The 278,644-nt window shown below is 42.7% G+C and overlaps 12 protein-coding genes across 24 annotated transcripts in view; 5 read left to right on the forward strand and 7 right to left on the reverse strand.

The window, feature by feature from the left end:
- LOC307257178 (uncharacterized protein) overlaps nucleotides 1-435 on the forward strand; it is a 5,685-nt gene extending 5,250 nt beyond the window's left edge. For both annotated transcript variants that reach the window (XM_080036326.1, XM_080036327.1), the window contains one exon: nucleotides 1-435. This exon is cut by the window's left edge and continues 16 nt beyond it. In XM_080036326.1, coding sequence (XP_079892452.1) covers nucleotides 1-206 — 206 coding nt within the window. In that variant the 3' untranslated portion in view covers nucleotides 207-435.
- A 7,333-nt stretch (nucleotides 436-7,768) lies between these two features.
- On the forward strand, nucleotides 7,769-17,532 carry LOC307257925 (DNA replication factor Cdt1-like). 2 transcript variants are annotated; one of them, XM_080037287.1, is made up of 10 exons: nucleotides 7,769-8,313; nucleotides 9,044-9,172; nucleotides 9,729-10,090; nucleotides 10,661-10,858; nucleotides 11,614-11,759; nucleotides 12,000-12,100; nucleotides 13,003-13,191; nucleotides 13,664-13,801; nucleotides 16,284-16,485; nucleotides 16,886-17,532. In XM_080037287.1, the coding sequence occupies exons 1-10, from the start codon at nucleotides 7,861-7,863 to the stop codon at nucleotides 17,047-17,049; spliced, it is 2,082 nt and encodes a 693-aa protein (XP_079893413.1). In that variant the 5' UTR covers nucleotides 7,769-7,860; the 3' UTR covers nucleotides 17,050-17,532. The 2 variants fall into 2 exon arrangements, with proteins under 2 accessions (XP_079893413.1, XP_079893414.1); XM_080037288.1 differs by lacking the exon at nucleotides 9,044-9,172.
- Nucleotides 17,533-19,060: 1,528 nt separating this feature from the next.
- On the reverse strand, nucleotides 19,061-26,528 carry aprt (adenine phosphoribosyltransferase). Its single transcript, XM_080036503.1, has 5 exons — nucleotides 26,394-26,528; nucleotides 25,490-25,593; nucleotides 22,822-22,955; nucleotides 21,579-21,657; nucleotides 19,061-20,042 (listed from the first exon to the last, which is right to left on the reverse strand). Exons 1-5 carry the CDS (start codon nucleotides 26,480-26,482, stop codon nucleotides 19,903-19,905), a joined length of 546 nt encoding a protein of 181 aa, XP_079892629.1. The 5' UTR covers nucleotides 26,483-26,528; the 3' UTR covers nucleotides 19,061-19,902.
- Nucleotides 26,529-28,669: 2,141 nt separating this feature from the next.
- tk2 (thymidine kinase 2) lies at nucleotides 28,670-47,133 on the forward strand. Of its 2 annotated transcripts, XM_080036988.1 has the most exons (10): nucleotides 28,670-28,870; nucleotides 29,743-29,780; nucleotides 33,610-33,684; nucleotides 33,892-33,945; nucleotides 37,619-37,708; nucleotides 38,412-38,485; nucleotides 40,234-40,322; nucleotides 44,453-44,532; nucleotides 46,260-46,340; nucleotides 46,455-47,133. In XM_080036988.1, exons 1-10 carry the CDS (start codon nucleotides 28,768-28,770, stop codon nucleotides 46,539-46,541), a joined length of 771 nt encoding a protein of 256 aa, XP_079893114.1. In that variant the 5' UTR covers nucleotides 28,670-28,767; the 3' UTR covers nucleotides 46,542-47,133. The 2 variants fall into 2 exon arrangements, with proteins under 2 accessions (XP_079893114.1, XP_079893115.1); XM_080036989.1 differs by lacking the exon at nucleotides 29,743-29,780 and having other exon boundaries at nucleotides 28,705-28,870.
- A 2,282-nt stretch (nucleotides 47,134-49,415) lies between these two features.
- Nucleotides 49,416-58,105, reverse strand: LOC307257350 (uncharacterized protein). Its single transcript, XM_080036551.1, has 6 exons — nucleotides 57,517-58,105; nucleotides 56,927-57,036; nucleotides 55,944-56,070; nucleotides 53,156-53,263; nucleotides 51,168-51,702; nucleotides 49,416-50,770 (listed from the first exon to the last, which is right to left on the reverse strand). Exons 1-6 carry the CDS (start codon nucleotides 57,856-57,858, stop codon nucleotides 50,388-50,390), a joined length of 1,605 nt encoding a protein of 534 aa, XP_079892677.1. The 5' UTR covers nucleotides 57,859-58,105; the 3' UTR covers nucleotides 49,416-50,387.
- Nucleotides 58,106-58,861: 756 nt separating this feature from the next.
- nvl (nuclear VCP like) lies at nucleotides 58,862-105,709 on the forward strand. Of its 5 annotated transcripts, none has more exons than XR_013845096.1 (25): nucleotides 58,862-58,942; nucleotides 59,709-59,786; nucleotides 60,184-60,254; nucleotides 61,872-61,924; nucleotides 62,050-62,134; nucleotides 63,075-63,132; nucleotides 66,070-66,282; nucleotides 67,952-68,057; nucleotides 68,287-68,363; nucleotides 68,740-68,874; nucleotides 69,388-69,489; nucleotides 69,625-69,742; nucleotides 70,306-70,450; nucleotides 70,582-71,068; nucleotides 76,599-76,820; nucleotides 77,083-77,187; nucleotides 79,786-79,848; nucleotides 80,331-80,450; nucleotides 92,523-92,622; nucleotides 93,286-93,392; nucleotides 95,463-95,539; nucleotides 95,671-95,762; nucleotides 96,538-96,629; nucleotides 97,251-97,342; nucleotides 105,583-105,709. XR_013845096.1 is itself a non-coding variant. In XM_080036688.1 (24 exons), exons 2-24 carry the CDS (start codon nucleotides 59,730-59,732, stop codon nucleotides 97,290-97,292), a joined length of 2,727 nt encoding a protein of 908 aa, XP_079892814.1. In that variant the 5' UTR covers nucleotides 58,862-58,942; nucleotides 59,709-59,729; the 3' UTR covers nucleotides 97,293-97,407. The 5 variants fall into 5 exon arrangements, 3 of the variants coding, with proteins under 3 accessions (XP_079892814.1, XP_079892816.1, XP_079892815.1); XR_013845097.1 differs by lacking the exon at nucleotides 105,583-105,709 and adding an exon at nucleotides 103,480-103,614; XM_080036688.1 differs by lacking the exon at nucleotides 105,583-105,709 and having other exon boundaries at nucleotides 97,251-97,407.
- On the reverse strand, nucleotides 98,049-111,958 carry degs1 (delta(4)-desaturase, sphingolipid 1). Its single transcript, XM_080036691.1, has 3 exons — nucleotides 111,746-111,958; nucleotides 100,295-101,037; nucleotides 98,049-99,138 (listed from the first exon to the last, which is right to left on the reverse strand). Exons 1-3 carry the CDS (start codon nucleotides 111,825-111,827, stop codon nucleotides 98,992-98,994), a joined length of 972 nt encoding a protein of 323 aa, XP_079892817.1. The 5' UTR covers nucleotides 111,828-111,958; the 3' UTR covers nucleotides 98,049-98,991.
- A 6,136-nt stretch (nucleotides 111,959-118,094) lies between these two features.
- On the reverse strand, nucleotides 118,095-131,121 carry fbxo28 (F-box protein 28). 2 transcript variants are annotated; one of them, XM_080036544.1, is made up of 6 exons: nucleotides 131,105-131,121; nucleotides 130,584-130,781; nucleotides 126,087-126,196; nucleotides 124,870-125,008; nucleotides 123,093-123,288; nucleotides 118,095-120,771 (listed from the first exon to the last, which is right to left on the reverse strand). In XM_080036544.1, exons 2-6 carry the CDS (start codon nucleotides 130,770-130,772, stop codon nucleotides 120,287-120,289), a joined length of 1,119 nt encoding a protein of 372 aa, XP_079892670.1. In that variant the 5' UTR covers nucleotides 130,773-130,781; nucleotides 131,105-131,121; the 3' UTR covers nucleotides 118,095-120,286. The 2 variants fall into 2 exon arrangements, with proteins under 2 accessions (XP_079892670.1, XP_079892669.1); XM_080036543.1 differs by having other exon boundaries at nucleotides 118,095-120,774.
- A 2,561-nt stretch (nucleotides 131,122-133,682) lies between these two features.
- On the reverse strand, nucleotides 133,683-145,392 carry polr1c (RNA polymerase I and III subunit C). 2 transcript variants are annotated; one of them, XM_080036933.1, is made up of 9 exons: nucleotides 145,304-145,392; nucleotides 142,631-142,702; nucleotides 140,779-140,886; nucleotides 140,138-140,276; nucleotides 137,844-137,981; nucleotides 135,864-136,016; nucleotides 135,269-135,418; nucleotides 134,499-134,615; nucleotides 133,683-134,102 (listed from the first exon to the last, which is right to left on the reverse strand). In XM_080036933.1, exons 1-9 carry the CDS (start codon nucleotides 145,373-145,375, stop codon nucleotides 133,987-133,989), a joined length of 1,065 nt encoding a protein of 354 aa, XP_079893059.1. In that variant the 5' UTR covers nucleotides 145,376-145,392; the 3' UTR covers nucleotides 133,683-133,986. The 2 variants fall into 2 exon arrangements, with proteins under 2 accessions (XP_079893059.1, XP_079893060.1); XM_080036934.1 differs by lacking the exon at nucleotides 140,779-140,886.
- Nucleotides 145,393-170,603: 25,211 nt separating this feature from the next.
- On the forward strand, nucleotides 170,604-171,677 carry LOC307257919 (putative nuclease HARBI1; the record flags this gene model as incomplete). Its single annotated transcript, XM_080037280.1, has 2 exons — nucleotides 170,604-170,716; nucleotides 170,804-171,677. 2 exons carry the CDS (start codon nucleotides 170,604-170,606, stop codon nucleotides 171,675-171,677), a joined length of 987 nt encoding a protein of 328 aa, XP_079893406.1.
- A 7,965-nt stretch (nucleotides 171,678-179,642) lies between these two features.
- On the reverse strand, nucleotides 179,643-228,636 carry ndst2a (N-deacetylase/N-sulfotransferase (heparan glucosaminyl) 2a). Its single transcript, XM_080037335.1, has 15 exons — nucleotides 228,517-228,636; nucleotides 201,759-201,807; nucleotides 198,018-199,609; nucleotides 194,510-194,597; nucleotides 193,807-193,961; nucleotides 193,235-193,420; nucleotides 189,546-189,674; nucleotides 188,465-188,647; nucleotides 188,090-188,186; nucleotides 187,862-187,985; nucleotides 187,197-187,371; nucleotides 186,918-187,088; nucleotides 186,560-186,669; nucleotides 186,350-186,452; nucleotides 179,643-181,882 (listed from the first exon to the last, which is right to left on the reverse strand). The coding sequence occupies exons 3-15, from the start codon at nucleotides 199,089-199,091 to the stop codon at nucleotides 181,757-181,759; spliced, it is 2,721 nt and encodes a 906-aa protein (XP_079893461.1). The 5' UTR covers nucleotides 199,092-199,609; nucleotides 201,759-201,807; nucleotides 228,517-228,636; the 3' UTR covers nucleotides 179,643-181,756.
- Nucleotides 228,637-233,880: 5,244 nt separating this feature from the next.
- zswim8 (zinc finger, SWIM-type containing 8) lies at nucleotides 233,881-276,882 on the reverse strand. Of its 4 annotated transcripts, XM_080036738.1 has the most exons (28): nucleotides 275,376-276,882; nucleotides 265,717-265,870; nucleotides 264,527-264,621; nucleotides 263,838-264,010; nucleotides 259,927-260,034; nucleotides 259,692-259,773; nucleotides 258,962-259,082; nucleotides 258,130-258,331; nucleotides 257,743-257,918; nucleotides 256,479-256,954; nucleotides 255,277-256,025; nucleotides 254,600-254,731; nucleotides 254,191-254,370; nucleotides 253,393-253,576; nucleotides 252,662-252,760; nucleotides 252,453-252,577; nucleotides 248,625-248,988; nucleotides 248,274-248,423; nucleotides 247,363-247,585; nucleotides 245,562-245,633; nucleotides 244,007-244,296; nucleotides 243,357-243,580; nucleotides 242,740-243,237; nucleotides 239,665-239,860; nucleotides 237,944-238,114; nucleotides 237,731-237,850; nucleotides 237,088-237,266; nucleotides 233,881-234,212 (listed from the first exon to the last, which is right to left on the reverse strand). In XM_080036738.1, exons 1-28 carry the CDS (start codon nucleotides 275,551-275,553, stop codon nucleotides 234,009-234,011), a joined length of 5,925 nt encoding a protein of 1,974 aa, XP_079892864.1. In that variant the 5' UTR covers nucleotides 275,554-276,882; the 3' UTR covers nucleotides 233,881-234,008. The 4 variants fall into 4 exon arrangements, with proteins under 4 accessions (XP_079892864.1, XP_079892866.1, XP_079892867.1 ...); XM_080036740.1 differs by lacking the exon at nucleotides 245,562-245,633 and having other exon boundaries at nucleotides 239,665-239,833; XM_080036741.1 differs by lacking the exon at nucleotides 245,562-245,633.
- Between the last annotated feature and the right edge of the window lie 1,762 nt (nucleotides 276,883-278,644).

Raw genomic sequence — 278,644 nt, forward strand, 5'->3', positions numbered from 1 at the left:
TGGTGCCTGCAGTGTGTGTCCCTGCAGAGCGGCTGACGCGCTGGCACCCTGCCTTCAACGTGGACACAGTGCCAGGCATACCCACGGCCCCTCTGCCCCAGTCCCCAAACACTGACAAAATCTTTGTATGTATCGAATCGTGGGTCAAAAATCGCGATACAAATGGAATGGTGAGTTTTTGTATCGTCACAACCCTACGTGTGTAGTGTGGCAAAAAGCAGCTAGGACAGGAAATAGTTAGTGTCCCACCTTTGTTATTGCTGCCAGCTGCCACCTCTCACTGGACATCCATGTGTCATGATGCTAAAGCTGGCTGGAGCCCATCAGTGGTTATAGTTAACACTTGTCGTTAAAGTAACTGTAACTGTTGAAAATGTCCCTGTATAAGCTGCTTTTTGCCACATGGCATGTACGGAATGGTTGTGGACATGAGACAGGCCTAACACTGTTTCAGAGCTAGCCATGCTGCCTGGGACTTGAGAATATCATGGCAGATGAATGCTGCTGTCATTGTTGTGCATATAACAAATAAACAATCTTGAATCGACAAAAAAACCTGCATGTCATTCCTTCTTTCTAGAAAGTGTTTTCCTGACAGATAATTTAATATTTATTTTTATTTATCCTTTATTTAACCAGGTTAGTCTCATTGAGATTAAAATCTCTTTTTCAAGAGAGACCTGGCCAAGATGGACAGCAGAACACAGTTACACATAAAACACAATACAAAATACAAGTTCGATATTAAGAGCAGTTGTAAAACATTAAAAAAATAAGATTCTTAACTAAAAACATTCACAATTTCCGATGGAGTCCAACTTCAAACTCTTAACAACAGCCTTAATTACGTTCAGAGTTACTAGGTCCTGAAGCTTAAGCTGCTTCTGCAGGTTATTCCATGACGATGGCGCAAAACACTGAAAAGCTGTTTTACCCAGCTCTGTACGAGCTTGAGGAACAGACATGAGCACGATGTCCTGAGACCTATAATAAATGTTTAAAGACACATCTAACACAAAATATATAAGAAGCATTTAACAAAACACTGTCAATGATTCATCTTACTGACATCTTCAAGGCCCTTCCACATTGAAATTAGCCTGGCTGCGCCCGCCTACCTACTTCCGGCCAAATTTCATTTTCCCTTCAGTAGTCAGTCTGGTGACGGAGCGTATTAGTGGGATTCTGCTCGAACAAATTTCTGTGTCCAATCAGCGAAGAGAGCGAGCGAGTGGCTGAGAACGATGACGTCGAAGTCGCGCTCCAGTTTCAGTTGCCAGAAGCCGGCTCATGACACACGTGACGACCAAACGTTATGCGATTGGTTGGCTAATCCAGAGTGGCACTGGGCAGATCCAATAGTTTTAAACTTTAACAGACACCCGCCTCCAAGTGAGTGAACGTTTGCCAATTACAGCACTGCCAGACCTTCTGTACAAATGAAATGAAGTATGATGGTCTGGTAGCACCAGGCTACATTGAAATGCTTACGGAGCAAATTCCAGTGTGACTGCACCTTTAAAGGTGGAGTCAGAGATTCTGGACAACGCTTGTTGACAAAATCACTTTTTGTCAAAATCAGTGAATATCTCCTCATGATCTGCTACCTGTCTGTACTGTGGGTGTGTGCACTTGGGGAAAATATCCTATGTTAATACACAGTCTAGGCTCTGTAAACTGTTAGGCCTATCTAAACAAATGGCATGTACACAAATGGGGGCCACTGTGGGGCGACTGTGCCTCAGGTGGTAGAGCGGATCCGCCCATGATCGAAGGGTTGGCGGTTCGATCCCCGCCCTGCCACTTGTGTCATGGTTGTTGTGTCCTTGGGCAAGACACTTTCGCCCGATTTGCCTGGCTTTGATTGCCAACAAAAGTGCTATATAAATACAATCCATTATAATTATAGCAACACGCCAGTTTACAAAGGCTCTGTAACACTGGATTATTTTGCAGCACACACAGACAGGTAGTGGATCATGAGGAGATATTCACTGATTTTGAGTTAAGTAATATTAACAAGCATTCTAGCAGAATTGTTAACTGCACCTCCATGTCTGCATTGTTAATGTCATTATAGGGTAACTAACAAATGAGGAAATTCAACTAGAAATGGAAAATGTGAAAAGAAAGGGGGCACAACTAAAGCATGGATGAAGTGATACTGGTATTGCTCTGACTGGGATTAGGACAGCAACTGGCTGCACCACGAGACGAGCATGAGGACGACCGCTGACAGCCCATCTCTTCTGACTCATCTGAATAACAGGGTTTAGTCAGACCTAGCTCTGTGCCCCAGACACACACCTTTAAGAAAACACACACCGTGACAAGGTCTGGCAGTGAGTGAGTGCCCTGCTTCACACAACGTATCCCGATCTGAACCTGTCTCACAACTGTTTAGGAACTCTCTTCGCATATCTCAGCATGAAAGATTACTTATGACCCCAGTCTCCCCTACTTTATTATTTATGCTAATAAGCTGTTATTCCAACCAAAGCAGTGATAAGGATATATTTCGTTTTGTCCACACGTGACACCGACCGCAGCCAGCCTTCCCATTTGACTTGTGGAAAACCCCAACTTAGTTTACAGGTCTGCAGCTCCCATAGTATGAAGCCACATCGATCGCACTGTCTCAGTCTGCACTCACACACACACACACACACACACACACACACACACACACACACACACACACACACACACACACACACACACACACACACACACACACACACACACACACACACACACACACACAAAGAAAGAAAACTGGAAAAGTGTCAGTGCGTTACGAGTTTCCCGGTTACTGGGTGGTCACAGACAGTGAAACTAAGTTGTGACACGTGTTTTATGGTTCCAGTCATCTGAAGTACATGTTAGGTCTTCTTACCTGTCAACAGCCCGGTGGGCAGCAGAAGGCAGTAGAACAGCCACACGACCACCTGAAGATCCATACTCGCTCCCCCTCCCTGCGCTAAAACTAGAGCCGAGATCAGGACACTAACCTAAAACACTCCATCGGGGCTTGATCCGATTGATCCAAACGCGAGAGGAATGAAAAACAAGCATCACTCCGATACTCTCTCATGATCTCCCATTGAAAGAGAGACACAACAACGAAACACAAACTTCAGTGGAAAAAGGTCTTTAAGTTCAAACTGAAGTTTCCATATAATCCACGGTGTCGTTGGAGCCCGGAGAGAAAGAGATCTTTAGTCTTTAGCATGTTCCTTTCGGAGGGGGCCCGCTCTGAAGTAACAGAGCTGTAGGTGGAAAATGTGATTCACAACAGGGCGTTCATAGAGGAGCCATTCTCCAGTCAGCCGCGCGGTCTCCTCCCTGCTGCCTGCCTGCACACTCCGCTCAACACATGCCTGCGAGCACACACACACACACACACACACACACACACACACGCACACACACACACACGCACACGCACACGCACACACACACACACGCACACACACAACTTTAAACTCTGGAGTTATGAGGCAATTCAGTGTAAAGTGTGCCAGGCAAAGACATGAATAGAGAAATATCTAGGCTACATGAGTTAGGCTTAGGTTACTAGCCTACTGGAACTGTGTTGAGAGTTTCAAAAAGTTTTGCCTGTTTATTTAGAGATTGCCATTTCTGGACACGAAATTAATGCGGCGCTAGAAAAAAGATCTTCCTTGCAGCTACAAATAGAGCTGCTCCAACTCGACACCGTGTGTGTGTGTGTGTGTGTGTGTGTGTGTGTGTGTGTGTGTGTGTGTGGTAGTGGCGCCCCCTACTGTAATATAAATACTGTATAAACATGGAGCCGGTGAAGGCAGTGGGTTGTGTGTGGGAGAAGTAGCCCAAGTCAAGCGGTTACTTTCCAGGCCCTTAAAATGAGCCAAGGGTTACTGTTGACAGGATTCAGACTCTTCCCTCTTGGACTCCTTTATTTTAACCCTTTCAGTCATGAATTATGACGAAAATCATGTCGATTTTTTTTTATTACCAAAATCATGCTAAAATTGAAATCCACTTACATTGATTTTTTATATTGTTTTTTTTAAGTTGTTTAACTCCGCTTATGTGAAGCCGATACACACCATGCAGCAAAGGTGTTAAATATCTGTTTACAACGTGTAGGCCTACACACTCTTTTATACCCCCTAAACCCCCCATATTCACTTTATCATCCGGATGACCCTTCAGATTATTATTGGGATGCCTTCAGGGACCCTGCTGCAGGTTGGGAATCATTGCCCTATATTCTAATCAATAGCTGCTTCAGTTAAAGCTGTGCTAGTGCAGTGTCAACATACTCCATTCATTATTACATTTGCAAAGGAGAGAAATGACTTATTGAGTTGAATGCCCTGTAAGCCTTTCAGTTGAATGAGCAGTGCTCTTACAGGCTGTATTCAAGATCTATTCCCTTAGCTTTCAAAGCAAGAAGAAACTGAATCGCAGAAGTGTGAGTTTATTGAGCATGTGCATTAATATGAATAGATGATTAACACACAGTCGGAACTCAAAAGTAAAAGGACTCATTAGAATGGGGAGTGATACAGTTGTGTTACTACTAGGCTACTAGATCAAACGGCTGAATGTTGGGAAATGAAACACACTTCCATTTGTCTTCTTGCATCATGTTTGGAAATTCAACTGTTGGTAATCTCTAAAATAACTCTGTCTTTATCCTGTAAGACACATGTGATAAGCATGACAGCATGTATCCAAAGGGCAAAACAGACACATGTGATAAGCATGATATAAATATAATATAAAAAGACAAAAGATGGCTGACGGCTTGTTGTCAATGAAGATCTGTGGCAGTGCTGTGTCTGTGTGATCAGGATATTTGAGGTCAGGTGAGGATTGTCCAAAATGATTAATCATGCATTTACATTTTTGGGGCATTCAGTTACTGTTACATCATCAACATTGACACCTTGATGACACCTTCTCAGCTCTAGCTATGGCTGCTGATGAATGAGTGAGGGCCCTGGTCATTCATCTGCTCAGCTTCAGATGAGCCCCAGATGGGAGGAGTTAACTCTCTCTTTAATGTCCCCACCTATACTGTCTATGGTCCCCACATTGTTCATATTGCAGCAGATGATTTAACAAGGGATTAGCACCGGCATTCATTATGCTTATAAATAAGTGTTATAAAAAATATAGGCCTATACAAGTGTAAAGTAAATTCAAAGAAATATCGCCTAATAGTGATTACAATTACATCCAAAGATGCTTCTCCTTCAATCACTTTTGGTGAATGTGGCCTTGGCCAGAAGGTGTTGATGTCGTCAGGCGGTCTCCATCGATCATTGGGTGTTTCGACCCTGAACCGCAACACCTTCCCGATGGTGGGTCGGCAGTGGTGGCCAAATCACTGCCCATCAACTCCTCCAGCCAAACTCCTCCCTCCTGCTCCACAACCAGCAAGAGGCTCTTTCTGCTGCCTCCCCCAACCATGCCCCCAACCTGCAAGCTGCCGTCTTTCTCTCCCTCCCCGTCACCCCAATTGCAGTGAGCATCCTCCACACTGACTGGGCAGGGAATAGATAGCCTATAGGTAGATAGCCTATGTTGGTGTCATATTGCTCATTAAAGTATAGGCTATTGAACATTACAGTGATCATAATTTCTCCTTCATAAATGATATTGGAGTTGAAGTAGGTAGTAGTAAATAAAAGTAATGCTATTAATAGGCTAATTCAGTGGTTCTCAACCGGTGGGGCGCGAGGGGGGTGAAATTTTTTTTTTTTTTTTTTTTTTTTTTTTTGTAATTTTCCTGATATGTAGCCTAGCTCAGAGATGATATGTATTTTTTTTCTTTCTTAACTTTTTTTGATAGGTAGTTGCCAAGTTCATCACACAAGCACTCCAATCCACTGATATGAGATCAGTTTGCAATTTTCAAGTACTGAATTAATGGTAGGACTGTGGCCACTAGAACTGGTCTCTGGTCAGCAAAGGTCTTGAAAACAGCATAAGTGTTCTTGTGACATGCGTGCCACCCATGCATGTGTAAGGGCACGTGTCCCAGCAGATTTTTGAAATCTGAAAAAAAAAATGTAAGTTTGTAGTTAGCAAGTGTAACATGTTCTTAGGGCAGAATTTCATAAATAAATGTTCATTTTTTTTAGCAAGATATTTGGTCAAAAGCTAGTTGTCATCCGTCCCTCTGTCCAGTTGTTAGGCATCTGGCTGCTAGGAAGTTATGTTGTCTTGCTAATTTTACTATTCATCTGAACTGAAATAAATATTGACTTTTTCCTTTATTATCTTCGCCAGAATGCACCAGAATGCTTAGATTACATGTTAAAAACACAAAAAAATCTTCTGGGGGGGATGCCCCCAGACCCCCCTTCAGGGGTTTAGTTTTCTGACAAACATTACAATGGATACTAACATGATTTGGGCATTTGGGATTATAAATCATCTTTGAATTGGTTGTACAGCATATCACATGCTATTCATTCAGGGGTGCGATGGCCACCCCACTCTAGCTCTGTGGCCCACCTTGGCCACCCCCAGTCAAAATTTCCTGGAATCGCCACTGAGACGACACACAACTCCGCGTTCAGGCTGCACAGCACATTAATCGCAGGTAGCATTTTGAGCTAAATCTGGCCACTTTCCAAATCCAAGACTCAATAGTTGAAACATTCTCTGAACTGGGTTGTCAGACAGCAGTGTTTCCCATTGATCATAGACTTTGTTTTGTGAAGCTTTTTCATAACAGGTATACCTATTGTAGAATTTATTCTGTGTATGTTCTATTTAGGCTACTATTTTCTTCTCTTCTGAGGAGATTAAAAAAAAAACATTTCCTCAGTGTCTCATTGATACAATCTCATAATTAGCTTTAAAAGTGCACCAGAATTTAACGTTAAAATATAAGAAATTTCCGGACCCCAACCCTAAACCCAATGTTCAACTCAAAGGTGCGCCACTGGCCTAGCCCTTGTGATAATAACAATAATAGATTATCTATCTATCTATCTATCTATCTATCTATCTATCTATCTATCTATCTATCTATCTATCTATCTGTGTAGGGTGGTGTGTGTGTGTGTGTGTGGGGGGGGGGGGGGGGGGGTGTCAGGGTCGGTGGGGGGGCCCAACTGCAATGACCCAGCTTTGGGGGGGCCCAGCTTGCAGAAGGTTGAGAACCCCTGGGCTAATTGAATAAGTAGCCTACATAAATAAAAGTAATGATACATCTAAATCAAAACATAAGAGATTGGCTTTAAAGGTTACATTTATTTAAGAAGTTCTTGTAACATATTCGATGTATGAGAAAATGTCTTATTTTTTTGTTGAATAGATTCAAATGAATGTCTTAATTCAATTCTAAAACACTTTTGCCTCTGTAACACTAGGCTACTAGGATAAAAAGAGAAGGATGAGACAGTGTCGTCATATAGCCAACACTGTCTAAATAAAAAAAAGTGAAACATCCAATCAGTCAAAGTTAAAATAACAGGGCCTAATGTGTAGCCTATAAGTAGGCCTAGGCTATTTCTGCAATATGTAGGTCTAAAAACATACAACATAATGTCAATCAAACAAACAACCCGTGTTTAAATCATACATAGTATAGGTTTAAATCATAGCTTTTACATGTAAAACGTGTGTGTATAACTTTAAGTGCTCCATTCATCAACATGTCCCCGCCCCCTCACTATCCCCGGGGGCGGGGCTTCAGTCAATTCGCGCGAAATTTCTTTTCTTCTTCCTGTGAAGTGTGAACATTTCCGGAGATCTGTTGTTGATGGCCGCTATATATCTTTAAGCGAGTTGGGTTTAAGTACATCAGTGCAGTTTTTCACTCTGCGGTTCGTCTGTCTACTTCCAGCAGCAAGCATGTCTCAGGCTCGAGTGACGGATTTCTTTTCTCAGAGAAAGAAAGGCATCGCTGGTCCGGTTAAAGGGACCAAGGAGCGGGGTACTACCTCTGTGGTCAGCCGGGGCACACGCTCGAGATCCATTAAAAACAACGACGCTCCTTTCCTTCGTCAGTCCTCCGTCCATGAGGAGTTTATCCGAGTTTTAGACGAGGCGGTGGGGCTAGACGATGGACCAGCGTCCCCTAGCAGCAAGACCGCGAAACCCCTTCTGTCCAGCCCGGGGACACCCAAGCGGACCGCGGCCGACTCGGGCTTCGACCTCGGAGCAGCGGTGTTCTCAGCCACCGCCGACCACAGCACGGCCAAGAAGAGACGGCAAGCGGAGGCTAAAGCTAATGTTCCCGAGAAAGCGAATATTAAGAGGAAGGCCAGGAAGAAACTGGACCTGCCTCAGGACACAGCAGCACAGGTAAGGAATGAATGAATGAATGCTCTTCTGTTTGAAGCCATCTAATAGACTGCTACATGTAGGACAGTAATGTCTGTTAGCTTCAGGTTGTGGCCGCTGTTATTAGGGTTAGGGTTAGTTGTAAAAGGGTCGTCTTTGTTTGACCCAAATAAACATGGCAATGAGTTAAACCTTTTTTTAATTCGTTTCACTTTATTTTGCAAATGTCACAAGTTGACATAATCGTTGTATTCATTTTATACTATAGGCTGTGTTATATGGCAGTGTAGATAAAGACAAACATTAAATAACAAGAGATAAAAGCTAGGGGTACTGCGTAAGGTTCAGGTCCTTTACTAAGTTACACATTATTTTTCTCAATACATTTCAGAAATGACAAAGTAATGGCAAAGCTCCTTATGATAATCATTAATATCAAGAATCTATTTTAATGTATGAAAAACCTTCCAAGAAAAAAGAAGTTGTGTAGTTTCAATGTGTTCATCACAAAACAAACAATAGTTATGATCTAAAACCAAACCATGACAATTCAGCAGAGGACGCACTGACTATCTTAAAGTCAACCTCCTTTCACTTTTGGTGCAAAAGGAAAACTTGGAAGAATTTTGATGAGAATGAAATATATTTATTTAACATGGCAACCCGAGAACCCTTTAACATACAGTATATTACACATGGACATATGTAAGCGCCACAGACTGATGTCTGGGTTGATGTGTTGTATGTCCAGGCATTAGCCAGCCCCCTGCCCGTTGAGCTGACCCCACAGCCCTGTGTGTCTGGACAGAGAGACCAGAGGCAGCTCACCAGCTCTCCACAGAGGGGCCTCGGTAAAAACAGCATAGGGCAGGACGGCAAGGTAAGACCGGCCAATCTAGACAACATGTGGTGGTGATACTCTGTGCCCACGCAGCATTGGAACTGCGTTAGCATTGATTAGGTCACTAAACATGCTGTGTTGATCATGTTGAAGCTAGCACTGGCATGAGTATGGCTAACCATGGTGTTGCAGTGAGTGTGGAGAGCTATATTCGGCCACTGTCCTTTTTATATTCAAACTAAAAGTCTGCTAGTGTTAAGCAAAGGGGAGGGAGGGGGACATGAAAGTGTATGTGAGATTGAATCAAAATAAATTACAGTGTGTGTGTGTGTGTGTGTGTGTGTGTGTGTGGGGGGGGGGGGGGGGGGGTCGTGTTGAGAGAACATGTCATCCAGTGCAGCAGTGTGGCCCAATTATGTGTTTTGAAATGTTGTTTGGACCATTGAGCTCTATGGCCCGTCTACTGTATATCTTTGCTGAACACAATGCTTCTTGGTTTCATTCACTAGTTTCAGGGCTCCTTACATGAGAAAGGCAGTACTGCTACTTTTTTTTTTTTAATGTCCTCAATTGATCCCCATTGTAATTCTTTCAGGCTCTGTGTAAAGAGGGCATCGCAACACTCAAGTCTCGCCTCCACAGGATCAAGAAACAAGCAGAGCAAATAACCAGCGCTGCATCCTCTGCTCCCACCTCTCCGGCTGGCTCAGCTCCTGACCTGTCTGCTGCCCCCCCTAAACCCCACACTGTCCCCAACCCTACCCCCCTCCCTGGTCCCCACACTGTCCCCCACCCTACCCGCCTCCCTGTCCCCCACACTGCTCCAGATGCTAAGGCGGCAAAGTCTCTAGCCTTCACTATAGCCAGAGCCAATGAGCTCGCAGCTAAAGCTCAGAGGAGGAAAGAGGAGAAGGAGGCAGACGACAGCAAGCCCAGAGAGACACAAACTCAGGACAGGTGAGCGAGCACACACACACACACACACACCAACAGTGTGGTTACAGAAGTAGTAATGTTAATGGCCATCTGCAGGAGAGGAACTACATTACCCACAAGCCTAGAGTGTAACAGTGACGTCTCTGGCTGGTGGAGCCCGCTAATGCCACGGAAATGTTTATCCCCAAAGCGATATTTCAGCCTTCCTAGGGCTTTGCCGACTATAAAAACGAGAAAGTCTGCTGTTAGTTTAGTTTATTGCTGTTTTTTTGTACTACATACAAACGGCAGAGAATAAAAATGTAGACAAATGGATTGTGGGATTAGTAGTTCTTTTTTTATTTAACCTTTATATTTCCAGATAAAACATTAAGAACATTTCTCCAGTTTTGCGGTCCCATTTTTTAGCGCCGAATATAATTTTTCATAGTCACGAATATTCGGGTAGGTGGTTTGCTTGGTTACATGTTTAAAAAAAAAATTAATATAAGGAAATGTCAATGGAAGTTTTGAATGGGGAAAAAATACTATTGAGCTCTATTGCCAGTGTGTCTACTATGCAGTATAAGTCAAAGAGCTGTTGTCCCTCAGCTCTGAGCAGCAGCCAGCCTACCAGCGCTACCACACCCTCTCCCAGGCCGCCCCCCCCGGCCTCTCCCTGCCCTACCACTACAAGCTGCTGGCCGAGATGTTCCGGAGCATGGACACGGTGGTGGCCATGCTCTACAACCGCTGTGAGACGGCCACCTTCACCAAGATCAAGAAGGGAGTCCAGGACATGACACACAAGTAGGTGGTTAGGATGGAGAGATGGTCTGCGTTCTAAATCACATACTCTTTCTTCTTACTACACTACATATAAAAGTACAGAAGAGTTTTAGGGCCACAGGAGAGAGAAAAAAATCAGATAAGGAAGAATTATGTATTTTCACCATACTACAATTGACATGCATGTATTGGGACATCTTAAATCTTTTTCTGCCGTACTTCTTCTTCGAGTCCGTTGCAATCTCAGATGTCGTTCTGCCAGTCTGGCGTACTAAATAGTATGGAAGTATGGGGATTGGAACGCAGGGTATGTGATTTGGAACGCAGGGATGGTCTGGATTAAAGGTGCACTATGCAGTTTCAGGTTAGGCGGCTTTGTTTACATTTGCAGAGCCAGAGAGTACAGTTAGAACATATCTTCTCTCTTCAGGTAACTCTTAGTATCAGGATCAGGCACCTCAAACCAAATGTAAGACTAGAACATTTGTATAAACCAAACTGTTGGGCCCTGCTGCTGTAAACACACAAACCCTAACTTATAAGGTAGCTTGTCTTTTCAACAATGTTCCAGGGATCCAATTGTCCTCCTAAGGAAAGTCTGTTTATTCAGTTATGAGAATATACCTTAGAACATGTTGACTTCTCTGACACACCCACAGTGACATAGTGAGGCTTTTTAAAATGAGCATGGTGTTTCTGTCAGGGTTGGGCCATGTGTCAGAGCATTCACAGGTGTGTTGTGCAGAAGCTAATGTGTCCCCTCTCTCCTTGTGCAGGCGCTTTGAGGAGAGCCATGTTGGCCAGGTGAAGACGGTGTTTCCTGAGGCCTACACATTCAGACAGGAGAAGAACATCCCCACCTTCAACAGCAGCATTAAGAAGGGCAGCTACCAGCTGACTATGGAGCCCCTCATCCCCTCAGGTACACACAGACTATGTGTTCATCTGGTGCATCACCTGGAACCAACAAGGTTTCTCTTTAATGTGTTGGAAGTCCTTTACAGGGCTGTGAACATTTACAAACATGTGTAAACGGTTACACAGTGGAAATGTTACTCTGTCACACCCATAGCCCCTCCATATAGGCGCTCTTGATAAGGTGTTCTACTATGATTGTTAACCTGTGTGTGTGTGTGTGTGTGTGTGTAAATTGTGTCCACAGACCAGAATGAAGCCCGTCCAGTCCTGTCTGCCACTCGTCTCCTGGACAGAAGACAGCTCTTCCAGCTGAACCTGGTCTCTATAGTCAAACTGCACCACCAGGTAAGCAGCTGCTCCAGTCACAGAGAGGACTGATCCCAGATCAGCATCGGCTCAGATAATAAAGGTTCAGTAAGCGGAATGGTTCTTTTAGCTAACTTCCTGTCACTGACTGCAGTTAGCAGTCTCCTCCCTCGTCACCACATTAATGCACTGCAGTCTTCAAGCAGCAAGTTATCTAGCATCATCTCAGATCCATAAGTGTGATAAAACCATCAAAACAGACATTGGGAAGGATTTCATACAGAGTGGGTGACTGAGAGACCTGTGTTATGAAAAGCACACACTATATAAGTGATCACTGTATGAATAAAGAGCGATTTAACACGTATATTAACATAAATATATTGCTTACTTTACCTTTAATGCAATCTAGTCAGACTGACAACCCTGCTACATGTACTGATCCAAATTCAATAATATATTTTTTTTTTTATTGTGACATAGAATTTTAAGACTAGCTACAGTTTGTGATAAAGAACACATTAAAAAGAATTCCGCAATTTCAAAAGTTCAGTTCTGTATTCAAAGCAGGTCAGATAGTAGTTGCTCTTTGCTGTGTTGCCTAAGACTTCCTTACCTAACTCATAACATCACCACCAACAAAGAAATGTATCGCTTTCTGCAGATATCCCGATCGGATCGGACTGAAAAATAGTGGATGGTGCATCTCTACCAGTATCCATTGTCCACTTTTATTTGAACTGTTTTAATTCGTTTGTTTCTTGTGCTCCTGCATTGAGTGTACTGTATATTGGTTTTGATTGTACAGTGTCCTTGAGAGCCATGAAAGGCGCCTTTTTTAAATATTTACTGTAAAGCAACCAGTGAGCTGAGTGTTCTGTTGTGGTGTGTGTGTGTTAACGTTCCTTTATGCTTGCCTGGTCCTCTCCTCCTGTGTGCAGGTCTTTCTGTCCTCTCTGGTGCCTGCAGTGTGTGTCCCTGCAGAGCGGCTGACGCGCTGGCACCCTGCCTTCAACGTGGACACAGTGCCAGGCATACCCACGGCCCCTCTGCCCCAGTCCCCAAACACTGACAAACTGTCCACAGCTCAGGAGGTGCTGGACAAGGCCCGCTCCCTCATCACACCCAAGGTACTGCAGCTGTTTGACACTCACTTATATAGACACACACACACACACGCGCGCGCATCAAAAATTAGAATATCCTCAAAGTCCATTTAAAAAACTGAAACTTTCATAAATTCTGTGAGTTGTGTCTTCATTTAGATGATGACGGCTTACAGCTGATGGAATAAAGAATCCAGTATCTCAGAATGTTAAAGGATTTCTAAAACAGAAATGTCAACCTTCTGAAAAGTATTTTTATTCTAGGTTCATTTCACTTCATGTGTTATGCATTAACACAGTTTGAAAGTTTTACAGAAATAAAATTCACTTTTCACTGATATATTTTCTTTTATAGCTGCACCTGTATTGATTTAGATGATCCATCAGTATTCTATGTAACGCAGTGCTTGATTTGAGATTAGTTTTATTCTTTAACGGGATACGTTCTTTAACGAGTATACTGCGCAGAGCTGTAAGTGTAATGTGTTGTGTTCAGATGGAGAAGGCTCTGGAGTGTCTGGCTCTGAAGACAGAAGACAAAGCTGTAGAGAGCAAAGAGCCAGCGCTGCCCCAGCCAGCAGCCGCCCCGCTCCCCACAGCCCTGAAGGGAGTGTCCCAGTCCCTGCTGGACAGGGTAGGTACACCATGGAGGTCAAATTGACAATTTACAAGTGATTGGAAATTATAACAAAATATAACTAAAAAAAAAAATCTGTGGTAACACTTTCTATTAATTGGATTGGATTTACTTTATTGATCCCCAATAGGGAAACTGGTTTGCCACCATGGTCTGAAAAACAGAACATACAACACAGGAATACAGTAACAACATAAAACAAGCATGGTCACGGGGGGAGTATGGTCCACTACCATGGTAAAAATAGAAGGTTAATAAAAGGGAATATATAACAATATTATGATGTGCAAAAATCAAATCAGTAGTCCTGACTAAAAAGCCTAGCTGCTCCAGAACAACAGACCTCCTATATCTGTCTGTAGAGCATCTTGGTAACAGGAGACGTTCGCTCCTGCCTCTTCTAACAAGCCACTGTGCTCTATGTCCAGGGTTTAAAGGATAGCTTTGTAAATGACCATCACATTAACAGAGTTGAACCAGAGCTCACTTTACCCCAGGGAGACAGCTAGTCTGGTTAACTAAAGCTACTTTAGAAGAAGTAGTTCAAACTAGCTTTAAAAGAAGTGGTCCAATTACCTATGTACAAGTAGTTTGAAATTCTAACAAAATATAATACAAATCAAATCTGTGGTAACACTTTCTATTAATGCAGTGCTTCTCAAATGGTGGGGCGTGCCCCCCTGGGGGGGGGTGCTGTGAGTTGTCAGTGGGGGCGCAGACTGCCTTGATTTCCAACTGACCAAGTGCTAGCACTTTTTTTTTAGTGCTATCAAGCGTGATGTGTGCTTGTGTATGGTCATATCTGCGCGAAAGGCCACGAGTTGCAGTAAATAAATGTCCACATGTGTCTCTGTAAGCTATTTAAAAAGAAATGAAGCAAGTAGACTAATAATAACATTAATTAATTATTGGTTATCGCATCACAGAAGGCCTATTGGCCTATAATAATAAAAAAAACACCTTAACTATGTTTACAGTTTTAAAATGTTTTGAATGAAATGCTAACCTCAGTGAATCATTTGCTCTTGTTTCTCTGTCCTGAGATTCACACAGACTGAGCAGTCTTGTTTAAATGTTACAAATTGAGCTAATAAACTGAACTTTGAATTTTTTTTGCTGCAGAAGTTATCTCAGCTAATTTGATAATAAGGTGATTGTATGCAGAATGCTCGTGCCAGAAACTCATACAGTGGTTTTGTACAGATAAATAAATAAATATTGGCAGGTTCTCAATAGTATTTCAATTTAGGGGGGGGCGCGAAAATTTCTGTCCCCTAGTGGGGGCATGACAGAAAATAATTGAGAACCACTGTATTAATGGTACATGAATCATCATGAATTCATGTCTGAATGAATGTATCCATGTAGGCACTTAGAAAGTGGTGACCTTGAATGAAATGGTTTTGAATAAGATGAACAGGTCACCACATTATTTGAGGGGCCACGAACATGATGAAGTCATAACATATTAATGCTTAGTTCATCATGATAAGTTAACACTTGGCATTCAACAAAACACACGTGTTTGTGTGACTAGTCAGACAAGATCATCATTAATAACTCAAATATCATGATGATTGAAATACCTTAGCTGATGCATTCATTAATGTATTTGTTCCTGCATTACTGAGATACCATTAATCCTAGTGTGTTACTGATAGTTCATCAAGTACTACATGGAGGAATTCATGCATTTTCATTCATTCATTCAGACATGAATTCATGAGGATTCGTGTACCATTAGGATTAAGGATACGACACAATGGATAAGTTTTATATAATAGTTTGTTAATAGTGAAAAATGTAAGACCAAATTGTATGAAATGCATTGAAATGTGCAATATGCAGTAAACTCAAGAAATGGAAAGTGTACAATATAAGAGCATAACAGTGTGCACACTGAGTATGCATAGATCCAATTGGAAAGTTTTCCTGAGAATTATTTTTAAACAATTTAGTAAAGCAATGGTAAAATAAAAACATTCCTTTCCTTTTATGGCTCATAAATGTTTGTATTTTAGTTTGGGTAGTTAACATGAATCACTAAGCAAACATCAATGTCATTTAACTACAAGCAAGACACTGCAAACTGAAGTTAAACTACTTCATGTAGTTCACAATGTTTCTGTGTGTATCTGCATTGTTTAATGTTTCTGTCCCTGCGTTCCAATCCCCATACTTCCCTACTATTTAGTATGCCAGAAAAAGATTTAGGATTTCCCAATACATGCACGACAATTGTAGTATGCTGAAAATACTTAAATGCCCCACTAACTCCAATAGCATTTTGCAGTATTCGTCTTTATTCTTGACATTTCTCGAGATAATGAAACTTCCTTATTTGATTTTTCTTTTTCTCCCGTGGCCCTAAAACTCTTCTGTTCTTTAGTATGTAGTGTAGGAAAAAGAAAAAGTATGTGATTTGGAACGCAGGGTGTGTGTATCTGCATGCTGTAATCAGCCTGTGTGTTTGTTTCAGATCCGAGCGAAGGAGGCCCAGAAGCTCCATGCGTCCATGACTCGTGACCCGGTCCAGGAGGGGCGCCTGCTGATGCTGTCCAGGCTGCCGGAGCTGGCCCGCATCCTGCGCAGTGTCTTCATCGCAGAGAAGAAGGCTGCTCTCATCATGGAGCTGGCCTGCAAGAGGATGGTGGGCAGCTACAGGTCCGCTCTCAGCACAGGTGGGTTCACACAGACTAGTACCCTCACCATCCATTCATGTGGGAAAAGCATCCCATTAAAGCTTTGTATAAGGGCAAAGTATGAATAATACTAAAGATTCAACTCATTGCTCTCTTTTTGGGTTTGATTATAAGTTCATAAACTTAACTTCCTTTGCATTCACTTAATTCCAATCAAGATAACCCAGTAAAAATTGCGCTAACATTTTTAATATGGACTTAAAACTGATGTGAAATGCAAAATAATTATTTTGAAGATGTGATTAAAAATGCGACTAATTACGATTAACTATGACAATTCTACGATTTAATTGGATTAAGAAAATTCTTATTCTGCCTTCTAACATCATTGAGAAAAGAACTGTAATGTGATTGGCTGCTGTTCCTTTCTATTGAACAGGTGAAATGGAGAAACATATCCGTCTGCTGGCCGAGGTGGCTCCCGGTTGGCTGACCGTCCACCCAATCAGAAAAGACTTGTACCTGAAGCTGAACAAGAACATGGAGCTCAACATTGTAGTGGACAAACTCAACAGCAGGCTGAAGGAGGAGGAGAGACTGTGAACGCTCACAGACTGAGGCTGTAATGGGACAGCTTCTTATATCAAGTGATGCCACTGCTTTGTTGGGCCGCGGACACATGAGGGTGACATTTCAGATATACACTGTTTGTGCTCTGGCCTGTGAGTGGGGAGAGAGTCAGTTGGATTTTGGGGACAGCTCCAGGACATCATTCCCTGCGTTCCAATCACCATATTTCCATACTATTTAGTATGCAAGGAAAGGATTTAGGATGTCCCAATACATGCACGTCAAATCCAGTATGTCAACAAACACAGGAAGTCCTAATACATCAATTACATTTTGTAGTATGCAAACCTGCATGCTTTAGTATGTAGTAGAGTATGAAGAAAAGGTATGCGATTTGGAACGCAGGGATTGTGTCCCTAAGCTTGGGCTCACATGGGCCTAGAGCCAGATTCCCGTTTTGGAAAACATGTTGTTTTTAACCACACTTCTGTTATTGTGAGGTGCTTTTTTCTTTTTCTTTTTCTCCACAAAGTGTGTAATGTGTGTGTGTGTGTGTGTACAGGTCGGCTTCCAGTCTTTTTCTACAACGTAGAACTGCTAAAATGTTTACACTTTCAAAGCTCATTGTTTGATCATTTTTAAGAAATACAAGCATTTGTCAGAGCTCCCTGCCTCCTGTTTTTATATGAATGCAATTCGTTAAAAAAAACTCACCATTCCAAAAGCGTTGGGACGCTGGGTAAAACGTTAATAAAAACAGATTGATCAGTTGCTAGTCCTTTGACATGCATTCAAATTGAAAACGCTACAATGACACTATTCTTAATGTTCTACCTTTTGGACATTTTATATTTCTATGTAAATATATTCAATTATTCTGAATTTGATGCCAGCAACACATTTTGAATAGCAGGGACAGGGGCAACGAGACTGGTCAAAGTTCAAAACAATGTACACAGTCTGTATTGTGTGCGCTGAATTAAAAAAAAACAGTAATACACAGCCTAGGCTCTGTAAACTGGCATGTTGCTAGCAAGAAAAAAAACATTTCATCTCTTAAAATACTTGTATTTTGTGGTAGTCATCCATTAGTGTATTCTGTAATGTAGAAAATCCATGGACTAGCTTTTGTAAGGACAACATCAGTCTGAGTAGATTTTCCTGCGTGGCTTTATTATCTCCACAAACTGTTATCCAAGAGTCAAAGCCACTGGAATCCTATGAAGAGCACACACACATCCAAGTACATACTCGGTGTGCAAATGTAAGACTTACTGTAAGTATATACTCTTTGAATTTTCAAAAGAGAAAAGAAATGTCATTAAATATTGCTAACTACAGTAAACGGTTTTATAACCGGATACAGCTAGTGAGCTGTAGCGTGACTTGGATATCATAGCATAGGTCCTCCAAACACATTTCTGACGAGCTAAAATAACACATCAGTCACACTTGTCTACCATAGTGAATAATGTACAGACGAGGGGATAAAAATATACTGCACAAAAAGGTAGGAGTGGTCATTCAGTCCGTAGCAGATCTAAAGATCCATCATTCTGTTGAGGCACACATGGCTGGAAGGGCCGATCCCACAATGCATTAGGTGAAAGGAACGCAAAAGTCTAGACATTTTTTATTAAAGGTGAAGTCAGTGATTACGGAGAATGCTTGTTGTGAATATCTCCTCACCAAACGCTACCTGTTCGTAGGGCGCTGAAAGAAATCCAGTGTTACACATCCTAGACTCTGTAGACGTATGTAAACAAAGGTGGCCCACCGCAGCTAGCAACATGCCAGTTTACAGAGCCTAGGCTGTGAATGAACACTGGATTTTTACACACACACACACACACACACACACACACACACACACACACACACACACACACACACACACACACACACACACACACACACACACACACACACACACACACACACACACACACACACACACACACACACACACACACACACACACACACACACACACACACACACACACACACACACACACACACACACACACACACACACACACACACACACACACACACACACACACACACACACACACACACACACACACACACACACACACACACACACACACACACACACACACACAGTGAAGAGAAATTCACTGGTTTTGACAAGCGTTCTCCAGAAACCCTGACTCCACCTTTTTAAGGACCATGGAAACCAAAGCTGCATGGTAAGGTTCTAGTTAGCAACCAGACGTTAAGGAAACATGTGACTGAATGCATTTTTTTTTAGAATAGTCTATGGCTGTGTTCAGAAAGTCATACTAACATCCTACTTATACTCATTTTGACGTCAATTTGAGTATGTGACGGTTGTGTATGCGAGTTTGGGTAGGCGAGAAATCCCCGGATGAGTACTAACTTCTGGGAAGATTTTGGGTATGGATCGATTGGATACTTTTCCTACACAACCGCCCCACAATGCATTGCGTCTTTTTAAATGACAAAGTTTTTTTTTTAATTCTTTATTTACAATCCTGCATAACACAGGCCTGTATGTAAAAATCTAGTTCTATATCTAACCTGTGGAGGGCGGTAATACGCTAAACAGCGTCTAAACGGCCGGAATCTTATAAGAAGAAGAAATTCTTCATTGCTTGCGTAAACTTCAGTGTGAATGTTTCGACGCACCTTGCATATCTTTGAGTAGACAGTATGTAGTATATAAATGTTGAGTATGTAGGAGGTAGGACGTTGGTATGGCTTTCTGAACACAGTGTATAACACTGACTGAGGTGCTGAAATGTGCGTGAGCAGAAAGTCCTGTTTGCTTGTGACCGTTGTTGTGCAGTAGTGTGTGTGGTGCAGTGTGCTGGTCCCACAGATAGAAGATGGCTGCTCCTCAGTACTGCACCAGGGAGAAGAGACTGTGTGGCTTGAGCTTGTCACTGCCGTTCAGCTCCAGCAGCTCTATGACCACCATGCAGCCCACGATCTGGGCCTGCTGCTGCTTCATCAACTCACATGCTGCATACAGGGTCCCTGTTGAAAAATTAACACACACACACACACACACACACACACACACACACACACACACACACACACACACACACACACACACACACACACACACACACACACACACACACACACACACACACACACACACACACACACACACACACACACACACACACACACACACACACACACACACACACACACACACAGAGATTATTCGGGTTAAATGATCACAGGGAGGAGACAGACACCATGCGGCTGCATGATCACAAGCTGTTTGTGCTGTGTGTCAGGTTAAAGCCAACTGCTATTTGATTACCTCACATGCTCAAGCCAGTCTTAAATCAAGGATCCATTCATAAAACCATAGACGTTAGGTCAAGGAAAGCTCTGTCTGGTAGATATGCTACCACAACGGACTTTGGTTTTATATCTGTGTTCAGCCAAACTCAGCAACAGTGCAGAGTGTAAGGGGGAGGGGGCACTGCCTCAATTCCACAGAGTTCGGTTTGGTAAGGAAACGTAACCCCAGATATGGCTTACGTTTCCACTGCCGAAAGTACCCTTACTTGGTAGGCTGGGTTTATGCTGGACTCATTTTGGTGCCATTCCCACCTTTGACAGTGGAAACGCAAATAAATGCATTCAGCCGAACTGAACCACACCGCTCAGTGGAAATGAGGCTTCATATGCTATAGATCATGGGGTCCCCAAACTACGGCCCGCGGGCCGCATTTGGCCCGCTTTTTATTGGCCCGCGGCCGATTTAAAAAATATAATGTAATATGGCCCTTTGAATTTTTTTATTTTTTTGCATTTCTTAGTTAACCCACTAGTGCAGGGGTGTCAAAACTGATTGATTGGCCCGTGGCACATTTTAAAAATATAATGTAATATGGCGCTTTTAATTTTTAAATAATTTAAATGCACTCATTATATTACAGAGAAATATGTCCCATAAAAGAAAATGAGCAACAAGCCCATCCCAGAGGACCCTGCATAATATTTTATTTTAAATTAATATTATTATGGAAAATGTATGCGTCCTTCTCCAATAGCTTCTAATTCATCTGACACAGTGTCTCCATTTTTTTTTCATACAAAATTCTTCAGATTTAGCCTCTTAATTTCCCTCTCAAAGTGCACCAGATTCATGCATTTCGCTTTAAAAACTTTAAAAAATCTCCCGGGGGGGCATACCCCCGGACCCCCCTAGGAGGGTCGGGACCTCGGCTGGATACTATTTTCACCCTGCTGGACATTGGACGCAAAGGCAGAAAACACTGGGTGTATCATTGGCATATAAACAAGAGGGGAAATGTGTCTGTTTAATGTGCAAGGAAAGTGTTGCCGTGAAGAAGGATTACAATTTACGAAGACACTAACATCAGAGCAGCTACATGTCCTAATAAATGTGTTATTTTTGCAAAGTGGCCCGGCCCTTCGTAGATTTTTCTGTATGTGGCCCTCAGTGAAAAAAGTTTGGAGACCCCTGCTATAGATGCTCAGGCCTCAGACTGACTGAAGTGAAGGTAACAGTCTTAGATGTCTGACCTCCAGTAGCCAGCAGGTCATCGATGAGCAGAACCTTCTGTCCTGGAGACACTGCATCGTCCTGGACCTCTGCCTCTGCCTGCACACAAGACAAACACTGTCCAGCTTCAGTAGAGTGACGAATGCTGCTCAGTCTGGCTCACCATGACAGGGGAACAATGCAGATTATTCAGTGTACATACTGTATGATTGTTGTGTGGCCTGTCAGTATGTCGCATCAAAGATGGAACAGTAAGCAAGCTGAATGTTCTGTGTTACTATGCTGTCCACTAGCCTGGAAATCAAGACACACCTAGAACGATAGAGGGTCCGGCCACGATCAATAGACCTTCCCAACTCAAGGGGCGGCTCCTACTCGTGCATTTCAAATGCCACTGCACGCAATTGGATAGCACTACAACCAATCAGAGCAATGAACAAGGTGATGTATTAAGCCCAGGTCGTTTAGCGAACAGCGGGTTAAGTGTTAAATTAAACTTTTGGCGTGGTCGGCGAAACAGAACATTCATCTTACTTGCTAATGAACGATTTGAGTGCCGTCAGCGCATGCCCAGCACTATCGTCATCCGGTTACGTCCGCCCCAGATGGATATACTCATGAAACGTTGTCAGTTGATTACTTACATAAAAAAAGAAAATGTATTCCAATTTTTCTGAAATATTTGAATAAATATGCAAACCTGGCAATATCTAACTAATAATGCCTACATCTGCACCTCCTTACAAAAGATCTAGATGTTTGATAAAGCGAGAGTTAAAAATCTTTAATTCATGTTTACAATATATGGGCGTCCACAGTCTTTACACAACAGATTTTGCATAAAGACTTTTTTCATTTTATAAATAAGAAAAAAATACTATGTACAGTTCCTAACAGTGTCTCACCCTACACACAATCCTTATCATGTGTGCGTGTGTTCTTTACCTTGTGTGTGTGTGTGTGTGTGTTTGTGTGTTCTTTACCTTGTGTGTGTGTGTTCTTTACCTTTTGTGTGTGTGTGTTCTTTACCTTGTGTGTGTGTGTGTGTGTTCTTTACCTTTTGTGTGTGTGTGTTCTTTACCTTGTGGGTGTGTGTGTTCTTTACCTTGTGTGTGTGTGTGTGTGTGTGTGTGTGTGTGTGTGTGTGTGTGTGTGTGTGTGTGTGTGTGTGTGTGTGTGTGTGTGTGTGTGTTCTTTACCTTGTGAGTGTGTGTGTGTGTGTGTTCTTTACCTTGTTTGTGTGTGCGTGTGTGTGTGCTTTACCTTGCCATACTCCAGATCATAGGCCACAGACACAGTGGCTCCAGGCAGCTTGCCTTTCTTTCTGACCAGGACAAAGCCAACACCAAGCCGCTGGGCCAGCAGAGGCCCGAACAGGAAACCACGGGCATCTAAACCTACACACACACAGACACACAGACAGACAGACAGACAGACAGACAGACAGACACACACACAGACAGACAGACAGACACACACACACACAGACACAGACACACACACACTTAGCTATTGTCCTCTGCAACCAATTTTAACAGAGCTTATCTCACTCATAAACTGGGATCACTGTTAATCTACAATCAGCTGTGCAAAGGTCACTCTGACAAAAAGTGTTCTGGATTTAATCACTTCGTATTCCTTTAAGGAGTAGACACTATTTTTCAGTACGATCCAATTCCGATATCTAGATTTTGGTTATCGGCCGATAGAGCCGGCCCAAGCCTTCATGGGGCCCTAAGCGGAACATGATCAGGGGGCCCCTGTCCAATCGTAGCGCTGCCCAAATGTATTGCCCGTTGTTAAATATTATCCCCACACCCAGTGTTTTCTGCTAGTGCATCGAATGTCCAAATATATGTAGGGCCCTATGATTTCCTCGATAACGAAAACACGGACGGAATCACGGAATCGGGAAATAAAAACGGAATCTACTGTTTAACACGGAATGTCACGGAATTCGCCATTATTTTGGTGAAATTAAATTTCCAAGGCAAAGGGAAACAACACGGTTGAAATTAAAGCAGAACTAGGGAGGAATTTTGGTTTGGCGACATCTAAAGACCAAACTACTGCCGTGAAAAGTAGAGCCTGGCTGCAGGATCGCTAATGTCGGCGCCAAACCCCTTTCACAAATCTGTCTATTCAATGTTTACTTATGAATGTATCCATGTACGTAACTCTGACATGTACATAACTTAATTTATTGTTAATAATATGGTCTGTTTATAAATTTGGCATATAATTAAAGCATCTAAAAGCCCGTAATCATGTTAAACGTTTACTGTTTTTAAGTTATTAATGTCACTCGCTCCCGCAGATACACAGCACAGGGAGGTCTTATATTCAGCCATTGCTAAAGGGAGTGTTGTATTATGGAACGGCCGCTGTGGTACGAAATTCCAGTCTCAACAATGTTTCCTACACGCAATTATAACTCTAGCGTCTACAGCCCGTTGTTTTCATGTAGTGTAACTTGTGTAATGTGTTACATTATTCAGCTGTTGCCGTGATGTCGGCTAACGCTGATGCTAATGATAACTAGCTCTCCGTTGCACAATAGACTGTAGGTTGGTGTTGCAGCCAGCTGTTAGGTGAAGCGCTGTCCCACAGGTAAAAGCCATGGACCTATAAAGCCTGTCCAATATTCACTCTAGTCCAGCTTCTTGAAAAGTTTATAAGGACTTTATTATTTATGTAAAAATTATATTTAATGTTTCACTTAAAGCACAAAATGAATGGCTTTATTTTCTGTTATAGCCTATACCCAACAAATTTGTTTTTTTCGTTCTTTTTAAGCACAAAAAACAGTGCAATGTTGTGATGTATTTTAAATTTAGCCTTATATCTGATTAAATTGTTAGAATATTATTTGTTCGCAATAATTAGACACTCGTTCTGATTACGAAATGAGTGTTAATTGTAAAAAAACGGAAGTCATGAGATTAAAACGGAAAAAACGGAATTTGTGAAAAAATAAAACGGAATTTGGAAAAAAATAAAACGGATTTCATAGGGCCCTATATATGACAGCTGAGATCCTGACCCTCCTAGGGGGGTCCGGCGGTATGCCCCCCCGGGAGATTTTATTTTTAAGTTTTTAAAGTGAAATGCATGAATCTGGTGCACTTTGAGAGAACAATTAAGAGGCTAAATCTGAGAAATTTTGTGTGAACAAATAATTTGGAGACACTGGGTCAAATGAATTAGAAGCTATTGAAGAAAGACACTTGAATTTTCCATAAAAATATTAATTTAAAATAAAATATTATGGAGGGTCCTCTGGGTTGGGCTTGGTGCTCTTTTTCTTTTACGGGACATATTTCTCTGTAATATAATGAATTAATTTAAATGCAGTGAGAGGAACGAAGCAGAAGAACTCTGTTGTCCAGCTTTCTTTTTTCCACAGACGAGGCTGAAATAGGCTATAGACTATACACAGTACATGGGCAACTGAGGGCAGCCCCATTTCCAATTGTTTTTAAATCAACTCAATACACACTGTGTATGGATGTGAACGTGACGTGATCAGTTAATTTCGGATTACCTCCCAGATAAACTGATTCAATTATTAGGCTATTAATTATCTAGCCCAAAACATTGTATTGCTTTTTTGTATGATGACCTACATTTGCATAATATGATGTTTTTTATTTTTTTAGGAGGCCCCCCTGGCGGTCGGGGGCCCCAAGCAACCGCTTAGTTCGCTTATGCCTCGGGCCGGCTCTGTCGGCCGATACCGATACTGTCCCATATCATAATTATCATAAATGTCTTTGTTGGTGGTGATTTTGGTTCCCTTCCCAACTTTTGAGCGTGGAAACGCAAAAGCCAAGACGCAGCAAACTGCTCAGTGGAAACAAGGCTTTAGAAGAGCAATCAGCTAAAGACTATTCCATTAACATGTGCTGCTGTCTGCCCTGTGTGTACTGACCTACGATCAGATCTACCTCCGGGTGGCTCTTCCTCACATGCTCTTCAAACAGGTCGATGACTGCTGTCAGAGCAGCTGGGTCCTTCAGGATGGGACAGATATCTCTGCAGGACGCGCGCGCGCACACACACACACACACACACACACACACAGGAAACTTGTTAACTAACAAGACACACACTCAGGCCTCATCATCAAGTGTGTGTCAATCATGTTTCTTGTTATATCATATACATTACTGTACGGACCAGGTACGGACCTTCAGCTTACTGTGGTATGCACGCTGCATACAACATGACTCATCACACTGATCACTCCGCCTCCACATCAGTAATCACATTAAACAGTAGAAAATGTCACACTGAAATACTTTATTTTTCACATGTGTTATCAATAGATCAACACAATCACATGTCTGAGGTAAAGCCAACAATCAGTCAAATATGACAGCTTCGGCATGTTGCTAAAAGCTCTGGACATTTGACAGTAAGTTGACATGTCAGCTGTTGGATTGTGAAAAGTGCAAACAAGACCTATGGCCTATGTATACAGCATTGTTGTTGCTCTGATAAGATGTCTGATGAAGTATATTGACTTGAGGTCAGCTTTTTGACTGTAACTGTGCTAACTGAAGCCTACAAACACTCCAGGCTTCATGTTGGGGTAGCGTAAAGAGAAAACACATGGATAGGATAATCTGACTTGATCAAATAGATTTTGGAGCGGATATTAGGGTGATAGTATGACTCCTCTATGTCTGCCTGACATCATACCTGACAGAGCCAGGTGTAGGCAGAGTGGAGAGCCGCAGCATGTGGTAACTTAAAGGCACGTGAAGCTTTGACACGCGGGTTAGACAACAATCAACACACCAGCAGGCGTTAGGAGACTATCTGTGGCCTACCTGAACAAGATGCCTTTCTTCGGAAAGTCTGGAAAAGCTCGGATGTGTCTTTGAACCAGCTGGAGTTTAGATTGTGGATCTGCAGCCATTGTGACTGACTGACTGACTGTAGCTGTGTCTTGATTCAGGGGTTGCGGTCTTGGAACCGGCCTCGTAGGCTGCATTTGAAGACCGATTGCGTCATAGCGGCGCGCAAAGGCTGTCCCATTTGCAAGGCTCCTTGCAAGGCTCCTCATATGCGGTCGTGAAATGCAGCCTTCGTTTCACGGTTTTGAAGCAGTTTTGAAGGCTGCATCAGATGTATCCTTCGCAGCCTAACATATCCCAAGATTCATTGCGTTTTTTTCAGAGATTGCATAAAATAAAATAAAAAATAACAAAACAGCAACGTGTTGCTCCATCTTCTTAACTTTTATCTTCCTTTCTTTTTTTCTTGTACTTTTTTTTCTTTTCGTCTGGTAGACAACTTATTTTTCTTTTTTCCTCCGCTGACAGGGCTGTCTCCGTTGGCAGCAATCAGGGTTGCTAGGCAGCACAGGAGCGGCGAGTCGTCACGCAAGGTAACGGCTTGTTACGTAAACCGGAAATGCTCGTAAACGGAGACCTGCGGAGACCGTCTCGTTTAACAAGGCTCGTTGGCCTTAAAACCGGCCTTAAAATCGGCCTTCATAGGCTATAGCCTTCATAGACCGCGAGACTGCGTCCTACCAAGTGCGTGGTCTCTGAATCAAGACACAGCCACAGGCTGTGTCTTGATTCCGGTTTACGTAACAAGCCGTTACCTTGCGTGACGACTCGCCGCTCCTGTGCTGCCTAGCAACCCTGATTGCTGCCAACGGAGACAGCCCTGTCAGCGGAGGAAAAAAGAAAAATAAGTTGTCTACCAGACGAAAAGAAAAAAAAGTACAAGAAAAAAAGAAAGGAAGATAAAAGTTAAGAAGATGGAGCAACACGTTGCTGTTTTGTTATTTTTTATTTTATTTTATGCAATCTCTGAAAAAAACGCAATGAATCTTGGGATATGTTGGGCCACGAAGGATACATCTGATGCAGCCTTCAAAACTGCTTCAAAACCGTGAAACGAAGGCTGCATTTCACGACCGCATATGAGGAGCCTTGCAAGGAGCCTTGCAAATGGGACAGCCTTTGCGCGCCGCTATGACGCAATCGGTCTTCAAATGCAGCCTACGAGGCCGGTTCCAAGACCGCAACCCCTGAATCAAGACACAGCCACAGACTTGGTAGGACGCAGTCTCGCGGTCTATGAAGGCTATAGCCTATGAAGGCCGATTTTAAGGCCGGTTTTAAGGCCAACGAGCCTTGTTAAACGAGACGGTCTCCGCAGGTCTCCGTTTACGAGTATTTCCGGTTTGCGTAACAAGCCGTTACCTTGCGTGACGACTCGCCGCTCCTGTGCTGCCTAGCAACCCTGATTGCTGCCAACGGAGACAGCTCTGTCAACGGAGGAAAAAAGAAAAAGAAGTTGCCTACCAGACGAAAAGAAAAAAAAGTACAAGAAAAAAAGAAAGGAAGATAAAAGTTAAGAAGATGGAGCAACACGTTGCTGTTTTGTTATTTTTTATTTTATTTTATGCCATCTCTGAAAAAAACGCAATGAATCTTGGGATATGTTGGGCCACGAAGGATACATCTGATGCAGCCTTCAAAACTGCTTCAAAACCGTGAAACGAAGGCTGCATTTCACGACCGCATATGAGGAGCCTTGCAAGGAGCCTTGCAAATGGGACAGCCTTTGCGCGCCGCTATGACGCAATCGGTCTTCAAATGCAGCCTACGAGGCCGGTTCCAAGACCGCAACCCCTGAATCAAGACACAGCCTGTGTGTGTGTGTGTGTGAGAGAGAGAGAGATAGAGCGGCTCTCTTCCTCTACACAGTGAACACGGCTTTACCAGACGTTACCGCCCCCCTCTGGACTGAACATGCTGCTGCCGTTGATAGGCAGACTGACTGAAAGACCCGTCTGTGTTTTACTCAGACATAATAAAGAATCTTTATTATGGTTTTTAATAATGTTAACTTTGGTCAAACATGCCATTGTAAACTCATTCCATGTAGGCTAGTATTCCAACTCTCACAGTAAGCTTAAAGGTAGGTTGTCTTTGTATAAGCCTATACATATGTAAAATATATACTTTTTACAGAATGTAGGCCTAACTGGTGTTACACTCTCCGGTACAGTAGGTGGCGGTATGCTCCTATGACGGTCAGCGATCTGCCATGAGCCGGAGAGGAGGAACAGAAGCAGAAGAAGAAACACGAGTAGTCTAACTTCTTCCTGTGTTATGCTTATGACGGTGTTTACTACCAGCGAGCTTATCAGCGGATCAGTGTGTGTGTTGAGACCGGGCTGAGATGTGGTCAGCAGGGCATCGTGCGGCCCTGTTGTCCCGCTGTGTGGCTGCATGTGTCGGCCTACCTGTCAGGATGCAGAGCGGAGCACGCAGCGCTGCTCCAGGTCAGTGGAGCCGTCTTTATACTGGGCTTACACTGCACTGATGATGATGATCAGCCGTGTCTGAAGTCAACCTAGCGTATTTACACATGAACCCACACATCTAGACTCTTTGAGACCAACTGCATCCAGTCAGCAATGCAGCCTCCTACTCGGTGTGAAGTCCATGCTATAGTTTACAGTGTGTGTGCTGGTTTCAGTTTCACACATCTCCACTATGTCAGCATGCAGCTCAATCCATACACATGCAGTCTGTCAGGATTGTCCCTGTTGATGTGTCTCTGTAATGCGGCTAATTGGACATGGGATGACAGTGACTAGTGGAGGAGTCTGTCCCTGCCTTCCAAATCACATACTTTTTCTTTTTACTACACTACATACTAAAATACAGAAGAGTTTTAGTCTTTTTACTACACTACATACTAAAGTACAGAAGAGTTTTAGTCTTTTTACTACACTACATACTAAAGTACAGAAGAGTTTTAGTCTTTTTACTACACTACATACTAAAGTACAGAAGAGTTTTAGTCTTTTTACTACACTACATACTAAAGTACAGAAGAGTTTTAGGGCCACAGAAGAGAAAACAAAATCAGATAAGGAAGATTTTTTTTCATTCTGTTGAGAAATGTCAAGAATAAAGACGAATACTCCAAAATGCTACTGGAGTTAGTGGGGCATTTATGTATTTTCAGCATACTGCAATTGGTATTGGAACATCCTAAATCTTTTTCTGGCATACTACTGTATATAGTAGGGAAGTATGGAGATTGTCTGTCCCTCTGACCTCACAGCCTGCTGACCTGTGAGAGGCCAGCGCAGGGGCTTGTGGGAGGTGAAGTCTTCTTGTCTCACTATGTTGTCTTCCTTCTAAGGGAAGCTGGTACGAACCGGAGAAGAGAAGAAAGCAGTGGTGAGTGTTCCTCCTCCCTCCACTCCTACTGCTGGCTTCACTCTCTCCTCTCTACTGCTGGCTTCACTCTCTCCTCTCTACTGCTGGCTTCACTCTCTCCTCTCTACTGCTGGCTTCACTCTCTCCTCTCTACTGCTGGCTTCACTCTCTCCTCTCTACTGCTGGCTTCACTCTCTCCACTCTACTGCTGGCTTCACTCTCTCCTCTCTACTGCTGGCTTCACTCTCTCCTACTGCTGGCTTCACTCTCTCCTCTCTACTGCTGGCTTCACTCTCTCCTACTGCTGGCTTCACTCTCTCCTCTCTACTGCTGGCTTCACTCTCTCCTCTGGCTTCACTCTCTCCTCTCTACTGCTGGCTTCACTCTCTCCTCTCTACTGCTGGCTTCACTCTCTCCTCTCTACTGCTGGCTTCACTCTCTCCTACTGCTGGCTTCACTCTCTCCTCTCTACTGCTGGCTTCACTCTCTCCTCTCTACTGCTGGCTTCACTCTCTCCTCTCCTACTGCTGGCTTCACTCTCTCCTACTGCTGGCTTCACTCTCTCCTCTCTACTGCTGGCTTCACTCTCTCCTCTCTACTGCTGGCTTCACTCTCTCCTACTGCTGGCTTCACTCTCTCCACTCTACTGCTGGCTTCACTCTCTCCTCTCTACTGCTGGCTTCACTCTCCACTCTACTGCTGGCTTCACTCTCTCCTCTCTACTGCTGGCTTCACTCTCTCCTACTGCTGGCTTCACTCTCTCCTCTCTACTGCTGGCTTCACTCTCTCCTCTCTACTGCTGGCTTCACTCTCTCCTCTCCTACTGCTGGCTTCACTCTCTCCTCTCTACTGCTGGCTTCACTCTCTCCTCTCTACTGCTGGCTTCACTCTCTCCTCTCTACTGCTGGCTTCACTCTCTCCTCACTACTGCTGGCTTCACTCTCTCCTACTGCTGGCTTCACTCTCTCCTCTCTACTGCTGGCTTCACTCTCTCCTCTCTACTGCTGGCTTCACTCTCTCCTCTCTACTGCTGGCTTCACTCTCTCCACTCCTACTGCTGGCTTCACTCTCTCCTCTCTACTGCTGGCTTCACTCTCTCCTCTCTACTGCTGGCTTCACTCTCTCCTCTCTACTGCTGGCTTCACTCTCTCCTCTCTACTGCTGGCTTCACTCTCTCCTCTCTACTGCTGGCTTCACTCTCTCCACTCCTACTGCTGGCTTCACTCTCTCCTCTCTACTGCTGGCTTCACTCTCTCCTCTCTACTGCTGGCTTCACTCTCTCCTCTCTACTGCTGGCTTCACTCTCTCCTCTCCTACTGCTGGCTTCACTCTCTCCTCTCTACTGCTGGCTTCACTCTCTCCTCTCTACTGCTGGCTTCACTCTCTCCTCTCTACTGCTGGCTTCACTCTCTCCTCTCTACTGCTGGCTTCACTCTCTCCTACTGCTGGCTTCACTCTCTCCTCTCTACTGCTGGCTTCACTCTCTCCACTCCTACTGCTGGCTTCACTCTCTCCTCTCTACTGCTGGCTTCACTCTCTCCTCTCTACTGCTGGCTTCACTCTCTCCTCTCTACTGCTGGCTTCACTCTCTCCTCTCTACTGCTGGCTTCACTCTCTCCTCTGGCTTCACTATCTCCTCTCTACTGCTGGCTTCACTCTCTCCTACTGCTGGCTTCACTCTCTCCTACTGCTGGCTTCACTCTCTCCTCTCTACTGCTGGCTTCACTCTCTCCTCTCTACTGCTGGCTTCACTCTCTCCTACTGCTGGCTTCACTCTCTCCTCTGGCTTCACTCTCTCCTCTCTACTGCTGGCTTCACTCTCTCCTCTCTACTGCTGGCTTCACTCTCTCCTCTGGCTTCACTCTCTCCTCTCTACTGCTGGCTTCACTCTCTCCTCTGGCTTCACTCTCTCCTCTCTACTGCTGGCTTCACTCTCTCCTCTCTACTGCTGGCTTCACTCTCTCCTCTCTACTGCTGGCTTCACTCTCTCCTACTGCTGGCTTCACTCTCTCCTCTCTACTGCTGGCTTCACTCTCTCCTCTCTACTGCTGGCTTCACTCTCTCCTCTCTACTGCTGGCTTCACTCTCTCCTCTCTACTGCTGGCTTCACTCTCTCCTCTGGCTTCACTCTCTCCTCTCTACTGCTGGCTTCACTCTCTCCTCTGGCTTCACTCTCTCCTCTCTACTGCTGGCTTCACTCTCTCCTCTCTACTGCTGGCTTCACTCTCTCCTCTCTACTGCTGGCTTCACTCTCTCCTACTGCTGGCTTCACTCTCTCCTCTCCTACTGCTGGCTTCACTCTCTCCTCTCTACTGCTGGCTTCACTCTCTCCTCTGGCTTCACTCTCTCCTCTCTACTGCTGGCTTCACTCTCTCCTCTCTACTGCTGGCTTCACTCTCTCCTCTCTACTGCTGGCTTCACTCTCTCCTACTGCTGGCTTCACTCTCTCCTCTGGCTTCACTCTCTCCTCTCTACTGCTGGCTTCACTCTCTCCTCTCTACTGCTGGCTTCACTCTCTCCTCTGGCTTCACTCTCTCCTCTCTACTGCTGGCTTCACTCTCTCCTCTGGCTTCACTCTCTCCTCTCTACTGCTGGCTTCACTCTCTCCTCTCTACTGCTGGCTTCACTCTCTCCTCTCTACTGCTGGCTTCACTCTCTCCTACTGCTGGCTTCACTCTCTCCTCTCTACTGCTGGCTTCACTCTCTCCTCTCTACTGCTGGCTTCACTCTCTCCTCTCTACTGCTGGCTTCACTCTCTCCTCTCTACTGCTGGCTTCACTCTCTCCTCTGGCTTCACTCTCTCCTCTCTACTGCTGGCTTCACTCTCTCCTCTGGCTTCACTCTCTCCTCTCTACTGCTGGCTTCACTCTCTCCTCTCTACTGCTGGCTTCACTCTCTCCTCTCTACTGCTGGCTTCACTCTCTCCTACTGCTGGCTTCACTCTCTCCTCTCCTACTGCTGGCTTCACTCTCTCCTCTCTACTGCTGGCTTCACTCTCTCCTCTGGCTTCACTCTCTCCTCTCTACTGCTGGCTTCACTCTCTCCTCTCTACTGCTGGCTTCACTCTCTCCTCTCTACTGCTGGCTTCACTCTCTCCTCTCTACTGCTGGCTTCACTCTCTCCTCTGGCTTCACTCTCTCCTCTCTACTGCTGGCTTCACTCTCTCCTCTGGCTTCACTCTCTCCTCTCTACTGCTGGCTTCACTCTCTCCTCTGGCTTCACTCTCTCCTCTCTACTGCTGGCTTCACTCTCTCCTCTGGCTTCACTCTCTCCTCTCTACTGCTGGCTTCACTCTCTCCTCTGGCTTCACTCTCTCCTCTCTACTGCTGGCTTCACTCTCTCCTCTCTACTGCTGGCTTCACTCTCTCCTCTCTAGTTTTTAGTTTTTCTAGCAAGAAATACGTTTTTTTTTCTTTTTTTTGAGAAATACTTTGATTTTGAACTATTCATAAAATAACCATAAATAGTTCATGTGTGTTTCCTTAATATGTTTTCAATCACAAAGATAAGATATGCTCTTTATTATAAACACATCTCCCAACGTTAACAGTTGAACATGTTTACAGTACAAACCTTGTCGGTGAACTTTGGGGGCCAAAAAACAAAACAGTGGTTTATTAATCATTATTGAGGTAAACTATTCAATTCATCTTGATATTGATTTGATATTTACATATATTTCATAATGACGTGCTGCGGTTCACCTCAGGAAGCACGGTACGGTACGGCCTATATTTGTGACGGTTTGGTCTTGATACACCCCTGCTCCACACACTAATATTCAAGCTCATATCATAGTACTGTCCTTTCCCTTCATCAACTAACACATGGCTTTCTCCACTGTTTTCAGATCTGCATTGAGGGGAACATTGCCAGTGGGAAGACCACCTGTCTGGAGTATTTTGCAAAAACCAGCAATATAGAGGTAAGACAAAGTACACTCTGTTAACACTAGTGTGTGTGTGTGTGTGTGTGTGTGTGTGTGTGTGTGTGTGTGTGTGTGTGTGTGTGTGTGTGTGTGTGTGTGTGTGTGTGTGTGTGTGTGTGTGTGTGTGTGTGTGTGTGTGTGTGTGTGTGTGGTGCAGCACAGGCAGAATGCAGCAGTAACAGCTGTCCTCCCTCTCTCCCCCAGGTCCTCACTGAACCCATCTCTAAGTGGAGGAATGTCCGTGGACACAACCCTCTGGTACTGATCTATCTATCTACCTACCTACCTACCTACCTACCTATCTATCTATCTATCTATCTATCTATCTATCTATCTATCTATCTATCTATCTATCTATCTATCTATCTATCTATCTATCTATCTATCTATCTATCTATCTATCTATCTATCTATCTATCTATCTATCTATCTATCTATCTATCTATCTATCTATCTATCTATCTATCTATCTATCTATCTATCTATCTATCTATCTATCTATCTATCTATCTATCTATCTATCTATCTATCTATCTATCTATCTATCTATCTATCTATCTATCTATCTATCTATCTATCTATCTATCTATCTATCTATCTATCTATCTATCTATCTATCTATCTATCTATCTATCTATCTATCTATCTATCTATCTATCTATCTATCTATCTATCTATCTATCTATCTATCTATCTATCTATCTATCTATCTATCTATCTATCTATCTATCTATCTATCTATCTATCTATCTATCTATCTATCTATCTATCTATCTATCTATCTATCTATCTATCTATCTATCTATCTATCTATCTATCTATCTATCTATCTATCTATCTATCTATCTATCTATCTATCTATCTATCTATCTATCTATCTATCTATCTATCTATCTATCTATCTATCTATCTATCTATCTATCTATCTATCTATCTATCTATCTATCTATCTATCTATCTATCTATCTATCTATCTATCTATCTATCTATCTATCTATCTATCTATCTATCTATCTATCTATCTATCTATCTATCTATCTATCTATCTATCTATCTATCTATCTATCTATCTATCTATCTATCTATCTATCTATCTATCTATCTATCTATCTATCTATCTATCTATCTATCTATCTATCTATCTATCTATCTATCTATCTATCTATCTATCTATCTATCTATCTATCTATCTATCTATCTATCTATCTATCTATCTATCTATCTATCTATCTATCTATCTATCTATCTATCTATCTATCTATCTATCTATCTATCTATCTATCTATCTATCTATCTATCTATCTATCTATCTATCTATCTATCTATCTATCTATCTATCTATCTATCTATCTATCTATCTATCTATCTATCTATCTATCTATCTATCTATCTATCTATCTATCTATCTATCTATCTATCTATCTATCTATCTATCTATCTATCTATCTATCTATCTATCTATCTATCTATCTATCTATCTATCTATCTATCTATCTATCTATCTATCTATCTATCTATCTATCTATCTATCTATCTATCTATCTATCTATCTATCTATCTATCTATCTATCTATCTATCTATCTATCTATCTATCTATCTATCTATCTATCTATCTATCTATCTATCTATCTATCTATCTATCTATCTATCTATCTATCTATCTATCTATCTATCTATCTATCTATCTATCTATCTATCTATCTATCTATCTATCTATCTATCTATCTATCTATCTATCTATCTATCTATCTATCTATCTATCTATCTATCTATCTATCTATCTATCTATCTATCTATCTATCTATCTATCTATCTATCTATCTATCTATCTATCTATCTATCTATCTATCTATCTATCTATCTATCTATCTATCTATCTATCTATCTATCTATCTATCTATCTATCTATCTATCTATCTATCTATCTATCTATCTATCTATCTATCTATCTATCTATCTATCTATCTATCTATCTATCTATCTATCTATCTATCTATCTATCTATCTATCTATCTATCTATCTATCTATCTATCTATCTATCTATCTATCTATCTATCTATCTATCTATCTATCTATCTATCTATCTATCTATCTATCTATCTATCTATCTATCTATCTATCTATCTATCTATCTATCTGACTGTGCTGTTCTCATTGCCGGTGTGAGTACCAGATATGCTCGGGTTGCACAGTGATGACTCACTTCCTGTAAATTATATTCAAACAAACTTCAAAAAAACAGTTTTCCCTTTTCCTGAAGCCAAAATGTATTTACTGTATTAAATAAAACAGAGAAAAAAGTTTCATGTTCGGGCTGTATTGAACGCTCTCGCGAGATCTCTTGTAACGCTGCGTGATCTTGGGGACAATAATTACGTATTCCACAATCCCTTGCTATTCCCAACGATAGCTTATCTATTTTTTCCGAAAACTACACGTACTGTCTTTCTACATGTATCTTTATTGTAATGTTTATATTGTGAATGATAATATTATAATAGATCGCAGTTTGCAATAGATTCGTAAGAAAGAAGTGGATCTCGCGTAGTACAGGAAGTGCGTCATCATTATGCAACCCGAGCATATCTGGTACTCACAGCGGTATCCTGTCTCAAGGTATTCTGTGGTTTGAAAAAGTCCAGGTTTTAAAACCCAGCCATTATTTTCCCTCATACTGTTCTAAGGTATTAGAATGATAACATAGTACATTATTGTATCATGTTATCATACAAGTCTATTAATGTTCAGAATATTCTATGTGTTGTTTAAAAAGAAAAAGATTGTGTTCAGCCAGAAGTTTAGTTCAAAAGAACACAAGTGAGAGCTGTCATTACAATACTGATGTATTGCTTGGTCATGAAACTGGTATTTCTGCTTTCAGACCTACTTCACCGGTGGAAATATGAAGGTGTATTGAACTCTGAGATCCCATGTAGTATAAATGTGCAAACATTTTAGAAATCAGTTCATCCTAGAAAGAGTGTTTTATGGTCTCACTGTCTAACCCTACATTTTCCCATGTGCGACATCACACATGGTAAAATGTAGGGTTAGGATTAACAGGAGAGCTGGGCCAAAGGAAGACTGAGGAAAGACTGAGGGAAGAAAAACCTCATTCATTATATTATAATAGCAATTTTATAATGATAGAACGCCGGTTCCCTATGGGTGAAGTGTTCCTTTAAGGTTATCATACAGTCAGAATACCTTATCGACCCATGTCTATAGCAAACACCCCGCTCCCTACGGACAGCCTTGAGGAATAAAAGAAAGATAATGATAAATATTATTATGAGATTGAATAAAGACATTTTTCAAAGGCTCTGTTACAGTTGGAACCACTCAATAATCAGACAGATTGCAGTGCAAAGTAGATATGGACAGTATATGTGCACGTTTATACACGGATCAAAACATATTCATCAAGGCTGCACGATATGTGCAGATGTGTGTTTTGTGAAAAAAGGCTGCTCGACATCAGGGGAACATGAAACATGCGATGACATTGTTGAATACTGTGATGAGGTCACCACTTGTGACACTCCAGCAACACTTAGATATACAGTGTAAATGTCTTTCTGCTTTCAGTTCACTGCCACTTCAACATTCCCAACAACGATACATTTAGCATCCATTGTTCTGCACTAATACACATACACACTCCTCTGTGCCCTATCACCACCAGTATGACTGTGTGTGAATGAATAGAACCTGGATCCCTGTTAAATTGAACAGTTTAATACGTTGCTGAAGACTCACTTTTGTTGCATTGGCCTTTAACACAAGTTGAGACTTTGACACTCCTAACTTTTTTTCTCATGTGTCTTATATGTTATTTTGTATTGTATCTTGTACAACACTTTGGTCAACTGATGTTGTTTTTATATGTGCTATAGAAATTATTTTGACTTTGACTTTGACTTTTGCAGGCTCTGATGTACCAGGACCCAGAGCGATGGGGCATCACCCTGCAGACCTTTGTACAACTCACCATGCTGGAGAGACATCTGTCAGCCATAGTGAGTCAACTGCTGGGCTCTAAAGATCATTTTTGGGCATGTTCAAGCTTTATTAGACAGTACAGAGTTGAAATGGGGAGACAGAGAGAGAGGGGGGGATGACCTGCAGTAAAGGTCCACGGGTCGGATTTGAACCCGCGACCACTGCAACGAAGGCCTGAACCAATATGGTACGCGCTCTATCCACTACACCACCAGAGCGCCCCACAACGGTTGGATTTTAACAGGAGTGAATATACTCTCAAAAGATTAAGAGTATCATTAGAAAGTTGGTTCAAAAAGTGAAACTATCATAAATTCTAGATTTGTTCCACAAAGTGAAATATGTCAGGCCTTTCTTTTGTCTTAATATAGATGATAACAGTTAGCAGCTCATGGAATAAAAAATTCAGTATCTCAAAATATTAGAATATTACATAAAACCAATTTTAAAAAAAAGGATTAATAATACAGAAACGTCAACCTTCTGAAAAGTATGAATATTTCAGATTCATTTCAGTTTTTGTGCAGAATGCATCTAGAATATATGAACGTTTCACCATTTGAATCGAATTATGGAAAAAATTAAGTTTTAATTTAAATTGATATTCTAATTTTTTAAGATGTATCACTTGTATATTGTTTCAGACTCATTTAGCCTATGATCTCCTCAGGAAATGAGCTGTATGTCCCTAACATGTCTGGTTGTCTGGTTGTCTTGCAGTCGGCTCCTGTCAGGATGATGGAGAGGTCCATCTTCAGTGCCAAGCACATCTTTGTGGAGAATCTTTTCAGAAGGTACTGCTGTCTGTAGCACACGCATCACGCCCCAAATGTTCATATCTTTAAGGCAAACTCAAGACCCACCTTTTAAAATGTATCTTTTCATCTAGTGTTTTTGATTTAAATTATAGCAGTCCCCTCCCTCGTCCCTACATCACCACATTAACACAGCGTTATTCAAGCATCAGCCATTGTAGGCGCATAAACATTCACCCCTCTGTCGCTTTCTGCGCGTGCACCGGCAGAGAGACGTGCCCATTTGTAGCGTTCTCTCTTCTGATTGGATATCAGGTTGTGGAATACCAGAAAAGTTTATTTGCCGATTACATGCAGAGCGAGTGACTGAGAGACCTGTGTTATGAAGCGCGCACACTATATAAGTGATCACTGTATGAATAAAGAGCGATTTAACACGTATATTAACATAAATATATCGCTTACTTTACCTTAAAGTGTTCATGTATTTTAGGTTTGTTTATCTAGCTTTTTAATTGGATTTGAACTTGATCTACTTAGCTATATTTATTTATATGTCTTAGTCTCTTTCTTTCCCTTTTATTGACACATCATTTTACTTGGACTGGTGTTTTATTTTATTTTATTTTATTTTATTTTATTTTATTTTATTTTATTTTATTTTATTTTATTTTATTTTATTTTATTTTATTTTATTTTATTTTATTTTATTTTATTTTATTTTATTTTATTTTATTTTATTTTATTTTATTTTATTTTATTTTATTTTATTTTATTTTATTTTATTTTATTTATCCTTCGGGTCTTCTTCTATAATGTATTTTTAGTCAGTAATACTACTCTGTGTGTTGGTTATGGTTGGAGGTCTGTAGAAAAGGGGGGGGGGCTGTTTTTTCTCTTTTTTCATGTAAAGCACTTTGTCTTAGCTTTTTGTGTATGAACAGTGCTCTATGAATACAGCTAGATTTGATTTGAAGAGATACATAACATTAACTTACAGTATACAATTACAGATAAACCCCCTCTGCTGCTTTGACAGTTCAAGCCTTTAGTGTGTGTTCACTAGCACTTGGAGCTGGGAGGTTCCAAGGCTTAGAACGCTCACACTAGGCCAGGGCTAGTCAATTACACATTTATTGGGGCCAGATTCTCTAACCAAGAACTTTAGCTGGGCCCTGACATTTTCAGCAGCCAGTAAGCAGCAGTGAGAACACATTCTAAACCAACACAAATGAATGTGTTGGGGGGGGGGGGTAAATGGCAATTCATTGTGTCCCTTTAAAATGTAGTCCCATCTGACACGGGCACATCTAAGAGTGCATATGAAAACAATAAATATATATAAGCAAGGAAAAAGCTATAGCTTAAAAATAATCGGAGGTAGTAGCATTTATATTCCACTTTTTAAAAAGAAGAAGAAAAGAATGTAAGATAACTTGGAAAGTCTGGTGATTGCATTGTGGCACAAAAAGATCACAATGTACGCAGACACCACATTGTAATCATTTTGTAGCGCAAGGCACACAAACACACGCACAAACACACACACGCACTCACACACACACATACACACGCTTGCACTGGGCTGTACAGAATAGATAAAAAAAATTTCACAAATAAACTTAATTATACTGATGCAACAGTGTGTTTACTACACTTATCCCGAAATTGACAATATATCATATATACACTGAGAAATATTACACATGTAGAAGATGGTGTTGATGTAGTTGATGGTTAATGCTATCACATTGCTATCGCATGCTGACATCCTGTTTGTTTTCCAGTGGGAAGATGCCAGAGGTGGACTATGCTGTCCTCAGCGAGTGGTTTGATTGGATCACAACTAACATCTTCCTTCCTGTCGATCTGATTGGTGAGAATATACAAATACATACAAAGATGACACAGGTCTGTATTTGAATGAGTGAGGATACAATGGACTGACAGTATAAGAACTTAGTGTATAGAGATATCCTTAATGAGGATGATTCATACTGATGTTGACTGATAGCCTGGTTCTGCCAGACCATCGTACTTCATTTCATTTGTACAGAAGGTCTGGAATCTCTCAATTGACAAACGTTAACTCACTTGAAGGCGGGTGTCTGTTGAAGTTTATAACTATTGGATCTGCCCAGTGCCACTCTGGATCTGCCAACCAATCGCATAATGTTTGGTTGTGACGTTATGTTATGCGCTGGCTTCTGAGCCACTCCCTGTGTTCGCTGATTGGACTGGCAAAAATCTGGCCGGAGAAAACTAAACTAAGGGTGTATTCACACATGCCGTGTTTAGTTCGGTTGAAACGAACTCAGATGCACTTCTGCCTTCGGTGCGCATCTTTCAGACATGTGTGAATACAGCAATCGCACTCGGGTGCGGACCAAACAAACGATCCGAGACCCAGCTGAAGAGGTGGTCTCGATGCGTTTCCATACGCACTCTGCTGCAGTTAGTTTGTGGTGTGAATTTGTCCGGACTCGATCCGACCCAATTGCAGGAAGCACTGTGCCTTTTATTTTTTAATAAACATACCTGCAAACTCGTCGCTTTTCGGCGAAAATCGCCGTTTAGAATCAAAATATATGACCCACGTGAATCGTATAGATCCGAAGAGTTTTTGTTTTTGGGAGGGGGGGGGGGGGGGGGTAGCGGCAGCTGCCAGAGAAGTCAGCCAGCGCTTCCCAGACTGGACTGTGTGGACGAGTTACCGTAGTGTGAGACAAGGGAATATCGTTATCTTGGCAATAAAACATCTTTGGTAGACGTCATGAGTATTGTCCAATCAGCGTTAAGATCGGGCACAAGCATCACTGCTGCCGCTGTGTGTTCGGACTTTAGAATTGGCTAAAAGTCTCAATCAAAGCCCTTTTGATAATACAAAAATAGAGGCTTTGATTAAACACTGTCAATGCTTCAGAGGTTAATGTAACAGCCTACTGAAACAGAAACTATACGGAGGGACGCAGCTCACTGTACAGTCCTTTTATTTAGTCGCGCTGTCAGTTTGCCGACATGGCTCTCTGTTAGACTCGAGACATAGAAAAAGATCGCTGAAGCCGTTCCCGTAGACAAAGTTAACGGGCAGGATATCCCCGACTGATTTCATCCATCAAACCACAGAGTTTTTTCTGAGCGGCGTCTCACTCGCTCACTGGGTCTCCCGGGTCCCGGTGATTTTCACCGTCACAGCGATCGACTCGCTGCTTTGCTGGGGCGGAGACTTTGTGTGAAGGTGATTTAACATCACGGTCGTAGACGAATGTTATAACTTTATGCTGCATAGTTTGCACTGCACTGTTGACCCACACAGGACTCTTAAGTGAAGCTGACAGTTTAATGAGCGCACATTGCAGAAATGAAGTGTCTGCAGTGCGCTCACAATCAGAGCCGACCGACAGCCCCCCCCCCCCCCCCACAATTTATTTTTATTTTTTATTTTGTGTGTTTGATATTAACATCATATTATTATATCATACAAAAAATTAATACAATGTTTTGATCTAGATAGCCAAGTTAATAGCCCAATAATTTAATCAGTTCATCTGGGAGGTAATCCAAGTTTAACTGATCACGTCACGTTCACGTCCAGTGTGTACTGAGTTTATTTAAAAACATTTGGAAATGGGGCTCAGATGCCCATGCACTGTATAACCTATTTCAGCCTCGTCTGTGGAAAAAAAGATAGCTGGACAACAGAGTTCTTCTGCTTCATTCCTCTCACTGCATTTAAATGTATTCATTATATTACAGAGAAATATGTCCCATAAAAGAAAAAGAGCACCAAGCCCAACCCAGAGGACCCTGCATAATATTTTATTTTAAATGAATGTTTTAATGGAAAATCCAAGAAGCTTCTAATTCATCCGACCCAGTGTCTCCAAATTATTTGTTCACACAAAATTCCTCAGATTTAGCCTCTTAATTTCCCTCTCAAAGTGCACCAGATTCATGCATTTCACTTTAAAAAGTTTAAAAAAAATCTCCCGGGGGGGCATACCCCCGGACCCCCCTAGGAGGGTCAGGATCTCAGCTGGCTATTATTTTCACCCAGCTGGACATTGGAGGCAATAGTGGAGAACTCTGGTTGTGTGAATGATATTTAACAATAGCCAATCGTTTGGACAGCGAAAAACACCCGACCCCCCTAGAAGGGACGGGTGTTTGTCACCTTTTTTACCTCCTATGAGTTTGCAGGTCTGAATAAATCACCGTCAGCTTCACATTATGGGAAAGTGTTGCCGTTGTTGGGAAGATTAGTTGTGGTTTGACCGGGAGCCCCGAGCAAATATAGCCTATTACATTTGATAGACAGGACGCGTAAACATGTTGATGTGTTCAGTGATCAGATGAAGGAGAGGGGACCGTCTCCCGCACAGTGCCAACAGGTTCACGCTGCGCTTTGTATGAAGTGCGTGTTTTTAGTTTGCTTCCCATGTTACGGTACCGTCAATACTATCCCCGTGTCAGTTTGGAGCTGAGCTGCGCCGAACTCACACCCAGCTGACACACGGCTATCAGCTGTGTGTCAGCATGAGCCCATTCCTCGCGATCCGCGCGTCCAGCAGCAAAAATACAGTACATGTTATGTTTCACATCGTAGGCTACAAGCCACATCATTGACACAGGCCTACATATTATAACCATATGAAACAACAATAATTTTATGTTTTTTTATTTTATTTATAGGCTAGATGTAGGCCTATTTATTTATGTATTTATTATTTTTAACCCCATATCGTATCAGTTATATATTTCGCAGTTTTCACTTCGTGCTTCCTGCTTCTCTCCACCCCAGAATGTCTGTCCAATGAATGAATGACCTCAGATCACGTGTGGTTTTACTTCGTAATGCTGGTTCACTTGCAAAAGGGGCAATATGAAAGTGGACCACACCAAAAGAAAAAAATCTAAACTCTATTTGGTCTGGACCAAAGCAAGTGAACTAGCGGACCTTCCCAGTGTGAATACACCCTAAGAATATACCGCAGGCCCAGACTGAGTACTGAAGGGAAATGAAAATTGAGCGGAAGTATGTAGGCGGGCGGTGCCAGGCTAGGTGACTGAGGCTCTGGCGGAACAAGACAAACCTGATCTTTGATTCTCAGGGCAGAGCCGCTCTGTAGATGAATCCCGGAAATTTGAAGAAGTTAATCGCGACTGGCGTTCCTAGTGTTTAGCGCTCTGCACAGCCACCCCAGACGGTCAGCAGGGAATACGTCTAAATGCATGTAAGTCATTATTTGACACTTTAGTATGGTTAAACATGACTATAAATCATTATAACAACGTTTATAGGTCATAAAAGTTGAAAAAGCATAATAGGTGCTCTTTAAGGTTGGTCTATTGTGCTGTAGTAGACGTGATTGGCCACATCTGCATGCCTACCCAGATTTCACATGAAGAAACAGTCGGCCATGGAATCACAACCAATTGCCTGTGTGTGTCATTTGAATGTGTGTAACCCATGTTAGGTTAATCAACGTCAAAGTCAGCTTTATTGTCAACACTTCACATGTACAAGACATGGAAGGGAAAGAAAACGTTTCCCACTATCCCGCGGAGAACAGATAAAAGTGCACAGGCACAAACAACAAATATACGAGACATTTTTCAACGCTACAAATAGACGAGATAGACAATGACATATAAAATATAGGAGTCAGTAACTAGTTTCTGTATTAATAAATAAGTAATTGTGGCAAAAAGGCAGTCAATAACGGCAGCAAAAAGTTCTGTAGAATGTATTCAGTATAGTGCAAAAAGAAAGTCATTCATAAATAGATAAATAGCAGCAATTTCAGTCCGTATGGCTTGTATTGGTGGTAGTAATAATATTAATACTAGAGTAATAATGCTAGTAATAGTGCAAAGACAGTTATTCCAGAGTGTAGAAAGGCAGAAAGGAGGGGGGAGATTCAGCTTTCTGATGTGGCTGAGGGGGGAGAGGGGAGAGAATGAAGCTTCCATGTTGCTGACTGTTTTTCTCTCCTCTGGCCACAGTGTACCTGCAGACGTGTCCTCACACCTGCCATGAGAGGCTGAAGCAGAGGTGCAGAGAGGAGGAGAAAGTCATTCCACTGGTGAGAGGAAACACACACTGTTACTGTCCATCAGCTTCTTCTCTGCACTTCAACGAGGGCAGTCGCATACTCTGTTCCCTCCCGAAACCCTTATCTTTCCTGCTCTGCTCTCTCCTGTCTTGTGCTGTCTCTGTCTAATCTCCGAGTGTCTCTCTGCATATTCCTCCGAAAAACCTAAATTATGGATCTGATCAGCTGGGGTCTTTCTGCAATTGACCAAATTTTCTCGACGAGAAAAGGGGGCAAAGGAGAAGCCTCCTGTCCGGATGGAACCTTTACTGTTGGATACACCTGGGACGGGTGGAGTGGCTGGAACCAGATGTGTCTAGCAATACTCTCCATTGAGGACGCCGAAGACATCTACATCATTGGGCTTCTGGTATCAGGTTTCCTGCTGTTTGGAGTTGGCGGATTCCTGATTTACCGCAACGGTAATAAGGCGTTGGCAGCACATCAGGCCATTGAGAAGCTGCCCGTCTTTGAGGGTTTGTGCCGGGCCGTTAATGCACAGACTCAAGTGATAAGCGAGGTGAATCGCAAGCTGGAAGTGATTCCTGGACTTATTCGGAAAGTGGATTTGATCATGGCTGCCATTAACCGGCCGTAGGCACTTGGAAAAGGCCACTGGATTTCGGATTATTAGACGGAAACCAGTGACTGTAAGACAGGCTTCATTCCAGCGCCTAGTCTCAACCAAAACAAATCACAATCTCTCGATTCGGCTCCCTACACCGTCCTTGGCGCGGTGCTATCTCTTCTCTCTCCGGGATGTTTACGTGGAGAGACGCTCTACCCCCCACCCTCCCATCACCTACTTCTCCTGTGAACTCTATCTGTGACCGGGCCCCGAGGTCGTCTCCACGGATGTCTCATAACACCTGGCGCCTGTAGACTCCCACTACGTCTGGACAGAGATAGCTTCATGGAACACACACACACACACACACACACACACGTAAACACATAGCACACAGTACCCCTGACTAATCAAGCCCTCTTGAATCCGACCCCCTCTCCCTCCCTCGTTGCGGACCGGAAGCTGCGGGCGGGGCGCCTGCCGGCTGCGTACGCCCCCTGGTGCCTGGGCTGTGACACCTACCTTCCCATAAAGCCCTAACCCGTTCCTTTAATGTGCAATGTCTACGAGTCTTATTGTTTGTGGTGTTTATCATGTTGCTTATTTGTGCTAAGGTGGTTTTTCACTGATCACGCACTGCGCTCCCATAAGGAACGTAGTTCGAGATTTGCATTTTTTTGACCTATCTTCCCCTGTTGTTCTCCTTTTCCTTCTAAGAAATAGGGGCGCGAAATATTGCTGACCCTACAGTTACACTCTCTCCTGTCCACCCATGTTATTGTCATTGTCTTGTATGTTTCTTGGTGGAGTGTGAACTGGAATGTAATTTCGTTGCTCGGTAACGGTGCAATGACAAATAAATTTGATTCTGATTCTGATCTGCTTTAAGGGAGGGCTTCTAGAGAACTGATTGATTAACTGCTTTGGAAATGGGCAACAATGTGTCATTTCTTATGTGACCTCAATCGTGTGTGTGTGTGTGTGTGTGTGTGTGTGTGTGTGTGTGTGTGTGTGTGTGTGTGTGTGTGTGTGTGTGTGTGTGTGTGTGTGTGTGTGTGTGTGTGTGTGTGTGTGTGTGTGTGTGTGTGTGTGTGTGTGTGTGTGTGTGTGTGTGTGTGTGTGTGTGTGTGTGTGTGTGTGTGTGCACTAGGAGTATCTGGAGTCCATCCACCAGCTGTATGAGGACTGGCTCATCAAGCAGACCTCCGCTTCTCTTCCTGCTCCGGTTCTGGTGAGTGACTCAAATCCTCAAGTCTATGCATTTGTAAGTAACACCTGTAATTCTTATTCTTATTATTTCGAAGAAATGTCTAATGTGTGTGTGTGTGTGCGTGCCCTCGCATAGGTCATTCCCGCCGACCAAGACCTCCAGGAGATGCTGCACCAGTATGAAGTAAACCGTGACAAGATCCTGACAGCTACCCACCGCTGACACACGGTCCATCTGCAACTCATCTGTTGCACTCTCTTAAAGGAGCTATGAGGTTACTTTGAGTGTTTGGTGATTGTAGCGCCCCTCTTTGGATAAAAGCAGTAGTGTTTTTATACCACAAGATCCCAAAGATCTTTGATATTTATTCAGGAAGCAAGTGAAAGAGAGACGTCAGGATGCATGGCTATGAGGTAATATATTTATATGTGAATATGTCAGATTAATAATTGTAATATGACCACGGTGAAGCAAAAAAAAAAAAACGTTCCGGTCTGCCTGCCGTAAATGGTCTTGTTAAGTTCCTGGGAGAAAGTGGGGCCCGTAAAATAAAGACTGTTTGATAAACATTTTAAAGTTCCTCGTAGAAGGTTTAAAGTTTACTAAACATTGTGATTTTATCCATTTGATAACTCATCCACAGTTTGTTCCAATATTCCACTGAGCATCATCAGTTGGCCAGACTTCTCTTAGAGCGTCTCAGGCTGCTATTCACACTGTGTATAATCCCTGCAGAGGGATTTCATTGATTGTGGGACCTTGTTGTTTGTTGAATTGTTTCTATTTTCCACATGTTCTTTCTTTGACATTGTGTTGCAACATTCATAATTAAATAATATAAACCTAACTTTGAGTTGATTGTTTTTTTAAAAACGGGAACTAAACAGTAGGAGGTGTTTAATTCTTGATTCCAGTATTTAAAGGGTCTGTATTCAGTTTAAAGCTGAAGGGCTCTGAAATGTGTTAGCACGTTAGCTAGGCTATGCACAGAGAGTGTGATGTCCATTTATTTAACATCCTACTCCTCCACTGCAGTAAAACGAGACTGTAGTGGAATAAGATATTACCGTGGCCGAGTGGGCCTTGATTCCACGACATATGATACCAGAAGGAGACGTCACCAGGCAAGGGAAACGCGGAGAGCAGAGGATCAGAGGGGTATACTACGAAGCGAGATTAAGGGCTGAGCGAGGTCTGTTGAGTCTAAAGCGGTCTAAAGCCAGAGTTTTCAGTATCACGAAAGGTGGCTCTCTTTCTACCTGGCTAGATCACCGTGGTAACAGAGGCTGCACGGCTAACCTGCTCAGACCAGTTTTTGTTTCAGAGTTTGAGCTTAAATTCGGCTCTTATAGAGCGCTGCCCTTCAAGGAAACTACACATTTAGAAATCCCGCGGACCTGACAATATTGTCTGAGCGCTACATTCTCACTGAGGAAGCTGTTACATCTAAATTTATTGATCAGTAGGCTAAGTTAATGAACGAAACGAAGCCGTGACATTAGGCTTACAGCAGAGTGAACTGTAACATCGCGCTGGGGCTTTTTGCCACATGCATACAGTTATTGAACATGTAAAATAGCCCACACCTATACTGTATGCAGCGCCACTCTATGCTCTCCTCTCAAATGATTTTACCTGGCGATATACACACACTGGCTCTTAATAAAGCGTTCTATAAAATCACAGTTTGCAACATTATTTCACTGTGGGCTTTCTTTTCATAAGTAGCGATTACAGTTGGGACGTGACAGGTGACAGCTGTCACAGTTCGGACATCGTTGCAGACTCGCAGGTTAAGCTTCTCACAGTAGCCTAGATTCATATTTGTCCAGACTACAGGTTTTTTAATGTAGGCCTATTGGTATTTGTAAGATTCAAATAAAAGGCTAATAGTCTAAATCAAAATTGTATTCATTATGATGTGGCCCAAAACTAGATGATTTTCCATAGGCTATTCATTTTGAGACAGTGTCAGACTTAAATTACATTCTTAAGTGTGGGACTATAGGCGTAGTGCTATAAATATAGCAAAGTAGCCTATATATATATTAGGCTAAATGGTATAGTGTTTAAATCCGAGTTCAACGTTTCATTGTTTTATAATGTCACGTTACGCACTGCGAGAACGATCGGCAAGATAAATAAATAATTTCCATGCTGGCAGCATTCCACTCTCCTTAGCCTATTTGCAGTAATAGTTTTTTTCGGCTCTCTGTTTTCTGCTGTAATAATTCAGACTGACAAACTCTTCCTCTTGAATGAAGTTGGCGACACACTTTTGTTTTACTCAGCTGCTCACAATCAGTCCGTTTGTGTAAAGTTAGCGGCACAAGGTCAGTCCAGTCTGTGCGGAAGCAGAGTCAAATGACGGCCAAACGCCCCCTCTCATGGGGACGCGCACAGAGCCTGAAGCTGAAACTCTCGTTCAACATAAGAGGTTGATAACTGCCTTCGTGATACCGGTTAGCTCTGAGCGAGGGTATGTGTTATGTTGAACCAGATCAAAAAAAGAGAGCCGGGCTCTGTTGAGTTTGCTTTGTAGTATACCCCTCTGGTCTCAACAGGTTTACTTTATTAAAGGTTGACATCAGACTCAAAGTTACAAGCGAGGAGACACAGCTCCTACTATCAATACAGATGTTACCTATACATTACAATCATAACCTCTTGTTCAGATCTTACTAGACCTAACCTATTCTCAACCGAACCACAGCCATGGCATCTTCCTGTGGCGAGGCAGCCAAACTGCCTAGTGAACGCGCGCCCTTCTAGTGAAAAGCATTGGCTTTTATACAGATGGTCCTGTGTCTGTCTGTGTGAGTGTGTATGTGTGTGTGTAACAGATCTAATGTCAGATCTAGGCTATTTGCAGTTTAAGATCTCGTAATAGTGTCCCTGTTTTCTGCTGCGTCTGCACACCTGTTGTTGTTGCAGTTTGTGTAAGGTCATTCTGACCTGTGTGGCTTTTCTGCTTGACTCAAAGCTCTGTATTAACTTCTTTTAAAATGATAACATAAATGTTGCAAATTCCTACAAGACAAAGCAAAGTGTTGATCAATTCACCTGAAGTCACAAACAAGACACATGAGAGCTGTGTCAACAATATAGAAACCTTTATTCTTACACAAGTCATCCGTGTATATACATTTTTTCCTTTTCATTATTTCCACGTTAGACAGATTTACCAAAGTTCACATTTCATTTGATTGCAACAAATGTGCCCAGCATTAAAATAGTAATGCATCGGAGTAGTTCAGAGATAAATACAAAAACGATTTTTTAACTGACATAGAAAAATCATATTATTTTGGTATTGGTAGCCTTGAACTCCTGACCTGTCACTGGCAAGTTTAAATTAGCTCAGCCTGTCGATAAGGACACAAGCCAATCGAATTGTTCTATCAGATACGGGCAATCCAGAGCCCTATTTATAGGGCTCTGGAGTGGACGTAACCGGTTGACGACAGTGCTGCGCCTTCAAAGTTGTGATAGTAAACAGAGATGGCTGCGGATAAGTTGTTTAAGTACGAAACGGCTTTGGTCTCGACCCTTAACGATTTGGAAGACGGCACTCAAATCTTTCATTAGCAAGAAAGAGGAATGTTCTGTTTTGCCGACCGACCACAGCAAAAGTTTAATTTACGAGTTAACCTCCTTGCTAAACGAACGGGGCTGAATACATCACCTTGTTCATTGCTCTGATTGGTTGTAGTGCTATCCAATTGCGTGCCGTGCTATTTGAAATGCATGCATTGGTCGTGGACAGACCCTACCTTGTTCAAGATGTAGGTCTGGATTTCCAGGCTAGAATATTTGGTCAACTTTAGCACAAACTTAGACTGGCACTTGGTGGATGAATTGATTAGATTTTGGAGCTCAAAAGGTCAAAGGTCACTGTGACCTTACACAGTGACCTTGTACCATATTTGTATCTTCTTGGGAGCTTTATCTTCCTTAAAGCACCACTGGACTATCACCCTTCAGCTATATGCTGAAGGGTGTATGCTTCACTGAGGCATAGAACCGCCATGTGCTAGTTCTAGCTGCTTCTAGGTTTGCTCTGCATTTTTATACATGTGAATGTGATTTCTTGTGAGGCTGGACTAGCACGTAGCTCTGTGCCAGCTGCTCCTCCTCTCCTGGGGCCCTCCCTGCCCTGTCACCATGCTCTCCTAGCTGCTGCTCTGTGCTGCCTGCCTCACACACAGTGGGCTGGCTCTGCTGCTTCTTCTGTGCAGGATCACTCTGAGAGGATGAGGGGCATGTGCTGTCAGCTGTCTGCAGCCCTGGCTCCCTGCTGTCCTGTGCCTCTGTGCCTGTCTTCCTCTCTGGACGGGCCTGCTGTACACGGGGCTGGCCCATCCTCTCTGCCAGGCCTCTCAGCTCCTGCTCCTCGTCCATGGAGCTCATAGAGGGAAGACCTGGGTGGATGGCTCTCTGGTTCTGAAGGACTGGCAAAGTTAAAGGTTGAGTCAGCCAATTTGGAAGATGCTTGTTGTCAAAAAATATCCAGTGTTAATACACAGCCTAGGCTTCATAAACAGGCATGTAAACAAGGGGTATGTAAAGAAAGGGGGCTCACCGTAGCTAGCAACATGCCAACATACAAATGCATTGGGAATGAAAATAGCAATGATAACCAACAGTCCAATATATGTAGCTGTTGGTGACTGACAAAGATCTATGATTAGTTTAATAGCACTTTGAACTTATTAGTCCAAACATGAGCTCATGACCAATCCTTCAGAACATCTGTCACTGTGCGTGTGTGTCCCTGCCTGCCTGCGTGCGTGTGTGTGTGCGTGTGTGCATTTGTGTGTGTGTGTGTGTGTGTGGCATGTGTGTTACCTGCATTGGGCTGAGTCTCTCCAGGCTTCAGGCTGTGCTCGGCCGTGGCTCCAGCTCTCAGTGTGATGTGCAGAGATGGGGCCTGAGGATGGCTGAGCTCTGCATCCACTCTGCTTCTACCAGCGCTGTTAGAGTCGCTGCTACTGGCGGCGTCTCCCGGAGCAGTGGAGCCCTCACTACAACAACAGCTCCCAACCTCACCAAGCACATCCTGGGGTCTGCTGCTATCATCTTCACCACAGACAGGCGGAGCATCAGACTCTGTGCCTTCAACAGAATCTCCTGTAGGGGGCTCAGAAGCAGCGCCTTTACTCTCATCACTGTATTGCTCAGTGCTGGCAGTAGGACCGGCTTGTTTGCTCCGGTCTGTTTGGCGAGGTTTGTCTGTGAGCAGAGGGCGGCCCCTGAAGGCCAGGTCAGGGTAGGTCCTCTGCATCTCCATAATGGACTGGTCTAAAGCCATGTGGTGGCGGCGGCGAGGCTTGGGCTGGGGCTGGGGGTTCACTGGAATCCTGCTGTTCAAATACAGAGGCACCTGGAGGAATCAAAGCATCAGTCAGACTTTATTTGTATATCCTAAAAAATAACTAAACGGACATGCTTGAATATTTATTTTCTATTCCATTATCACCAAATTAAAAAAAACGTGTTTCCACTCATCACTTCTAATATGATGTCATGATGTGAACGCTTGATTCACTTGGGATCTTGACATAACGCAAATAAAAATATAAAATGAGTAAATTTTGAAAAATAAACAATGGTCTAAACCAGGGGTGTCCAAACTTTTTTCACTGAGGGCCAAAAACTGAAAATATTCCAAGGGCCGTCAACTCACCAGAGGCGAAACATATCGAAATCAATCGAAATATAGCAAAATCAATAAAATGTTACTAACTTATGCTTGAAAAAAAATACACCCCAGCTTTCCATTAATGGGTTTTCATTAATTTTGTAACAAATGGTGGCAAATGATTTTCAAAACAGCAGTCTCAGATTGTTTCTTAGTCAGGATGGTGAGCCCCCTTCACAGCCCTGTATAAAGGGGAAAAGAGAAGGGTAGGCTATATTTCAAGCTTGTTATGCAATAATTGAATGGGCTTGTTGACACATCAATGTTTGTTAGAAATGGTTATTAACTATTATTGACTGAATTTATTAAAGGTGAAGTAAGCGATATATTTATGTTAATATACGTGTTAAATCACTCTATATTCATACACTGATCACTTATATAGTGTGCGCGCTTCATAACACAGGTCTCTCAGTCACTCGCTCTGCATGTAATCGGCAAATACACTTTTCTGGTATTCCACAACCTGATATCCAATCAGAAGAGAGAACGCTACAAACGGTCACGTTGCACACGGAGAGAGCGGCAGACTGGTGAATGTTTATTGGCCTACAATGGCGGAGCAGGTAAAAATCCTTCCCAACGTCTGTTTTGATGGTTTTAATCATGTTTTTATCACACTTATGGATCTGAGATGATGCTAGATAACTCACTGCTTGAAGACATTAATGTGGTGACGTAGGGACGAGCGAGGGGACTGCTAACTGCAGTCACTGACAGGAAGTTAGCTAAAAGAACCATTTCGCTTACTGAACCTTTAAGTAGTTGGGGCTTTTTTCATTAAAATCCCAAATTTTGATATTTGCCTTGGCGGAAATTCAAACCCCACTTGCCCAAGTCTCAGCCAATGGCATAATCCACCACTACACTATTTGGGCATGAGGAACAACTGAGTTTATTTCTCAAATAAATACGGTTAGATTAAATAAGAATGTGGCTACTTAAAAAGGGGTTTGGCCGTTAGCCGTAGTTTGGACACCCGTGGTCTAAACAGTGGCTATTGAAAACATAAACTGTAGATTGTTAAAATCCATGAAATACAGATAAATGTTGAATTAAAAAAAACTGTGTGTGTGTGTGTGTGTGTGTGTGTGTGTGTGTATGTTGCCCTCTGCCCTACCTCTTTTCTACCTACCTCTTCCGTCTTCCGGTCCTCTTCCTTTGGCTCTATTGTTGTCTTCTCTGGTGTGGGTTGGTCCAGCGGAGCAGGTCCCACTCTCCTGTGGACAACCTCCAGCCACTCCTACAGGGTTACATCACAAACTGTCACATGGAAGGCACTGGGACCTCGGAACACTTCTTATGGCTGCCATTCATTTGCATGTGCACAGTGGCTGGATCACAGGGAGACATTCACCATGTTCACATGCACACAAGTATTTTAGTAACTGTAGTTTTTTTGATTGCGGTTTGGTCTTTTGTCCACATGCAGAAATCACAACTGTCTGGAGTGTTCTGAATTTTGCACAATGCAATAGTTGCTTACATCTACTGAGCATGCTCCAACCTCCTAGCCTGGCACCGCCCGCCCACGTACTTCTTCTGCTCAATTTTAATTTCCCTTCAGTAGTCAGTCTGGGCCGGCGGTATATTCTTAGGTTTTCTCCGGACAGATTTTTGTCAGTTCAATCAGTGAACAGAGGGAGTGGCAGAAGCTGGCGCATGACATACGTCACGACCAAACGTTATGCGATTGGTTGGCAGATCCCGAGTGGCACTGGGCAGATCCAATAGTTTTAAACTTCAACAGACACCCGCCTTCAAGTGAGTTAACGTTTTTCAATTGAGCGATTCCAGACCTTCTGTACAAATGAAATGAAGTACGATGGTCTGGTAGCACCAGGCTACCAACCTCCCTCAAGAAGACACTAAATGTGCATGCTCACTATGATGATTTTTTATTTATTTTTTATGAATATGTTTATTACATTTTTGACAGCTCAGACATGACATGACAACAGGAAAAAATGTTGGTGGGAATTCAAATGAAAACAAATAAAAATGTAAGAAGAGTGGGCATATGATCCATCCATCCCTTTCCCTCTGGAAATAAAATAAAATAGATTACATTGGTCACAAAAAAAGGAAGATTTAGACGGATACCACAGTGGGATTGGTTTTACAATAAGCAAGTAAAACACAAGGACAGGCTGAACTTGGTAAAACAGCAGATGAGAGTGTGGGGGCCAATATACAGGTGAAACTCCAAAAATTAGAACATCGTGCAAAAGTTCATTTATTTCAGTAATTCAACTTTAAAGGTGAAAATAATATCTTATATAGACTCATTACATGCAATGTGAGATATGTGAAGCCTTTATTTGTTATAATTGTGATTATTATGGCTTACAGTTTATAAAAACCCCAAATTCAAAATCTCAGAAAATTAGAATATTACATAAAATCAATAAAAAAAGGATTTTAAATACAGAAATGTCGACCCTCTAGAAAGTATAATCATGCATATGTACTAAGTACTTGGTTTGGGCCCCTTTTGCACAAATTATTGCCTAAATGTGGTGCGTCATGGGTGCTATCAGTCTGTGGCACTGCTGAGGTGTTATGGAAGCCCAGGTTGCTTTAATAGTGGCCTTCAGCTCCTCTGTATTGTTGGGTCTGGTCAGGAGTTCAGGTCAGGAGAGTTGTCTGGCCATTCATGCACAGTAATACCATGGTCAGTCAACCAGTTACCAGTGGTTTATGGTACCGTGGGCAGGTGCCAAGTCTAGCTGGAAATGGAAATTGTCATCACCATAAAGCTTGTCAACATACAGAAGCATGAAGTGCTCTAAAATCTCCTGTAAGATGGCTGTGGTGACTTTGGACTTGATAACACAGTGGACCAACAGCAGCAGATGACATGATACCTCAAATCATCACTGATCCAAATGAAATGTTGCTTTTCATTTAGAAATCAAGGTTCCACAGTCTAGAGGAAGAGTGGAGGGGCACAGAATCCAAGGGGCTTGAAGACCAGTGTCTAGTTTCAACAGTCAGTGATGATTTGAGGCACCATGTCATCTGATGGTGTTGGTCCACTGTGTTATCAAGTCCAAAGTCACCACAGCTGTCTACAGGAGATTTTAGAGCACTTCATGCTCCTGTCAGTTGACAAGCTTTATGGAGATGCTGAATTACTTTTTCCAGCAAGACTTGACACCTGTCCACAGTGCCAAAACCACAAGTAACTGGTTGACTGACCATGGTATTACTGTGTTGATTGGCCAGACAACTCTCCTGACCTGAACCCAATAGAGAAACTATGGACTATTGTCAAGAGGAAGATGATACACACCAGACCCAACAATACAGACGAGCTGAAGGCCACTATCAAAGCAACCTGGGCTTCATAACACCTCAGCAGTGCCACAGGCTGATAGCATCCATGCCACGACGCATTTAGGCAATCATTTGTGCAAACGGGTCCCAAACCAAGTACTTAGTACATACGCATGATTATACTTTCTAGAGGGCCGACATTTCTGTATTTATAATCCTTTTTTTATTGATTTTATGTAATATTCTAATTTTCTGAGATTTTGAATTTGGGGTTTTTGGAGAAGCACAAAGCCGAGTGTGGAGAGAAACTGCTGTGCTCGCTCAGATGAGAGGAAGAGTTTCCTGAAAATCTACATGGTTTTTTGTGATGTGATTCGTGTCAGGTTGCTCTATAGCAGTTTTTAACAAGAAATTAAGACCAGAAAAGTAGTATAATAGGAGATCTTTAAGATTACTTTATGTCTGAAAAGACTGTGGTTTTGTTCTTTGATTATTCTTCTAACTTTCATCTCTTTTGAAGACACTTTGTTTAAGATTTGTAGCGAACACCTTTAAACAAAGCAACCATTTACTGTGGTAAAGTCTACTGCTCTCTGATTGGACATGGCAAACATGTGACATGGTTGGGTGATTTCAGGTCTCACCTGTGGTCCCAGCTGCTCCTTCTCCAGGAGCTCCAGTAGCTGGTAACATTCCACCCTGGCCAGCAGCAGCTCAAAGCCCACCTGCATGGCTCTGTCTGGGTCAGCATCCTCACTCAGTCTGTACTCACTGAAATACATCACATAGGAAAGAGGATCGCTGAGAGGAGACCGTCAAAGTGATGAGAAACACACACCAAATGCCACTTTTCGCAGATGAAAGACACTGGCTTGTATCTTTGTAGCTTTTCTCCATTTGTTTCCAGATTCACTCACCCCGAGCTGTTGGTGTATCAAAACTCAAAACAGTGCACAGTTAAAGGTGGAGTCACATTTTGGAGTAAACTTGTTGTCAAAATCACTTTTTGTAAAAGTCTGTTAATATCTCATCACGTTCCCCTACCTGTGTGTGCTCTGAAAAAAAATTCACTGTTAGTAGCCTTCAAAGTCTAGGCTCTTTAAAGGGTTAGGTTGCTAGCTAGGTGTCCCCCTTTGTTTACATACCCTTTGTTTATAAACCAGTTTACAGAGTCTAGGCTGTGTATTGACACTGGATTTTCTTTCAGAGCACAAACATATTCACTGATCTTGACAAGAAGCATTTATTCAACATCGCTGACTCCATCTTTAAAGGCCTACTTCACCGGTGGGAATATGAAGGTGTATTGAATTCTGAGATCCTATGTAGTATAAATGTGCAAAAAAAAAATTAAATTGGTTCATCATAGCCTGAGAAAAGGCAGAAATAGTGTTTTATCGTCTCACTGTCTAACCCTACATTTATACTACATAGGATCTCAGAATTCAATACACCTTCATATTCCCACTGGTGAAGTAGGCCTTTAAGTTTCCAAACTGTCATTGTAACACAATCAACGAGTGTATCTTCATGCACACACACATTTCAATATTAATATTTCACAAACAGATATAAGAGAGAAAACATTGGGGTAATGTTGGGTTGCTTCATTTCCTTGTTCCCCTACCTTAGTGGAGGCTCTGTATGTGGCAGGTACCCGATGGAGGCTAGGACGGACTGAATGGTAGAGCAGCTGAGAACGGGCAGGAGACAGTAGACAAATGGACCTGTGAACGTCTGCAAGAGAAACAGAGGGACACAAATACACATACATAATACATTAGCGAAACAGTCATTCAGGAAGGAACTATGGACGGTAAGCAGAAAGTGGAGCACTTTAAAGCTGAACAATAAACCTGTCCTAGTGCCATCTGGTGGAAGAAGTATGTTGTGATGTAAAGGGCAAGTGGTGGTGAGACAGTGACACAATCTCTTGGTGAACTTGATTTTTTTTTTTGTTTAGTAAAAAAAAAAGCACGTGGATTCAAAGCAAAGATAGCCTAGCCTATACTATGACAGGGTAACAGGCTGGGTCATCACTGGCACCATCACCTCATGGGGGTGACAGAAGTTATGCACTATAGCTTTAAGGTTTGTCCAATTATAGGTAGCCCACCTGGAAGATGGGACAAGAAAGAAAGAAAGAAAGAAAGAAAGAAAGAAAGAAAGAAAGAAAGAAAGAAAGAAAGAAAGAAAGAAAGAAAGAAAGAAAGAAACCTTCAGTGTCTGGATCTCCTTCTTCCAGGGCTGGAGGAACAGGTTGACGCACAGAGTTTCCAGCAGTTCTGCGGCTTTGATGAAGGCAGACAGTAGTTTGGTGTAGTCGGCGCTCGGGGCTCCGCAGCCTTCACGGACCGCCTGCTGGAAGGAGGAGAACACCGGGGAAGTGTCTCTGGCTCCGGGCTCACTCAGCACATACTGAGCCGCCCTCTCCAGCAGCGGGGCTTCGCGACACGGGCCAACCTCAGTACACAGCGTCAGGAAAAAGTTGACATAGTCCAAATACAGCTCGTGACGGTAAACCTCCGCCTGCTCTACTGCTCCGGTACCGTCCTTCATGGCTGTTACACCGACACACACACACAGACTGTCCCAACGACACACACACACAACCACAGCTTATTCTGTCACACTATAATGAGGAAGTGTATGGCTGTCAAACTAAGACGAGGAAGTGAAAGTGAGAGAAGCTCTGTTGGCACTCTGTCCATATTTGTTTTAAATCAGCACCTATTAGCCTAAGTCTATTCTAGACAGCCTAGCCTAACAAACACCTCACATGAATAAACATTATAACCTGGGCTATAAAATGAAAGCAATTGGCCTAGACTTGTAAAAGGTATGCTACTTTCAAAGTAGGCTACATCACAACGACACTAAAATTGCTCAATGAGTGAACGTGAATTCCCTTCCTTATTGCAGTGTCACTGTAGGCTTATTAGGCCTATCTTATTTCACAGTAGCCTATAGGCTAGTCTTCATAGGCTACTTTTTAGGAACAGAAGGCCAGGAGCCTACAAAATGTGAAAAAAACATGCTGGATAAGCCTATTTCCTCATTAGAACACGGATCAATGCGCCATGATGAACTAAAAATAAACTATTTTCAAACTATAGTAGCACAATAAATAAAATGCTTTATTTTGAAAGGCATCACCCTGAGCAACTTGAGAAAGCCGAATAATAAAATGCTGCTGAATTTGATATATTCTGAGTAATCCTATTAAATATCCTATTATTTCAGTAGGCTATCTGAGACAAACAAATAGGCTGGCAAAAATATAGGCCTAGGCTTACTTTTTTTTCAAAGGTAAGATAAATTAACATAAAGATCCACAATATGGTAAAGTTAGGTATATAAAGGTAATATAGTGTATTTGAAAACTTTTAATTAATAGAAATTATAGGCTAATAAAAAATATATTACAAATAAAAAAAGATCCTCACTCCACAACAGTCGGGGGCGGTAATGCTCCATTTCGTTGTTTGCTAACCGCCAGAATAACTCTAAAAGAAGAAGACGGCTTCAACCGGATGTTTTTTTCTTTGTTTCCGGGGTCAGTAGTCTCTCTAACCATCACGCTGCCACAATCCAAACACAGTTCACAGTTTAGTCAAACAGCAGAATCACAGTGTCTTCTGAGGTGAGTAACCGCGTGTCATGTTGGTGTGTGTGTGTATATAACACATAGCCTAGTTCGCGTGCTTAATAACTTTCCTCGTGCTTCACAGGAGCCAATTCTTCTCAGTGATAGTTGTGTAGACGAGCATGAACACATTGATAGGCTACCCCCCAGGTCCATGGCTACCACTCATATTTTAATGAAAGTATCATGGTTAAGATAGATGCTGCCACTATTAGGACAATGTGAATATGATTAACAATTTGCCATGATGTGATTTGTCACCAGCTTGTCACCAGCTTGTCACCAATGCCATCACAAGCTATCCATCCTTTCTATAAGGCTCTGCTCCTTTGTATTTGTGTGTGTGTGTGTGTGTGTGTGTGTGTGTGTGTGTGTGTGTGTGTGTGTGTGTGTGTGTGTGTGTGTGTGTGTGTGTGTGTGTGTGTGTGTGTGTGTGTGTGTGTGTCGATCACATGTCTGTCAAAGGAAGCTCGTAGGTTCAGAATGAGTATGCCACTGACGGTTCTGCCAGTAACTCTCTTGCTTTTTCCTCTATCATTGATTCTAAAACATGTCTCCTGATAACTTTTCTTCTGTGTGTCTATTATGTGTTGAGACTGAGCATTCCACTGTTGCTGTATTTGGTTGCATTGCCTAAAGTGGCCTCTATGTTCTCACAGGTGATTTATGCATTGTTGAGAAGCAGTGATTTTGGTCTGATTAGTGTTTTAGTAGAGCATGTAGAATTCATGCTGTCATTCCATTTCTCACTGTAATCTTTCAGCAGGCACAGAGACGCACAGGCATGAAGAACAGGAGTGGGGGCTGGCTGGACAGCCGGCTCAAACAGAGAGTGGAGCAGGTACAAATACTATCTTCCTCTGTTCACTGCTAGGCATTTAACTCATATGCCTAACTGGAAATGGAAGCTCACTTAATGTCATCATCGTTTAATCTCAACATCCAGTAAAAGATGATAAGCATTTTGTACTGTACTGTAGTGTACTGCGTTAAACATTCACACACACACACACACACACACACACACACACACACACACACACACACACACACCCTCCACAAAATACAAACAGTGGTGTTTACTGCACGTCTCTGCCACAGTAACAGAGTAAGCAGACACCATGAGGGAATCAAAAGCAGCAACTTGACATGAATGTTATTTTCCTTGTTAACACTTGACCAGAGACTGGGTGTGTGTGTCTTCACTCCTCCATCCTGTGTGTTTGTTGTGCTTTCAGTACATGGAGACCAGCAACACTGAATATGTGGACCTTTCAACCATGGCTCTGGAACTTCAAAGAGTGCACAGGCAGGTTCCTCCAAACACTGACTTTAACTCTGCTTAACTTGCTTGCTGACTCTGTTGGCAGGACATCCTCCAACAGTAGAGTTCACCTTTTTATGAAGGTGAAAGTTGTTGCTGGCTAGCTGTACTTGGCTGCATGTGTTTACCTGGACACTGTGGGTTGGTTTTATTAGGGATGCACAAAAAAAAAAGAAGTTTTTCCCAGTTTCTGCAAAAAAAAAGTTTTAACATTACTTTTATTTGGCCGTCTATTTGGCTAGCTTAGCTTTTTTCAAGCGTCCGACAGCGCTTGGAAAGCCTGGATCAGAGTGGATGATTTCTGGTGCGCGCTGTTTTAATGATCTTTAGTAGGGCTGTCAAGACATTAAAACAAAATAATCTAATTAATTACAGGCTCTGTGATTAATTCATCTAAATTAATTGCATACTTTTATGACACTTTTATGCCTGTTTATAAACAACTGTGTAGCCTACTACAGTTTGTTTCTCTCTCTCTCTCTCTCTCTCTCTCTCTCTCTCTCTCTCTCTCTCTCTCTCCGTCTCTCGTAACTTCTGTCTCCTCCCCTCAACCAGGTTTCTACATGAAATAAAATTAGGAACTAGCGCCGAATTTTCTCAAAAAAACAAGCAGACTAAATGACGACTGTCCGTCTCCAACAACAGACAGCGCTGCACTGCCACATATCTGCATAGCCTACGCCGACTCATTCACCATCGTCGTACTCATAGGCAAAAATATTGACACACACACACACGGGGCGGGTGTCCGTTTATGCGGGAGACGAGACAGCTAGCAAACAAAATTGTACACACGGAGGAAGATTGAGAGATACTTTTGAACCTACATTGTTGCACCCACTAAATCAATAATGCACACACTGCGGAGAATAAAGTAAGATGTCTTCCTACCTTCATGCTTATTTGTCCAAAGCATCCCATAACTCGTCCATAGAGCCCTCGGACCCTTTCCCCTGCTTCTCTCTTTACTTTTATCCCTTTCACCCGTGCGGGCTGTGTCTGCAGCTGAGCACCACATTTGCACCGGGTCAAAGGGCAATATAGACGTGCGATTAATCTGTGTTAATTTTTTTTATCGCGTTAATTTTTCTGTGATTAATTAATCGAAATTAACGCGTTCATTTGACAGCCCTAATCTTTATATAGTCGATTAAGTACAGTCGCAATGCAGTGAGTAGGCTACAGGGCTTCATAGTCCGCCTGACCAGAGCGTGTGTTGACAGCCCAGTCTTTCTAGTACTCGGCATGCTGTTTGCGGTGTATTTATATCAAGTGATAAATTAATCTTGTCTTTGCAGTAGTCCGCTAGATTTTTCAGTAGAACAGTGTCTGCTGCAAACTTTTTTGTGTGTCATTCTCTGATACTTTGAAATAACTTCCACACTGCCGACATGTTTGCTCGCGTCAAAAAACGTCATTGTACGGCAATAATTACTCCGCCTTTTCATTTATTTGAAAAAGTGCTTTTTTCTTTGTTGCTATATTCAGCCGATTCATTTTGGTTTCCAGAAATTCTGTGCATCCCTAGGTATTATATTGACATGTCTGTCAGGTTGTCAATCAAGTGTCATAAAGTCCTTTGGTTTGTATTGTATCCTTTAGAATGGATTATGGCAGAAGAAACAAGAACGCTTTCAGGATACAGGTAGAGAAAGGTAAGAGGCAGCAGCTGACTGGAGACCAGCCTCCATAACATCCAGTCCAGTTATCATGATCAAAGTTTGCTGTTCTGGAATCTGTTAGAGAGGTGAATGCTCTTTGCCTTATCTGCCTCTCCCAGTGTATGACGTCATCATGAAGGATTGTGGGCCCGATGATCTGGAGAGCAAACACCTGGCCAAGAGAGCCAAGCACACTGACACTGGGTAAATCACTCTCTCTTTTTTCTTTCTTTTTTTCAACCTTTATTTATACAGGTAAATCCCATTGAGACCAGAGACTCTTTTTCAAGGGAGATCTGTTACCATTTACACGTTACCATTCACACACACATTCATACACCGATAGCAGGCTAACTATCGACATTCACACAAGGCAAGGTGGGTGAAGTGTCTTGCCGAAGGACACAACAACCATGACACAAGTGGCAGGGCGGGGATCGAACTACCAACCCTTCGATCATTGGCTGACCCGCTCTACCACCTGAGCCACAGTCGCCCCAAATACTGCCTTGGACATGGGGCTCAATATGAGGCCTTTCGCGATAATGAATTTATCCACTTATCTTGCGATATTTATGAATGAACTTGATAGTTTTACTGACCTCGATATCAGCGTCTATATGTGTGTGTTTTTTTAACATAAGAAAAAGAGCAATATTTGAGTCACATTTCTACTTTCCTACCGTCTGCCAACCTGTCTAAGGTGAAGTATAGTGTTGCTTCAGTGTTCATATCCTATGCTCAAGGCTATTTGGTTAACAAAGCCTGAGAGTGTGTTTGACTTCAGCTGTGGTTGTATGTGCTTTATTTTATTTATGTTTGATTTATTTTAGGATATTTTAATATTTGTCGGATAATTCCAATGTTGAATATTCTTGAGACTTGAAAATTGGAAAAAAAAATCTTTGAAAGAATCTGTACATGCATTATTATGCTATACTATATTTTTATCAGTGGCATAAAATGGTCTTAAAAGGATGACACAAATATTATTGTTTATTGTTGTGATAGTTTCTGGGAAAATATATCGTCCCAACAAAAATGTGTTATGTTGACAGGCCTAGGGTTCCTACAGTCCTCTCTGCTGTATCCTACTCACTCTTTAAATGTCAAGCTAATGCTAAGCTAACCTGTGTGTCCACAGTGAAGGCAGCAGCAGCACTGAGGCCTCGGACAGCGAAGAGCCCGTTCAGGAGAATACTGTAAGATATGTGTGCGTCAAATCACAAATATGTCACAAATAATAGCAGAGGCCTGATGGTCATATAGTAAGGAAACCTCCTTCCACCAGTTGACTGTTGGCTAATTAAGTGTTATAATATTATTCAGAGCACTCCATTTTATAGAAGGGATTTCAATAATTGATCATGTTTGACATTTTTTAATCTGCATCTTGTTAAAAATATGAGTTATCTGTGTTTAAAATCTAACAGTGATCTAGCCAATCTAGCTGATAGAACAGAATGGCTCTCTGCATGTATTACAACTTTGGTGTCCAAACTATGGCCCAAACATTTTTAATTGGCCCGCAGCAAATTCTAAAAATAGAATGGAATACAGCCGTCAGTCCAACAAAAGGAAAAGGAGGCTGTTGGGGTATTCATACAATCACTTATCACTTTCTTTTGTTGTTGCTCACAGTGGAAATACGCTGTGATATTAATAATCCCAAATACTTCATATATTCAGTAAGATGATCATGTTTTCTAACAAACATTAGTTGATTAGCCCATTGACTTATTGCAGCTTGAAATATAGCCAATCCTTCCCTTTTCCCCCTTTATACAGGGCTGTGAAGGGGTCTATCGTTAATATTTATTGATATCGATACCTTTATCGATACGCCTTATCGATCCGGGTCTTTATCGATACCACTATCGATACTTTTCTATTATTATTATTATTATTATATTTTGAAGAAAATTTTATTTTTGGTTTTAAAAAATCAAGTGTATACTATCTATGAAACAAATATATAAATGTTCGCGCTTGTTGGTTAATGTATTGTCTACTGTCACTTTATCATGTTTTAGTGATTAGGAAAATATTTAGGAAATAAATAATTGTATTTTAAATTCAATTAAATTTTTAATAAATATTGGCATCAGTAGTTTAATTATATATTTTAAAATGATGAGAGCATTATACAACTGTATTACTCATGTTTCTCGCCAAAAACTCAATAATTCCTTTACGTTACATTTGAACGCATCATGATAACCTAATAGTCGTTTTACTGAGCCATCCTGAACACATCATCACGCAGCACGTCTGAAAACTTTGTTTACTTTTTAAGCTAACTAGCTTGTATGCTGCCGATTACAACACGGATTTCACAATTGGATTACTATTTTTAACTGACGGGACAATAAGCTACATAGTCTGTGTGTGTGCGTTTACCTTTGCACACCGGGCGCGTTTTATTCGTGCGATTAATCCGTTAATTAACGAACGTATACAGAGTCAATACAAGCTTCCACACCAGCGCCGTCATTTTGCATCGCGAATTTGCGTTTTTTTTTTTTCGAACTGAGTTCGATTTTTCTAGGACGTCGCTTCTAAAGTGGGACGCGACAAAATTCACATTTCAAAACATTCGCTTTTACGTTGCGTTTATTCGAGTCGCGCCCGGTGTGCAAAGGCTTCTGCTTTATCTTCGAACTTGGTAAAATAAAGCCAAACCATAGACCTTTTCGCCCGTTCAGCCATCCTCGCGAGCGAAGTTAACTGCCAGACTTCTCTTGTTTTACTTTTAATACCGGTTTGCATATCATTCATAAACATTGGCGGACATGCAGCAGTGATTGGTTTGATTTGATTTAAATGCCGTGACGCGACTCGAGGGACACACCTTACAGGACCTACGGGAGAGAAAAAACGACGAGACTCGATAGTGGTATCGATAAGCCCAAACGTTATTGATTTTCGGGTTTTGAAAAAAGTGGAACCGGGTCCTTGATAGAACCGGGTTTCGATCCCCATCCCTAGGTCGCACCATCCTGACTAAGAAACAATCTGAGACTACTGTTCTTAGAATCAACTGCCAACCCTTCTTGTAACAATATAAATGAAAACCCATTCATGGAAATATGCTTTCTGTAAGCATATTCAATGATCAAGCATCATTTATTAACGTTTCATTGATTTCGCTATATTTCGATTGATTTCGGATCTTTGAATATATTTCACCTCCAGTGAGTAGCCCGGCCCTTGGTATATCTTTCCGTATATCGCCCTCAGTGAAAAAAGTTTGGACACGCCTGCTTAAAGTAACAATGCGTAGCAATTCCACCTTAATAAAATAGTTTCAAAGTCAGTCTAATAGCTCAATATGTGTATACAGGGAGAATAGCGTCCGTCCCATTCCCACACAGCGCCTCGGTCGACTGCTTTATAGCACTTTGTAACTCTGGCAGCGGCCCGCAATTTAGTGCATGCTGCTTTACAGCACCAGCAACAACGCATATACAGTCTATGGTCCGATGCTAAGCTAGTTAGCATCTTTACCGGATGCCGAAAGTCATCTAGTTCAAGTTATGTCTGGCATACAAATCAATCAATCAATCAATCAATCAATCAATCAATCAATCAATCAATCAATCAATCGATCAATCAATCATACAGTTTCTGAGATTCCCCCATCCTCTTGTACATTTAGGTTTGCCTCTTTAAATAGGGTGGGCCCTACCACAACAACAAACAGCAACCTGTCCCCTGGCTCACTCAGTCATCATTGAGATAGTGGTGTTGTCTGAGCCCAGGTAGGGATGGCTCAGAAGAACACTCAGGCTTCTACACCAAAGGGAAAGCATGTGTCTGAAGGGTTAGGCTGCAGAGACTGTTGATCTCCTTCAGCTGCCCAAATGAGTTATCCAAAATATATAGTAACATTTTTAACGTATGCTATATCAAGGTATTAAAATCGTATTTTCTTTAATTTAAAATAATTAAAAAATATATTATAGAATACAAACTATGACCACACATGTATACACACACACAAGCAAGAAATTGCCTGCAACCCATCAACTGACTCTCTTTTGCCAAATATCGGACTATTAGTCAAAACAACCATTTTGACAGCGAGATCTTACCATTCCATTCTGCTGTTTTTTTTTGCCCCCCCCCCCCATCCACAGCCCACCAACCACATGAACAGCTCTCTGACCTCACTGTACCGTAAGGGAAGCCTGGAGCCGGGCGCCTGCTCCCCCAGCAGACCCCAGCCTGCTGCCAGTGCAGGCACACAGGTGTCAGTAGGAGGCTGGTTCATCGACAAAGGCAAGACCCCCGACAAGAGCCACGTCCTCATCGACCTGTGTGAAGAGGAGCCAGCCGCTGAAGCAACCAATGTATGTACTATAGGGATGGGGCTGATCCCATATCGGTTCAGATGTGGCTGCAATCTACTTATCGGATATCGATGTCTGTTTTAAAATGATTTTTAAAATGATTTTAACTATAGAAGAAAATACTAGTTTAATACCGTGATAAAGCATAGGTTAAAAAGGATTTGGCAATGAAGATATTGAGTTCTGATCTTCTTCCGTATTCAAACGCTTCAAAGCAGTTCAGTTAAACCTTGATGTGTTTTTGGAAATGTGTTGCTCTTTTGAATTAGAATTACTGTGTTGCTTAACATCACCACCAACAAAGAAATGTTTATTAATTATGATATCTAAAAGTATCCGTATCAACCAATATCCAAAACCTCAGATCTGATCGTACCTTTGAAATAGTGGATGGGTGGATCTCTAGTATGTGAGAAGGGCATGTCCATATGTATAGGCACAGGGCAGTTCACATCCTGACATTGGTATTAAGCAGGTGTTAGGGAAAGGAAGATCAGAGTATGGAATACTGCCTGTTAGATCCCCACACATAATAGATTGTTGTGAGCCATAGAGATTTGGGAGATTGGGAGAGAAACGTCCGCTATGTAACATTTAAGAAACAATGTACATGGACGAAATGGGTAACAATGTAACCTGACAAACGAGGCTTTCCCCGACTTTCTCTGGCGACTAAAACATTTTGTATATTTATTTGTATGAAAAGGAATCGGGTCGGATTTTTCAGCGTAAACTCCAAAGGATGTGAGTCATGTGATGTTCCTGTGCGTTCCCCTCGTATAAACCATAGATAGTATATACAAGGTAGAAACAGCAGAAGAAGAAGCTCAACCCACTCAACCACCGTTCTGAATCTTAAAGTTAGTCTGACTAAAATTAACTAACTTATAACTTATTATGGGGGCGGGACCTGATAAGCCTTTGGCTTCTTCCGTCACCCTTCGGACAACACAAAGTAAGATGTATGAAGATATGAAAGAGAAAATTGTGTATTGGTGGAATTGTCCGAAAGAATAATAAATAATAATAAAAAATAATAATAAACGGTGCAACAACAAAAACATTAAGGTTCACCTGTGACACCGCGATTGAGAAGGCATTTCTGAATGTTATATTCTACCTTTAAAGATAGAAATCAAATGAAAAGACTTGTTCTTTTAACAGCATAACACACACCTACTAAACAATGATCCTTGATCCAAGATATGCACTGAGCAGGACATTTCAAAGTCAACTCATTCACACTAGAGGTGGAGGGACCGATTGGTTTGTCACCCAGCAAAATGGTAAGTGGTAAGCATACGTCAGCGTTTTGCATGGAGGCAACCTCCAGCACATTATTCTGGTGTCAGGGTTAGAAAATGTGGGCTAAACCTTTTGTGGTTCCTGGGATATGGACCGGTGAATTGGCTATATAAGCTTTTTCCTGCTCCAAAACTATCATAATTATATAATATAATGTAATACCGATATCGCTGCAGTACGATAGAACGGCACAATAATACCAGCCACACTTATGCATTGATCGGCATACTCCTGGATGCATGATGTTATTGCTGTGGTCTTCTAGCACCCTCCTATGACCAGAATGTCTGTTTGGTGAGTGTTAGTCTGACTGTCCGACTCCAGGCATTTCACATGTATGTTCACTCTGTGTCTTTGTCCCCAGCACACAGACAGATCCCTGGTGGAGCCTGGAAGATCACACAAAAAGACAAAGAAAAGGGCAAAGATTTCCGCTGACACTATGGACTCCAACACCCTGAACAAGAGAGGTATGGCCTGCTTTAGTTTGACCAGTTCACCTTGAAAAAAATCTTTTAATTCAGATTGTCAAGCAGGGGCAGCGACTAATAACTATTTAGCTTATAATCTAATGTTCATTGATCTAGGTTGTTTGATTGATTAATTGCCACAACTAATGACAGATGTCTAAAACTAGCAACCATTGTCCACCATTGATGCATACAAAATAATATATTTTTTTCTACATGAATGACTCAGCAAAATCAAAGTCACCGGAGCTGCAGTATCCCTCTCTGAAATTTGAAGATGTTGGAGGAAATGAAGAGACCTTAACGGTTAGTTCCTTTTTAACTTTACTACTGTGTGTCGCCTAATCAAATGTTCTGCTTTGGCGGGGGGCTCGTGGTGTAGTGGTTAGAGCCCCCCCCCACCCCAGGCTCAGTCCTCTTCACAGCAGACCAGGGTTAGAATCCAAACGGGCTCATTCTCTGCATGTCATTCCACTCTCCACCCTGTTTCATCTCTGTCTCTCCACTCTACTCTGTCAATAAAGCATGGAAAATGCCCCCAAAAAATTGCTTAAAAAAAATTGTGAATGCGGATGGTTTTGCATTGCTGTGCTTCAAATGCTTTTCAATCCTAATGGGCCCTGCTGAGCGTATCTGATGTAGGAATATTGACTTAAATATGATTTGACATTTTTGTTTGCAGGAGGTGTGTAAGCTGCTGGTCCACATCCGTCACCCAGAGGTTTACCAGCAGCTGGGCATGGTTCCTCCTCGAGGCTTCCTCCTCCATGGACCTCCTGGCTGTGGAAAGACCCTGCTGGCCCAGGCTGTAGCAGGGGTCAGTACACACTCACTGACTCACTCACTCACTCACTCACTCACCCACCCACCCACCCATTCATTCATGCGTTCATTCATTCATTCATTCATTCACTCACTCACTCACTCACTCACTCACTCACTCACTCACTCACTCACTCACTCACTCACTCACTCACTCACTCACTCACTCACTCACTCACTCACTCACCCACCCATTCATTCATGCGTTCATTCATTCACTCACTCACTCACTCACTCACTCACTCACTCACTCACTCACTCACTCACTCACTCACCCACCCACCCACTCATTCATGCATTAATTCACTCACTCACTCACTCACTCACTCACTCACTCACTCACTCACTCACTCACTCACTCACTCACTCACTCACTCACTCACTCACTCACTCACTCACTCACTCACTCACACTCTCTCTTTATAAAATGCTATAATATAAAATGTTCGTATTTGCCTCATGTGTATATTCTAGAGTGACATGAGTAATGGTTGTGTGTGTGTGACAGGAGCTGCAGCTGCCCCTGCTGAAGGTGTCTGCTCCAGAGCTGGTGTCTGGAGTGTCTGGGGAGTCTGAACAGAAGCTGCGGGAGCTCTTTGAACTGGCTGTGGTAAGCAGTCCTCCTTTATGTCTTTACATGTCTTACAAAAGACTAGAGAGTGGAGGAGGTAGCAGGCACAGGTCACATGACCTGATGAGTAATACTATTGACCATGTCTGTCATTGGTTGTGTTGTCCCCTGCAGAGCAGTGCTCCCTGTATCCTGTTCATTGATGAGATCGATGCCATCACTCCTAAGAGGGAGGTGGCCTCCAAAGACATGGAGAGGAGGATTGTAGCCCAGCTGCTAACCTGCATGGATGGTAGGATACTCTACCTTATAGGGGACTGAGAAAATGTCATGCAGACTCAAGCTGGGATGCACTTCCCCTTATGCCTCGTTTCCACTCAGCAGCACAGTTTGGTACGGAATGGTTTGCTACAGAATGGTAAACCCTAGTTCTGGCTGGTGGAGCCACTGCCCACAGCACCCTTACTAGGTAGGAGGGGTTTATGCCGGACGGCGATAGCCATCGGCAGAGTCGTTCCTAGCAACAGGACACAGTGTAGTCTGTCAATACATGAAATAAAGAGGAAAAACGCCAGACAATAAACAAGATTCTTAACTCTTTCCAGAGCATCACCAGGAATGAAACCCACTTAAACAACGGCACTTTTGTTTAATTTCAAATCCATTGTGGTCGTGTACAGAGCTAAAATGATGAGAATTAGTCAATGTCCATATTTTTATGAACTTCACTGTATAATCAATGATGTACATAACCATAGCATAGGCATATTTATAATTCTAACAAAAATAGAAGTACTACTGTTGGAGATCATAATGATGTCATATATCCTGTTTGTGTTGCTTGGCTCCTGACAGACTTGAACAGTGTGACTGTGAGTGCCCAGGTTCTGGTGATAGGGGCCACCAACAGACCAGACTCCCTGGACCCGGCCCTCCGCAGAGCTGGACGCTTCGACAGAGAGATCTGCCTGGGGATCCCCGATGAGGCAGCCCGGCTCAGGTCAGCCATACATGATTATAGAGTGATGATAATCCACACTACTCTGATAAGATGTTTTAGTCTAAGAGAAAAACAACCAAAAGCAAAGCTCAGTGCAAACACTTAGTACAGAATTCTTTGTGCTCCGTCAGGATCTTGAAGACGTTGTGTAGAAAGCTGAAGCTGCCGGAGGACTTCAACTACCAGCAGCTGGCGCGGCTCACTCCGGGCTACGTGGGGGCAGACCTCATGGCGCTGTGCAGAGAAGCCGCCATGAGCGCTGTGAACAGGGTTCTACTGGAGTCAAGAGGACCCCGCCAGAACCAGAGCGCAGCTGAAGAACTGGCCACAAGCACAGTGCAGGCTGAGGCCATGCAGACAGGCACAGTGCAGGCTGAGGCCATGCAGACAGGCACAGTGCAGGCTGAGGCCATGCAGACAGGCACAGTGCAGGCTGAGGCCATGCAGACAGGCACAGTGCAGGCTGAGGCCATGCAGACAGGCACAGTGCAGGCTGGGGCCATGCAGACAGGCACAGTGCAGGCTGAGGCCATTCTGACGGACAGAGAGGTCTCAGAGCAGCAGACAACACACAGCAGCCCAGTGCCTCAGGAAAATTCTGGGCAGAATCACCTGCAGGTAGGTGTGTGTGTGTGTGTGTGTGTGTGTGTGTGTGTGTGTGCGCATACATACTAGGGTTGTGCAGTAATACCGTATCCCAGGGTGTTTGAAAATAGCTAAGGTATTCCTTTAATTACCATCATGAAATAATGTGCTGTGTAATGCGCGGTGCATGTTTATAATAAATGCCTTCAGAGTGTGTGTGTGTCCAGTAGCAGCACCAATGCCTGTGTTTGAAGATTCTATAAAAGTGATGACAATACTCCGGAAGGCACAGCTCTCCGTCTTACTGGTCAATCTTGGTTCCTACCCTCACCTCTGGGTCATGAAGGCTGGGTCATGAAAGAGCTAGATCAAGGTAACAAGCGGCTGAAATAGGCACTTGCCCTCGGGGAATCCCCGCCGCCATCTTAAGTGTCGTTCCAATTGTCTGGAAACTGAAGTGAACTTGGTGAGATAGACCCTCGGAGGGCTGAGTGATCAAGTGAACATCCATGGTCACTCCGAGGTGGATATCACCCACAGTGCATTGCAGTTCGTCTTCTTCTTCTTCTCCTTTTATTTTCCGGTAGACTGTATGCTTTTAGGGACATCGTGGCCACCCGCAGGACAAATATATATAGCCTATATAAATATATTCCAAAACGCCTCAATTAGGCTATCCTATTTCCATACGAACAATCCAGTGAATGTATTGCAGTTTACACATTGCTGCTATAACACCGATGGCTGCCAATTAGAGGACTATTTAAAACAAATGTTTTGGTTGAAACTAACATAAATAAGAAAATATGTCGAAGCAAACAATTTACATGTGTAAGTAACAATATCTTGATAATCTGAGTTACCATGTCAAAATTCAATGTTTGTTATGCTATGGAAATGGCTTTCTGCAATATAGGCTACCTTAGCAGAATGTTATAATTCTGTATTATTTGCATTCAGATTTACCTATGTAACTGACGGTCCATTGCGACTACAAGGGCAAGTGGGCAAGTGGGTTCCATTTAAATCCCCCGCTCCCCCCCGCCCAGTCTCCCTCCGCTCTCCAAGTTCCCTCCGTGCTATGTATGCTGTTACGTCATACCAAGGGCTGAGGGTAAATGAACGAGGGGAAGTGCAACTACTATTGGAATGCAGCTTAGATCTCCAATCTGGCCTGGGATCGCCTCGGGATCCCCCCCCCCCCCGGTCACAGCTGGTTTATGTGGCCTGTGAAAGGGAAGTTTGGGGCATCCTGCGACTTGAATCTGGGTAAGCGCCTGACGGTGGATGAGTGGATGGTATAACGGTATCAGAAATAAGATACTGCCCAAACATAACGTACGCACCATGTGTTTTCATAAGAGATGCCGGCCGTTTATCAGTTCACAAACAGACAGTTGAAATGGCTGTGCACTTTAAGGAGCCTGACAGGGTTGTTTATCTCCATCAGCAGCTGTCTCTGCGGACATCCGTCTGTTATTGTTGGGTTTGACCCAGGGCATAGAGATATCTTTGTTGTTTTACCGTTCTGCTGTCTGGGCTTCATCACACACAAAGCCAACCATTTTATTCCTTCAGTAGGTTCCTTAGCTATGGCCTGGATGTATTTCAACATTACATCATCCAGTCACTAAATGTTTGATGACATAAACAAGGCTTTTATTAAATACATTGAAAGGGATCTCATCAGTGTTCATTTATACATCTGTGTCTCGGGTTACAATTTGAATCTAAAAAATGACTTAAATATGTTCTAATGTTTGAATAAAGACAGTTGTAGTGCATGCACTAAGTTAAAGCATGTGTAGGGGTTACTACTTTAGAAGGCCTGTAAATGTCGTAAAATGCAGTAATAGGAGTAACTGTGTCCGGGTTCTCGGAAGTAAGTCGGACTGGTTTCCTGTGGGGTTGGCCTCCGCCAGGGCTGAGCTTTATCAGCAATCCTGTTTGTGATATTCATGGAAGGATATCAAGGCGTAGTCGTGGTGGGGAGGGGTTGCAGTTTGGTGGGCTGAGGATCTCATCTCTGCTGTTTTGCGGATGATGTGGTTCTGATGACCCTTAAAGGTGCACTATGTACCTTTGGGTGTGTCAGAGAAGTGAACATTTTCTATAGTTAATTCTCATGACTGAATAAACAAACTTTCCTCACAGGAAAATTGGATTCCTGGAACACTGTTTGAAGCTAGCGTAAAAGTGACTGTTTCACTGTTGTTCTTTACAGAAACAGGGCCCACAGTTTACAAACATATCTAGTCTTATGTTTGATTCCAGGTTCTGAAAAATGATTCTCTTTTGACTTGTGGTGATAGAATTATTCAATACTAAAATTTCAATATAGAGAAATATGTTGCAGGCTCTGCAAATGTCAACAAATCCCCCTTCCCTGAAACTGCATAGTGCACCTTTTAAAAGGGGAGGTCAGAAATGACAATGGACAATTTTCCACTCCCGAGTTGTATGGAACGCAGGATCAGTTCCAGTAGCACAGGTTGGAAATGACAAGAAAGCATTAACCTTCACCTTTATCAATTGCATTATGAATGTTCCTATGGTTAGCCACCGTTAGCAACACCAGTTGTTAACAACGCTCTAGGTTGTGTTTTGTGCGTAAATATTGTAGCAACATATCTTCAGATAAAAAATTAGCAGCACCATGTGCACAAGTGATTTAAAGTGACACAAAACATACGGAAGGGCTAAACTATTTTATTGTCAAAGTCTTGACTGCTGTTCTTGTGCTGAGCCGTATTGAATGTTGAATTTGGGGTTGCTAAGGGTTTCTCCGAGTTTTCAAGTAGGAATTCTGACTTCAGGGGGACTTCTATTCGAAGTTTCGGACTGGGAACTCGGAAACTCCGACTTCCCATTTCAAGTAGAACACACTCTGTGTTCCGAATCGCATATTTTCTATTCTACATACTCAGTGGCGGCCTTAACGATCTGGGGGCCCGTTTCAAGACCTATTGTGGGGCCCCCCACTTTTTTTTTTCTCCAAAAAATAAATAAATAATCGTCTTATTTTATTTTTTTAAATACATATTTCTTGTGCATGCTTCCCGCAAAAAGAAAACCGATTTTAGAATCCAGTTGGTTTGTAGACAGTTCATGAGATGATGGGCCACTGGGTGCAGACTCTTAAAGGGCCCCCCCACTCCTACCCATCCAGTCAGGTATACACTGACTTTTCCGCACATACTGTATACAATTAATGGTAAAAAACATATTAAGGAAGTCAGTGTTTCCCACAGGATTTAGGGATATCCTTGTTGGGGGCATAGACGGATTATGAGATAACGGGCCCCTTGGCACAGACTCTTAAAGGTCCCCCCACTCGCCCCTATCCAGTCAGGTACACCGACTTTTCCACACAGACAAACAATTAATGGCAAAAACATATTAAGGAAGTCAGTGTTTCCCACTTTAGAGGCTACATTATTTTTCAGATTTTTCTCAAACAGGCAGCACTGTTTACTCTGCAACTGTAAAAACAGTACAGTAGATTGGTCTGCAGACCCATGTTCTATGATGGAGGGGCCCATTTCAACAGATAAAGGGTGGATAGCTACTTTTTATGAACTATTTAGAATTCACACATAGAAAGCTTATTTCTGTATGTGTGAGGGGGCCTTCAAGAAGCAACTTAGACAGAGCTACTAATGCTGTTGTTTTTAACTTGCTTTTGTATTTCTCCCTTACTAGTTGAGGGGCCCATGATGATTTATATCTTGTTAAATTTGAATGAGTATTATATTATATATTATATTTAGGCCATTCCTTTTTGGACATCAGTGACTGAGCTCTTTGACTATGCAACATAAAAAGTTACTATCAGTATCTCTGGCCCCCCTGAGCCCTTGGGCCCCTGGGCCTGTGCCCGGTGTGCCCGTGCAGCAATCCACCCCTGGTTAGGGGATCCGGGGGCATCCCCCCCCCCGGAAGAAAATTTGTGCCTTTTGAATTAAAATGTATCAATCTGGTAGCCTGGAAATCCTGACCCTGATATCTTGAAAGATAGAGGGTCTGGCGACGATCAATAGTAATTTCCAACTCTAGGGGCGGCTCCTACTCGTGCATTTCAAATGCCACTGCACGCAGTTGGATAGCACTACAACCAATCAGAGCGATGCACAAGTGACGTAAGCCCCGTTCGTTTAGCGAACAGCTGTTAAACTGTTAAATTAAACATTTGCCGTTGTCAGTCGGTAAAACAGAACATTCCACTTACTTGCTAATGAAAGATTTGAGTGCCGTCTTCCAAATCGTTAAGGGTCGAGGCCAAAGCAGTCTCAAACTCACACAACATATCCGCAGCCATCTTTGATGTTTACTATCACGGCTTCGACGTCGCATGCACATCACTGTCGTCATCCGGTTACGTCCTCCCCAGAGCACCATATAAAGGGCTCTGGCGCGCCCATATTAGATAGAACCAATTGAAACGTTATACCAGATTTCTGGTAGTCTTGATAAGCTTCAACGGAGCGTCTCCAGACCAACACGCGCAGCAAATTTAATTTGCCAGCGCCTAGTGGCAGGTCTGGGAATGCCAGGCTATCAATCTGGTGCACTTTGAGGGGAAAATTTAGAGGCTATATCAAATCCTGGGATGCAGAAGGAACATTATTTTTCAGATTTTTCTTAATCAGGCAGCACTCTTTACTCTGCAACTGTAAAAACAGTAGATTGGTCTGCAGACCCATGTTCTATGATGGAGGGGCCCATTTCAACAGATACAGGGTGGATAGCTACTTTTTATGAACAGCATAGAATTTACACATAGAAATCGTATTCCTGTATGTGTGTGGGGGCCCTAAAGGCTCATTATGAAGCCCCTTAGACAGAGCTACTAATGCTGTTTTCTTATGCTTTTGTATTTCTCCCCTACTAGTTGAGGGGCCCATGATTATTTATTTCCTTATATTTAGGCTTATTCCTTTTTGGACCCTGTTATTGACATGAGTGACGGAGCTCTTTGACAATGCGACATGTAAAGTTACTATGATTATCTCTGGCTCAGGGCCCCCTGGGCCCAGTAGCATGCTCAAGAATTATTTATCGAAAAAGAAAAATTGTGGGGGGGTTGGGGGCCCCCCAGAGGGCGGGGCCCCATTCAGTTGAATGGGTTGAAACATAGCTAAGGCCGCTACTGTACATACTACATCTGACGATAAAAATAATCTAGTTAGGATGCAGTAGGCATTTTTCATCATAAAATTGCGCCTTGATCTTGCCTCTTGCTTTTATATCCCTCGCATCCCTGTTTGTTTTCATATCGAATCTCCGTTGATGTGACGTCAGGTGCGCACTGGATTATGGGTCAGAATCGCCCAAATAGGATGCAGTTTTCAACACTAAAAATCTCGGCCGGATGTAGTAGACATCCGGGTCTTTCTAACCATCCTAAATCTGGCCACAAGAATCGGGACATCCTAAACCTTTTTTTCTACCATAATAAATAATAGACAGTATGGGGATTGGAACGCAGGGACAGAATTGAATTAGGATGCCTTTTTATTTCCTGCGTCCTGTGTTATCCTGACGAGCTATGTGTTGTGTCCAGCAGGGGGAGCTGTTTCAGCTGCTGCTCCTGTTGAAGGACACTAGGACACTGACAGAGGAAGAGCTGTCCGGCCTCACCATCCTCATGTCAGACTTCCAAGCCTCTCTTTCCAGCGTGCAGCCCTCAGCGAAGAGGGAGGGCTTCACCACCGTGCCCGACGTCACCTGGGAGGACGTGGGAGCCCTGCAGGACATCAGAGAGGAGCTCACCATGGCCATACTGGTACACAGCAACACCATTTAACATCCACACAGCTCTGTCATTAGAACTCCTAATGCCTCTACACCGGCTATACCCAAAGGCCTAAAGATATTCTGTTTTCGGGATGTCCGTCAGTATACAATATCTCATGAACGCTTACATTTCTTCAAACATTGCACAAATGTCTACTCTGACTCAAAGATGACCTTATTGGTTTTTTGGACGTCAGGCAGTATTTGTGGTTGTCAGACGTTGTGTTGATGAGGTGTGTGTCTGTGTGCAGGCTCCAGTGCGTTCTCCAGAGCAGTTCAGAGCTCTGGGGCTCAGCGCTCCATCTGGTGTGCTGCTGGCTGGACCTCCAGGATGTGGGAAAACTCTGCTGGCCAAGGTTAGCTATCATTTCTTTGAAGTGCACTTAATTGTCAAATGTTGCACAATATCTAGTATTCTAATATTCTCCATATTTTCCCAAATTAGTTGTAATTATAATAGACCCAGAATGATTACTCTAGTCAGTTTTCCTATGGTTTATAAATTAAGCTATTCTTTTAGAGTAAACCAAATCAAATATACAGTATTTTATGCATACCAAGATTTCCGGCCTGGCCTGTGAAGAAAATATATTTTCTTTTTAGCCAAATAAAAATGTGTATATACTCTACCAGTGGCTAGACATGCTTGGCCAGTCCATAACCTCTACCCTCAGCTTCTTTAGCAAGGCAGTGGTCGTCTTGGAGGTGTGTTTGGGGTCGTTATCATGTTGCAGTACTGCCCTGCGGCCCAGTTTCCAAAGTGAGGGGATCATGCTCTGCTTCAGTATGTCACAGTACATGTTGGAATTCAGTGAACTGTAGCTCCCCAGTGCTGGCAGCACTCATGCAGCCCCAGACCATGACACTCCAACCACCATGCTTAACTGTAGCAAGACACACTTGTCTTTGTACTCCTCACCTGGTTGCCGCTCCACACTCTTAACACCATCTGAACCAAATAAATGTATCTTGGTCTCATCAGACCACAGAGATGGTTGCAGTAATCCATGTCCGTAGTCTGCTTGTCTTCAGCAAACTTTTTGTGGGCTTTCTTGTGCATCATCTTTAGAATAGGTTTCCTTCTGGGACAACAGCAATGCAGACCAGTATGATGCAGCAGTGTTTCCCCTACCATTATACAGGCCCGCCAGGCCAACGGGACCCCCAGGCCAACGGGACCCCCCGCCAGACCAACAGCTGCCCAAAAAAAAAAAAAAAAAAAAAAAATGTAAAAAAAAATATATATATTAATCTTTTTTTTTCTTTTTTTTTGTCTGCGCTACGCCGCGCGATGCACGTGTGCATTCGGAGCGCACATGTCAAACAGGGAAACTGACGAGAAAGAACCTTCCTTTATAGGTCCATGGCATAGGCTACACTGGAGATATTTAGGACTCAGTAACAGGGAGTTGAACAGGAAAAAGTGATGAGCAAAACTTAGAAAGTTAAAGTCGCTACGTCGCCATGGCAACCAATCTGTATCAACAGCTGAGACAGCGCAGCAAGTTATCTTGAAAACAGCAGGCTATTGTAGCCCTACAAGCTTTATTTTTTGGTATTTTCAATGCTACTTTATTTTAATGTTTTAAATTGAGAACTAGGCTACATGAAATATAATGGGTCGGAATACAAAATGTTGCTTATTTTGCAAACATTTTGATTGATAGGCTAATCATGATGTGTAGCCTAGGTTAATTCATTTATTTTAAATGAATATTTGATAAATTAAAGAAAATGTTTCATGATCCAGATTATTCCAGAAATTAATACTAGACAGGACATACCTGTCTATATTAGGTCTTAGTGTTTATTGTATTTTATTTTCATATCTATGTGTTTTTCTTCAATAGTTTATATGGCTTGTGTCTCCAAATTATTCCATAAAATTGTTTTAGGCAGAACATATGACAGCTGTTTACAGAGCAAAAAAAATAAAATCAGATTTAGCTTCTCAAAGTGCACCAGTTTGATGCATTTAACTTTAAAAAGGTAAAGGTTTTCTTCCGCAGGGGCATGCCCCAAGACCCACTAGAAGGTCCATTCTCCCCCTGCAGTCTCAAAAAATCCTGAGGGAAACACAAAATGTACAAACGTACCGAATGTGAAGGCATAACCCTATGCCCTGGTTTGTAGCGGGCTGTCAAAAGAGGCTCCTCCATAATACAGTTAGTTTTGGTCAATTTCTACTAGAAATTTGGTACGCACGCTGCGCGCATACTCTTTATCAGCTTTTACCACCGGGCCTAAAAACAATTCTAGGGGAAACACTGTGCAGTGTCTGGTGTATGGTCTGAAAACTGACAGGTTGACCCCCCACCCCTTCAAGCCCTTCAGCAATGCTGGCAGCACTCATAGGCCTATTTTCCAAAGCCAACCTCTGGATATGAGGCTGAGCATGTGCACTCAACCTTCGTAAACTGGGCCGCAGGGCAGTATTGCAACATGATAACGACCCCAAACACACCTCCAAGACGACCACTGGCTTGCTAAAGAAGCTGAGGGTAAAGGTGATGGACTGGCCAAGCATGTCTCCAGACCTAAACCCTATTGAGCATCTGTGGGGCATCCTCAAACAGATCTTGAATCAGGACATGGTTAGCCTAGTTTAGCATACAGACTGGTAGATGGGGCTGCGTCCAAAGTGGAGGAATAATGGTTCTAACACCTCTAAATCTGCCTGATGAACTTGATGGGGCATGTTTGTTTCATTTTTTTAATTTTTTTTATTTAACCAGGAAAAAAACCTATTGAGATTAAAAATCTCTTTTTCAAAGGTGACCTGGCCAAGACAGGTAGCAGCACAATGAACCACAGTTACAGACAAACAGTTACAGACAAACACACAGGGACAAAATTAAAATAGCACTAAAAAATAAAGCAAATCAATTCACACTGCAACAATCCTAAATAAATTCATGTGTTCTAAAACAGAAATGTCCTATGTCTCCTGACAGGCAGTGGCCAACGAGTCAGGCCTCAACTTCATCTCTGTCAAGGGGCCGGAGCTGCTCAACATGGTGAGTGACTGGGCTGTTATCATCACCCCCCCCCACACTCAATGTTCTGATTCTGAAGTAGAGTCAGAGAAAGGGCTGATTGCTCTAACAGCTGAATGTGTGATTGTTTACATATGCACAAACTGCGTATATATATATGTTTAATCATATTTAACATTAGTCTATTACATGTACAGTATCCTATTTCGTTACAGCTATTATTTTTATTTCCATGTACAGTATTGTATATCGTCTACATTTATTTTATTTTGCATTCTAAATTTACTTTATATTTATACGGTGCACCTTATCTCTACACTTTCTATCTGCACTGTGTCCTTGCACTACTTGTGTGTTTATTAGTGTCTCAAATGGCACTCAACACTTGTGTTTTTCTTCTACTATATTGCGTTGTTGAGAGGAGCCTGGGACATTGACAATGACTGCTGCTGTAGTTGTTTTTCATATGACAAATAAAGCATGTTGGATTCCTGTGTGTGCAGTATGTGGGCGAGAGTGAGCGTGCGGTCAGACAGGTCTTCCAAAGAGGTCGCAACTCCGCCCCTTGTGTCATCTTCTTCGACGAGATCGACGCTCTGTGTCCCCGGCGCTCCGGTCATGAGGTGAGAGGTCATGTCCTGTCAGCAGACACACACTACTGCATCGTCATGTCCTGTCAGCAGACACACACTACTGCTTCATACAGACAGCAGCAGGCAGGGTACAGTAGCAAAGGACTACTGCTTGATACAGACAGCAGCAGGCAGGACTACTGCTTGATACAGACAGCAGCAGGCAGGACTACTGCTTCATACAGACAGCAGCAGGCAGGGTACAGTAGCAAAGGACTACTGCTTCATACAGACAGCAGCAGGCAGGGTACAGTAGCAAAGCACTACTGCAGGGTAAATGCACCTCCACTTTCTGTCACCATCAGCTGTTTAATCTTAAATAATGTCACTCTTCTTAAAACCTTTCACGTTCATATGTATGGGCTCTATGTAAAGCACTGGATAAACTTAAACTTTAACAATTCTCAGGATTTGCTAAAATCGTATAAAAAAAGTTTTCATTGGTCATTTTCATTCATTTTGGGGGTAAAAATAAGAAAGTCTAATCATAAACAAGGATAAATCAATTATCCAAATAATAGTAGTACCAAGTAGTTCATCTGATAAGTCCTAAATCAAAAAATGTGAGATTGTGATCAAATATTTTACTAAATGAAAATCAAAAGTAGAAGTAAATGGGGCACCCCGGTGGCTCACTTGGTAGGTTGTGTACCATTAAAGTCCATGTAGCAGTCCTTACTCAGGTCCTTTATTCCTTCAGCTTCTTTTGTTTTTGATCTTACTTCCACTCATCCCCCCTTCTGTCCCTGTCCTCAATGTTTCCTTTGATTTAATGATTGGATTATGCTTGTCTGTTCTATTGATGGATGGCTGGCTCCAAATAAAGATCCCAGCCCTAACAGTCCATCCACCCACTGGACATAGTTCATTCAAACAACCAAATGAATTATACTTCAGTCTGATGCCATACCAGAAACTACATTTCAAGATTGACATCAACATAACTTAGCAATACTGTTAACTTCACCTCTACAGAGCTAAACTTTTGCCAGATGGCTTCAATGTTAACCTTCGGTATTGTAATGAATATGGCACATTACTTGATTTGTATTTGAAGGGGGAAACAAAGAAACCCACATGAATAAATAAAGCAAAAGACAAAGCAATGAAACCAGATCTACTCTCTCAGGCCGCATTCCCATTCTAAGGCCTGCTAGCTTTCCCTACTACCCAGCAGGTGGAGACATACATTTACTCTTATACGTAGCCTCTATCAGCAAAGCAGTGACACGGCCAAAGCTTTGTCAGCGTTTCCCTAATGTCAGTTATCCACTCCATACAGACATTAATCAGTTTGTCTGTGATTGATCATATTTTATTAAACTAGGTCCCAATCTTACTTCACAAAGTGAAAATAACTTGTCTAGTCATTCTTCAGTGTAGTGTATCACTGTCAGTGGCATGGGATGGGCTCGAGGAGGATTGTGTTTCATTGTTTAAAAGTAATGAATATCTTTGCTGGACTCCGTACTACAGCCTGGTCTGCCGTAGCAGTTCTCTCACCTCATTGGAGGCAGCACTTGTGCAATCATGCATCTCCTCTGGCCACTCGCTAATATAGTGTCAGGTTAATAGTCTGGATGGAAGAATAGGTCCACGCGCATAGGGTGGCTTTTTTTTTTTTTGCAACTTGTTTTTTTTCTAATCCTTGAAGTGTCTATTTTAAGATTCTGCCAGGTAACAGGCTGAACTAAGGGGTTTTGTGGTTTATTTTTAACAGTTTATTACACATTTACCAAATTCGAAAATGAAAACAGCAAAATTAAAGAAAGCATAACTTTTGAAGAAAAAAACATACAGAGGCAAATGAACACAATTTTCCATATAATTCTGACTCAGGGAATTCAGTAAAATAGTTAGTTTTAACATTCAAGTAAATTTTCCCTGTTTTTCTGGACAAAATCAGCGAAAAACGGCAAAAAAAAATGTATTACATCTATATTTTATTTTTTTATTATTAAATAAACCAATAAATGTAGTAAAAATGTAACTGTTTAGCAGTACCTAACTATTAAACTAACTAGCTAACCTAGAATTTTCATAAGAACTACATATTCCTACTCCCTACAGTCCAGGGAATAGGTATATGTAGTTCAAATTTAGAGTCTTGGGCCTGCCATATAGTCCAGCAGATAGGTGCAATATATGAAGGAATTGTGCTTTTGATGATACAAATATGAGCTTTGGCACACTGTTAGAGCATGCCTTAAGGAAGATGTTTGGCTATAGGGCCATCACCAATTTTTCCTATGGCACCAGTGGCGGCCATTTAAAATGGCCGCCAACGGTTGTTATTTTACATGTAGCTTAGGTTCTAGACCACCTAGGATCTTGGTTCTGGTGGCTAATCCTACATTTTTAAGGATGAGGAAGACAGTGGCACTATTTAAAACATGCTGGAAACTACTGAAGTACATGTACATGGCATTCAGGGAACAAAGTTATGGTAAAACCATCGAATATTAGCAGAATTTTACATATGTTCCAGTATCAGGCAAGGTAAGTCGCGAGCAGAAACCTTTACTCACATAAAGTTTTAGGTAATACCCCAAATACATTTGCATAAAAATAAAAAATTGACCTAATCCTACTTTTACAAGAATGAGGAATGCAGAGTTTCTATGGACAATATGCTAATAACTACATACGAACATATATCTGGCATACAAGGAATTCAATAACTATACAGTAATTGACAGATTTATAATTATTTTTGAAAAAACAGCCCACGTCAGTGGCAGAGGGCATTGCCCTGTCCACTGCACCCCTTTGTGAATCCACAGCAGAGGAGTCCTGTATCCATCCTGGTAGTGCGGCCCAGTGAGGTTCCCATCCACCTGTGGCCTTCTTGGACTTGCCTGATGCAGTTACCTATACTCTCCCATGTGACTTTACTGACATCTGACAAATATTTCTGGTGGGTTCAGTGTATGGTGGAGTGGTGGTGCTAGAACTAGTACATTGTCCTCAAGTAGCACAGTGCATTGAGGGACCATGGCCAAACTATTCAAGGTGGTGGATCCTAATGAGCAAGAAAGATCAGAATGCCTGGCCAATAACCTGGAACAAATGTGTTCCGTTTCAGGAAGACATAAATGATATGCTGAAATGTCCATCTAATTTTGCATGTGGCACAAATCCCTACTTAACAAACTTTGTAGACCTCTTTGCCCAAGAGGCCAAGTACCAAACTCAGTGTCTTATCTATCTGTACAATAGAGTGAGATCCAAGAAAGCACACCAATATAACAGACAATGTTAACCATGGCATTACATTCACTGCACTTGTCTCCTATATTGAGGTGTACATGGAGAATCCCCTGTAGCACCAATGTGCAGGGTAACCAATTAGTGTTGTTGCCTCGACCAGCCCCTCACCCTCTCACGTACAACAGTTTGGAAAGCCAGAGGGAGATTTGCAGGTCCATACGAGGACCTGCAAACCATCCCTTGTGGACATCCTTTTTGACCTGGTGCTGTGTGCATTTCTTATGATCGGGTGCTAGACATCTCCACAGAACTTGTAAATGTGGAGCTTGCCAGCAATTCAAGGTGACGATCACTTAATTGTGATGCTTGCTGGATTTCACATTGAGATGTCAACACTAAAGGTAATTGGCGACCTCTTGGAGGGTAGCTGGGGGACAGAAGCACATGTACAAGTTGGAGTTGCTACTGCTGGGACAATAGATCCTTTCTGAAAGCCTCCAAAGTGACACGTAACTGACATGCTCATCAGGTCAGAGCCAGCATCCTATATCTGGAGGAGGGAAACAATCATACATCCCCTGAAGACAGGTGCACTGAAAGAGATGTGATGGACCAGTGATGGTCCATCACCCTGCAGCTGGAAATAGTTGATGAACTATGTTTGATCAATAAGAGAGGCCAACTTCCTACTCAATATTGATGCCCTGACCAAGATTGTGCCTTTGTTCATTGCTTTGGGACACAACCACTCTGCCAGATGGATAACAGTCTATTTGCTTGATATGATTACACTGAAAGATACTCATCCAGGTGTCAATGGGCAGTTTCTGAAAAGAAACTTTGCCGCGAAGAAGATGACATGCAGCTTCTCAGCCAATGCCATTGACTAGGCCCACAAGCAGAGTATTGCCTCTGTGAAAGGTGCCGGTAGTATTGTAGGCCTGATGGAGAGAGTTTTAGGCCTACACTAAGACGAGAAAGGAGACAGCTGGCACCATGAGCAGACCACACATGCACTGATGCCGTTTGCACACAATGTTAAAGCACTAACTGGTGCCATAACAGACACGGTCAACCAGCCTATCTAACCTCCCTCTATTCGGCCAACCTCCAGTCTGAGAGGAGTCCAGGTCCCAACTAGCCTGGAAATCCAGACCTGCCACTGGCAAATTAAATTTGCTGCACCTGTTGGTCTGGACACTCTCCATTGAAGCTCATTAAATATGTCAAGAAATCCTGAGCTACCAATCAAATCATTCTTTCTGATATGGGCGGGCCATAGCCATATGTATGGTGCTCTGGGGCGGACGTAACCTGATAACGACAGTGCTGTGCATGCGCCACCGAAGCCGTGATAGTAAACATCAGAGATGTCTGTGGATATGTTGTTAAAGTTTGAGACGGCTTTGGCCTAAACCCTTTACAATTTGGAAGACAGCACTCAAATCTTTCATTAGCAAGTAAGAGGAATTTTCTATTTTGCCGACCGACCGCGGCAAAAGTTTAATTTAACAGTTAATCCCGTTGTTCCCTAAACGAACAGGGTTTAATAAGTCACCTTGTTCATTGCACTGATTGGTTGTTTTGATTTGATTAAATTTTTTTTTTGATTGTAGTGCAGTGTACTGTTGTAGTGCTATCCAATTGCGTACAGTGACATTTGAAATGCACGAGTAGGAGCCGCACCTTGGGTTGGGAAGGTCTATAAGTGACGGAAGTCTGGATCAGTTCTATGAGCATGAAAACCAGGCATATCCACCACGGATATCTTCTCGAAAAACATATCCAACCCCACAGTACAGGTCATCATCCATGGAGGGGCTGCTCTTGTTAACATGCTTACTTACAGAAAGTGTTCTCACCATACCGCATGTCTCAGCTGTAGCATGTCAGCAGAGTGGATGACATTTGGAATGAATATTTCCCTAAAAGTCTTGAGGCCAGAACACACAGCAGGAGATGGAAGCACGTCTGTAAACGAGATGAGGCATCCAGTGCCATTCTTGAAAACTGGCCAAAGTGTTGCACTGAACTGTTCTCCTTCCTGGCAACTGGTGTGACAGCCCTCAACACTGAAAAACACCTTACTGCACCTGGGAGATGATGAGAAGGAAGGTTATACCAAGGTGTCAATACATACAGAGATGGATTTGCCATTACTGGCAGTGACAGCAGCCAAATCACTCAACATAAATGAGCTGTGTGTTTCCTTTGGAGCTGGGGAAAATGTTCGATATTTAGAAGCTCAGGAGATGGTGAGGGCACTAGGTCCAGATCGATGTGCTAGTGTTCAAAGCATTTACTGGTTGTGACACCATCATCTTTTAGTGGCAGGGAGTAGAAGACAAGGTGGGATACATGGAGAACTTTAATGACATCAAGAGACCCTCCTGTGTCTTGGCTGACTCCTAGACAACTGGATGGAGCCTCTTTATTTTTGTTATTGCTGTATGACTGCATTAGCAGCCAGTAATCAGGCACACGATCAGCTCTTCACCCAGAAAGGTACAACACAAGCAGCACTGATTCAACACAGAAAGAGGGCTGCCAGTGCCTACCAAGCTAGCCAAAGCTTGGGAGAGATGATGGTTGCAGCCCCTGATCTCCCATCACCAGTTGACTGGGAGTGGAAGTGGAAGGCCACAGGTGGATGGGAACCTCACTGGGCCGCACTACCAGGATCGATCCAGGCCTGTTGTGAACTCCTCTGCTGTGGATTCACAAAGGGGTGCAGTGGACAGGGCAATGCCCTCTGCCACTGACGTGGGCTGTTTTTTCAAAAATAATTATAAATCTGTCAATTACTGTATATTTAGGAAAAATTGGTGATGGCCCTATAGCCAAAAATCTTCCTTAAGGCATGCTCTAACAGTGTGCCAAAGCTCATATTTGTATCATCAAAAGCACAATTCCTTCATATATTGCACCTATCTGCTGGACTATATGGCAGGCCCAAGACTCTAAATTTGAACTACGTATACCTATTCCCTGGACTGTAGGGAGTAGGAATATGTAGTTCTTATCAAAATTCTAGGTTAGTTAGTTAGTTTAATAGTTAGGTACTGCTAAACAGTTCCATTTTTACTACATGTATTAGTTTATTTAATAATATATATATATATACAGTATCTCACAAAAGTGAGTACACCCCTCACATTTCTTCAAATATTTCATTATATCTTTCCATGGGACAACACTGAAGAAATGACACTTTGATATAATGTAAAGTAGTCAGTGTACAGCTTGTATTACAGTGTAAATTTACTGTCGCCTCAAAATAACTCGACACACAGCCATTAATGTCTAAACTGAAGGCAACAAAAGTGAGTACACCCCTAAGAAAAAATGTCCAAATTGGGCCCAAAGTGTCAATATTTTGTGTGGCCACCATTATTTTCCAGCACTACCTTAACCCTCTTGGGCATGGAGTTCACCAGAGCTTCACAGGTTCCCACTGGAATCCTCTTCCACTCATTCATGACAACATCACGGAGCTGGTCGATATTAGAGACCTTGCGCTCCTCCATCTCCCGTTTTAAGAAGCCCCAAAGATGCTCAATAGGGTTTAGGTCTGGGGACATGCTTGGCCAGTCCATCACCTTTACCCTCAGCTTCTTTAGCAAGGCAGTGGTCGTCTTGGAGGTGTGTTTGGGGTCGTTATCATGTTGCAATACTGCCCTGCAGCCCAGTTTAAGAAGGTTGAGTGCACGTTTTCAGCGTCATACCAAGAGGTTGGCTTTGGAAAATTGACGTATGAGTGCTGCCAGCATTGCTGCAGGGCTTGAAGGGGTGGGGGGTCAACCTGTCAGTGCTCAGACCATACGCCGCACTCTGCATCATACTGGTCTGCATGGCTGTCGTCCGAGAAGGAAGCCTATTCTAAAGATGATGCAAAATAAAGCCCACAAACAGTTTGCTGTAGACAAGCAGACTACGGACATGGATGACTGCAACCATGTCCTGTGGTCTGATGAGACCAAGATACATTTATTTGGTTCAGATGGTGTTAAGAGTGTGTGGTAGCAAACAGGTGAGGAGTACAAAGACAAGTGTGTCTTGCCTATAGTCAAGCATGGTGGTTGGAGTGTCATAGTCTGGGGCTGCATGAGTGCTGCCAGCACTGGGGAGCTACAGTTCATTGAATACCAACATGTACTGTGACATACTGAAGCAGAACATGATCCCCTCCCTTCGTAAACTGGGCCGCAGGGCAGTACTGCAACATGATAACGACCCCAAACACACCTCCTAACGACCACTGGCTTGCTAAAGAAGCTGAGGGTAAAGGTGATGGACTGGCCGAGCATGTCCCCAGACCTAAACCCTTTTGAGCATCTTTGGGGCTTCTTAAAACAGGAGATGGAGGAGCGCAAGGTCTCCAGTATCCACCAGCTCCGTGATGTTGTCATGAATGAGGGGAAGAGGATTCCAGTGGCAACCTGTGAAGCTCTGGTGAACTCCATGCCCATGAGGGTTAGGGTAGTGCTGGAAAATAATGGTGGCCACACAAAATATTGACACTTTGGGCCCAATTTGGACATTTTAACTCAGGGGTGTACTCACTTTTGTAACCGGCAGTTTAGACATTAATGGCTGTGTGTCGAGTTATTTTGAGGGGACAGTAAATTTACACTGTTATATAAGCTGTACACACGCTACTTTACATTGTATCAAAGTGTCATTTATTCAGTGTTGTCCCATGAAAAGATATAATGAAATATTTGAAGAAATGTGAGGGGTGCAGGGTTCAACATAACTTTTTTTTCCTACTGGCCCGCCGGGCCAGTGGATCCGAGTTTTACTGGCCCCTTGTATATTTTCACTGGCCCTGCACACATTTTTTTTTTCTTCATAATTTAGTGTCAATAATTATAATACCTGAAAAATAAAGAAAGATAACCAGATCTAAAGGGAATATCTATACTGTAACAGTATAGATATTCCCTTTAGATTTGGTTATTTTTCTTTTAGTTAATTATATGAAATGTTGATATTGCTCATACACATAATATAAAACCAGGCAAACATATTGAATTTGAAGCCTACAACTGAAAGTATGTCGAAAGAGTCGGCCAGTATTTTAAAGTCCAGTAGTTTGAAGGTTGTTTTTATTCTTGAATTTGGGCAGTTTAATGAATAGTTCACCTGCAGAAGTCATGTTCAAACATAAAAAATAAATAAGAGATGAAGGTCTGATCATTCTTTGTGGTGTGGTAGGCTGTTTTTATTACTTTCTCTATATGCATTAGGGATGTGAATGTGTCGACCGAATGACCGGTTTTCCACTTTCGCTCAAGTTGACTTTAAAAATAGAATAGAAATCCGAAAATCAGTGGGTTATGCCGTTTTTGGGATATTTCACCGTGTATGTGAGTTCACGTCTGGTCGTGAGCGCGCTGCAGGAGTGTCACTTCTCCATGAAGTGTCAGCTTTAAGAGTCCGGTGTGGGACCATTTTTTCAAACTATTGATAAAAAACAATGCAGTGCAAAATATGCAGCATAAGTTAAACGCTCGTCTAAGACTATGACGTTAAATCACCTTAGAAACACACAATGCCTTCGTCCGATCACAGCAGCGTTTCACCGTGTGATCTCGCCACCGAGTGAGCCGCCGCGCAGATGAACTGTGGTTTGTGGCTAAAATAATAACCGGGGATATTCTCCCCGTTAGCGATTTCAATGGGAAAGACTTCCGCGATCTGATTGAATGTCTCGAGCCTGAAAACACAGTGCCAAACTGCGCGACTATAGGAACTGTACAGTGAGCGGAGTCCCTCCGTTCGTTTCTGTCTACTACCGACACAATCACCGGAGACGCATTCACAGCGTTTAAATAACGCCTCTCATTTGTATTACCATTGGGGCTTGGATGCAAATATTGTAACATTACGGCGGCAGATAAAGGAAAAGCGCAGTTATCATTTTCTGCGCCTCAACCTCTGCTGTGGGAAGAAAGAAAGGGGGCAGAGTAAGTCGATTGATTTGTCGACTCGCAGGCGGACGGTAGGCAGCTCTGCCAACGGTGCCTGTCAAAACGCCCACGCATCGGTTGTCCACTGGCCTTTCATTAAAAAATATATTTTATATTAGGTTTATTATATTGAGTCTTAAATAAACACTGCTTTCATTACGACTCAGAACGCGCATTTCAATGAACCATGATGTAGTCTACAAAAAGATACTGAACTGTGATTGGCCAGTCACTGGCCCGGGCGGGACAGTGACTGGCCAATCAACTTGCCCTGCATATGATTTTACTGGCCCCGGGCCATCGGGCTATACGTTATGTCGAACCCTGGGGTGTACTCACTTTTGTGAGATACTGTATATATATATATACAGTCAAGTGCGAAAGTTTGTGAACCCCTTGAACATTTTGGAATTTTATTTATTGTAACCATCATTAATTCATTTTTATCAATACCAGTATTTTTTATATGAAATAACAGATGTTTGTTTATCAATTCAACATTTTTCTTTTCCAGAAATCAATTGTTAAAACAGATAAAACAAATTATTTGACGAATGTTGTATGTGCAAAAGTTTGTGAACCCTGAGCTGCATTGCTTAAATGGAGCAGGTAAACACAATCAGATGGGCCAAATTGAGTCATGAAATGGACCAATGTAGTGAGAGATCTTTAGGGAAGAAATTGGGCGGCACTAGATACAACAGAGATAAAACCAGGTCAGTTTAGGCTCACCAAAGTGAACCCATACAGGTCAGACATGCTAAAAGGGGAAACAATCTCAGAGGATCTCAGGAATAGAGTTGTGATGCTGCACATTTGTCTGGGGACAGCTATAAATTATTTTAAAAAAAGTTTGAGCTCCATCGGTCCACCGTGAGGCAAATCATCTACAAATGAAGAGCTTTAAGAGTGACTGAACATCTGCCTAGAAGTGGACTTCCTTCAAAAATATCCACAAGCGCCACAATATAAGTGATTTTTCAGTTAAAAGCCAACCCAAACATTACATCTGGTGATTTGCAGACCTCTCTTGCAGCATCTGGGACAGATGTGCATGGTTCCACAATAAGAAGAAAACTCAGTCAACATGGCTTTCATGGGATGGTTGCTGAAGAAGCCTCTGCTCTCAAAAAAGAACAAAACTGCTTGTCACAACTTTGCCAGAGAGCACCTGGAGATACCTGAAGTCTTATTCTGTGGACAGATTAGTCAAAAATTGAACTGTTTGGTCATAACCAAAACCGCCATGTTTGGGCAAAAACGCAATTCTGCCTACCACCTAGAGAACCTTCTCCCAAGTGAATAATGGTGGTTTCAAATTGTCTGCAAATCTCCAGGTGTAATGTTTGGGTTGGCTTTTACCTGAAAAATCACTTTTCTTGTGGCGCTTGAGGATATTTTTGAAGGAAGTCCACTTCTAGGCAGATGTTAAGTCACTCTTAAAGCTCTCCATTTGTAGATGATTTGCCTCACGGTGGACCGATTGAGCTCAAATTTTTTTTTATGAATTTATAACTGTCCCCAGACAAATGTGTAACATCAAAACTCTATTCCTGAGATCCTCTGAGATTTGTTTCCCTTTTAGCATGTCTGACCTGTATGGGTTCACTTTGGTGAGCCTAAACTGACCTGGTTTTATCTCTGTTTTATCTAGTGCCGCCCAATTTCTTTCCTAAAGATCTCTCATTACATTGGTCTATTTCATCAACCAATTTGGCCAACCTGATTGTGTTTACCTTGCTCGATTTAAGCAATGCAGCTCAGGGTTCACAAACTTTTGCACATACAACATTCGTCAAATAATTTGTTTTATCTGTTTTAACAATTGATTTCTGGAAAATAAAAATGTTGAATTGATAAACAAACATCTGTTATTTCATATAAAAAATACTGGTATTGATAAAAATGAATTAATAATGGTTAAAATAAATAAAATTCCAAAAGGCTCAAGGGGTTCACAAACTTTCGCACTTGACTGTATATATATATATAATAATTTTCGCTGTTTTTGTCCAGAAAAACAGGGAAAATGTACTTGAATGTTAAAAATAACTATTTTACTGAATTCCCTGAGTCAGAATTATATGGAAAAATTTGTTAATTTGCCTCTGTATGTTTTTTTTTTCAAAAGTTATGCTTTCTTTAATTTTGCTGTTTTCATTTTTGAAATTGGTAAATGTGTAATAAACTGTTAAAAATAAACCACAAGGGGGCGCCTTTAGCTCAGTTGGTAGGGCGTCCCCCTCCCGGGCCGGGCCCAGCAGCAGACCTGGGTTCGATTCCCGCCCGCGGTCGTTCTCTGCATGTCACTCCCCTCTCTGCCCCATTTCACCTCTGTCTCTCTGCACTATCAATAAAGCATAAAAATGCCCAAAAAATATCTTAAAAAAAATAAAAATAAAAAAAATAAACCACAAAACCCCTTAGTTCAGCCTGTTACCTGGCAGAATCTTAAAATAGACACTTCAAGGATTAGAAAAAAACAGGTTGCAAAAAAAAAAAGCCACCCTATGCGCGTGGACCTATTCTTCCATCTAGACTATAAAAACTATCCGTATTTTACAAAAAGATGTCAGTGCATGTCACCAGGAGGCGGACGCAGTAATATATTGATTAAATAAACCTCTGTATTATCGGGAAAACTATTGTTATATACACAGCAGCAGAATGTTTACGTGTGTGTGTGTGTGTGTGTGTGTGTGTGTGTGTGTGTGTGTGTGTGTGTGTGTGTGTGTGTGTGTGTGTGTGTGTGTGTGTGTGTGTGTGTGTGTGTGTGTGTGTGTGTGTGTGTGTGTGTGTGTGTGTGTGTGTGTGTGTGTGTGTGTGTGTGTGTGTGTGTGTGTGTGTGTGTGTGTGTGTGTGTGTGTGTGTGTGTGTGTAGTCAGGAGCCAGTGTGCGGGTGGTCAACCAGCTGCTCACAGAGATGGATGGGCTCGAGGCCAGGCGGCAGGTCTTCATCATGGCTGCTACCAACAGACCAGGTACACATCATTAACCACAGACACGCCTGGACCAGCCTCACATAGTTTCAGCTTCTTGCTTTGTCACAACAGTCAGCCGAGGAATGTTACTCAACTGCATCATTAAGCCATAAATACCGCCTGCCGGTTATATGCCTCCGCCAGGCACACAATTGGTGGTTAAGGCAATGCTTTAAAGAACCTCCTAAGAAACTACAATATGATACAAGGTCCCCTGTGACCTGACAATATGTAAGGTCAATAACCTTTGACTTCCAAAATATAATCAGTTCATATTGAGTCAGTCAACATTTGTGCAAAGTTTGAAGAAAATCCCTGAAAGCGTTCAGGAGATATTTCGCTCACAAACCCCGGCAGCCGAGACAGTTTCCATTTTAGGCTACTTTTCTCCTCTGCATTTCACTGGGATTATCGTACTTTTCGCTGCCCCGACATTTACCTTCTTTATATGAAGCTCATAAAGTACAATGTTAAAGATTAAACCAGTGGTTCCAACCGTTTTATGTCTTCAGATCATTGTACCATCGGTATTTCACTGATGTATAGGAATCCAAACACTTGTTCCAGCACAGTTGTTTCAGCCTGGATCAACCATTTAAACCAGAAGTCATTATTATTTCTCCTCAACACCGACTTGACTGTCAGCGTCTTGTGTTTCCCCAGATATCATTGACCCAGCCATACTGAGGCCGGGCCGGCTAGATAAGACCCTGTATGTGGGTCTGCCACCTCCAGCAGACCGCCATGCCATCCTGCTCACCATTACCAAGGTACATTCACCCATAGACACACCACACGTGTGACCCACGATGGAGCCTAATGTTAACCCCTTTTAATTGAGTTATTCATTGGGAAAAGCAGCACAGATAAACTATATGTGAAATATAGCATAGCTGGTTATTATCATCCCTTTTCCAATTTTGACCATTATCCACCAAGGGAATGAAGAAGAAAATAGCTTTTCTAGTCTACTGCTAAACACAATGGATCATGTAAATGCTCGGCATGATGTTTTCTGTGTAGGAGGGACTACACATGCTAACTAATGGCGCTTTTCTACCGTATGGTATCAGCTCGACTCGACTCAACTCGCATTTTTGGCTTTTCCACCGCAATTTCATGGTACCTGGTACCACGTAGCGGCTGTTTTTTTGAGTAGGGTCCAGCTGCAGCCCCGTAGACAAGTTACCTTGGCGTGACAACAACACCCAGGCGTGACGGAAGTAACTGTGGTGTGACGGACGTGATTTTTTACTATTTAGCTTCCATGACATGTCTGCTATGTCACTCATTTGCCCTAACCCTAACCACCCAGCTATGATGCCTGAACCTAATCCTCAAAACAATATAGGCCTAAATAACCGAAATTTAGTAGCCTATCGGTCTGCGGTCTTTTTTATTGTTTGACGTGACGTACTCAAGATGGCCGCCGCCGTGTTCCGTCAATGTTCTATCTATATTCTAACCTCTCCCTGTGATTTGCATGGTCTGTGATACACCATTTTTTGTATTACAAGTTTCTTTGAAAATGAATTTAATATGCAATGAGCTATGCACTAATCAAATATAGGCTACCCAAAATATATCCACATAGGCTTCATTTGAACCTTTACTCCTACCACATTAAATCTTTACACAATGAAAGTCTACATGAAAAGTAAAACATTTGTATTAGAAGTTAACTTATAATGGTCAAGGCTTTCCAGAAGGGGTTGGTTGAACGTCAGAACAGGGGTCACATCATACTGCAGAGTTGCCACAAACCTCAATGTTGAGTATATGCAGGATTCATCACTGGGATCAAGATCAATCATTGGAAGTAATGTTACTGAAGCTCTCCCAGGGTGTTCATCTAGAAGATGCAGGATCTGCATCATACCAGACCATGATGGCCTTTGAGAGTGAATGAGTAGGGATGTCTTCCACAAAACATCCAGCGTTTTGTGATGTTTTGTTATCTGCTGGCAACAGAGCCAGTGGCTGATACACAATAGGTTCACGTATAGGAGGAATCATAAAGTACTGAATGTGTATGTGACCAACCGCAGCAATATCTGCAGCAGTCACTTGGATCATTAAAGGAAAAAATTAAGCCTAAGCGGATATATTTTGGGTAGCCTATATTTGATTAGTGCATAGCTCATTTGCATATACAAATTCATTTTCAAAGAAACTTGTAATACAAAAAATGGTGTATCACAGACCATGCAAATCTAATTCATGAGAGGCACCTGTTATACCCCTGGCAGGTAAGCCAGGCAGTTTTTCAGGTTAGAGGCCAGTCTAAAAGCAGCATTGGCAGTAGGATGTTTGGATTTTCATTAAGTGTGGAGCTCATGTGCATATTCAAATTCATTGAAAACTTGTAATACAAAAAAAGTTACTTTTCAAGTATACTATTACTATGTAAAGTTTTATTGTGGTAGGCGTAAAGGAAAACATTAAGCCTATTTGGGTTGATTTTGGGCATGTACGATTAGTGTATAGCTCATTTGCATATTAAAATTAATTTTCAAAGACACTTGTAATACAAAAAAAGTTAATTGTCATTGATACTTTCATTGTGTAAAGTTTCATTTTGATAGGGGTAAAGGAAAAAAATAGCCCTATTGGGATTTATTGGTGTCTCGCCTTATTGGCACACATCTCGGATTGATGACAATTAAACATATTTCCTCAACTAGGATTTCTTAGGACTTTTAGTATGTTGTTCTGGACACCTCATAGAAATTATCTGAGCTGAAAAAAAATCTTTTACAATTTGTTCTATGTAAAACGCTATTTTGCCTGGACCATTAACAGTTGATCCTCTCCAGTGACCTGAGATGAATGTGTTGTAGGGCGGGACCAAACCTCGGCTGGAGCAGGACGTCTGTCTGGAAGAGATGGCCTTCGACCAGCGCTGCGATTGCTTCACGTGAGTCCCAGCTAAAAAACGGCACAGCAGCCTACGAACTATATCCTGAGGTGGACACATACGATGATGCAGGCATAATGTTGTAGCACTGATCTGAAAACAGTTTGAGTCTAATTGTGTGTTTGATTCAGTGGAGCTGACCTGACCGCGTTGGTGAGGGAAGCCTCTGTGAACACCCTGAGGGCCTACCTGAAGTCCCAGCATGCACCAGCTGCTTCTACAGGTGACTCCACCCCTTCCTCTGCATACATGACAGCATTACCTAGATGGAGATTGAAGTGTGATACCTTATGTGATAAAGTCAAAGTCATGATTGGAAAGATTCCCACGAGACTCTTTACTTTTTGCAGTGCATTTTCTTTTTTAAATAAATGACATGTTTCTATATTTTATAATATTTTCTATATTATATAATGTTAATAAAGTGGTACAGTAGTCACGTACAAAGCACTTTGAATCGGGTCAAGGCCCAGTCCACATTAAGGTGGAGTCTGAAGCCACACAACAGCCCATTCATGTTTCCCTTTATCTTATCATCTCCCTTTATTCAACCACTGCCTCAGAGCCAGCGCTATGAAATCTACAAAGACCAGCTGAGAGAAGGAAGAGTAATACTAGAACATTATATTCTCCCGCACACAAGCCAAATATGAAAGTCTGATACACTTTCACATATTTGTAGGAACATGATATTTAAGAATTGTGCTTGTGATATTTGAGCGATGAGAGAACAGCACTGGGCAGCTAGGTAGGGAACAAAGAGTGTCATAGTCTGAACAATGTCTGCAGCTCTACAGACCCTGTTAGTGTGTGTGTGTGTGTGTGTGTGTGTGTGTGTGTGTGTGTGTGTGTGTGTGTGTGTGTGTGTGTGTGTGTGTGTGTGTGTGTGTGTGTGTGTGTGTGTGTGTGTGTGTGTGTGTGTGTGTGTGTGTGTGTTACATGAGACATGCAGCACAAGCCCTACACATTGACATGTATCGTGCTCATTTATCTCACAGGTCACACATACACCTCAGCCACTGACCTCAGAGTGAGCAAACAGAACTTTGAGGACGCGTTCAAGAAAGTCCGGCCGTCCGTGTCCAAAAAGGTAAGAGAGTAAACGCTGCAACTATGGCCTGAATTTAATTGCAAGGCCAGTTTCGTATTTTGCAACAAGCCTCCCCCTCCCCCCGCGCTAATCTATTCATGCCTTTCTTACTATTTTTATGTCTTGTCTGCACTATTTTTTTTTTACAATTTTTATATTTTGTGTCTGTGTGTATACTGGGATGCTGCTACAATTTTGTTGTACAATGACAATAAAGGATTGTGATTCTGAATGTCCGAGCAGCCTCACACAGTGTATGGCAATGGTTCATCATGTGTCCATTTCCTCCAGTGTTTCTACAGATTATGATATGTTTGTGATACAGTATCCCCACCGATCCAGGCTGTTTTCAAATGACATTTTTTAAGTATGAAAATAAATAAAACATTCAAGACCAAGCTATATGATATAGACACACTAACAATAATTTAGCAATGAAAAAGTTGAGTTCTGATGTTCTTCTGCATTGAAACTAGATATCGGAATCGGATCGTACTGAAAAATAGTGGATCTGTGCATCTCTAATTGTGCCGTCAGAACCACCCGTCATATAGCTCTCACCATTAACAGTCTACTATGTAAGGTTTCTCACACTGTGTGTGTGTGTGTGTGTGTGTGCAGGACCAGAGGATGTACGAGCAGCTCAGAGAGTCTCTCAGCTGATAGGAGCCAGAGCAGAAGACACCAACAGCCAGCTAAACCATGTCTACCATGTATGTAAACCATGTCCCTTGTGGTTTGTTCATGACACAGATTCCTGCTTTTTCTAATAAAGAGACTGTAGAAACCAAAGGTGAGACCTCCGGCGCGTTCTTTATCTAGCGGATAAGCCCAGATTAGCCACTGTTGGACCACACCCGAAGCTCAACCCTCTCTGTGTGTGTGTGTGTGTGAACACACACATGCTACTGAGCAGCAGTCCTAGGGGACTGTTCATGTGTGCCAGGAAGCCGACGTTATGTTGACTCACACACACCTCTGAAAACTGCAGACGTTTGTGTCCTCACGGGCTCTGAACAGAGCGGACAATGTTTCTCCTCCTGTTGCTCCCGACATCAACTGTCACCCGCGGCAGTTGATTTTATATACTATCTATGCCCCCGACAGACGTGACCGTTAGCACGGGCTAACGTGCTGCTATGTTTGGCTGCACGCAGCTACTGATCCTGGGTCAGCCACAACTTTAGAGTGACTGTAGTACAGAGCCGGTGGCATGCACGGGGCGGATCATTCTGCACATGCGTTAAAAAAAATAACGCCGTTAATTCCAGAAATGAATCACCCTGCGTGAAACGCGTTAATTTTGACAGCCCTAGTATTATATAATATATAGTTTCACCAGGATAACCAGACGGGAGAGAATTCCCGACGACACAATGTTAGTTATACAAGCTCTTAACACATCCACATGAAATGAAAAAGGCTTAAAAGCAAGGTTTTTATTTTTCTTATCACTGATGGTGTAAGTTTACAAATGTCAAGGACCCAACAGAATATATAGAACTATGTAGACAAATGAATATAATGAGAGCACAGACGACTATCAAGAATGATATGGATTCACTTGGAGGAGGTTGATTCTTGGCATCGTTTGAAGTCACAGTGAACATGTTAATTAAGACCACAATTGTGAAATTGAAAACAAAAGCCAAGGCACTGATGAAAGACACTTTGATTTACATAAGACACCTCTATGTAAGTGTGATCAGCAGGCTGTGCCATAGCGTGGCTTAGTAAAGTGCGGCATGTCAATAGGAAGAGCAGTTGAAGCATAGGGTCATGGGCTACAAAAGGTTTCTAATATAAAATCAACCACTGCAAGCCTCCCTATATCAAATCAAGAAAATCACACGTATTGCAACAAACTCCACTCATAAGAATGGATCTTGCTGATGAGGGAATGCACTCCGGATTGTATTTTGGTCCACTTCCAGAGACACACAAATGTGATTCTGTCCAAAATGGAAGTTAGATTTCATTCCGTTGTAGACAGTCCATCTATGCCAGACTAGAAATGTCAATGTGTGAGTAGCAGGCTGCTACAACAACCTGTGTGGGCTTATTCTGAGGCTTGTTTCAATAGATGTATTGGGTTACTATGACTGAACTAGTCATTTATTTGGTGTAAGCTAAAGTATTTTGTGCCACAACTCATCTAATGGCATCAACAAACTTTTAGTATTTTCACTCAAAGTGATTTAGTGAGGTGTGCTTGACCTCAACAGGAAGAGAACAATACATTCAATTCAAACTCTTCCTAATGCACTCCCTCCCCCCCTAATCTCCCATGCTGAATGTATTAATGTTAATATGCAGAAGCAGATGAGTTCATGGTACAGTGTGTGTGCTTTGGAGGGAGAAGTTACTCCTGCTTGACTTCTCCCTTGAGTTTCCTCTTGATCCTGGAGTACGGGCTCAGTGTCTCGTCCACTATGAAGTCGTACAGGACCTTCATCCACGACGTGTAGTGGGGCAGCTCAGAGTAATACTCTGCTGCTATCTGCTTCACCTGCAACGCAACAACACTGCTCAATGCTGGGGGCTGACCTGGACATTTTACATTTCATATCATTCATTCATTCATTCATGGCCATATACTATAGTATGGAGCACAAACACACACATATTAATAAAACAAAACAATGGTTGAGCTAAGGGCAGAGGGTGTCATACTGTACGGAATGTGAATCTATTTGTGATATTGGGATATACAAATGAAGCCTATTTGATTTTTGATGTGGAAGCACTGCATGGACAAAATCCATCAAATCTAACTTAAACAATGGAAGGACCAAACATGTCTGCAAGAAATCAAACCCATTTTGTAGCGCTTCTTTTCCCTGAATGGGAATGTTCAATAGAATGCGTTTTATAGCTTTAAATAGTTCAGCCTTCAGATGAGTAGATCACAGTGAGTTTGACCCCTTTTACAGCCTCACACACTGAATAAAGCCTGGTTAATCAGTATATAATGGTTGGTTTACACTGCTCCTTATCTTCACTGATAAAAGATTAGTGTCGGTCAGACAGCTGCCAGTCACACATGAGAACAGTTCAAAGTTCTTAGCCACAAGCGAATATGGTTGGACTTTTGAATGGATAATTAAAACATTTCAACACATTTGTATTGACTATGCTAACCGTTAGTTAGCAACAATAAGCATGTGTGAGCAATGAGCATACAATATAAGCATTGGAGCCGAGGCAGTGTGATATGCTGTAACCCCACAGCCACACTCTTCCTATCAGACGGCAGGACTCGATAAGCACTTTGCTACTGTTTGTGCTTTGTCATTAGTAACTAGAGACAGAAACTCTACTACATGTTGCTGTACGGGTTTACCTACAGTCCCTACACACCAGACTGGTAGAACTGAGCCCTGTTTAAAAAGCCTTATCTTCTGATTCGATGGTGCTCTCACACTTGGGCCATGTTTACACGACAACAGTCTCGCTAAAACCGGGAAGGTTTTTCATTTACGGTTTCAAAAGTTTCCACGTTCAGACACAATTGTTTTGAAAACGTTCATGGTTTCCGAAAATGGGCCGAAAATCGTGTTTTTTTTACCACGTAGAACTCGTGAAAACAAAAGACATGCTGCTAGTGACTTGCTTTGTAACCTTGTGTAAGAGCAGCTGACGTGTGTATGACTGTGTGTTCTCACCATGGGCAGCCTGCGTCCTGGGATGCTGGGGAAGTCATGGTGCTCGTTGTGGTAGCCCACGTTGAAGGTGAGCAGGTTGAGTGAGCCGTAGTATGAGTAGGTCTCGTGGCCCTTGAGGAACATGTAGTGTTCAGCGATGAAGTGACCAGAGATGGGGTGTAAGCCCATGCCCAGCAAAGAGCCAGCCAGCATGTAGAAGACTGGCTTCCCCCCCCACAGCCAGTACAGCAGCACGTCGAAGGCCAGCTGGCAGGCCCCGTTGGTGAGCTCCAGCTGGGTGATGGGCTTAGGGTTGATATAGAGCGGCCGGATGGCGTAGAACAGAGGCTGCAGGATGATCCAGATGAACTTGCGGAAGCGCGTGCAGAAGAACCAGCCTTCAAACTCTGTGGGGATGTCCACATCCACGCCGTCCCCACCCAGGTAGCGGTGGTGGTCCAGGTGGTAGCGCTTGAAGGAGGCAGAGTAGGGCAGGCCAATGGGCAGGTTGGCGAACATGGCAAAGTAGCGGTTCCACATGGCCCTGTTGTTCCCAAAGGCCGTGTTGTGGGAGATCTCGTGAATAGCGAGGGTCATTGAGTGGTTGATGCAGCTGCCAAAGGCATAAGTCCAAAACAAAACCCACTTCCAGTCCAAGTCTTTGACCAGGTAGAAAGCTAAAAACTGTATAGCCACCATCATGCACACAATCCATTTCAGCCTCGAGTCAGGACCCATCAACGACTTGATTTCTGGATATTTGGCTGTAGGAGAAAAGAAAAAAGACTCTAGTTACATTATGTAAAGATTCATACGCTGAAAATATAACTCTGATCCAATCATGTGATTTCACAAGGTAACAAACATTTTAATAAAATGTCAATTGAAACACCACTGGTAAAGTGTTGCCATTATTCAGATTCAGAAAGTGTAATAAACAGCATAGAACAACCAGAGTGGGCACACAGAGAAGCCTCTCAGTGTAGTAAGTGAGTCGGCTACAGACTGGCATCTCGTGATAAGTGTTAGTTACCATGCCGTAATGAGAGATCATTAAGCAGGTGTTTATTTTAGCAACAATGAATGAGTTTATATATTTTTTATAAATCTTCTTCAAATAATAAGTGGGTCACAAATTAATTCAGTCACAAAAAGTGAATGAAATTGTGCAAATGCTAAAGCTGCGTTCACACCAAAAGCGATGCTCGCGATGGCTATCGCTCATAAGGCCCCATAACGGTCACCATCATCATCTTTCTGGCCATCTGAACTCTCATCAGTGGTGTCGTTAAGTGGAATGGAGATGTCAGTCTCTTCTGAGCTACTGTAGACGAACACTTTCTTTTTGGTGACCAGCGTATACAGCCATGCCACTGGCACAACTCTCAGAAATGTACTTTGCACTAGTTGCTCCTTGCTTGTGGAACCAACTGCCACCTGACAAATGAAATTCCCCTACATTTCTGCCTTTAAATCAAGGCTAAAAACCCATATGTACACCCTGGCTTTTCCTCCCCATTAACTATCTTACCTCTGCACTACTATCTTTGTTTATATGTGGATGTATGGGCTTTACGTCTTTTATTTTGGTTATTGTTATTTTACCTTCATTGTTTACCTCCTGAATGCACTATGTACAGCACTTTGGACAGTGCAAACTGTCATAAATGTGCTTTTATAAGTACATTTTACTTACTTACTTACTTATAACTCACCTAGGCCCTTTGGTACAAATCACCCCAACCCCAGAATTTTGGATAATAAGCATGATGCAGCAGTTTAGGGCTGACATCGTGCTAACTGTATCGACTCAAAGTGTAGCATACCAAAGCACTAAAACATGTGTCAAATGTTTTCAAATTTGTGTATAATTGTTCAGACACAATAATCGAAAAACCTTGATCATGGAAATTTTACTTTGAAAGGCAAAACACAAGTTTTTTTTAGCTTAAATGTGCTTATATCTTATTCCTTGTGTCTCTCTTCTTTACAGGATGAGTCAAATGGATGGCTCTTCTTAAATATGTGGTCACATTTCCAATTTCTTCCACGGTTTTCTAGAAACAAGGGGTGGCACAACTTCCCCACAGGCACAACTTAGGCCACTCTCCCCTATTCATCCGCGCCCCCCCTGCCATAAGGGGGGCACGCACCACAGTTTGAAAACCTCTGCACTAAAGCCTTCATCACAGCTTTTTTCTATGATGGGATACTGAAGCACAGTTAACATGTGAGGGGCCTTTGTCTAGAAGCCCTTTAGCTTCAGGCCTTTCCCACACATTGAGTAAGTCACCTGACTACTGGGGTTAAATATCTTCCTCACATTACACAAGATTACTAGCCCGATCCTACCTGCCACATTAACTCCCTTTTGGCCTTTTTGCACCAGCCATTTACCAAACACACAACCCATCCTTTAATAAAATGGCAAAGGCCTGGTTAATGAGTCCAGGCTGTATTACACTCACAGCACCATTATAGACAGGGGTGCACATAACTGGTACGCAAGTACGCATGCGCACCTATAATCAGGGATGCGTAACGTCACTTGGGTCACTACCACGCTTTTGCGTAACTAACCATAAGGTCATCAAAACAAAATGACACGTGTATCTTGTCACCACTCAATGGAGTAGACTGCTATGGAAGATGTCGAAAAAAATAAATACATTGAGCAGCTTCTTTGGCGTTACGCCACTTGCAAAGAAAAGGCAAACGGAGCCGGAGCAGAAGAAAATAGTTTTTTCCGAAAGGTGGCTCCAATTGATGTGCCGTGGCTCGAAACGAATGATGAGCGCACTGAAACCACAGTGCGTTTTATATAGTGTCAAGCCCTTTGCAATGTTTTTCTCCTGGCCTTTCTTAAAGCTAAACATGCACGTCCCATGTCTTCTTATCCCGAGGATATTCCTTTACTGAAGTGGGTAGGAGTAAATGTCGGGTGCGCATATCACTCACGTGAAGGGGGGACACGGATAATGGAGGCCATCGCGCGAACCATAATCTTGAGTTGAGACTCAGGTTGAAGTCGGCTGAATTTTGGGGGCTGCTTTTTGATGGATCGGAGGACACTACAAAAACCGAGCAGGAGATCGTTTACATTGTGTCCGTGTCCAGCAACGGAGAGTTTACGTCTGACTTTCTAGGGCTGATTGAACTGGATGCCGACCGAATCGCGCAGGCAATTAACAGACGGGCTTGTGAAGCTTTTTCAGGATGCAGGCTTGGATGACTGGATGACAAAGTTGGTCGCTGTGTGCACGGACTGGGCTGCTGTCAACGTCGGTGTGTACAACGGAATTGTGCCAAAACTACGCCGGCTGGCTGCGGTTGGAGACTCCCTTGTCCACATTCTGTGCACTGCGCACACACTGGAGAACTGCGCAAAATCAGCTGATCGCAACGTTCCTTACTGTGAGACATTCAATCGCTGCGTGGTCAAGCTTCTACAGTTTTATTTACAAAAAGGTTGAGCAAAGAACACTGCTGTGCTTAAGAAGTTGTGTATTGAAAATGGGATCTCCTTTGTGAAACTGGGTAAGTTTCATAACATCAGATGATCTGCATGTAGGCATGAAATACTGTTAAAAATATCAAGACTATTGCCAGCCATTAAAATGCAGCTGGCTACAAGTGATAACAGTGACTGCAGCAAGTTCATCTACAACACAAGCAGCTGAAGCCGAGGACAGTGAAGGAGACACTGAGGAGGACAGTGAGGAAGACTGCATTTATTAAAACAATGCTACATATGGGGTGAGTACCAAACCCCATCTCCTGGTACTCACCTGAGTAACTCACTAAAAAAGTTATGTGCACCCCTGATTATAGACCAGGTGCTGTGAGTGCCTACAGTCCCTAGCTCAAAACGAATATCTAGGGGAAACTTAACAGTTGCTTTCATTTCTCAACATATGTTCAGACTTCCCCTATTTGTTGACTGAACCCCATTAGGGCCACTGCAACGTTTTAACATGAGCTTGAAACCTGTGTGTTGATCCTGACTTTATATATTTTTTTTATATATATTTTTGGCATTTTTATGCTTTATTGATAGTGTAGAGACAGTTGAAAATGGGGCAGAGAGGGAGTGACATGCAGAGAACGACCGCGGGCTGGAATCGAACCCGGGTCCGCTGCAGGCCGAGGCCCATGGGGGGGACGCCCTACTAACTGAGCTAAGGGAGCCCCCCCCCCCTGTCTTCTGTCCTCTACCACTGTGTTTTTTGCACCTCTGTTTATGCATTTTATTACTGTATTACTGCAACGTCTGTCTGGCTGGGATGTAACATTTTTCCTGACTATAGCCTGTGACTTGAGCCCACTCACTTGAAAGCTCTAAACTAAAGTCCACTCAGTAGCAGCCCCTAAGGGCGCACTCACACTAGGGCCGCTGTTCCGTGCCCGAGCTCATTTGCATACTAAAGTCTAGAACGTTTGGCTAGTGTGACCACGCCATCCGTATTCCAGCACGGAACAGCCCCTTGGCCACGGCACACTTGGGAGAGGTGTCCCACGGCCAAAGTACAGATGCTAATGAGATGACACGCGCACACGCACGGATACGCAACCTGAGCTGGCTGACGTATGAGTGTGAGTGTGCCCTAAGGCTTTGGGTTGTGTCACATGATCTGTCACTAAAGATGGAGTTGGCCCAGTTGTCATGGCGATGTTGATTTACAAGATAGTCTCATATGATCCAGCTGCTACTAAATGCACCTTGTAGTGAGACGCTTTTATCAGCTACTATTTAAGGAAAAATCATGTACAAGCCCAACAGTCATATTTCTGTATGAGAAGGTTTCAAAACAAATGGTATACTTTATCCTATACGACCTCCACCTTCTAAATGCCTGTCTATCCATCAACGTTCAAATATGAATGTGTTTCATGTGAAGCCCTGTCAGAAAAAGATCATTTGTTTATGTGGTCGGCCGCCAGTTGAATTTGGTTGTTGCTGCAGCACATACAGTTGTGTTCAAAGTAATAGCAGTGTGTTTAAAAAATTGAGTAAAATCCGTATCATAGCTTTTATTTCCAAACACGCAAATGCATTGGGGACATTGCACATTTTATTCCAAATCCAAATATGAAATAACATTTGTCAAATATTTCTTAATCTTTACAGAAAGTGAAGAAAAAGGAATATTAGACTGTTAAATAGCAGTGTCTGCATTTTTCTTTACAACTCAAACATTTACTGTATCAACTGAAAAATGCATGAAGATTTAGCTTTCCTATGAATCACTGAACTAATATTTAGTTGTATAACCTCTGTTTCTGAGAACTGCTTCACATCTGTGTTGCAGGGAGCTGACCAACTTATGGCACCTGTGAATAGGTGTTTCAGCCCAGGACGATTGGACTACATTCCACAATTCCTCTGCATTTCTTGGTTTTGACTCAAAAACAGCATTTTTGATGTCAACACATAGGTTTTCTATTGGATTAAGATCCAGGGATTGGGCTGGCCACTCCATAACGTTAATCTTGTTGGTCTGGAACCAAGATCTTGTTTTTTTGTTTTTTTTTTGGAATGTGTGCTCTATACTTGATGTATTTTGTTCTTGCTTAAATTCTTTTTTTGAATGTGTGCTCTATGCTTGATGTATTTTGTTCTTACTTGATATATTTTGTTATTACTTATGTAAAGCACCTTGAATGGCCTTGTGTCCGAAATGTGCTCTAAAAATAAACTTGCCTTGCTTACTGGTGTGTTTGGGGTCGTTGACTTGTTGGAACACCCATTTCAAGGGCATTTCCTCTTCAGCATAAGGTAACATGACCTTTTCAAGTATTCTAATGTATCCAAACTGATCCATGATCCATGGTATGCGATAAATAGACTCGACACCATAGTATGAGAAACATCCCCATAATATGATGTCTGTGCCACCATGCTTCACTGTCTTCAAAGTGTACTGTGGCTTGAATAGGGGCCGCAGACGGTTTGTCAGATGACCCCCAAACACTGAATTCAAGTCACGGTAGGTAGTCAGGTGAATGGTTTTCTGGGAAAATCCAACTAGACTTTTATTTGTAAGTCACGAGGAGCAGTGCTGTCACGAGGAGCAGTGCTGCCTGTGCAAACGGCAAAGTGAGATAAGATCAGATGAAAAATAAGTCATATATACAGCCCCGGAAAAAATTAAGAGACCAGTCTGGATTTTTCTCTACATTACTTATTGAAAGTGCTCTAAATGACAATATTTTTATTGTGAAATTTGTAGAAATGTTGTCAGTAGTTTATAGTATAAAATCAAAATGTTCATTCTAATCAAACATATGCCTCTAAAGAGTAAATCAAGAGACACTGAACATTTGGAGTGCTCTCTTCATTTTTTCCAGAGCTGTATAATCAATAGATTCTTCCGCCAGTATCTCAAAAGACTCACATGACACACACAACCTGACACTAATCTTTCACTAAAGAAAGCCCAGCCAGGAGAGGCCTGTTATTTGATCTTAATTCATTAAACAGATGAATATGATTAATTATTATTTACCAGTTAATATTGAGTCATATTTGCTTCAGTTTTGCATGTATTACGTCATAATGCTGGTGTCCCTCAATCAGTACAATTAGATTGTATTTGTCTGTTACTTATATGCTAAGTCAAGAGGCACACACACACACATCCCTTCAGTTTTGTCAAATTGTGTTGCTTCCATCCAGCTTATTCAATTCAATTATTAAAGAAATGTCCGGGTGGTAACATGGCTTTCTGTTTCCCCATTGTAACTTTTGATAAAAAAAATCAACTGTTCTTCTACATGTATTAACTTCTTGAAGCTTTGAAGCACTTCTTTGGTTACATTACGTCTGCCTACACCACAGTTGTGGAAGAGGCGGTGGTTAGAGCGCTGTGTATGGTATGTATGTACTGTAGGCTTACTCTGTGAACGGCTGGCTAGCTTATTACTGAAGAGGGATATGGTTTTGATGTACACTTTAGTACACTCCAATGAGCCAGAGACCAGTGTTAACTCGACATCATTGTAAATGAGGGTCACCCCTCAATTGGTCTCTCGAGGATAAATAAAAGTTAAATGAAAAATGAAATGAAACATGTTCTCTCTGCCTGAGATCTGGGAGATTACAGCACAGCAAAAGTTGGCAAACAACACATCCTGGATTTGATTTCATTTACACACACATCCTGGCTGAGTCAACTCAGTATTGTTCACATTTACAACTTTGAGATGTCTGTGTTTTCTCTTACAAGGAAACAAGAGAAGTGCTTCAGCCAATCATTGAGAAACACTGCCGGATCAGCTACGCCTTCCATTATGAAGTTTAAGAGAGTCTGCCATTCTGAAGAACATTGGTTCAAAATCAGTGTATATCTCCTCATGATCTCCTGTCAGGTACCGTGTATGTGTGTGTGTGCCAGTGTTAATACACAGCCCAGGCTCTGTAAAACTGGTATGCAATCAAGGGGTAAACAAAGAGGGTCTATTGTAGCTAGCAACATACCACCAGTGGGGGTTTAATCCAATGATTTGTACAACAATCATTCTCTAGAATCGCTGACTCCACCTTTTAAAAGGGCGGTTTCAAAGTTCTCTACAAAAGCCACAATATGGAGGCGCCCTTAGCTCAGTTGGTAGGGCGTCCCCCCCATGGGCCTCGGCCAGCAGCGGACCTGGGTTCGATTCCAGCCCGCGGTCGTTCTCTGCATGTCACTCCCCTCTCTGCCCCATTTCAACTCTGTCTCTACACTGTCAATAAAGCATAAAAATGCCAAAAAGAAATCTTAAAAAAAAAAAAAGCCACAATATGCGTAAAATAAAGTGTATTTCTGGTGCCTAACCAAGATTCTGACCAGGCACCTGTTGCTTACATATTACAATGTGTGGAGGCCTGCTTGCTTCACAGCCAGCAGCACAAACACTCCATTTCCTGACACCATACTCTGTGGAAACTCCCTGACAGTTAACGTGTGTGAACGTGCAGTGTCCTCCCACTGCAATGAATTACAGTGCTGTCAATGAGTAGGCTATCTGTGTGTCCTCCTGACTACTCAGTAACCCTTAACCTCCAACTCAATGGCACTACTCTGGTTGACCAGTTAGCCTAATGTGTTATGTTAAAAGTGAAAAGATATGAAAGAGATAAAGAAACTTTGTCACGTTCTTAACAAGTATAGTGTTCACATAGCCAGGAGGCACACCACCTGAATCAAAGCTCTCTAGAACACAAAAAGTCTCTCCTGTTTTGCAGTAAAAAAAAGGCAGCAGTGCACTTTAACCACTTCATGCTCCAACTACAATACACTTGGTCAGGATGGTTTCCTCTTTATGCATAACAAAAACTTCATTTGTTTTACATGTTTTTTTTAACCCTTAGGTGCTCTTGGGGATGTTTTTGTCCTTCCGCACTTTTTTTTACGCTCTTTTTTGTGTATAACTTTGGCTGTGCTTATGTTAAGGCCAGGACACACCAGTCCGACTTGTTTCTACTTGTTCCGACTACGCAAAAAATGGGGTCGGCCGTTTCAGGAAGCTCCAGGCTTCCCGTCGCGGCCAGAGAACACACCAAACTGACTGCTGACTTTCCGTACGCTCTGTTGCTTGCGCGGGACGTAATGTCTCCATAACAGCAGGCGGCGCTAATCTGTATTGTGGCCCGAAAATATACGAAAGCCGGAAATGATGGGACGGCTCTCTAGACCATAAACATAGATAGAAATACGTATTTATATTTATGGACCGTAAGAGCACAATTTTTAGCAGAGAGTGTCGAGCATGGTGTCGAGCAGTCAACAAGGGTTGATGCATGTGAGAGTACTCGCTGAACGAAACAAACAAACACATTAAAACGATGGCTAGCTGTTGTTAGCTGTTTGTGCTACCCGCCTCACTTCCGGGCTTCACTGATTCGCTAGCCCTCCACCAATCAAATTGCTCCAAATGAAAGACGGTCGGCTGCCGATTGAACATGTTCAATCGGCTCAAAACAAGCCCGACGACCTCTATGTCGGCCGACGTCACGGCACACACCAAACAGATTCGTCTCCCGACCCCCTATCGACTCAACGACGGCGATTTTCGGGCTGGTGTGTCCTGGCCTTTAGTTAACTGAATAGATTTTGGCCAGGGATTATTTTTTTTCATCCTAGACACAAAGCATCAAAATTGATCATTTTCAACACCATCACCATTTTGAGCCATTTCCCTATATTTGGCATAGGTTTGAATTACAAGCAATTTTCCAGGTTGTCGGTCCTGCCCCCCACAGTGCAATAGAAAAAAAAAATTCAACCTAAATGGTGTGAGTGTGTTGGTAGGGATGCTAGTGTGTGTTGCATATGTGTGTATTGAGAAAATATAGTGTGTGTTCGTGTACACGCAGACAAACTTTACAAACTCAAACTTGTATGGAAAAAATGGCCCAATTTGAAAGCATAAAATCCTGTAAAAACTTTGTTTTTTCAAACTACAGCCATGATGACAAACACATGTGAATTTGATGATATTAGGCAATAATCCAAAACTTAAGACACCAAAATTGCTTTTTTAGCCCTGTCTAGCTCAATCATTTGTTTCCTCCTGTTTTTTCTGAGGATCAAATATGCTCCCTAAAACCATTTTTGTACTTTTTTGTAATTCTTTAGAGTTGCAGGCCTAAATATAAGAAATATGAGAAATTAATGGAAAGTGTGGATCCATATGGATACCTTAGGGTTGTGTCTGTGTGTGTGTTGTGAAATGACTGTGTGTGTGTGTGTATGTGTGTGTGTGTGTCTCTGTGCGCATGCATGTGTGCAGCTATAAGGTGCAATTTGTGGGTTTTCAGGTGGCTGCAGGTTCACAGTACTTTGTTGACATCATCAAAGAAACTGGAATTAAAAGGGTCAAAAGCAACTGACAATGAATGAATATTTGATATGTATGTAAAGAGGTCAAGTGGGATAAAAGGTTTTAAAAAAAAAGTAGAAAGAAATATTACTGTATTGTGGCGTGTAGAGACGGGAGTCGGAGGCGGAGTGTCAAAAGACGGAGCTAACTGCTTTAATGACATTAATACACTTGTCGAGTAACAACAACGGAGCAGACAGTAAACTCTTGATAGTCTCAAAACGCCAACAAGACAAAACAGGAAATTCCCCCAGTCATAACAGTTCCCCCGGAACCCCGGAACTTCAGTTCCATAGGTGAATTATGTAAGATCACTACAGTATAATGTTTTTAGGGCAGTTTATAGGGAGAGGACGTTTTTGTCCTCTAAGGTCATGAGAGGGAGTATTTATTTGCATCTGTGACTGCACAAATACTAAACATGTATCAAAAGCAGTTTTATTGCAAATCATTAACATATCCTAGAGTCTAATTATCCCACTCAAAAAAATCCACTTTGCATCTATTATATGAGAAATTTTTCAATTATTGTGTTTTTTTTAATTAAAATGCCTCACATCATCAAATAAAGGGTTAAAAGCAATTACAAATGAATGAATATTTGATATGTATGTAAAGAGGTCAAGTGAGATAAAAGGTTTGTAAAAAAAAAAAGTAGAAAAAAATATTACTGTATAATGTTTTTATGGCAGTTTATAGGGAGAGGACGTTTTTGTCCTCTAAGGTAACCAAGGCGTAGTAAAAGTTAAGGTCACACAAGGGTTAGTACAAGTAGTAAAGTAATAAATGTTTAACAAGCCAACCATCTAACCCCAGTAGTGACCACTATGCATTAAGGGTTAATGGCCATTTCCTAGCCCGCAGCCCTCGGTGGACGGAGGCAAGCCGTGGCCCGTTAGCGCAGCCTCTCGGGAGATATTTCAGGGAGTGGCGGAGACACGTCTGTGTAAACGTCGTTATACGCTCCATACTATTAACTTACCACCTTACATACATAAGACTTAATACACATAACCTTGCGAGCTGCGACCCCCTCCGACATTTAACAAAACTAGCTCTGTTAAGCTAATGAGACATTGTGGTAAGGGTCTGCTATCGCTGCCTTACCTCCTGTGTCACTTTTGTATTCTTAGCTAGCACTTCAGCAAAATATACAGTTACCTTAGCATTCAGCTAATGTGGTGCTTCTCGATAAATCACCGTTACACGTTTATGACAAGGCAAGGCACGTTTACATTACATAGCACAATTCAGACACAAAGCCATTCAAAGTGCTTCAGAGGGGCATACAAAAAACATCAAGATTAGACATTAGAAATTGCATTTAAGAAATAGGCAAAACAAAGAAAATACAACCAGATTAAAGAATCGCCTACATTAGATGGCTGATCACATCCGTGTCTGTTCGGACTGAAGTCTCTTTCAGTTTCACGAAATTCGAGTGTAGATTAGAGTTGGCAATTAAATACCAGTTGACACAATATTCAAGTTTTCAAATATGTTTATCAGAGTAACTAACGGAAAGAAGACTGAGTTACCATGGGTATATTATGTGGGCCGGCTCAGTCAACTATATAAGACTACAACTTGCTAACGGACAAGCTAGCTCACCCAGGATCTCTTTCCTCCTGTCTGCGTGCGGCTGGTCCGTGTACACCCATTCGTAGTCTTCGCGAGCGACCCGGTTCCCCATCTTTTCCACCTCTGTTTGAAACAACTTTGTTAGGCAAAAAAAGAGAACGCCTGTAAATGTCAGCAGTTTGGTCTTCCTCTGCCCGCCCGCCGTGTGGCTCAGCTGAACATCAGCAGACAGACAGCGCGCTGGCTCTGGTCTGCCCCCAGGCTGCAGAAGGCGGCTGCAGCTCCGCCTCCTCCTAACTGTGTTTAACCGACGATGGTTTTCTGAAGTGTTTATGGCTCAATGGCCCATGTAGTGATATCCTTTATCATGTCAGTTTTTAATGCAGTGCCACCTGAGGTCATGGGCATCACATTATAATTTTGGACCTTGCCCCTTACATGCAGATTTCTACGGTTTCTCTAAATATTTTAATTATATTATGGATGGTGAAATCCTTCAATTCTTTGCAGGAAATGTTGTTTTTAAACTGTTGGACTGTTTTCCTCTGTAGTTATTCCCAAAGTGGTGAACCTCACCCCATTACTGCATGTTTATGTGAGTCGGCCTACGTTTTATTTTTTACCCCTTGCCTACAGTGTCTCAGATCCACTATTATGCTAGGTTGTTGCTTGTTTTGTAGCTTCCACTAGCCTAAATTAAAACTGAATAATGTTCAAAACGTATATTTAAAATTAAAATACAAGGGTTCTTGGGGTTCTGGTTCTTAACAAACTCTCCATGTGTTTGAGTCCATGGCTTAATGTAGGCTACATCTTCTACAGCTATAACTACAGCTTTTTCATTTGTGGTCACATGATCACTTTAAAAAAAAGGTTACCTAGATACAGGGGGCGTTTCATTTTATCAACTGGCTCGACTACCCGTTCTCCCCTATTCTGGGTAAACCTCTTACATACTGTAATTATTAAACTAACTCTCCACTGTAAACACACTGCACTATTTCACTTCATATCAAATTGCATTTGAAAAGTGACACTTATTTTGTACAAAGTGACTGTTAACAGAATTTAATTTGCTTTATTGTATAATATTTTAATGCACAATACATGCTTTCTGCCTATTGAACTTTGTCCCAGAACCTGAGAACTCCAAAGTGTTTTGCTACAAGTTTGTTGTTTAGCCTTGAAGAAGATTTTGGCCCATACAGAGGTATGACGCATTCATGCACAGTAGTTGAGGAGAAAAGACTCCCTAAATTTCCCATACCCTGTTATCTGCCTAATTGAGAACATTTCTGCTTTCGCCAGCAAAATAAGGGCTGGACACACCAAACTTAGTATGTGTTTGCGCACACACCAACTTCTCTTGCATATAATCTCTGTACACTGTTCATTCGATGTATTCAACCATGTATCAAGCCAGGTACATTGTTGTTTGACCCTTGTATGCTGTTTGCAAGTAAATTCACCTGCTTCCAAGAAGGCCTGACTCAGTTTCAATTATTTAAACACTTGGTGAAATAATTCTAGTAACAAATGGTCCTTCGAGTGAGCCGGATCCAACATCCTCTTCTCTGGACAAGAAGAGCCTGCACCGTGAACGGGGGAGTCCAAGATCTCTCGACAAAAGACCTCCAGTAAACAGAGCTACAAAAGAGGCTGTCTGCAGACTCGACTTGGACGGAGAGGGGTGACGGAATCCAGAGCCTGAGCGAGTCGAGGCTTTCTTGAAATCAGGTGAATATAAACAGCTGATTTTGTTTTATATTTGTTCTTACTTAGAGACGAGTAAGGTAACTACTGGCTTACATAGAGACGAGTAAGGTAACTACTGGCTTACATAGAGACGAGTAAGGTAACTACTGGCTTACATAGAGACGAGTAAGGTAACTACTGGCTTACATAGAGTGGTTTGAACAGGGTTCAAGTCCCTGTTCGGGCCCCACGTTGGGGTCTCAACCTGTAGTGTTTGGGGAGATGCACTAGAGACAAACCTATCTCAGCCTTTGGTGTTTGAGAATTTACACTGTCAAAAACAAAAGTCTCAAAGATGATCATTAGTGTGGGGTCGAGGGTGGTCCCTTTATTCTGACAGATATAGTTTGTTCCATTAAACTGAGAGTTCTTTGTAATTCGGGAAGGTTTTATGGAAACAAATTGATATCTGGCTGCTTGTTGTTACTTAGCCTGGGGATATAGTACTGCTCCAGGGAGTTAGTCTATGACAGGTTGTTTATTTGTTTTGTTTTGTTTTGTTATGTTTGTCAATAGTCTACAACTGCAGAGTAGACTTATTAGTTTTATTTAGAATACATCACATAGGGTGTTCTAGTTTAAATTGGTGAATTTTGTTAATCAATTGGAGGGAATAGGGGTGTTCACCCTGTTTAAATAGATTACTGGGTAATTTGATATTAGATTTTACATTTTAAAAATTAAATTACTTGTAAAATGGATACATTTGATATAAAAATAAGCAAAGACCAGCTTAAAAGCCTCCTTAAGACAAGTGAAGAACTAACATCTCAACTCCGGCAGCTAGTTACAGCCTGTGAGGAGGTTGTAGTTAACAATGAGGTAATTCACCCGACAGCTGAAAGAGGCAGAGAAAAAGAGTTTAATAAGAAACAATGGGGAGGTGGGAAACAGAGAGGGGCCACAGAGAAAGAAAGGCAAACTGGGTGTTTCAGATGCGGCCAGAATGATCACTGGCTTCGCAAGTGCCCCCATCCCAGAGAAGGAAAAAATCAATCAGAGAGAGGTGGTGGCCCAGGAGATGAATAAGAGAATGTTGTTGAAAGTGTAAGAGGAAAAAGATTGTTTGGAACTGATTGTTTATGGATGTTATAAAGAAAGAAAAAGTATGTAGGGGAAGGGAGATAGAAGGTTTTAGTAAAGTGTGCATACAATTGTTATGCTGTTATGAGAGAAAGGACGAAAGAGCAACCTATTTGCCACAAACTGTATGTGATGAATGAAATACATGTGTGTCTAACTGAGACTCAGTCTCTGTGAAAAGGAGAAAAGGAGAGAGCACAAAAATGTGTGTGTGTGATTCAGTCCCATGCAGAAAAGGGAGGGCCTGTCTCACTGACTGCCTGTGTGTGCTTGAATGCTGCCCAAACACAGACAACCATGTGGAAGAATGAAATCAAACCTATCCTAAAATGTTGTTGTGCGTTAATTGTGACATCTAAAGCAAGCAAAATGGATAGGATGATATTTTAGAAACAACCCTGGCAGAATGATGAGCATTTCTTTTGAGAACATGTTACTGCTCAAATTCATTCTGTTTCAGATGCAAGAAGAAGACGAAGCTGACCATTCTTCAATAAGGACAATTGGACACTGAGGAACAATCTGAATCGGTTATGGTAATATCCTACATAACCATTCCCCCAGTGACTGTGATATGAAGGACACTTTGCGTCAAAATGCCACAAAAAGGACTTGTTGACCATCAAGACGACCTAGGTTCCTGTTCCCTGGCTTCTACAAAGACTGTCCTCTCTAAAACTGTACATAGACGATGCCACACCAGTACACAAACTTGCATTTTCACAATTGTGATGTTGATGTACTTGATATTATTCTGCTTGACTGAAATATATTTACTCATATCCTTTGCCCTTTTGCTTTGAAGTGTTGCAAAAAGTTGCATTAAATATTATAAAAAGGGTGGAATGTTAACAGAATTTAATTTGCTTTATTGTATAATATTTTAATGCACAATACATGCTTTCTGCCTATTGAACTTTGTCCCAGAACCTGAGAACTCCAAAGTGTTTTGCTACAAGTTTGTTGTTTAGCCTTGAAGAAGATTTTGGCCCATACAGAGGTATGACGCATTCATGCACAGTAGTTGAGGAGAAAAGACTCCCTAAATTTCCCATACCCTGTTATCTGCCTAATTGAGAACATTTCTGCTTTCGCCAGCAAAATAAGGGCTGGACACACCAAACTTAGTATGTGTTTGCGCACACACCAACTTCTCTTGCATATAATCTCTGTACACTGTTCATTCGATGTATTCAACCATGTATCAAGCCAGGTACATTGTTGTTTGACCCTTGTATGCTGTTTGCAAGTAAATTCACCTGCTTCCAAGAAGGCCTGACTCAGTTTCAATTATTCAAACACTTGGTGAAATAATTCTAGTAACAGTGACACTTATTTTGTACACCCATTTGTATGCATATGTGCTGCATGTAAGTCATGCAGCCCCACCGCCTGCATAATCCTCAACCACAATACCAGAGCTGTGTGTTCAACAAAGAGCACATTGTCCCCTCACACCAGACCCACAGGGATCTTATCAAGCCTACAGTATACTACTGGGACAGTGGAATCATGAGGAAAGCAAACACAATTACTACCGAATCCACTGTTATTCTCCAGTTACAGAAATCCATCATCTTAACAACTCTCAAAGACACATTCTTGCTAATGGTAGGAAGGTTGATTTGAGTTATTTTTTATTTTTTCAGAACCATAACCTGGCGAGAGATTTATAATTTTTAAATTGAAATGGAATTCTACTGAATAACTCTCAGAATGCAGTATAAGTTTACATGTAGGCCTATGCATGTGTAATAGTAATCTGGCAAATACCATGAAATATATACATATTCTTTTTTTGGCATTTTCAGTGCTTTATTGGTAGTGCAGAGACAGAGATGAAATGGGGCATAGTGAGGAATGATGCTGTTAATCTTCCGGCCTTTACTCAGAAAAACGGCGTTGGTAGCAGGTTGATGAAAGAAGACGCAGTTTGAGGCAGATGAGGAGGTCTCAGGAACAATTATTTTATTTAAACAACAAAACTCATCCTGCATTCAAAACAAAGCCAATAAAAAGTGTTTGTAGCCAAAAACTAATAGAGGTACATGCATAGAAGAAAAAGCTATGAAGAGTTCCTGTAAGCTAAAAACCTGTCTTTTCCTGTATTGTGGTGGCCTTTAACCTGCAAATCTAAGTGAGCTGATTGGTCCTTAGGTCAGTAAGCTCCACCTCGCCTAACTCCTGATTGGTGGACCCTAACTAGCTCTGACCAACACTGTTCAGAGGACATTGTGTTAATCAATCCCTGGAGGCGATATCTCGTGGGGCACTAAGAAGTCTGATTCAGTAACTTTAGGACAATCCCTTTAGCCAGTACATTAGCTATTAGACCTTCACCCTTTCCCCCCCGAGACATGTAAACCCAAACCAGACTGTCCTAAATTGCCCCCCACATAGGATCATCTCCGAGTCTCCCTTTGTGTGCAATTTAAATGATCTACAGATCAGCCTGCTGGCTTCCTCAATTTAAGTAATCCACTCTGCACACACATATACCCACGAGAGCTGCTCTCCCCTTATAGTTAATTATGCATGTAATTAAACAATCTCCTGATTATCAGTAATCTTAGAATGTGTCATAACGAAATACACTACAATGACATGCAGAGAACTGACCACTGGTCGGATTCGAAACCAGATCTGCTGCAATGAGGACTGAGCATCATGGCTAACTAGTTTAGTTTTAGTTTAGTTTATTTATTTAGCACACATTAACAATTAATGGTGCAAGGAGGGAACGAAGCCCAATGGGCTTGTACAGAGTTCCACCCCTATCAATAATCACAATGAAATCATATTCAGGCTAACAAATAAACTCTAGAAATTAAGGAGACAAGGTACATAAATACTCAAAATAATCAAAAATAGATGGAAAAAAAAAAATTTGATAAATACATGTCAAAGATAATGAAAAAATTAGAAAGAAAAAGAAAAAGAAAAAAACAAAGGAGAAGACAGGAGGTTATTAGAAGATTCACAAAAAGATAAGATGTTTTTTAAGCTGCTTTTTAAAGAGTGAGTGGGATGATATGGATCTTAAAAGGGGAGGTAAGACATTCCATAAAGCCGGGCCTCTATAATATATACTAAATTGATGATGTGATGTGCGGGAAAAGGGTAAAGATAAGTTGTTATTGGTGCTCTGTCTAGTGCGATGTGAATGTACGTTAAATGAATAAGAACTAAAAGCTATTTTAAAAGAGATGAAGAAAGTGTCAATGAAAAAACAGGCAGTGGTTGAAATATGTGATCATTATGGAGATACATTTTAAATATCATACCTGCTTTGACACACACATCAAAGCAGGTATGATATCAGCATGCTCACACCTGTGTGTGAGCATGCTGATAGCATTTAGCTGCCTGGCTGACTCCAGCATGCTTGGAGACTGCTGCTCTTGTTTTAAAGCATCTCTCCCAGGTCCTCCAATTATTATAACCTTAATGTAACCAGGACAAACCCATTGAGACCAAAATCTATTTTTCAAGGGATTGATGAAAACAACAGAGACATTTGGATAAGTTAAGTTGAGCTTTAATAGGTTTGATTTGTACATTTGTAACAGTAACATGTGCAACAAAACCATACAGTCAACCCCAAGGTGGCCAACTCAAATGATAGTTTTCTTGGTATACATAGATGCAATATTTCACAATCTACACTTTAAAGTACATGAAGATTACAGTACAATTTTCTAAACTGAGACGCAGTCTCAAATTAAGCCACTAGATTACATCTTGTGTTTTTCTGCCCAGTGTCATTATAATGCATTTTGGAAGTTTTTTTTGTTTCCCATAAGGGTGGTTCAGTTCATCCTAACAAGAGTGCAGCCACAATATGGGCTCACAGCTAACCCAGCCCCACAAGGCCAGAGAGCAGTGTGTACAGGAGAGAGGACTGCAAACCACACACAACTTAACTAGGTCCCTTACACCGACTCATTCTCAACTTCCATTTCAAAATAAAACATATCGCTAAACAAGTAAAACCAAAAGGATCTGTATGACACCAGATAGGAAGTGAGAACATGTGTAATGTGTGTGAACAGACCCTTTGAATGTCATGTACATAATGCAGAATACACCATTTCCACCTTCTACAGCCTTTTGAGGACAAAACTAATAGCTTTCTGCATTTCCACCAATTTGCTACAATAACAGAAAAATGTGCCTTTGCTGAAGGCTATGAGTTGCAGCTGAAAGCGCTGCAGAAACAGCTAGGAAGTTGATCTTACGTCAGGGTTAGAATAGGAAAAAGAAGTTTGATGGAAAAATAATCAAGATGAGATTGCTCAGTTTGTCTATAATGTGTTGATGAAGACAGATATAACTAAAAGGGACTTTAGGTCAATCAGTTTACACATTAACTCTCCCCTCCTTCCCACCACAGTATTTCCAATACTGAACACCATGATATGTGGAAAAAGCAAGGAGGTGGACATGGAGTTCACTTATTTTGTCTGACTCAACTAAAAACTGTAAGGATAAAATGAAGCATGACTGTGCAGCTGTATGGTCTATTGCTCTAAGATGAACTACTTTCAGCATGGAGGAAAGAAAAAGCTGCCATGCTTTTTTTTTTTAATTGGAAGAAAAATCAAGTCATGTATGTCAGTGCCTGTGTGGAAAGTAGAAAATCCATTCAGAAAAATACTAACAGTGCATTGTACTACGCTGCACATCATTCTAGTGAATAGGCCGAAATGTGTATAAACACTGGTATGCCATTTGGAGAGCAGTTCTATGTTTGTCTGCCCCTCCTTAGCACGGCACATAGGGAAAACTAAGGTAAAGAGAAGCAGGTGCTTTCAGGGGCTAAAACCACAGCTAAAAATGCTCTGCTCCCTCTGCAAACCTTTGAAAGAAATGATTGTGTTCACCCATCAGAGCTGTGGGTCCCATCCTCACCCACTGCTGCCTTTCTAAGGAGCAGAGAGGACCATGATATCTGCCAGTGGTTTGCTGAGGCCCAGTGGTACATAAAACCCTTTGACAAATAACATGCGACGCCCTCTGCCTGGCAACAGCTGACACTAGCTAAACCTGCCTTTATCTTTCCTTTTTAATGGTGATTCAAACTGATCACTTTGACCTGAACTGACCTGAGCAGCAATTCTGGATACACCAATTACTTCTTAGATCATTTTTTTTTATTGCACTTAGCCAAAGTTAGGAAGAAGCATTTGTGAATGCGATGAATGCTTGTGGATTAAGACTTCCTACCCATGTGAAAATGGAAAGAAGATCACTGATTCCCAATAACAAGCGACTTCAATTAGTCGAGGTTATTTTAGAAGTTGACGACGTATCTTTACTGTGCGTATCTCTTTAGATATCTCTTGGTAACAGGGACTGCATTAATCACACGTACGATGTGACTTCTGTTAACCAAATTCATCGACCATCTGATTTTTCAGTTAAAAATAAAAAGCTGTGAAGCCATTTTAAATGTGACCCTGTTAGCTACAAATGGTGGACCATCTGCCCATATTCTGATTGAGTTAAGTGGCACCAGAGTCGTTACACAGAAAGTGACAATCATTGTTGACCATGTTATGTTGTGCAAAGTCCTGCTATTGTTCTTTTCTTTTCTTTTTTTCAGCTTTGGACATCAGCGACTCATTTAACACTGGTGTGTGTTCGGGTGACAATAAGGATGAAGGTATGATCAGACTTCAAAACCAAAAAAATAAAAAATAAAATCTGCTAAGTGACACACACACAAGAGTCTTATTTCTTGCTGCGTAGCCGTTTGGACTGTCGTGGGAGGTCTGCACTCTTTCTGGTGCGCTTGAGGGACATCCCTCCCTCTCCCTGTGGCTCTCCTCTGGCTAGAGAAGAGGCTGCCCCCACGCTGCCACTGCCCAACACAGTAGCAGAGGGACTGGCCACAGCAGCAGCAGCAGCACTGCTGGATGTGGAGGGCCTGGCAGCAGCACTACTGTCCATCAGTTCCCTCAGCTTGTGCTCCAGCTCGGCCAGCCGTGCGTTCTGCTCCCCGATCACGTGGCTCTGCTCCAGAAGCTTCTGCTCCTGGTCCTGGAGCTGCTTCTGCTGCTCCAGCTGCTTGACCCTGATCTCCTGCATCTCTCTCCTCAGCACCGTCATGGAGGCTCCATTCACCTTCACCTGCTGCTGCACCTTGCTCATCTCGGAGCGTGATGGAGTGTTCTTAGCCAGCAGGGACATGGTGGTGAGGGAGGTGGAGGGACCTGCTACTGAGGGGCACAGGGGGGACAGGGTCAGGGGGGCTGGCTGCATGGTTATACTGACACACATATCACAACAACCTAAAATTGATCTGTTAAGGGGTAGGACTAGATAAGTTTTTTACTTCCTCCTACCCCCTTTCGAGCATGTCTGTTTTTCTTTTTTTTTTTTTTTATTCTATTTCTTTGTTTTGCTTTTGTTTGTTTGTTATTTATTCATCTATTTTTTTATTGCATGTTCGAAATAAAGACAATCAATCAATCAATCAACATGAGATTAAGGAGGGGGGAGGGGAAGAAAAGTGCAGGACAGGACCTTTTATTCTGGCTTATTAAAGAGTGTTAGAAGCGCTCTTTGTTTGGAAGAGGTGACCCACTGGGTATTTATTTTCTATTTGGAGCCACCTATCTCAATGAACCGACAGAAAAACACAGGATTTCTTAGGTCGGGTTCACACTGACCCTGGAATCCCACTGGCTGTGCGTGCGTTGTCCTATGGTTTTACTCCGTGCGCCCACGTCCCTCAACACTCACCGGCTGAGTTTTCAAAGTGGACACGGCCAGCGCCACCGGACAGCTGGAGTCACGACACCGAGGAATTCCCGCGGTAATTTAAGGGACAAGCGATTTATAATATGATCTGTTTGTGGTATTTACACAACAACAAATGCACGGAAGGTTATTGTTCCCATCCGAACGAGTAAAAGAACAGTGGATATGCTTGTATGTGTCTCTGTTTTGGGATTGATACCTGCAGTGAACACCGAGTGTCTTAGATAATTAACCGGAAGTTTTATTGTTTTGTCGGCGTTTGTGTTCCTGTCTATCTCGATGTGTTCTGTGCTAAATTGATGCGGTTGAGCTCCAGCAAAAATAGAAGCAGTGCGTATTTCACCGGACAGCTGGAGCAGCAGCGGAGCAGTGACGGTGCAGCAGAGCTAGTGGACGCTCACACACTGACTAAAGTAAAAACCTCTCAGCTCCAATTCCTTGGCGGAGCGGACCGCAAAGGCAGCGGGTGGAATTCAGCCTTGATGCCTCCTTTCCACATAGCAGAACAGCTCGGCATGGCACGAGCCGAACATGCATTTCCATTAGCCCCTTTCACTCATGAACTGAAATGATTTGTTATGATGTAAGCCCATTCCCCACTGCTGACTTAGTACTAGGGGGCTACCTGGGTAAAGTCTGGGTGGAATAACCCGCACATTTGTGTTCACACATACAGCTCACCTGGGTAAACTCCAGATGATTTTAGTCACGGTGCATGTGTGAAAGGGGCTAGTATGTTGAATCTCTCATGAGACTTCTAGTGGTATTGCAGCTAACTCAATTTTCCGATTAATATCGATTCTCTCTCGAACGATTCTGAATCGATTCAGAAAAGTTGATAATCGATTATTTTTTAATTTTTTAGATATAATTTATTTTTTGTTGTAAATAATAATACTTCCTGTGCCATTGCGCATGCACACCACACATGTGCGAGTTGTTTCCAAAGTGGCTTCAAAAGGGCTGAGAGCAGCAAACCCATGACCTGCACCGGCTTTATCTCTGTTTACGTTTTTGTATGAGAGCTGAATTCCAAGCCATACTTTTTGTACAATGTGTTGAAATGACAGAAAATAATAGAATAGAAATCCTATAGAAACATGATTTACGAGATTAGAAATAAAATAAAACTGAATCGGTTTAGTTTTTACATACTTCCATATTGTGTTGAAAGCTGTATTGATTATTGCACTGGTCATAGAAAGTCATATTTGTGACAAGAAAAGCTTTTTCTCTAATACAATATTAGAGAAGGTAATTCATCTGTCGATTGTCTTCAATGATCATTACAAACGTAGGAAGTGATTAGCAAACTCTGACCAGCAAACTCAGATGTGCATATAAATATATTTTTGAAATTCACACATGGGTATGTACATAAAAAATGTTTTGCATTGAGATGCATTGAAAATCGATTTTGAATCGAATCGTTGACCTCTGAATCGGAATCGAATCGAATCGTGAGGTGCCAAGAGATTCCCACCCCTAGTTGCACTAGGGTAAAAGTTTGTATTTTCCCCTCAGTTCTTTTGTATAATGTGAAAAATAAGCATGCTACATCCAACTATATGAACACTCTCCTAGAGAAGCTTTAACCATCCATGTTCCACAATATTTTGCCTCATTCATATCACTCATGTTTAAACTGTTATTGGAAACAAAGGCACTGTCATTCTTACAATGAGTAGATATTGTCTTATTAAGAGCAGAAGTATTTGGGTGACGTAGGATTCATTTTTTAACTTGTGATTCAGCATAACCAAGAGTGCATTACCTGGAGCAGAGCCTATGAGGCGTCCAGACAGGTCAGCCCCCGGCAGCTTCTTCTTCAGGATGGGGACGATCTTCTCATCGAAGTATTCCATGGCCATGGAAGAGATGTCCCTCAGCTCCTGCAGGACCTCGTGAGCTCTCTGGGGGGCGCGGGTGGAGTTCACGTAGCGCAGCACGCGGTAGATCTCATCTATCACCTGACAACACACAGCAGCTCATAGTCAGGACGAGCACAAAGAACAAGCCTGGAAACGGCGACATCACTGCTCCTCTGAACACATGCCTCACGCGCCCCACACACATCCTGCGTCTACCTCTGGAGCGCGTCGCGTTACCTTACTGCTGCCTCTCTCGGACTTTTCTCGGACACACATGCAACGTCTCAGCAGCTGCTGCTGCAGCGCTGCTTCTAAAAGCCCTATCTTTCTACATAGAGTTTTCATAGATAATTCCCATTAAAAATGAAGTTATTTCATGTCATCTATGATGCATATGATTTATATTGAGTCTGGACAGTAATCCGTGCGCCCCATTGCCATTTTTTTTCTTTTTTTTTGCCATATTTTCGCTTGTTGGAAGTTTTATTTTGAAGGGGACACACCAGGAAATGGTGAAACTACAGCGAAAGCTGCCAGTATGAAGTCAATATGACTCTCAGCAGAGTTTTTCAAAAATCACTTTACTGATTTATACGGGAGAGAGAGAGGGGGGTGTGGTCGGGGAAGAAGAAGGCCGTAGACACAGATAGAGCAACGGAAAACTGTTGCGCTCATCATGATCTTTTTTATTTCTTCACTATATTGGATCTCTATATGTGTCATTTATCCAAAAATGAAATGCCAGAACTAATTGAAAATTAGGTTTTAAATCCCTCGGATTTTGATTGCACAATTAAATCGTGAAATAAAGGGATTATTCGCATATACGACTGAGGGATGTTTTATTTTGAAATAAACACACCGGGTAAACGTGTAACTAGAGTGAATGCTGCTGGTATGACTGTCAGTAGAGTATTTCTCTATCAGTTAAAGCACAGAGACGCGAGAGAGACGCGCTGCTCTCAGAAAAAAATAGGCGAGCCTCCTGAGGTGAAGGGGAGCGTCGCTGCAGACGTGCCTCCGACGCGCATCAGCAGTGCGTCTGAGGTTGGATGTGTGCTCGCTCTACGTTGATTTCACAGTCTGTGACCAAAAGTCAGACGCAGACGCGAGGTAGACGCGCAGTAGAGGTAGGATGTGTGTGGGGCGCGTCATACAGTTGCAGTGAGATAACCCCACTGCAGTTAGAAGATAACTTATCTCTGATAGGTTTATTAAAGCTCTGATAACAAAGTGTAGATATGTAAGGTGTCTCCTCTGCACCATCACTGTGATCAGCAGAGACCATAGGTGAAGACGGACTGTTTTCATGCCCCAAAATGCTCCGGGGAGGGATATCTACTACAAAGCTTCACCGCAAAACTAGTAGTACTACATCAGCCCAATTTAGTTCACATTTTTTGGGACGCTTTAACCACTACACCACGAGTGGCCCCAATTTAGGTCATTTCTTTAATTATATTTTCAATAATATGGTCTGCATGAAGTTATGGATTTTATTTTTTTTTGTAAATTAGACAGGACTTTATTGACAACCCCCAAGTCAGTCTGGTCTAATATGGAGAAAATCCAGACTTTTTTTCAGTAAAAAATATATCAAATGGCACCATATCAAGACACCAAACGTATTGATGCGAGTGTGCTTGCTGTAGTGAGGCGTACTGTTGCGGCTGAGCTCACCTTTCCAGGGATGAAGCAGCACAGGTTAGAGTCCACGTATTTCATGAAGGTCATGTTGAGCAGAGAGAGGCGCGTCTCCACGGCAGCCAGGATGTCTGCGTGACGGGCCAAAGAATGGTTCCTCCTCTCTGACTCTCTCCTACAGCCAAACACACCGGTCAACACAGGTTTCAACTTGGGACTTTTTAGTATTCAAAATGATGTTTCCCTAGCATTCATACTTTTGATTGTGAAAACAGTCTGGATTGTTGAAAGATAGTGAAGCACTCAGGTAATAGCTAGGAATGTAACCTGATATTAAAAATCTAATTCTAATAAATCTAGAGCTGCAACGATTAATCGACGAATCAATTATTAATCGATTATTAAAATAATCGCCAACTATTTTGATAATCGATTAATCGTTTTGAGTAATTTTTTAATAAAACATTTCCAAATTCTCTGATTTCAGCTTCTCAAATGTGAATATTTCTGGTTTCTTTAATTCTATTATGACAGGAAACTGAAATATCTGTGTGTGTTGGACATAACAATACATTTGAGGACGTCAACATGGGCTTTGGAAAACTGATCAACATTTTTAACCATTTTCTGACATTTTACAGACCAAAACACTAATCGATTAATCGAGAAAATAATCGACAGATTAATAATCGATTATCAAAATAATCGTTAGCTGCAGCCCTAAATAAATCCATCAAGAACAATGGAATCAACTATAGATGTTTCCGTAGAGCCTCAATAACAATGAGTTCAATTCTCACGGCTACTTTTGTCATTTTAGTGGAGTAAAAAAAAAACTCAGGGGTAAAGAGCTGTGGTGAGTTTCAAACCTGTTCTTGAGTTTTGCACACTTTGTGATTCAAGATTCAAGACAACATTTACAGCAGAAATTATTGGCAATGAAATCCTTAAGTCCCAGGCTCCTCTCAACAATGTCATATAGAAGAAACACACAAGTGAAGAGAGCAACACCTGAGACACAGATAAACACAACAGTAGTGCAGGGACACAGTGCAGATAGAAGAGTAGAGATGAGGTGCATCATATAAATATAAAGACACTTTAGAATGCAAAATGAATTTAGATTAAATGTACTCAAGTAAAAAATAAGAAAATAAAGCAATAGCAAAGTTATTGAGAAGTGTGTGAGCGATGGGCCCATGATATTGCATGGCATGTGGCTAAACATAGTGTTAGTGTGCTGTGGTACTGACCTAGGCAGCTGGGCCTTGACCTGCCTCTGACACAGACTGTGGTAACGCTCCACCTTCAGAAAGCCCTGGTTGAGAACACGCTGGCAGATCGTGTCCATGCGCTTACACACCTGGAGAAGACACACAGGAGAAAACACATGCTCTATTGTGAGGAGCGTTTACCTCCAGTCTTTTGGTATCCTCAGTAAATAGGGCTGGGTGTCGTTCGGAAATTTCCAATAGAGACAAACATTATATTTACACCGATACCGGTTCCTGAACTATACTATTTTTTTTGTCTACAGCAATTTAATTTAACAAGATGAATACATTACAGTAAGAAAAATAAAAAAAATGCAACAAGCATTCTCCAGAATCGCCCACTCCACCTATAATATATTGATGAATACAACTTTAAAGTAGCTGAAATGGAACCGCCTGCCTTCAGATCAGGCGGCAGAGCAGTGGCTCAGGAGATCGGCCGATCTCCTGAGCCACTGCAGCTCCAACTAAATACACCAGCAAAAAGGAACGAAATAGAAACAATACAATGAACAAGTGCAAATAGTTTTCAGGTCCACATGAAAAGATGACAGTCAGTAGGGGAGAACGGGGTTATATGTCACACGGGTTGGTTGTCACATTCGTGATCTCGCCACCAGAAGGCGCTGTCTCTGAAATGTTAGTATGGAAATGTCCAGAATTGGGATCAGAGGTCACCTACAAAGTCCTCTTTGGGGTAAAACAGCTGAATTTCAGGTGAGAGGACGTTTTGTGTTTTTCATGTCAAATTTAAATTATTTAGCTCCTCAGTATTTTTCTTCCAGGCTTTTACACAATGGGTTTATAACAAAATACTTGTTGTTACCCTTAAAAAGTGTGAAGAGAAAGCCATAGTTTAGATTGCTGTTAGCAAGCTAATTAGTTGTTTGATGGTTGTAAGCCTTGATGCTAGCAAGAAATTCCAGTTGGGGTTGGTCGTCACATGTTATCCAAAGGCTGCAGCCCGGAAAGGAACCCAAAAACGAAAGCAAATATCAAGCTGTATTCTCACCGATACCCCAGAGAAGGGGAGAATAAAGCAGGAAAAGGCAGCTAGCATGCAAAAGAAAAAAGGGCAACAAAATCAAAACAACCCAGTGCATCCCAAACTAGACCAGTTGCCAAGGCTACTGCACCCCAGTGCACTCCACCCCAGCGGGGGAAGAAGAAACAGAAGAGAAGAGGAGTCTTCATCAGATGAAGAGGATAGTTTGTGTTTGGTTTGTATGGAAACATTCTCCAACAGCCGTTCAGGGGAGGTAAGGGAGAAGTGTTGTATCTGCAACCAGAGGGCACACAATCTCTGCTTAGTTGGAGTGAGCAGACTCTACATTTTCCATCACTCAGATAGTGAATGTGTGTAGTAGTTGAGTAGGCTATTATTGTTAGACCTATTTGTTTTGTTCTTTATGTTGCCACATAGGCTGCTCTTTATATGAGTTTCCTGTTTTTCTTCCTTGCTCATTTTGTGTTACGAGGCATTAAGTTATGTAGGCCTTTTTGTCAACTCGACAATGCAATTAAACTTTCAAACTGAGTTCTACCTTCTTTTTTAGATTTTTCCCATCATTGTGACAAACAACCCCATAGTGTGTGACAACCATCCCCATGATGGGCTTGGTTGTCACAATGTGTCAGGGTGTCCTTGATGGTTAATTACTTCTTTCGTACAATAAGTAGGAAAATGAGAGGGGTACACATTTCAAGCCAACACCTTAAGCTTCAATTTAATGTAGGAATGACTATTGAAAGATGTTTTGGTGATGAGCAATTCACACTAGAGTAAAAGGTGTGCCTACCAACCCCGTTCTCCCCTATGTAAAGGTGCGACCACACTACACGTGTTACCCGCGTAAGCTTTACGCGCGTAACGCAGCTAAAATGTTGCATGATCATTTTGTGTCAAAAATGGTTATACGCGCGTAACGTGCCTAGTCTCCCTCCCGATATTGTTTTTCCCCTAATCAACCATGGCTGCGATCAGACCCGACACAACAGCGTGCATGTCCGCACAAAAACAACAACAACACGGCCAACAACTGTGCCAAAAGACAAACTGAACAGCACAAATAGCCTAGCATTAAAACAGCATTGCATACTCACGGCAGCTACATAACAAACACAGTTACAGCAGCATCGTGCACGGCGGCACAACATAAAGGCAAATAGCCAACATTACCCTACCTGGCTGTGACAGGGGGCCGTGGCTGGCGTAGACTGGTGCTTCGCTGTACTTGTCGTGAAAGTTCCCCGGACATAGATGTCATGTTTGGGTTCATAATATGAGGCGCTCACAACCGGGTGAGTTAACTAATGCTATACGGCGCTAACTTGGTTTATCGGCTAAAGCACAGCCGCACATATTCACTGAATTAACCAGGAAGTCCATTCTCCTGGTTTACTTTCCCCAAGTCTTCTATTCCCGAGCGGCTGTCATACAGCAGCACCGCAATACATTTTCCTCCTCGGTGTCTCTCAGCCTCTGTGTACACTGTTCTCCGACCGTGCCAATGTATGTGACGTCGGGTCAAGCCCAACGCTGATTGGCCAACGCGGCTAATCGCCACGCGTAGGAGCGTAGAAAGTTACAATTTTTGAACTCTGCGCGTAGGTGCGTATATACGCGGCTAACATGTTGCTTTAGCGCATGTAATGCATCTACGCGCCATCTACGCACGTAAACCAATGGTTCCCTATGGAAAAATTGACGATTTTATACGCGTCTGTACACGTGTAACGCGTGTTCGCACCTTAAGGCTCACTAATGCAGACTGTGTAACCCATGTTGGAACCTAATGCTCATGCAATATTGTTTATTTCGTTGTGTCACAAATCACACTCTTTATGACACAAACTATTGATGTAGCTTGCAGATAAGTTACTGTTAATTCCAGCTGAACATTTCCTACAGCTACGCTTCACATTAAAAGCATTTAACTTGAGAAATGCGAGTTGACTTTTATTTTGAAGCGCACACACAGGAAGGCAGTGCTTGCTAGCCCCACTGCACTTCCGTCACTGGTACCATGTCTTCCATGTGGGATTACTCCTCAGTGATAGAACAGAAAAGAAAGCCTGTCATTTCCAATAGCTACTTGTTACCCTGCGCTCACACCAAAAGCTTCATGAACGTTAGTGGCAGCCCCCAGTCGTTCATTTTAACTTTCATTTTCACTACGAAGGGCGACTGGAGCCTCGTCTGCAGCAGTGCCATAGCAACAACCGGCACACAGGCGTACAGTGTGAGTTCACAAAGTCTGAAATAAGCCGTGGAGGAAGGACTCCCAAAACATTTACATTGCGGGCTATTTGCACTGAATTGGAAATTATGATATTTTAGAGAAAGAAAAAAAAATACACTAAATTACAAGGTGTAGAGAACAGAACGCTATTGCAGACTAAAATACTAAGGTTGTAAGTAGGCCTACAGTATTAAGTTAGACGGTCAGATAACCATTTTCTACTTTGTTGCATGCTTGAAAATTTGAGTTTGAATAAAAGGAAAAATAATCCAAAAGCTGTAAATACTTTTTATTTGTCCAGTATATAATTCAAAGTGTAATAAGAGAAAGGCCTTATTTCAATGTGTCATTTAAATTACATTTTTATTACGTTAATTTACAGAAAATATGCTATATCGTGAAATGTATCGTTATCGGGATATGAAATGACCTATATATATGGATATGAGATTTTGGTCATATCGCCTCAGTTCAATATCCAGTATAACTTCAAAACTATTCCCTCCAGTGAACAGAGTATTTCCCACAGTTCACACGGGGTGTGTGTGCATACCTCAACCCATTCACCTACCGTGTTTGTCCGGATCAGGACAGACTATTTTGAGTGTAATTCAGTGAACATCAGATGATAAAGAGATCAGAGATAGAATATTTTCTGTTGCAGGGGAAACTATTTTTAACAAACAGAGTAGCGGCTGATACCAGCTGCATTTCTCACACCGTCTCTACCTCTCAGTCAAGCATTTCTGCAAACGTCTCACAGACCTATATGCACAGGACCCAAGGAGCCACCCTCTGAAGTGGAAGTGAAGTAGCTATGAGTGGGGGGGGGGGGGGGTATTACCTGTCCATGCATGCCAACACACTGTAATACACTGCTGCTTTAAAGTCCACGGGACCTTCTCAAATCCTCCCAACTACACATTTAACATGAACTAACTGATGGAAGCACGAGCCAGTGTGCAGACGGATGTCCACCAGCTCAGTTCAGACAGGGACTGTAGTAGACTGTTGTCCTCTCCGAGACCACGTCCACCTCCCTGTGTGCGGTGTGTCTCTGATGAGGCGTTAGCTAACAGCACAATGAGCAGTGCGGCCCAAGGCAGCACACACACATCACACACCGGCCTTTTTACACTCCCCCTCACCACCATTATGTTCAAGAAGATTTCACAAAGTATCCAAAGACATGCAGTGCATATGGCTAGCATTAGCTTGTTGTTGTTCTCCTTACCGAGCGCAGCAGGCTGATTTCATCGTAGGACAGGAAATGGAGAATGGTCTCAATGGCCACGATGGGCAGGCCCAGCAGCGGGTTGTTCTGGTGCGGCTGGTCCGGAGGAGGGCTGCCCTGTCTCGGTGACACCGCGTCCGAGTCCAAGGACCCAACACATCCATCAACTCTGTCTACGACAGCCGCCATCTTGCTTTGCTAAGGAGGAGACGGAAGTGACGTTTAAGGGTAAGGCTGGCGTGCCCATGGGCGTGCCCTCTTGCTTTCCCTTGATCTCAAAACAAATCTCATAAACACGTTCTTTCAATCGATGGAAAAAGTGCCCTGAGAGTTGTTGATTACTTAAATCATACTGATTAAAGCCACCCCGATTATATTGTATTTAGGCTAAATGTAGGCTACTTCCATTTATTTTATATTCTTATTTTTTGACAAGTTGGTTGTGATTATTATTTCTCAAGTATGCTGCTTAGAATAATTTGTGAAAAACAAAGTGATATAAAAACGTTGTTTTGTCTAACCTGTGCTTCTGGGACTTGTGGTTGATACTCCTGCATGCTCCCTTTGCCAAACAAAGGGGAATGTTGGGTATTGAGCTGCTGCTCAAAGCAGACGACAGGGCTGTGACTGGAAGTGTGAGGTATAGGCTACAGGCAGACCACGCAGGGTGAGAGTACAGCAGTGTTCCTGCTCTGCTGGACAACACATCCATCCTAACTCTGATTCCATCAGGTGTGTCCATCCACCACAGATCATTACGTCATCTGAAAGCATTCCACTGGGGGCTCTACACTGGGATAACAACACACATTAAAAACCATGAATCATTTTCATTCCTCCTCACAGTTATGTGCCACTTTGTGTTGGTCTATCACATAAAATCCCAATAAAATACATTTACGTGTGTGGAAAAGTTCAAGGGGTATGACTACTTTCAAGCCACTGTATTTAAACTGTATTTGCCTAAGGATAATATCAGGGAAACCAGAAATCTTAATGCCATCACAGTTTTCAGCTCAGACTCCTGCCTGACCAGGTTCAGTTGTAAAGGTTTTGGTTTAGAACTGGTTAGTGTGCTTATATTTGCTGTAGAAATTAAGCTAAACTGCAGCCAGGGGTACTACGGTAGTGGAGGCGGCTACCTTCATCTTTTGGGACTAAAGACACAGCAGTGTTAGCCTGTTTAAGACAGTGGAGAATTTACAGAACATGATCCTCACAGTGCTGTTTGCTTTGTTCAGGTGAGAGTGGCTTCACTAGAGCAGGTAGATTATGGCGTCTTCTACTACGATCTCTGGCTGATGTGGGTCCAGAGAGGAGCTCACTTGAGGGACAGTATCAGTGGCCTTCATTTGATAATACTGTAGGTGTGTGAGGTGGGAAACGTTAAATGTTGTGTCACCTAAGAGATACGTGGCTCAGGTGAAATGCTTTGATATCAAAAGCAAAACTATGAAATGAATGAGGCACAGGGCCCACCTGATCTGTCAGTCCTTTATCAACTGGAATCATTTGACAAACGGCCATCAGTGGCATTTTGCCAACACATGAGGGAGGTAGTGATGAAATCCAACAAGGACTGTCACCCAAAGGTCATTTATTGCGTAATTCTAAGATTATATTTTTCTTTATTGCTTACAATCAAATCAATACTCTTACATTTTATTTGACAGCTTTTATAGAACCTATGAAGCTGAAATTGCATACATTTCATGGTTATTCAATACATTATTAAATTAACAGTTAAAAACTATTCTATATGCCTTTTTTAAATGCATGTGGTTTTAATGTGATATATATTTAGTTAAAAAGTGTGTATTTACAAGACAGTCAAACATGTATAATTTGTGCATATGCATGGTCTGAGGAAGTTCTAAATTTGTTCACAGAATAAGAAGAAATTCAGGTACGGAGATATGGATAAATCCTGGATTTGCGCATGAAACGTTCGTACGGACTGTTACTGTGTCCAGGACTTTCATGTTGTGAGAGGTTAGAACAAGCAGTCTTTAGTGATTTCCTCTTTTAGCCAACATTTAAACCGATATATCGGTAATAAACTGATATGTTAAACTAATATTAATGTTGGCTGAGGTGATATACCAATGTTGGGCTTAAATACAGTAATGCAAGTAGGGGAGAATGGGGTAATTTGTCACATGGGTTGGATGTCACATTCGTTATATCTCGCCACCAGAGCGCGCTAGCTCTGAAATGTTGATATAAAAAAGGTCCAGAATTGGGATCAGAGGTCACATACATAGACTTCCTTGGTGGAAGACAGCTGCATTTCAGGTGAGAGGATGTTTTGTGTTTTTCATGTCAAATTCAAAATATTTTGCTTCTCAGTATTTTTCTTCTAGGCTTTTACACAATGGGTTTATAACAAAACACTTGTTACCCTCAGAAAGTGTGAAGGGTAAACTATAGTTTAGATTGTGGTTAGCAAGCTAATTAGTTGTCAGATGGTTGTTGGCCTTGATGCTAGCAAGAAATTCAAGTTGGGGTTGGTCGTCAAATTTTTTGGGGGGTTGGTTGTCACATGTTATCTCAAGGCTGCAGCCAGAAAAGGAACCCAATAACGAAATAAATTGTCAAGCTGTATCCTCACTGACACCCCAGAGAAGGAAAGAATAGAGCAGGAAAAGGCAGCTAGCAAGCAAAAGAAAAAAGGGCAACAAAATCAAAACAACCCAGTGCATCCCAAACTAGACCAGCTGCCAAGGCTACAGAACGTTATGTAGGCCTATTTGTCAACTTGACAATGCAATTAAACATTCAAATTTGGTTCTGCCTCCTTGCCTTCTTTTTAAGATTTTTCCCATTAAGATAACATTGTGACAAACAACCCCATAGTGTGTGACAACTGACCCCTTGATGGGGTTGGTTGTCACAATGTGTCAGAGTATCTTTGATGGTAAATTACTTCTTCATTACAATAAGTTGGAAAAAAAGAGAGACACACATTTCTAGCCAACACCTTAAGCTTCAATTTAATGTAGGAATGGCTATTGACAGATGTTTTGGTGATGAGCAATTCTCACTAGAGTAAAAAGTGTGCCTACTTACCCCGTTCTCCCCTATAATACTCACTGTAGGTGCAAAGTGTGTTTGTATCTGACAGGATGTTGGCAGCACAAAGACAAGCAGCCATGTAGAAATAGCTTGTAATGTGTTTTATTTAGGGAAGACTGCGCTCATAACTCAAGAATGGCATACAAAATACTAGTATATACATACTTACAAGTAAGTCTACCAACCATGATAAAATCAGCATTCTGAAGATTCAGTATAGGTTTTCTCAATACGGCCAAGTTTTAACAGAGCAAATTTCACTGGGAAAACAGTATCAACAATGCAAGTACTGATAAGGCTGGGGCCCGTTTCATTGCCAGAAGCTGTGTTATGAATGGGGATTCCCCAGTTCATTGATAAACCTCTGACACTTAGCCATCAGGAGTTTGATGGCTTCTGTGACCAGGACATCTGGAGGTAGGATGCCAGTCGACTCCACAGTAACTGTGTGAGAGAAGAGACACATCAGCTGATATACAGTAGAACTAACTACTCACATCATTAGTATTCTTCAATACTCTGAAGCCAAAATCTCAACTTCTAAAGCACTTACATCCACTTAACTTAACATACACACATAATTAGGTAAATATTGCATACATTGTAACATTTCTGAGCTAAAAAAATAAATAAAAAAAAGATTGTTTTAAGCAAGTAATCCACAAAGCTTCATGATGATATCTATAAGTCAGAATGTTACCCTGTTCACCTGCAGTGTCTCGCCTTCATTTATCAACATTTCAAACTGTTCCTCACTAGACGAGCCCTCAACTGATTACAGAGTATTGTCTCTAAAGCAGTTTGCGTTTACATGAAGAGAAAGGTATGTGTGAAACGTACAGATGAAATGGTCTCTCACTCTCCCCAGCTTCACCACATTCTTCAGGTCGTCGTGTCGGAGCACTTCCCTGCTGCACGTGTCCAGACGACTGTTCACGACCTTGGCAGCCTTGGTCCCTGTGTGGACAAACAGTGAGACGAGCTCAGGAACTCACTGTACAATGGACAGTTTATTTAACTCCTCCGTCATCCTAACAACACTCAGCAGAAATCTGTCACATAAATGAAGAAACTGGTTAGAATTCATGATTATAACTAAGGTTACCCCATTATACATTTTGTTTTAAACGCGATAGTATAGTCACTCTGACGTTGTGGCAGACCCAGGATCTGCACTGTGCATGATAGCGGTGCTCCGCGTCGTCACTCTAACCTTATGTCTGACCCAGGACCAGCACTGGATATGAAAGCAGTGGGCAGCTTCATGCAGCCAAACATAGCAGCCCGCTATGTTTTCACCTGCTAACAGCCGCGTCCGTGACTCTGGCGGCAGTTGCTGTCGGAAGCAACAGGAGAAACATTGTCTGCTCTGTTCAGAGCACCAGAGGACTAAAATGTCTGCAGTTTTCAGACGTGTGACGATTAATAAGAGACACACGGCATATTTCGAATGGTAGAATTCATAGTGATTAATCCAAAGCTACCCTGTGATTTATCTGATTAAAAACCTTGAAAACAAGATTGAAAATCAATCTAGCATTTTCCAATCTTTCCAGACTGTGTTGGAGCCCTGTATTTAGAGGGTTTCATCCTGTTTGACTCTCTCTCACCTTTGACATCTTCCAGGTCGATCACCCCTCGTGAGAAACAGCGTTTTAAGCGCTCTGCTTTCTCTCCCTCCACAGGCTCCAGCAGCACGATCTCAGGCAGCAGGCGGTAGCTGGCTGTGGCCACGGGAGAGAACTTAGCATGGTCCTTACCTGGGAAAGAACACAAGGGGCTATGATAGCAGGAAATACTCACTACAAAGATATCAGGGTGCCCCAACCAAGATCAAGAATCAACTCTATACTTTTTTTCGTAAACAGAGGCCAGAAAAAATGATTTTCACACCTATTACAAAATGTAACATACAAAGCCCTTTTCCCCTTCCATATGAGTATCCTTTGCACTGAGCTGGCGATCTTTCATTCCCACTGCAGTATGCACTTTAAACAAGAGCGAATAGACCTTTTTTTAAATGGAGCTTTGCTTTACACATGTGCTCTTACTGTTTTATTGAACTGTTTGTGTGATTTTATGCGAGTCTTATGATGTATTTAAGTAGATTGAGCCTCAAACCTAAGGCAATATTCTGTCACTATGTGAGAGACAATAAAGTTCTTTGAAGTGAATTGACTTGGACAGACTCTGAGGAGCTCTCACCGACTCCTTTGACACAATACATGACGATGTCCAGCTCCTGTCCTGGTCTGAGCTGGGCGATCAGGATGTCATCATGAACCGGACCGATGGCCAGCTCCGCAAACACATCCGCCTGGTTCCCGATGGGGACCCACTTTATGTCCCTGGAATACACTGGGACAAACACAACCAGTCATCATCTAACTAGGGCCGGGCCCATTTGACCTTACATCAAAAAACAATTACCGTGCGTTCCAAATCACATACTTTTTCTTTTTACTACACTACATACTAAAGTACAGAATAGTTTTAGGGCCACGGGAGAGAAAAAAAAATCAGATGAGGAAGATTTCTTTTTCATTATGCCGAGAAATGTCAAGAATAAAGACGTATACTCCAAAATGCTATTGGAGTAAGTGTATTTTCAGCATACTAAAATTAACTTGCAATTGGGACATCCTAAATCTTTTCTGGCATACTAAATAGTAGGGAAGTATGGGGATTGGAAACCAGGGTTAGTTTGTTTTTTTGCCGTCAAAGTTCACTGACAAGGTTTGTACTGTAGATATGCTCAACTATTACATCTTGGATATTTTATCCAATGAAATAGTAAATATCTTATCTCTTTGATTAAAAAATAAATGAAGGAAATGCACTGATGAACTACGCTTATTCATTGAATATTTCCAACTGAAATCAAAGCATCGCTTGAAATGAAAATGTCACATTTCAGTTTTGAAGTAAATATTAAAGCCACTACGAGTAACATGGCACGTTGGCGTCCCCTTTGGACAAAAGCGGTAGTATTTTTACGACGCCCGCTGTCGCAAAGCGCGTGCCAGGCGCGTGAGTGTGAACTGAGAAGGGAGCAATATAGTGCATGTCCGTGTGTTGAAAGTGTGAGGACTCTTTTCGGCTCCGTGAGAGTGGTTTTGACACTGCATCAACTAATGCCAGTCACTGCCACACACACCTGATTGCAATGAGTTGAGCAGTGTCACCTAACTACTCTCTCTCACGGAGCTGAAAGATTACGTGTCCGACCGTGTCCGACTCCTCACAGAAAGCGAATGAACGATAGACGGCAGTTAGTATGGATCACGATGAGGTAATGTGTTTATGTTGTTGTAAATAATTACTATTTCAGATAATGGTTATCTGATGATGGTGAAGCAAAGCAAACTTTGTGTTAGTACCAACCGCTCATTCATTTAGGAGTAAACACTGCAGTCTAGTTTTGCTCTCGTGAAATTGTATACACGTTGCTTAGCAACGCCCTCGTCCCCCGTAGCCTATATCACTCTCCCTTTTAGCTTTTCTTCATTGCATTTTCTTTTTTTTTCTTTGATGGTTCAGCCCTGTTATCAGTCATTATGACGACAAATAACTGTATCAAACAAGGCTCCCGCTCCCCTTCCCTCACCTGGAGGGATAGGCTTCTCAATTCACGTTGCAGCGCCACACTGAAATCTGCGACCAATACGGATATGTGACCATAGAGCTTGCACGAGCGAACCGAAAATCGGACTGGGTGTGCGACCAGACCAAAAGGAGTAATAAAAACTATTTAAAAACGTCTTTCTTTGCACTGATGGTCTCGTTTGCTGTTAAAGGTAATTTATGATTATCAGAGGAAACATGAGGCTGTTTAAAAGATATTTAAATGTTACTCGTAGCCGCTTTAAGTTCTCTAAAACAGTAGATATGGATCTCTTACAAATCAAATCATTTTAAAATATTGCTATTTGAAAAAGGTAGAAAATAACTTGAATATCTAGTAAACACATATTTTGATATTATCCATTATAATGGACATGTGCCAGTTTAAGGGTCTGATGAATGTTGGTTTCCATTCATGCTCGCTGAATTGCCCAGCCCTACGTCTAACTCATAGATAGTATATAAAACGTCTAACCCAGCCATATTCACAGTCTCTTTCCTTAAGTGATTCTAATTGAACAAGCATGTGTTAGTGTGTACTCCATTGCTAACTAAGCCTACCCATGTGGTTGAGATAGAGCTCTCGTGGGTCTGCAGAGTCCTTGCTGGCTCTGGGGTTCCTGCTGCATTTGATCTTGAGCTGCAGTTGAATTGTATCGATCTCTGAACCTTCTTCCTCCTCTGCTGCGGGTGCTTCACCTGAAAGACAGCTTTTAGCTTCAGTGCCCCTGACTCCTGGAACAGCTTACAGCAACACATTAAAATGAATACCATGATATCCTTAAACCAAATCTAAACATACCACCTTAAATCTACCTGTAACTGTTTTAGTTAGGCCATATTGTACTCTACACCTCTGTCTAAAATGTTTCTCTTTACCAGCTTGTTGTGTATTTGATGTATTTGCATTGTATATTGTGTATGTATTGTTGGTCACCCCTCAATTATATCTCGAGTATAAATAAAGGTTAAATAAATACAAATAAATAAATAAAGCCAAACCCTGGTCGAGGTTCTCCCTACAAACGCATGGTGCACCCAGCCACTGCCTAGGCCTAGACATACAACAACAGAGCATGAAATTAAGATTATATTGGACTATTTAAATGTGTCCCCTGTGATGAAATGAACGATGCCCACAAACATGGCATATTTTGGTTTGGAGTATTCAGTGTAAGCATCATACAACTTAATAAAGGAATACTTCACCCATAGGGAACCGGCGTTCTATCATTATAAAATCGCTATTATAATATAATGAATGAGGTTTTTCTTCCCTCAGTCTTCCCTTGGCCCAGCTGTGTTTATAATCCTAACCCTACATTTTCCCCATGTGTGATGTCACACATTTGAAAATGTGGGGTTAGACAGTGAGACCATAAAACACTCTTTCTGCCTTTTCTCAGGCTAGGATGAACCGATTTATAAAATGTTTGCACATTTATACTACATAGGATCTCAGAGTTCAAAACACCTTCAGTGAAGTAGGTCTTTAAGTGAGGCTATGATATAAACAGAAACTGAATATACACTGATGTGAAAGGCCTGTACTTCTGAACAATTTGGAATTTTTTTTTTTGACAATCTTGTCATTTTAAATGTTGGGCTGAGATGGAAGAAGATCCCAAAGTTACATCCATGTTCCAAATACACTAACAGTTATTTATGATTGTTTTGAATGTGGTGCTCCCTTTCTGACAATCACAACCAGAAGACTCCCCCTGAACATTAGCTCCTATATTAAAGTTTGCTCTGATAGGACTATCTCTGGTAAACAGCTTTCATGTTCTAGACGGACTAGAAAAGCACTCTGACTTTTACGGCATCTTCCTTTTTTCTGGAAGGGTTATTAATGTCTGATGGGAAATATGAAAAATTATTTGACCAGTGTCCACTTGTTGTCATTTTGTGATTTATTTTTGTATGATGTTTTGAGCAGTTAGATGGAGCTGTTTTGCCAGAGCTGAAAGTCGCTTTCAGTTTTTTTCCTGACTACATTCACTAAGGTCACCAGTTGCAGATTGTACCAGCTGTAGCCGATTCAAACTTATTCTGTACGTAACTTGACTAAAAGCCAAACTGAAACATGACTGCTGTCTGATTTGTAAAAGAAGACATCACTGTGTGTTTCTGCAAAAAAAAAAATGGATGAGTCATAAACTAGGGTTGGGCAGTAATGCTGTACACCAGGATATTTATAAATAGCTAAGGTATTCCTTTAACTACCATCATGAAAATAATGTGCTGTGTAATGCGCGGTGCATGTTTATAATAAATGCCTTCAGACTGTGTGTGTGTCTGTGTCCAGTAGCAGCACCAATTTGAAGATCCTATAAAAGTGATGACAGAACTCCTGTGAATGATGGAGCCCTAATGTGTCGAATAAAGAGACAGTCTAAAGAGGACAAAGCTAGTTTGACGAAGCTCTCATACTCGCTATGCATCACGTGACAGCCTCTTCTCAGAAGGGATTATCAGATTTAAAAAAAGATGGCCAACATCAACCAGTTGGTCCCTCAACAAAAACGACACTGCAAAAAATGACATGCAGTGGTTTGGTTGGTTGCATTGTGTTACATTGTGATGTGTTCAAGCGCTGTTCAGTAAAAATGAGTATTTGGTGAAGGTAACTTCATGGTGAATAGTTCAATGTAATCTCGTAAAATGTAGCGTTAGGCCAGAAACTAAAAACCAATAAGCTACAGTTGAAGTAGAAATAGGTTTTACTCGACAGTAATACCGTGGACCAGGGGAGAATTTGTGGGAAGGTTTAAAGGGATCAAACATTGGATCAAATCAATACTGGAATAATGATGTCTACTGTGGTGTGTGTGAGCTGTCCAGCTTCGTCTTACCAGTGACTGTGTTCCTGTACTCAAACAGGCGTGGGTCTGCTTTGATGGGGATAAGGCCTAACCTGTGGGCCAGCACTTCATCCTGGACGATGGATGTGTTGTTATAGATAAAGACCTTCTCTATAGCCATGGTGGGCACCTGCAAGCAAAGACCCACGACACACACCCCGAACAATATTAACATTGCTATGAAATGAAGAATGTCAAGACTCCTTCCTCTTAGAGTGTCATACGCACGTCTCTTATGAAACAAACTGGTCAGGAGAAGGCAAACAGCGTTTTAAAAGGAATACTTCACCCATACGGAACCCGCGTTCTATCATTATAAAATCGCTAATATAATATAATGAATGAGGTTTTTCTTCCCTTGGCCCAGCTGTCCTGTTAATCCTAACCCTACATTTTTACTAGTGTGATGTCACACATGGTAAAATGTAGGGCACTCGTTCTGCTTTTTCCTTAGGCTAGGATGATGAACCGATTTCTAAAATGTTTGCACATTTATACCACATAGGATCTCAGAGTTCAATACACCTTCATATTTCTACCCGGGAAGTAGGTCTTTAAGTGACCTGAAGTAGTGGTATGGATATGAGACACTACAGACACACTGATAACACAGGAGTGAATGGGAAGCCCACCTCTGCTAGTAGGATCCTCCTGAATGCGTTGGCTATGGAGGCATCTATCCCCACCATGTCAAACTCCATACTGTTTTCATCCAGTTGCACTATATCAATCCTGAAGCTCTACACACGCACGCACACACACACACACGCACACACACACACACACACACACACACGCACACGAAAAACATTTTTTTTTTCCAAGCACTGGTCAATTTTAAGATTTTTGTTTTTTATCTTCCAATAAATGTATTCTTTTATACTTCAAAATGTACATTTAGGTGTGTATTTGACTAAACCTTGTGTGTTTGCGTTTGTGTATTTCTCCTATACAACCATCCTTAAGCCATTATGTCAACATTAGTTTTTGTCCAATACTCTGAACCTGAAATGTCAACTTCTAAAGCACTTACATCAAGTAAACTTTCCATAATCATTCTTAGCACTATTCTGAAGGTCATTACAGAAGGATTTGTTCATATGTTGTTCATTGGTTAGCGTATATTTTGGTTATTTTATATTCATTTTAAAATACAGAAAATTTAAATTGGAATACAATATTTTCATCAGGGTCAAAAGGGACAGCCTAAATTTAAAAGCGGGTTGATTTTCAATTTGTATTCTGAAAAACTAAAAAATTTGAATCACTAGAAAACAGAAACGAAAAAATGCAACAAGAAGTAGTCGTTTACAAAGTTAGAGCGCTTATGATGACTGTGTTTGGGAGAGGGGGAAAAAAGTGTGGTTTTAGTTGATGTGTGTGTGTGTGTGTGTGTGTGTGTGTGTGTGTGTGTGTGTGTGTGTGTGTGTGTGTGTGTGTGTGTGTGTGTGTGTGTGTGTGTGTGTGTGTGTGTGTGTGTGTGTAATGAGATGGCAGAGAAAGAGGCTTCAGCTAAAATGATTTAATTCAAGAGGCTTCACATTTTTCTTTATAAACTTTGCATAAGTGCATCGTAAATGAAGGGATGTGTAGGAGAGAAAGAAGGATGCACGCAAAAAGAAATACAACTTAAAATGCTACTGACACTACTGCTGAGTGCTGACTCAATCTTTTTCCAGTTAAAATGATAACGCAAAAACGTAATTTCCTTAAACATGCAACATTATATTTTTTTGTATTTCTACTTAGCACATAATGGGTTGCCACAGCAACATTAAATCAATAAGTAAATACTATCAGTATTTCATTTCAACATGCTTTATTCACTCTGTCAGCATAGGATATGAACTCTGATCAAAGTCTATATAGCATTAGCATACATAGTATATAAGGAGCATTAGTGATACCAACTCATAAAGAAAAATGTTAAAGAGCACCCATTATGCTTTTTCAACTTTTATGACCTATAAACGTTGTTATAATGATTTATAGTCATGTTTAACGAGTTTAACGTTTAATGAGAAATTAAGAGCAGAAAAATAGTATAATAGGAGATCTTTAAGCCTCTGGAATTAAATCATTTTAGCTGAAGCCTCTCTGTCATCTCATAACACACCTTAATGTATTTTCAATTAATATATTATTATTTCATCCAGACCCATTAAACTAGAACCGCATGTTTTTCCTGCTCTCCCAATAGTCCTCATGAGCGCCCTTACTTTGTAAACTTATATGAATATGAAAAAACATTTTAAACGTTTAGTTTGTCCTTTTTTTGACCATGACAAAGAAAAACACTTTAAATTTAAATAGTCCTTTCAGGGACAGCATACATACATACATACATACATACATACATACATACATACATACATACATACATACATACATACATACATACATACATACATACATACATACATACAGTGAAACAGATGGTTTACAGACAAAAACATACTTAGGTCTAAAATGAATGAAATGTACCTTTTTAAACTTCTCCAAATCCCATGTGTCATCATAGCCGGGGTAGTTTCCAGGATAATCTGTTGTATGGACCTAGAAGCAACAAATAATCAAGCAAACAATAGGTTTTATTATTATTATTATTATTATTATTTATTAAGGCTACTGTAATGTATTTCAGGCAGGTTTACAGGTGGAGTCAGTGATTCTGGAGAACACTGGTTGTCAAAATCACTTTCTTTTTTTCAAATGAGTGAATATCTCCTCACAAACTGCTACCTGTCCGTGTGCGCTAAACAAGAATCCAGTATTAATGAACAGCCCAGGCTCTGTAAACGTGTATGTAAACAAAGGTGCACATCTACACTATATTGCCCAAAGTATTGGCTCACCTGCCTTGACTTGCATATGAACTTAAGTGACATCCCATAGGGTTTCATTATGACATCGGTCAACCCTTTGCAGCTATAACAGCTTCCACTCTTCTGGGAAGGCTTTCCACAAGGTTTAGGAGTGTGTTTATGGGAATTTTCAACCATTCTTCAAGAAGCGCATTTGTGAGGTCACACACTGATGTTGGACGAGAAGGTCTGGACCTCAGTCTCCACTCTGATTCCTCCCAGAGGTGTCCTATCTATCAGGTTGAGGTCAGGACTTTGTGCAGGCGTGGGTTTGGAGCAGAGGCTGCCAGGAGAACGGTACTTGTCTGAGTTTGGTGGAGGGGGGATTATGGGATGGGGTTGTGTTTCAGGAGCTGGGCTTGGTAGTTCCAGGGATAAGAACAATCCACCAGTGCACAAAGCAAGGTCCATAAAGAAGGGTGAGAGTTTGCTGTGGATGAACTTGACTGGCCTGCACTGAGTCCTGACCTCAACACCACAGTACTACTACTGACAGACAGCCAGGTAGTGGATTGTAAAGGTGAGAACACACCGGGCGCGTTGGGTGTGGTGGGCGCGTTGAAAAATCCTATTTTTGCATAGGGAACCATTGGTTGGGGCGCGAGGATCCGTTGGCCGCGGCAAAGCGTTGCTTTGGGCACTTTGGGCGCGTTGCCAAAGCGTCACCGCGCCGGCAAAGCGTCAAAAAGCGTCACCGCGCCGGCAAAGCTTCAAAAAAAAGATGAAAATATTGAACTTTCAACGCTCCGGCGCGTGACGTTTAGCCGCGTTGGCCAATCAGCGGTGAGCTTGACCCTACGTCACTGGCAGAGAGCCGGAGGACAGAAAAATCTGAGACAAAATGGAGGCGCAAATAATCACCGCTGTGTGTGCGAGACCGTGACAACACAGAGGCAAACACCGAGTAGGAAATGTATTTACGGCTGGCTGCCTGGTGCTGTATGAAGCAGCTCGGGGTTACAAGACGTGGGGAAAGTGAACCAGGAGCAAATAATCACCGCTGTGTGTGCGAGACTGTATAAACACCGTGGAGTTAATGCGGCTGGCTGGTGATATGAAGCCGCTCGGGTGGGGAAAGTGAGCCAGGAGAATGGGCTTCCTGGTTAATTCAGTGAATATGTGTGGCTGTGCTTAAGCCGATAAACCAAGTTAGCACCGGTCGGATAGCGTTAGCTAACTCACCCGGCTGTGTGCGGCCACCACCTCCATATAATGAACCCAAACATAACGGCTAAATCCGGGGAACTTTCACAACGAGTACAGCGAAGCACCGGTGTTCATGCCTGCCCTATAGGCTATCTACGCCAGCCACGGTCCCGTCACAGCCAGGTAATGTAGGCTACTTGCCTTTATTTTCTACTGCCCTGTGCACAATGCTGCTGTAAATGTGTTTGGTATGGTGCTGCCTTGCTGTTTGTGTTCATTTCCGAGTGGCGTGAATCTGCAATGCTGTTTTAAGGCTATTTGTTCCGTTCACTTGCTGTTTATTTGTTTTTTGGCACAATTGTTGGCCGTGTAGGTATTGTTTTTGTGTGGACATGAACGCTGTTGTGTCGGGTCGGATCTGATCGCAGCCATGGTTGATTAGGGGAATAAATATATCGGGGGAGACTAGCTGCGTAGCTCCGTTCCTCGGACTCCCACAAAAGATAGAGCGCAGCGATGGGGATTATCTCAGCCATGGTTGATCAGCAATAGAAAAAGCGGGGGGAAATAAGTTTCGTGCGGGCTCATCTACGTAGGCCATGACGTAGGCGCGTTGCTTTTGGGCGCGTTGGACCATTTTTTGACACAAAATGACCACGCGCCAGATCGGGCGCGTTGGTCGCTTTGGCCCAAAGCGCCAACGCGCCCGGTGTGTTCTCAGCTTTAGGAGATGTTCACTGATTTTAACAACACGCGTTCTCCAGAATCACTGACTCTACCTTTAACTATCATGCAGTGGGCTATGATATGCTGCTTTCCTGTACCTCTGTATTCTTGTGGCATCATAGTGTTGTCTGTTTGATATCATTTTTTTTGGGCTTAACTACTGAAGGTATGGTGCACACAGTCACACAGTCATGTGTTTTTGATGGCAGAACATCGTGTTAACACATTCAGACTTCGGGCTCATTTCTCTCACTTTAGATTCATTCATTAAACCCTATCAAAAGATACACGGTCCCTCATGTCACACACATGCAGCGCGCGCAGCTACTGGAGCTGACGAGCTGTCAGTCACGTTCAGACGCAGACCGTTGTAGCGAGCAGGCGATGCCGTCATTAAAACCAGAGATAAAAACAAACTTACATTCTTTATGTCAAATTCCCCAAGTATTATTCGATTACGAATTTCTTCCACGTTCTCCATGGAAGCCGCCATTTTGCTATTTACTCTTCTTCTTCTTTTCGGTTATTGGCGGGTTGCAACCATAACTTTTTTGGTGCATACCGCCACCAACTGTACCGGAGTGTAACAACCGCATTTATATCTTCTGGTTTACCAAGGGAAAAGTATATCAATAAATAAATAAATAAATTGCCAGATAATTAGATAGATGTATAGAAAAAAAAAGTGTGTGTGTGTGTGGGAGGGGGGGGGGGGGGGGGTAGGCTATATAAATACTAAATTCTTTTAAATAATCTTGTGTCTTTTAAATATGCGATCACTGCTTTCTGTGTAGGTGTTACACCCTCCCCTGCTGTACCCGAGATGAATATGCCACCCAGACTCCACACTCGTCCTGCTCTTTGTAGCCTACCAGCCAACCTCATTCTCTCCCCCAACCTCTCACACTCCATCAACACATGCTTCACAGTTTCTATTTTGCCACATTCACATCGATCCGTACCACTTTTCCCAATTAAAGAGCGAGTTTTATTTAGTCCTGTATGTCCTATTCTCATTCTCGTGAGTATTGTTTCCTCCCTTCTATTTTTCCACCATGTGCACTCACACTTTTTTGTATATTAGGCCTATAATAATTTCTTCCAGTGATTTCACTGTCCCACATGTCTTGCCACTTTTTAATTAGCCTACTTCTTTCTTTAATGCTATTTACTCTGGTAGCTCCGCCTACATTTCTTCTTCTTCGTATTTGACGGCAGTTGGCATCCAACTGTTGTTGCCTTCTGCACTTCCTTTTGCTCCGGAGTGGGGAACAAACACTACTCATACATAAAGCCTTTTCTATGGTGGAGTCAGCGATTCATACAGGTTTATAGACTAGCCTGTGTAAGACCAGCATTTTTTTCTGCCTACCGACAGACAAGCGATCGTGAAGAAAAACATTGTAGCCTACTCCTAATTCCCTAAGAATAGTTGTCATCATCTCTCTGTCCCATAGGCCCACACCTCAACCTGCCACTAGCCCCGGGGCCTGAAATATGTTGTAGGCCCCCTGAGAGGCGGTCTGACATTAAGCATTTGTATATTGCCTTTTCTACGTAGGCCTATGTCTAGAGTGCAAAACATAGACTAGTGACTTTTCCCTCTCTGAGCTAGCTATCATCACAGTATTTATGACACACACACACACACACACACACACACACACACACACACACACACACACTATACTTACACTACTTCTTCTACATTTTTATAAGCTGATGTGGTGCCCACGTGAGTCACAAAGTTACAAAAATATAAAACAATGTGATTTTATTTAATGGCTCATGATAGGCCCTTGATCTTCGTAGTTACCTCGAGTGACTGTAGTGGCCTATAGGCCTACCAAACCATCACATGTCATTAACTAACGCTTTTTTGTAATTATCTAGTGGAAATTCATGTTTGTTCATCTTTAACCTTTGCAACTCAGCCCAACATCCACCAAGACAAGAGTTTCTGTCATTTTATTGCTGCATGGCATCAAGACTTAGACACATGTCTGCTGAATACACACACTTGAGAACACATTAACAGCACTACAAATCTCAGTTAGAACTACACATTAAATCCTGTGGAACCTGAATATGTTAACAGAGGGCCTCTACACAAACAAGAGAACATTTACTGCTGTAGTTACAAACCAGCCATAATGTATAAAGCCCAAAGGGAAGATGGCAAGAGAACTACCAAAATGTTTGCAGATTACTTTACCTTATACATAGACATCGACTGAGAAGATGACTGCTGAACATATGTACTCCAAGCAGACGTAAAGGTAACAGGAATAATGGAGGTTTCACATGTTGAACTCTTTCAATCTAAAATTGCAATACCTGTAAATGATTGATGTACCTATAGTAGGCCTATGTATGATGTAGGCCTGTGTTAAACGTAGACAATTCTGTTTAACAGGAAATGTGTTCTTAAGAAACCACCTGAAGTTAACTTCCACATGTTTTATTATTTCAAGGCTTAAACAAAATGAAAGTCATGGAATAATGTACAGAGGCTAAGTGTAGATAAAACCTCAAGTCTGTTAAACTACATTTTCACCCAATAGCAAGGACACCCAACAGTTTGCTGACAGTCCATTCAGTTATGAGCTTGTGTTCCAGTGGGGAAATGATATTTTAGACACATGAAGAATCATGGCACTAATAATATAATACTTCCCACAGTGGTTTACCGTGTGGCTCTGATTCAGATCTCCATTGTCTTTTCTGTATGTGTTCAAAGACAACAGTGACGATCCTTCTTTTATACCACATACTGTAAGTTCTATCTTAGCTGACACTAAACAACTCACAATCTGACACATGCTGCATGACTTTAACATACAGACGTGGCAATAGGAAGGGGGCAGTGGAGTAGGTCCATTTGTGGATCATAAAACCGTGATCTTTTATGTTTTCATTGAAGCAAGCAATCCCAGTATTATTGGGTGTTTTTCATACATCCCCTATAGTTTCAGCATAACTTTCCCTCACTTGTGTAAGTATTCTATCCAAGAACAACACTAAAGCCCTACTCACTGTTGGACAGATACTGTCGATCCTGATGTAACTATAGTTTTAGAGCTAAAGGCTTAAACTAGTGTGTGGAGTGGACAGGGTCCGCTAGAGGAAAGACTGGAGTTGTAACATCAGAGTCAAGATTGAAAAGTGAGCACTATTCCATTAACTATACTATTCTTCTAGTAGATACCACTGGCATATGCCACTGATGACTCTGGTATGTAACTGCTGTGTGTCACATGAAAACAATTCACTGCTTGACAGATAGCACTCTTCCCAGTCAAACCTATAGCAGGCTGATGCTACTTGTTTTATTGTGGTGATAAACATGTGCTAACTCACTTAGCACCTGTGTTCCACACAGTGATACCACTTTCTACTAATATAAGGAAATTCTTACTGACATATGCCATTGCTTTGGTCCCCATCTAATACAATCCTTTTTTAACATTATCTACTACTGCCTCTGACGTTGGATTTCTATGACAAGGGGGTCTAAGACCGCCACCCAGCCAGCCTAATGAACTAAATACTGTATACACAGACTCAATTCAATATTTACATTCAGATGTCCTGTTTAGACCATTTCATACTTCACATTTTCCTGGATTCTGTCGATTGATTTAATAAACTAACCTTTATAGTATATATACAGTCATATGAAAAAGTTTGGGAACCCCTCTCAGCCGGCATTATAATTGACTCTGCTTTCACAAAAAAAAATATAAAAGTGGTATGTCTTTAATTTACTAGGAACAGCTAAGTACTGGGATGTTTTCCAAACAAAGATTTTTTGAAAAGCAGTATTTGGTTGTATGAAATAAAATAAAATGTGAAAAACTGGCTGTGCAAAAATATAGGAACCCTTGTGGTTTTGTTGATTTTAATGCCTGTAACAGCATGTAAAACTGATGACTTTAAACACAAAGTTGGTTGGATTATGTTGTTAAGCCTTGAACCTCATAGAAATGTCTGTTTAATCATGAGAAAATGTATTTTAGGTGCCTAAATGCAAGTTGCACTTCTCTTTGACTCTCTGCTGAAGTGAAACAGAATGGGATCATCAAAACAGCTCCCAAAAGATCTGAAAAACAAAGATTGTTCATTGTCATGGTTTTAGGGGAAGGCTACAAGAAGCTTTCCCAAAGGTTTCAATTGTCAATTTCTACTGTAGGGAACGTTGTCAGGAAATGGAAGGACACAGGCATAGTGGCAGTTAAACCCAGGCATGGCAGACCAAGAAAAAAACAGGAGCGGCATAGGTGGAGGATTGTGAGAATGGTTGCACACAACCCACAGATCACCTCCAAAGACCTGCAAGAACATCTGGCTGCAGATTGTGTATCTGTACATCGTTCAACAATTCAGCACAATTTGCACCAAAACATCTGCTTTTTATAAAGACCAAATAACTTAATTTTTGTCTCATCAGTCCAAAGCATTTTCTTCCAATATGAAGCTGGCTTGTCTAAATGAGCTTTTGCATACTCCATGCAACTGTATCTGTGGCGTGGGCGCAGAAAGGGCTTCCTTCTCATCACCCGGCCATACAGATGTTTTGGTGCAAATTGCACTGAATTCTAGAACCATGTACAGATACACAATCTGCAGCCAGATGTTCTTGCAGGTCTTTGGAGGTGATCTTTGGGTTGTGTGCAACCATTCTCACAATCCGCCGCATATGCCGCTCTTGTACTTTTCTTGGTCTGCTAGACCTGGGTTTAACTGCAACTGTGCCTGTGTCCTTCCATTCCCTGACAATGTTCCTTACAGTAGAAATTGACAATTGAAACCTTTGGGAAAGCTTCTTGTTGGACAGTGATATGAGGGATAAGGGTTATGGGTTATGAGTTTAGGTAGTTTAAAGGACTGGACTGTCAAATCAGATCACTTCACACTACAGGTGCAGTTTCAGTGTGGATTCCCATGCAGACACAAGTCTATGGAGTGGCCCTCTGAAAACACTGGCAGAGCAAAGCTACAGAATTCATGTTTCCAACAGTTGAAATGGTGAACCATAGACAACACCCGATGAAATATAAATCTGTAGTTAGTTCATGGTCAGTTTTTCTACTCAGGAGGAGTTTTTCTACTCTTAAATCATCATTTTAATGAAGGTTTTCCATCGATTTTGTATAAGAAGGAGACAGTGATTCTGTAGAATGCTTGTTTCAGTCACTTTTTGTCAGAATGAATCCGTTATTATTAATCCGTTAATCCAGTATTAATACATAGCATATACTCTGTAAACGGTTTGCACAATGGGGGCCACTATTGTATTATATAGTAACATGCCAGTTTAATGACTACTACTGTATTATATAGTAACATGCCAGTTTAATGACTACTACTGTATTATATAGTAACATGCCAGTTTAATGACCCTAGGTCTTAACACAGTGCACACACAGAAAGGACAGGTTGTGGATCGTGAGGAGATATTCACTGATTTTGACAAAAAGTGATTTTTTTTTACAACATGTGTTCTCCAGAATCGCTGATTCCACCTTTCAGTAGGCCATTCTTGTATTATAGAGGTCAGTCTTTCTCTGGCAAAGCTTCTGATCAGATGGGTTGTATGGGTGATAGTTGTGGCTGATCCGTGCTGGCTACTGAACACAGTGTTCAGGTTCCATCCAGTGCAGGGGTGGCCAACCAGTCAGAGACAAAGAGCCACATTTTTTACTGTGTTACTGCAAAGAGCCACATCGTACACACGGGTACACACGGGTACACACAGTGGCGATTCCAGGAAATTTTGACTGGGGGTGGCCAAGGTGGGCCACAGAGTTAGAGTGGGGTGGCCATCGCACCCCTGAATGAATAGCATGTGATATGCTGTACAACCAATTCAAAGATGATTTATAATCCCAAATGCCCAAATCATGTTAGTATCCATTGTAATGTTTGTCAGAAAACTAAACCCCTGAAGGGGGGTCTGGGGGCATCCCCCCCCAGAAGATTTTTTTGTGTTTTTAACATGTAATCTAAGCATTCTGGTGCATTCTGGTGAAGATAATAAAGGAAAAAGTCAATATTTATTTCAGCTCAGATGAATAGTAAAATTAGCAAGACAACATAACTTGCTAGCAGCCAGATGCCTAACAACTGGACAGAGGGACAGATGACCACTAGCTTTTGACCAAATATCTTGCTAAAAAAATAAACCTTTATTTATGAAAGTCTGCCCTTGCTAAGAACATGTTACACTCGCTAACTACAAACTTTAATTTTTTTATTCAGATTTCAAAAATCTGCTGGGACACGTGCCTATACACATGCATGGGTGGCACGCATGTCACAAGCACACTTATGCTGTTTTCAAGACCTTTGCTGACCAGAGACCAGTTCTAGTGGCCACAGTCCTACCATTAATTTAGTAATTGAAAATTGCAAACTGATCTCATATCAGTGGATTGGAGTGTTTGTGTGATGAACTTGGCAACTACCTATCAAAAAAAGTTAAGAAAGAAAAAAAAATGCATATCATATCTGAACTAGGATACATATCAGGAAAAAAATGTAATTAAAAAAATAAAATGAAAATAAAAAATAACATTTGAACTGGGGGGGGGGGGCACTGGGGTGGCCAGTAAGATTTCAGGGGGGGGGGGCGTTTTTTCATTTTCGTGGGGAGCTTGCACATGCATGCACAAGCATTATTTATTAAAAAAAAAAAAAAAAAAAAAAAAAGGGGGCCCCACACTAGGACTTGAAACGGGCCCCCAGATCGTTAAGGCAGCCCCTGTGATAATGACAGGACTGGACTCCTACAGTACTAAAGACGACAGGGCAGTCATTTTCAACAATGAACATTGTGTGCACTGCCTCACACACAAACTCTCAGTTCAACCAAGTCCACAAACAAAAATATAACAATTTAAAATAGCGTTTTTCTCTATGCATGTTGCTTTGTGGGACTTACTTTTAGCATGGAGAGAGCTGAAGTGGCGCCGAAGATTTGAAGCCTTGAAATGCGCAAATGACACCTGGCATATAAGGCAGAATGGCCTGCCATAACGTTCAACAAAAAATATGAACTCTCCCACTCTGTTTCGGAGCGAACTTGACACAAATAGTTTACTCACGGAAAACCTCCCTCCAAGCTGAGCGGGCAGTTTTATGTTGCGTCTGCACCAAACGTTTGCGAACGTTATGTTGCGTCCTCAATTAAACATTTGCTAACAGGCATACACATAGGGCCTACACATTAATAAAATAAAAAATGAAATAATAGACAACATGTAAAACGAACGTAAGAGCCGCATGAAACGTTTGCGAACATGCACACACATAGGCCCACACAAAAAAAAAAAGTATAAAAAAAAAAAATTATAATCACATAATTTGATATGAACTGAAGAGCCGCACGAAGCTGGGCAAAGAGCCGCATGCGGCTCGCGAGCCGCGGGTTGGCCACCCCTGATCCAGTGTGTCAAACAGCTGCTCAGTCAGTCTGCAGCTGCAGTGCTGAGGGCGCAACAGGCTGTGGTTCTAATGGAGCCCATCACCCTGCTCCTCTTCCCCTTACAGCCAGCAGAGGCCTTGGTTTTCTGGGGCAGCAGCTTGGCCGCGTGGATTGCTGTCTCCTTAATCTGCAGCTCCAGGTGCTTCTGGATGGCCAGGCCCAGCTCCTCGGGGTCCACGGAGGCTCCGTACACCTCCCACGTCATGCCCTCCGCATCCCACTTCACCTCCTTCACTGGGGACTTGGCAGCACCGCTCCGTTTCTTGCCTCCGTCACTGTCAGTGTTGGGACTTTGGCTGCTGTCCTCTGTCCGACTGATGTGGGGAAACACATGAGGTGTGACTGTCTGTGCTGCTGTCTGCACCCCAATGTCCCTTAGCTGTTTGTGGGCCGTCATAGTCCCCATGTCCCGGGTACACTGAAAGAAAATATAACATTGACTTAGTTTAATTACATTCATTTTGTCAACAAGTTCCAGGACATTGTATTAGGTCAGTAAGGTTAAAGCAAACATGTTGTTGTAATCTAAGTTAAATAACTTAACACATGGTTATGAATTGAGCCAACTGAAAAAACAAAACATAGTTTTCCTTTTAACATACTGTATATTTTATGTGAAACAAATTTTTTATTTTAACAATGTTTTAATTGTGTTTTGACATGATTATATTTTGTACATAAATTCATTTGGCACATCCAACATGAGTTGGCACAGTGTCCCATACTGTAAATTGCTCAACCACAAGGAGAGCTGTTACATTAGAGACACCACATGGTCACACGTCATTGATTAAAACATGAACTTGGGTTATATGTATATATTTTCACATATCACATAAAATCCCAATAAAATAAATGTGCTTGTGTGGTTGTAACGTGACAAAATGTGGAAAATATCAAGGGGTATGAATACTTTCGCAAGCCACTATATGTTAATCCTATTAAACCAGATGTGTAAAGAGAAACTGAATACCAAGAGTAGAGATAACTTACTAGAAAATTACTTAAAAGTCACCTATTATAATACCACTTGAGTAAAATCACAAAAGATTTTAGAATCAGGAAAATGTAAAATGTAAAAGCGATAGTTCTACTATTGTGTACTGTATATAGGCCTATGCGTTTGTAGCCTATAATATATATAGGCCTATATTAGTGCTGTCAGTTTAACGCGTTATTAACGGCGTTAACGCAAACCCAATTTAACGGCGTCAATTTTTTTATTGCGCGATTAACGCTCGTCATGGCCTAGGAGACGTTGTGGTTTTTTCACAAGCTGTTGTATCAACTAGCAATGTTAGAACAACTTTAACACCACAAACTATAGGCTACATATTTGCTGTTAATTCAAACGGAACATGTCCTACAGCGTAATTTCACATTAAAATAATTTAACTGGCAAAACGTCAAGTCAATTCTGACTTTTATTTTGAAGCAGAAACCGGAACCTAGCACTTCCTAGCCCAGCCGGCAGTTTTTCACTTTAATTTTCGCTACGAAGGGCGACTGCCTCGGCTGCAGCAGCACCATAGAGACAGTGCATGAAATAGGCCACGCCCATGGCCACGCCCATCGTGGGGGAAAACATTGAACAGCGTTCCATTCACTTTGTATTGAAGGAGACCTGTCTTCTGCAAACACACGTAATTAAAACTTAATCAAACATCCATTTAACAAAAAAAACTTTACTTTCTTGAAAGCCACGACTCTTGTCTGTCTATACGAGCTGTTTTTGTGAAAAATAATTGAGTAATTTTCAATATTGAGGTGTTTTTGTCCGGTCGGACCCATCGTGGGGGAAACCGTTGAACACCGTTACATTCACTTTGTATTGAAGGAGACCCGTCTTCTGCAAACAAACTTAATTAAAACTTATTCAAACATCCATTTTACAAAAAACGTTACTTTCTTTAAAGCCACGACTCTTGTCTGTCCATACGAGCTGTTTTGTGAAAAATAATTGAGTAATTTTCAATATTGAGGTGTTTTTTCCCGTCCGTGAGGGTTAGCCTACAGCAGAAGGCTAACATTAGCCTAGCATACAGCATACATTAGTTAAGAGTTTTGTCTCGATATTGAAAATTACTCAATACTTTTTCACAAAAACAGCTCGTATAGACAGACAAGAGTCGTGGCTTTAAAGAAAGTAACGTGTATTTGTGAAAGGCATGTCGTATTACGTTTTTATTAAGTTTGTTTGCCGAATACGGGTGTCATTCAATATAAAGTGGATGGAGCGCTGTGTATTGTTTTCCCCCACAATGGGCGTGGCCTCAGATTATGACGCGTTATGCACTGTCTCTATAGCAACCACTCCACACAGTCTGAAATAAGCCGTGGATGAAAGACTCCCAAAACATTTAGGCCTACAACAACCAGTTTATTTTAGCCTGAATACTAATTTGTTTTATATAGGCTAGCCTTTGTTGTTTTATGGTTTGGTTTTTAAATAAAAAAATAAGTTCCAATATGTTTGTGAATGCTGTTCTGGGGTAGCCTGGTCCAACCAGACCATCATACTTCATTTCATTTGTACAGAAGGGAAAATGAAATTTGGCCGGAAGTAGGCGGGCGGGCGGAGCCAGGCTAGTTCTGGGGGGGTCTATATTGTTATTTGCACTGAATTGCAAATTATGATATTTTAGAAGAAATACACTGAATTACAATGGTGTAGACATCATTGTAATTCAGTGTATTTCTTCTTAAATATCATAATTAGAATGGGTGTGATAAGAGCATTAAAATGAGAAAAAATAATGGGACAAAAAGAAGTCAAGGGACATTCAGGCTAGAATAAATAAAAATGCGATTAATCGCGAGTTAACTATGACATTAATGCGATTAAATATTTCAATCGTTTGACAGCACTAATATATATGTATTTTATATTAGTTTGATTAACTGGATCCATGACATTTAAAAATAAATGATTACAGACAAATGAATTTTTATTAATCAACATATCGATGAATAGACTAATGTTTCATCTGTGCTTGTAGGCCTACATACTGCTGAGTAGTATACAATATTCTATAACATTTCACTTTCCAATAGAATTGTAGTGGAGTAGAATCTATGTAGCATCAAAAGGATATAATCAAGTAAAGTACAAGTGCCTCAAACTTGTACTTGAGTACAGTACCTGACACCTCTGTAAATAACTTAGCTTAAATGGTTTGTGTTCTGACTACACAAACATAGTTTGTACAGCCAACGAAAGACACTATTAAATGGACTTTAAAACATATTCAAACTTAGCAATCTATGTTCAATAAAAAATAATTATATAAAGTGCACCCACCTTATTCATTTCATTGAGTGTAGTGCTTCTGACATTGCCAGTGGGACTGCTGCAGCACTGTTCTAAAGCAAAGTGTGTTTGGGCCTGTGGCCCAGCAGCACCGGGAGGCAGAGTGCTGATCCAGTTGCAGCAGCATGGCAGCAGGTGTTTGGCATCCAGGCCCGTCTCACTGACAGAGGAGATGAGGCGAGGCAGGCTCAGCTGGGTCAGGGCTGGAGGCCTCTGGACCTGGCAGCCCCGCTCTACACCTGGCAGCAGCTGTGAGGGGGCGGGGATGGGCTGGGGATGGCAGTAGGCTGCAAACGTGTCCTCAAAATGGGCCTGATGGATGGAAGGGAAACAACAGTTTCTCTGGTCACATTGAGGCAGGATACGTCCCCTTTCTCCAACATGCTCAACTGTGGCTGCTGCCTTTGGGGACGTCATACACACACACCTGCTCTGAGGCAGCTGGACTGCTCCTTCTCCACTGTTGGCTCCTCTGCACGTGGTGGTGATAATGTTGCACTGCTGCAGCTGCATGCACTGCTGCAGCTGCATGCGCTGCTCGCAGGCTAACATGGAGTGACTGTGAACCTCTTGGATGATGCTCCTATCTCCTCTGTGGTTAGCAAACCCACCACAGGTCTCACTGTCTGGAGCAATGGGGAGCACTTCTTGTTTATCCAGTGGAAAAGTGTCTGAGTGACACCTGTGAACAGGTAGGGAGGCTGGCTTTGTGCCCGGGCCTATCCTGTCTGCCTGAGCCATATCACTGGTGTCATTCAGGGCTATATGATGGTGATGTGAGGGTGTGTTCGTCTCAGCCAGACTGTGGAGGAGACCTGAAGCCCTGGAGGCGACACAATGTTCCAATGGGCCATGTTCCTCTCTGCCGACCCCCACACCGCTACAGTTAGCTTCTGCTACATGTTCTGGGCATATTTGGCTGACGGCCTCCTTTGGGCAGGTGTAACCCGGTCCTCCAGCCAGTCTGGAGGCTGCTGCAGAGAGCGTAGAGTCAAAGCAAGCGGCACCCCCCAGTGGGTACAGCTCTGAAACAGGACGCCCGGCCTCTGCCATGGAAGACCTTTGGGAAAAAGTGAAACAGAGTAGATGTCTCACATTTGAAAAGCTCAGGCACAACACACACAGAACACCACAAACCTTTTTCCTCTAATTATGAAGCAATTCTGTTATTTACAGTATACACTGCTTCACTTATATTGGATTTAAGAACAAGTTTTTACACCGACTTATTAGCCATTACAAGTTGATACAGATGTCATTTTAGCAGCAAATGCCAACTAAAAATGAGATGCATACCAGTGTCACACATGCTCTAAAATACCAGTGAGGCTGATGACACACTAGCCAATTTATCCCTTTTAGTCTAGGTCCTGGGTAAGATTTGTATGCGCTTCATTTAGCGGAGAATATCTCAACTGTTATAGACTAATATGACCCCAGTGAACAACGTGGGATGTGTGACAAAATCTCTATCCGGGGCGAAAGTCCTGAAGATGACCACACCAGGTTACACTAGTATCACACTGACTACGTGGTGAATGGGACTTTTTTTTTCCTTTATAGATATCTTCATACTTTTTTACCAGACTAATCTTCATATTAAGAGAAATAGCCAATGTTCTATCATGTCATTGACCTCCTTTCTAATCATCTGTTGGACAGCTTTAGTTGTTGCTGTCACCAAGCTGTCCTGTGAGGAAACTCTCTCTGGAGTCTGAGTTTGAACTGTTCCTACTGATGACTGACAGCCGTCATCAGTGACTAGCAACTCCCTTTCTTCCTGCTTTTCTTCACTGTTCCTCTGTCTTCTTGGTTGCGGTGAGCACAGAACATTCAACTTGCCTCCGAAGGCTTGTACCATTTTGCAGGCATGGTTGACCATAGTGTTCAGTCTGCGGGGGCGAGTGACATGCTGATTTATAACAGGCTCTGCCCTGCCCAGACTGCCGGAGAGGGCAGAGTTAACACTATCTGCAATCTCCTTACCTATCAGATCTGTGAGTCGTTTTGAGCTGTCACTCACAACCTGGTCTGTTACATCCAGAACCTCAGCGAAGCACTGAGGGAGTTTGTCCCCAAGATTGGAGAGCACATCCTCCTCAGACACTATCACATTTATGCCCCTGAGAGCCGTCACTAATGCCTTTGACATGCTATTATTTCCAACAGCAGGTCGGCCAACATCATTTTAGTGGGATCCTCAGGGCTACCCGATCTTAACAGTGTCCACTGTTCCACTGTCATCCTTTCAAAAAAGGATTGGATCAGCGGACGAACACCTTCCAATCTAATCTCCGGCAGCTCCTCTGTCAGAGCTGGTAAAGCATTAGTAACGGGGACAGCTTCTGCATTCTGCTCCATGTCGTCTGATGCTTTTTGGGGTTTTCTTTTTCAGAAGTCCTTTGGTTTGTAGTTTTCACCGACTGGTTTCGTTGAAGAGTAAGAATGGTTTGATGGAAGGAATATTCTAGAATTTATGCTCTTATGGTCAAAGTCGTAAACAACCTGAGATCAAAAGGATCTTCAATGATCACAGGTATACTGTTCCTGGAGCTCCAACCCTCAGAACAGCTAACTAACAGATCACAGGTATACTGGTCCTGGTTGCTAAGCTGCAACTTTTTTTTTCTTCAGTTCTTAGTTTTGTTCTGATGGTAATCCGATTGAAACATGGATTATAATATATAATTTAATGACATAAATGCAAAAGACAATAAGGTGAGACTGCAGGCAAAAACGTTGCTTTTTCAAGCACTGGTTATTTTTCAAAATTCTTTGTTTATTTTGTTTCCATAACATGTCTCCATTATTCTAGTAAATCAAAGGTCCAAAATCTACATTTAGGAATTTATTTGACTTAACCTTGTCCATTCACGTCTGTCGATTTCTCTTACAACCATCTTCAATGGCAGTTATCTAAAAAAAATTTTTTCCAATACTATATGAAACCAACTCCACTTTCCATTATCATTCTTAGCACTATCCTGAAGGTTATTACACAAGGACTTGTTACGTTGTTAATTGTCTTTTTTAGAAGACGTTCTCTCCTTTTTTTAAATGAAGAAAATGCATTTTTAAGATCTGCACATGTTTTTATTTTATTTGTAAAATTAAAAAAGTAGTATTTAAAATATGTTCAGTAAAAACTTTGGATAATTATATGCTATAAATATAGAATAAAGATATTAACTCTGGCTTAATCCAACATCTAGCCTTTTGGCTTTTAAAAGGATTCAAATGTGTTCATAAATAGATAAATATTGCCATATTTGCAGATTGATTCAAACATCCTTGAACATTTTGAAGGACAAAAAATGATCATTTTATGTGAATAATCAACCGGCAAAGTTTCATGATGAAACCTAAAAGTTAATAAGTTAAAGTTAATTTAGTTCACAAAGGTCACATATGTTCTAACATATCCATGGGTCCACGGTGTGCCTAGGGACTGCCAAAATATTTTAAATAATAACAATCTCTCCTTTTCTCACTCTCCCCCTTTCTGAAACCCCCTCCCCTCCCCAGGGCTGCCTTTACCTGCCACTAGGCCCTGGGGCTGAGAGGTTTCGTAGGCCCCCCTGGGCGGCGGTCTTACAATACAGATGCTTTAAAGCCATGTTTGTCTACACCACAATATCTCTATTGATGAAATACAAAATCACTTAAGGTAACATGTAAATAACCCCCTCCTGGTCTAATGACTTTTAATAACCAAACACAGGCCTGCCCAGAAAAATGACTGGGCCCCTGAAAAGGTCCAGTCATTGGGCCCCCTTTACTCATACTGAACTTGTATCAATGTGCATGATGCGCTTATTCCTACATAAACACATACCTGTACACAGGGCCGGTTCTAGCCAGTTAGATTAGGGTTGGCTACTGGAAATAATAGTGGGCAGAGACACCGACGATGCTCGCGCGAGCGAAAATTTTCTGCTCTTGCAAGATCTCTGCACCTGCTTTTTGGCACATTTACTGTAACATTTCCTGTAATGTAAGCTTTTAGACACACCAATGCTGTAGGGGGGGTTTACCATGATAGCACTGCTACCAGAAGTTTTCCTCATCAGTATAACAACCATCTGCCACCTTCATTTAAAGGCTAAATATGTAATTTTCTAATTTTCTTAGAAAATAATAGATAAAATATACAGAATAATTTCAAAGACACCTCAAAACTTGATGAAATATCACAGTATCTCTGAATTGAAAATACACTTCTGCTAGCAGAAATACTGATATTAAGGAATTTTCCGGGGTTCTAAAGCCCTTGAAAGTTCCCTTTTTTTCCCTTTCTTTTCTGGTACCCTGATTTATGTCCAGGTCCTGGCATCACTGAGCTTGCTAGGTTAGCTTGCTCATCATCAATGCATGCAACGGTTTTGAGGGGGAAAAAACGACCCATGATACTTTTAGTTTTTCAATATAAAATGTGATATATTTTACCCAAGTAACAATGAATAAAATGTTTTCTTTTATAGAAAGTTCTCTTGCGAATATAGCGTTCATAATAAAGGTTGGCTAAGTTATCTAATCTGCAAAAAAAAAAAAACAAAAAAAAAAAAACATATTTTTTTCTCTCTGGGCCCCCCCTGGTGGCTGGGCCCTAGAAAGAGTTCCCACTTACTACCCCTTATGGGCGGCCCTGACCAAACACACATGGTTGGTTACAGTGTTTTTCGAAGTTATTGAGGAGACAGTGGTGGAGACCCAGGACCTTCTAGGGGGGTCCGGGGGCATGCCCCCCCGGAAGAAAAATTTGAACCTTTTAAAGTAAAATGCATCAATCTGGTGCACTTTGAGAAGAAAACTAAGGCTAAATCAACTGTGTCCTATGTGAGCTATTTTCTGGAATAATTTGGAGACACAGAAATACCAAAAAGCAGAAACAAAAATATATAGGTTTAAAAAATCCAGTCAGTCAGCATTCAAATTTGTTTTAAATAATCCCTTGATCTGCGTTGCCCCAAACAATGTTATTTAAACAAAAATAACAAAAATGTACTGGTGAATGATAGGCCCCCTGATCTTCAAATAATGTGATTTTTTTTTCCCTTTTCTTTACTAGGTCATGATGGGCCCCTGATCTCCATACGCCCCCCCCCCCCCCCCCTACGATGATTAGGGGCCTATCATGAGCCAGTCAATAAAATTGTTTTAAATGACAATGTTTGGGGCCTTCTTAGATCAGGGGCCTATATTGAGACAGTAAAAAAATAAATAAAAAAAATAAAAAAATATTATTATTATTTTTTTTTTGAGAGGCCCCTGATCTTCGTAGGCCCTGGGGCTTCAGCCCAGGTAAGGCCGTGCATTAAGGCGGCCCTGCCCCTCCCCCCCCCAATATACTCCAGTCAGAATTCTCCCCTTTTCTGACCTCACAAACTGGAAAGCCAGAAGCTTCCACTGTGCAGCCCACAACCCTATTTCTTATTGGTCCACGGCCCTGACAGACAGAGGGCGAGGCGTATCTGGCTTCGCTTCCGGACAGGGGGCGGGGGGAGCTCAAAGATTGTATATTTACGAGCGGAGCTGCAGCTCTTTTTTTAAAAATAGGCCATTGTGAGATTAGCTGAACATCAGCATAGTACAATAAATGATCTGAAAGTTTTTTTCAGCAAACAATTAAAGAAAAACGTATTAGGGACCACTAAGACCATATAATATGGTGTAAAATAGTACCGAAAAGTGTATAATATGGGAGCTTTAAACACAAATCAAAACTGAATACTGTGTGTCCAATTATGATGTCTGTAAGCACAGTATCAACTGAGATGATCCTGTTTCCAGAAGCGTTGTTGTAGATCTGCTACTTGCCATCAACCCCAAGAAGAACATGGGAGGACAATCTGAAGCCTTTTTCAATCAAGCTCTCTGCACATATCATATCAAAACACATAACCCATATTTCACATCTTTCCATCTCCTCAAAGCTCATGTAAATCCCTCACATAACGGTGGTGACCAAAATAACCTCAATAACTATAGGCCAACATCCAAACTCCCATGCTTGGCAGAAATCCTAGAATCACTCATTAATAATCAGTTAAAAATAAAGCCAGTGCTTCAATATTAATAATACAGCTCATTCCAGTCTGGCTTCAGGGCAGGCCATAGTAGGCCTACTGTCTCGGCTGTCACTTTGGTTGTAAACAACATTGTTACAGCATAAGAGAAAAAAAAGCACTGTGTAGCACTCTTTATTGATCTTTCATTGTGTCTTTGACTCTGTTGACCACCATTTGCTCTTACAGAGGCTGCATGACATTGGTTTTGAATTGATCATTCTGCATGTAGCTGCTTTAGGACTATCTCTCTGATAGACAGCAGTCAGGTAACTGGGAAGCTACCAATCTGAGTTTTTAACTGTTACATAAGGTGTCCCACAGGGCTCAATCTTGGCCCCAGTTCTATTCACAAATGATATCAATAACATTGTTTCATCGCTATAAAACTGTCACGCCCATGTGTACGCCGACGACACAGTACTGCTCGTACTACTCGCTGGTTCTGATTTTCCTATGCTTTGACCCCCAGACACTAGCTGGCTCTAAGGGTCCTGTGTTCTGACCCCCAGACTGTGTTCTAATCTAACTGGTTCTATCTTTCATTTGAATCTTATTAAAACCTTTTGAATTATGATATGCTGTATTTGATTTTGTTCAGAGTTACTTTCAAGTGTTTAGAAAATTTGCTTTGCTTAATTGACCAAACCCCATCATTATTTTACTAGTCCGACATTAGTTCTGGAATGTGTGGCTAGCTTTCAGGATTCTTACTGTTACAATGTGTTGTTATGGTAGTTTCAGAGTGGAAAAAGTAAGTGGATCAGTTTACCCCACAGCTGGGGTAAAGTGAGCCACATGACAACTTTTTTAAAAACAATCATATTTTCACTGCCCTTTGTCTTGAAAGAATTCTGCTAATGCCCATTTCTAGGAAACATCCTGAATTAATGGGAAATGTGTAAATTTGAGTGATAAATCATTTTAGCTCGCTTAGAGGGGAGCAAATGTAAAAAGTGGCTCAGATGACCCCGTTCTCCCCTATATTTATTTTTACAAACAATTGATTTTTAATTGAGAGACACAGAATATAACTATCTCAGCATCTGGATAGATGATGAACTTTAATATTCACATTGAAAATTTAAATTTATTTTTATTTTTATAGGACCAAAACCACCTTCCCTTCATTTAGTAGAAAAATGATTATCGGGGCAGGACTGCCACTCAGTGAACCTAGAGATCAGTCGGAGATCACATGAGATTTTGAGTTGAAAGGTATACAGTAACTCTCTTGGACTTGGGATAACACCCATTAGCACCGGCCTAATTTGCTGTTCTTCCGTTCTGACCACATGCACCAGTGGTTTACTATTTAGTGCACACACTGCACAATATGTCACCATTTTGTCATCAAAAATCTTACATATTTTGTTGGTTGGTTCTGTACACATGACATTTTTTCTTTGTGATGTAACTACAGCTTTGCATTTTAATCATGCATCAGTTATAGTGAGAATGCATGTAACAGGAAGTAAAAGCTAAGACCTAATTCAGATTTACTTCTGTGACAGAATATTTCCATGGAAAACATAAACAGATTAAACTCATTCCAGCAACTCCAATGCAGTCTCCGGCGTACAGGCACAATGGTTCCAAACCTGGCAACCTCACTGTGACGACCAAGGCAGGACTAGAAACACTTCCAGCACATTGCTACCTCTGAAAAAGCAACAACATGGAACTTTGAGTTGTTTTCTTTTAGAACACATGAATCCAACAAGATCAACGGTGTCATTCAGGCAGATTTAAAGGTTTATTGCTCAACTTTGGAATGTCCAAAATTGACAGCGCCCCCTGCTTCCAGTATGTGTGAGCTAAGCTAGGCTAACCATGTCGATGTTGATATTCCCATCTCAGAAAAAAAGCTACTTCAACAGTTATTTAAAAAAAAAAAAGAAGTGCAGAAATTCTGACAATGTGAGTGGCTGAGCGGATCCAAAATAGTGGTGTTTTACAGTGTTATTATGAAGCAGCTGGTCACAGGATCCAGACAGGCAACAAGTCAGAGCTCACAAACACTGCCAAGTCTGGCGCTGTGTTCAATGTCACTTTTCTTCAGATGTTGGGCCATCATCATTTAAATTGTATGTCATTTATTTTTTCGATGCCAATTTGACTAAATTAATCTTCAAATGATAATGTCCACTTTCAAATGTTGAAGTTCAAGTCATTTAGATGTACTACATGCTGCCACACATGGATACTGGTCAGGTTCTGACTCATTAGAGGAAACCACATGGAGACTCTGGGAGCTCCAATGAGCTCAGAAGAATCAAAAGACTTTTAACATCCTATTCTTCTGACGATAAGATTCACAGCCATAACACATCTGAACAGACACACATACAGTATACTGTATGTGTTCAATGCAAACACACATGTATTATGAACGGCTTTCCTTACACAAACAGACAACAACCAGTGTATTCCCTAACATGTCTATCCCCTTACCTTTTGCAGAGGCTCTGTCCTCTCCCTTTCAGATTGTGTTGGGGGTGACGGCTGTCGTTCCTTGGAAAGCCTTCCTCCTCCTCCTCCTCCCTCACATCCACAGGTGACCCCTCCCTCTCTGCTTCATTCACTGAGCTGCTTTGTCTCAGCCCAGCCCCCCCCCCCCCTGCCCCCAGCTGTGCACAAGATGGAGGAGACCTTGAGATAATCCTTCTCCTACGTCTGATTGTGAGGATGCAATCTTCAAATCCCTTGCCCTAGTGAGAGCGAGCTGAGCGGGGGCTTGTCGGTTGGTTGGTGGTTGGCTTATCCAGCTGTAGTGTGGGAGATGGATGGAGGGGGTGAGGGGGATTGAGTGAGATACAACCCAGCGTCACTGACCCTCCAGCTGGGAGGAAGAGAGCTGGGGCTGAGGGGGTATCAATCGATGACAGGAAAAGAAAGCAGCTCCATTATTCTCTGTCTTCATCTCTCCGCTCGTCCACTCTGAACTCACACAATGTTTAAGCTCTCTCTCTCCCTGTGCAACAACACCAGCCCACTCTCTCCATCACTATCCCTGTTGCTATGGAGACTGTAATACTCAATGGGCCTGTGAGGGTGCCTGTGTGTGTGTGTGTGTGTGTGTGTGTGTGTGCGCGTGTGTGTGTGTGTGTGTGTGTGTGTGTGTGTGTGTGTGTGTGTGTGTGCGCGTGTGTGTGTGTGTGTGTTTCAGCCAAAACAAAGCAGTAGAAACCGGTCATGTTTGCATATGTCAGAATTTTTTCTTTCTTTTTACCAAGCAAACAAACAAATCTATGAACAAAAGAAGTAAAAACTTGGATCCATAATGAAGATACAATGTATTTGCCAAACAGAAGGAGCTTCACTGCATCATCTACAAACCTGCTTTTACATTGATGTAATAATCTAATATGTAAAGGTACAACACTCACTTCTGCATTGAGTATTTTTACTTTTAATACTTAAAGTACATTTTCCCGATCATACTTTACTTAGTTTAGGTTTTCAATGCAGGAATTGAACTTCAAGCAGAGGAGAGCACTTGTAGAATAATTTACAACTTGGTATTTGTATTTGAGACGGTGCTGACAGTGACGTGCCAGTAGCTGGAGCTCTCCATGTGGGTTTGTAAGAACTTGATTGACTAAATGTATTGACTAAAAAGTTCTTTCAAGTTTCTTTGTCAGAACTTGAACGAGGCTGAGTGTGGTTATCGGTCCCCCAGCTGACGAGACTCCTTTAAAGGATGAGACAGAGTGAAAAGGCTTCATTTATACAGCGCTTCTATCCAAGGCGCTTTGCTGCTCATCCACAGTGGGGTGGCTGCTGCCATTGGAGTATGAATGGGTTAATGCGATGGCAGTATCATCCACATACCAACAAGCTACCATTCAGGGTGCTGGCCTGCATACATGTAACCACAGTGAATACCAAGGCTCAAGGTTCAAGGTCTTTATTGGTGTCCCAAGAGGGCAGCGAGGAGGTAGTGGTTTAAAACATAGGAACAGTACAGGACAACAACAGACATAAAACACCATAGCATGTACACAAACCTGTAGTAGTAGAGTAAAGGTTTAACACATTAAAGTGCCACTGTAACCACAAGATCACAAAGTGCCAAACAAGTGCCAAGATATAAAGTGCTATGTGCCTTCATCATCATCATCATCATTAGCAGCATTTAAAGTGCAGTGTGCCGTCAACAACATCGCCATCATCAGCAGTAACATCAGAATCAACATCAGCAACATTTACCTGCTGCTGGCAGCATTGCCTGCTCCAATCGAGGCAGGGGCAAAGGAGTACATGTATTTATTTTTAGTGGTCTTAGGGACACACAGACGAAGGCTAGATTGCAACACCATGTACTCTGAATTGAGTGGATGGGCACTATATCTCATTGAATGGACAAAGCTTTCTTGAGCAGCTGTCTGCTGTAGAAAGGACCGAGGCTCTCCATCTGGATGCCAGTCATTTTAGAGGCAGTTTTCACAATTCTCCCAAGAGAATATTTATCCTCCACAGTGATTGTTCCTAATTTCTTTGTTCCTAAAATGTTTTTTTAAAAATTATTATTATTGATTGAGCTTAAATACATAACATAACATAAAACACATAATATTCAGCTGTGACTGTATATCCCATTTCACACCTCTGTAGCAAGATGTCCACATGGGAACTTTCAATTTGTCTTTATTCTTGCACCCCCTTTGGACAAAAACGGTAGTAGCCAGCTGTTGTTCCTGGGTGAGCGTACCCATGACAAAGGCATTTAAAAATATATATATATAAAAATAGCATTCTTTGCACTGATGGTCTTGTTTGCTGTTACATGTAATTTATGATCATCTTTAAATACAACATCATTTAAAATTGGATTTCAATTTTAGCGTCATTTGGAGACATTTAAAGAAAATCTCGATGATTGTTGTCATAATTCATGCTTGAAAGAGCCAAAGGGTATAGAATCACAAGCATGCTCCAACTCCTGCTAAAAACAGAGCATTTCTCATGGTTAAATCAGTAACACTGTGAATGAGACAGCAGTCAGAGGGACGCTCTCAGTGGTTCTGGCCCCAATCACTTCATCTACAGTTTAGTAATAATGGATTGGATTTATCAAGGCACTCAAAGACGCTTTACAGCAGGGGTGTCCAAACTACGGCCCGCGGGCCAACTGCGGCCCGCTTTTTATTGGCCCGCGGCCGATTTTAAAAATATAATGTAATATGGCCCTTTGAAAAAAAAAATATATATATATATATTTTTTTTTGCATTTCTTAGTTAACCCACTAGTGCAGGGGTGTCAAACACTGATTGATTGGCCCGTGGCGCTTTTAATTTTTAAATAATTTAAATGCACTCATTATATTACTGAGAAATATGTCCCATAAAAGAAAAAGAGCACCAAGCCCATCCCAGAGGACCCTGAATAATATTTTATTTTAAATTGATATTATCATGGAATATCTATGTGTCCTTCTCCAATAGCTTCTAATTCATCTGACACAGTGTCTCCATTTTTTTTTTCATACAAAATTCTTCAGATTTAGCCTGTTAATTTCCCTCTCAAAGTGCACCAGATTCAAGCATTCCACTTTAAAAACTTTAAAAAATCTCCCGGGGGGGCATACCCCCGGACCCTCCTAGGAGGGTCGGGACCTCGGCTGGATACTATTTTCACCCTGCTGGACATTGGACGCAAAGGCAGAAAACACTGGGTGTATCATTGGCATATAAACAAGAGGGGAAATGTGTCTGTTTAATGTGCAAGGAAAGTGTTGCCGTGAAGAAGGATTACAATTACGAAGACACTATGAAACTAAACATCAGGGGCCGTATTCACAAAACATTTTATCTTAGCGCTAAGAGTACTCCTAAGGAGCACTAAAAGTTCTTAGTAAGGAGTAATTTCTTAAAACCTATTCACAAAGCTGCTAAGACCAACTTTTACTAAGGAATGGGAGGGACTCCTAAGCTAAGAATAGAGGGCGGTGTTGACCCTGTTGCTATGGATGATGTCATGTTCATACCTTCTATGCCCACAGTGATTGGCTGAGAGGGAATGAGAGCTAAGGGCGCACTCACACTAGTGCCGTTTGCCTGTTCCGTGCTCAGCACGATTCAGCACGATTCCCCCCCCCTCCCCACTCCCCCCGCAGGCCCGTGCTCACACTGCTCGTGGCCTGGGCACACTTGCACCTTGCCTACGTCACCGTGCACGTTTAGGATTTGGAGCTTAGTCTACTTGTAGGCTATACGACTGTTTGTGAATATTTTCATCCGGCCAAATTTGCATCAAATATTCCACTTCCACATTAGAGCAACGAGAATCCTTAAGCTATTGTTTTTTTAAAATGTAGTCTTGACGTAATAGGTCGCGGTGAACAGTCTCATATTTGTGCAGCACGCTGTTTATTATTAATATAACGGCCCGTCATCAGACCATATGTATCCGGATGGTTTTGTACACATCGATCGCTCCATCAAATCCAAGTCAGAACTTTTTGTATGGGCAGAGATCGTTTTTTTAAGTGTCTTTATAAAGTTTCTTGTTAAACCTTAGTGTAGGCTACTGTTTCCTTATCACCGGGCTGCGGTGTGTTGTTTTGGGTGCGTCTCCACCGCCATGCGTAAATGCAGTTATGACAGCTGACGGGAGGAAAAAGAAAAAAAATCATCTGACGAACGTGAGTAAACACGAAAACCTTTTTGCTGTGCTTTCTGAGCCGACCTAATTAGCTCTCTCCCTCTTTTATTAGCCCACACCTAGGCTTACACACACACGTTAATTCTCACACATTATAGCTACAAGTCCAAGTGGTGGGCAATTCTGGTGCCGACTAGTAAGGCAGCGGACGTTAACGGACAATGCATCCTTAATAAATTCACGTCAGGAACGCCGCCTGTGCGCTTGCTTGTGCGCGTGTCATCTCATTAGCATCTGTACTTTGGCCACGGCACACCTCTCCCAGGTGTGCCGTGGCCAAGGGGCTGTTCCGTGCTGGAATACGGATGGCGTGGTCACACTAGCCAAACGTTCTAGACTTTAGTATGCTAATGAGCTTTGGCACGGGGCCGCGGCCCTAGTGTGAGTGGCCCCTAAGAGTGAGTTTATGATAGAAACACTGTGGGAGATATCCATATCGTGTCGCTGTATTAAAGTGAAGAGTTTTTATATACAATTAATGACAAGTGACACTGATTTAACATGAAACCAAGATACTGCAGGGTTTCCCACACATTCGTTCACAATTAACCTACAATAGCGCCACATAGGCCTATTAATTTAAAATGTTACAATGATTTGAATCGGAAAAAATATCCTCATTGAACAGCTGCACGCCATGCACTCTCACTGTATTTCCCTCAACGGCGGACTATGCAGCAATAGTCAGACAGCGACAAACCAGGAAATTCGCAATTTAGAAACAACAGCCGGCGAAATCGTAAAGTGCATGCGGAAGGAAAAAGGCGAGACACGCAACTGTACAGTAGCGGACCTGTGGAACGGAGGAGATGGAAGCGCTACATATGGGCCTACTCTAGTAACAAATTAAACCCAAACGTGACACCAACAGTAACTTTCAGTGCATTGTAAACCCAAAGCAACTGCAGGAAAACTGCTAGGAGTCCTCTCGAGGATATATATATAACTTCACTAAGATCATTAAACCCTCACAGTTATTAAAGGTACCTTTTGTTAAGCTCACTATCATTAAATCTCTCCAAAATGCCATCAAATGGTTGTCTGTGAATTACTCTTAGTGACTTAGGAGTCCTCTCGAGGACTCTTAGCTTTTCATAGATTTAGGAGCTAGTTATAGCGCTAAAATGCTTTGTGAATTACACTTATCTTAAAAAGTTAGGAGTCCTAAAATTAGGAGTGAAACGCCCCTTATTTTTGAGAGTTACTCCTAAATCAGCACGTTAGGACCTACTCTTAGCCTTGAAATGTTTTGTGAATACGGCCCCTGAGCAGCTACATCATGTCCTGATAAATGTGTTAAAAGTGGCCTGGCCCTTCGTAGATTTTTCTGTATGTGGCCCTCAGTGAAAAAAGTTTGGAAACCCCTGCTTTACAGGGTTCCAGGTTCCATTCATTCACACACAGTCATACCAGTGGTGGTAAACTACCATAGCAGCCACAGCTGCCCTGGGGCAGACTGACAGAAGCGTGGCTGCCATTCAGCGCCTATGGCCCCTCCGACCACCACCTCAAACATACACATTCACACGAGGCAAGGTGGGTGAAGTGTCTTGCCCAAGGACACAACAACCATGACACAGGTGGCAGAGCAGGGATCGAACCGCCAACCCTTGGATCATTGGCCAACCCGATTAACCACCTGAGCCACGGTCACCCCACACACGGTAGTAGTGTTTGGATGACTGTCTCATGACTCACAATGGCCGCGTTTCCCAGAATCCCAAAGAGCCTCTTTGGGCAGAGTTCTTCTTTGGAGCGCACTTAAGAACGCTGTGAAAGAAGAATGCGTTTCCCAGATTCCTTCTTAGCGAAAGTAGTACTTTCACTAAGATGGAACTGTACGACGGAGCTGACCCACTCTTTCAACCTTCTTAGCGACCAAATCGTCAGTGATCATGCCGCGTAGGGAAATTTATTTCCTCCACTTTTCGAAATAATAAAACAATGCTCAATGCGGACCTGGCGCAATAAACATAAACTAATAGAGAATTTTTTTTTTTAATGAATTACAGGTTTACGTTTTCCACACACAAGAGTTTATAGTACTACACATAAAAAAACATCAACAACCCTGTGGCATTTCACAGATATCAAGGAAACAGATTGAATTGAATTCAGCTGAACCTCATTGAGAGCGGATCCACCTGCTACTCTATATAAAGGCGTTGCCAAAGTCCGCGCGTGTGAGAAACCATGGCTGCAATACAGCAAATTCTCGCTGCCAACCAGCCGCGTCGCCGTGCGCGAAGCCAGACGGTTTACATTAACGCCTACGTGCGTCAGAACTTCTCCCCACTGGACGTGCTGTCAGACCGGGCCGTCCAGGCAAAGTACCGGCTGCCCCGTGCGGAGATCCAACGACTAATAACTCTGGTGTCTCCACACATCCAGAGAGCAACCCGCTGCAATTTTGCCCTCAGCCCGGAGGTGCAGCTCCTGGCTGCTCTGCGTTTTTACGCAGTGGGGAGCTTCCTGGAGGTGGTGGGGGACGGCACCGGCCTCAGCAAGGCATCGGTGTCACGGAGTGTGGCAGCTGTGACACCAATTCTCCTGCGCCATGCCCGGACCCATATCAAGATGGCCACCACACGGGACGAGGTCCGCATGGTCCACCAAGGGTTCCACGCAGTGGCTGGGATCCCCCGGGTGATCGGTCTGGTAGATGGCACCCTTATTCCAATCCACAATCCCTCCCTGGTGGATCCGTGCTGGATTGGTCGCAAGCACTACGCGGCCATAAACACGCAGGTGGTGGTGGATCACAATGGCCTCATCACTGACATCGTCGCCAGGTGGCCAGGCAGCACTCACGACAGTTTCATGTGGGCCAACTCAGCTGTGGGGCAGAAGGCTGGCAGAGGAGTGTTTGGCCGGGGCATCATCCTAGGGGACAGTGGCTACCCTCTCCGGAGTTACCTCGTCACGCCGGTAACCAACCCAGCAACACCACAGGAGGAGAGATTCAATGAGGCCCACACAAGCACCAGGACGAAGATCGAACGGGTGTTTGGCATTTGGAAGTCCCGCTTCAGGTGCATTCATCGTTCGTCGGGGGGGCTGCGCTTGTCACCAATCAAGTGTTGCCAAGTGATTGTTGTCACCGCCATGCTGCACAACATTGCAGTGCGCGTTGGCGCAGATGAGCCGCCTCCTGTTGAAGAGCAACATTCAGAGGACGAAGCCCCGAACCCCGCCCCCCGCAATGTGCGAGCAGTACTGCATCAGGCCGGAGCCCAGACCAGACAGGAACTTATCCACCTCTTCTGAGGTCCAACAACCCCAGCCCCTACCCCTTCACCACAAGTCGCCAAGCACTGATCACTAATAAACCCACAACCATAAACCCACAACCATAAACCCACAACCATAAACCCACAACCATAAACCCACAACCACTGTCAGGCCTGAAGGCTGAAATAAATAAACAGAACCAGCAGATGTAGGCTACATGTAACGTCCTGCACACTGATTAATTGCTTCAGTGTCCGGGTGCTTTACCTGAAAGTATGGCACTGGATTGTTAAGGAAATATTGTTGCATACAGTATGTGGGAGTATAGTGCCCACATTTCTGAGGTGACCATGTAACAAGTGGGAAATTAGCGCAAAACATGCTGTGCTGAAAGGGCGCACAATACGCACATGTCATGAACCTACGCTTAGATAAATTACAAATTGCCTGGGACTTTTTGTTGCTATTTGACACCCTCATTTCAATGCAAAATGATCCACACAATACATGGTTGAAAAGGAAACCAAAGTAGTTTATTGAAACCATATGATGGGGGGGGGGGGGGGGCTCCGCGCTGCATTTACTGCTGGGCCTCTGCATCACCTGCAATGAAGGGAGATTGATTAGTGAAATTGAACGGGATACATTGGGTAATGCAGATAAAACATTGAAATACCCATACCTGAATCCTGGGGAAAGATGATTGGCACCGAGATGGAGGGACGGTTGAACTGGGCCTCTGCAAGCGCCAGCTGTCTCCGGTGCAGCTCCAACCTCTCCTGCTTCATCCGGACCACCTCTTCCTGCAGGGCAGTTTGTCTTTGGAGGTGGCCCTCCATCCCCCGCAGCACCTCCAGCTTCTCCCTCTCCAGGCGCACCAGCGTCTCACTGCAGGTGCAGGTTGTTATCGCGGGCCGCCATCGTGAGCCTCCACGCATACGGACACCGGGCCCTGCTGGTTGGCGCGCAGGGACAGGCCATGGTTGTTGGGGGTCGTCCTCTCCTGGTGGCGTGCACGTCCCTGCTCTGCTCCCGGATGGCTCCTCTTCATCCTCACTTAATGAGAGCCCCTCGTCCCCCAGCACATCGATGCCCCCACTAATGCCTTCAGAGGCCGTCTTCCCGATAATTGAGAGGACTTTCTCCTCGTCGGGAGTGAGGGTCGTCCCACCCGGTGCTCCACCACCCGTGCCCATGGCTTCGCTCCTCACCTTGGCACTCTTCCTCTTAGTCTGGCTCTGGAACTCCTGCCACTTCTTTCGGATAGCGCCCCAGTCACGCAGACCACATGGGCTGGAGGGGGACATCTTTTGGGCTATGGCCTTCCAAACATGGTTCTTGACGGTGATATTTTTTTTGCCCTTTGTTCCCCCGAATAAGATATCCTGGTGCTGCCAGACCTCGTCCACCAAGACGCCCATCTCCTCTGCGGTAAACGCCGGTGCCCGCTTGCTTCTTTTGACGCCGGTTCTTTCCATTCTCACATATGTGTGCCTATATCCACGGGGGTATATATGCGCTAATGGGCCTGATTACTACTTGGATACACCTGTTGGCACACACACACACACACACACACTCGCACCCACACAAACGCTACATACTTAAACTAATTGAACCTGTGCGGGGGACCACGGGGCGCTGTGTGTGACTTATGCGCTGATAAAGAGGTGGGTGATCGATTTGCCTGGCATCGATTTATTCAGTTTCAGCACGACCGCGGTGGACAGCTCCCACCAAAGTACTTCTTTCGATGCTTCTTTCGCTTCATCTTACGGCTCTCCAAAGAAGGGACTTAAGAAGCCATCTGGGAAACACCCGTATCTTAACGCTCCTTCTTTGGCGAACCCTTCTTTCTTTGGCGAACCCTTCTTTCGACCCTTCTTTGGCCCCAAAGAACGATCGCATCTGGGAAACGCGGCCAGAGAATGTAAATGTCTTTGGTGGTTGGCCTTACATTCACTTTTAAAACACTTTGACAGAAATGTCATGACCCGATCTGACAATTTGAGTTTGAGTGTGGTCCTGCAGAGCCAGAAACTATTATTTGTGTGTGTGTGTGTGTGTGTGTGTGTGTGTGTGTATGTGTGTGTGTGTGTGTGTGTGTGTGTGTGTGTGTGTGTGTGTGTGTGTGTGTGTGTGTCAGCACACAGGGCGTGTGATGCGTCAGTGCAGTAGTGTTGGAGTGTTAGTGCTTGTAGTTAGTGCATGCTGCATGCTGCTGCTTCTGCTTGCTACTTTCTGCTTTCAGCTACTGCCACCGGATAGCCCCTGGTCATCAGGGGTGAAAAGAGGAGCCGAGTGCGTAAGTCTCCTCAGCCGGTACATAGCCTCTCCACCGCCAAGATCTCGTACACGCCTCCTCGTGGCACACATGGTAACTGGTCCCTTGCGGCTCCAGGCTAAGTTGTACGGGATCTCGGAGCAGCAGTGGGCCCCAGAGACGCGGCATGCAGGCCCATCGGTGAGTGGAAATGCACTGCTGCCCGTCAACCACTGTCCCAGCTATGGGCAAATAGACTCAACTATGGGCAAATAGTCAAGACCCCAACGGCAGAACAGGCGGAAGATGGTGGGTGTGAGAACCACCACAACGGCCAGAAAGGCGGAAGAAGGCAACCCCACAGCCACTTGGGTTAACTCGGGAGGGTACAGTGGCTAGGGGAGCAAACCCCGAAGACAAACCTGCATCTGGGGACAGGCACAGGCGGAGTCCAACTGACCGGACCACCGGCAGCCCCCTGCAGCTCCTGCCAGACGAAGGTCGTCATGGGTTCTCTCATGCCACTGGAGGTCAATCTGGTAGGAGTGAAGATGGTGGGAGTGAGGTCTGTGCACCCTCACCCTCACCTTAATCCTCACCTACGCACAAGCTTTCTTGCCCCCCCCCCCCTCCCCCTCCCCCAGAAGTCCTGTGGCGTTGTGGAATGGCGGTGGGTACAGGCCAAGGATGTGGCTGGGAGTGTCTAGCCAAACCATGCACACAGGCGGCAATGGAGTGATGGTCGTTAGGACTGTGGGATGGAGCAGCGCGTCCTTTCGGCAGCTTCCATTGCGACTGAGCAGCCCCGCACTGCTCACCCCTGAGATGGGGAAGGACCTAGAAAAGGTGGTCCAAAAATTGTCTGCTCTCCATACTCCGGACGGTAAACCGCAACCGTCGGAGCATCCCCCCTCGCGGTCGAAAAATTAAAGTAAAAAATATGCTAAATATAGCATCATGGAACGTTCGAACACTGCTGGACCTGACTGGAACTCCTGACAGGCCCCACCGCAGGACAGCACTGGTGGCCCTGGAGCTCGCGAGATACAACATCGATATTGCAGCTCTCAGCGAGACCAGACTACATGGAGAGGATTCCCTTTCAGAGGTTGGTGCTGGGTACACCTTCTTCTGGAGGGGGGTCCCCGAAGGCACTCGCCGTAACCATGGAGTTGGCTTTGCTGTGAAGACCAAACTGCTGCAGCGCATTCCGGAATCCCCCATCGGCATCAATGAAAGGCTGATGACGTGGCGCATTCCCCTGGCAAAGGAACGATTCGCCACCCTCATCAGTGCATATGCACCAACTCTTGATGCCGATCACAACACCAAAGAGGATTTCTACCGAGCTCTTGATGCCATCCTACAGAAAACCCCGGCTTCAGACAGGCTCATACTCATGGGAGATTTCAATGCTAGAGTGGGCACAGAGCACCTGGTATGGAATAAGGTTCTTGGCCAGCATGGAGTGGGGAAAATGAACCCCAACGGGCTCAGACTCCTCTCCCAGCTGGTCATCACCAACACCATCTTCCAGATGAAGAACAAGCTCAAGACCACCTGGCAACACCCCCGCTCAAAACATTGGCATCTCCTTGACTATGTGATTGTCCGTCAAAAGGACAGACAAGATGTCCTCATCACCCGTGTCATGCGTGGAGCCGAGTGCTGGACTGACCACCTCATGGTCAGATCCAAACTCCTCATGAGCATTCAACCCTGTGGCCCGAGGACAGCTCCAAACAAGAGACTCAACCGCACAGCTCTCAACAGCCCCACCACTACAGACAACCTGCGACGGCTCCTTGCTGAAAACCTCGACAACATCCCGGAGGAATCAGCCGACTGGCCAGCTCTGCGCCAGGCTATTCACAGCTCAGCCTTAGAGGCGCTCGGCCAGTCAAGGAAACGTCACCAGGACTGGTTTGACTGTAACTCAGCTGAGATACAGTCACTCCTAAAAACCAAGCGTGAGGCCCACAAAGCTCTCCTGTCCTGCCCTGGATCTCCCACCCTCAAATCCACCTTCACTGCAGCAAGAACAGCAGCCCAGCGAGCCCTCCGGAGTATGGAGGACACCTGGTGGATGCAAAAGGCGCAAGAGATCCAGAACCTGGCAGATTGCAATAACACCCAAGGCTTTTACGATGCCATAAAAGCATTGTACGGCCCCAGGAAGCGGGCGATTGCCCCGGTCCGATCAGCTGACGGGTCCACGCTCTTCAAAGACCGCCACGAGATTCTTGCCCGTTGGGCAAATCATTTTGAGAGTCTCCTTAACCACACCAACCCAGTCGACCCACATATCCTGGATAATCTCCCAGACCTGCCAACAACGACTCACCTGGACACCCCACCACTCTATTCAGAAATCCAGCAAGCCATTGCAGGGCTGAAAAACAACAAAAGCGCTGGACCCGATGGAATCCCCGCAGAGGTGTTCAAACACGGAGGATACATGCTCACACGTCGCCTGCACCTCCTGATCCACAACATCTGGGAACATGGGACAATCCCACAGGACTGGAAGGATGCAAACATTGTGGTTATTTATAAACATAAAGGAGACAGAGCAGTATGTGGCAACAGCCGCGGAATAGCTCTCCTCTCCATCGCAGGGAAGGTCCTGGCCAAGGTCATGCTCGGCAGACTGGTTGAGCACATATCTGAAGCTGTGCTCCCAGAAACACAGTGTGGTTTCCGGAAGACCAGGTCAACAACAGACATGGTATTTGTCTTGAGGCAGCTGCTGGAGAAGAGCCGAGAACACCACAAAGACATCTACATAGCCTTCATCGACCTCAGCAAAGCCTTCGACACCGTCAACCGTGAGTTGCTCTGGAAACACCTCACCAAACTTGGGGTACCACCCAAGTTTCTCAGCATCCTACAGCAGTTGCATGACGGGATGCAAGCCAGAGTGCTCGCAGGAGAACTCCAGTCAGAGTTTTTCGAGGTGAACGTTGGGGTGAAGCAAGGCTGTGTCTTGGCTCCGGTGCTCTTTAACATCCTCCTCTCTGCTGTCACCTGCCTCTTCCACCGGGTCATGGGACAAGAAGACGGTGTCCATGTCGAATACCGTCTTGATGGAAGCCTCTTCAACATCCGCCGGCTCCAGGCCCACACAAAGACAAAAACCCGCCAAATCTGTGAGCTTCAATATGCCGATGATTGTGCAGTCATAGCTCACAGCCCGGACTCTATGCAACACGCACTCAACACAATATCTGGTCTGTATCAATCCTTTGGCCTACAGGTTAACACTCAAAAAACCGAGGTCATGTCCCATCTCACCACTCCCGCCCCCACACCCCCCAGTTTTCACTTACACGGTGTTCCACTTAAAACAGTGGAACACTTCACTTACCTTGGGTCCACTCTGTCCTCATGCTGCTCCCTTGACACAGAAATACACACCCGGATCAACAAAGCCTCATCTTCATTTGGACGCCTGCGCAGCAGGGTTTTTGAAAACCGTAACCTGAAGGTCAGCACCAAGGTTGCTGTGTACAACGCTGTCTGTCTCTCCACTCTGCTCTATGGGGCAGAGTCATGGACCCCATACCGCCAGCACATCACCAACCTAGAGGCCTTCCACATCCGCTGCCTACAGAAGGTCCAGGGTCTGTCCTGGGAAGATCGGACGCCCTATACAGAAATCCTCCGCAACACTGGCTCTGTCTGTATGGAAGCAGCTGTGGCCAAAAGACACCTGCGCTGGATAGGGCACACCATACGAATGCCTGAACACCGCCTGCCCCGCCAAGTCCTCTACAGCCAACTACTGGGCGCAAAGCGCTCCGCTGGAGGACAAAAGCGGCGCTTCACTGACTACACCAGGGACATCCTAAAGCGAGCGAACATCCCCCTCACTCAGCTTGAAAACCTGGCCACCAACAGATCTGCCTGGCAGGGAACCTGTGCCACGGCAGTTTCCCAGATACACCAAACCAACCAAGACAGAAGATCCGAGCGGCGCACCCAGCGACACCAGCGGGCGGCTGGTGTCCCCCTGGCATCTGGGTTCCCGTGTTCCATCTGCGGGTGAATGTGCGGCTCGAGGATTGGTCTATACGCCCACGAGAAGTGGCACCAGCGGCAACGTCGCTGACCCCCCCCCCTTCCCCAACCCAACCCTTGGAGCAAGCGTCATCATCGAAAACGATGGATAGCTAAGATGGTGTGTGTGTTGGATGGAGGGTGGCTGACAGCTGTGCACAGATTAAGCCTAAGATTTTCTCTGCGAGTATGCTTCCGTACAATTGAATTTGCTTGCACTTGGTGTGTATGCAATGTATAGAAGTAAATGACATTGTGTTTGCAGTGCATGTGTGTAGTTAGTCAGCGATCTTGGAGAAGCTCGCTGTCAAAATCACTTCAAGATTATTATTATCTCCTCATGATCTGCTACCTGTGTGTGTGTGTGTGTGTGTGTGTGCGGTCCAGAAATAAAGTCTGGTGTTAATACACAGCCTAGGCTCTGTAAACAGGTGTGAAAACAAAGGGGGCCACCGTAGCTAGCAACATGCCTGTTTACACAGCCTAGGCTGTGTATGAACCATAGATAGTATATAAAAGGTATACTTGTAAGGAACACTGGATATTCTTGTCAGCTAAATCACAGTACAGAGGTTAGCTAGGAGATATTCACTGATTTTTGACAAGCATTCATCAAAACAGATTCACAGGAATTACTGACTCCACCTTTAGATACTAAAAGTTGTTCATTTTGTTAAAAAACAACACCAACAACCACAGCGCTGTGTGATTGCTGCCGCCTGTATTTCTAATTGTAGAAGTGACTGGTCATTTATCAGTCTATAGGATGTCCACAAGGGGGGGCTGTTTAGTCACAATGTGACCAGGGTTACAAAGCTGTGAGGAACACCTGTGAGAGGAAAGTAGCAACAGCATTATTTTCTTCAGTGGGTCAATCCTGTACCTCTTCTAATACGTCCATGGTCTGTCCCAATGCCCACTCAGGGACGGGAACATTTACCCTGCGTTCCGAATCGCATACTATTTATTTTTTCTATTCTAAATAGTAGCTACATCTGACGAAAAAAATAATCTAGTTAGGACGCAGTAGGCATACAATTGGGACATACTTTTACTTATTAATTTCATCATAACATTGCGCCTTGATCTTGCCTCTTGGTTTTACATCCGTCGCATGCCCGTTTGTTTTCATATGGAGGCTCCGTTGACGTGACTTCAGGTGCGCACTGGATTAAATAGAATGGCGTTTTCAACATTAAATATCTCGGCTTTCTAACCATCCTAAATCTGGCCACAAGAATCGGGACATCCTAACTCTTTTTTTGTACCGTACTAAATAGTAGATAGTATGGGGATTGGAACGCAGGGACTGTGTGCGTCCACTGAATGAACTATACTGACACATAGTGGACTAAACAGATATGGTGAACAATACTGTGTGGGATTAATGTTCTTCAGTAGTGAGCCTTTCATGGAGGTGTTAGCTCTCTTTATTTGTATCTTCTACTATCACATAGTAATGTCAAAAGAAAATCTATTTAAAAAAAGAGTAGTCAAAATGTGTGTATATTTTGTGTACAGGGACCACTATGGAAATAAGCCTTCAGGCTTTTTTGTGTCTATCCCTACCTGGCTATTTTATGTATTTTAATGTGTGACAGAGTGCTGTTCATGTTTTTATATCAAAATGTTCAAATAAAATCATTCATTGATTCATCATTTCCAACCTCTGTGTTTATTAGAGATGATACAGTGTTGGCCTTTTCCACATTTATACAGAACAAAGACAGCAGCTTCTGATCCGTCTCCGATGTCCGTTCTCTGGTCCAATCACATTTGAGTGTCACTGTCTTCGGGGTGGAGGTAAGAGTGCGAGTGTGTGAATGTGTGTGTGGGTGGGGTGACAGTGTTAAGCATTGGGGGGTTTTCAGAGGAGGTCATTTTGTCCTTTTTCTCCTGCCGTAGCTTTGTGACTGATGGAGGTGCATGCCCCTCATGATCACACACACCATGTCAACATCACTGTCAACAGCTGCTTCCCTCTGTAGCACTGTTCAATGGCTGGAAAAAACACTTTTTGATTGATAAAAAAATAAATTAAAAAAAGCTTATTTCATACCAAGTAATACTTTGCAGCAGAGTCCCAAAGCAAGGTTAAGTTCCAAAGACATACCTCACGTCAAGGCATTATCTTATAGGTCATGTTACTTCTGTGTAAAACGTATGTGTGAGTTCAGGAGCAGCGTTATGTGTCAACAGAGAAGAACCCTGATGACACCAGACCATACACACAAGGCAGATTATGAGAGGCACAAACTGTGCAAACTAAATGTCCCTTTAGGATAACATGTCTCTGGAGACTAATTTACTTTGTAAAATTGGCAGTGGACCCCTATCCTTCATCCTGCGTTCCAAATCTCATAATCTCATATTCTTTTTTACTATTCTACATACTATAGCTTTAGTATGCAGAAAAGTAAGTATATTAAGTACGTAGTTAGCATGTACCTAGTTTGCATGTAGTATGCATACAATAGGGATATTACTTTTACTTATTTATTTCATTATAACAACACACATTGAACGTGCCTTTTTGCTTATATAACCGTCATATTGCTGGTTGTTTTGACGATGTGATGTAACTTCTGCTGCAGTGGATTGTGGGTCAGAATCGCCAAAAAAGCTGCTGGTTTCCACAACAAAAAAAAAATCACAACTGGTGAAGAGGTCATCTAGGTATTTTAAGCATGCTGCATTCGACCACATTAATAGGGGCATCCTTAATCTTTTTTTCTCCCATACCAAATAGCAGGGAAGTATGGGGATTGGAACACAGCCTAAGTGTCTTGGAAAATGTGACCACACTGGTAAGCTAAGAGTGGTATTTATTTAAGAGTAATCTTGCCCGCTCAGCTTGGTACGTCTAACCACGCTTAACACTATGTTGCTCAAAGAACTCAAATCTAGTCCTTTGCCCTTGACCTTTGTGTGTTGTGTGCTTTTAGCTCCATTTTGTGGAACATTTAAAAAAGAAAACTATGGTATGTCGGTTAAAAGCATGTTTATAAGAAATCTAAAATAAAAAGTGAAGAATGGAGGGAGACCGTGGCTTACGTGGACCTTCATTAAAACAAACATCTTACCTGGTGAACAGGCTGTTAGTGTGGGGCAGGGCCTCAGTCATGTACCAAATCTAAACACATGGTATTTACATTGACCAAGCTCATTTTAAAATGTCCATCCCTTCTGGTAAACAGAGTGGTAAACTGCAGATGAAAGGGGAACGTAGCAACCCCGACTGTTGGCTGGGAAATGTGTCAGTGGAACGGAGAAATGTGGACCAGGATAGAAACCTGATCGGCCATTTTAGTTTTTCATTTGTCGCTCAAACCTAATATATACAACTGCTCTTGAAAATGGGACTTCTTTACAATCGTTCTGGTGGGGAGATGAGACTGTGTGTGTGTGTGTGTGTGTGTCCTGTGTTTGTGTGTGTGCATGGTAGTCCTGTATCCAGTCACACACACTCCGTATGGGCACCGTCTCACTCTCACTCTCTGTGAATGTCTCTGCCCTGCATTAAGGCTTGTCTGAGCCGTTCCTTAAGCCCATCAAAGCTGCTGCCAACACACACAGACTGAGGCCCGGGGCTGCCTGGTGGGCTCGCAGCAGGCGGCCAACCAATCAGGAGACAGAGGGATCTTTCTCCTACGGTGGAACCAGGAAGCAGCTCCTAGCTCTGTCAGTGTGTGTGTGTGCTGAGGATTCCACATCAAGGTAGACCAGTGGAATCCAGAAGGGTTGGTCCATGTGCAGACTCCAGTACCAGGCTTTCTCTGTGGTGTGTGTGGCCTCAGCTCCAGCTGCTGCTCTGCAGTTCTTGTCGGAGCCAGGAAGGCAGCGGCTGGCCCAGGCGATTCAGCAGACGCAGCAGCTCCATGTTGTGCTCACGGTAGTACGACGTCAGAAAGGCACGTGACTACACAGACACAGAGACAGACAGACAAACAAACAGACAGACACGTGATCAGAACAAGTTACAAACTAACCAACATAACACACTGATATTCTACTGTCTCAAAGTTTTGTTAACATAATGGATGCTGAGAAATTCAAAAGGTCGAATTCTGCTTATTTTCAGGTCTGCCAAATACTCATTTTAACTGACAGCACTTGAACACATCACAATCTACATTCCAAAGGAGGGAAAAGGAGGCATTTTTTTAATAACGGTTTCCAAGGTATTTAAAGGAATACCGTTGCTATTTTTTAATAGTAAGGTAATACCACTCTGTTTCGCAATCATATGGCTCAAAAATGCTTTGTTTCCTTGAGCTCATGTGTTATATTTTTGATGTCATTGATCATAACTTACTATTAAGTAAACTTAAGTGTTATGGCTTTACTCAATCTGCCTCAGCATGGATAGAAAGCTACCTAACTAACAGAACACAGAGGGTTTCCTTTAACGGAAGCCTCTCAAATACAAGACAGATACAGTGTGGGATTCCGCAGGGTTCTTCACTTGGACCACTGCTCTTCTCGATTTTCACAAATGATCTCCCACTTGCTTGTAAGGAAGCCTGTGTGTCTATGTACGCAGATGATTCGACAATCTACACGTCTGCTCGAATAGTTAAAGAAATGACCTAAACAAAGAGTTGCAGACAGTATTTAACTGGATCACTGATAACAAACTTGTTCTGAACATATCTAAGACTAAGAGCATTGTATTTGGATCAAAACACTCACTACTCTCTAAACCTCAGCTGAATCTGGTGCTGAACAATGCTGATATTGAGCAAGTACAAGAAACAAAGCTTCTCGGTGTAACTTTAGATAGTAAACTGACATGGTCAAGACATATAGATTTAATGGTGCAAAAAATGGGGAGAAACATATCTGTTGTCGAGATGCTCTTCTTTTTTAACACCACATCTGACCAAACAGAGGTGTATACTACGAAGCCAACTCAACAGAGCCCGGCTCTCTTTTTTTGATCTGGTTCAACATAACACATACCCTCGCTCAGAGCTAACCGGTATCACGAAGGAAGTTATCAACCTCTTATGTTGAACGAGGGTTTCGGCTTCAGGCTGTGTGCGCGTCCCCATGAAAGGGTAGCCTGGCTCCGCCCGCCTACCTACTTCCGGCCAAATTTCATTTTCCCTTCAGTAGTCAGTCTGGGTGTGCAGTGCATTTCTCAGTTTTCTGTGGCTAATCTACAGCCGTCCAATCAGCGAACAGAGCGAGTGGCTGAGAACGATGACATCAAAGTCGCGCTCCAGTTTCAGTTGAATGCTGCGTTCCTTTATACTCGGAAGAAGGAGATTTCCGACTTGGTAGTTCCGAGTTCCGACCTGTCTGTGTTCCAGTGCATCTGCTCGCGAAAGTATGGACGCCGACAACCTTTCTCGTCCAAATAACGTTAATAACGTTAGGCTCTAACAAATTACCGTTGCCAGGTACCGGTAGATCCATAGACCACAATATGTAGTGAAGTCGGAAATTTCCGAGTTCCCTGTCCAACTGGACCGCACCGTCAAAAGCCGGCTCATGACACATGTGACGACCAAACGTGATGCGATTGGTTGGCTGATCCAGAGTGGCACTGGGAAGATCCAATAGTTTTAAACTTCAAAAGACACCCACCTCAAAGTGAGTGAACGTTTGCCAATTACAGCAGTTCCAGACCTTCTGTACAAATGAAATGAAGTACGATGGTCTGGTTGGACCAGGCTAATGAAAGGGGGCGTTTGACCCGTCATTTGACTCTGCTTCCGCACAGACTGGACTGATCTTGTGCCGCTAACTTTACACAAACGGACTGATTGCGAGCAGCTGAGTAAAAAAAAAATAAGTGCGTCGCTGACTTCACTCAAGAGGAAGAGTTTGTCAGTCTGAATGATCACAGAACAGCAGAAAACAGAGAGCCGAAAAAAACTCTTACTGCAAATAAGGAGAGAGTGGAATGTTGTCAGAAAATTGGGCTATTGAATTGATTAATTTATTTTACAGATCGTTCTCGCAGTGTGTAACGTGACATTATAAAGCAATTAAAGGTTGAACTCGGATTTAAACGGTACACCACAGCCTAGTAGATAATCCTACACTTAAGAATCTGATTTAAGTCTGACACTGTCCCCTAATGAATAGCATAGCCTATGTGGAAAAAACACTTTAGTTTTGGGCCACAACAAAAGTAATACAATTTTTTATTTGCATCTTATAAATACCATTAAAATAAATAGCCTAGATACAAAACCCGTAGTCTGTATCTTCCTGACAAATATGAATCTACTGTGAGAAGCTTAACCTGCGAGTCTGCAGCGATGTCCGAACTGTGACAGCTGTCACCTGTCACGTCCCAACTGTAATCGCTACTGATGAAAAGAAAGAAGCCTACAGTGAAATAATGTTGCAACCTGTGATTTTATAGAACGCTTCACTAAGAGCCAGTGTGTGTAAATTAGAGCTGCAACGATTAATTGACGAATCGATTATTAATCGATTACTAAAATAATCGCCAACTATTTTGATAATCGATTAATCGTTTTGAGTAATTTTTTAATAAAAAATTCCCAAATTCTCTGATTTCAGCTTCTCAAATGTGAATATTTTCTGGTTTCTTTAATCCTATTATGACAGTAAACTAAAATATCTGTGTTTTGGACCCAAAAATACATTTGAGGACGTCAACATGGGCTTTGGAAAATGTATTAACATTTTTAACCATTTTCTGACGTTTTACAGACCAAAACACTAATCGATTAATCGAGAAAATAATGGACAGATTAATCGAAAATCAAAATAATCGTTAGTTGCGGCCCTAGTGTAGATCGCCAGGTAAAATCATTTGAGGTGAGAGCATGGCGCTGCAAACAGTAGGTCTAGGCTATTTTACATTTTCTGCATCAATAACTATGCATGTGGCAAAAAGCCGCAGCGCGATGTTACAGTTCACTCTAATGTAAGCCTTATGTCACGGCTTTGTTTCGTTCATTAACTTAATGATAATTTTTTATTTATTTTTTTTAAGATATTTTTTTTTGCATTTTTATGCTTTATTGACAGTGTAGAGACAAAGTTGAAATGGGGCAGAGAGGGGAGTGACATGCAGAGAACGACCGCGGGCTGGAATCGAACCCGGGTCTGCTGCTGTCTGAGGCCCATGGAGGGGACGCCTTACCAACTGAGCTAAAGGCGCCCCCTTGATCAATAAGTTTACTGATTTAACTAGTTTAGTATCGCTCAGACAATATAGTCAGGTCCGCGGGATTTCAAAAGGTGTAGTTTCCTTAACTTAAGTTTCTCTAAGAGCCAAATTTAAGATCAAACTCTGGAATAAAAACTGTTCTGGGCAGGTTAGCCGTGCAGCCTCTGTTACCACGGTGATCTAGCCAGGTAGAAAGAGAGCCACCTTTCGTGATACTGAAAACTCTGGCTTTAGACTCAACAGACCTCGCTCAGCCCTTAATCTCGCTTCGTACTATACCCCTCAGGTCCTGCAAACCTTAGTGTTATCACACTTAGATTACTACCCGGTGGTCTGGTCAGGTACCACAAAAACAAATCTAGGGAAGCTACAACGGGCTCAGAACAGAGCAGCTCGCCTTGCCCTTCAGTGCACAATGAGAGCTAATATAAACGACATGCATGACCAACTCCTCTGGCTAAAAGTAGATGAGAGGGGAAAAGCATCCCTTCTCTCATTTGTGAAACATATTAATGTACTGAAAACCCCTGATTGTTTGTATAGGCAACTCACACTCAGTTCTAATGCACACACATACCCCACTAGACATGCCACCAGTGGAAACTACACTATTCCACAAGCCAAAACAAATTCAAAACAACGTACAGTGTTGTATAGAGCTATGGTTGAATGGAACTCCCTCCCAAGGCATATCTCTAAAAATCTGAATAAAACTGGGTTCAAAAAACATGTGAAACAACACCTAATTGCTGTCCGCATTAGAGATTAGAGACTTGCTATTTTTAAATGTTTTTTTTTGTGTATTGATTGTTTCATTTCTATTTCATTCCTGTGATTGTTCTTCTTTGTATATATTTTATATGTTTTTCTTCTTTGTATATGTTGTGTGTGGACCCCAGGAAGAGTAGCTGATGTTTCTGCATCAGCTAATGGGGATCCTAATAAAATTTAATAAAAAATCTAATATTTATCGTTCATAAGCCATACATTATTAAACATGCACTTCCCAGGCATTCCTGTGGACACGCAAACAAGCAAAGATTTGAAACAATGGTCATTCAAGGAACTATTTTGCATAATGTTAGACATGTTTCGGAAGTTTAGTGAACATCTTTTAAAACACTAGCTAAAATGTGTGTATAAATTCAAAAACTTTGCTAAAACATTCAGTTCATTCCAGCATTTGATGAGGTGAAGAGAGAGTGTTGAGTGTGAGGTTAGGCTGTATACCTCAGAACTCATCTCTGGATACTTCCGGCCTTTACTCTTCCCCAGACATTTGGCTCGACCTCCTTCCACCCGCTGACACCAGAACCCTTTGCTGTCATCGTAGCTGCACACAACACAGTGAGACACCTTTCATTATGTGGACACAGCTTCTCTACATTAACACTGTGTATATACAGTACAAGGTGGTATGTGTGTGTGTGTGTTACCCACATCAGAGCCTGTGTGTAGTTGAAGATTGGAGTGACACCGAGGAACCTCTGGATCCCCTCCATCACCAGCGATGGGTTGGAGCGCAGCAGGGCCCCGTCTACGATGTGCAACTACAACACACACACACACACACACACACACACACACACACACACACACACACACACACACACACACACACACACACACACACACACACACAGTGTCATCCATGACTCATATACAAGTAACAGCAGATCACAGCATCCCAGCTGACTGATTGTATCAAGTGGGTATTCACTGAATTAGACAATAACGTGTTCTATTGCTGACTCCACCTTTAAGTCCAAATGGCTGGAGGGAGCATAGTGTGTGTTACCTGGCTGGGCTGGTAGTGTAGCAGCCAGTGCTCCAGGTGAGTAGCATAGGCCCCGGGGTTTAGACAGCGTCTGTGTAGGGCCAGCAGCTCCCTGGGGGCCGAGGGGCCGGCTGTCACTACTGCATGGAAGCTGCTGTTAAGGGCTGCAGGGTCCTGGTGAGCCCGCTGGTGCTGGTGGGACACACACACAAGCACAAACACACAGACAGACAGACACACCTTAGAGGGACCTGTACAGTCTCATACAGTAGGTAGTGGATGTGTTGTGCAGCCTCTCACCTGGTACCAGGAGTACGCCCTGTCAGCTGGGTTGATGAGCACTGCCAGGAGTTTGGCTCTGGGCAGAAGAGCAGCGGCTCTCTTAGGAGCTGCCTCCGTGTCAAAGTAGTTGGCGCTCTTTTCAAACATAAAATCTGTGCTGACATTGGAAGGGAATGGGAAGAAGTCCATGTACCTGAGGAGAACGCAAAGAAAATAACTACTAATAAGCTAGAGCCGAGAACGTATTTTCACATTTCTGGGCATTTGCTATCTTCAGCATTCCCATCCCTGAATTGACCCCCAGAAGTCAGTGTATGTATAGTAGAGACATTATTCTTTACTGCATCTGTCAGGCTCGCTGAACAATTCAGTTCACTCAAGGGCTTTGACTCATAGACTGACCCGGCATAAACCCCGCCCACCAAGTAAGGGTGCTGTCAAGCAGTGGAAATGAAGCCAGATCTAGGTTAACTGTGCCATGCCGAACCGTACTTTGCTGCTCAATGGAAACAAGGCATAAAACAGACTTGAAAACATATGGAACTGCCTTTAAAAGCTCCTAAAAACACCACTTCAAAACAGTGAACCTTAAAAAAAAGGCCTCTAAAGAAAAAGCTGTTGAAGGCGTGTAGTGTAGTAGCATTGAGGACTACAGACAGTAATGTGCTAGTGTCTGTGTTTACCAGTCAATCCCATTGTCATAGTTTGCTCCACTGAAGAACTGGATCTCCTCAAAGCTGGTGGGGCTGGGGAAGGAGCTGGTGATGGCCGGGTGCAGGCTCAGGAATGAATGAAGCGCTGTAGTGCCTGGGAGGAAAGATCAGACATTTACAAGAATGGAGATAGAGAGAGACGGATAGAGAATGACATGGAGAAAGAGATAGAGAGAGAGAGAGAGAGGGGGGCTCTACCTGTTTTCTGTGGTCCAATGACCAGGAATTTAGGGAGACGGTCACAGGTCTTTTCTTTAGACCAGATATCTTTGTGTCTCTTGTCATGACAAGGGTTCTGTAAAAAAAAATAATGGAGGCTCCTTTCACTTACTATCACATGGACAAGGTAATACACTTTCTTCCAGGACTAACAACATTTTAAGCTTTTGCTTTGATGAAATGACTCAGCTGATTGACTAGGATGTTAAGTAAAGAACACAACTGTCCAGAGGATTTAGACAATACAAACCATTCCTCATTCCCATTCATTTTCTAAAAACTAAAATGTCAATTTGATCAAAGTCTTTTTTTTTTATTCTCCAAAGAAATGACTGATGAGCTGGATATACTGACCTGCCAGAGGGGGTCTCTCTCCTCGGGGAAGATGGTGAAGTATTTCTCAGCCAGCTGGACCGGGGGCAGCGTCTGCAGCTTGAGGTTGGTCCAACACTGGACAAACTTCACCAGGGACTCGAAGGTGTACAGACCCAGCCGGTCGTTGCCGTAGTTAGACAGGTGGGTCATGAAGATGCTGATCTGGATTGGAAGGAGGGGGAAATGTACTTTGAACGTTGGTTTGAAAAATGACCAGAGACAGTTTTTCCAGAGCATAGAACAAGTGCTTTAAAGGGGTAACTAGCCATTCTGGAGAACGCTTATTGTCCAAATCACTTTGTCAAAAATCAGTGAATCTCTCCTCACGATCCCCTTCCTGTCCGCACTGTTTGCAGGCTGAACAAAATAAATCTAGTTTTTCAAAACACAGCCAAGGCTCTGTAAACACAGGCATGTTGCTATAGCCATGGTGGGCCCCGTGGTTTACATGCCAGTTTACAGAGCCTAGGCTGTGTATTAACACTGGATGATTCTTTCAGTGCACACAGAACGGACAGGTAGTGGAACACGAGGAGATATTCACAGATTTTGACAAAAAGTGATTTTGACAAGCAAGTCTAAATGAGTGAGATGATAAGCATTTTGTACCATGCAAGTTAAAAAGCAGTTTGTATGTGGAGGAAATGGTGGACCTACGACACAGTGAGCGGTGCACATGCACCAGCTGATGTTTAGTTCATAGAAATGTGTATAGCCCTCCTATTGATGTACCGGTAACCTTGACAGACAATGTTTTGTTTTGTCTGTCATTTATTTTTGCTGTATTATTATTTTTGTTTTGGGTAGGTTTGATTAATTTATTTAATTCAAGCTATTTTTAATTGTTATTATTATTGTCTTTGTTCTATGACTGGGACTAGTCCCCTGTTCACATATATTGTACTGATTGTATGAACAAACAAAACTAAATAAAAATGAAAGTAAATAAAAAAAGCAGTTTGTATGGCCTATTCATGCTAGTAAGAAAATAAAACGTTTGGATCAACCTTCAATAGAGTGTGTGTGTGTGTGTGTGTGTGTGTGTGTGTGGTCATCTCACAGGGTTAAGGAGGACAGTGAGGAAGAGCTCTCCTCCTCTGATGCTCTTGTCCAGCTCCTTTGAGCCTCCTGGGTATTCATGGTAGAAGATAGTATGAGTGAACAGACCACAGGTCTGCCTGGGCAACACCTGAAAGACACAAGGAGAACATTAGTTGTATGGTGAATCATTGAATATGAGTGTGTGTGTTCTGTGGTCTCCATCTTTGTGGACATTACAAATTGTGGCTACATGCTGTTCTCACTGCTTTTTCAGATCAGGACTTAGGCTGAGGGGTAAAGCAGTATATTCAGTCATTAGGGGTGGAACGGTACAGACCTCGGTTTTGAAGTCACTGTTCAGTTCTCAGTTAAGAGGAAAAATGCAACAACAACAAAAACGCTTGTTTGTAATAAGGGAAATTAGCTTAACAATAACAGTTAAACATGTGTTAGCTGTCAGAGACTCAGCAAGTGTTTTCAAATGAAATGAAACATACAATTAAAATGTATAACAATATTAAAAAAATATACATAAAAAGATATAGGGGAAGGTGGGGTGATTTGTGCATTTTGGAAGTTGCAAAACCCATTGTTTCTAGAAAACCGTGGAAGAAATTGGAAATGTGACCACATATTTAAGAAGAGCCATCCATTTGACTCATCCTGTAAAGAAGGGAGACACAAGGAATAAGATATAAGCACATTTAAGCTCAAAAAACTGTGTTTTGCCTTTCAAAGTAAAATTTCCATGATCAAGGTTTTTTGATTATTGTGTCTGAACAATTATAGACACGTTTGAAAACATTTGACACATGTTTTAGTGCTTTGGTATGCTACACTTTGAGTCTATATAATTAGCACAATGTCAACCCTAAATTGCTGCATCATGCCTATTATCCAAAATTCTGGGGATGGGGTGATTTGTGCGCAAGGGCCTGGGTGAGTTATAAGTAAGTAAGTAAGTAAAATGTATTTATAAAAGCACATTTATGACAGTTTGCACTGTCCAAAGTGCTGTACATAGTGCATTCAGTAGGTAAACAATGAAGGTAAAATAACAATAACCAAAATAAAAGACGTAAAGCCCATACATCCACATAAACACAGATAGTAGTGCAGAGGTAAGTAAGTAGTGCAGAGGTTAATGGGGAGGAAACACCAGGGTGTACATATGGGTTTTGAGCCTTGATTTAAAGGCAGAAATGTAGGGGGAATCACATTTGTCAGGTGGCAGTTGGTTCCACAAGCACGCAGCAACTAGTGCAAAGTACATTTCTGAGAGTTGTGCCAGTGGCATGGCTGTATACGCTGGTCACCAAAAGAAAGTGATTGTCTACAGTAGCTCAGAAGAGAGTGACATCTCAATTCCACTTAACGACACCACTGATGAGAGTTCAGATGGCCAGAAAGATGATGATGGTGACTTTGTCATTGTGACAAGACAACTTTTTTTCCGAAAGCTATATTTCTTAAACAGTTTATTCCAGATCCAAAGTTTTTATTGCCAGGGATGCACAACATCCTGAAATATATGTACATATTTGAGTTGGAGACATAACTGTCAAGGCCTCACTTTAAAATCACTTTGAGTAAAAAGTTGCACAAATCACCCCACCTTCCCCTATTTATTACATTTTATTTATATAAAAAAATGCGGCTGCAAGTTCTCCAATACAATACATTTGAAGTAAAAGTGCAAGTTCCACACCGCGATCAAAACAAGCCTTTTACGCCATATTAACGCTATTTAGTATTTACACCATGATTACTGGAAGTGCATGTGTCTTGACGGTTGGGTATGAATATGTGTATTGTTACATCCCTAGTATTGAAAACCTCAGTCATATTAAATGAAGCCTGATCTATTGTTTGCTCTGGCTGCTATACTCTCAAATGCCCCATTGTTCAACCTTAAAGCAGCTCCGAGTAACATTTAAATATCTTTTAAACAGCCTCATGTTTCCTCTGATAATCATAAATTACCTTTAACAGCAAACGAGACCATCAGTGCAAAGAAAGACGTTTTTATATAGTTTTTATTACTGCGTTTGGTCTGGTCGCACACCCAGTCCGATTTTCGGTCGCAGATTTCAGTATGGCGCAGCAACGTGATTTGAGAAGCCTATCCCTCCTGGTGAGGGAAGGGGAGCGGGAGACTTGTTTGAGACAGTTATTTGTCGTCATAATGACTGATAACGGGGCTGAACCATCAAAGAAAAAAAAAGAAAATGCAAAAAAGGGAGAGTGATAGGTGGGCAGGAGGGCGTTGCCAAGCAACGTATACACAATTTCACGGGAGCAAAACTAGACTGCAGTGTTTACTCCTAAATGAATGAGCGGTAGCCTACTAAAACAAAGTTTGCTTTGCCTCACCATCATCAGATGACCATTCATCTAAAATAGTCATTATTTACAACAACAGAAACACATTACCTCATCGTGATCCATACTAACTGCCGTCTCTCGTTCATTCGCTTTCTTTGAGGACACGGAATCTTTCAGCTCCGTGAGAGTTAGGCGACACTGCATCAACTCATTGCAATCAGGTGTGTGTAGCACTGACTGGCATTAGTTGATGCTGTTAACCATTCTCACGGAGCCGAAAAGAGTCCGGTGCCCTCACACTTTCAACACACGGACATGCACTATATTGCTTCCTGATCATTTGAATCTCGCACGCCCGGCACAAGCTAGAAAACAGGTTCACGACAGCTGGCGTCGTAAAAATACTACTACTTTTGTCCAAAGGGACCGCCAATATAAAATCTAATTGGGTGTATATTCAACCAATAGAAGTGCATGTTAATGCAAAGCATTTGGATTTGAACTTCAAATCATTTTGAAGTTGGGAATCCTTCTAGGCTGGAAATCCAGCTCACAGATAGCAAATTTAAATTTGCTCCACATACTGGTCTGGGCACGTACCATCAGAGCTCATAACTATGTCGGAAAATTCAGACATTCACTACAGTGCTGCACGTGCACCGTCAAAGTTGTGATAGTAAACAACAAAGATGGCTGCAGATACGTTGTTTGAAACGGCTTTGGCCTCAACACTTAACGAGTTGGAAGACGGCACTCAAATCTTTCATTAGCAAGAAAGATGAATTTCTGTTTTGCCGACCGACCACAGTAAAAGTTTAATTTACCAGTTAACCCTGCTGTTGGCTAAATGAATGGTGCTGAATACGTCACCTTGTTCATTGCTCTGATTGGTAGTAGTGCTATCCAATTGCGTGCAGTGGTATTTGAAAAGCAACAACTAGATCGGATGGCACAAGACCGAAGAGGATGGAGGGTTTTCATCGATGGCCTATGTTCCCTAGGGAACTTAAAGGCCTAAGTAAGTAAGTATTTGAAAAGCACGCGTAGGTGCGGCTCCTTGAGTTGGGAAGGTCTTTTGCTCATTGCCAGACCCTCTATCGTTCTAGATGTGCGTCTGGATTGCGAGGCTAACTCCCTTCTGCTAAAAAGGACTGAACTCGAGGCCTCTGTATATACACCATGTTTGTGCAGGTGTTATTTACAGGTCAATCCACAAACCAGTTTGTTCACAGAACTATTGTTATGCTGCTATGCTTTCTTTTATTATCTCTTCAACATCTACCCTCATTTTGGAGCATAAAGTATGTCAGTGTGGAGTGGGTGAGAGCTTACCCATGGGAAGGCTATTGCAAAGCAGCTATTGATGGAGCTGTGTGGACTGACCTGGATCCCATTGTGGATGAAGCCTCTGCGGTATCGGGCTGGCCTCAGATGGGGGTATTCCTCTGTGCTGGTCACCTTGATGTCCCACACAGACTTCCAGGCCTCATAGAGCTGGCTGTGGACTGGGTACACCCCGGAGTGGTGAGGGGCCACAGCATAGCCCATATCTGTAGGCACACCATGCTCCTGGAGAGAGAAATGCAGTGACGGTGAGGAGAGGTGTGTATTGCTGGTATAAATAACCAACATTTATGAAAAATACGTTTTTACTTACTGCTGCTACCAATATCTACAACACAAGAAAATATGAAAAAAGATCTGAATAAAAGTCAAGAAAACATAAATCCTTTTTTTGATTGGACTTATGTAATAAGTTATAATGTTATATACTAATATGTTGAGAAGCTGGATTTTTTATTAAGACAAAATTAAACCAATAAATAAATAAAGTGCAGGTTCACACTACACGTTTGACTACTATTTTACCGTACACACTTATCGTCAGCTTGACAAAGGGTTATTATGTAGCCGGTCACGTGCTTTAACACCATGCCCGTCAGTGTGTTACCAACCTGGGCAAAGATCTTGTTGAGTCTCATCTGCTCAGCCAGCACGCTGACGTTGTGGAAGAGGTGAGGCTGCATGTGGCTCCACATGTGAGGGAACCACCAGAAGTCCATCCTGTGCTGGAGCAGCATGTCGTCACCCCGGTCCTCCTCGTCAGTACCTGAACCAACACACACACACACACACACACACACACACACACTCTCTAAGTACCCAGAAGCCCTCACTTCGCAGCACTATGGCCGCTGCGAGAAGAACTTCTGGACAAAAGCCCTGAAATTGATGGTGCACTGATCAGAATGCGGTTGTATTTTGACCTTTGACTGCAAAGGATCATTTGCCGGTGTATAGTGAGAGTATAATGGGCTGTGTGCAGTTGGTGGGCAGGAGAATCTCAACATCCCTTTCCTGCATCCACAATCTACCAAATACTCTTACAGGCTGTTAATATGGCTTAAAGTGACTGTGCTGATTGCCATCTCCATAAGGTCACACGCTTATGCATAAGAACCTCAAACAACCCCATTTCAACAACACTGCACTATCCTTTAAGAGTTTTCCTGGATTGAGGGATCTTGGTAGTAACAGTGAAGGATATTTTATGAAACTAATGCTGAATCTTTGTAAGACAAAGATCCAAAGCTGTGTGATAAAAGCATGTTTCCACAGATAGCTGTGCTGCTGATAGTGATGTCAGCTGGTCCGTACCTGTGTGATGGAACTTTCCAGAAAATCCCAAGTTGAAGGTGAAATTTGGGACCAGTGCTCTCAGCTTGTTCTGAGTGTTGAACAACGCCTGTGAAAAGGACAAAAACATCCCGAGTTCATATCAACTCAATGATAGCTTTATTTTTAATTTGCAAAACATTTAGTAGTGCTTTATGAAAATGCACCAACACACTGAAACTTTGTATGAATACTTTTAATACCGATATCCGTATGCTGATTTGTGCCAGAATATGTTTAATTGTTTTATAGAATCATTTTTATATAATCATTCTTCTGATATAAAATAAATATAAAATATACACACTAAGGCGTTGATCTACTAAATGTTTGCGCGTATAAAAACGTGTGCAAACGGGATTTCACCTGCAGAAAAAAGTTCAAGCTGATCTACTAACGTTTGCTCACTGAGGATTGTGTGTCAAGTAACACACGCTGTCCATTTAATAGGTTTGACTTAATGAATATGCAAAATCAGGCGTTTCTTCACCGAGTGCGCAGAATATTGCTATATATATATATATATATATATATATATATATAGCATATATATATATATATATAGCTGCAGAAAGGTTTATTCAGCACATGCATTGTGATTTACAAAGCCTGAAAATAATTGGAGGTGGTTGTGATTGCGTCTATATTTAATACTCCTTTAATGCAGGTGTTGAACTGTTGAGCACAGACAGCTGGTGAGGAGGAGACAAAGGTTTTTTTCCGTCTCGTTTCATGTTTGAGTTGACAAACAGAAATAATCCAGACATATGGCCCGCCTAGCAATGCCATTTTGGAGCTTTTGGAGTAGGGCCTGGCCGATTTTTAATCCATAAATATAGATGTATACTTTGTCATAAATGTGTACAGGAACTTTTTCTTTAGTGTAATAGTCTAAAATGGTCTAAAAAGTGTTAGAAATATGTCTAAATTGACATTTTTAAACTCAGACATTAAGCATTTTATTTTACTGCAAGAGACGACCAATGCCTCTGCTATTGGTTGCAGGGGGAACTGTCTATGTAGTGTCTGTACATTAATCCAATCAATCACAACACACCTGCTGCTGCTGCTGTTAATAGGCTATATACAGTCATATGAAAAAGTTTGGGAACCCCTCTCAGCCGGCATTATAATTGACTCTGCTTTCACACAAAAAAGATAAAAGTGGTATGTCTTTAATTTACCAGGAACAGCTAAGTACTGGGATGTTTTCCAAACAAAGATTTTTTGAAAAGCAGTATTTAGTTTTATGAAATTAAATAAAATGTGAAAAACTGGCTGTGCAAAAATATGGGAACCCTTGTGGTCTTGCTGATTTTAATGCATGTAACAGCATGTAAAACTGATGATTTTAAACACAAAGTTGGTTGGATTATGTTGTTAAGCCTTGAACCTCATAAAGGTCTGTTTAATCATGATAAAAGGTATTTTAGGTGCCTAAATGCAAGTTCCACTTCTCTTTGACTCTCTGCAGAAGTGAGACAGAATGTGATCATCAAAACAGCTCCCAAAAGATCTTAAAAACAAAGATTATTCATTGTCATGGTTTAGGGGAAGGCTACAAGAAGCTTTCCCAAAGGTTTCAATTGTCAATTTCTACTGTAAGGAATGTTGTCAGGGAATGGAAGGACACAGGCACAATTGCAGTTAAACCCAGGTCTAGCAGACCAAGAAAAGTACAAGAGCGGCATATGCGGCGGATTGTGAGAATGGTTGCAAACAACCCAAAGATCACCTCCAAAGACCCGCAAGAACATCTGGCTGCAGATTGTGTATCTGTACATGGTTCTACAATTCAGTGCAATTTGCACCAAAACATCTGTATGGCCAGGTGATGAGAAGGAAGCCCTTTCTGCGCCCACGCCACAGATACAGTTGCATGGAGTATGCAAAAGCTCATTTAGACAAGCCAGCTTCATATTGGAAGAAAATGCTTTGGACTGATGAGACAAAAATTAAGTTATTTGGTCTTTATAAAAAGCAGATGTTTTGGTGCAAATTGCGCTGAATTGTTGAACGATGTACAGATACACAATCTGCAGCCAGATGTTCTTGCAGGTCTTTGGAGGTGATCTGTGGGTTGTGTGCAACCATTCTCACAATCCTCCACCTATCCCGCTCCTGTTTTTTCTTGGTCTGCCATGCCTGGGTTTAACTGCCACTATGCCTGTGTCCTTCCATTTCCTGACAACGTTCCCTACAGTCGAAATTGACAATTGAAACCTTTGGGAAAGCTTCTTGTAGCCTTCCCCTAAACCATGACAATGAACAATCTTTGTTTTTCAGATCTTTTGGAAGCTGTTTTGATGATCCCATTCTGTTTCACTTCAGCAGAGAGTCAAAGAGAAGTGGAACTTGCAATTAGGCACCTAAAATGCATTTCCTCATGATTAAAACAGACATTTCTATGAGGTTCAAGGCTTAACAACATAATCCAACCAACTTTGTGTTTAAAGTCATCAGTTTTACATGCTGTTACAGGCATTAAAATCAACAAAACCACAAGGGTTCCTATATTTTTGCACAGCCAGTTTTTCACATTTTATTTTATTTCATACAACCAAATACTGCTTTTCAAAAAATCTTTGTTTGGAAAACATCCCAGTACTTAGCTGTTCCTGGTAAATTAAAGACATACCACTTTTATATTTTTTTTGTGAAAGCAGAGTCAATTATAATGCCGGCTGAGAGGGGTTCCCAAACTTTTTCATATGACTGTATATATATATATATATATATTTTTTATTGAGGCTTTAATCGGCTGGGCTCTAATTTGGAGCCACTCACAAGAAAGACTCACACAATACCTGCCGTGCAAAAAGGCATTTCCTCTCGTATGGGTCATTCCAGCACAGTGCACTTTAACTATTTCTGCTGGCGTCTCCCACAGCAGTTAATAAGTTGTATCCTATTGTCCAGAGTCCTTAATGTTATGTCAGGCAGGATGGGCAGGTGCACACACAGGACGACACAGCATAAAGCCAAATGGGACTAACCCGGTTGCTGTTTCCAACAGGAGCGACTGTACTAATGTGCAACCTGTTTTATTTGCCAAGGCCTTTTTTATAAAGATATGTGTTCTTTTTTTGTTCTTCTAATGTCCTGCCATATTCTCTTCAATCCATCAGTCCTTGTTTTACCCACAGCATTTATTTTCTCTCCCATATAACGTTTATTTGAGTAAGATATTAATATAATTGGCTGTAGCTCAACACCTCTAATTCCATGGCATTACATTTCTCTTTGCGCTTGATGTCACTCTGCCCTCCGTCCAAACCAGTAAAACCCTCATTTGAATCTTCTGACCAACATGTTTGCACCCGTTGTCATTTGCACAGTTAAGGTTGACTATGCCACATCATTTCACACAAAAGTAATTCAACTCAATGATCACTTCTGCCTCACTAGAATGTGTGGTGGTGTGTTTACCTGCACAGTAAAAATTATCATGAAACTGCTTGTGTGAAAATGAATGAGGAGGTTCACCCACCTCCACGTCCGACACCTTCATCCGCGTTCCCTCCTTCCCAACGAATATATCGTCCACGTCAACCAGGATGTGGCGGTCCAGGGACAGACACAGTCTCTTCCCTGTCAGGTAGGCAATGGCATCTACAAACACCAGCTTGTGAAGCCAATAGTTGAGATTGTTCCCAAAGAGAACTCTTTGAATGCCGTCGTGAAGCCCCAAGTCCTGGACCACCGTGGCATGGAGGACCCGCAGAGAGCTGCCTCCTAAGTGGGCCAGAGCCTCAGACGACTTGGTGCTAGCCAGAAGCACTGGTTCATAGGTGGAGTGGTTGGACTGGAAGATGGTCCAGTCGTCCCCCGGTAAAGGTCCCTGCTCCATCTGGTTGGGCTTAGTGATGTAGAGCAGAGGAGCGTTGGGGTTGATACGGTAGTCTCTAAGGCCCAGGTGTGAGTGGAGAAAGAGGGGGAAGCCTTTGAGCTGTGCGCTGAGCAGAGAGTTTTCATTGGCTTTGAAGAAGCCAATGACACCTACTCCATACTCAGTACAGTACTTATCCAGCAAGTCACGGTTCCACGCGTCCAGATTGACATATTTCAACACGTTTTCGTAGATGATTAGCGTGTAGCGTCCACGGTTGTGCTCTGTCAATGTGGGCATGTCACCTTTACCAGGAGCTATCTCTGTCCGGTAGTGGAAGCGGCTGGACTCTAATATGGCTACGATCTCCTGGCCCAGCTGGGAGTAGATGCTCTCTACAAACACCAGCACTACAGGCTGTGTCCTGGAGTTATCCACCGCCTTCACCTGGCGCAGTCGGCCCTGGCGTGGAGGGAGGAACAGTGGAGCTCTCTGTGCCCCCGGCCCCTCTCCATCCACCCCAGGGCTGGACCCCGCCAACATGCCCCCACCTCCGCCACAGTCACTGAAGGGCAGAGGGGGGGCCTCCTTGATCTTTGGGCTGTTGGAGACGTAGTAGGCTAGGAAGGCCATAGACAGCAGGCAGAAGATAATGAGGGCCAGGATGAGGCGATGGAGCTCCAGCTGGCGGACACCTCTCATTAGCTTCCACACGCCCAAGCCTGCAGCGACCATGGTGTACCAGGGGAGAGGGGGGGCCGGGCTGCAGGCAACAGTGGTGTACAGGGAAGTAAAGCGGAGGGGCGGAGTGGGGGCGAGCAGTAGACACTGGCACTGAGCTGTGCTGAGGAATAGCCATTTACACTAGGTCACCATAGCCAGCATCATCCATTACCTGCTCTCTACTTCCAGATCTCTGCAGCACAGAACACACTCAGAGCTGAGAGAGTGGAAAGCGGGGCTGAGGGAAGGGTGGATGAGGTATTGATGGAGTGTCAGGTATCTGGGATCCGAGAGGGGGAAATGGAAGTGGGCTGATTAAAAGCTAACACCAGCCAAGGAGCAGTTGGTTGTGGTGCCTGAGCCCTGTGCTGCCTGGTTTAAGCGGCTCCACAGGTCTCTCTACACGTGGATGTGTCCACCTGTAGATGACTTGGTCTTCTCTCAGCAGCTGCAGTGTCTATGCTGGTGGCCTGTGCTCTGGGGTTGAACCCCCTCAGGCCACCCAGCCTGGACATCCCAGAAGAACACACCTGAAGGAGGAGGACAAAAGGACATAGTCAACAACAAGAACAACACAGTATTCAGTTCTTATAGTTGCCACCCAAAATGAGGTAATGTTTGAATGTTGTGTGAACATACTCAGTTATGAGAAAACTCTACCGAAATGTTGAGATTAACCCATTGATGACTATGGCAATCTAGGATGCATGTCCTTAATGCCTGAGGGTTTTCTGAAAAAATAGTACGAATTGTCAAGTCTACCAAAACCTTAATATCTAAGCCTGTGTAGCTCATAGAAACATGAAATAAAATACATTTAAAAGTTAAGGTTCACAGGTTTTATTTAAACATGCTCCCTTAGCGCTTACAAACCAACACATTTTTCTAAAAAAATAATAAATAATATAAAATATTTAAAAATAATGTGCTAAATGAGGTTATAATCCTGCTTCTTTTTAGCATGTATAGTAGTGACTGAGTGTGCAGTGGAGGGATAAAGATAGACAGATATAGGAAGGAGGAGATAGCTTTATTTTATCATTTAGTTCAGTTATCATTGGCACCATAAATCCGACTTCCCAGTACAACTGGAACGCAGACTGACTCTCGCTGTCGGGAGCCGATCAGCTGGTCCAAACGGCTGTATACCACGGAGATGAAAACAAAAACGAAACTGAAACTTAACCATCGCCTGGCTGGGCTGAATTTGAGTTGGAGCAGCAAAATATAGCCTAAATTCATAAATATTGTTAATAAATAGATGCAATGTGTTGTGTGATTTTCGTCAGTAGCCTACAGTAGACCTAGATTCTGCGCTCCGAACGCCACTAACTGTTCTGCTCTTTTTTTTTTTTTTTTTTTTGACGTGATTTTCGGCAAACCACACAACTTTTGGGTGGTCAGTGGTCACGTGGTCTTAAATCAACAAAACCCACCTCGTGTATTTGAACCAATGACGGTGCATTCTATGTTGCTCACGCCATGAAGATTAGATAAAGTAACAATGCTGCGCTACGCAGCATCAGGCAGGAGATACAATGTGGCATCGCGCAGCAGCCGTCATCAATGGGTTAAACACGAAATTCGATGTCAAGAATAAACTTGATAAAGCTGAAAATATATTGACAGATTTGAACTTCCTGTATCAATCCTGTTTATTTGCGTCTCGGGTGTTGCTCTCTTCACTCACTCTCTTCTTCTCCTATATTACATTGTTGAGAGGAGCCTGCGTAGTCCCAGAGTCACACCGTGGAAGATGCTACTAGTGAAGGTCGCGCAGCTGAGCTAGGAAGTGCTAGGTTCCGGTTATTGCTTCAAAATAAGTCAGAATTGACTTGACGTTTTGCCGTTTTGCCAGTTAAATGATTTTAATGTGAAATTACGCTGTAGGACTTGTTCCGTTTGAATTAATAGTAACTTAAATGCGAGCCAATTGTATAGTTTGTGGTGTTTCAGTTGTTCTAACATTACTAGTTGATGCAAAAGCATGTGAAAAAACCACAATGGTTGCTAGGCCATGAAGAGTGTTAATCGCGCGATAAAAAAAATGAACGCCGTTAAAATGGGTTTGTGTTAACGCCGTTAATAACACGTTAAACTGACAGCACCCCAGCCTCTCCCTGGAGGAAGAACTAACTGGCTCGTTGCAATGATTGGAAATAAGGCACAACTGTCAGTGCGTTTACATGCAGACTCATAATCGGGTAAATAAACGAACAAGACTTCAACGGGACTTGTAAAATGTAAACACCTTTATCCAATCTACTTTGCACACAAATCGGCACATTAACGGACAAGCGAAGTCGGATAAGAGCACCTCTATAACTCGTTCATAGTCGGCATTCTCTCTGCATGTATACGGGATTGCATATCGGAGTTTGCGTTCTGTGCTTGCTCGAGAATCCCTGCGGAGGATTTCACAAGGAAGTGTAAAGAGACGACGTAATAAATAGTAGTGCTGTTGCAAAGGAACCGGATGTGGCTCTACAACCACTTGTTGAAAGGCCTACAGCGCCACCTAGCATAGCGGAGTCAGCTATGCTCAGGCCATTTATCGAATATTTGAAAGGCCATGTATACTCAGACAAGTGACGCGGTCCATTCGAGTGGCAAGTTCGGTATATGTCTTAATGTAATCTACTGTAGTTGTCCCATGGAAACGCACTGTGTGAGTCTCACCTGGAACACTGCAGATCTGAAAGCCTTCTGATCAGAACCTAGAAGACTCCTGCAGCAGAGAGACAGACAGGAGAGGGAGGGGAAAGACAGAAATTAATATCTTCATTTAGAAACAAAACAACAATCATATTTAAGAAGAGTTGGAGCAAAATGCAGAAAAACAAAAAAATAAAATAAAATAAAATAAAGACACGTGATGTGAGGCCTCGTCCCATAGTTTTGAAGGAGGGGTTACTTTGGGCAGCCTGGGGAGAAAGTTACTTTCCACATTGATAACTGACAGACAATTGAGCACTTCATCTTTGTGGAATCAGAGTCAGAGAGATGAGAAACAGTGGCAGAGGTTTACTGTTTTTTTATTTAAATTAAATAAGGAAATGGGAGTCGGACTTATCTTTTTTTTTAAGTCCAAAGTGCATTGCAGCGAGGAACATTGAATCTACCAAGCTTACAGTTCTGTTGTGTGTACTGCTTACAGCAAACAAAACTGGATTTGTAAGCAGAAAGATGCATCTGTTAAGACAGAGTTGAGCTCCATGTGGCAGATGGTCATTAAAGCTAGAAAACAAAGACAAACGCTTGGGAGGTAATGCTGTCCTCCAGATTCATGTAGGCTGTGCTCCTTAACTGTTGACAAGAAGCATATTTCAAGTATTTTGCCATTTCAAATAGCTTCTTTTTTGTCGTAAGTGAGTCGGTCTTAAAGGGAGGAGGGTCCAGCAACAACTTGGCATTTTATTTCTGAAGCTCAGGCCCAGCTGAGCTTTCTGGTGAACTAACTACTAAGGAGAGTAAGTGACGCCATAAACGCTCATGTATGAGATGTTGAGCGCTCACCACTAGCGTCAGTGTAGTGAAGAAGCTCCATTGTAATACAGTGGCTTGCAAAAGTATTCATACCCCTTGCAATGTTCCACATTTTGTCACGTTATAACCACACACGTACATTTATTTTATTGTGATTTTATGTGATAGACCAACAAAAAGTGGTGCAACATTGTGAAGTGGAATGAAAATTAAACATGGTTTAACATTTTTTTTATGAATAAAAAACTGAAAAGTGTGGCGTGCAAAAGTATTCAGCCCCATGAGTCAATGCTTTGTAGAACCACCTATCGCTGCCATTACAACTCCAAGTCTATTGGGGGTATGTCTCTACCACCTTTGCACATCTACAGACTGACATTTTTTAAAGTCCAAAGTAGGGCTGTCAAGCGATTAAAAAAATGTATCTAATTAATTACAGGCTCTGTGATTAATTAATCTAAATGAATCACACACTTATATGACACTTTTATGCCTGTTTATAAACAACTGTAGGCCTATAGGCTACCGTTCGTCTCTCTCTCTCTCTCCCCCCGTCTCTCGTAACATGAAATGTATTCCTACCTTCATGCTTATTTGCCCTCGGCCCCTTTCCCCTGCTTCTTTCTTTACTCTTTAATCCCGTGCGGGCCGTGTCCGCAAGATACAGGTGCAGCTCCGCTATCATCTCACCTCTTTTGCACCGGGTCAAAGGGCAATATAGTAGTGCGATTAATCTGCGTTAATTTTTTTTAATCGCGTTAATTTTTCTGTGATTAATTAATCGAAATTAACGCATTAATTTGACAGCCCTAGTCCAAAGTGCATTGCAGCGAGGCACATTGAATCTACCAAGCTTACAGTTCTGTTGTGTGTACCGCTTACAGCAAACACAACCTAAAGATTACATTTTGTAGAAATCCCATCAATCATTTCAACAGTTTGAATCGGTTGGTTGTTGGTAAAACATTATTCCTTCAGCCTTCGGGCTACTGCCGGCACGGAGGCATCACAACAAAACAACACAAAAACATGTTAGGAATTTTGAATAACAGAACAACTGATGATCTTATGGTTTGGTTAACTTATCCAAGAGACTGCTGTGTAAACCCATATCGACATATACTGGAGGAATCACTAAAAGACAATTTTATGTGGAAGGAATAACGGTGAAAAAGGGTGAGCATGTTCTTTATAAGGGCCAACATTTAACTACGGTAAATGTGAAGAAAAACTGTTCAATCACACAAAAAAGTCAATATAAAGCTCGAGAAAATGTCTAATGGAAACACAATAAAGAATGCTATTGTACAAACACAAGTATTATGATCATATAGTATTAATGATCTACTCATTTGAGTGCTCATTTGCTTGCTTATCCATAGTGTGGGATACAGAACCAGACACTCATTTTCTATATTCAAAGATTGAGGTAAACTGTTGCCTTCACGTGGCCCCTCAGAGAGTAGCTCTTTGAAGTGTGTGAGAGGAGAGACAGAGAATGTGTTGCCTTTGCGCGTGCACATACATGTCTCAATGGGTATGTGTCTCACAGTGCTGATTAGAAGGAGTTTCCTGCAGTGACTGACAAACCATTTAAAAACACGTTGAACTTGTGACATCACTCTGAAAGGCTTCATCAGGAGTTGCTGATGTTAGTGGTCAGAAAAAAATAGAAACGGTATGCTCCTGCATGTACGACAGAGCATTAGGGCCACGTTGAAAAATAATGATAATTAAAAATTACAATAAAGTCATATTTTTTTTTACAAGAAAACGATAATAAAGTCCTAATTTTATGAAAAAAAGTCATAATATTAAGAGAATTAAGTCAGGAAAAACTGACTATCTCTGTGGGGTTCACAAACCTTCGAGCAGCACTGTATAATATGAAAAAAATAAAAGCTTAACTGAATGTACGGTAAAATGATTCCACTATGTTTGAGAGCCATCTTAAGAGTCTTAAGAATATTTTGATGATTATGGGGATGATAATATTGTGTGCATATATTTTTGACCTGAGCAAATGTAAGATGACGTTTTATGTCGTTCATTGAATTACACTGAGTCACTCCTGTCTGAGGCATAAGAGCGATGCATAATGAAATGCCACACGCTCACACAGACAGACAGACATGTGGGCTGAAGGCCATGAAGATGAGGGGGAGGAATAGATCATAAATGAAGTGCAGGAGGCGGAAGGAGCAGTTTGTGGAGACTGTGGTCAAAATGATGAGCATCTGCTGTTTAATGGATTACTGAGTGGAGCTGAACAGCCCTCTGGGATCCACATAGAAGAGTCAGCAACACAGAGGAACAAGCACAGAACCAGCCTGCTGTGGAAATATTAACAACTGTAGCCTCTCTTCCACCCAGCGCTGTCTGTGGCTCGGTTCGGTGCGGCTCAGCCCGCTTTTATTTGCGTTTCCATGATCAAAAGTTTAAAAAATTAAGAGACCACTCCAATTGTTCAGTGTCTCTTATTTTACTCTTTAGAGGCATATGTTTGAGTAGAATGAACATTTGAGTTTTATAGTATAAACTACTGACAACATTTCTACCAAATTCTCAATAAAGATATTGTCATTTGGAGCATTTTCAATAAGATATGTAGAGATAAAGATGAATGAAAAAACCAGACTTGTCTCTTAATTTTTTCCGGGGCTGTATATTTATGCCTTATTAAAGGGTAGTGTCATTAACCCTGCCTACCTAAAGGGTGGTGTCGACGGTGGAGACGCACGCAAGATCTAGATCACCAAGCTGACTAGATTGGAGCCACACAATGAGCCGCACTGCTCAGTGGAAACAATATAACATGGTGCTCATCAGGGTGGGAAATTAGCACCCGTCACCCGCCAATGGCGGGTATTTTTTCAAATTGGCGGGTGACTTTGCCATGTCTACCCGCCGCGGGTGGATTTTTTCAAAATATACTACAACGTGTTCACGGTTTCAAGCGCTGTGTACAGAAACATAGAAGCTCTCCCGGGCTTTGGGCTTTGCCTCGGAGCATTAGTTTACGTCACACAAATGTGGCAGCCGCCCATTGGTGTACAGGTGTATGACGTAACCAACCAAACCTTTGATTGGTCCAAGACTCTCCCAGAGCATCATGGGAAATCATTTGCCGCGAGCATCGAAGCTAACCTTCTTAATACATCCATGCAGTGTTGCCAACTTAGCGATTTTGTCGCTATATTTAGCTACTTTTCAGCCCCCCTGGCGACTATTTTTTCAAAACAGCGACAAGCGACAAATCTAGCTTTTTTTCTGGTGTAATTGGTGACTTTTTCGCCGAAGCAAATATCACTTTTAACGCTTCTCAACGAGCAGCGGGAGCCTCCCAGCCCGTCCCCCGTCACAGAGCACTGACAGGCGGCCCGGTCCTCGCGCAGCAGCCCCTCCCAGCTGCGGTCAGAGCAGGAGATACACCTCTCCGCTCGTGTTCCGTTAGCATCACTATTAGCAGTTAGCAGCTTTTCCCACCTCTTCTACAGTCTACGAGTAGTGCAATTCAAAATGTTATGCAGTGCTTGAAAAAGGTGGCAGGTAAAAAATAAAAGTGACTGGTAAAATTTGGCATCCACCCGCCACTGTGGCAGGTGGGCAAAAAAGTTAATTTCCCACCATGGTGCTCATGTGGTTGTGATATTCCTTGCGTTGTCTCTTTTTAAACACATTCAGCGCCTCAGCTCAGCTGGGTCTCACAGGCTTTAACACGACCTGAATCGAAAATTAAACCATAAACGGTGATCTGTCTGTTGGAGCAGTTATTATTTAATAAATAAATAGGAAATGTGTTTAGTAACAGGTCAATAGTGCGTTGATCCGGGACTTGTGTTCCCACCGAAAAGCCGAGCAGAGCTGAGCCGAGCGAGGAGAGAATGAACCAGTGTGTACTGCAGGGTCAAGTGGGAAAGGGGTAAAAGGGGCAGTTTACATGGCAACGTTTTCAACATAAACGCAAAAGTATTTTTTATGTTTTGGCCGTAAGTTTACACGACAACAGCATTTTTTTTGGGGGGGGGGGGGGGGGTAACTAAAACTTTTGAAACCAGATTTCAGATTAGAATCTTTTCCAATACCAAACTCCAGCATCACTTGTAAATAGGGCCCGACCGATATATCGATTATAGCACATCTCCGAAAAATCGGCATCGGCAAAATGGCCGCCGTTTTTTTTTTTTATATATATATTCCAGCAATCATGTTGAGTGAGATGCATTGCTGCCCCGGAGGTAGCCTTATAGCATATTAACAGCAGCAGCAGGGGTGTTGTAATACATTGGATTGATTCACACTTGACAGTTCCCCCTGACACCAATAGCAGAGTCATTGGTCATCTCTTGATTGTTAATAGTAGTTGATATTACTATAGTTATTACATAGAATTTATATAGTGCTTTATTGGAGGTCATTCAAAAACATTTTACATCAAACATATAGAAAATCATACTTATAGAAAAAGAAAACAAAATACAGACAAATTAAAGATAAGGTTTGGAGTGGAGTCCGGTGTAATTATGCTTTCTTAAAGAGGTGAGTTTTGAGTTGACTTTTGAATGAGTTTATTTAGTCTGAGATGCTGATGTTTGGAGGGAGGGAGTTCCAGAGGGTTGGGTGCAGTTACATAAAATGCTTAATGTCTGAGTTTAAAAATGCATCATGTCCCTTTAGACATATTTGTAACACTTTATTTTTTTTTTAGATAATGCATATTTCAATAAATAAAAAGTTCCTGTACACCTATTGACAGTAACAAGTATTTATATATATTTAAGGGTTCAAAAAAGTTAATTTTTTCAATATATATTTATGGGATTAAAAAAAATAAAAAATCGGCCGATTTAATCGTTATCGTAATTTTTCTCATAAAATAATCGGCATCGGCACCCAAAAATCCATATCGGCCGGGCCCTACTTGTAAATAGCAATGTCGTTCCCTGTCATAACCATGACATCACTGCTCCACTCCACACATGCATATTACACCTTTTACACGTTTATTAACGCTTCAACAAAGTGTAGATATGCTGTACGGTGTCTCCGCTGCTCCATTACCGTGATCAGCAGAGACCATAGGCGGTGATTGATTGTTTACATGCGGCAATTTCACCCAAAGGGCTATCTACTGCAAAGTGTCACCACCAACTACTGGCCTGGCATGCGTACTACAGCCATATTAGGTCCACCTGGCTGGTTAAAGAGTCAGATAAACCAAAGTCAAAGTAACCTTTAAGAACTCTATGTCTGATAAAGAAAAAAAACTTTCTTTCAAAGATCATTCTAAATGGAGCCAATGGTTAATGGTCCATTCAAAACTGGATTTGTAAGCAGAAAGATGCATCTGTTAAGACAGAGTTGAGCTCCATGTGGCAGATGGTCATTAAAGCTAGAAAACAAAGACAAACGCTTGGGAGGTAATGCTGTCCTCAAGATTCATGTAGGCTGTGCTCCTTAACTGTTGACAAGAAGCATTTTTCAAGTATTTTGCCATTTCAAATAGCTTCTTTTTGTTGTTGTAAGTGAGTCGGTCTTAAAGGGAGGAGGGTCCAGCAACAACTTGGCATTTTATTTCTGAAGCTCAGGCCCAGCTGAGCTTTCTGGTGAACTAACTACTAAGGAGAGTAAGTGACGCCATAAACGCTCATGTATGAGATGTTGAGCGCTCACCACTAGCTTCAAATCAAAGCATAGGCATGTGTTAGAATGACCCAGTCAAAGTCCAGACCTTAATACAATTGAGAATATCTGGAAAGACTTAAAATTGCTGTTGACAGACGCTGTCCATCCAATCTGATGCTAAATCTGAAGTTCAAGCTATTTTGCAAAGAAGAATGGGCAAAAATATCAGTCTCTAGATGGGCAAAGCTGTCTCGCTCCGGTGCTCCATGACTACATATACAGTTAACAAACCAACTCTGTGTCACAGTGGCAGAGCAGCTGGTTTTAACGGTCAAAAATGTAATCGGGCAAAGGAAACTTGCTTGCTGCTTCAGCGTGCTGTTGCCGTGACGCAGAGTTGGCTTGTTTTAAGCCGCAAACTACATGGGTTAGCTCTCGTGAGCTAGCTGGCTAATAATGACATCTTTAGCCTACTCGGGGCTTCACCCCCGTGCTGTTATTGTTGGAGACAGCCAGCAAGGCTGGTTTTATGTAACTTTAAAACATGTCAAACTTGAAAATATTATTTGTGTTGAAGCTGGAGTTAAAGTATTACCAGACATTTGCTCATTAGTTAATTTTGACAGCTTTTTAAATGAAGATGAGCAAATACTGCAGGAAAATTCAAGTCTTTCATTATTTTGATATAGGCTACAATCAATTGGAAAATGTAGGCTCTTTGGTTGATGCTGTCATTTTTATTTTGCACTGACTGACTAAAGCCAGACTGATGTGGTATTTTGCACCAGTTTTTCTTTTGTATGGAAATTTTATATTCCAAGCAAAAAATGAAAATAATCTAATGTGATTAAAGTTCAGTACGGTTATTGTAATCCATTGAATTTTAAGGAAAAATACTATATTGTGATATATATCCATATCGTGATATACAATTACCTATATCGTGATATAAGATTTGGTCCATATCGTCCAGCCGTATTTCAACCCAGTGCCAAGACTGAAAACCGGCCATCGTGGCCCAAAAACCAGACCGGCACACAGGGAATTCTCTGGTTGCTCCCGATGAGCCATTCCAAGAATGGATGCACATGATTAAAAACGGGTTGAAACACATAGGTATCAGATCAGACTCTGTACCTGCAGATAGCCAATATTTAAAAGGACTTGGAACTGAGCTAAGAACAATAATCAATAAAAAAAAATGTCTGTATCGTTCCCACATTGTTGCCGATTCCAGCGGTTATTCCATCCACATGGATCCATATAATAATAACTATTTGCTCCTCTCAGTTTGATTTTGTATTCTCTGCCAGCAGTCTGTGTGTTGTGCTGGGTGGGGGAAAGGTGACTGTTGCATAATCCCAGACAATTGAGAGGGGGGACAGAGAGGGACAGCTTGGCCCTGGCATGGGCCGCATTTGTGGGAAAGGTTGCCCATGCAGCATTACTGGACAATTTAGCTTCCCTATAACTCACCATTGTGCTCAACAGAAAATACCCTGTACAAAGGAAAATAAGCCAAAAATAACCCTCAACTATTCCTCTGTGACATCATCAAATTGCTCTTTTTCTCTGACTGAAACTTAAGGTTCTAATCATATTGTTATGATCATACGAGACGAGGAAAAACACCTCATTTTATCAAACTAGACGCAGGAACCAGGAAACCTCATGTACTTTAGCTAGAAAAAAAGAAAAAACAGGAAGTAACAGCTAGCCTGTCTCTCTAACCTCTAGTCCACTTATTAAAATGTTGCTTCCTGTTTAATCCACATACAAACAGAGAGGAAAAACATACTATGTATGGCTTAAGAGTTCATTATGCATGGGAACTACTTCTCATCAACCACCAGTTGATCCATCTGCCCTATGTGTCTGTTGGGCTGAATACCTTGCTACGTAGCATCTCACTGTGATGACCAAACACAGGAAGTCACTGCACATAGCTGAACAGCTTCAAACTTGAAAAGCAGAGATTAACGTTTTAATGTTAACCTTACTGCTAAGCTAACTAAGGGTGGTAGGATGGCCTAGAGGAAAGGTGGCCAACCAGTAACCATAAAGGTCGCTGGTTCGATCCCCAGCACCGGACAGGAGGGTCTAGTTATAAAACTAGCAGTGGCCGTTATTACGTTACTTCACCCCAAAACTGCTCCAGGGGCGCTGTACTATGGCTGACCCTGTGCTCTGACCCCCTCTGAAGACTGGTAACTTGAGAGGGGATATGTGGAAAGAAAAATTTCAATGTAACCAATGCCATTGACTATTAAAGTAACTTAACAACATCCCATCTCCAGCTGTGTAGCACATAGGCACACATAAACATGAGCTTGATATCCATCTTCACATTTCTAATGGCAGATTAAGAACAGCTGACCCTAAAATATGTGTATAAAGTCAAGAGTGATTTGAACTTAATACTCAGCAGCATTTTCTAATGATTCTGGTATGATCAACACGTTTTGTCTGTCAAGGAAACAGCTTGTGCTTTCATCTCTGGGGCCGTATTCACAAAACATTTTATCTTAGCGCTAAGAGTACTCATAAGGAGCACTAAAAGTTCTTAGTAAGGAGTAATTTCTTAAAACCTATTCACAAAGCTGATAAGATCAACTTTTACTAAGGAATGGGAGGAACTCCTAAGCTGAGAATAGAGGGCGGTGTTGACCCTGTTGCTATGGATGATGTCATGTTCATACCTTCTATGCCCACAGTGATTGGCTGAGAGGGAATGAGAGCTAAGAGTGAGTTTATGATAGAAACACTGTGGAGATATCCATATCGTGTCGCTGTATTAAAGTGAAGAGTTTTTATATACAATTAATGACAAGTGACACTGATTTAACATGAAACCAAGATACTGCAGGGTTTCCCACACATTCGTTCACAATTAACCTACAATAGCGCCACATAGGTCTATTAATTTAAAATGTTACAATGATTTGAATCGGAAAAAATATCCTCATTGAACAGCTGCACGCCATGCACTCTCACTGTATTTCCCTCAACGGCGGACTATGCCGCAATAGTCAGACAGCGGCAAACCAGGAAATTCGCAATTTAGAAACAACAACTGGCGAAATCGTAAAGTGCATGCGGAAGGAAAAAGGCGAGACACGCAACTATACAGTAGCGGACCTGTGGAATGGAGGAGTTGGAAGCGCTACATATGGGCCTACTCTAGTAACAAATTAAACCCAAACGTGACACCAACAGTAACTTTCAGTGCATCGTAAACCCAAAGCAACTGCAGGAAAAGGAACTTAATACATAATTTTTTATATAAATATAATAAATATAAATGTGTCTATACTTTCTAAACATAGCTTTACTAAGATCATTAAACCCTTACAGCTATTAAGGTACCTTTTGTAAAGCTCACTAGCATTAAATCTCTCCAAAATGCCATCAAATGAGTGTCTGTGATTTACTCTTAGTGACTTAGGAGTCCTCTCGAGGACTCCTAGCTTTTCATAGATTTAGGAGCTAGTTTTAGCGCTAAAATGCTTTGTGAATTACACTTATCTTAAAAAGTTAGGAGTCCTAAAATTAGGAGTGAAACGCCCCTTATTTTTGAGAGTTACTCCTAAATCAGCACGTTAGGACCTACTCTTAGCCTTAAAATGTTTTGTGAATACGGCCCCTGGAGATGTTGCAGAAGTTAGTCATTGTTTGTCCCGTCTTCATCAGGGACACAAGGAAGGATTTAGTGCTGGGCATCAGGCTGGGGGTTACATGTTATTCTCTGCTTTGTGTGTCTGTGAAGTATTTATCTCCCGTGTTCTTGGTAATGATGCCTGAATGGCCCTAATGAGGTAATAATGAGATGACGCTCACAAGAATGTCCTTCCTTTGGGCCAGTTCAACTGGAACTGATCTCAGACCACCACAGCACTGAATAGTCTGCCATTTTCATTGTGAGGAAACTCCATTCAATGACACTTATATGAACTTTGAATGTGGAACAAGGCATCAAAGTCTACAGCTGAGTTGTCAGAACATCGGAGGGTGGAGCGTGGCTGAGCTTCCTGCACAAAACTATTCATTACAACCTTTACCTAGCTCGTCGTGTCTTAACATGTTCTAACACACCTTCCCACTTTAGCCTGTGGGCACACACTTTCACACAAACCCAGGTAATGCCCTGTAGAAACACACTGCAACAGCCTCCAGTGTTTCCCCTAGAATTTTTTTTAGGCCCGGTGGTAAGAGCTGATAAAGAGTATGTGCGTACCAAATTTCTAGAAGAAATTGACCAAAACGAACCCCATTACCAGTGAGGATGAGTTAACTAGCTCAAACATTAATACTTAAGTGCATGTTAGAGTCCATGTGTGTTCAAACCTAAGAGTGTTGAGCATTAGTGAGTCTTTTCTTTAGAGTAGTAGCCTACTGGTTGTTTTTAGCTAGTGGATAGCCTTTAGCTCCTTGTTAAGAGCTGACGCAGAGGAGCTGATTATCATATCATGCATATACATTTGAATTGAAGCCTAATATATCAACTGTTTCAAGTGTAATACATTGTCAATTTTGAACCCATAAAATAGTTACATGTTTACAGTCAGTGTATAATCTCTGACTTTTCTGATTTCAGCTGCTTCAATGGTATAGCCTTAATCTGGAGAGAGGCACAAAGGCCATCCGGGGAACAGTTCCCTCCAAGAAGACATGGTTTGGGGGTCCAGAAGAAGTCAGCTACAGTCAATACACATGTATCAGGTCAGTGCGTTCTCTCTCATCTCTCTCTCTCTCTCACTACTCCACTTTTGATGGAGTGATGAAGCAACATTTAGTCACAACAGACTTCATCAGCTTTTTCAGCATGGACTCAAGAGTTGTTTCTGTAAATTCCCAATTCTAGATATATCTTGACAATTTTTTTGTTGCTGTTTTACAGTCTCAACACTGGATCAAATCAAGATGGAGGAGCAATGACAGCAAGGTGATGGTCATCTCTACCCAACCCAGAAGACTCCTCTCAGATACCAGCAGTATCTACAACACCCAGACTCTTTCTGAAGCTAAGAATGCTCCTATCTCACAAGACTCTTTAACCCATTGATGACGGCTGCTGCGCGATGCCACATTGGCTCTCCTGCCTGATGCTGCGTCGCGCAGCATTATTACTTTATCTAATTTTCAGGGCATTCCCAGCATAGAATGCGCTGTCATTGGTTCAAATACACATAAGGTGGGTTTTGTTGATTTTTTTAAGACCACGTGACCACCCAAAAGTTGTGTGGTTTGCCGATTATCATGTCAATCAAAAAAATAAAAAATAAAAAAATAAAACAAAATAATAAAAAAAATACGCCAGCTATATCGGCGACAGAACAGTTAGTGGCGTTTGGTGCGCAGAATCAAGGTCTACTATAGACTACTGACGAAAATCACACAACACATTGCATCTATTTATTAACAATATTTAATAATTTTCTAATTCATCTAATTTTGACGGTTTTTAGAAATATTTGTTGGTTTGTAAGCGCTAAGGGAGCATGTTTAAATACAACTTGTGAACCTTAACTTTTAAATGTATTTTATTTCATGTTTCTATGTGCTACACAGGCTTAGATATTAAGGTTTTGGTAGACTTCACAGTTCGTACTATTTTTTCAGAAAACCCTCAGGCATTAAGGACATGCATCCTAGATTGCCATAGTCATCAATGGGTTAAGAGGTAAAAGACAAGCCTACCTCAAAGGACTATTTTAAGATGGTAAACCACAAGGCTTCCATGAGTTTCCCAAATTATCATATAGATGTTTAACAGAGAATGCATTGTATTAAATAAAACAAAATTGTATAGCTGTATTTGTTAATATTGCCCTTAATAAAAGTCTGTTTGATTCACACTATTTTAAGTTGTTTACTGCTTATTTTGCATCACTTCAATATTAATGTATGCATATGTCTTTAGGCCACAGAACAAAATATGTGTAATGTTAGAAGTTTGATATTTTAATTTGCTACATTGAGTTATTGTATTACATTATATCTGTCTAAAGTAAACATTTATCAGTTATCTACTTGCTATCATCTAATCAGAATGTTAATTTATTTTCAAACAATCAGAGAAATACTGCATTTCACTTTTACTTTCAAAAACTGAAAAATAACAGTAAGAATACTGTATATTTAATAACAGTAACTTTCTGGCGTCTCTGCTGCCAGCATTTTACTGTTATTTTACTGTTATCTCACTGCACCTCTCACACATTTCTCCCCGCCACCTGCCACCCAAGCTTCGTAAACACACCCACACATGCGCCCACACACACAACCCGCCCACACACACACACACACGCACGTATCCATGGCCATGCATATAGGCTACACATTCACGCCGGCTTATCAACATGTAGAGAAAACCCAAACAGATTTTCAGATGTTTAGGGAAATGTTTGGAAGTGTCAGTTGTCGTATTTAGTTTTTATTGTCTCTGCATATTCACTCATCTGCAGTACATCTTCCCTGGCTTTCTCTCCTTCTCTCTTCTATAATGTGAGTCTATTCCTTGCTCCTTTTACTAAAAGGTGTCAACTGCTGTCATACATTTTATCGATGTGCTGGAACTTTCTCTCTCTCTCTCTCTCTCTCTCTGTCTTTTCCTTCTTTTTTCCCTTCATCCCTCCTTTCCCGACTGCACCGCCAGCCAGGTTTCACGTGTCTTGTAGCTCAGCAGACTCACCCGAGTGATGTCGGGAGGAGCTCAACGCTGATTGGCTATCGCGGCGCGGCCGGCGCCGAAAAGTTCAATATTTTCAACTTCTGCGGCGGCCGCAGCATTCGCGCCGCGCCGTGTGATCCGCTCGCCGCCGGCCGCCGATTCGCGCGGCGGCGCTCGAAATACATTGACTTTCTATGTAAACTCGCCGCGCGGCGATGTGCAGTGTGTTCGTACCTTTAATGGTTTTACAAATGTGTGCGGTTTTCCTCGTGTGACAGTCGCACTCACCAATCAGAAGTGGCACAAGGCAATCGTGTATATACGCCCTCCAACAACAGCGGAAAAAAGGTCTCTTTTAGTAGTAGTGATGCTTTAGCCCAGTATTATTATACTATTTCAGTATGAAAAGGGCTCAAAAGGCAATGTGAGGTTACCAAAGCCATAGAGCAGGGGTGCCCATGAGGTCGATCGCGATATACCGGTCGATCGCAATCTACCGGTCGATCGCAAAGGCATTGTGGGTAGATTGCATGGCATTCTTTAAAAAAAATGTTTTTTTTTTGTTTTTGTTTTTACTTGCTCCGTATAGTCTAATATTTGAAGGCCCGGAACAACGTTATTTAAGAAAATAAACAATTGACTGGCTCATTATAGGCCCCTAACCTTTGTAGGGGGGTAAATTTTTGTTATTTTTTTTAATTACATTGTTCGTGGTTACAAAGATCAGGGGCCTATATTGAGCTATACTGCATTACAAACAAAAAAATACTTCACAGAGAGATTGATTAAACCTGTACATTTTTTCTTTCTGCTTTTTGATAATTCTGTGTCTCCAAATTATTCCAGAAAATAGTAGTACTCCTCGCAGGTTAACGGACCAGTTTACTCAACACTAGGTAGACCTCAACAGGCCTGGTACCTGGACTATAGTCTCTCTCACACACTCCTATACGATTGCATGTCATCTCAACCTTCTCCAAGTTGGTTGTTTTTATAAGTTTGACCAAAGAAACAACCCCGAAGATCCACAACGTGCTGTATATAATATTGTTGTATAAAATGGCATACATGGATTAAAGAATTGAACCACATCCCCCGCACGACGACACGTAGCTAAACATTGGTGCACTCATCAACACCCATTCATAAAAGCACCAGCGTCAACCATTGGACATAGTTTGTTGTGTACACTAGGGCTGCAACTAACGATTATTTTGATAATCGATTAATCTGTCGATTATTTTCTCGATTAATCGATTATTAATCGATTAGTGTTTTGGTCCGTAAAATGTCAGAAAATGGTGAAAAATGTTGTTCAATTTTCCAAAGCCCATGTTGACGTCCTCCAATGTATTGTTATGTCCAAAACACACAGATATTTCAGTTTACTGTCATAATAAGATTAAAGAAACCAGAAAATATTCACATTTGAGAAGCTGAAATCGGAGAATTTGGACATTTTTTATAAAAAATTACTCAAAACGATTAATCGATTATCAAAATAGTTGCCGATTATTTTAGTAATCGATTAATAATCGATTCGTCGATTAATCGTTGCAGCTCTAGTGTACACATATGACTTCTATTGTATGACTGTCAGCCCTCAGCTGCTCTTCCTCTTTGTCCCCATGTAGGCTTTATGGAGGGACTTTTTCCTTATCCCAATCCACGGTCTAAGGAGAGAAGATGTGGTATGTTGTACAGGTTGTAATGGACCAAGGGCTAAATTGTCATTTAGGACACTGGGCTTTATAAATAAAATTGACTTGACTTGGACAGACAACCGTGTGTTGAAAATGGACATGATTTTCTGCTTGATACAATGATGTTAGAACTGTAAGGTTAGGTTCAACCTGAAACTCACACACTGGACAATCACACACATGTTGATTTTATTCAGAGGCCATTTGCTGGTCTTCACTATGTTAGCACTAGGACCGAGCCCTTATATGATGCTGTTGGGTGACGGTCCATGACATGTAACGACAGACCCATTTTCTGTTTTTCTCAATAAGGCAAGACAAGAAATAATCAGCTGATGCTTGGACTACATACACTTGAGCATTTTACTTTTCCTTGTTGTCACTATTTGTAGTCAAGCGGCCATGTTTGTGTATAGCTGCAGGTTTCAGTCCAAATGTGGTCAAATCAAGAGAACATCAAACTGTTACCAGAGACATCAAGTATAGCTCCACTTAGCATAGGGCAGTCGTTTGAATAGCCTCGCCCTCATACACAATCTACTGTGAAAAGCAGCCCCGGGCCTTTTCTCTTGATAATCAAGTGTTATCTCAGCCATCAGTATGCTGCTCTCAGGACAGCAGTGTGGGGCTGGGGCCTTATACTGCTCTGTGCTAATTAGGTCACTACACAAGAACAAGTTAGCCATCATCAGCCAGCTCATTGTCAAAGAGCCACTTCACATCCTCACGCATTCTTTCAAACTTTCACCAGGGAACCAATTAGAAGAATCAAAAAAAGGGATTCACAACACACCAGTCCAGAAGAGCACAGTCAACAGTTAGAGCCCTTTTACAATGAAACAGAAAGATCGCCCACGCATCGTTTGTCCACTGGCCTTTCATTAAAAATATATATTTTATATTATGTTTATTATATTGATAAACACTGCTTTCATTAAGACTCTCAACGCGCATTTCAATGAACCATGATGTAGTCTACAAAAAGATACTGAACTGTGATTGGCCGTTACTGGCCCGGGCGGGACAGTGACTGGCCAATCAACTTGCCCTGCATATGATTTTACTGGCCCCGGGCCAACGGGCCATTGGTTGTGTCGAACCCTGCTGTTACAACCCTGGCTCATTGACGTGGCTTTGTTTGTTCCAGGTCACACAGCTCAATGGATGGCAAGGTTGACAGTCCATCCGTCCACAGCAGACAGACTTGGTCAAGAGCCAAGTATCTCAACTACTGCTGGTCTACTACTACTACTGGTATTAGAATTCAATTCAACTTCAAGGCAGAGTCATGATCCCCAGTGTGATCAGGTTTCATTTCACCATGACCAACACATTGGCCCATAACAATCATCTTTGCATTTAATGTGCACACCGGTGGGACATACAATGAGGAAATGCATATGGCCCTATGAAACCTGTTTGATTTATTTCCAATTTATGTTTTATTTTTTTCCCAAATTCATTCCCATTTCAGAATCTTGTTTGTTTATTTTTTAAACACACTGTGGATAATTTTGCTGATTATAAACCCCATCTCAGCTGGAACCCAGATGGATGTTGACCAGGCGATTTATACCACTAAAGAAAAGACAGACAAACAGCTGATTTGGTGTGTGTGCACTGTGCACGTCTCAGGTACCAGTGGGTCAATGAACACCACCTGGACGTCCAGTTTGACTAAAGGCCAGGACACACCGGTCCGACTACCGACCGTCACCAGAAAATGGAGTCTGCCGATGCAGTCAGCTTCATCAGAGGTTGACACTAAGGTTTCAAATGCACTTGCCCATAGTACTGGCAAGTACAGGTAATGTTTTACTTTCCCGAATGTTGTGTTCACTTGCCCAAAAATAAATAAAAAAAACTGTTAAACAATGATATATACAGTATAGGCTAATTAAATTATGCATTTTAGCGAACCGTATCATGCAAACACAGCTTACTAGTCTCATCCTGACCACATACAACCAACAACAATTCATATAAGCCTATATATCATGACATTACACTACACCAAGCGCTTGGTCCTGCTGCAGCATCGTGAAAGGGCCTCTTTTTGCCATGCACCTTGCCCAGGGGCTCAGAAAACTCAGTCTAGCTCAGAGTCAAGCTGAATGTTAGCTTCCACAGAAAAATTTTACTTATTTAAAACGGTCACATTGTGCCAAAAAGTGACCGTGTGCCATAACATGATTAAAGTCCACCATGTTAAAGCTATTGCCCAGTTATACTGTAAGTAGGGAGGGGGATCATTAATTTCTATTCATATTGATACCATTATAAAGACTCCACAATCCAAATCTTTATCGATACTTTTCTATTATTTTGTTAAAAGAGAACTGGTATTATTGCTTTAATTGCTTATAAGATGAGCAGAGCTAAGGATAGGACTTTAAGCAGGTCGTAATTCCATATTTAGGCCTATGATTATTTTATATTGCTGGGAAAACAAGTTTTTTACCCAAACTGTATTATTCAAGCTTCTCGCGAAAAACTAAAATTTCTTATTTTCTTGATGTTACATTTGGACACATCATGATGTCATTTTATTGACCTGTGCCTAATAATCATTTTACTGAGCCAACCTGAACACATCACATTTGAACCGTTTGCGATTTTTTTTAGCTAACTAGTTCTTATCCTGCCGATTTTAATATGAATTTAAAAACTATCAGATTTTTTAACTGCGGGACTTGCTACAGAGTCTCTCGTTTGTTGATCACCACTGCATTGAATGGATGATGGGACGGTGCCGAGCTCGTCTGCAGCGGCAGCGGCTCAGCAGACAAGAGTTTTTTTTTCTTTTGAAGGAGTTTCTTCAAGACAGTTGAAGGTAGAACACTTTTACAGTCCATGATGCGGACCAGTGATGGAATAATACGCTGAAGTAGGCCTAATTAGATGAAGATGACCCGACTCGATATTTAAAATTACATCATGTATCGATAAGCTCAAACGTTATTGATTTCTGGGTTTTGAATATAGCGGAACCAGGTCCGTAGCCTAATATAGGCCTTTCACACCAAAATGAACCAAGAGTCAGTTCCAGGCTGGTGTTCGGGTCAGTTCAAAACTGGTTACAGCCTTATCCCAGTTATGAACCGGTTGGTTTCACATCGACCGGAGACAGCCATGGAGCCGGCAAGAGAGCAACGTCATGACGTCACTGTAAACGTGTGTGTACGTCACCCGACGCCGCTGCTCTTGTGGCTAACGCTAAAGCTACCGCTAGCTTTAAGCACAACAACAGCGGCGAATACGTCTTATTTTTACACTTGTTGGCTCTCGCTTTGCTTTCTTAAGCAAACAGGACCCATACAGCGTATTCTCGCCGGTCAATTTGATCGCTACGTTCGGTAATTATGTTATGTTTACGTCTCGTAGTAGCGGTGTTTTTAAATATGGCGGGCATGAGGTTTGAGTTGCTCTGGTTGGTCAGGATAATCCCTCCCCCAACCGTTCGCGCAAGCAGTTCTTATCAAACCCTGCTCAATCCTGGGGTATGAGTTCCCCCGGTTTTTACGGCCCGGAGCAGGCTCTCTGGCGGTGTGAAACCAAAACACTGGCTCTAACTCCGAACAAGCCCAGAACTAGCTCCGATTTTGCGGCGGTGTGAAAGGCCTAATAGAGCCGGCTTTCGGAACGTAGACAGCGAAACTGCGCGCACACAGGCTTGTGTGTGTGTGTGTGTGTGTGTGTGTGTGTGTGTGTGTGTGTGTGTGTGTGTGTGTGTGTGTGTGTGTGTGTGTGTGTGTGTGTGTGTGTGTGTGTGTGTGTGTGTGTGTGTGTGTGTGTGTGTGTGTGTGTGTGTGTGTGTGTGTGTGTGTGTGTGTGTGTGTGTGTGTGTGTGTGTGTGTGTGTGTGTGTGTGTGTGTGTGTGTGTGTGTGTGTGTGTGTGTGTGTGTGTGTGTGTGTGTGTGTGTGTGTGTGTGTGTGTAAGAGAGAGAGATAGAATGCGAAAGAGCGAGCGTGATGCTGCTGGCTGCCGCTCGCAGCTGCTCAATTGCAAATATAGCCGATCTATTTTGTGTGAGTTAACGGAAAAAATAAATTATTTTGCAGACTCTAAAACACATGAATAAATAGCCTAGACTACTGACAAACCCTCTAAAATCCACTTGCCCATTCGGGCAACCATAAAGCAATCTCAACTTGCCCAAACATTATTTTCAGTTGCCCCGGGCAAGCGGGCAACCGTTACCACTGTTCATTCTCCCCGACGCGGTCAGAAAAATGCGAAGAACACACCGAGCCGACTACCGAATTGCCGTACGTTCTGCGCTTGCGCCGGATGACATTAAGTAGCTGTTATCATACTGTAGGCTGTCATTATAATGGAGAGAATGCATGCTGCAGAGACACACACACACACACACACACACACACACACACACACACACACACACGTGGCCGCTCCTCGCCCCCAAACTACCTTGACTATTTCTGAAAACATGTGAAAACTAGGGGTGTAACGATACACGTATTAGTACCGTACCGTGACGGTACAGGCACGTATTTGGTGTTACAGAGGTGGACTGCGGTCCGTTTGTGGCAAATGTACAGGCTTGTTTTGCGGTGTGGAACTTAAAACTTGTCGTCGGAGTTCCCCCCGGACCATTTAGCCTCCGGCTCGGCTCGCACATGCGCAGTAGCAGCGATTGAGAGTATATTAGCTTCATGGTGATAGAAGAACCTGGGGATGAATAAATTGCCCTCTGCAACGCTCACGTGACTATATGATGAATACTAGTTTGTAATGTGATTTCACTTGTATTCCCCGACTGCAACATTAGAAATACTACAGGACTTATTGTTTGTCTGTTATATACTTTTGGTTTTGTTTGTTAGACGCCTGAATTGAGGGGTCTCACGTTATTTTTATTTTCGTTATTTAAATCTTGTTGTACTTGTGATATATATATATATATATATATATATATATATATATATATATATATATATATATATATTTATTTTTTTATTATATCTTTTTTGTTATGTCCTACACCTTGGTGCTAATATAGGGTACAAACCTGCTGATTAATGTGTAAGACTTTGTATGTGCAAAATGTTAAAAATCAATAAATACAATGTTGGAAAAAAATATTAGCTTCATGTGAGCTGAGCATGAGGGTCAGGCAGTGTTAGCAACTTAGCCGCTATATTCAACGACTTTTCAGACCCCTCTGGCGACTCTTTTTCAAAAAAAGCTACAAGCGAACAAGCTACTTTTTCTGGTGTTTTTAGAGACCCTCCCTGTCGCTAAAGCATGTATCGCTCTTAACACTTCTAAACGAGCAGCGGGTGCTCAACGGCCACTCCCCCCCCTTCCCAGAGCACTGAAAGGCGGCCGAGTCCTCACGCAGCAGTCCCTCCCAGCTGCAGTCAGAGCAAGAGATACACACCTCTCCGCTCTAGTGTTCCGTTTGCATCACTATTAGCAGTTGTAGTAGCAGCGTTCCCCCCTCTTCTACAGTCTATGAGTAGTGCAAATCAAAATATTATACAGTGCATTTCGAACAGAAAGCGAACTGCATGGCTTAAGACAACAGGAAACCGGAGCGCGCAGGCACCCCCCTGTCATTCAAATCCCGTTTGAGGGATAACTTCGGATTCCAGGTGAATTATGAAAACAGTGTGGATAGACGTGTGGAACAATGTCGGCACACAGGTTATTGTTTCACCGCGATCGCTTATGTAGGAGGCAACACGTCGAACATGCATGCGCATACTATCACCATTACTGTGAAGAAAAACGAGCTGGGCAAAACCCAGACACTATTTTCTTTTTTATACTGAACATAAACAAGCTGTCATTCAATTAATGCAGCAGTAGCACTTTTATTTGATAATTGTTATATTTATAAGAGCACTTTAGAGTTTAAAGAGGACCTATGATGCTTTTTGACTTTTATGACCTATAAACGTTGTTATGATGATTCATAGTCATGCTTAACCATACTAAATTATCAAATAATGACTTACATGCATTTCGACGTATTCCCTGCTGACCGTCTGGGGTGTCTGTGCAGAGCACTAAACACTATTCTAGCCAGTCGAGAAGTCACGTGTTCAAAGCGGTCTACCCTTTGTAACTTTGTTACGTCGCATGTAACTTTGTGAAGTCACCACGCGGATGTTTCCATGTATGGTAATGCTGTCACTTCCCTGTTCGCGTCTGCCTCGCGCCCTTATAGGTCCATGCTCGCGCTTCCCGCCACTGAAAGTGTTCCGGAAGGAAGGTAACCAATCACAACGGAGTGGGGTTTGCAGGAGGGGGGAGGGGAGCGGAGATTGCCGAAGCACAGGCGGAGGGAGCGGAGATGGCCGATGCACACACACTCAAGTGTTGACAGGACGTGCTGGATCGCCAAAATAAGAAAAAGAGCTTCCCGAAAATCTACACAGTTTTTTGTGATGTGATTTGTGTCAGGTTGCTCTATAGCAGTGTAAAACAAGAAATTAAGACCAGAAAAGTAGTATAATAGGTCCTCTTTAAGAGAGCTGCAGCAATATTTTCTTTTTTTAAAGTCAAAAAGACTCTTAAAGATGACATAGCCTTTGTTTACACCAGCTTACAGAGCCTGCTGAGCATTAACACTATTTTTTCATTGCAATTTTAGTTTATGCTGCACCTACACTAGTATTTAATAAGTATTTTATTTATTGGAGAATTGCATGTGTTTTGCATTTTATTTGTATGTTACATACTGTCAGCTAGTTACTGACAGCTAAAGCTGTTCATTCTCCGTTAACTATGAACCGTACCGTGACTTCAAAAGGGGTGTACCGTTACACCCCTAGTGAAAACGTCATGCACGGACAATCTAATGCTGTGTGCTGATTGTGTTTATCCTACATAACAATCCGAACATTCTCCGATTTTATCGATAGCTTCCTAAATCATGTTTGACAAAAGTGAAATCTAATATCTGCTCCGCTGCCGTGGCAGAACACACCAAACAGATTCGTGTCCCCGCCCCCTCCAGACTCTCCGACCATGTCTGACGCCCGATAATCGGGCTGGTGTATCCTGACCTTTAAGGCCAGGACACACCGGTCCGACTACCCGAAAATGGAGACTGCCGATTCAGTCTGCCCGTCGCGGCCAAAAAAGTGCCAAGAACACACGAGCCGACTGCTGACTTTCCGTACGCTCTGCGCTTGCGCGGGACGTAATGTCTCCATAACAGCAGGCGGCGCTAATCTGTATTGCGGCCCAAAAAAATATGGAAGCAGGAAATAATGGGAAAGCTCTCTAGACCATAAACATAGATAGAAATACGTATTTATATTTATGGACCATAAAGAGCACCATTTTTAGCAGAGAGTGTCGAGCATGGTGTCGAGCAGTCAACAAGGGTTGATGCATGTGAGTACTCGCTGAACGAAACAAACAAACACATTAAAACAATGGCTAACTGTTGTTAGCTGTTTGTGCTACCCGCCTCACTTCCGGGCTTCACTGATTCGCTAGCCCTCCACCAATCAAATTGCTCAAACTGAAAGACTGCCCGCGGCTCAAAAGAAGCCCGACGACATCTACGACGACCGATTTCACGGCACACACCAAACAGATTCGTGTCCCCGCCCCCTCCAGACTCTCCGACGGCGATTATCGGGCCGGTGTGTCGGAGCCTTAACACGTCACTGATACTGAAGGTTTCTCCACACAACAAAAGACTGCACAGTGGTTCAGATTAACTCTGCTCATAATATTCACATGACCCGGTAAAATGTGCAATAATGCTATGTACAAAAAAAATCAACCAGGACTGCCAGCTGACTGACTGAGGGACTCAATATACCAGAGGTTATGACAAAGTGCTACAGCAGCATTGGAAGGTGGAAAAGAAAGTTCAAAAATGCAGATCTCACAATCCAGAAAAAAAATACGCTATAGGTGCATCGAGTCATCATACTGTAGTGGAAGGCTAAAGCTTCTCTACAGGAGATATGAACATGAATGATGGTTCACCTCACAGTAAACCCCATTCATCACACAGCTGTCACAGGTATGCTGGCCTCCCCTGAAGTCCATCATTCTCCCATCATAACAAAAGTTACCTTTCATTTTCTCTCTTCTTGTCTATAGTCCATATACTGCTGTCTGTCTCTCTGGCCCACACGTGAGCTCTCTCTCCCTCTGGGCTGTTAACTAACCCAGCCTCACTGTGGCTAAATGAAGAATCTCCATCCTGCCCCAGCCCCCAGCTCAACCCTGGATGTGAATGGTGAGGAGGACAAACATTTGTCAAAATCAGTGAATATCTCCCCCTATGACCACTGACCAGCCACCTGCCCATACTGTGCACACGCTGAAAAAATAATATATTGTTAATACACAGCCTAGACAATGACATGGGCATGTAGCTAGCCCCCCTCTGGTTTTCATACCCATTTACAGAGCCTAGGCTGAGTATTTAAAGCTGGAATCGGCAATTCAGGAAAACACTTGTCAGAATCACTTTTTTTATATATATCAAAATCAGTGAAAATCTCCTCACGCTCAGTTACCTGTCCATACTGTGTGTGCGCTAAATAGGAATCTAGTGTAAGAAAAAAGTATGTTAATACACAGCCTCTGTAAACAGGTTGTAAACCTAGGGGGCCCACCATAGCTAGCAACATGCCCGTTTACAGATCCTAGGCTGTGTATTAACATATTTTTCTTCTTCAGCGCACACTATAATCTTTAGGGCAAAGTCATGATCGGAGCAGAGGGTCCAGACTAGACGGTACTCAAGGTTCTGAGGTTCCACATTCACTCCAGGAGAACAACCTGCTTTTTGTTTCAACACTAACCCAAACACCTTCTCCTCCAGACCACATTTATACTAGGGCCCGACCGATATATCGGCCATAGCACATCTCTGAAAAATCGGCAATCGGCAACATTTTTTGCAGATTTTTTTATTTTTATTTAAAAAAAAAATTCAAGCAATCATGTTGAGTGAGATGCATTGCTGCCCCGGAAGTAGCCTACATGCATAACATTAAAGTTATAGTCTATTAACAGCAGCAGCAGCAGGTGTGTTGTAATACATTGGATTAATTCAAACTTGACAGTTCCCCCTGACACCAATAGCAGAGTCATTGGTCATCTTTTGATTGTTAATAGTAATTGATAGAATCGATATAGTGCTTTATTGGAGGTCGTTCAAAGACACTTAACATCATACATTTAGAAAATCATACTTAAGGTGCGGCCACACTAAACGAGTTACGCGCGTAACACAGCTAAAATGTTGCATGATCATTTTGTGTCAAAAATGGTTATACGCGCGTAACGTGCCTAGTCTCCCTCCCGATATTTTATTTCCCCTAATCAACCATGGCTGCGATCAGACCCGACCCGACACAACAGCGTGCATGTCCGCACAAAAACAACAACAACACGGCCAACAACTGTGCCAAAAGACAAATAAACAGCACAAATAGCCTAGCATTAAAACAGCATTGCATATTCAAGCCGCTCGGAAATTCATACAAACATCAAGACAGCTACATAACAAACACAGTTACAGCAGCATCAGTGCACAGTGGCACAAAATAAAGGCAAGTAGCCAACATTACCCTACCTGGCTGTGACAGGGAACCGTGGCTGGCGTTAGGTGCGTATATACGCGGCTCATACGCGGCTAACGTGCCTAAAGTGTTGCTTTAGCTCGTGTAACGCATCTACGCGCGTACATCAATGGTTCCCTATGGAAAAATTGACGATTTTATACGCGTCTGTACGCGTGTAGTGTGGCTGCACCTTTATAGAAAAATAAGACAAAATACAGACTAATTAAATATAAGGTTTGGAATGGAGTCAGGTGTGATTATGCTTTCTTTAAGAGGTGAGTTTTGAGTTGACTTTTGAATGAGTTTATCTAGTCTGAGATGCTGATGTTTGGAGGGAGGGAGTTCCAGAGGGTTGGGTGCAGTTACATAAAATGCTTAATGTCTGAGTTTAAAAATGCGTCATGTCACTTTAGACATAGTTGTAACACTTTTTATTTTATTTTTTAGATAATGCATATTTCAATAAATAAAAGGTTCCTGTACACCTATCGACAGTAACAAGTATTTATATATATTTAAGGGTTCAAAAAAGAAAAAAAATTCAATATATATTTTGGGGATAAAAAAAAACAGCCGATTTAATCTTTATCGTAATTTGTCTCTGAAAATAATCGGCATCGGCACTCAAATCCATATCGGTCGGGCCCAAATACACTTTAATTTCTTCCGATAATTGGTTATAATCCACGCAGACATTTAACCACACATAGCTGACTCCATTGATGCAAATAGTTTGCACTAAGCAGCAAACACAGAGTTGCAGCTCAGGTATCTTATGCCTCGTTTCCACCGAGTAGAGCGGGTCGGGTCGGAGCGGTTCGGTCCGGGTAGTTTGGCTTTTCATTTGCCAAAAGTTGGGTAGGGTACGGTTTAAGCGCACCTAACCGCTCTGAGCCGCTCCCGATCTCAGTACTCCTCCGTAGGGGTACTAGCGGCCTGAAAGCGGGCCGAAAATGCATGAGAAGGCGGAGCTACACACTGCCGTCATTTGATTGGTCGAAAGAATCATTTCCGCCATGTGTAGATCTCGGCAAGAGTGAAGAGAGTCTTGTGTTTTGGCGAAAATGTGAGCACAGCTCTGTTTATTGTGTGGTGTTTTTCCTCGTCAATAAATTAATCAGTTGGTTACACTGTGTCCCATAGTCACGTAGCTGCTGCAGCCAGCACTGTTCGCTCACTGTCTCTATGAGTTGCGCCGAGCGGTCTCTGTGTGTTTACGCCATAGATAGTAGTAAAATACACGCTCACAACAACACGGGGGGAATACATAAAGAAGCGGCTGGTTTGAATCATCTCCGCCGTTTGCAGTCACCTCGGCTAGAGTGAAGAGAGTTTTGGCGAAAATGTGAGCGCGGCACTGTTTATTGTGTGGTGTTTTTCCTCGTCATTAAATGAATCAGTTGGCTACACTGTGTCCCACTGCTACGATGTCACGTAGCTGCCGCAGCCAGTGCTGTTCGCTCACTGTCTCTATCAGTTGCACCGAGCCGTCTCTGTGCTCACAACACGGGGGGAATAAATAAAGAAGCGGCTGGTTTGACCAAGCAAAAACAAGAGACCGCTGGCTTGACCACAGTTGTTCCCACAGCCCGATAGTTTGACCCACATTCTGGCGTCGGCTATCGCAGTCCAGCCTAAACCCCGCCCTACCAGTAAGGGTAGGGTCGGCGGTGGAAACAACACCGAGATTCTTAAAAGTGAGCTGTCCCGCTCTGAGCCGCTCCGATCCGACCCGCTCTACTCGGTGGAAACGAGGCATTAGTGTTGGAGAGGAGCTGAGTGACAGTGGAGCCAGCGCATCCAACCGCAACGCCAGAGCAACACTCATCTATTTACTGTAATAGCCTACTCATATTAAGATTTAGATAGCATTCCATAAGCAATGAAACATACACGCGTATGCATAATGGCAGCGCGTGCACCTCCGTAACATTATACACAAGTGTCATTACATTAAGAACTAATATATGTGGAAAACAGCTTCAAACAAACAGGGACAACTTTATTTCTACAGGCAGCAGCTCGTCGTGGACTCCGGCTAGCATGCTAACATCTTCCTGTGTTTAAAGCAAGCAGGCAGTCGCTACCGTTAGCATAGTTACCGTGAGCTCTAACCTCCTTCACAAATAAACCAAATGATCTCTTTCCGTGTTCCGTTCCCTCTGCACCGATGGCTTATCCATGAGCGGGAGGCGGTAGGAAAGATTCCCAATACAAAGCACTGGGAATACTGGGGGAGCTTGGAATAACCTCCCCGCTAGCTGCTCCAAGCTACGACAGCTTTACTCACACAAGCAGTCCACAGCTTTAACACGTAGCTTACACACACACACACACATTCACTCACACACACAATATGAACGCTTCTAGATATCACACTTACCAGTATTAGTTCCCAAAACAACATAGCAGCCCCCCTAAAAGAGGAAGGCGAGGAGAACAGGGTCAGGCTGTAGAGTGAAAAGTGAACTTCAGCACGTCGCTGCTCGGTCCGCCATCTTGGATCCTAGTGGAACCCTGGACTCAACCAAATGTGCCAAAATACCGGGGAGGGTTTCAAATTGATCCCCAAATGATGTAGCTATCTACTGTTTGTTTTCACAGAGCAAAGTGCATAGGGAAACAGGCTGCCTCTGCTGACCAGGCAAGACCGACCGAATGAATGTCAGAGCTAACATTAGGCTACCATTGATGACATTACTGATGGACATACTGATGGAGAGCCACGAAGCCTCCGTGAACTTTTGCTAACCCTCGCGTGTGTTTTGAAGCCTCCCAGATGTGCAGTTCATTCACATTTTTTTAGAGCAGAAAATATCGACATGACACATTCACAGGGGCCTATTGCATAAAAGTGGAATAAAGATACCCAGGATGATTGATAAAGCCAGCCTTGACAAAGTCTAGCCTGGGCAATTTGGATTAGTCAATTGCATAAACGCCAATCCAGGATGAAAAGGGGCTGCTTTGTCAAGCCAGGTGTAAGTAGGCTAATTATAAGTGCCAGCTCACAGCTTTCAGAAGTAGACCCAGAGATCGAACACAGATTTATTGATGGAAAAATGGAAAAGACGGCCCATTTTGATGTCCCTGCATTGTTTTATGATAAAATTGTTGACAGTGAGCAGTCTGCAGGTGCATCTAAAAAATAGAGTATCATGGAAAGTCCATTCAAAAAGTGAAACTTTCATAAGATTCATTACACAAAGTGAAATATGTCAGGCCTTTTTTTGGATGATTGATTGATCATGGAATAAAAAAATCCAGTATCTCAAAATATTAGAATATTACATACAACCAATCAGAAAAAGGATTTATAATACAGAAATGTCGACCTTCTGAAAAGTATGTTTATTCTAGATTAATTTCATTTAATGTGTAATGAATCTAGAATATATTTAAGTTTCACTTTTTGAATTAACTTACAGAAAAAAGGAAATTTTCATTGATATTGAATTTTGTTTTAGATGCACCTCGATATAGTTATAAGTACAGAGTGAATTTATTTGACCCATATATGCAACGTCATCTGCCATCAATAATCAATTGTATAAATATAGCCCACAATATGAATATATCACATAAATTATTATAATTTATATAATTTCATCTTAATCTAATTATAATTAAGTTAATTATAAATGGTTCAGGATAAATAAATAAAAAAGAAGAACTATTTAACTAAATGACAATGCAGTCTTTTGTGTGGTACCTTAAAACAGGCTAATGAAAATAAAGCAGTACACAGAAGATCATGGAATAACTGATAAATCTCCATGGTAACTTATGTCCCTCCGCTTTTATGCAACCGGATCATGGCTAACGCAAGCCAGGATAACTGAAATATCCTGGGTTAATCCCTTATCCTAGTTTTATGCAATAGGCCCCTGGTGTTTGTCACAAGATCGATATTATTAATACACAGCCTAGGCTCTGTAAACTGGTAGGATATGTAGGCTAAACAAAGTAAAGGGTCTAGGCTGTGTATTAAAGCTCCCATATTATACACTTTTCGGTTCTATTATACACCATATTATATGGTCTTAGTGGTCCCTAATACGTTTTTCTTTAATTGTTTGCTGAAAAAAACCTTCAGATAATTTATTGTACTATGCTGATGTTCAGCTAATCTCACAATGGCCTATTTAAAAAAAAAAGAGCTGCAGCTCCCCTCGTAAATATACAATCTTTGAGCTCCCCCCACCCCCTGTCCGGAAGCGAAGCCAGATACGCCTCGCCCTCTGTCTGTCAGGGCCGTGGACCAATAAGAAATAGGGGTGTGGGCTGCACAGTGGAAGCTTCTGGCTTTCCAGTTTGTGAGATCAGAAAAGGGGAGAATTCTGACTGGAGTATATTGGGCGGGGAGGGGTGGTGGTTTCAGAAAGGGGGAGAGTGAGAAAAGGAGAGTGTTATTTAAAAAAATATTTTGGCAGTCTCTAGGCACACCGTGGACCCATGGATATGTTAGAACACATTTAAAAAGTGCATTTAGCATAATATGTGACCTTTAAATCTGCCAAACTCTACCTGTAACTGTTTTAATTAGGCTATATTGTACTTTCACCCATTTCATTTTAATTGCTGCCACTCTTCACCACCATGTAAATGTTTCAATTGTTTTTTCTCTTCACCTGTTGTTGTGTATTTGATGTATTTGCATTGAATATTTTGTATGCATTGTTGTTTTTCCTTTGAATTTGTTTTGAACTCGACGTCATTGTAAATGAGGGTCACCCTTCAATTGGTCTCTCGAGGATAAATAAAAGCTAAATGAAAATATCGGTAATGAGAGTTAATCTGGATCATGCGGTTATGAAATTGGAATTAAATTTAAATTTTTTTTTTCCCTTTGTAACTTTTATCAAAAACTGAAAGTCTACATTCTATTTCAGTCACTAGAGCTAAACAATCTTTCAAAAAGAGTGATTTTATTTTGATGTCACTTTGACACAGTTCGTGAGAATCACCCATATTAATTATTATTAATATATAATATATAGTTTCTGATACAATCTTAGCGTATGGATTTATAGAAACACAACTGACCGAAAACTTTGAATCATTCTTTAAATCTTAACCATAAGTTCATAAGGGACTCTATGGGGCCCTTGGTATCTGTGCCTAATGAGTTTGCTCTGCTCCATTATGATAACTGGATCAACGGAAAAAAACTACTGCTAAAGTATCCTGCTGCTCCCTCTTGTGGCTACTGTTGAGAGTGCACAGGCAGCCTGGGAGGCAGTGTGGTTTGACCTCTTGACCTCTGTAGGATCAATGAAATTGAAAGAAAAATTCAATTCTGCAGACCAATCAACTGTGTAGCTCCTACCTTTTGGGATGGCTTGGTAGCCTACCCCCAAAGACAGTGCGACGCCAATCGGTGAGGCACGGTACATTTATTTTGGTACCCTTTCCAAATTTTGACAGTGGAAATGCAACTTAATGTGTGCCCAGCCGCACCGCTCAGTGGAAGCGAGGCTAAAAAGGAGAACCACTAAACCCCTAGTCTCACAAAGCCAGACCAAACTACAGCAAGTAGTACTAAACCCCACACATCAACATCACTCACAGTAAGTTAGTGTTTTGAATTATCTTTATTAAGTAAACTCTACACCTTTAGTATTGCTTTTGTCTTTTTTTTTTTTTTCTTTTTCTTTTTATATTTTCACTCTAAATTAGAACCTTTTGCCATCAGCACATATAGAACTTTTCAAATCAAGCTACACTTTTTGGGGGAATACAAAAATATCACAGTACATTTTCTACTAAGTCACCTTTCGCCTGTGAGGTTCCAGAGCCAATCAAGAGAGGCCTGGACAGAGAGATGGAACGTCAACATGTCTTAAAGGAACAGCACCATGTTTTCTATGATCTAACCACACTGTAGAACAGGGCCATTCAAACACACCGGTGTGTCTGCTCTCTGACAGCTCATTACACAGCTCACACACACAGAGGGCTCTTTCCAGGGCCAAACCACTGCTGTCTCACTTCAGGGGCCGATGTGTTACAAATCCATGTCTCCATGAAGAAGGTGTGAGCCATAGCTGCCCTTTCAATGGAGGAGTTATTGTGATGGCATCACAGACACTCATTTCAGGACACTTGAGACCTCAACCAGCTCCAAATGCATTAACAAGTGTGAGAAGATGAACACACATACAGACACCATCTTTGTCCTGGATGGAAGCATCCTATTCAGTGTCACAGTAGCGGATGCTCCACCATTGATAATAAACATTGATAATAAACATTTATCAGTAAGCATATCTCTTGTCTTGTAAAACCAAATCGTATATACCCTTTGAAAACAGAGTAGAATGCATACACCTCAGCTCCAGAATGCTTTCATCATTCCTGTATGGAAGATCAGAATGAAGCCAAGGAGAATGCACCTACAAGCTGCATACAGATAGAGAAATGGCAGACTATTCTGTTTTCAAACGCTATTTCAGTTTGACAGGGAACACTTGAGAAGCAAAGCATGAGGACTGACTGGTGGATGAATAGCTGGTTGAATTCACCACAGGTGAAGAGCAGTGCCCAGCGTCTTCCCCTTAGCCTTTCAAAAGGACGCAGCTGGGACGGTGTGTGAACTAGTAAGTGACTCAACTGTAGTTTAAAAAAATTAAAAAAACAATTTAGCTGAGATTTTGTGACAGCATTACAGAGCGAATGTTGACACATTGTGTACTTTGTTTTATTAAATGTAAAGACATTTTATTTGTCTCAGGGCAGTACCACAGTAGACTAACGGCAATTTATGATAACCTGGTGCTGATTTGCCAAAAGATGAAGCATTTTCTTATTTGAGAAATAATTAGGCTATAACTGCACATAATGCTCCATGTTGCTCATTCTAATGCAGGGGGAGAAAATACTACATTTCTTTTCTAAAATGATACACAGCCTACAACCGAGACTTTTTTTTTCTCGTAATCCGATTTTTAAAACATTTGATAATGGACCCTTAAACTCCAATCGTAAGAAAGTGGCAAGCACCAGAATCTACTTGGGGGGGGGGGGGGAGGACAAAAAGAAAATGTATTTGTCATGACACCTTCAAGAGGTCTGATAAAAAAATAAAATAAAAAATTGATCAGAAACTGTCCAATGAGTGGAGACTTTGTAGCAGTGGTTAGGCCGGCCCCCTACTCTAGAGCTGTGTTCCTCCTCAGGCAGGCTGAAATGGAAATATGGATCCCACACAACAACAACAACACCTGTAAAATTCCCTCATTCTCTTCCCATTCCTTCTGCACACATGTCATATTCTATACAAAGTATCAAAAAAGATTAAACAAAATACTGAGAAATCCTCAGCCGTACACACAATATAATTTCTCATATTAAACTTTTTTTTTTCTTTTCTTCCTCCTTGCAAATAATCCTCTCTCTCCCGCTCTCTCTCTCTCTGCAAAGACTCAGATCCATAGTGACAAGCGTTACAGCACCTACCACTCTGGACAGGAATGTTGCAGCATGAAAAATGAGCCACTCAAGTGGTTTTAATTCAAAAACCCAAACAAAAACACAGGAGATTTAAGTGGAGGATGGAGGGCGAGAGAATTCCCCCGAAAAATGTCTTAAGTTTAGGCAGGGGGGGCATGGAAGAGAGACCAGTTAGATGAACAAAAAGGAAAGGAGGAGTACACTTTAATTCCACAGTAACACAAAACATGAACCATGATAAAACCAGAGCAGGAAAAGGTGAATGTGGCTCCTCCCTCCTGTGGGCTCTGGCTGGACCAACACACATAGAAAAAGGGAAGTGTCTAAGGGTGTAGGGATGGAGCAGGGAGCTGATTGTACTGCCTGTGTGCTGTGTTAAGTTTGAGTTCCACATCAGTTGCACCCTGCCTGGAGGCATGCCTCTCAGGGGGAGAAGGTGGCCATCTCCAGGGAGATCCTCTGCCACAGCTCCTTGGTCTGCTTGCCTCTCTTCAGGTTCTGCAGCACGTCGTTGAACTGCATCATGCCCACCGGCGTCAGGCAGAACGCACTGCGCGCACTGCGGATGATGTTCACAAAGTCATCGTAGTCCGCCGGAGTCAGGTGGATGAGCCGGTGGTGGATGTACTGAGAGGGGGGGGAGAGAGATGGAGGGGGGAGAGAGAGATGGAGGGGGGAGGGGAGAGAGAGAGATGGAGGGAGGAGAGAGAGATAGAGGGGGGAGAGGAGAGAGAGAGATGGAGGAGGGAGGGGAGAGAGAGAGATGGAGGGGGGAGGGGAGAGAGAGAGATGGAGGGGGGAGGGGAGAGAGAGATAGAGGGGGGAGAGGAGAGAGAGATGGAGGGAGGAGAGGAGAGAGAGATGGAGGGGGGAAAGAGAGATGGAGGGAGGAGAGAGAGATGGAGGGAGGAGAGAGATGGAGGGAGGAGAGAGAGATGGAGGGGGGTGGAGAGAAAGAGAGGTATCAAAGAGCAGCTCTGCATCAGGTAATCAAGAATCAAACCACTCATTCTAAGCCCAGAACCTGTAAAGGTTTCCCCTTTGAGTAGTTAGCCTAGTTTTCTACTGAGCAGTGTGGTTTGGTACGGTATGGCACTGCACAAATGTATTTCCGTTTCCATTGTCAAAAGTTGGGAAGGGTACCAGAATAAGCAACATGTCCGTATTATGAAACCGTATTATTGGTGAAGACATTATGGCAGCCTAGAGGCCTGGCATGCTTGTTTGAGTGTTTGAATGTTGGTGTGGATTTTGGCCGAGGATGTGACATGACCCACTTTAGTTCCACACTGTTACCGAGGCTTTGTGTCTCTCCCTTTCACCCATCTGAAACTTTCTACCCATAGGACAATTATTTGATTAGATTTTTTTGCTGCATCTGATAGAGAAAGCAAAAGACATGCGGGATTTTGTCCCGCATGTCATATTGTATCACCTGCTGGGGGCAGGCTGGTGAATCTACTTTGAGACCTCTGGAGTCTTTATACAAACAAACCTTAAAAACACTGGACAAAAAGCCAATTCGTTATCATCATTGTAGGATACTTGAGAAACATGAGTTACTGAGCTTTGAGAATTTTAGGTTATTCGTCAATTTGTGTATGGTCTATAAAATTTTAAATGGTTTGGCCCCACAGTCATTATGTGTTTTTGTCCACGCTCGCTCGTCAAATTCCATCAGATCCACTAGAATATCCTCCATACGAGATTGTACCATACCATTTCGCCGCACTGTAGCGGGGCAATCTGCTTTTTCTGTAAGAGCCACAAACCAGTGGAATACCTTACCTGACGCCGTAAGGGGCAGTAGCTCTCTCAGAGTCTTCAAATCTAACCTAAAAAATCTGTTAAAAGCTGCTCAGCTCTGCAACCACTAATTTGGTCCTTAGACTTGTTTTTGTGTGTGTGGGCGTGGGTGGGATGAGGAAGGTGGGGGGAGTTGCACGCAGACGTGTGTAGCCATGTTGTTGTGGTGTTTTATCCCTGTATACTAATAATCTGTCTTGTTACTGTGTTGTATTTTTGTGACCTGCCAAGGGACTACAGATGCAAATTAGCTTAAAGCTATAATCTGGTATAGTGCATCAAATGGCAACATTTATGTTCTAACTGTACATTGTCCCTTTTAAATAAAGATTTTAAATAAAAAAAAAAAAGCTGTGTTTCCACCAAAACTACCAGGAACTTTGAGCTCCAGGAACCTTTAGTTCCTGGGCTGTGTGTGTTTCCACCGGGGTCTGAAGTCCCGGGATGGGTATGCATATGACGTATGGAGAAGCAGTAAATCTGTAGCTGTATCTGCACTGCACGTCATTTTATAACAGGCTACATTTAATAAATGATGACTTTGGACAGAATCAGTCAATCAGAATCAACAGATTATTTCTCTATCTATTGTAGCAGAGACACGCGATCGTCTGGTGGGAAAAGAAAAAGGGGAGACTGGTGAGATGAACAGTGGGGCTGAGGTACACTGTGTGGCTGCTCTGTGGGGCTGAGGTGCGCTGTGTGGCTGCTCTGTGGGGCTGAGGTGCACTGTGTGGCTGCTCTGTGGGGCTGAGGTGCGCTGTGTGGCTGCTCTGTGGGGCTGAGGTGCACTGTGTGGCTGCTCTGTGGGGCTGAGGTGCGCTGTGTGGCTGCTCTGTGGGGCTGAGGTGCACTGTGTGGCTGCTCTGTGGGGCTGAGGTGCACTGTGTGGCTGCTCTGTGGGGCTGAGGTGCACTGTGTGGCTGCTCTGTGGGGCTGAGGTGCACTGTGTGGCTGCTCTGTGGGGCTGAGGTGCGCTGTGTGGCTGCTCTGTGGGGCTGAGGTGCACTGTGTGGCTGCTCTGTGGGGCTGAGGTGCACTGTGTGGCTGCTCTGTGGGGCTGAGGTGCACTGTGTGGCTGCTCTGGTCTGTTAACACGGCCAGCAGACAGATTATTTCTCTGTATATCTTAGCGGAAAGCAGCGGCCATCTGACGGTAAAAAAAGAAGAAGAAAAAAGGCGAGACTTCTGAGCTGAAGTGTTGCACCGCTGCTGAGCGCGCTGTGCGGCTGCTCCATAGACTGTAGGCCTATAAAACGGCTGCTATGATCTTAACATGTTCGCCAAAGGGAAAAAGGAGGCAGACACAAGCGCAGCAGAGGCATGATGTGTGGCCCAGGCGATAGTACTGAGGACGCTCATGTTGTGCTGTTGCTGATCGCTTTTTAGCAGGCAACTCCACCAATCAGAATTCTTCAAGACTTCAGCCCCGCCCTAAAGGTTCCTGTACCTTTGTAAAGTCTTACCCCCTAAGTGGGATCTTTTCCTGGGGTAATCATAGTTCCCTACAGGGAGCTACGGTTCAGATCCTAGTTCCTGCAAAAGGCTTCTAGTTCCGGTAGCTAGTTCCTGCGATGGAAACGCGGCTAAAGTTTGATTCAACACCTATTCAGACGAACCACACATGATTCAATTGCTGGGATGTCACATAAACCAGGACTATCCGTGACCTGTCATTGGGCGATGGAGGACCTACCTGCAGGTAGGCCTGTTGGCAGCGCTGCACCAGCTGGTGGAAGGCTGGTGTCCGGAGGTGTGCGTGGATGTGTGCCGGGTTGAGCCTCTGCAGGGCCTCCATGATGATCTCCTGCAGCACAAAGGGACTGAGCACGCCCTTGGCTGCGCCCACACAGAACTGGTACACATAGTTGACTCCTGGCACAGAGAAGACAGAGGGGAACAAGCACATAGGAGATGAAGAGGTGGAGACACTTTCTAAAGTCTACTTGGTTAGAACAACATGGAACACAGCCTTTGTGACGGAGCTAACATGTTATTACATTACATGGTCATTCAGCAGACGCTTTTATCCAAAGCGACTTACAGCTGGAGGTAGGCACACATTCATACACCGATAGCAGCAGTTACCACGCAGGGCGCAAACTAACTATCAGGAGACATTTTGGGTTCAGTGTCTTGCCCAGGAACACTTCTCTTTCAAAAATGCACACGCAGTTACAGGAACGCTTCCTGTCGCCCTTTCTTGAGCCGGAGAGTGAGGAAAATTGCTTAAATTTAATGTGTGAACTATTCCTTTAACGATCCGTAAACCAACATTATGAATTCCTGCATCAGCCACTTCAATCCATGATGGTCCCTAGCTTGATGTGCTGGCTCACCTAGTCTTGCGGCCAGGCCCAGCAGCCATTTGACATCCTCTGTGTACGGTGGACTCCTGGAGAAGTTATTGGGGTGGTCGTTGTGAGCTCTCCTGCCCAGCATCTCCAGCGCCAGCATGCCTGAGCACAACACAACAGAGTCACATCACCTACTGAACCACATGCAGAGTGACTGAGAGCTACATTGAGTCATTACGAGGTGAACTTTCTCACCAACTCTGTAGGCAGAATGCAGGTAGTGCAGGCCCTGTTGGCTGATTGGCTGGCTGTGCTGCTCGTCCTCTATTGGGAAAGGAGTGCTGACCAAGGAGCCAGGCTGGGAGGAGAGGGAGGGCAGAGAGGTGCCCTGGAGCGCCTGGATCGGGCCTGTGTGGACACTGCCCACTGTAACACATGACAACCATCATACTGTTAAAGCACTGAAGCAAAACACATTACAAGGTGAAGTCAGCAATTATGGAGAAAGCTTGTTGTCAAAATCCCTTTTTGTCAAAGTAAGTGAATATCTCCTCTATCTGTCTGTGCTGTGTGTGTGTGTGTGTGTGTGTGTGTGTGTGTGTGTGTGTGTGTGTGTGTGTGTGTGTGCTAGGGGTGTCCATGTGAACACGTGTATCCGGTTAGTAAATCATAACCGTTTCGGAAAATTAGATAAACTAAAATCTTTTTTATTTTCTATTTAAAAAAAATAATAATTGGGGAAAGGATTTCAATATGTTCTAGCAACACGCATTCAGTCTTTCCCCATCACAAATAACAGAAACTATCTGAAGCCCCTTTTACACAAGCCCGTTTAACACATTCAGTGAAAGCTGGGAAAATGCCGGCATTTCAGCCGTTGGCCCTGCTGTATAAATGCTACCGTTGCGGAACGGGGGAAGAAAGGTGCGAGAGATTGTTCCGGGAATTTTACTACCTCGGGGGGTAGTAAGGTTGTCGACACAATCTGTTCCGCCTCTCTGTATAAATGCTCCAGCTTGTTGATGCGGAACAGTGTGACGTTCCATAGCCTACGTTCTAAACATGCGACCATGTTAGCAGTTGAAGGACAATAGATAGTTTAGCAATATCACAGAAGGAGTTATGTAATTGTTTAACATGAATCACGGCAGCCCTATGTCCCGTAAAAATCACCAAAGAAAAGGAACAGCGGTTAATCTGTCTGATTTTATGGTCCGCTGCTCAATCCAAACCCCCACGCTTCCTTTTTCAGAGTTTATGAGCATATTTCTGCCCGGGGGAATTTATTCAATGAAGTGGCAAAGCTAGGCTAAGCTAAGCTAGGCTGTGTCCAGATCGCCGCCGCTATTATTATCCAGTGTTGTTTACACGCATCTGACCGGTGCGGCACTAAATATACACGTCACACCTGACGCTGCTTTCAGGCACCCCTCTTTCATTCCAGAATGTGTAACACTGTATACATTGGCACACTGATGCGCCAGACTGCCGGCTTTGCTTGGTTCTGTGTAAATAACACAGAGCCAAGCAGAGCCGGCATATTGGCGCACTGTCGTTCCGTCAATATGCCGCAACCTCTGTGTAAAAGGGGCTACAGATTAAAGGGGCAGAGAGGGGAATGACATGCAGAGAACTACGAGCCGGACTCTAACCCTGTGGTCTGCTGCGATGAGGACTGAGCCTCTATTGGGGGGCTTTAACCACTTAACCTTTACTAGACAGTTGAGGAGTAGAGAGTGTAGAGTGGAAGGGAATGGGAAGATGGATGACATGCAGTAAAAGATCGCGGGTTCAAGTGATTTGGACAACAAGCGTTCTCCAGAATCACTGACTCCCCCTTTAACCCATCACATGATAACTATAGACATTTTTTACCAATGCACAATGTCTTAGCAGAGTGTTAAAATGACAAGAACATTGCTAGTTGTATGGCTATTCACACACACACACACACACACACACACACACACACTGACCTGCTACGGTGGTGCTGAGGGGCAGGCCGGTCTCAGGGTGGTAGGGGTGGACGGCGATCTGGGTCATGGACGGCACGGGGACACCACCAGGGAAGGTGACGGCGGTGGCGGCCATAGGAGGCTGGGGGGAGAAGGGGTACTGTGCCCCGATGAAGGCCGGGTGCATGCCCTGAGGGGGTGCAAACACACACACACGCTTGACACATACACACAGTTAGCTTAAGTGACCAGTCTGCACACATGACGATACTAGCATGACAAATATTGTTTCAAGTACATTCATGACATTTCTCAAATATGAATGACAGTTGACCAACATTGAAATGTATGTTCCGTTTTACTTATGAATTGATGTGAAGTGAATAATCATTTTAAATGACAAAACAAATGATTTGCCAACCTAATATAAAACAAATGAGTATCAGAAGACTGAGTATCTTTTACAGAAGAGCATTAGGGACACTGTAGAGTCACTATGCGCTTTGAGAATCAAGACATAATACAATTCACACTTCCAGACGCAGTAAAGTTGGAAAGACATTGACAGATTCAAACTTACGGTATCAATTACTGATAAGAAAAATCTTTATTAAAAACTAGGGCTGTCAAATTAACGCAGATTAATCGCGCTTCTATAGTGCCCTTTGACCCGGTGTGTCAAAAGGAGTGTGATGATAGCACAGCTGCACCTGCAGCTTGCGGACACGGCCCGCACCACAGGATTAAAGAGTAAAGAAAGAAGCAGGGGAAAGGTCCGAGGGCTCTATGGATGTGTTATGGGACGCTTCGGGCAAATAAGCATGAAGGTAGGAAGACGTCTTATGTTATTCTCCGCTGTGGCTGTGCTTTATTGATTTAGTGGGTCCAAAACTCTCAGTATCTCTCAATCTTCCTCTGTGTGTCTCACTTTTGTTTGCTAGCTGTCTCGTCTCCCGCATAAACGGACTCCGCCCCATATCATATGCCTGCAATTTTTCCTCTTTTGTGTGTGTGTGTGTGTGTGTGTGTGTGTGTGTGTGTGTGTGTGTGTGTGTGTGTGTGTGTGTGTGTGTGTGTGTGTGTGTGTGTGTGTGTGTGTGTGTGTGTGTGTGTGTGTGTGTGTGTGTGTGTGTGTGTGTGTGTGTGTGTGTGTGTGTGTGTGTGTGTGTGTGTGTGTGTGTGTGTGTGTGTGTGTGTGTGTGTGTGTGTGTGTGTGTGTGTGTGTGTGTGTGTGTGTGTGTGTGTGTGAATATTTTTGGCTATGAGTAGGACGATGGTGAAAGAGTCGGCATAGGCTATGCAAACCTGTGGCAGTGCAGCGCTGTCTGTTGTGGGAGATAGACAGTCGTCATTAAGCCTGCTTGTTTTTTTGTGGTTTTAAAAAGGGACTCTTACCTTTGTTGCATTTATACACTTTTTTTGGATTAGGTTAAAATGGTATTAATAAGGTAATTACACTCTAAAATATAAGACAGACCCACCAGGAGTAAAAACAAACAATGATTTCAATCTCATAATATTATGAAAAATATATATACCGACAGACCTGTCTGTTTGCGGTCTGCTTCTGTATTGCGCATTCTCAACTAGAGGGTTTGTTTTGATTCCACGGCAGACAGTAGCGAGTAGCGACCATTGTAGAAAAGGCCCCAACGTTCATAAGTTACAGTGTTGTTATTTCTTACAGTGTGTTAAGATGTGTTTTGTTCAGTGTGGATAGCAGTCAGTTAGGGCCGTGACGTCAGTCGGACAGAGAGCCTGTTTAGTTTCCCTTCTCTTCTCCCTCGGTCAGATGTGTGAGCGTTGCCGCAGTAAGCGATCATTCCACATGGAAACGTGTTTATCTGAGTTTAAATGTGAATCACCCGTGTGTGAGTATGTACATGCAGTCCCGATCGCTGTTATAATATAGTTTGCATGTTATTAACGGCTGCGATTCGCGGGTCGCAACAGCTGTTGTAACGTCTCCTCACGAGCGGAGTTTAAACCTTTGTTCTTTTCCCGCGATCTATATGCGACTGTGCCTGTGAAAGAAGGAAAATAAAGAGCGGATAAAACCCTACTCCTCCTCTCCTAGTCTCATGCTTATAGTCTGACGCCTTTGGCCATAAGTGGTATTCTGGCCGACACCTCTGAAGTGAAACCAGTGATACAAGCATGGAACGAGGGTGTGGGGGCATTGGAGGGAGGCGGGATGGTATGATAGTGCTGTAATTCTCAATTGCAGGATCGGTAAGAGTCCCTTTAAGTAGAACATTTGGCCCTAGTTTCTAATTTTATTTCATGTAGGAGAGAGGGGGGGGGGGAAGAGAGCGAGAGAGAGAGAGAGAGAGAGACAAACGGTATATACAGTTGTTTATAAACAGGCATAGAAGTGTCATATAAGTATGGGATTAATTTAGATTAATTCATCACAGAGCCTGTAATTAATTGGATTAATTTTTTTAATGGCTTGACAGCCCTTTTAAAACACAAACGATGCATCTTTGCTACAACACAATTTTTACCAAGACGAGACGTCCTCTCAGCTCCACTAATAACTGCACTGCACTGTATCAGAGTAAAAGGTGTTGAATAGTTTTCTCTTCTGTGTTACTCTTATTAAACGCTCCCTCTGCTCTCGTCTCACAGCCCGCTGCACATGTTATGTTATGTTATGTTATGTTAAGAGGATGTCTAGTGGTTTCAGTAAAAAATGAGGTTGCTGCCATATTGTCTACCTTATGACCAAAGCAAGGATGCATCGTTTGGCTTTGAATAACGTTTTACTTATGAGTTATTCATCCCAAAAGTTACAATCTGTCAACATCTGTTCGACTTTACCGCAGTCTGGAACTGTTGAGTTTGTTCTCAACATTGTATTTTTTCTCCAAGCAAAAACGTCCCTCTAATTTCTATCTCCCTCTCGTGGCCCTAACACTCATCTGTAGTCTTTGGATTTTGATACCAGATGAATTGAAAATGAAAACAGTCATTAGTAGAAGCCTAAAATGTACACTCAATCTTTCACCAAGTGAGTTTGATATTTTTGATCATACATGTACATACATAACAATGTCATTTGAGTGTTGATGCGAGCACAACATGTAAACATACCTGTGGATAGGCGGCTCCGGTCACGGGGAAGACGGTAGGCCTGGGGACGTGCTGCAGAGGGTGTCCCAGGTACTGTGGGGTGCAGACTGTGGGGAGGTGAGCCTGGATGGTGGTGTACGGGTGCAGGCCCTGGCTGTGTGCATGGGCAATGGCCTGGCCCGGCATGGCGTGGGACTGGTAGATGGTGGAGCCCACAGAGATGACAGGCACCACGGTGGCCCCGGTGACCGAGGCAGTGACCGTGGCCATGCCCTGAGCCTCCATGTTGGCTACACTGTCCAGGACCACACAGCTGGACTCCATGTTCCTCCGGCCTGAGCCCCCGTTGGCCCCGCAGCGGCCAGACGTCTCCCGCTGCTGGCTGGAGCCCCCGCCCACTGACTGCTCGTACAGCCAGTACCACTGGTGAGCCACTTCAAACAGCACCTCGGGGTACACGCCCCCTCCCTTAGCGGCCTCCTCCACCGCCATGCAGGCCTTCTCCAGCATCACGTTGTCCTGGTAGGGAGACAGACGGTTAAGGAAGGGAGTGACACAATCAATCCTTTATTCAGCATCTTAAAGGGTTTCTTTATCAGCAGCTTTCAAACACATATAAGAAAGTCAAGTAAAAGTACCTGCTCTTTGCACTGCACCAAGGCTCTCTGGATCTCATTAGGATTGAGTGCATGAGCATGAGGCAGGCAGCTCAGGGCCAGCTCGGCCGCCGCCCGCACCATGTTGGGGTCTCTGGCCCGTGACGCGCGGTCAGCCAGGGAGGCCACCTCTGGAGGGGTGAGGTGACCGTCCCAACACTCCACCAGGATGTTGAGAGCAGCGCTGCCAATCTCCATGGCCTGGCCTGAGGGACAGAGGATAAACATTGTGTAAAAGCAAGGAAAACAAAGACAGTAAAGACACCTTATTTGCAAATGTGGGAACGCCAGGGTTTATCCACACATTTATCACCAATATAACCATATCACAATTTAAGTAGCTTGAAGTAGCCTGAAGTGGCCTGTCCGAAATCATTCAGCTTCGATAATGAGAATGAGAAAAAGTTAACTATCCAACAAGCTAACAGTTCATTTGGTAACCTTAGAGCACTACACTACTTCGCATAATGATAACAAGTTTTTTTTAAACTGTTTTAAACACTAGCGGACATTTGTGTAAATTCAAAAAAAGTTCATTCCAAAACATTTCCTGACATGGAAGACTGTTTTTTTTTTTAATTGTATAACTTTCCCAGGAATTTGTAATGACCGTGGGAAACCCTGGAACTCACCGGTGATCCAGGAGACGTGGGAGGAGTAGGTCCTGGACAGCCAGTTGGGTGAGACAAAGTTGTGGAGGCCCAGAGCGTACAGGCCGATCTCAAAGGCGCACAGGTGCAGGTTCCTGTGGGGCCCCTGGTGGCCCCCGCTGGCTGACGGCTGGGTGAAGATGGAGGTGGAGGAGTTTCCCCCAGCTTTGATCAGCACTGTCTTGGCCAGCTCAAAGTAGAAATGTGCCGCGGCCTCTGACGGCTGGTTGGGCACGTGGGGGGCGTGGCACTCTGGGCGCCGCCCTTTGTACCTGGAGCACAGGGGAAATGGACCACATGTTGATTAGGGTTCATCTTAGTGGTTTAAAATGGAGACACAAATAGACCTGTTGTGTCTGTTTTTATTTGCTGCCCTCTTGGTTGCTATGTTATGTCATATGATTGCTAAAGAATACTGTATATAATTTGCTCTCTGTTAGAAATCTGGAGAGGCAGTCGATCTAAAGAGCAATTAGAAAAATTATTTTCATCATAAGGCATCCAGTCATTGCTTTTTATTACCTGCAAACCAAGGTAAGGAAGGAGCCTAATTTCGACTGCAAATCTCACAATCAAAAAGTCACAAATTTGTAGGGGTGGGAAAAATTATCGATTTTCCGATTAATCGCGATTCTCTCTCGAACGATTCCGAATCGATTCATAAAAGTTAATAATCGATTTATATTAAAAAAAAATAAAAAATGTACTAGTATTTACTATTAGTATTTCCTGTGCATGCACGCCACACAAGTGCGAGTTGTTAAAAGTGGCGACAAAAGGGCAGAGAGCAGCAAACCCATATGACCTGCACTGGCTTTGTGTCTGTTTACGTTTTTGTATGAGAGCTGAATTCCAAGCCATACTTTTTGCACAATGTGTTGAAATAACATAGAAAATAATAGAATAGAAATCCTATAGAAACATGATTCACAAGAGTAGAAAGAAAATTAAACTGAATCGGTTTAGTTTTACATATACTTCCATATTTTGTCGAAAGCTGCATTGATTATTGCACTGTTCATAGAAAGTCATATTTGTGACAAGAAAAGCTTTTTCTCTAATACAATATTAGAGAAGGTAATTCATCTGTTGATTGTATTTAATGATCATCACAAAAGTAGGAAGTGATTAGCAGACTCTGAGTAGCAAACTCAGATGTGTATATAAATATATTTTTGAAAATCACACATGGGTATGTACGTAAAAAAAAAATTGCATCGAGATGCATTGAGAAAATCGATTTTGAATCGAATCGTTGACCTCGGAATCGAATCGAAAGGTGCCATGAGATTCCCACCCCTACAAATTTGTGGTTGTGAAACCAAGCATCATTCTCTTGCGGCTACATAGAGCTGTGAATGTCTGATTTAACATGGAATTGCTTGGTTTCTCCCAATACATCTTTAATAATACATAGCTTGTGTTAGAAATATCAGCCTCTTCATAATGCTGTTCATAACAATGTCAAAACAACTCAAACTTTGAATGACTCTTCTTAAGTGTCGTTCACATGATAAGAACGTTGTGCTTCGCTCACCGCCATGTAGGGCGCAGAGGCACAGCGGAGCTCAGGTATACGTCATCAAAAGTTTCAAGCCAGTCACCGTTGCTAGGCAACAGCAACGCCAGTTGTCACCCATGAAAGTAGAAGAAAAAGAAGAGGAGGAAAAAGAGTTTATTTGCCATGTATTTGAGTTTCTTGTTGTTGGTTTTTGTTAGTCCGATCTGACTGCTGACAGTTGGCCAAGAATTACTTTTCTGTTCAGGATCATGGTATGTTTTTATTGTTGTGTTACTGAGTTTGGGGAACTCAGAAACACAAAGAATCAATTTTTCCTCCATCTTTCTCTCCCTACTCTGCTTGGTGTCGCTTTCTGGTCGTTCAAATAATGTGACTGATCATTTAAATTGATTTGGTGGTTGGGGGCTACTCAGGCACTGCTGCCCTGTCCATAGGAAATCAATGGACAGACAAATCAGATGCAAATCAGAAAGAAAACATTCAACCATCAGTCGACTACAGGCAAGACGAGCTTCACATTGGTTTCTTTCCCGCAGATCAGTCTGGACTTTCTCCAATCTCTGTGGGGAGGAACCCGCCACAAAAACCAGGGGCCAATCAGTACCCCCGTTCAGAACTAACATGTGTCCCTTATGGTGGAGGGCAGCTTCTGATTGGTTCATGTAGTTGACAATCTAGCCTCGTGAGACCAGTCATATCTCACAAGCTTATTCGTCGATCTATGTTGACGTCACCGAGTACAAGAACCAATCAGGGGCTGCCTTTCTCAACTGGACGGAAAGTGGCGAGGGCCCGGTCTGACTGAAGGCTAAATTGATGTCTACATGAACCAATCAGGGGGTTGCCTTCCACTAACAGACGGGGGCCGGGCTCCTCACCACAGAGATTGGAGAAAGTCCAGACTGATCTTCAAGAGAGAAACGAAAGTGAAGCTCATGAGACCAGGCTATGGCATTGGCATCAATATAGCCTATATTCTTAGTAACGCAACTTCCAAATACATTTCCACCGCAGGCCTTCCTCTCACTGCGACCCCCGCTCTCTATCACAGTGAATGAAAGGAGTCAGGAGAAATGACCTGGACGTGACTCCAGTTATATAGGTACGTTCATAGCTCACCAACGCACTGCATCACAAAGTCAATGAAAGAATGTAAACAGAGTAACTGTGAGGAATAGGATTTAGAACAAGATATGGCCTGAAAACTGTGGTGGTGTTGACATCAACGGGTCAAATAAGAAGCTAAATTGTGAATGCTACGCTCCATTCTAAAACTAGCCTGCTGGTGACCACAGCTTGAGCGACCTGCAGATTGGGCAGAATTCAACTGATGAGCAGCATTTATTTACTTTCCTCATCCTTTTCAATTCAATCTCATATAGTGGTGAGTCACTCCCAAATTATCCACAGCTAGTGTGCTTTGACTGGGGCTGTGTTCCAAAAGCCATACTAACGTCCTCCTCCTACATACTCAACATGTATACACTACATACGGTCTACTTAACGATTGATTGTGTATGCGAGGTTCTTCGGACTGTTTACACTGAATTATACAGAAGCAATAAAGAATTTCCATGCCATTTAAAAAGACGCAATGCATTGTGGGGCGGTTGAGTAGGAAAAGTATCCTATCGATCCACACACAAAATCTTCCCTGAAGTTAGTACTCATCCGGGCATTTCTCGACTACACAAACTCGCATACACAACTGTCACATACTCAAATTGACGTCAAAATGAGTATGAGTAGGACGATAGTATGGCTTTTCGAACACAGCCTGTGTGTTATGGAGCTAGTGAGGAGGCAGTGTGTTTACCTGCTGGTGTCGGTGCTCTTGGCCCTGGCCCCTCCCCCGGCCCTGCGTGAGCCGCTGGAGGACGAGGAGCCCAGCGAATCAGACGAGGAGCTGCTGATGCTGTCACTGTCCTGGCCCCGCCCCCAGGAAGTAGCCGCCCAGCCGCCACGCAGCGGCCGCCGGCTGAGAGTGGGGGAACTGTCGGAGGTGGTCTCTGGAGCACTGCTGTCGATACTCGCCATGCCTGTCCAAAAGCAGCCACAGCATTACAATGTGTGTTAGTTCATTTTCTTCTTATTTATTTCAAGTTATTTTCTTTTTTTTTTACAATAAAACAAAGACACACACACACAATACACTAACAACAGCAACAACTAAAAACAAAGACACACACACACAATACACTAACAACAGCAACAACTAAAAACAAAGACACACACACACAATACACTAACAACAGCAACAACTAAAAACAAAGACACACACACACAATACACTAACAACAGCAACAACTAAAAACAAAGACACACACACACAATACACTAACAACAGCAACAACTAAAAACAAAGACACACACACACAATACACTAACAACAGCAACAACTAAAAACAAAGACACACACACACAATACACTAACAACAGCAACAACTAAAAACAAAGACAAAAAGAAAACATGAAGGTGAATTGCCTAGACATCAGTCAAAAGTGTTGGTTCATTTTGGAGGTGAAGCTGCTGATCTGAAGTATTTTGTAGAATTTTTCGATACAAACCGTAGGAAGGAGAACAATACCACATACGTATATGACGCTGGCTAAAAAAACAGCACTGCCTGTCTGTCATTGTAGATCTAAAGGAAATTGATTCCTTGTTGACAGAGTAAAATCTGTTCAATGTAAAACAAATAAAAAAGGACATTATTGCGTGTTTACCGGTGTGTTTCTTCTTCTGGCGGACAGGTGAGCCCCAGCAGCGTTGGTTGTATCCACAGCGGGCCCCTAGTGCCAGCCGGCTGGGCACTGTGGCCTCCAGTTTGAATGGAGCCGTCTCATTCTGCTGCTCATTTGATGTGCGAGGCCCATCTGATACGGCAAAGACAAGACAAATGATGCATCTTCATCAAAGTATTCTGTGCTACCGAAGAGGGATTCCCCTTATGTACGGAAGCAACTATCTAGCTTTCAGAAATACCATCACCACCAACAAATAAAAGTATAATAATTATGATATCAGACCAAAACCCAGATATCGGAATCGGATGGAAGTGAACAGGGGGTTCTCACCATGCTCCCTGGTGTCTGCAGAACTCTCCCCCACGGAGCTGTTCTGCACTGGGTTGACTTCAGCCTGATGAGCCAGGTCTTCACCAGCCACGGCCACAGCAGAGTTGGAGCTGGAGGAGGGAGCCCCAGCAGAGGAAGAGGACGGGGCATGTTTGGAGACGCCGCCCGCCGCCCCGCTCACCCCACTGTGGCTGGTGGAGTTAGAGGAGGGAGCGTGTTTGGAGATGCCCCCTGATGCCCCGCTGGCTGCGGTGTGTTTGGACGGGCTGCGCTGGCTGCCTGCTGCTGGCTTGCTGGAGTAGAAGGAGCTCAGAGTCTGAGGCTTGTGGGTCTGACTCTCCCTGTCCAACAACTTATCCAGGATCTGAAGATGGGAGGGACAGACATGTTAATGTGGAGATCGCCTTTTAGGAAGCTTTCACCATTTCCTTGGAGCATCTGCATTTACCATCTGAAGTACTTATATATGGTTTGTTCAGGTAAAAAAACCTCCATGTGAACCTAGGAAAATATGTACACATGCCTAAAGAAAAACTCCAAATCCTTGATTACATTTTCGATTATGAGGGTCACTATTCGATTCTCGATCTTTCTTTTTAGCACAGATGGCTATGCCATTTGATACTAGTATACAGGGAGCACAATTATTAGGCAAGTGAGTATTTTGGCCATATCATAATTTTGATGCATATTTCCCAACTTCAAGCTGTATAAACTTAAGTGCTTATTGGATTTAAGCATACCAGGTGATGTGTATTTGTGTAATGAGTGAGGGTGTGTCCTAAGGAGATCAACACTCTATATAAAAGGTGTGCATAGTTATTAGGCAGTTTCTCTTTCTCAGGCAAAATGGGCAAAAAGAGATTTAACGGACTCTGAAAAGTCAAAAATTGTAAAAAGTTGTTCAGAGGGATGCAGCACTCTTCAAATTGCTAAGATATTGGGGTGTGACCACAGGACCATAAAACGTTTTGTTGCAAATAGCCAACAGGGTCGCAAGAAACGTATTGAGAAAAAAAGACGCAAATTAACTGCCAAAGATTTGAGAAGAATCAAATGTGAAGCTACCAGGAACCCATTATCCTCCAGTGCTGCCATATTCCAGAACTGCAACCTACCCGGAGTGCTCAGAAGTACAAGGTGTTCAGTGCTTAGAGACATGGCCAAGGTAAGGAAGGCTGAAACCCGACCACCACTGAACAAAACACACAAGTTGGAACGTCAAGACTGGGCCAAGAAATATCTGAAGACAGATTTTTCAAAGGTTTTATGGACTGATGAGATGAGAGTGACTCTTGATGGACCAGATGGATGGGCCCGTGGCTGGATCAGTAACGGACACAGAGCTCCACTTCGACTCAGACGCCAGCAAGGTGGAGGTGGGATACTGGTACAGACAGTTTTTACAAGACAACTTTCTTCAAGCAGTGGTACAGGAAAAAGTCTGCATCTTTCAAGAAGACCATGATTTTTATGCAGGACAATGCTCCATCGCATGCATCAAAGTGCTCAACCGCATGGCTAGCCAGTAAAGGCCTTAAGGATGAAAAAATAAATTACATGGCCCAGGGCTGTACGCTTATTTGTTTAGGTGGTAGCACTGGTGCTAGCAATAAAAAAAAATCAGTAGCACAAAAATAAATTTGGTAGCACACAAAGTATGATCGAAAACTTGCATAACCTTAACCCTTACATTTAGCTCTAATTACCTTTGAGCATGTCATCTTGGTCTCATTTGAGATTCTCAATTAATATTATATCCTAGTTTGTGCAGTAATAATGATAGAAGAATGAATAGGGGTGCACTGATTGCAATTTAGACAAAATAATCTAACCTGCCAATTGCAATTTTTTGCTGATTCAGAATTATTTCTCCCCATAAAAATTATAACTATATCTATATATTTTTTGTATATACATATAATTATTATATTAATAATAATATTTTTTTTTAGAAAATGTCCTTCTGTTAATTAAAACCAAACTTTAAAACAAAAAGTTTGAAATAAGTTATTTCAAACTTTGTTTAAATAGACTACTGTTGACTTAGCCTGGCGCTACCAGACCATCGTACTTCATTTAATTTGTACAGAAGGTCTGGAAGTGCTGTAATTGGCAAACGTTCACTGACTTGGAGGCGGGTGTCTGTTGAAGTTTAAAACTATTGGATCTGCGCAGTGCCACTCTGGATTATCCAACCAATCGCATAACGTTTGGTCGTGAGCCGGCTGTTGACGGTGCGTTCAGGGAACTCGGAAATTTCCGACTTCACTACATATTGTAGTCTATGGATCTACCGGTACCTGGCAACGGTAACTTGCTAGAGCCTAACGTTTAGTTATTTGGATGAGAAAGGTTGTAGGCGTCCATACTTTCCCGAGCAGATGCACTGGAACACAGACAGGTCGGAACTCGGAACTAACAAGTCGGAAGTTTCCGAGTTCCGAGCGTAAGGGAAAGCAGCATTCAACTGAAACTGGAGCGCGACTTCGACCCTCATCGTTCTCAGCCGCTTCCTCTGTTCGCTGATTGGATACTCAGAAATCTGTTCGGAAAAATCTCACTAAAACGCCCCACCACCAGACTGACTACTGAAGGGAAAAAAATGAAATTTGGGCGGAAGTAGGTAGGCGGGCGGAGCTGAATGAGTTGCCTTTCAAGCTAGAGCACTACAGTGCTGTAAAGCACTAACTTCCTGTTCTTACCGGCTTCAAAATAAAAGTCAACTCACATTTGGCTAGCAACAGGCTTTTAATGTGAAGGCGCACAGGAAATGTTCTGTTTGCACACGCGCTAACTTAACTGCGGTAATGTAAAGAGAGCCGTGTCCTTCCGGTTATTACCGTTGGTGAAGTTTATTAGACGCTAGAATCGCCGCACGAGCACAGATCCCGAGCACACATCTTTCACCAGCCAAAGTGGAGGGGAGACTCAATAACTTACTTGCCTAAGACTCATTTACCCGCAGTGTTAATGTAGAGCACTCTAAACAGTGTTGTGCAGCGCTCCTCTGTGTTTCAAAGACAGCCTCTCCTCATTAGCACTAGTGCGAGTGGAATTGTATTCATCATCGCACGTGATCAATTTCAATAGCAAATGCGATCAAAACTGTCGCACTGTACAGCCCTGACATGGCCCCCTTCCTCACCTGACCTAAACCCTATTGAGAACCTGTGGGCCCTGCTTAAACGGGAGATTTACAGTGAAGGAAATCAGTACACCTCTTGGAACAGTGTCTGGGAGGCTGTGGTTGCTTCTGCACAAAAAGTTGATCATCAACAGATCAAGAAACTGACAGACTCCATGAATGGAAGGCTTGTGACAGTTATTGAAAAGAAGGTTGGCTATATTGGTCACTGATTTCTTTTTTGACATGTCAGAAATGTTTATCTGTAAATTTTGAGTTGTTTTATTATTCTCACTTTAACAGATGAAAATAAACAAGTGAGATGGGAAAATGTTAGATTTTCATTAAGTTTCATAATAATTCTGCACACTAATAGTTGCCTAATAATTGTGCACATATGTATATTCTCTTAAGAAAGACAAAACCTCACTTTTACTTTCGTAAACATTCAGGTTTAGGTTCATTAACATTTTGGATTGACCGAGAGCACTGTAGTTGTTCAATGATAAAATGAATCCTCCAAAATACAACTTGCCTAATAATTGTGCACACAGTGTAGTATTGATCGTATGCCATTTTGAATGATTTGAAATGACAGCCCTAGTAAATACTAAAAAAACACAACACAATTGCACTGTTCTCCAGGCCTAGCCTTTCTTTAGTAGACATCTCTGCTGCAGCATGGAGATACATGGGCTTACCTTCTTCAGCTTGCTCTGGTCATCTTTATAGGTGATCATGAGAGCCAGAGCCAGGTCACCCTTCACCCGTCTGGTTCCTTCACACAGCAGAGGGTGCTCTGCTTCACTGACTGTGGTCTTCATACCTGGAGAGAGACATGGAGGTGAGGGGGACACAGGATACGCTATGGTAGACAGTATAGGCAGAGATAAGAGCACAATAGATTTACCAAGTGCAGCCACAGCAGCCTCAAAGCCCAGCTCCTCGTCACCAGGCATCTCGTTGTTACGGTTGCGGCTCGGTGGACGGGAACCCGTTGGGGACACAACTGCACAAACAATATTGAGAAAAGTGAAACAAATGTTAATTAAAATAACTTCATTTAGGCCGTAAGAAAATGATTGTGGACCCCATACTCCATGGTCCATTTGGTGGCTCACTTGAACACTGCAATCTTTCTCTAATACTTTGATTTAAAGGTCAACCTACTATGCATAAAACCTTTAAATGTGTTTTCAACATTAATAACTGACCAGACACACTCTCTTTCTCCACCTTTCTGAAAACCTGTGTTCAGATGTATTTCCCCTTATGACGTCATAAGGGGAGAAGCCAAGCCCCCTCATTACCAGCCTAACTAACTCCATCTGTGATGTGCCACACGCCAGATACCCCTTACTAACTGCCAGTTTGTTTGAGGGCCAATCAGAGCAGACTGGGCTTTTTGGAAGGAGGGTCTTGAAGCGACGAAAAGGGAGCGTTTCAGACAGAGGCTGAAAAGAGGAAAGATTCAGAAATGGCACTGTGAGGAATAGAAAACATTTTTTGGGGGGGCACTACACCATGGAAGCAGTTTCAAATTGAAAACGAAATGACAAGTTTGAACCGGGGAAAATGGGCATAATATGTGACCTTTAAATAGTTGATTACGCCGATGTTGAAGCAATAATTGGTGCTTACCTGGTGTAGAGAGCACATCAAAAATGAAGCTGGCCAACATGAGAGGCAGCACGGGTCTGTAATCGCAGAAGTTTCCGTCTCTGAGCTGCTCGCCCCGCTCTCTGATGGCAGACATCTCCACCAGGCCCAGAGGGATCTTCTTCAACAGAGACACCACCTCAGACTCCTGGTAGGCCAGCTTCACCTGCAAACAACACAAGACAGGCCGTCACTCCACACTCTAACAGGCATAGTGTGGATACATCTTATGCATGGACTTCATGTAGGGATAAAGAAGCCCGGCCTTAGATGACCATTCTACTACTTTTATAGGATTTGACAAACTGAGACACTCAGTCTTTGTTGAAACGATGCTTTAGGGTAAAGTAATCAAAAAGGCAGTGCTATGATAGGAGGTGATATGCCCCCTTTCAGCTTGTTTGCATTGGATCCTTTACCGGTTGACCTATTACGTCACAAGCTGCTAATGGTTAGCGTGCGGCTAACGTTTAGCGAGTGGAAAACTGGCACCATGTCGAGCTGGGATATGGATAACTATACAGCTCTGTATGTTTAGCTTATCTTTTTCTTCCTTTGCAACATTCAGCTCAGTAGTTTCCCCCCCGGCAAGACGAGCACGGTGCTGTCGGATCGCAGCCAGTGAGGAACATTCACAGTTTGCATAATCCGTTTGAAATGAATATGAACTTTAGTGAGCGCTTGAAGATGTGATCATCAGTGCAGCTTATGTCATGGAAGAGAGATGATAAAAAGCTAACACACTACGGTCAATTCTCCTGTTCATACAGAGTGACAGACCTCCAGAGCTTTGGTAGATGCCGGTGGTCTCTGGAGCTCCAGGGAGAACATGCCGGTGCTGAAGGCCAGGTTGTGGAGCTCAAGTCGCTCACTGAGGACAGTGAGGAGGAAGGCTGCTTTGGACAGCGTGTTAGTGGCCACCTGGGTCTGACGGCTGGTCGACACCTTGCTCTTCTTACCCTGAAATCCCAACCATCAGGGAAATAATAATGATCAACGCAACATGAAACAAAACTTGACTTCTGTTCTGACAAAGCCAAGTTTAGCAGTTACAAACTGGCACAGTAACAATGCAAATATAAAATAGTTACTAGAAGAATCTGGTGGCTTTTACATACATAGTTCAAGATGCTTGCCTGATGGTGATATTGACCAAAAGAAAGAGAGAATGTGTTGTGACTGTGCCTACCTTAGTCAGTGGCTGCTCCACCTTCAGGTCTGGAGGGTTGGCTAACAGGTCTCTGGCCAGCTCCACGGCCAGCCGGCACGCCTCGTTACTGTAGCCGTGGGCATGGAGGGCCTCGGCACACGCAAACAGCACCTGCACGCACACAGCAACAGCATTCAGCTCAGTGACAAAGAGTGTTTTAGCAGAGAGACGGAGATGGACAGACGGAGAGAAAGAGCTTTAATTTAGAGTTTTGTGTTTTTACTCTGGCATGTCACCAACAGAAACACTCTGCAGCTCAGTTCACATTCAACTTTCACTCCGTTTCCGTTGACTGGCTTTGCAAAGGATTTCAAAGGACAGTTGGCACATAATGAACCAGCCTTTTGCAGTGAGGAGGGTTGGACCAGAGCAATACAACCAAGGTCAAAACTGTGGATTTGTGGATATAATCTACTCCCCTAACTATTTGTCTTTTTGTAGGTTGGTGACGGTAAGGGGAAGGAATCAGGTGCTACAACTGGTTGAAGTCCTCTTCTGTTTTGACTTTTGGGCAGGCTGGACACCTGTTGGCGTAGACTTGAGGACTGGACTACTGGTCAAACTCCCAAGGCTTCAGGAGTTATGTGCATACTTAAGAGGGACAAATCATAGCAGCCTACTGTGATGTTTAAATGTGTAGTGGACAGTGTGCTTACCTCCATGTGGCCCTCCTGCTCCAGCGGTTTCATCCCTGCGAAGATGTCTGGCTCTTCGTCCTGGTGGTTGTCAGTGTGCTGTCTCTCAGCTCCCTCCTCTGAGGCAGCACTCAGGTAGTAGGCTTGGTAGTCGTCCTCTCCCACAGCTCCACTGGCTGCCTCTGCTCCAGGGTTAGCAGCTGCTGCTGCTGCTGCTGCTGCTGCTGCTGCTGGCCCGTTAGCTGCTGCTGGCTTGGCTTCAGCTGCAGCTGGTGCTGCTGTGGTGGAGGGCTGGTTACTGCCAGCCGAGTCTACATCTTCATCCCTGCTCTGGACCGGCTCCACCTCTGCCTCCTTCTCTGCAGCACTGTCCATCACAACCAGAACGGTGTCTTTGGGAGGGAGGCCTGTTGGAGCAGGCTCTGCAGCAGCAGGAGCAGCTGAGGCATGGCCCACATGCTTGCTCTCAAACATCTTGTTCTTGCGTGCGTCCCTGAGCAGAGGGCTGGGTGAGGGCAGCATCTCTGGGGGAGGGGGCAGGAACTCAAAGGTGTTGCAGGCCTCGGCCCCCAGAGCCAGGCTGCAGCCGTCGTCCAGGCTGAGCTCTGCCAGGTCTGGCTCTAGAGAGCTGTCCTCGCTGCTGGTCCTCCGCTTGGCACTGGCATGCTTCCCTCCTCCTAACCCTGTGCTCCCTCCAGAGCCTCCTACTGACGAGCCCTTACCACTGGCCTGGGTCATCTTCAGCTTCCCTCCAGAGGAAGAGCCCGGCCCTGCACATTTGAAAATTGAGATTAATTTATTTAAAATAGGGATATTGATGAACATTTATGTAAATATGCCAGATTATAGGCAGTGGCTAATTTTAATTTTAGTCCCTTAAGTGCCAACACAATAAACCAATAAGAAAAACCACAGTTAAGAGTACAATAAACAAACCAGGTTTTGGGTGACGAATTAACGCATTTGATGTTAAGTGCTATAGTGCTTATGAGCTAAGGTATTAAAAGTGCTAGTGCTATTAGTCAGATGCCCTATTGCACACGCTATGCACACACAGACGTGTGTTTGCAGGTATTATTGCACATTAATTAGAATACATAGCTGTATTTATGTACGCACTATTGTACGTTATAAGCATACATACAGGCCTGGTTTGTCCTAAGCCACACCCCCACAAGCAATTCCACACATACACACACAAGATACAACTAGAGAACACAGACCTTTGTACATGCACTTGGCTGCTCCGTCCTCCAGGGCCAGAGAGACGCTCCCTCCCAGACGGACTAGCATCCCCCCCCCTCCACTCACTGACAGACCCTTCCTCTTGCTCACTATGGTCTCCTTGGGTCGCACTGCCACCTCCTGTTGGCCACTTCCTCTCCCTTTGAAGTCTCCAGCGTCTGCTCTGCCCCCTGGCCCCTGCTCGGAGGCTTCTCCCCCGGCTCCTGCAGCAGCCTTGGCCCCTCTCTGGAGCTGCACGGCCCTGGACCAGCAGAATGTGGCACTTTTCTTGTCAGCACTGCAGTAGGTGATGCCCTCCAGCGGATAGGCCACCTCCCAGTTGAAGTAGCAGGACTCCACGGCCGGCTTGAAGCCCTGGAACAGTTTATCCAGGGACTTGCGATGTTGTCCCCGCTTGACGATCTCTATGACTTTCAGGTGCCACTGCCTCAGCTGGCCTGCCAGTTCCAGACGCCTGGAAGAGAGCACACGCAGTCTTTAGTTTGAACTAGGGCCGTGTGAAATATGGACAAAATAATTATATCTGGATATTTTGGGAGATTTTGTCGATAACGATAATTGATCATTTTGCATCCCCAAAAACTAATAAAAGGATCAATACTTGTGAAAGCCTGGTATTTTTCTAGCTGGCTCTTGTTAATAGTATATTAGATGTTTATGATAATGAATTCAAACTTATTTATGAACCTAAAACTTTACTGAAGCAACACACGCATCACAATCATTTTGCTTGGTAACAATATTTATTTGCATATTTATTCATATTAAACAGCTGCTACACCTTAAGACAGCCGGTCTTAAGGTCAAGTTAAATTTTCACTTCATTTTGCATTGACGTCCGTGAGACCATAGGAGCCTCAAAGAGCCCTGCAGACCTATGGTGCAGACAGATTAGAATCAGAGCTTTTCTGTTGGTGAGACGCACAAATAAGTTAAAATGCAAAACTCTTAAATAAAGCTTTCTCACCGTCTCTGTCTCTCTGCTGGAAAAAAAAACCTAACTAGCACTGATCGTCCCTTCAATTGCTGAAAGATTCTGATTGTTTTTCGCAATAGGAGTGACGTATTCAATGTTGTCATTTCAAAACATGGTTCAAACAACAATTAAGATATTATCATAGACTCTATATATAATCGTGATAGTGATATTACACCTATTTTTTCTCAGTGGATTTATCACATCATTTGTGTGTGTGCGTGTGTGTGCGTGTGCGTGTGTGTGTGTGCTACCGCTGCTCTTACCTGCAGGGGCTCATGGTGGGGTCGAGCACTGCCAGCCTCCATAGCACCACCATCTCATCACACATGCTGGCACAGGCGTGAGCCGCCACCTCCGACTGGCCGTTACTGCGGCCTGTGTGGCCACTGGCACTGCTGTGAGACGCACTGGTCCGAACACTGTACCACCAGCTGATGATCTGAACACACACAGTCACACAACTCAGTCAGCGTGTGTGTCTGTGTGTCTGTCTGTGTGTCTGTCTGTCTGTCTGTCTGTATGTATGTAAACCAAGTTGTCCATAATGTAACAAAACCCACAAGTATTCTCAATCCACCGTAACATAATGCAACTTAATGAGGCTTCTGGCTGTCTCAGTGTCTGGAGCTGGTGTCATGTGGAGTGCGTACCTGTTCGTAGGTGAGGCACTGCTCAGTGAGGATCTCCAGCAGTGGAGCAGCGTTACTGTCTCGTCTCTTGAACATCTCCCTGACGATGGACAGCAGGTTCCAGATGCCTTCAGGCTCTCTGCCCCGAAGAGGACGCAGCAGACAGGCCCACTCAGCCGCCGCCGGGGGCTCCGTGGACGACAGGTACATGGAGTTCACGTCACTGTGGAGAGCGCGCGCGCACACACACACACACGCGCACACGTCACTTCTGGGCGCCTAACTACAAGACACACAACCACCTAATTTTGTTCCAGAAATTAAGATTTCTTCTTTTTAACTGAAGCTTGGCTGAAGGCGGGAGAATGCAGCCAACCTTTGGAGCTATAACCCCAGATTTGAGCCATCGACCTCTCCCAGGCGAAGTGAGGTGGTGGAGGTCTAGCTGGAGTCTTCAGACAGTTCTTTTAATGTTCTCTTCTGGCTGTATGAAGCCAGAAGTTTTCAAGTTCACAAGCGAATATATTGGTGAACTAGTGGTGACTCACAGCTCCTCTGGAAAAAGGCCAGCTAGCTGTACCTCGCTTTAGACTAAAAACCTTTTATATATTCTATTTTCAATTGTGATGCAATGAATTGTTCTGTTGATGTCATGTTGTTTAATGTCAATGTTTGCATTCTTAACCTTTAATTTTTCTGTACAGGATTTGTATCATTTTCAAACTAAATGCTGGCATGTAAAATTGGCTCCACATGGCTGAAACCTTTAGTGACGTCTATGTGTGACAAGGGGTTAGAGAAGTGTTTTAGTACAGTCCTGAACACTTTAGCTCAAGCCTTTAGCATGGCGTACCTGAAGACCACAGGTGAAGGCCCACAGAACTTGTGCAGAGTCTTCTTAATGTTGTCGCTGAGGGTGGACTCATCCAGATACCAGGTGCTCTGGTCAGAGGCTGAGGGGCCCGCCGTGGGGTCTACATGGACACACACACACACACACACACACACACACACACACACACACACACACACACACACACACACACACACACACACACACACACACACACACACACACACACACACACACACACACACACACACACACACACACACACACACACACACACACACACACACACACACACACACACACACACTACAATTAAGCTTTCCCTGAGGAAGCTGAGAGAGAAAATTTGACCTGCACAATAAAGTCTAGAAAATGGTTCACTGTTGTGGTTTTCATTTAAGGCCTTTCATATTCCCGTTTCAAACTGTAGAGAAGCTTTTATTTAAAAGAAGACATCTCTACACATATTGTGGCTCTGAGATAAGTTACATTTTCTGTCCAAACCTGCCACACTCTTCTCTCCATGGATTGCACGCACATACACCTCTTCAGAAGAGGGGATAGCATCCAGGGAATATCCCTATAGCTAACAACACTGCAGAGATGTGTATTTACATGCGTTGAAACTCCACTGTCTAATCTACAGATAAGAGTTGAATGGAGAGATGAAATGTTCTCAGTGTACGGGGCAGCTTGTACTGTGTTTGTATGTTAGGAAGACTGACTGTACCTGGAGCTCCACACACAGTGTTGATGGCAGTAGACTGAGAGGACAGCAGCTCATCCAGCAGACGCTGGGCTGTGGGAAGGATCTGCGCACGCGCACACACACACACACACACACACACACACACACACAATCAATACCAAACCTGGATTGTCTGATTTATGAAATCCCCAGGAGGTTCACCATTGACTTTTTCCTTTCTCAATAGTTCTGTTGGGATTGAAGACATGGATGTTACCTGCTGAGGCAGCTCACTGATGAGGTACTGGGCAAACTTCTGGAGCTGGTCCCTCTGTAGCCTGGACAAAGACTCAGAGACTGGAGCCCTCAGACACACTGATGATGACTACACACACACACACACACACACACACACACACACACACACACAACCAAAACGCACACATAGAGACAGATAGATACATCAACATTTTCACCAACATATATACTTTTATTAACATTTGAACTTTCTAGTAAGGATCAGGTTTACTGTAGAGTCATATTGTGAGTCGAGCATCTACTCATTATTATGATACATATTGTAACTCGTACCATACCATAGGGTGTTGTCAACCAAGTGTAATTACACATGCAGGTAGGGATGGGAATCGAGAACTGGTTCTTGTTCAGAACCGGTGCCTAGTGAACCAATTCCTTGGAATCGTTAACATGCCTGCTTAACGGTTCTGCTTAAAGTGTAACTGCACCCTTTTACTTGTTTTTTGAGATATAAGCTGAATTAAATCACTATGTTGTTAAGGAACACATATATGCTGGTGTTAACGTTGAAAAAAATTGCAATATGTTAAATATCGGCAATTTAAGAAATGTTTTGTATTGTAAATCATTTTAGAACTTTACTAAGATTTGAAAAAAACTTTTTTCCATCGGGTTCGAAAAATGACGTACTACTGTACTTTTGGTACAGTAGTACGTCATCACGTCGCCGCAAAGCCGGTCACGCTCTTCATAGGTCCATGGCTGATCCATGAGCTACTACTGTTATACCATCCCTCCAAGGATGTTATTTTGGGGGTTAACACACTTCACTTCTATCGGCAGTGTGTCTGCATTATCTCACACTGTATAACACACACACACACACACACGGACCCGGACTTGTTCATTACTTCACTTGATTGACACACGCTACCGCTCGCTCGCTCGCTCTCCTCGCTCACACACACAGACACACACAGACTGCCGCTCGTTCACTTGCGCTACTCGGTCTCCTAACACTACGATAGAAACACCCGCCAACAATTTAGAATAAGAAAGTCCTCCACCTCAGACGACCCATCTGTGTGGCATATGAGCTCACTGTGTAGCGATAGTGCCGTTAGACTGTGTGTCACTCAATATTTCAATGAAGTCATGTCATTCAGATCTTCCTGAGTGACAGCTACTAGCAGCTAGCCCCCTCCTTCACAGACACCGCGCGCCCCCTCCCTCCCGAAAGTCGGCCGGCTGATGTCGGAATGTTTTAAAACAATGGTTCTCAAACGGAATTCAGAATCCATGGTCTGAAAGCATTTTTCAAAATCGTGCAGTAGCTCAAACAGGGGGTGCAGTTACCCTTTAACGGTTCCGCTTGTTGCAAATGTGTCATGACTTGACACTCATGCTGCTTTGTTTTGGTTCAGAACGCAGCAAACAAGGCGTCGAGGCAGAAGTGCTCTTAAATGTTGGTTGTAATTCAAGCAAAAAGGCGACAATATGGCCACTTGCAATAATTGTAAAGTTTCCATTTCGTCAAACGACACGCGCACAAGCAAGCGTGCAGACTGCGATCCTGACCGTTAAACATTTAAACGTCCGCTGTCTTACTAGTCGGCACCAGAATTGCCCATCACTTGGATTTGAAGATAAAAGGCGAGAGCAGCATAAAGCAAAGCAAAAATAATTTCTTGAGCGCTGTTTACTCTCGTTCATCAGCTGTTATCATGCTGCTTTTACGCCCGGCGGTGGGGACGAACCCAAAACAACACACAGCGGGACTCGGCGGTCCGGTGTTAAGGAAACGTTTAACAAGACACTTTATAAAGACAGTAAGACACTTAAAATAACGATCTCTGCCCGATACAAAAAGCTCTGCCTTGGATTACTTGATGGAGCGATCGATGTGTATAAAACCATTCGCTACGTGTGTCTGATGACGGGCCATTATATTAATAATAACACCGCGCTGCACATAAGAACAGCATGTACATTGTAAAGCTGAGATGGAGCGGTGACTCCTCATCGCTGGCGTGGTGAAGAATAAGCAAAGCGATACATTGTCTTTTAGCCTTTATGCCGTATTTATTCTCTTCTTGAATAGCCTACTACTGTGCAGTCAGTTCAACGTACAACATGACAGTTTGACCTGAGGCGTTCCTTCCACGGACCTATAAAGAAAGGGTTCCTTCACTTGAACGTAGTGACATCATCACGTTGCCCTTTCAGAGTAAGGGCACAATCATCATAAAATAACACTTAACATACATTAAATATCTTGTATCCTTCCTGAGAGGGCAAACATGATGATTTTTCTGCATAAAAATTGTTAATTTTCCAAAGTTGATAGTTGGTCTCATCTTTTCAAAAGACTTGTTTGTATTTATTATGTCAATTGAATTTGTTTCAAGTGCAAATGAGCACTGTTAATATTCCAAAAGGCACAAGCTCTTCCTTGACTGTTTTCAGTCTGTGTTTCTAGTTTTCAGGGCACATAATGGCATTTGGGCTTAAAACCCAAACAATAATTTTTTTGTCTGGACCAATTAATGTGAAAATTGACAGTTTCCTAATCCTAAAGTAGCCTACTCTTGATAATCTTTCAAGGCACACACTAGACACACCTCTGATCAGATATTAAAGAGAGATAATATGAACAAACTAATTTGTACTTATTCTCTCACCCAATGAGAATCGATAAGAGAATCGGATCAATAAGCAGAATCGGAATCGTTAAATTCTTATCAATTCCCATCCCTACATGCAGGTACGTAATACTTGCTGCATGTTCCCTATAAAGCACCTCCTCTAGAACTGCAATTAGCTACTAGTCTTATTGTCCGTGGCCCGTTCTTTTTCGTGTGAACTTCTTACCCCTTTCACACGAAAAAGAACCAAGAGCCAGTTCCAGGCTGGTGCTGGGGCCAGTTCAAAACTGGTTACAGCCTTATACCAGTTATGAACCGGTTGGTTTCACACCGACCAGAGCCAGCCATGGAGCTGGCAAGAGAGCAACGTCATGACGTCACTGTAAACGTCTGTGTACGTCGCTGCTTTCGTGGCTAAGGCTAAAGCTAGCGCTACCTTTAAGCACAACAACAGTGGCGGAAACGTCTTATTTTTACACGTGTTGCCTCTTGCTTTGCTCTGTTAACTCATACAGCGTATTTTCACCGGTCAATTTGATCGCTACGTTTGGTAATTATGTTATGTTTACGTCTTGTAGTAGCTGTGTTTTTAAATATGGCGGGCATGAGGTTTGAGTTGGTCTGGTTGGTCAGGATAATCCCCCCCCGGCCGCTGGCGCAGGCAGTTTTTATCTCTAGCCCAGCTCAATCCTGGGGCTGGGGTTGAACCGGTTTTTACAGCCCGGAGCCGGCTCTCTGGCGGTGTGAAACCAAAACACTGGCTTTAGCTCCGAACTAGCTCCGATTTTTCGGCGGTGTGAAAAGGCCAAGAGTGAGGCCAGCCAGCCCTTCAAATGCAGATGTCGCTGAGTGAACGAGTGAGTGAGCGAGTGAGCGAGCGAGCGAGTGAGTGAGTGAGTGAGTGAGCGAGTGAGTGAGTGAGTGAGAGTAGTTCACGGATTGGTCAGACAAGTCAATACGTCATTATTCCTCATTGGTTTTTGCCCTGTCAAAATGAATCGGCGCCAGCAGGTCACAGACAGACACACCGAGGGGGAGAGGACTCCTGAACTATCCGCAATATATACACAGTGACAAGCTGGGTAGAAGTGATGGAATTACATGTATATCATAAGCTATGTCGAGCGAGCGATAAAACATGCGCACTTGGCAAATGATTTTATTCGATGCGTGTGGATAATCACTGCTAGTTGCACGATGCACTCATAGTAGGAAGGTACCACGACACCCTCTGTACAGGATATGAGTTGATTTGATTAGAATTTGAGGTAGGGGACAAACTCACATTGTGGATCCTGAAGAGGCATAGGGCCACCACATGGGCACACCACTTAGCCCCAGCCCCACAGGTACAGCTGCAGGACGTGATGCGGCAGCGATCAAACATGACGGCCACGTTGTAGGCTCCTTTAGACTGACCCGACTGACTGGACACCACTGTAGCACTGAGATGGAAGCCTGGGGGAGAGAGACCACAGACATAATGAGAGAGAGAGAGAGAGAGAGAGAGAGAGAGAGAGGATTACAGGAATGGGTTGGATAAAACTACTAGAAAGCCTTCCTTAGTTCTAGACCCTATTTTATTGACCAACTCAATGTAATGCATTTCCTTAGAATTTATATTACTGAAAGCAACTGCTATTCAAATCATTTTGGTGAAGTTTCTTTTGGGTCTTGTTAGTTTAGGGTGAGGTAGTTCTGGCTGAAGGTGCGATGCGTGGCCGATCCTGACTTCCTATGCCATTTGTGTTGTTAGGCCAGTATTCCAGACACTCGTGTACCTTCTGTACAAATGAAATGAAGTACGGTGGTCTGGTAGCACCAGGCTACATAATGATGGCATGTACAGCTTAAATTTAGTGAATTTGTACGCCACACTAAACAAACAATACTGCGTTACGTACTACATAGTGTAATGGTTTACAGTAGGATGCAGTCTGTTAAGAGTGTATAAAGAGTGACAACTTAACCCACCAATCTGCAGCGGGTCTTTGACAGCCCTGATCCTGTAGAGCTGCTCTCCACGTTGGAACTCATCTGGACTCCCATTGGCCAGGCAGGAATATAACCTGCAGGGGGGAGGGACACAGACAGGGACGAGAGAGGGGAGACACACACAAAACAAACATGGATCAAACCCGGTCATCTCTTTCAAATCTTAACAAGAAAAGAGCAATGCCGAATATATTCAGAAAAATATTCATCGGAATAAATTGACGTCAGCGGGCTGCCACCGACGGTCACTCTTTCCAGTTGAAATGACTAACATCCTAAGAAGCAGATTATATTAGTAGTAACTAGTCAACATTTATGTCATTAGTAACTTCACAACAGGCCAAATTTATTTTTGGCTATAGTGGTAGCCCTTCCTACGATGGATTATGAAATATGCAACTTTCCACGCATTGCAGTTTTTGTGTTTGAATGTAATGAGTTTGTACAATGGTAAAAAAAAAACTATACGATAAAGATGATCCATTGACAGCAGGCCTGTACTTCATTGCATGCTTCAAGCCTAACCAGCAGCAATGGTCATCTGCTTCAAGTTAGCGTGTGCTGTTCATTTACCACCATGCCAGTCGGATAGCTTGGCCACTAAACCTTTGTTTGTGTGTGACGCAGTACGGCAAGTTGCCTCGAATTGCCGTGGGGGTTTTTGGAATTTGATTTAAAAGTGTATGCTTATTTATCGATGTAATTCCGTCAGTCTGCCCCAGGGCAGCTGTGGCTACTCTCGTAGTTTACCACCGCCGGTATGACTGTGTGTGAACGAATTGAACCTGGAACCATGTAAGCGCTTTGAGTCCTTAGGGAATAAAGCGCTATATAAATCCTATCAATTATTATTATTATTATTATTATTATTATTATTATTATTATTATTATTATTATTATTATTATTATTATTATTATTATTAATGTGGTGTGATGTAATAAGACCACCCAGATCTTAAACAGCAACTTGAAATTCTGCTCTTTTTACATTTTCCTTGAACTATGTAGAAATAGCACAATGTATCGCAATATGCACGGTATCTGGATATATCATATCGTTAAGACGTATCATGAAGTCCTTTGCCGATACACGACCCTAGTCAATAGGTGACAGGAAACAGGTTTTGCCCTTAGATGAGAAGTGAAGGTTGTCGTGTTGTTCTTCTCACCTGATGTCCTCCTCGTTCTCTGGGAAGCTCCAGTAGGCGATGCGGAGCTGCAGCTGCTCCGGGACAGGGGGGTAGACCTTCTCCACCACCTCAAACGGGATGTGGAACGCTACCTGCTTCGCTGACAACTCCACGAGGGGAATCACCTGACCGTCTGAGAGAGAGAGGAAGATCAGCTCAGTCAGAGGGACCAGTGGAAAGGAAGGCTTCAGGTAGTGTGTGCATTGATGTGAAGCTTTGATTAATCTTCTAAGACCCCAAATTCAGGGACGGCCGCTATCAAAATATAAAAGAGCAAATCCGTGAGGAGATTTGCAAGTCCAGAGTATGAATGCCTTCCATTTTGGACACAACAATGTGCCATTCATCTTGTTTTATCCTCTTCATGAAGAATTGGAAGTTCATACAGCATCCTGAGTCTGGGCCATATGTTCTAACTGGGTTTGACAAGGTCACTATGAAATGTATCCAAGGTCTGTGTATTAATACGCACAACGCCAAACCAAGTGAATCTAGAATCGACTCTTAACAAGGATTCACCCATTTGATTATAATGACCTCCTCAGTCTTTCCTCTTACACAAGCCTCAGCACAAGAAATGCTGAGTTGTAGTACAGCAGATAGAATCAATGATTGTAAAGCAAGTTTGAAAAGTGTCACATTTCTTCACCAGTCAAATGCCTCTAGAAGCTGGTAGGGGCCCATTCAGAGCAGAGACTACAACAACCCTACTCATGTACTGTCCAGACCCAAAGAACAGTAAAATGCTTCTAACCAAAACTTCACCATGGTGGAATGTAATGAACCTAATATAAGCCTCAAGGGTGTGTGTGTGTGTGTGTGTGTGTGTGTGTGGGGGGGGGGGGAGGGGGGGGGGGGGGGGAGGCACAAGCACAGAGCTACATACACTGTAAAATATTAAAATCATACAAAAACTGAATGAAATTAAAAAATCATATTAAACACATGTGTAGGCGTGTGTGTGTGTGTGTCTTTACTGAAGAAAAAGCACAGCATAGGCACACTGACAGGAGTCTTATTGAAGGAGCCCAGTGGTCTGCTGATGGCTCTCAGATTACAGACCTCGTTTCCAAGACACTTTTGTGCTGCTGTTTACCATATATGGACGAAAGCTCTCTGTTCATCTCATGCCATCCCTGGTGGAAATGCTCAGGCCTGGGCTTACGGTTACTGGCCATGGGAAACATATCAAGATGGACACCCTAACATCACTCATTTATGTGAGAGCTAAGCCATAGGTTGTACACACCATATTTAAACCATATGCTTTTTTTTAATGTGCATTAGGTGAAACACAGCTGGTTGGATAAATGGAATCTCCCGCCCGCGCAGCCTGATCTCAGAGTTTCACGTTTGTTTTTCCTCCGTAGCACGGTCTGGACAATATAGTTTATTTTGTTGTGTTGAAAATCACACTCTTCTTATTACAAACTATACATGTAGCTTACAGTAACGCGAGTTGAATCTTATTTAATTTGTTTATTGTATTTATTAATTCCATCACTTTTAGCATGTCTTCCATGTGGGACTACGGCTACGCTGTGAAAGAACGGAATAGAAAGCCTGCAATTTGCAATAGGCCTACTTGTAACACTGTGCTTGTGCTGACACCAAAAGCTTCATGAACGTTAGTGGCAGACGCCAGTCATTCATTTTCACTTTTAATTCCGCTACGAAGGACGACTGGAGCCTCGGCTGCAGAAGCGCCATAGCAACCGCCTGCGCGCACAGGAGCATAGTGCGTCTACTCCACACACAGTCTGAAATAATAAGCCGTGGAGGAACAACTCCAAAAACATTTACAACAACCAGTTTCATTTAGCTTAAGTTGTACAAATACTTCCTACTAAATACTGGTCTCTTATATACATATGTTATATAGTTTGGTTAAAAAATAAAAAATAAAATAAAAAGGAAGTTCCAAATATGTTTGGCAAATAGTTCTGTGAGGGTTACATGCTGATATTTCAGAAAAAAAATACACCGAATTACAAGGGTGTAGAGAACAGTGCACTATTACAGATTAACATACTTAGGTTGTTATTAGGCCTACATTATTTACTTGGTCGGTCGTGAACTAACGCGAGCATTTTTCTATTTTGTAGAAGTTTGAATAAAAGAAGATTGTGTAAATAATCGTTATTTGTCGAGTATATAATTCAAAATGTAATAAGAGTAACTCGTTATTTCTATGTATCATTTATATTAAATATGTATTATTGAATTTACAGAAAATATGCTAAAAAAAAAATCATATTTTATTTTTATTTTATTTTTTTGCTGCATGCGGAGCCTGTCTCATATCCGCACGTCGCCCACGCTCCCAACAGGTGGACACTCTCGCAGCGTACCGTTAGGAATGTCTGCTGAAAGTTCTACAGCTCAGGATTTTAAGCTATGAAACTTGCATCAAAGAAAAGGGGTGATGAATGCAATCTTAATAAGAGAATAAATCCAGGCGAACCAAAACATCTCAAAAATAGTTTAGGGGCTAGGGTTAAACTTGTTTAAGAGTCAGCATCAATTATCCTATCTATAGTAATACACAAGACTCCTTGAATGGGATTTAAGTGCATATTCTCCTCTCAAAGTGCACCAGATTCATGCATTCAAATTTAAAGGCTACAAAAAACTTTCGTCCGCACTTTCGTGCCCACGGACTCCCCTAGAGGGTTCGGGGGACCACACCACCGCTGCTGAAAAAAATCCTGCGGACACTGAGAACATTTACCTTTGTACTTGTTACTTTGTGATTTTCACATTAAACTGACAGGATCAACAGGTAGCATTCACGTCAGGTTGGATTTTGGTTGTTATTCAGATGTCTTCATCTTCTATTTATTTTCTTTAAATCGTTTGAAATACTAAAAAGATTTCATTTCACTGCTTTTGTATTAGAATTTTTTTCTAGTAAGTACTCTCTTACTTGACAACATAGTGTAACGCGATTCATTTTTGTGCAACAGCTCAATAAAGCTAAGTAAACTACTAAATCTCAACATTTAGGTCACATAAGCATGTTGTCTTTTGAAATTGGTGGTAGTATGGTGTGAAACTGCATCCTTTCTGAAATCCTGTTTAAATTCCTAAAACTCCAACAGTCACAATGGGGAATGTGTTATCGACAATTGTATGTTGTGTACATGACAGTGTTAGTATACAGTGAGAAACTGGGACAGTTTGACTGTTACAGTACAGAGCTAAAAGCTGAAGAGAGAGGGGTAGCTGGGTAGTAACAGAGTTCATGTTGCCAGCCTATGATTGGCTGTTGCAGGTGAATGACAGCAAGCTGTCCACCAATCAGCTGCCAGCACCATGGGAAGCCACTACACCAGCTGTTCCTTTGTAGCTGACCTGCGCTGACGGGCTAGAGACTCCTTCACTGTTTTCATTGGATCACTTGTGTCAGCGCCTTTCTCATTTCTCTCCACAGGGTGCACTCCATTAGTTTGCTGACGTAGCCCTATGGTGAGCCGGGTGGGATAATCTGCTCACCATTTAAAAAGCTACCTCTGCTGTTATACACAGCAGCTTCTATGCTCTGTTTATGTGGTGAGTAGGTTTACTTTGACCACTCTGCGGAACCCTTTAAATGAAGGCAACATTATTCACCATGAATGAATGAAAATGCATGAATTCCTCCATGTAGTACTTGATGAACTATCAGTAACACACTAGGATTAATGCTATCTCAGTAATGCAGGAACAAATACATTAATGAATGCATCAGCTAAGGTATTTCAATCATCATGATATTTGAGTTATTAATGATGATCAGACAACGCATACCTCCTGCTTTGAATACAGTTGTATAAGAACCGCGGTCCACCGCAGGTTTCACACCTGTAATTTAAGTTTGGATCAAACGAAAAAGTCAGAAAGTCCGGAACAAACAAGGTAGATGTGAAAGCCCACTTATTTTCTGTCACCAAACACAGTGCATATCAGTCATGGGAAGAGATGGTGATAATCTTGAGGGACGGCTACGGCTTTAAAGTGATGGTCATGCCCCATGAGGCAGAGAAGATGACAACCAAAAGGTGCCCATTGGCTTGTTCTAACTATCCTTGCTAACTACGCTAATGAACCTACTAGGGCTGGCCCGAATTATTCGAATATTCGAATACTCGTAAATTAAGTTGGTATTCGAAGCTCAATTCAATATTCGGAATATTCGGTTTTTTTTCTTGCGATCTTGGAGTGAAAAGCATTGCTTAGCTTAGTGTACAATCGCTATGCAGCGCTGCGCCAATCAATAGTCACTGGCTTGCATAATGGGAATACCCGGTCAATAATGGATACAAGACTATCACTATTGGATCTTTGTATGGATGTATAGTCCCCGAAAAGATGCATGTTCCGGGATTACTTGATAAGCGCCTGTAAGGGTTACGATGGCACAGAGGACAGCTGATTTGGAATGGAACAACAGCTGTTCGCTTCCATGGGGAAAGTAAGGAACTCCAACTTTATTAACATTCAAAAGTTATTAAATCGTCAACAAACTACGCAGCTTACTGTCTCGGGTAACAAATTCGGTTTCAGTGAGTACATTGGGATTATTAATGTTGTTTTTGATGGTGTGTTTTTTTTTAACGAGTATTTGAATACTCGCTTGGAAAATCCAACAAGTATTCGAAGCCTGTAAAATGGAATTCGGGACAGCCCTAGAACCCACCCTGATCCAGTCTTTCCAATTTCAGATGTATGCCAAGTATCTGAGAGCATGTACACAGTTGCAATAATGTGTTTTCCCTTACCCACATCATATATCAAGAAACAGGACACACCTTTTGGAAAAAATGACATCTAAAAAGAAAATATTATGTTAATTCCCTCTTTTTTTTCTTTCTTTTTTTTCTTTTTTTTGGCATTTTTATGCTTTATTGATAGTGTAGAGACAGAGTTGAAATGGGGCAGAGAGGGGAGTGACATGCAGAGAACGACCGCGGGCTGGAATCGAACCCAGGTCCGCTGCTGGCCAAGGCCCATGGGGGGGGACGCCCTACCAACTGAGCTAAGGGCGCCCCTGTTAATTCCCTCTTTACCTTACTGAGAATCTGTCCATAAATGATTTACAATATTTGAATGATATCTTTCTTAATAGCCAGTTAAGAAGCCTGAGTTGGGTTACCTTACAGCAGGCCTATTCAATAGGCGGCCCGCGGGCTGGGTCCGGCCCACGAAGGAATATTTACTGGCCCCAAAATTTGTACCTTCACATAGCAAACAAAATTGCACAACTGTAAAGTCAGTGTCTGTAGTTTTTTTGTATTCAAATAAGCAGTTGTTTATTTCTGTACTGTGCATTGGCATCTTTGAGCAAAATACAGCAAAAAATTTCGCCGCGGCGCGCTGCGCAGCGCCTCCCATGACCCTGGACAGTGACCCCTTGACAAACATTTTTGGGGGGAAACACTGTAAGGTGTTGCACTTAGAGTAGCCTACATTTGTTTCTATGTTTTTTGATAAGCTGTTGCACTCTTAGTAAACCTAGGCCTACCTGTATTTTGATAAGCTGTTGCACTTAGAGTACATTTATTTCTATGTATTTTGATAAGCTGTTGAAGAGTTAACCTATTGTGTTTTCCTGAACTGATCAAATTGTTAAACACTTAAACAACAGGCAGCCTATGTTAATCAAATAGGGATTTTTTTTGATAAGCTGGTGAACTCTATTTGATAAAATAAAGACAATATATGCACTCCTATGTCGTTGTAGTGTTTTACAGTATATGTAGCTATTGATGTGATGCTCATCAATTTTAGGCATTTTTTTCTGGCCCCTCATTTTGGATCATTTCCACCAACCGGCCCCCATTCAAAACTAATTGAATAGCTCTGCCTTACAGTTTAACACCTTAACCCCTTGTGTTTCTACGTTCTCAAACCCACCAGATTTACACACAGGGTCATCTCAAAATAAGAGAAAGTTGAAAGTACGGTACATTCTTCTGTCACAGAGGTGAGCGACTGACAAGATGTGACTGGGATCAAACCCTGTTGGACCCTAGATATCACACATCATCCTGCTTCAGACTGTGAAGTGTCATTCTCTGGCACCTGTTGCTGTTCCTGTATAACAGGGCTTTATGTTGGTTGATGGCTTCAGTAAACAAGAACATGGAGGTGTCTCTGGAGAATAACCCCAGAGAGAGAGGGAGGAGCCTGTGGCTGCTGGGAGGCATCTGCAGCCCATGGCTTCCACAACATTATCAACCATTTCATGAGTCAAAAGCCCCTTTTACACAGAGATTGCGGCATATTGACGGAAGAACATCACTCCAATATGCCAGCTTTGCTTGCTTCTGTGTTATTTACACAGAACCAAGCAACGCCGGCCTGCTGGCGCATCAGTAGCCCCTTTTACACAGCGTTCCGGAATGAAAGAGGTGCTTGTAAACGGCGTCAGGTGTGAAGTAAACATTTAGCGCCGCGCCAGTCAGCTGCTTTACAACAACAACACTGGCCGGTGAATTGAGAGCAGAAGTGCTGGAGCTTGCAGTAAGAGGGCCGTATTTTACTGTCCCCACGATGTGCCGGTTGATCTCACTACGCGCTGAGTCCACAAACTGACAAAATCACTCCGCTCACTGCTTCACCTGTGTGTCTGTGTGTGTGTGTTTGTGTGACAGGCTGGCTGTGTGCGAGTCTCTTTGTGAGAGCAGTGCTCTGCCATTCAGACATACACATACACACAGTGTGTGAAGTCACGTTACTGTAGACAGAATTAAAGTGTGGATATACGCTCAGACTTGGATAATAATAGCGGCGGCGATCCGGTCGCTGCCTAGCTTAGCCTAGCCTAGCTTTCCCATTGTACAACTTCCCCTGGGCAGAAATAGACTCATAAACTCTGCAAAATGAAGCGTGGGGGTTTGGATTGAGCAGCGGACTTTATGACCAGCTAGATTATACGCCGTTCCTTTTATTTGGTGATTTTTACAGGACATCAGAACGTAGGCTATGGAACGTCAAACGCCCCCCTGTTCCACAACAACAAGCTGTCCGCATTTATAAAGAGAGGCGGAACTGATTGTGTCGGCAATCTTACTACCACACCCCCCCTCCCCCCCCCCCCCCGAGGTAGTAAAATTCCCAGAACAATCTCTCTCACCTTTCTTCCCCCTTCCGCAACGGTCGCATTTATACAGCTGGGCAGAGGGCCAAAATTCCGGCATATTCCCGGCTTTCACTGGCTGTGTAAAAGGGGCTACAGTGCAGTGGTGTAGTCTACGTGATACGCAGGTATTACGCAGTATACCCACTAAGAAAGCTCCAGCATTTCCGTATGCCCACTAAGAAATGCGAAATGACACGTAACAAATTCGATAGTGACAGAACTCAACTGTCATACTTTCATTCATAAATTCAACCTGTGCGCTGTGTCCCTGTGGAAGTCGCAACGGACTTATAATAATAAACTTTGGGGGAATACATTGCATCTGAAAAGAGTTAGGCAAATATATTCATTTAAGTTTGATAAACATATACCGTATTTTACGCACTATAAACCGCACTGGACTATAAGCCGCAGGTGTTATAATGTTTAATTACCATATGTAAGAATTCGTACACAGAGGGGATTGTCGGGAAAGAGATGGCTGCTTGAGGAAGCTCCCATTTATTAACATTTCAACAAACAAGTTGCATAACGTACGTAAGTGTTACCATTTAGTGCAATAGTAGCTACTAGGGATGGGCACGCCGCACGAGTGTTTTCGCTACTCGTGTGATCGCCTGCATTCCTCGAGGATCAATCGATTCCTCGTTAAACGTTTTTCTATTTTTAGAACGCAACGCATCTGTCTACAGAACAACGGTTGACCGCAATAAAGCGCTCAATGCTTATGTCAAACAGTCACAGTCAGTTGCCATATGATATTAAGGATTTTTTTCCACAACTTTAAAACACATTTTCCTCACTGAAAGTAACTGTTGTTGGCTTGGAGCGAATGTGCCTGAAGTAAGCCTTGCTTCTTCTTTTCTTTCCAAGCGGAGAGCACCTTGCATGCTCACCTGGAGTCTACTCATTACTAACTGAGAGTAACAGGTGTCATCTCCCCTTTTTATAAACGTAACTTTATCATCTGCTTTGAAACAATTGGACAGATATATTCCTGAAAATGTTCTGGAGAAGAAAGGAGAGACCGTGTTCAGCTCCGCGGTGCTGTGGAGAACACAGGCTGCGCTGCGGTGGCACGGAGGTGGCAGTTATTTGCAGTTGATGTTTGACACAACGCTCAGTTTATTGCACTTGCATCAAAATATTTAATTTTGTTAAACTTTATTTTATCCGTTTTGTACATATAACATTTTAAAATAGGGGAGGCCGTGGCCCGCCAGCCTAAAGGCTACAGACACTAAAAAAAAAAAGAAAAAAAAAAAAAAAAAAAAGATTTTCCTCATCCACCAATCGAGATCATTTGAAACGAGGAGTACTCGAGTACTCGATTACTAACGCCCATCCCTAGTAGCTACAGAACATATACTGTGCTGTGTAATAACAGGGTCGAAAAATGGGGAAAAAGTCACGGCTTATAGTCCGAAAATTACGGTACATTTGTTTAAGATGAGACGGGCAATGCTCTAGTTCTTATTACACAATAAGTAACTTAAACCAATCATGGCAGTTCTCTGCCCGAACGTTCACGCCCACACAGTCCAGTCAAACGGACTCTAGACAGTAAAAAAAGCTGTCTTTTTAACTAGGTTTGATAATATTTATGAACATTTATTTTCAATCAGATTTTTGTAAGAGCGTATTAAGACACCCACTTTGATATGATGATTACTGTTTAAGACCAGGTTTACAGAGGCTTTAAGAAAAGTGTCACTATGTAGCCTACAAGCAGCTTTAAAGTTCAGTGACTATGGTAGACCCGCTTTGAAACATTAGCACATTGATCAACTGACAGAGCTAAGTGGAGCATTGCTTTAACTAGTGAAAACTGCCTGCAAACTAATTGGTACTCAGCAGCTCTCCCTGTCAAACATCTGGAATAGACAGATTGTGAGGGAGGCCAGGTCCATTTCATCCAGCTGTATGACCGTCCTATCTTGGAGGAATGTGCCCGGGTTAAGTGCAATAGTTACACATTTAGAGGCTTAAAAATAATAGGCTTACAGTAGGCCTACCTATTGCAATAAATGCAATCAATGAGTATTCATCTTGATGGCATTTTCAAGCAGCACTAAAACACTTTATTTTAGATACAATCCCAACTGTGGAATGGACTTTTAAACAAACGGTAGCATTCTCCATTTGTATCTCTCTTCTTGGTTGTATTTAGTCAGGTTGATTTGACACTGTCCTATGTCCTTTTAAATGTTGAATTTGTGTTTTTAGCACTACTGTAAATTCAATCGGTTGAGAGACAATAAAGATTTGTACTGAACTAGGTTGCTCTATCGTCTGCAGCCTATATTAAACGAACTAATAGTAGCCTATATTCTAAAATAAGATATAAAAGTCTAAATGCCCATAAGGGTTTCCAGCAACAGGTTACCTAATAGGGCTAACAGCCTTTAACACCGTTGTAATTAACTTCAGTAAAAACTTCCACTCTATTGAAATTCATGGCAATATTCAGAATGAATGGGAACGTGTGAGTGAGTGCGTGTGTGTCCTCTCCGACCTTTAATCTTGACGGTGGGGGAGTTGGGTCCCGCGGACTGCTTCCTCCATCCCCTCCAGTTCTGACACAGGCTCTCGGCCTCGGAGATAAAGGAGCACAGAGAGTCTTCCTCGAACCGGTCCGAGTCTTCGAAGGAGAACCGCTCCCCATCCTCCCACTCGGCGAACATCAGTTCCATTATACATGCACTTCTTAATAACCCGTGTCCAGCGAAGGAAGGCTGGAGCCCACGGCCTTTTCTTCAGTCGATAGAGAGAAAAAATAATAATAAAAAAAAACTCTGGCGAACAGTGTCCAACAGTCGGGTAGAAGCAGGAGAGTCTCAAGACTGGGGGAGGGGAGGCCACTGGCAACCAAAACACAGCTGAGAGAGAGGCTTACCGCTGGGCCTCCAGCACAGATACACACTGTGCCAATACACACAACTCAACTAACTTCTCCTATGTTCCAAAAGACTGTGTTTTACAGATTCAAATCAAACTTCAAGTCATTCTAAATCGGTAGAAGAGTCGGCCCCATGCTGCTATCAATGCCGTTACTGTGAACAGTTCGGTCCAAGGACAAAGTCACCACCAGCGAACTGTTGGTTCCGTCCGACAGGGCGGCGAGGACATGTCCACCCACTACAATGCACCAGTAGACGCTGAGGCGTGATTCAATCTTTAACAAGTCATTAAATTGTTTTTCCCCTTCATCCCGACGTCCCCCCCTCTTTTCAACCAATCCACTGGACTACCCTGGATATGGAGATGATCTATTGGAGCGTTGGAATAATAATCCCGACGGTGTGTCATGTCCGTCACAGAAAACTATTTTAGTCGGTGTCCAAAGCGCACAGTCCTGCCCAGCGTCTCCTTTGTTCTAAATTCAGTGTGCTGGTTTTAATGTTGTTATTATGCTGGGGCTGCTAATGTAGCCCAAGTAACACTTAGCCGATGTTAGCTGAAAGGCTAATTATGCTAATTACCGCATGCTGAGACACACAAACAGGCGGCTGTCATCCGACGCAGACGACTATATAAAGGATTAATGTGCTTTTGAGGCCGAAGACACCGTTGTTCAGTTTGGGTTCACCTTGGTTCTGGTGAAACTACCTTACGTCAGCTATGTTAGCACCAGGAAGCTAACCCCCAATCGGCTAACTTGAGCTAGCTTGAATAGCTGTTTGTTTACATTTACTGTTGATGCCGTCCACCTGTCGCACTGTAGTGACTACATGCTTATTCACATCGCCTATCTTCTGGACTTCTGCATTTTCCTAGGCGAAACCCGGCTCAGATGTAGAAATTAGTCCCCGCTCCTGGCTCACTGTTTTCCTTTCTTTGTATTAGTATTACAGCCAGTGTGTGGCGGTTAAAGCTGCTATATTCCCCAGTCAGCTCTGCTCCAGTCCTCCCGATGTCTCCATTCACACTAACACCGGCTGTCCTGGCGTCTGAACATCGTCTCTCTTTCCAAATGACACCGGTATCCCCTCAATCTGTCCCGTGTTATCTCTGTCCTCCTCTCAGCTCTATCAGAGTGTAGAGTGTGCCGGGGGAAGATGGCTCACCTCTCCGACAGCTCCTCCTCTATCAGCTGATCACAGCTTCCGGCTGCCAACTCTTCACAGGCAGCGCTTCAGATGGCTACTATCAGCCCCGGTGAAGTTAGTTTGAAGTTGGATATTCGACGGACGTTACATCTGTGACCCATCCTAAAGACCTAGGCTATAGCCTATAGACTTATAGGCTAATAGGTCCATGCTAAAGACCCATCAAAATGTGTGAACAGAAGGTGCTAGTTGTTATTAGGTAGGCGTAGCCTATAGCCTATATCAACCTAGTCTCACAGATAAGTGTGCAGTTATTACATTGGTCCACTGCGTAAAACGTAGTAGTATGGGCTAAATAAATGTGGGATTGTTACTTTTATATAGCCTATAGCCTACTGTATATTTAGGCCCAACAGCAGCGCCCTCTAGGGTCACACATTCTGATGGGTCACAGATGTAGCTGTAACACCTGTTCAGCAGCCTATTCTTACTCAGTGTCACAAATTCATTAGCTTTATTGGCATGAGTCAAGACAGGTCAAAAATCAATATTGTCCATATGTCCGCAGGAGGAGGAGGTATTCATCTCCAAGCCCTCAGTCCTGACCACAGGGGTATAGGCCTACATAGGGACCTTTACTAAGTTAGCCTACTGTTGGAATACAACCAAAACCAACGAAATTTTAATAGGCTACCTTCTTTCTGATAGATAGATAGATAGATAGATAGATAGATAGATAGATAGATAGATAGATAGATAGATAGATAGATAGATAGATAGATAGATAGATAGATAGATAGATAGATAGATAGACAGACAGAGAGAGAGAGAGAGAGAGAGAGAGAGAGAGAGAGAGAGATAGATAGATAGATAGATAGATAGATAGATAGATAGATAGATATAGGCTACATATAAGGATGTAATAAAATAAAAGTAGAATTTTAAACTGAGAGACGATATTACTATTAGTGTGACACATTGATTAAAAAAAGAAGCACATAGACACAGGCTAGGTGGAGAATTGGAAACTGAGTGCAGCGGACCCAAGGCACATGAAGCTTACTTCCCTTTGCTGCCTTTGCTAATCGCTCTTTATTCATACAGTGATCACTTATATAGTGTGCGCGTTTCATAAAGCCGATCTCTCTGTCACCCGCTCTGCATGTAATCGGCCGATAAACTTTTCGGGGATCCCTCTACTGATAACCAATCAGAAGAGAGAACGCTACAAACCGGAACCCGTCTCACTGCCGGTGCACGTGCAGAGCGACAGATGGGTGAATGTGTATGCGCCTACAATGGTGGAGCCGGTGAAAATCCTTCACAATGTCTGTTTTGATGTTTTATCGCACTTATGGATCTGAGATGATGCTAGATAACTCGCTGATTGAAGACCGCAGTGCATTCATGTGATGACGTGGGGACGAGGGAGGGGACTGCTAACTGCAGTAACTGACAGGAAGTTAGCTAAACTGGCCATTCCGCTTACTGAACCTTTAAGTCAAATAGTACGGTAGGGGAGAGCGGGGTAGTCAGTCCATGGGTAAAACGAGTCACCCCCTGTAAACCTCCTTCTAGGAACTTTTGAATGCTTATGAAACAGTCTAATTTATCCTCTGATGATCATAAATGATCTGTAACAGCAAACGAGACCATCAGTGAAAAAATAACAATATTTTTATATAGTTATTATTAATACCTTTGCACAGATCAAAGATGACATCACGGACAAAAC

The sequence above is a fragment of the Ammodytes marinus genome, assembly GCF_949987685.1.
Source record: "Ammodytes marinus genome assembly, chromosome: 11".
In the NCBI taxonomy this organism is placed as follows: Eukaryota; Metazoa; Chordata; class Actinopteri; order Uranoscopiformes; family Ammodytidae; genus Ammodytes; species Ammodytes marinus.

Excerpts from the sequence above, each read along its gene's own strand:
- LOC307257925 (XM_080037287.1), top strand. The coding sequence starts at position 7,861 with ATGTCTCAGGCTCGAGTGACGGATTTCTTTTCTCAGAGAAAGAAAGGC. Across the intron at positions 9,173-9,728 it reads GCATAGGGCAGGACGGCAAG|GCTCTGTGTAAAGAGGGCAT; the intron begins GTAAGACCGGCC and ends TAATTCTTTCAG. Across the intron at positions 10,859-11,613 it reads GTCCAGGACATGACACACAA|GCGCTTTGAGGAGAGCCATG; the intron begins GTAGGTGGTTAG and ends CTCCTTGTGCAG.
- aprt (XM_080036503.1), bottom strand. The coding sequence starts at position 26,482 with ATGGCTGCAGATCCACAATCTAAACTCCAGCTGGTTCAAAGACACATC. Across the intron at positions 25,594-26,393 it reads AAGAAAGGCATCTTGTTCAG|AGATATCTGTCCCATCCTGA; the intron begins GTAGGCCACAGA and ends CGCGTCCTGCAG. Across the intron at positions 22,956-25,489 it reads GGAGGTAGATCTGATCGTAG|GTTTAGATGCCCGTGGTTTC; the intron begins GTCAGTACACAC and ends GTGTGTGTGTAG.
- tk2 (XM_080036988.1), top strand. The coding sequence starts at position 28,768 with ATGTGGTCAGCAGGGCATCGTGCGGCCCTGTTGTCCCGCTGTGTGGCT. Across the intron at positions 37,709-38,411 it reads AGAGACATCTGTCAGCCATA|TCGGCTCCTGTCAGGATGAT; the intron begins GTGAGTCAACTG and ends GTTGTCTTGCAG. Across the intron at positions 38,486-40,233 it reads GTGGAGAATCTTTTCAGAAG|TGGGAAGATGCCAGAGGTGG; the intron begins GTACTGCTGTCT and ends TTTGTTTTCCAG.
- LOC307257350 (XM_080036551.1), bottom strand. The coding sequence starts at position 57,858 with ATGAAGGACGGTACCGGAGCAGTAGAGCAGGCGGAGGTTTACCGTCAC. Across the intron at positions 56,071-56,926 it reads CATACAGAGCCTCCACTAAG|TGAGTACAGACTGAGTGAGG; the intron begins GTAGGGGAACAA and ends GATGTATTTCAG. Across the intron at positions 51,703-53,155 it reads AGGACCGGAAGACGGAAGAG|GTGCCTCTGTATTTGAACAG; the intron begins GTAGGTAGAAAA and ends TGATTCCTCCAG.
- nvl (XM_080036688.1), top strand. The coding sequence starts at position 59,730 with ATGAAGAACAGGAGTGGGGGCTGGCTGGACAGCCGGCTCAAACAGAGA. Across the intron at positions 68,875-69,387 it reads TGGCCCAGGCTGTAGCAGGG|GAGCTGCAGCTGCCCCTGCT; the intron begins GTCAGTACACAC and ends TGTGTGTGACAG. Across the intron at positions 76,821-77,082 it reads AGCTCACCATGGCCATACTG|GCTCCAGTGCGTTCTCCAGA; the intron begins GTACACAGCAAC and ends GTCTGTGTGCAG.
- degs1 (XM_080036691.1), bottom strand. The coding sequence starts at position 111,827 with ATGGGGAACCGGGTCGCTCGCGAAGACTACGAATGGGTGTACACGGAC. Across the intron at positions 101,038-111,745 it reads CAGGAGGAAAGAGATCCTGG|CCAAATATCCAGAAATCAAG; the intron begins GTGAGCTAGCTT and ends TTTCTCCTACAG. Across the intron at positions 99,139-100,294 it reads CAGGACGCAGGCTGCCCATG|GTGAAGCAGATAGCAGCAGA; the intron begins GTGAGAACACAC and ends GTTGCGTTGCAG.
- fbxo28 (XM_080036543.1), bottom strand. The coding sequence starts at position 130,772 with ATGGCGGCTGTCGTAGACAGAGTTGATGGATGTGTTGGGTCCTTGGAC. Across the intron at positions 126,197-130,583 it reads AAATCAGCCTGCTGCGCTCG|GTGTGTAAGCGCATGGACAC; the intron begins GTAAGGAGAACA and ends TGTCTTCTCCAG. Across the intron at positions 120,775-123,092 it reads CCTCATAGGCTCTGCTCCAG|TAGCAGGTCCCTCCACCTCC; the intron begins GTAATGCACTCT and ends TGTGCCCCTCAG.
- polr1c (XM_080036933.1), bottom strand. The coding sequence starts at position 145,375 with ATGGCGGCTTCCATGGAGAACGTGGAAGAAATTCGTAATCGAATAATA. Across the intron at positions 140,887-142,630 it reads ATTTGGAGAAGTTTAAAAAG|AGCTTCAGGATTGATATAGT; the intron begins GTACATTTCATT and ends GTGCGTGTGTAG. Across the intron at positions 134,616-135,268 it reads CGACCTGGAAGATGTCAAAG|GGACCAAGGCTGCCAAGGTC; the intron begins GTGAGAGAGAGT and ends TTGTCCACACAG.
- ndst2a (XM_080037335.1), bottom strand. The coding sequence starts at position 199,091 with ATGGTCGCTGCAGGCTTGGGCGTGTGGAAGCTAATGAGAGGTGTCCGC. Across the intron at positions 188,187-188,464 it reads AGAGAGACCCCCTCTGGCAG|AACCCTTGTCATGACAAGAG; the intron begins GTCAGTATATCC and ends TTTTTTTTACAG. Across the intron at positions 181,883-186,349 it reads ATCCAGAGATGAGTTCTGAG|TCACGTGCCTTTCTGACGTC; the intron begins GTATACAGCCTA and ends GTGTCTGTGTAG.
- zswim8 (XM_080036738.1), bottom strand. The coding sequence starts at position 275,553 with ATGGAACTGATGTTCGCCGAGTGGGAGGATGGGGAGCGGTTCTCCTTC. Across the intron at positions 239,861-242,739 it reads CCGGAGCCGCCTATCCACAG|CGTGTGTGTGTGTTTGCACC; the intron begins GTATGTTTACAT and ends GTATGTGTCAAG. Across the intron at positions 237,267-237,730 it reads GGGCCTGGCCGCAAGACTAG|GAGTCAACTATGTGTACCAG; the intron begins GTGAGCCAGCAC and ends TCTCTGTGCCAG.